This window comes from Neovison vison, chromosome 8 (assembly GCF_020171115.1).
Source record: "Neovison vison isolate M4711 chromosome 8, ASM_NN_V1, whole genome shotgun sequence".
NCBI lineage: Eukaryota > Metazoa > Chordata > Mammalia > Carnivora > Mustelidae > Neogale > Neogale vison.
This window is the reverse complement of record NC_058098.1, coordinates 118,786,863-119,075,220: the sequence shown is the minus strand read 5'-3', so window position 1 is coordinate 119,075,220 and position 288,358 is coordinate 118,786,863. Positions and strand designations below refer to the sequence as shown.

The 288,358-nt window shown below is 37.6% G+C and overlaps 2 protein-coding genes across 4 annotated transcripts; both read right to left on the bottom strand.

The window, feature by feature from the left end:
* Positions 1–139,924: 139,924 nt before the first annotated feature.
* MEMO1 (mediator of cell motility 1) lies at positions 139,925–255,617 on the bottom strand. Of its 2 annotated transcripts, XM_044261819.1 has the most exons (10): positions 255,329–255,617; positions 254,809–254,886; positions 201,680–201,761; positions 186,006–186,074; positions 179,043–179,155; positions 177,040–177,151; positions 161,171–161,313; positions 152,839–152,915; positions 141,965–142,069; positions 139,925–140,596 (listed from the first exon to the last, which is right to left on the bottom strand). In XM_044261819.1, the coding sequence occupies exons 1-10, from the start codon at positions 255,600–255,602 to the stop codon at positions 140,465–140,467; spliced, it is 1,185 nt and encodes a 394-aa protein (XP_044117754.1). In that variant the 5' UTR covers positions 255,603–255,617; the 3' UTR covers positions 139,925–140,464. The 2 variants fall into 2 exon arrangements, with proteins under 2 accessions (XP_044117754.1, XP_044117753.1); XM_044261818.1 differs by lacking the exon at positions 255,329–255,617 and having other exon boundaries at positions 254,809–255,129.
* Positions 255,618–263,692: 8,075 nt separating this feature from the next.
* On the bottom strand, positions 263,693–274,761 carry DPY30 (dpy-30 histone methyltransferase complex regulatory subunit). 2 transcript variants are annotated; one of them, XM_044261816.1, is made up of 5 exons: positions 274,690–274,761; positions 274,377–274,448; positions 274,244–274,291; positions 267,036–267,178; positions 263,693–264,035 (listed from the first exon to the last, which is right to left on the bottom strand). In XM_044261816.1, the coding sequence occupies exons 2-5, from the start codon at positions 274,410–274,412 to the stop codon at positions 263,963–263,965; spliced, it is 300 nt and encodes a 99-aa protein (XP_044117751.1). In that variant the 5' UTR covers positions 274,413–274,448; positions 274,690–274,761; the 3' UTR covers positions 263,693–263,962. The 2 variants fall into 2 exon arrangements, with proteins under 2 accessions (XP_044117751.1, XP_044117750.1); XM_044261815.1 differs by having other exon boundaries at positions 274,549–274,748.
* Between the last annotated feature and the right edge of the window lie 13,597 nt (positions 274,762–288,358).

The window sequence follows — 288,358 nt, the reverse complement described above, 5'->3', positions numbered from 1 at the left end:
ATGATCACTCATTGTTCTTGCTGAACTTATGTAAATAATTAGACCAAGTTTGTTAAAACTAAACTTATTTTTCAAATAAATTAATCCTGATTTGACTATCTCTGAAAATGTGAATTATTTTAGAAAAAAAGTATGTTTTAATAACACACCTTTATGTATATTAAACTCTAAATTTGATTATCTTTAAATGTTTGTTTACCTAAACTAGACAACTTAAGGTAAACTTCAAAAAAGTTGTACAATAACTCATTTAAATGAGCTAGCCTTTGCCAATCAGTCAGCCCCAGATATAAGAAAAAAAAAACTTCAGAAAATTAAAGGATTTAAAGGGAAAAATCTGACTGTGTTACTGAAAATAGCAGAAAAGATGTTTAACAACAGGGAAAATACAGACACAAGTATATGTTAGTTTTTAATGGATACCTTTTCAGGTTGGGTAGAGACTTTTTCTTCCAAACATGAAGCAACAGGAATGGTAGCCAAAAACTAGAAAAAAAAATAATTCCCAAGTTTGGGTTGCCTCTCATGATCGGGTCAGACAACAGACCTGCATTTGTGAGTTCAGTCTCACAAACATTAGCCAAGGCCATGAGCACTAATTAAAAACTACACTATGCCTACTGGCCCCAAAACTCTAGATAAGTAAAAAATAATAAACCAGACTCTTAAAGAAACCTTGACAAAGTTAATTCTAAAGACTGGCGGTAAATGGATAAATCTCCTTCTCTTTGCCCTCCTTAGGGTGCAATATTAAATTAAATGATGCATATGAAATCTCTTGAAAAGTTTTCTCCCACTTTCCAGTAATCCTCTGTAATCAAAATATTATTACAGATGATCCTTACCACACAGAGAGACATTTCTTCACTGTCAACACTGGATTCAGCTGCCTCTGTCTTTCATAACTCCCCTACACATTCCTCAACTGATCAATGTTGACCCAAATAGTAGGGACAACTCCATACCCCTATTCAGCAGGAAGAAGTTACAGAAGATGAGACCTTCCACCTACAACTATCTTAAAGATTTAAGGATCAAAATTGTTCAGGGGAAAATAATAAGAAAACAAAAGACTGACTGAGAACTTGGCATACTACTCCTAGAAAAGGGGGGGGGGTCAGTACTACATAACCCTAGGAAAAAATTCTGCTTCTGGATAAATCACACTGGAGTCATTAAAAACAGTCTGACACATTAAAAAGAGACTAGATGAACACAACAACAACAAAACTCCCAGGGATAATATAAAATTTGTTCAACTGGTCTCTGTAAATAACTTCCCTAATATCAGCAATTGCAGGCCTCTGATTTTACCACATTCTCAGTATAACCCCTTACAACAGGAGGACACAAAACTAACTGAAAAGTCAAAGATTTGACTAATCTCCAAAGAAAAGGGGGGAATGTAAGGGCCTATTTAGCCAGAGCGACTCCATCTTGGTTAAAAGCCATTTTGTTGTTTGTACACTAAAACTTAAACTGACCCTGCCCCCAGCCCCCACCAGAATACAAGGCCAGGTCAGCCAGTTCCTGATAACAGAACCCAGAATACAAGGACAAGTCAGGCCAGATGGAGACATTCAATCAGTAAAAGTACACATATTGTCTCCCTAACCACTGAAGAATGTAAACCCCGCCTTTTGGGCACCAAACTTGAGCGACAATTCTGACCAGAGTAATAGGTTAGTTCAAACAGCTACTAAAAGGTAAATTGTAATTCAAGTGGCCACCTGCGTGTTACCTAACATAACTATACAATGTTACAATCTCATTGGCCACCTATATGTGGCCAAGCTTTTGCTCTATAAAAGTTAGTCTGTGAGACTGGGAGGAATTGCTCTCTTCAGAGGTGGCCCTGACTGGTCAGTCAATTACTTCTTGGGCCTGTAAGCTGAGGGGGGTCACTCTCTTCAAGGCGACCCTGGCCGGTCAGTCTAATTTCTAATACTTAGCATAAAATAGAACTTTGCATAACTTTCACCTTGTCTCAGTCTCGTTTCCCTGGCCAATCAGTCTAACTTCTAATACTTATCATAAAATAAAGCTTTAAATAACTTTCACTTTGTTTCAGTCTCATTTTTTTAAATAACAAACATAACAAAATGAACCCACAACTATATGGTCAATTAATCTTCAGCAAAGCAGCAAAGAATATCCAACAGGAAAAAAGACAGTCTCTTCAAAAAATAGTATTAAGTTCCTCTGTTGTGGTTGAAGGAGATGATGGCTAGAACATGAACCTTGATGTAGCCTTGTCAACCCTCTCTTTTCTCTACCGTCCTTAGCTGCCTTTCAAGGGAATAGTCAGAATTTAAACTTTACAAAATTTAATTTATTTAATTTTATTCCATTTTAATTAATTTAACTAATTGATTTTAGTTCTATTTAATTTTAAAGAATTTTAATGTTTATGTATCAGAGTATGAAAGTGAAGCACTCACCCAGTAACAGTGATTGGAAAGTACGAGTACAGCTGTTCTCCCATACATGACCTAAGAATTGAGTTCACCTAAGGAAGAAATAGGCAAGTGGGGAGGTGGGGACTTCTGAGACGAAATGACCCAAAGCAGCCCTTCCTGAGCAAGACAAGGCTTGGTGACATGGGCTAAAGCACTTGGAATGTAAATGCCCTAGTCAAGACACAGAGCAATGCACTGGCTAGGAGTCTTGGTGTTGACAAGAGGAGGAGAGAAGCTTATGCAACCTTTTGTTGATGAGAGAAGCTGGTGCAACTTCCCCCTCAGAGGAAATACAAGGAGCTGAAAGCCCATCTAAGAGCTGTGCCACCAGGCACAACCACCAAATAGAGTAAAGTTCCTTAAACTGCACAATTTGCCATGCTTGTGTTATGAATGACACTGGAACCATTCACAGGATGGTGTAGTCTGCCTTTAGGATAATGAGGAAACTGCATTACATGCTCAACTTGTCATGAAGAGAACAGAATCCTCCCGGTTAGAAAGGCTCTAGGAAAAGTAGCTGAATTTTTGCTGCCTATGACAGGAGAGAAAAGAAGAACCCAGAAAGAGGGCTGAAATGAAAGCTTGTAGGAAGAAGGACTTTTGTGGGTTTCCTGGTAGCTTCTTTGAGAAAGGAGGTTGTAAGTTGGCCAATCTTCAGAGGTCATATGAAGACACATTTGTCCTTCGCTAGGTGGGAAGACCACAGCAACCACCCCAGGGCCAATATGTAGGCATAAGGAAGTACAGAGACCTGCCTACCTAGAGCCAGGTTTCCTGCAGGAAGCAGAAGTAAAGCTGGAACCCAGACTGGAGCAGTGGGAGCAACATGTCTCCTCATGAGTGAAGGACCAGAGGGAGGTGGGGACTCTGTGCCAGGGAAGCTGTGCCAAGCAAACCAATGACGTCAAGATTATCTTGTGATGTAGGGATACAGAAATTCTTCCCTGAAAACATGACTGATTTCCCTTCATTTCTTAAGAATGTTCATCTGTAAAAAATCCAATTTGTCTTTGTCAAAGTAAGCAAGAGAAGAACAAGTTCATATGGTGTAGCATAGTGACTAAAAACATACTTTCTGTATTAGACTACCTGGGTTCAAATCCTGAATCCATCAAAGACTGGGTGACCTGGAACAAGTTATTTATTTATCCTGTGCTTCACTTTTGGCTTCTATAAGAATTGGGGGATGATAATAGTTCTTACCTTGAGAAATAGTGTGATCGTTAAATAAAATAAGACAGATAAAGCTCTTAGAATGATGTTGAGTATATAATAAGCATTCATTAGATGTTAACTTTTACTATTGGGTAAAAAGAAGAAGCCCTTGAAGAAATGGGCCTCAATGGGACACCTGGGTGGCTCAGTTAATTAAGTGTCTGCCTTGGGCTCAGTTCATGATCCAGAGTCCTGGGATCAAGTCCCACATCCAGCTCCATGCTCAGTGGGGAGCCTGCTTCTGCCTCTGCCTACCACTCCTCTTGCTGTGCTCTCCATCTCTCTCTCTCTCTCTCTCTCAATCCCTCTCCGGCAAAAAATAAATAAATAAATAAAATCCTTTTTTTCCCCAAGATTTTATTTATTTATTTATTTGACAGACAGATATCACAAGTAGGCAGAGAGGCAGGCAGAGAGAGGGAGGAAGCAGGCTCCCCTCTGAGCAGAGAGCCCAATTCGGGTGCCCCAATAAAATGTCTTTTAAAAAAAAGAAAGAAGGGTCGCCTGGGTGGCTCAGTGGGTTAAAGCCTCTGCTTTTGGCTCAGGTCATGATCCCAAGGTCCTGGGATCGAGCCCCGCATCGGGCTCTCTGCTTAGTGGGGAGCCTGCTTTCTCCTCTCTCTCTGCCTGCCTCTCTGCCAACTTGTGATCTCTATTAAATAAATAAATAAATCTTTAAAAAAAAAAAGAAAGAAAGAAGTGGGTCTCAACTTTAATGTGTAAGAACCTTCTCTAAATACAGATGTCAAGGGAATCCAGGTTTGATATGAGGAAACCTACATTTTTAGTGCCCCTCTGGATAACACAGATGCAGGTGGTCTCAGAGTACCTTGTTAGGAACCCTCCCCTCAGGACTACCTGTAATGGTGGTAACTTTCCATCCCAATCAAAAACCCACAGGCAATTTGTAAGGACAAAGCCCAAAAGGAGGAGAGGTGGAGACAGTGGTGGTGCTGCTCTTCTGGACCACAGCATTCCTTCCACACTAGTGCTAGTCCTACTCTTCAAGCACCTACCAGATCATGGCCTTTCACAGAGCAACAGGATTTGACAAGAGTACCTCAGTACTGTTCATACACAGCAACTTCCATTCTCAAAGAGGCTTTTTGTGAGGACTTCCCCTGATTTTACAGTTTTTCTGTTCCTCTACTCTGAATGTTCTGTTTTTAAAGAGGGCCCAAAGATTTATGCTGTCCCAGTTTGAATTGACACTCCATTCATGGGTTGGGAAATTCTTCTGCAGCACACTGAGAAGAAGAAATGGCAGAGCTTTCTTGAGCACTTTGAGCAGCAAGGCAACCCTCCAGATGTACCCTCTAGCTCCTCCAGAACACCAGGAGCAGCCCTGGATTCCAAACAAGAGTAGGCTGAGACCCAAAAATGCTCTTTGTGGTCTTGGATCCTTCCAAGCCTCATCCTAGAATGAAGAAAATTCAGAATTGTGCCTAACAGATTCCCTTGAAGTCTTCTACCATAATGTTCTAAGTAAGCACTTAGCCTCCCACTCACTTAGCAATGACAGAGTACTTGAGAATTACAAAGTGCATGAAGGACACATGGTTTTGTTGCTTTGTGGGCTCCATGCCAGAATTACCTCCCTAAGAACCACATACACAAAGATGATTTGCTGGGGAGGGAAGGTAGAGGGAGTGGACTTGCCTTTCATGCAAGACGGCTCCTCAGCTAGAGTCTCTTTCCATGTGTTCCTTCTGTACTGCTTGCCACAGGATTTGAAATTAGGGCAAAATTATCCTACTGACTTTTATTTTAATTTTTCTGGGTAAATTAAATGCTACATGGATCATTTTCCTTATACCATCATTATGCCAACCATTTAGCTGTTTTCTTTTAAATTGCATTCCTGGGGCACCTGGGTGGTTCAGTTAGTTAAGCATCTGACTCATGATTACAGTTCAGGTCACGAGCCCAGGGTTGTGGGATTGAACCCTGTGTCAGGCTCCCCACCCAGCAGGGAGTCTTCTTGAGTTTCTCTCCCTCTGCTCCTCCCCCTGCTTGCATTCTCTCTCTCTCTCTCTCTCAAATAAATAAATAAATATTTTAAAATGAAATAAAAAAATAAGTCCTATTCCCATCTCATCTTCTTTGGAGTATGATTAAAGAAACATGGGCTTTGAAGTCTGACAGATATAGTTTGAGGTTGGCCCTGCCACTTGACCTTTGTATGAATATAGGCAAGTTATTAACTTCTGTTTATCTAAATTTCTTTATCTGTAAAATTAAACTGGTTTTTCAGTAGAAAGTATGTACAACTATTACACTCCTTATTTCTACAACTGGTCTATCATAGGTTTCTATAACTTCTTCCATTACCCATTCCATTGCTCCTATTGTCCTCACCCAGCCCCTCATCTAGAAATGTTTCTTGATCTAATATGACAATTCAAAGTTTCATTCCCAGAGAGTCTGAGTCACTAGTCTGTACTAGGTTGCTACAGTCTAATATTAATTTTTACTACTGGGCATTGAGATGGCCTAAGAACCTCTAAGGTTCGTGGAAAACTCCTTCTTATTCACACTGTATAGCAACAACATTATTCCTCCTTAAAAATTAGGATCAACAACTCTGTACAGTACAGTAATGCTCTTCTTTGCCTATTGTTTCAGTGACACAATGAATCCAAAGAGATCAAGTGGCATTTTCAACTTCTAACTTAATTGAACCATTTTGTGTCCAGAAGTGGAAATAAGCCTCTGCTGGAAACTAAACTTAAGACTTCTAAATCAACAGAGTCCAAAGTTGCAGAAATGGGAAGCAAAAATGTATATTACTAGGTGCAGTAGTGAAAGGAGTCAGGCCACTTCCTCCCTTTGATGGGCTTATGGGATACTGGTAGAAAATCGAAGAAACCTTAGATAACTTACTGGTTCAGAGCATATACTTTATCTTACATGACAGCACCTTAACCCATCAGGTGTTGTCTTCTGGTGGACACATAAATGAGTAAACAATATATTATTCTTTCCTTCCAGTCTTCCCAGTATTCTCAGGAGTGGGACTATAATGATATAGCTGGTACCAGCAAATCATGTGAAATATTCTTTAGGCCAGTTTCTTCTCCTTCATTAATTGGTCAAAAGGAACTCCCAGGGGTCTGAACTACTTGTTTGCACAATTTATTTGTACCTTTACTACTTGTTAAAGCCTGATTTGATAGAGAGATAGATAATTTATATTATACACTTATATTACATATCATAATGCATGTTGTAATGTGTATAATGTATATATTATAATGTAGTATAACATTATATATTATAATACAATATAATATTTAACACCATATAACATAGTATGTATATGTATGTGTGCAATACATGTGTGTGCATGCTAAGGTCCCTACCAGATACTTTGGGCATTACTGGACAATCTGGATCATAAGATCCAAGTAACAAAGCAGCTTATGCTTATGGATTACTTAACAAATAAGTTAGAACAGCAAACACAAATAAGAGATATGAATTCAAATAACCCACTGAGTGCTGTGCTTCTTTCTTAGTAGTAGGACTTGAGATGCAGCAATGTGTCTTTCATTTTGAATGAAATGATCTCCATAAACCCCAGACCATAGAATTCCTAGAAATTTCACTAGCGCAGTCAACTTATCTCCCATCCTCTGGCATGTATGTGTCTAGCAAAGGCAGCTAGGATATTTGCTAGTTTCTGTTTACTATGTCCATCAACACCATGTTATTGGTGTAGTGGAGAGCATGATACTCTATAGAAAACTGACATGTTCAAGGCCTCTGCAGATTTGATTTTGAGAGTTGGTATGGCACTTTCTTAAAACAGTAAAGCTATACTGCTGTCCCAACAACATAAAAAAGACAAAATAACTGCTTACTTCATGTATTCTTTTCTGTTGATTTAGAGAATTAAGCATATCCCAGAACTGAAGCTATATATCAGGTACCAGAGACTGATGCTGGCACTATTCTCTACTGTGTCTCCAAAGACTTCTAACAGGCATTACCAATGATAATAGAACCATTGCACAAACCAGATACCTATTTTGGGGATTCTCCCAGGAGCCAAGACTATCCATTCCATCTACGAAACAGAAAATAATTGCTGAGTGAGTTCATATATCCACTTGGCCCAGTATTGTAGGCAGAATTTCTAAAATCATTCCCCAAAGATGATCTACTCTAATCCCAGGAACTTGTGGATATTACAAGCTATCATCTTCATGATTACAATAGTTATATGGCAGAGTTGGCTTTAAGACAAAAATATAATCTGACTGAACCTAATCTGATCATATAAGCCTTTAAATGCAGAGCACTTTCTCCAGCTGGTAGCATAAGGAAAAGTCAGAGAGATCCAATATGTGAGAAGAACTTGTTGCGTCATTCCCGGTTTTGAATATGGAAAGGGGTGGTCACATGCCAAGAAGTGCAGGCAATCTCTGGGAACAGAGGAGAACCTCCCTGGCCAATAGCCAGTGAGGAAGCTGAGATCCCAGTCCCGCAAGAACAAGGAGCTGAATTCTGCCAACATCCTGATGAGCTCTGCAGTGGGTTTCTCCACAGAGCCTTCAAAAAGAGTCTAGCCCACAGGATACCTTTGACTTTGGAAAACCCTAAAGTGAGATTCCAACCAAGCCTCCCCAGAAAGCTGATCTACAGAACTGTGAGCTAATAAATGAGTGTCATTTTAAGCCACTCAGTTTGTGGTAATATGATATACAGCATAGAAAACTAATACACTAATACAAACTGTGAGAAGGACTCAGGTGAAAACTCTATCATCTGACACCTATCAACCCTACTCTGACAGACCACAATAGCATTTTTGGTCATCAGGGATTAGTGTTACTTCAGAGTCACCATACAATAACCCCTGAAAAGTTTCAGTATTTCCCATTTTCTGGTTCACAAACCCTTTAGGGAAAAGCTAGGAGAAAGGTTTAGAGCACATACTTGTGCGTCTGTTGCAGGATCCTTTCTTGAAAAGACGTTCCTCACTTCACTCAAGGGGCTCCTCTCTGACAGCTGGCTTAGATCTTAGAATTAAGTGATAGATTGTGATTATTTAAATTATTTCTCTGTTCACCAGAACTGGAATTGTTTTGATTATACATAGTAAATAAAACTTCAGTAGGTCATTGTATTTGTTTTGTATTGCTGCTGTAACAGATAACTGCATACTTAGTGGCTTAACACAAATTTGTTATATTATACTTCTGGAGGTCAAAAATCTGAAAATGTGTTTTGTAAAGCTATAATCAAGTGTAAATAAAGCTTCATTCTTTCTGCAGGCTGATACAAATTGGTAAAATCTTATCATTCTCTCCCAATGTCAAACATCTTACCTGTCCCTTCAAATCCTTGATGATGTAACTCTGGTTATGGGTCTGGAGTAATAAAAGGTGTTAGAATGAGTCTTGATGAATAGGCATCCCTGTGAAACAACTAGAAATGAGGTCATGACAGAGACTTCAAACAATGGAGGCTATTACAAGAACTCAGATTACTAAAATCCACCTAGATTTCTCAATTTCATTTATTAGAATCCCATTCTTTATAATCAATGCCCCAACTTAAAAAAAAATCTAGTGAGCCCTGAAGCCACTAAAGGAAATTAAATTTCCTTTAATTCTGCAATCCACATCATCAAATTCTGAGTCTGATTTTTTTGATACATTAATGATGGCTATGAATACAAGAAATAAAAGATTCCTTTAAGGCAGTCATAAAAGCTCTCTGTTTTTCTGACTATGCTTTCAGTCAAGAAATTTAACTCCTCAGTTTTAAATTTTTCCTTTTTTTAATTAATTTTTTATTTTTTATAAACATATATTTTTATCCCCAGGGGTACAGGTCTGTGAATCACCAGGTTTACACACTTCACAGCACTCACCATAGCACATACCCTCCCCAATGTCCATAACCCCACCCCCCTTCTTCCAGCCCCCCTCCCCCCAGCAACCCTCAGTTTGTTTTGTGAGATTAGGAGTCACTTATGGTTTATCTCCCTCCCAATCCCATCTTGTTTCATTTATTCTTCTCCTACTCCCTTAAGCCCCCATGTTGCATCACCACTTCCTCATATCAGGGAGATCATATGATAGTTGTCTTTCTGGGCTTGACTTATTTCGCTGAGCATGATACGCTTTAGTTCCATCCACGTCATCACGAATGGCAAGATTTCATTTCTTTTGATGGCTGCATAGTATTCCGTTGTGTATATATACCACATCTTCTTTATCCATTCATCTGTTGATGGACATCTAGGTTCTTTCCATAGTTTGGCTATTGTGGACATTGCTGCTATAAACATTTGGGTGCACGTGCCCCTCGGATCACTATGTTTGTATCTTCAGGGTAAATACCCAGTAGTGCAATTGCTGGGTCATAGGGCAATTCTATTTTCAACATTTTGAGGAACCACCATGTTTTTTTCCAGAGTGGTTGCACCAGCTTGCATTCCCACCAAGTGTAGGAGGGTTCCCCTTTCTCCGCATCCTTGCCAGCATCTGTCATTTCCTGACTTGTTAATTTTAGCTATTCTGACTGGTGTGAGGTGATATCTCATTGTGGTTTTGATTTGTATTTCCCTCATGCCAAGTGATATGGAGCACTTTTTCATGTGTCTGTTGGCCATCTGGATGTCTTCTTTGCAGAAATGTCTGTTCATGTCCTCTTCCCATTTCTTGATTGGATTATTTCTTCTTTGGGTGTTGAGTTTGTTGAGCCCTTTCTAGATTTTTGATACTAGCCCTTTGTCTGATATGTCGTTTGCAAATATCTTCTCCCATTCTGTCAGTTGTCTTTTGGTTTTGTTAACTGTTTCCTTTGCTGTTCAAAAGCTTTTGATCTTGATGAAATCCCAATAGTTCATTTTTGCCCTTGCTTCCCTTGCCTTTGGTGATGTTCCTAGGAAGATGTTGCTGTGGCTGAGGTCAAAGAGGTTGCTGCCTGTGTTCTCCTCAAGGATTTTGATGGATTCCTTTCTCACATTGAGGTCCTTCATCCATTTTGAGTCTATTTTCATGTGTGGTGTAAGGAAATGGTCCAATTTCATTTTTATGCATGTGACTGTCCAATTTTCCCAACACCATTTATTGAAGAGGCTGTCATTTTTCTATTGGACATTCTTTCCTGCTTTGTCGAAGATTGGTTGACCATAGAGTTGAGGGTCTATTTCTGGGCTTTCTATTCTGTTCCATTGATCTATGTGTCTGTTTTTGTGCCAGTACTAAATTTTTCTTTTTAAATGTTCTCCAGTGCAGTCAGAAGCAGTTAACCCACTCCACAGACCTTGTGCTCCTCATATCCATGATAATATTCTATTGAAGCAGCACTTGGTCCCCCAAAGCCTTGCCTTCAACAGGCACTTTATTATAGACAACTATAGTTAATAATTTAAGTAGCTGTTTTGCCACTATATGCTAGTATCTGTGTTTCTTCAATGGATGCAGCCATTACTGCTTCAAACCTAACCAGGTCTTACCATTACATACAAAATCACCTGTTGAAAATTCAGCACCATTTTTTAAGAAACAAAATGTATGAGCACTTGGGAGGGAGGAAAAAAGAGAGAGGTGGGGGAACAAATCATGAGAAACTCTTAACTATAGAGAACAAACTGGGATGATGGAGAAAGGTAGGTGGGGGATGGGATAGGTGGGTGATTAATATTAAGGAGGGCATGTGTTATCATGAGCACTAGGTGTTATAGGTAAATAATGAACCACTGAACTCTACTCCTAAAACCCATATTGAACTGTATGTCAACTAACTAGAATTTTTTTAAAAAAATATAAAGGAAGTAAGTAAAGGAGAAGGGGAAGCAAATGTTGACATGAAGGTTACATTCTTTTTTTTCTTTTAAGACTTTATTTATTTATTTGACAGGCAGAGATTACAAGTAGGCAGAGATTACAAGTAGGCAGAGAGACAGGCAGAGAGAGAGGAGGAAGCAGGGACCCTGGGATCATGACTTGAGCCAAAGGCAGAGGCTTTAACCCACTAAGCCATCCAGGTGCCCCTGAAGGTGACATTCTGAGCCATCACATGGAAGACGGATATTTTGGAGGGCTTCCCAACCCACAGTGGACTTTGTTATAGCAAGAAATCAATCTTTATTTATTTAAGTCAGAGAGATTGGGGATTGTTTATTGCATTAACATAATCTAATATATTATGACTGATACATATATTGATAGCAGAAGGGGTAAGGGATATTGCCAAGCAATAATCTAAAATCTGTGGTCTTGGCTAAAAAATCATGCCATGGGAACAGAGGAATGGATACTGGAGGCTGGAAAGATGGCAATTCAAGTTATCCAGTGGCAAATCATTTGGTAAGACTGTAGCTAACAGTAAGCTGGGAGGAGGCAATTATGTACTCAGTGAACTTGTATACAGAATTTAAAAACAGAACAAGGGTTATGTGTTTATTGCTGCATTTGGCAAAGAATTACAAAAAGAAAATGAGCTCATAAAGCATCTGTCTTTTGTTTGTTTGCAAACCATAACAAAAAGAATATGGTGTCTAGAAGGATTGGAAGAGGCAACTGCTACCCAACGCCAACAGGAAAGATATATTTGAGAAACAAAAGTTAATTAAAATCAGGCTTAAAGAAAGATTCAAATCAAGAGCCAATTATACCTAGAGTTAACACCTGTGAGTGAATTCAGTCATCTCAAAAAAAAAAAAAAAAAAACCATTAAAGTGTCCCACCAATGAAATTCTTTCAACTAGACAAAACAACTCAGGGTGGGGAAAGGTGTTAAAAATGTGGTTGTCCCACTGCAGCCCAATAAACTCAAGGCATCTGTAATTGGAGAGAAAGATCAGGATAAGAAAGCAAATACAGAAAATCTGAAAACTGTGTATTTTTTTAAGATTTTATTTATTTATTTGACAGAGAGATAAATCACAAGTAGGCAGAGAGAGAGGAGGAAGCAGCCTCCCTGCTTAGCAGAGAGCCTGACATGGGGCTCAATCCCAGGACCCGGAGATCACGACCTAAGCCAAAGCCTGAGGCTTAACCCACTGAGTTACCCAGGTGCCCCTGAAAACTGTGTCTTAAAAAATTTTTTGAATGTGATTATTTGACACATGGAACTGATTTTAATCATGCTGACAAAGAGACTTCTAAGATTTTGAGATAATTGAATGACCCAAGACAGCATGGGCTAGGACTAAAAGAGTTTTTGTTCAAAATTTTGTTGAAAACAACCCTTAGAGTCCAAATATCTACAGACAGCAAGTGGTCCAAGAAGGCTGTTCACACCCTGTCCCAGTGCTCATTTTAAGTGTGGCCAATGGGACTAATGTCAAAGGAAGTGTCAATGTCAAAGGAAGTGCTTTTTCTGAGGGAGAGGCAAAGGTTACAAACATCAGACTCTACAGTCTTCTCAGAGGGCCTACCTGGGGCCTAATCTGGAAATGATCCACTTAAAATAATCCACAGGACAAATCTGTAAGACCTTTCCAAGTTTCTCCCTGAGAATTAACCATCCTACTTGATGTAATAAAAACGCTACTTTTATACCTCTCCTGTATTACAATCATGTATATCCTCCATCTAAACTTAGCTCCTTATGTCCTCTGTCTGAACTTAGTTCCTTGAGGGTAAGTTCAAACTCTCATTTATCTATGTGTCTTTAGATAAAGGGCGCTCAAAAATGTCTACCTAGTGTTGGAAGAATTGGACAACCACATGCAGAAGAATGAAACTGGGCCATTTCCTTACACCATACAGAAAAGTAGACTCCAAATGGATGAAGGATCTCAATGTGAGACAGGAATCCATCAAAATCCTTGAGAAGAACACAGGCAGCAACCTCTTCGACCTCAGCTACAGGAAATTCTTCCTAGAAACATCACCAAAGGCAAGGGGAAAAAGGGCAAAAATGAACTATTGGGACTTCATGATCAAAAGCTTTTGAACAGCAAAGGAAACAGTTAACAGAACCAAAAGACAACTGACAGGAATGGGAGAAGATATTTACAAATGACATATCAGATAAAGTTTGGCTAGTATCCAAAATCTATAAAGAACTTAGCAAACTCAACACCCAAGGAACAAATAAACCAATCAAGAAAAGAGCAGAGTTGGGTATTATGGAGGGCACGTATTGCCTGGAGCACTGAGCATGGTGCATAAACAATGAATTCTGGAACATTGAAAAGAAATGTTAAAAAATAAATAAAAATGTAAAAAAAAAATGGGCAGAGGACATGAACAGACATTTCTGCAAAGAAGACATCCAGATAACCAATAAACACATGAAAAAGTGCTCCACATCACCCAGCATCAGGGAAATACAAATCAAGACCACAAAGAGATACCACCTCACACCAGTCAGAATGGCTAAAATTAACAAGTCAGGAAACAAAAGATGCTGGCAAGGATGCAGAGAAAGGGGAACCCTCCTGCACTGTTAGTGGGAATGCAAGCTAGTGAAGCCACTCTGGAAAACAGCATGGAGGTTCCTCAAAAAGTTGAAAATAGAACACCCTATGACCCAGCAATCACACTTCTGGGTGTTTACCCTAAAGATACAAATGTAGTGATTTGCAGGGGCACGTGCACCTGAATGTTTATAGCATCAATGTCCACAATAGCCAAACTATGGAAAGAACCTAGATGTCCACCAACAGATGAATGGATAAAGAAGATGTGATATAGATATAGATAGATAGATAGATAGATAGATAGATAATGGAATACTATGCAGTCATCAAAAGAAATGCAGTCTTGCCATTTGCAACAATATGGATTGAACTAGAAAGTATTGTGCTGAGTAAAATAAGTCAATCAGAGAAAGACAATTATCATATGATCTCCCTGATAAGAGGAATTTGAGAGGCAATGTGGGGGATTTGGGGGGTAGGAAGGAAAAAATGAAACAAGATGTAATCAGAAGGGAGACAAACCATAAGAGACTCTCAATCTCACAAAACAAACTAAGGGTTGCCAGGGGGAGGGGGACATGGAAGGGGTGGCTGGGTTATGGACATTGGGGAGGGTACGTGCTATGGTGAGTGCTGTGAAGTGTGTAAGACTGATGATTCACTGACCTGTGCCCCTGAAGCAAATAATACATTATATGTATATAATTAAAAGAATTTAAAAATTTTTTTAAAAATCCTCTTAGGTGGATTCAGAATTGCTACAGATGAATACCTACTGTTTCTATTTTTCACTTTCCAAATGGAAATATTTATTCTGATGATCCTATCACTCTTCCACCAGTGGACACTCTTCCACCACTGGCTAAGTTGCAAGGGACAGGGGAAAGATAACTTGTCTTTTTAGCTCTTAAATCTCACAATCAAAAGCCACTACATGTAGAGACTCTATTCTTTACACAGGGATCCTTGGTTTTGGGGTCAATCCCCTTTGTAGAGGGGATGGAGGCATTCTGGGTATGTGAACCAAGTATTTAGCATCCAGAAAGTGAGCTGTAGCGGATATTAGTTTATTCACCTATACTTCTAGCTCTTCTCCCTCAATATGACGGATTGACCATATTGACCATATGACTGATTCCGGGCAATAATTTGGGAGTGCATATAATATAGAGCATTGATTTGGGAGCTGGAATATTTAACTGCTTTCCAGTGTGAGACAGTAGAGAACCGCTTTCCCCGTTCAGCAACTGGCAACATTCCAAATGATGGAGCTCCTGTAGCCTGGATTCCTGATTGGGGCCAATATAAGACAGAGGACAGAGCCCCTTGTCAAGCTGAAATGGGTATGTAGCAGGAGCAAAAAATAAACCCATTTTGTGGTGTTTTTGTTATCATCACCTTACATAGCATATCATGACTGATTTAGTGTTCTTACTTGAGTTCTCCAAGTTATTTTGAAATCTCAGTTTGCATAATTCAGAAATCTTCCTTGAGGGATGTCTACCCCCCCAATCTCCCATTAAAAGAAATAGAACTGCTCTGTGCCCCAATTCCAGCTGACAACCTGTCCTGCCTATCCACCCCAGTGATGGGCATGCACTAACTTGAGAGGGAATATTGTGAAGTGTTTTCTTTTTTTTTTCCAATGTATTTATTTCCAGAAAAACATTATTCATTATTTTTTCACCACACCCAGTGCTCCATGCAAACCGTGCCCTCAATAATACCCACCACCTGGTACCCCAACCTCCCACCCCCCCCGCCACTTCAAACCCCTCAGATTGTTTTTCAGAGTCCATAGTCTCTAATGGTTCACCTCCCCTTCCCATTTACCCAAATTCCCTTCTCCTCTCAACGCCCCTTGTCCTCCATGCTATTTGTTATGCTCCACAAATAAGTGAAACCATATGATAATTGACTCTCTCTGCTTGACTTATTTCACTCAGCATAGTCTCTTCCAGTCCCGTCCATGTTGCTACAAAAGTTGGGTATTCATCCTTTCTGATGGAGGCATAATACTCCATAGTGTATATGGACCACATCTTCCTTATCCATTCATCCGTTGAAGGGCATCTTGGTTCTTTCCATAGTTTGGCGACTGTGGCCATTGCTGCTATAAACATTGGGGTACAGATGGCCCTTCTTTTCACGACATCTGTGTCTTTGGGGTAAATACCCAGGAGTGCAATTGCAGGGTCATAGGGAAGCTCTATTTTTAATTTCTTGAGGAATCTCCACACTGTTCTCCAAAGAGGCTGCACCAACTTGCATTCCCACCAACAGTGTAAGAGGGTTCCCCTTTCTCCACATCCTCTCCAACACATGTTGTTTCCTGTTCTGTTAATTTTGGCCATTCTAACTGGTGTAAGTGATATCTCAATGTGGTTTTAATTTGAATCTCCCTGAGGGCTAATGATGATGAACATTTTTTCATGTGTCTGATAGCCATTTGTATGTCTTGATTGGAGAAGTGTCTGTTCATATCTTCTGCCCATTTTTTGATGTGTTTGCCTGTTTCGTGTGGGTTGAGTTTGAGGAGTTCATTATAGATCCTGGATATCAACCTTTTGTCTGTACTGTCATTTGCAAATATCTTCTCCCATTCCGTGGTTTGCCTCTTGGTTTTCTTGACTGTTTCCTTTGCTGTGCAGAAGCTTTTGATTTTGATGAAGTCCCAAAAGTTTATTTTCGCTTTTGTTTGCTTTGCCTTTAGAGACATATCTTGAAAGAAGTTGCTGTGGCTGATATCGAAGAGATTACTGCCTATATTCTCCTGTAGGATTCTGATGGATTCCTGTCTCACGTTGAGGTCTTTTATCCATTTTGAGTTTATCTTTGTGTACGGTGTAAGAGAATGGTTGAGTTTCATTCTTCTACATATAGCTGTCCAGTTTTCCCAGCACCATTTATTGAAGAGACTGTCTTTTTTCCACTGTGTATTTTTTCCTGTTTTGCCGAAGATTAATTGACCGTAGAGTTGAGGGTCCATATCTGGGCTCTCTACTCTGTTCCACTGGTCTATGTGTCTGTTTTTATGCCAGTACCATACTGTCTTGGTGATCACAGCTTTGTAATAAAGCTTGAAATCAGGTAACGTGATGCCGCCAGCTTTATTTTTGTTTTTCAACATTTCCTTAGCGATTTGGGGTCTCTTCTGATTCCATACAAATTTTAGGATTATTTGCTCCAGCTCTTTGAAGAATGCCGGTGGAATTTTGATCGGAATGGCATTAAAAGTATAGATTGCTCTAGGCAGTATAGACATTTTAACAATGTTTATTCTTCCAATCCAAGAGCATGGAATGGTCTTCCATCTATTTGTGTCTTCTTCAATTTCTTTCATGAGTGTTCTGTAGTTCCTCAAGTACAGATCCTTTACCTCTTTGGTTAGGTTTTTTCCCAGGTATCTTATGGTTTTTGGTGCTATAGTAAATGGAATCGATTCTCTAATTTCCCTTTCTGTATTTTCATTGTTAGTGTATAAAAAAGCCACTGATTTCTGCACATTGACTTTGTGATTCTCATATCAGATAAATTGGACTTCAAACTAAAGACTGTAGTCAGAGATACAGAAGGACACTACATAATCCTTAAAGGGACTATCCACCAAGATGATCTAACAATTGTAAATATCTATGCTCCCAATATGGGAGCAGCCAATTACTTAAGAAAACTGTTAATCAAGATAAAGAGTCATATTGATATGAATACACTAATCGTAGGAGATCTTAACACGCCTCTCTCAGAATTAGACAGACCATCGAAGCAGAAAATCAATAAAGAAACAAGAGCATTGAATGACACATTGGACCAGATGGACCTCATAGATATATACAGAACATTCCACCCTAAAACAACAGAATACTCATTCTTCTCAAGTGCACATGGAACCTTCTCCAGAATAGACCACATACTGGGTCACAAATCAGGACTCAACCAATACCAAAAGACTGAGATGATTCCCTGCATATTCTCAGATCACAATGCTTTGAAACTGGAGCTCAATCACAAGGAAAAGTTCCGAAGGAATTCAAACACCTGGAAGCTAAAGACCACCTTGCTTAAGAATGCTTGGATGAACCAGGAGATCAAAGAAGAACTGAAACAGTTCATGGAAACCAATGTGAGGTGCTTTCTAATGTGCAGCCAGTCTGCTTCCCTATTATTTCTACCCCTTACTCTTTTTAAAGAACTTCAATTCCAGTGTAGTTAGCACACAATGTTACTTTCAGACATACAATATGTGATTCAACAACTCTATATATTACTCAGTACTCATCACTATAAGTGTGTTTTTAATCCCCTTTACCTATTTCACCTATTTCACCCATCCCCACCCACCTCCCCTCTGGTAACCATCTGTTTGTTCTCCATGGTTAAGAGTCTGTTTTTTGGTTTGTCTTTTCTTTTTTTTTCCTGTTTATTTGTTTTCATTCTTAAATACCACATATGAGAGAAATCATAGGGTATTTGTCCTTCTCTGACTGACTTATTTGCTTAATAGCATTATAATTTCTAGCTCAATCCATTTAATTGTAAGTGGCAAGGTTTTATTCTTTTTTATGGCTTTGTAATATTTTTTCCAGTCACCTATCAACAGACACTTGGGTTGCTTCTATAATTTTGCTCTTATAAGCAATCCTGCAAAAAAAAAAAAAAATAGGGGGGCATATATCTTTTTAAATTAAGTGTTTTCATAATCTTTGGGTAAATACCCAGTAGTCTAATTACTGGTTCATATGGTAGTTCTATTTAATTTTTTTTAGGAACTTCCATACTGTTTTCCCCAAAGGCTGTACCAGTTTGCATTCCCACCAATAATATATAGGGGTTCCTTTTTCTCCACTTCCTTGCCAACACTTGCTTCCTCAGTTTTTGTTTTGTTTTGTTTTGTTTTAGCCATTCTGACAGATGTGAGGTGATACCTCATTGTAGTTTTGATTTGCATTTCCCTGATGATGAGTGATATAGAGCATCTTTTCATGTATCTGTTGGCCGTCTCTTTATCCTCTTTGAAGAAATGTCTGTTAAGTCTTCTGCCCATTTTTAATAGGATTATTTGGTTTGTTTGTTTTGTTTGGGTTTTTTTGTAGAGTTGAGTTGTATAACTTCTTTAAAAAATTTGATACTAATTATATCTCAGATATGTCATTTGCAAATATCTACTCCCATTTAGCAGGTTGTCTTTTAGGTTTTTTTTTTTTTTTGCTAATTCCTAGCTATGCAGAAGCTTATTTTGATGTAGTCTCAATAGTTTATTTTTGCTTTTGTTTCCCTTGCCTCAGGAGACATATCCACAAAGATGTTATTAGCTATGGCCAATGTCCAAATAAATTACTGCCTATGTTCCTTTCTGGGATTTTTATCATTTCAGCTCTCACATTTAGGTTCTTGATCCATTTGGAGTTTATTTTTGTGTAAGATGTAAGAAAGTGGCTCAGTTTCATTCTTTTGCATGTAATTGTCCAGTTTTCCCAGTACCCTTTGCTGAAGAGACTTTTTTTCCCACTGCATATTCTTTCCTGTTTTGTAGAATATAAATTGATCACACAATTGTGGGTTTATTTCTGGGCTTTCTATTCTGTACTATTGATCTATGTGTCTATTTTTCTGCCAGTATCATACTGTTTTAGTTGCTATAGCTTTATAATAAACTTGAAGTCTAGAATTGTGATATCTCCAGTTTTATTCTTTGTTTTCAAGATTGCTTTGGCTATTCAGGGTCTTTTGTGGTCCCATACAAATTTTAAGATTGTTTGTTCTAGTTCTGTGAAAAATGTTTGTGGTATTTTGATAAGAATTGCATTAAATGTGTAGATTGCTTTGGGTATTATAGACATTTGACAGTTTTACTTCATCCGTTCCAATTTAGATGACTTTATTTCTTTTCCTTGCCTAATTGCTCTGGCTAGGACTCTAGTATTATGTTGAATAAAAGTGGTAAGAGAGACTTTACAAATGTGAGTAAGAATATTGAGATGAGAGGCACCTGAGTGGCTCAGTTGGCTAAGGAGCTGACTCTTTGTTTTGGCTCAGGTCATGATCTCAGGGTCCTGCGATCAAGCCCTGTACCAGGCTCCGTGCTCAGTGCAGAGTCTGCTAACGTTTCTCTCTCCTTCTTCCTCTGCTCCCCCCACCACCCCCCGCCCTGGATTAGGACCTGGATATCTCACAAGCTGGCTCTCTCTCTTTCTCTTAAACAAATCTTTAAAAAAAAAATCTTGAAATGAGATTATCCTGGATTACCCAGGTAAGCCCTACATGTTATCACAGGTATTCTATGAAAGAGAGAAGGGAATGTGTTTCCACTCAACACAGTAGAAAGGAGACAGAGAGAGACAGAAAGACAGACTGAGAGATTTGAGGATGCTACATTGTGGGCTTTGAAGATAGAGGAAAGGATCATAAGCCAAGGGATATAAGCAATGCCACTGTAGAAGCTGGAAAGCCTGAGGAAATGGATTCCATGCCCTCTGCAGAGGGTGTAGTCCTGCCAACACCTTGATTCGGCCCAGTGAAACTGGTTTCAGAGTTCTGGAAGCCAGAAATGTAAGACAATAAATGTGTGATGTTTTAAGCTACCAAGTGTGTGGAAATTTATTAAGTGACAATACTAAAATTATACAAATATCAAAGGATTCCTTGTGTCTGACCTGCTGACACAGTCTGAACAACACTTCAAGCATCTGGAACAAACCAGTGCCACACTTGACACCCAACAGACAGTCTACACGACCTACAACTGGTGTGAGCCACCATGTCTTCCAAGGGCAGGAATGGCATTTTTTTCCCTTTATTTCAGACACACAAGCAGTAATTTCCATTCTTACAGGAATAAGTCATAAATTAAAATTTACATCATGTCTCTAGCTTTTTCATACTACTGGAATGATTTCAAGTATTAAAATCAACATTCATTTTATTCAAACTATGCAATTTAATAATTTAAAAATTTTCACACTTTTAATATCATTGTCAGTATATAGTTTTATGAACTCAAAGGAGCTACAGCATTCTGGAGAATGGACACTGCATTAGAAAAGGTATACTATCAATATCAAAACCTTCTATGCAGCAAAGGAATCTGCCAACAAAACAAAGAGGCAATGCATGAAATGGGAAAAGATATTCACAAATGACACTATATACAAAGGGGTGATACCCCAGGTCTATAAAGAACTCCTCAAACTCAACACTCAAAAAACAGATAATCACGTCAAAAAATGGGCAGAAGACATGAATAGACACTTACCCAAAGAAGACATACAAATGGCTAGCAGACACATGAAAAAATGTTCATCATCATTAGCCATCAGGGAGAGTCAAATCAAAACCACATTGAGATATCAGCTTACACCAGTTAGAATGGTCAAAATTAACAAGGCAGTAAACAAGTGTTGGAGAGAATGTGGAGAAAGGGGAAGCTCTTACACTGTTGGTGGGAATGCAAGTTGGTGCAGCCACTTTGGAAAACAGTGTGGAGATTCCTTAAGAAATTAAAAATAGAGCTTCCCTATGACCCTGCAATTGTACTACTGGGTATTTACCCCAAAGATACAGATGTAGTGAAAAGAAGAGCCATCTCTATCCCAATGTTCATAGCAGCAATGGCCACAGTCACCAAACTGTGGAAAGAACCAAGATGCCTTTCAATAGGCGAATGGATAAAGAAGATATGGTCCATATATGCAATGGAATATTACACCCCCGTTAGAAAGGATGAATACCCAACTTTTGTATCAACATGGATGGGACTGGAAGAGATTACACTGAGTGAAATGAGTCAAGCAGAAAGAGTCAATTATCATATGGTTTCACTTACTTGTGGAGCATAAGGAATAACATGGAGGACATTGGGAGAGGGAGAGGAGAAGTTAGTTGGGGGAAATTGGAGGGGGAGATGAACCATAAGAGACTGTGGACTCTGAGAAACAAACTGAGGGTTTTGGAGGGGAGGGGGTGAGGGGGTTGGGTGAGCCTGGTGGTGGGTATTAAGGAGGGCACATATTGCATGGAGCATTGGGTGTGGTGCATAAACAATGAATCTTGGAACACTGAAAAAATAAATGTAAATTTTAAAAAATAATAATAAATTGAAATTTTTTTCAATTTTAAAAAAGAAAAGGTATACTGTCCTTAATGGATATTTAATGGGAAAAATGAAAAAAAAACTTTCCTTAGAATGTATTATCACTAAATGAGATCCTTAAAAGATGGCATCACCATTACGTCACCCACTTCTGGTCCCTTGCTGTGTGCTGCTATGAAATGTAATCAGCCAAAAAGAAAGAGGCACTTTGCTACTACCCTACTCCTGACTCACTCCTCTGAGCATGCCTTGGCATCAATATCTTTTCCTGGAATGTGGACACAGCTGAAGTCATTCTTTTTTAGAAAGGTCCTCCAACTTGGTCATATTCCAGTACTGATATTTATTAGCTATACAATTTGGAGCACATTATTTAAAATCTTTGAGTAGATAGAGAAAGTAGCACTTACCTTTCAGCTCAACTGGAAGGTTTAGGTAGACACATCTTGTTTAGCTCAATGGATGACACCCAGTGAGGCATCTGGTAAATAGAGCCTGGAAAGATATAGAAGATAAAGGGAATATATCTTCTATGTCCCTGGGTGTCTTTGGTATCTGCTACCTGTATCACAGCTGTCCCAATGCTGACTTGCTCCTGCCTCCCATTTAGAGACTCCCTTAGACCCTTTAGAACCATCTGGCACAGAGCACTAGTCTCTTCCCTGTCACTCCCTCAACAACTTTGTGGGTGTGAATATTTGAATCCATGATTCATCCTCCCCTTTTGGTTGAGAACTTCCCAAAATGTAAAGAACACATTTGACATATTTATGCTATCTACACACTTAGTACATTTTACTTTATTGGCTAAATGCATACCATTTTAGTTTATTGGCTAAATACATACCATTTTAATTTATTGGCTAAATGCATTAAAAATATTATTAAATGAGGAAACTGGGACATAGGGCAGAAACAGCTTGTTTTTGAAATGGTATGGGCTGTGTTTTGTTTTGTTTTGTTTTATTTTGTTTTGCTTTGTTTTGTTTTGTTTTCCCAGGATGGGGTATGCATTGCCACTCCAGTGCCAGGCTAAAATCGCTAGACCAAAACCAGTTCTTGACATTATGGACCATCCTGAGTGGTAAACACAATCTCTACCAGCCAATAGGACCTCTAAGTCCCTCATTTGGAAATATACTTGGGTTAAATTCACAATTATGTGAGTCCATGTGCTTATTTTGAGATGAGAGAACAGTGGCTCTCTGATACACTCTGCAGTGTTACTTATTCCAACAACAGTGACCATAGGCCTCAGAATCCCCCTGAGACTTGAAAACCTCTGTTCCCTGGTAAGGATCAGGCTTTAGAGGAGTAAAACTTAACACTCAACCTGACTCTGACTTCAGATGACAATGCAAAATTGGACCATGGGAGTTGTTCTGTATTCTGAAATGAGCACAAGCCTTCAGTGCATTTGAAGACATTATCAAGTTCTGTCCAAAGAGGGGCCCTGGAGTATAGGCCTGTATTGTGTTGCATGAAAGAAACTTATAGAAAACAAACAAGCTCCCTGGCTAATCTACACATCATCCTTGGTTATGCACTTGTTCATCTTTTTGACAACTTTTTAAAATAGAAGACAAAAAAATTATCACACTCTCATTTCAGAAAGGTATTGACATGAAAATTTTTACCTGAGCCCCTTCATCTTCCCATGAAAGGCAACAGCACCAGTTGCTGATTTTTCCCTTAACAAAGTAGCAAGATCCAGCAGGCCTGTTATCTCCGTGTCAGTTCTTTTGTTTTTCCTTTTTCATTAATTTTAGTGTACTAGGCAGGGAAGGAACAAAAATGTATGAGAGACAGTTCTAATGTCAGGATGAGGCATCAATAAAATCTAGACTCCTGAGCAATAAACTGTGGAAGCTACAAGGAAGTCATATTTGAGTTACTCTCCCAAAGTTAATGACAATCATTGATTTTTTTTAACTGAATTTCAGAGATAAAGTCATTAGGATTCAGATCTTTGGCATTTTTGATGACTAGTTCTTCAGAACACTTGGTCCACATCTGTAATATTAAGACCATAAAATAAATCTCGTAAAATGATAATCATTGTGTACTTCAGTGAGGCCAGCAAGATCTCATTTTTAATGATATTCCATCCTCTTTTAAAACTTAGCCATGGGACGCCTGGGTGGCTCAGTTGGTTGGACGACTGCCTTCGGCTCAGGGCGTGATCCTGGAGTCCCGGGATCGAGTCCCGCATCAGGCTCCCAGCTCCATGGGGAGTCTGCTTCGCTCTCTGACCTTCTCCTCGCTCGTGTTCTCTCTCACTGTCTCTCTCTCTCAAATAAATAAATAAAATCTTTAAAAAAAAATAAAATAAAAATAAAAAAAATAAAAATAAAACTTAGCCATGACGGGACACCTGGGTGGCTCAGTTGGTTGGACGACTGCCTTCGGCTCAGGGTGTGATCCTGGAGTCCCGGGATCGAGTCCCACATCAGGCTCCCAGCTCCATGGGGAGTCTGCTTCGCTCTCTGACCTTCTCCTCGCTCATGCTCTCTCTCACTGTCTCTCTCTCTCAAATAAATAAATAAAATCTTAAAAAAAAAAAAAAAAAAAAAACTTAGCCATGACCTAGGTCCTCTGCCTTTTAGGAAACCTTTGTGTTCTTTTCTTACCCTAGGGCTTCTCACCTACTGACTCTGAGTCTTATTTCTCCCTGTCTCTTTAGATGCATTTATGGAAAGTATGTCAATAAACAGAAAGTTTGGTTCCTTAATGAGAAGATAGTTCTGAACAATGGCATTGAGTATATGAAGATGAAAGTGCAGCCTTTAAATGCAACAAACTCGCAGCTGTTGAAAGGACTAGATCACCTAAGTAAGACACAGGACCCATTTCCTGCAGTGCCCCTGCAAAGCACAGGAGGCAATAACGAGGTGAGGTCTGAAGGACTCTAAACCCCAGTGCACAAAACCATGCAACAAGACAAACATGATTGGACACACACTAACAAAGATCATATGTCAATTTGAAGAGTTTGTAAATGGTGTTTAATCTCCATTTAATTCTTTTTTTTTAAGATTTTATTCATTCACTTGACAGAGAGAGACCACAAATAGGCAGAGAGGCAGGCAGAGAGAGAGAGGAGGAAGCAGGCTCCCTGCTGAGCAGAGAGCCCGATGTGGGACTCGATCCCAGGACCCTGAGATCATGACCTGAGCCGAAGGCAGCGGCTTAACCCACTGAGCCACCCAGGCGCCCCATTTAATTCTTTTTATAAGGAAAAACTTTTCTAAGTTTTATATTGACTTCCTTTTTAATTTTTTAATTTAAATTCAATGTCGATAACATTACTAGTTTCAGGGGTAGAATTTAGTGATCAGTTGTATGTAACACCCAGGGCCCACTATATCAAGTGCCCTCCTTAATGCCCATCACCCAGTTATCCTTTCCCCCCACCCATCTCCCCTCCGGTACTTTCAGTTTGTTCAGCGACTCTGATGGTTTGCCTGCCTCCTAATTTACATCTCATTTTATTTTTCCTTCCCTTCTCCTATGTTCATCTGTTTTGTTTCTTAAATTCCACATGAGTGAGTTCATATGGTATTTGTATTTCTCTGACTAACTCATTTCACTTAGCATAATACTCTCTAGTTCCATCCATGTTGTTGCAAACAGCAAGATTCCATTCCTTCTGACAGCTGAGTAATATTCATCAATTCATTCATTCACAATTCATCAATTACATATACATACCACATCTTCTTTATCCATTCATCTCTCAATGGACATCTGGGCTCTTTCCGCAGTTTGGCTATTGTGGACATGGCTGCTATAAACATTGGGGTGCATGTGTCCCTTTGAATCACTATTTTTTTTATAAACATATTTTTATCCCCAGGGGTACAGGTCTGTGAATCACCAGGTTTACACACTTCACGGCACTCACCATAGCACATACCCTCCCCAATGTCCATAACCCCACCCCCCTTCTTCGAGCCCCCCCCCCAGCAACCCTCAGTTTGTTTTGTGAGATTAAGAGTTACTTATGGTTTGTCTCCCTCCCAATCCCATCTTGTTGAATCACTATTTTTTAAAAGATTTTATTTATTTATTTGGCAGACAGAGATCACAAGTAGGCAGAGAGAGAGGGGTGGGGGAAGCAGGCTCCTTGCTGAGCAGAGAGCCCGATGCGGGACTCGATCCCAGGACCCTGAGATCATGACCTGAGCCAAAGGCAGCGGCTTAACCCACTGACCCACCCAGGTGCCCTGAATCACTATTTTTAAGGAAGGGCTTATTCAGTCACTTAACCAAGCTAATGGGAAAGCCTCTACTTTACTCATGGGTATAGGTAGATTCTCCAATCATTTCACCAGTAGCTAAGTTTTACCCATAGTAAGTTCTTCCAGAACATAAAAGAGCCTAATGGAAACCAACCTGATCCTTAGCACCCTCAGCCACATCACATCTCCCTTTATCAGTCCCAAGGTTACAATGAAAAAGAAACTGACTTTCCTCTCTTTCCGTATTAACAATTATTATTTCCAACAAAAACCACAAATGTGGCCTGGCTGTTACATTCCAAATTCTATTAGCAGAGGCACTATATACGAGTAATTCATCTTTCCTGACTTTTCATTTTCTCCTCTAATTTTTTACAAGCAGAGAAGCACTGTGAATTTATAAACATCATCCTTTGGAAGAATCTGTTATCTTCAGTGAATGGTTCATAGACAGGCTTTTGAACAACATCAAACAACCTGCTGTTTTCTTTACTTTCCCTTGAAACCACTCACCAGTGTAATTGGAGCCCTGAAAACAGCTGGAAAACAAAACCGCTTTCTCAAAAAAGACATTAAGGACTTGTGAATAATCGACAACCAGTTTGTAAGAAAAGAAGCATCGCTTTCCTTCAGTTCCTATTTTAATCATTGTGCACCGATTTTTAATAATAAGTTCTGTTTATTGTGATTTATTCCAAAATTATTTTTATTCATCACGTCCTGGTAATTTCTCTTATATGTTCAGCAAGCAAGATAAGTTCCAACTATGAGGAGGAGGAAGGTGGTCAGAACCCAGAACTCCCCTCACTCTCTTGGGCTAGTTTATTTGCTGCCGGGTGTTGGCATCCCCACACAGCCTTCTCCTTTCCTTTCCCTTCACTGTCTCCTTAGATGAGGGAGGAGTAGCTCTCCAAGTGGTCATTCTCTAAGGATTCACTTAAAATCCAACTTTATCTTGATGCACCACACCTTGACTTTGTTCAGGACCTTGTCTTCTCATCACTTCATCATCTCCCCTTCTGCATCCAGGTCCTAACATTCTTCCTTTCTCATATTGGAGCCCTATAATCCATTCTTCACACTACAATCAGTTTAAGCCTTCTACAGCCACAAACTCAGCATATCCCCCCTCCTCAAAGCTGTCCAGTGGATGGATCCCTGCTGCCTCCAGAATCAAGTCCAAATTCCTTATCACGACTTGTATGATTCTTTGAGATCCAGCCCCTATCTTCCTTCAGCCTCTCCTTGTTTCCCTTTGCATTCTTTGTCCCACTGAAGGATTTGAAGGATTTACCTTCCTTCCAAATTCCCACCTCTACTCCCCCCTTCTTTTCCATCGCATTGCCAGTGTTGACGAAGACAAAGAGTTAAAGATGTGTCTGAAGTTCCTAGCTTGACTCATAGAATGGACAGTGCCAATAATGAAAAAGTGGAAGAGAAAGTCCAGATTGATTTTCGTAGTAGCTATATTAATATATTAACTTCAAGACACAGAGTAGAGGCGCCTGGGTGGCTCAGTGGGTTAAAGCCTCTGCCTTCTGTTCAGGTCATGATCTCAGGGTCCTGGGATTGAGCCCCGCATCGGGCTCTCTGCTCAGCGGGGAGCCTACTCCCTGCCCCCCGCCTCTACCTGCCTCTCTGCCTACTTGTGATCTCTGTCAAATAAATAAATAAAATCTTTAAAAAAAAAACCAACTAACCAGAAAGTAAAAGGTGTATTTCATAGTGATAAAATTTCAGTAAATTAGAAGAATCTAAAAATCATAGATTTTTAGAGAGACTCTACTATGTGAAGAATCAAATCAAGCACTTTTGATGTTTTTCAGAATTCAAACTTCTTTAATCTCTTTCTCTGCATATTTCACTTTTATTAAGATAAAGTTTTGAGATATTTGTGTAAACATACTAAAATCATGAAGCATGTGGGTCATATTTTAGAATTCCTTCATACTAAAAATCAGCCAGGTAAGTTAAATAATGTTACTAATAATCTAACTAAATCCCTAGCCATAAAGACATTTTAAAGAAAGGATTATATAACCCCCAAATACTTTTTCACTTTGAAAAGGTTTCTAGGATTTTTTTTTCTTTTAGCATTTCAAATTCTCCACCTATTTGTGAAAGAGGTTAGTTAGTCTTAGAACCCAGACTTGCTATCAAATCCTTCTTTTCTATAACATTCTCGGGTTATTGAATACTTAGTACCTTATGGTACAACCAAACCTAAGAGACTCCCCCTCTTAAGAACATTAACAACCTTTTTAAAAAATATATATATATAATATATGTGTGTGTATATATACATATAATACATTATATACATATACATATAATACATTATATGTATATATATAATATACACATAATACATTATATACATATAATCCATTATATGTATTATACATTATATGCACATATATATGCGTGTGTATATGTATATATACACGTATAAAGATATACTTGTGTGTATATGTATATATATATATACATATAATGTATTATGAGCCCCAAGGGTACAAGTCAGTGAATTGCCAGGTTTACACTTCACAGCACTCACCATAACACATATCCTCCCCAATGTCCATAATCCCACCACCCGCTCCTTAGTTACCCCCCTGCCCGGAAACCCTCAGTCTGTTTTGTGAGATTAAGAGTCTCTTATGGTTTGTCTCCCTCCTGATCCCATCTTGTTTCATCTATTCTTTTCCTGCCCCCCCAAACTCCCCATGTTGCTTCTTGACTTCCTCATATCAGGGAGATAATATGATAGTTGTCTTTCTCTGATTGACTTATTTCGCTAAGCATAGTACCCTCTAGTTCCATCCACATCATCACAAATGACAAGATTTCATTTCTTTTGATGGCTGCGTAGTATTCCAGTATATATATATATATATATATATATATATATATATATATATATATAATCTTCTTTATCCATTCATCTGTTAATGGACATCTAGGATCTTTCCATAGTTTGGCTATTGTGGACTTTGCTCCTATAAACATTCAGGTGCACGTGCCCCTTCGGATCACTACATTTGTATCTTTAGGGTAAATACCCAGTAGTGCAATTGCTGGGTCGTAGGGTATCTCTGTTTTCAACTTTTTGAGGAATCTCCATGCTGTTTTCCAGAGTGGTTGCACCAGCTTGCATTCCCACCAACAGTGTAGGAGGGTTCCCCTTTCCCCACATCCTCACCAGCATCTGTCATTTCCTGACTTGTTAATTTTAGTTATTCTGACTGGTGTGAGGTGGTATCTCATTGTGGTTTTGATTTGTATTTCCCTGATGCCGAGTGATGTGGAGCACTTTTTCATGTGTCTGTTAGCCATCTGGATGTCTTCTTTGCAGAATGTCTGTTCATCTCCCCTGCCCATTTCTTTCTTTTTTTTTTTTACTTTTTTATAAACATGTATTATTAGCCCCAAGGGTACAGGTCTGTGAATCTCCAGGTTTACACACTTCACAGCACTCACCATAGCACATATCCTCCCCAATGTCCATAACCCCACCACCCTCTCCCTACCCTCCTCCTGCCAGCAACCCTCAGTTTCTTTTGTGAAATTAAGAGTCTCTTATGGTTTGTCTCCCTCCATTCCTACTCCCAAAACCACCCACGTTGATTCTCCACTTCCTCATATCATGGAAATCATATGATAGTTGTCTTTCTCCAATTAACTTATTTCGCTAAGCATAATACCCTCTAGTTCCATCCATGTTGTTGCAAATTCCTCTGCCCATTTCTTGATTGGATTATTTGTTCTCTGGGTGTTAGTTTCATAAGCTCTTTATAGATTTTGGATACTGGCCTTTTATCTGATATGTCATCTGCAAATATCTTCTCCCATTCTGTCAGTTGTCTTTTGGTTTTGTTAACTGTTTCCTTTGCTGTGCAAAAGCTTTTGATCTTGATGAAGTTCCAATAGTTCATTTTGCCCTTGCTTCCCTTGCCTTTGGTGATGTTCCTAGGAACAAATGTTGTGGCTGAGGTAAAAGAGGTTGCCGCCTGTGTTCTCCTCAAGGATTTTGATGGATTCCTTTCTCACATTGAGGTCCTTCATCTGTTTGGGGTCTATTTTCATGTGTGGTGTAAGGAAATGGTCCAGTTTCATTTTTCTGCATGTGGCTGTCCAATTTTCCAAACATCATTTGTTGAAGAGACTGTCTTTATTCCACTGGACATTCTTTCCTGCTTTGTCAAAGATTAGTTGACCATAGAGTTGAGGGTCTATTTCTAGGCTCTCTATTTCTGCTCCATTGATCTATGTGTCTGTTTTTGTGCCAGTACCATACTGTCCTGATGATGACAGCTTTGTAATAAAGCTTGAAGTCTGAAATTGTGATGCCACCAACTTTGGCTTGCTTTTTCAATATTCGTCTGGCTATTCAAGGTCTTTTCTTGTTCCATACAAATTGTAAGATTATTTTTTCCATTTCTTTGAAAACAATGGATGGGATTTGATAAGGATTGCATTAAATGTGTATATTGCTTTAGGTAGCATAGACATTTTCACAATATTTATTTTTCCAACCCATGAGCATGGAAGATTTTTCCATTTCTTTGTGTCTTCCTCAATTTCCTTCATGAGTACTTTATGGTTTTCTGAGTACATATCTTTGCCTCTTTGGTTAGGTTTATTCCTAGGTATCTTATGGCTTCGGGTGCAATTATAAATGGAATTGGCTCCTTAATTTCTCTTTCCTCTGTCTTGCTGTTGGTGTAAAGAAATGAAACTGATTTCTGTGCATTGATTTTTATATCCTGACACTTTACTGAATTCCTGTACAAGTTCTAGCAGATTTGGAGTGGAGTCTTTTGGGTTTTGCACATAAGGTATTATATCATCTGCAAAGAGTGAGAGTTTGACTTCTTTGCCTATTTGGATGACTTTAATTTCTTTTTGTTGTCTGATTGCTGAGGCTAGGACATATAGTTCTATGTTGAATAGCAGTGGTGATAATGGACAGTCCTGCCATGTTCCTGACCTTGGGGAAAAAGCTGTCAGTTTTCCCCATTGAGAATGATATTCGCTGTGGGTTTTTCATAGATGGCTTTGATGATATTGAGGTATGTACCCTCTATCCCTACACTTCAAAGAGTTTTGATCAAGAAAGGATGCTGTACTTTGTTAAATGATTTTTCAGCATCTACTGAGAATATCCTGTGGTTCTTGCTCTTTCTTTTATTAATGTATTGTATCACATTGATTTATTTGTGGATGTTGAACCAAACTTGCAGCCCTGGAATAAATGCCACTTGGTCATGGTGAATAATCCTTTTAATGTACTGTTGGCTCCTACTGGCTAGTATTTTGGTGTGAATTTTCGCATCTGTGTTCATCAAGGATATTGGTCTGTAATTCTCTTTTTTGATGGGATCCTTATCTGGTTAGGTGATTAAGGTGATGCTGGTCTCATAAAATGAGTTTGGAAGTTTTCTGTCCATTTCTATTTTTTGGAACAGTTTCAGGAGAATAGGAACTAATTCTTCAAATGTTTGGTAGAATTCCCTTGGGAAGCCATCTGGCCCTGGGCTCTTTGTTGGGAGATTTTTGATGACTGCTTCAATCTTCTTACTGGTTATGGGTCTGTTCAGGTTTTCTTTCTTCCTGGTTCAGTTGTGGTAGTTTACACATATCTAGGAATGCATCCATTTTTTCCAGATTGTCAAATTTGCTGGTGTATAGTTGCTCATAATCTGTTCTTATAATTGTTTGTATTTCTTTGGTGTTGGTTGTGATCGCTCCTCTTTCAATCATGATTTTATTTATTTGGGTCCTTTCTCTTTTCTTTTTGATAAGCCTGGCCAGGGGTTTATCAATCTTATTAATTCTTTCAAAGAACCAGCTCCTAGTTTCATTGATTTGTTCTACTGTTTTGTCTTGTTTTGTTTTGTTTTTGGTTTCTATTCCATTGATTTCTCCTCTGATCTTTATTATTTCTCTTCTCCTGCTGGGTTTAGGCTTTCATTGTTGTTCTTTCTCCAGCTCCTGTAAGTGTAAGGTTAGGTTTTATATTTGAGACCTTTCTTGTTTCTTGAGAAAGGCTTGTATTGCTATATATTTTCCTGTCAGGACTGCCTTTGCTGTGTTTCACAGATTTTGAACAGTTGTGTTTTCATTATCATTTGTTTTCATGAATTTTTTTTACTGTTTTTTTTTCCAATTTATTTATTTTCAGAAAAACAGTATTCATTATTTTTTCACCACACCCAGTGCTCCATGCAAACCGTGCCCTCTATAATACCCACCATCTGGTACCCCATCCTCCCACCCCCCCGCCACTTCAAACCCCTCAGACTGTTTTTCAGAGTCCATAGTCTCTCATGGTTCACCTCCCTTTCCAATTCACCCAAATTCCTTACTCCTCTCTAACGCCCCTTGTCCTCCATGCTATTTGTTATGCTCCACAAATAAGTGAAACCATATGATAATTGACTTTCTCTGCTTGACTTATTTCACTCAGCATAGTCTCTTCCAGTCCCGTCCATGTTGCTACAAAAGTTGGGTATTCATCCTTTCTGATGGAGGCATAATACTCCATAGTGTATATGGACCACATCTTCCTTATCCATTCATCCATTGAAGGGCATCTTGGTTCTTTCCATAGTTTGGCGACTGTGGCCATTGCTGCTATAAACATTGGGGTACAGATGGCCCTTCTTTTCACGACATCTGTATCTTTGGGGTAAATACCCAGGAGTGCAATTGCAGGGTCATAGGGAAGCTCTATTTTTAATTTCTTAGGAATCTCCACACTGTTCTCCAAAGAGGCTGCACCAACTTGCATTCCCACCAACAGTGTAAGAGGGTTCCCCTTTCTCCACATCCTCTCCAACACATGTTGTTTCCTGTTTTGTTAATTTTGGCCATTCTAACTGGTGTAAGTGATATCTCAATGTGGTTTTAATTTGAATCTCCCTGAGGGCTAATGATGATGAGCATTTTTTCATGTGTCTGATAGCCATTTGTATGTCTTGATTGGAGAAGTGTCTGTTCATATCTTCTGCCCATTTTTTGATGTGTTTGTCTGTTTCATGTGGGTTGAGTTTGAGGAGTTCAATATAGATCCTGGATATCAACCTTTTGTCTGTACTGTCATTTGCAAATATCTTCTCCCATTCCGTGGGTTGTCTCTTTGTTTTTTTGACTGTTTCCTTTGCTGTGCAGAAGCTTTTGATTTTGATGAAGTCCCAGAAGTTTATTTTCGCTTTTGTTTCCTTTGCCTTTGGAGACATATCTTGAAAGAAGTTGCTGTGGCTGATATCAAAGAGATTACTGCCTATGTTCTCCTCTAAGATTCTGATGGATTCCTGTCTCACATTGAGGTCTTTTATCCATTTTGAGTTGATCTTTGTGTACGGTGTAAGAGAATTTTTATTTTATTTTATTTTTTATTTTATTTTATTTTATTTTCCAATTTATTTATTTTCAGAAAAACATTATTCATTATTTTTTTTACTTCTTCTTTAATTTCCTAGTTGACCCATTCATTCTTTAAAAGGATGCTCTTTAGTTTCCATGTATTTGGGTTCTTTCCAAATTTCCTCTTGTGATTGAGTTCCAGCTTCAGAGCATTGTGGTCTGAAAATATGCTGGGTGATCCCAATCTTTTGATACTGGTTGAGACCTGATTTATGGCCCACAATGTGATCTATTCTGGAGAATGTTCCATGTGCCTAGAGAAGAGTGTGTATTCTGTTGCTTTGGGATGGAATGTTCTGAATATATCTGTGATGTCCATCTGGTCCAGTGTGTCATTTAAGGCCTTGATTTCCTTGTTGATCTTTTGCTTGGATGGTCTGTCCATTTCAGTGAGGGGAGTGTTAAAGTCCCCTACTATTATTGTTTTATTGTTGATGTGTTTCTTTGATTTTGTTTTTAATTGGTGTATATAGTTGGCTGCTCCCATGTTAGGGGCATAGATATTTTTAATTGTTAGATCTTCTTGCTGGACAGACCCTTTGAGTATGATATAGTGTCCTTCCTCATCTCTTATTATAGTCTTTAGCTTAAAATCTAATTTATCTGGATATAAGGATTGCCACCCAGGTTTCTTTTGATATCCATTAGGACAGTAAATTGTTTTCCACCCCCTCACTTTAAATCTGGAGGTGTTTTTGGCTCTAAAATGAGTTTCTTATAGACAGTATATTGATGGGTTTTGTTTTTTTATCCATTCCAACACCCTGTGTCTTTTGATTGGGAAATTAACCGATTTACATTCAGGGGAACTATTGAGATATATGAATTTAGTGCCATTTTATTGCCTGTAAGGTGGCTATTACTGTATATTGTCTCTGTTCCTTTCTTATCTACTACTTTTAGGCTCTCTCTTTTCTTGGAGGACCCCTTTCAATATTTCCTATAGGGCTGGTTTGGTGTTTATAAATTCTTCTAGTTTTTGTTTGTCCTGGAAGCTTTTTACCTCTCCTTCTATTTTCAAGGATAGCCTAGTTGGATATAGTATTCTTGGCTGCATGTTTTTATCATTTAGTGCTCTGAATATATCATGCCAGTTCTTTCTGGTCTGCCAGGTCTCTGTGGATAAGTCTGCTGCCTATCTAATATTTTTACCATTGTATGTTACAGACTTCTTTTCCTGGGCTGCTTTCAGGATTTTCTCTTTGTCATTAAGACTTGTAAATTTTACTATTAGATGACAGGGTATGAACCTGTTCTTATTGATTTTGAGGGGGGTTCTCTGTGCCTCCTGAATTTTGATGCTTGTTCCCTTTGTCATAGGAGGGAAATTCTCTCCAATAATTTCCTCCAATATACCTTCTGCTCCCCTCTCTCTTTCTTCTTCTTCTGGAATCCCAATTATTCTAATGTTGTTTTGTCTTACGGTATCACTTATCTCTTGAATTTTCCCCTCATGGTCCAGTAGTTGTTTGTCTCTCTTTTGCTCAGCTTCTTTATTCTCTGTCCTTTGGTCTTCTATATCACTTATTCTCTCTTCTGCCTCATTTATCCTAGCAGTAAGAGCCTCCATTTTTTATTGCACCTCGTTAATAGCTTTCCTTATTTCAACTTGGTTACATTTTAGTTCTTTTATTTCTCCAGAAATGGCTTTTATTTCTCCAGACAGGGTTTCTCTAATATCTTCCATGCCTTTTTCAAGCCCGTCTAGAACCTTGAGAATTGTCATTCTGAACTCTAGATCTGACATATTATGAATGTCTGTATTGATTAGGTCTCTGGCCTTTGATACTGCCTCTTGTTCTTTTTTTTTGTGGAGAGATTTTCTGCCTTGTCATTTTATCCAGATAATAATATATGAAGGAGTGAATAAAATACTAAAAAGGGGGCAAAGTCACCAGGAAAATGTGCTTTAACCAAATCAGAAGAGACCCAAAATTGTGGGGGAAAGAAAGGGGGTAAAAAGAAGTTCAGAAAAAATAAATTAAAAAATAAAAACAAATTGGGGCGCCTGGGTGGCTCAGTGGGTTAAGCCGCTGCCTTCGGCTCAGGTCATGATCTCAGGGTCCTGGGATCGAAGCCCGCATCGGGCTCTCTGCGCAGCAGGGAGCCTGCTTCCCTCTCTCTCTCTCTGCCTGCCTCTCCATCTACTTGTGATTTCTCTCTGTCAAATAAATAAATAAAATCTTTTAAAAAAATAAAAAAATAAAAACAAATAAAGAAAAAATATATATAGTAGACTGGTAAATAGAACAAGGTCACCCACTTAATTTAGGGAGTATTTTGGTCTCTCAGAAGAAACTACCTCCCCAAATTTTAAAGAATGAAAAATATGTATAAGGATAAACACAATGAAGTGATGGAATATGACTATAAAGATGAAAAAAAATTTTTTTAATTTCTAAAAAAGGAGTTGATAAGTTGGTTGGGAGAATAAAGAGAAAGTGGAGAGAATTTGCTTGGGCTGGAGACTAGAACAAAGCCCTGTGCTAGATTTAGGGTATATTTTGATCTATTGGAAGAAGATGTACCCCAAATATTTTTAGAAGAAAAAACCCTCTGTGTATACAACAAATAAAATTAGATACAATGAAGGATAAAATGTTACTATAATAATGAAGGTTCAAAAAGGATATTTTTGAAAGCTATTGTTAAGATAAACTAGTTTAAAAACATTAAAAGAGAAAAGGATAAAAGTTAAAAAAAATTAGAAGAAAAAATAAAATTAAAAAAAAATAATTAACTTTGCAAGACTAAAGAATCATGGGGAGAAATCCATGAATTCCATGCTTTGCTGTCTCCTCCTCTGGAATTCCACTGTTCTCCGTGGTAAGTGAATTTGGTCTTGGCTGGATTTCTTGTTGATCTTCTGGGGGAGGGGCCTGTTGTAGTGATTCTCAAGTGTCTTTGCCTGAGGCGGAATTGCACTGCCTTCACCAGGGGCCAGGCTATGTAATCTGCTTGGGTTTGCTTTCAGGAGCTTTTGTTCCCTGAAGGCTTTTTGTAGAGTTCCAGAGGGCAGGAATGAAAATGGCAGCCTCCCATTCCCCAGCCCAGAGGAGCTGAGAGCTCGGGGCTCAGTGTACTGTCAGAGAAAAGCGCTCAATCACTCCCGTCTCCCTCGCCTCTGGCCACGCTCTTAGCTCACCCAGACTGTGACCAAGCAACGCTGTCTCTGGCACACAAATCTACCTGGAGTCTCCGAACCCAGCATATCCCTGAGCTCTTCCAGAGGAGTCTTCCCGGTTCTTGTGGGGTCCCTGATCACAGAGCAGTGGTCTGTGCCACAGATCACAGTAAGTTAACCCCAAGTTGAGGGCTCACTCCTCGGCTCTGCCTCTGTAGGTGGCTTCCCTGCTCTAATACCTGTTAGCTCTGCAACACTCAGACACCCCCGATCCTTCTGTGACCCTGCAGGACCTGAGACCATGCTCCCCCCACGTGGGCTTCATCCCTGTTTAGCCTCTGGAGTGATGTCCCTCAGTGGAGCAGACTTTTAAAAGTCCTGATTTTGTGAGGGCTGTGAAGTGTGTAAACCTGGCAATTCACAGACCTGTACCCCTGGGGATAAAAATATATGTTTATAAAAAATAAAAAAATTTTTTTAAAAAGTCCTGATTTTGTGCTCCATTGCTCCGCCATTTGCTGCGAGCTGGGCCCTCCCCCCATGGTCTATCTTCCCATCACTTTGGATTCACTTCTCCGCCAGTCCTACCTTTCAGAAAGTGGTCAACTTTCTGTTTCTAGAATTGCTGTTCTTCTTCTCTTTGCTCTCCTGTTGGATTTGTAGGTGTTCAGAATGGTTTCATAAGCTATCACACTGATCTCCTGCTACCTGATGTCGCCTCAGCCTGCTACTTCTCCGCCATCTTGACTCCTCCCCTAAGAAAGTCTGGATTTAAAATAATTAGTTATTTTTGAGGCATCAAAAATTTCAAGGTGCCTAAGGGATAAGTCACAGGTGGAGATAGTGAGCATACAGTTGGAAAGAAGTATGTGACGCTTAGGAGAAAGATCAGCCTGGATGATAAAGATCAAGAATTCATCAGCCTATAACTGGAAAGAGAAGTCATGGAAGCCACCAGTAAGACTTGGAAACAGGAAGAAATAATGCTAATGAAAGACACGGGATATAGGTGGAAAAACAAGAACCAGAGTACTACGAAAAATCACTCAAGAGCTGGAACATATGAAAGGCAGAGGCCATAATGATTATAAGCATGTCAAATGCAGAAAGGTCCTATATGATGAGAGATAAGGTAAAGCTATGTGAGACTTAGGAAGTAACCAGTGGTTGTCTATCTGTTTAAGACCTTGCCCTTCAAGGATTTTCCATGTACTATCTCTCATAGTTACCACAGCAACCCCAGAAGTCATCCAGAATGCTGCCCAGAGAAAATACTGCCCAAGTGGTACTTGAAATTAGGACTCAAGGTTTCTGAATTCTAGATCAGTGCTTTCTTTGCCACAATACACTGTGCCTTCAAGACATATTGGCAATGTGGACATTTTTTTTTAAATAAGAAGTACTTATAGACTACTGGAGAAAATGGACATGAGGAGATCACATTAAAGTGGTGAGTGCTACAAGAGGGGTCCTAAGGGACACCAGACATCAGCTGCCAAACCCAGACTGGACTCTTGGAGGAGCTGAAGTCTGAGTGCAATTGGGAATGATGGGATGAGTCAGCCAGGGTGGAAGAAATAGCCAGAAAGGGGCCTTTGAGGGCACTGGGACAAAACGGTCAAAAGAAACAAAGCAGGAATTTGGTCAGTGAGTGTGAAAAGTTGCAAGGAATGTGAACCCAGAAAAGAGAAAAGGCTGTGAAAGGAGAGGAATCAGTTCTCTCACTGATGCAGGGTCTCTCTAACCTTAACTCAGGGAAGAATACTTCAGGTCCCCCATGTGCTGGCTATACTGAAGCTCATACAATTTCCGGGATTTTTCCCTGTGTATCCCACCCTAGTGCTCATGCCCTTATTATTATGGTTTCTTCATCCTCCCTCCTCAAAACTCCATGTCTGCTCTTACAGTCATTCATCAGCCAAAGTCTAGCAGCATGGCCTCTTTGCTCTGGGGCCTCTCCAGATAATCCAGTCAAAATTATTCCCTCCTCCCCTCTCCAATCCCACTTTATAATTCTTCAGTAACGCCTTTCTTACTTGGCCTTATATCATACTTTCTCATGAGTAGATCTCTCTCTGTTCCCCTCTGATCATCCTCCATCATTCCCACATACACACCCACACAGGATTATGGGTCCCTAAGAATCCAGGACTCTCTGTTATTCACCCCTGCACTCCTCACAGGGCCTAACACAAATCTGGCCACATGGCAGAGTCTCAAGAATATCTGGTAAACTGAAAGGCATCAAGATCTAGATGAAGGAAAAGATACAGACACAAAGAAATCAGCAATCTACAGACTATTGCTTTGGGGAGGAAACTTAAAAGTCATCTCCCCTTATTTCATAGAAATAAGTCTTCACCTTCTTTCATAGAAAAGGGCCTTGGGTTTAGATAGGTGGAAATGCAAGAGGGTAAACTGTTGGGGGGGGCATGTGAATAACTAGTGTCATGTCAGCATGGAGGAGGCCAAGAATTATCTGAGAAGGTAGAACCAGATTTTGGTGGAAGAACATGAATAGGACATTCCACAAAGGAAGGAGGGAATCAGCAGAAGTGTGGCAATCAGGAAAAAAGATGGTATGTTGAAGAAAACAATAAGTCAGTATGGAGGGGTCAGAAGTTCCTTTAAGGGAAATAGTGGGAGATATGGCTGGAAGGGTAGGGTGGGGTCAAAATCTAGAGCCCCTGAAGAATCAGATTTCAGACTTTATCCTGAGACACTGAGATTCTCTTAAAAGTGCTTTAATACTGGAGCACCTGGGTTCTCAGTCATTGAGCATCTGCCTTTGGCTCAGGTCATGAGCCCAGGGTCCTGGGATTGAGCCCCACATCGGGCTCCCTGCTCAGCAGGAAGCCTGCTTTCCCGCTCCCACTCCCCCTGTTCATTTTCCTACTCTCATTGTCTCTGTCTCTCTGCCAAATAAATAAAATATTTTTAAAGTGTTTTTTTTTAAGATTTTATTTATTTATTTGACAGAGAGAGATCACAAGTAGGCAGAGAGGCAGGCAAAGAGAGAGAGGAGAAAGCAGGTTCCCTGCCAAGCAGAGAGCCCGATGCGGGACTTGATCCCAGGACCCTGAGATCATGACCTGAGCCGAAGGCAGAGGCTTAACCCACTGAGCCACCCAGGCGCCCCCTTAAAGTGTTTTAATATTGAGTTGACTTGAACAAGATGGTGATTTTGAAAGATGGACCAGGAAGGTGAGGGAACTGCACTGGAATCAGACTGACTAGTTAGGAAGTGGGAAATAATGAAGTCTAGACCAGAGAGGCTACAAAGGAAACCAAAAAGAGGAAAGAGACTGAATCATCATTAAAATTTGGGAAGGATGAGGTGAAAAGGGAAACATCAAAAATGCTTTAAAGGTTTCCAGCTTTCGTGACTGGAAGGGTAAAGATCTAAGGGGAGGAAGAAAGGGCGGGGTTGGGGGGAAAGGCAGAGAAAAATAAACTATTAGATCTGGGGAGTTCCTTACAGATTATCTTGTCCAAGTAGTGAGTTTCACAGATGATGACTCCAGGCAAACAGTGGTGCTGGAGAGACCAGGAGGACTTTGCTTTCAGTCTGAGTTCTTAGAACATAGTTCCCTCATCACATTAAAGGCCAGGAATGGTAAAACCGGGGATGGAGAACAGCACTAACCCTAAGCAGAATCACATCTGGCCGCCGGGTGGGGCTCACCCTGCTTCTCCTTCTCCCACTGTTCTGCCCTGAACATGGGATCATCTTCTTCCCCTGGATCTCCATGGCTTCCTGCATTCCCTGCTTGGAGTCACCTCTTACCTAAGTATAAGCCTTTTAATCTGGTCCCAGATTTCATCACACCTGCGTGGACCACCCTGAGTGGATACATGCTAACTCCAAGACCCCCTTTCTCCTTTCTCCTTCATCCACTCCTTCCCATTCATTCTTTCAACATTTTTATAAATCCTGGAAATACAATGGTAAGCAAGACATGGTTACTGAACTCATAGGGCTTATATTCTATAACTGAAGGCAGGTTATCCCTTCAAAAAAGGGCTGAGATGAAAAATAAAGGGGCCTTATAATCTACGTGGAGAATCAGAGTGGCCAGAGAAGGTGCTCTCAGTAGGTGTCACCTGAGCTGAGACCTGCAGGATGAGGAGTCCATAGCCCAGCCATATGCAAAGGCCCCCAAGACTTGATGCACTCAAGCAGTTGAAAGGAGTCCAGAGAGACTGAGCATGGTGAGTAAGGGAGAGACTGGTACAAGCAGGAAACCAGGTGATAAGGAGAAGTCTTTAAGAAAAGAAATACATTTTAAATATAGAATTAGGTACAAAAATAAGTTTGTTTAGAATGAGAAAATAAATCTCACAATTATAAATTTGTAAACATTTATAAGAACTAAAGCTTAACATTAAATCTTTCTAATGATTTGAATATTTTATCATGATGAAGTGACCCACTCTAATAATGCTCTTTTTTTTAAGGATTTATTTTTATTCATTTGACAGAGAGAGAGCACAAGCACAGGCAAGGGGAGATGCAGAGGGAGAGGGAGAAGTAGACTCCCCACTAAGCAAGGAGCCTGATGCAGGGCTCCATCCCAGGACCCTGGGATCCTGACCCAAGCAGAAGGACAAGCTTAACCAACTGAACCACCCATATGCCCCTAATGCATTCCTATCTTAAAGTCTATTTGCATAATAATAGCTTCATCTGTGTTCTTGTAGATTTTTCCCCTGGTATCTTTGTTCTTTCATTTATTTTCAAACTTTTTAAAAAACTTTATATTTTTTAAACCATTTTTAAATTTTTTTTTATTTATTAGACAGAGATCACAAGTAAGCAGAGAAGCAGGCAGAGAGATGGGGGGGGGAAGCAGGCTCCCTGCTGAGCAGAGAGCCCAATGCAGGGCTCAATCCCAGAACCCTGGGATCATGGCCTGAGCCAAAGGCAGAGGCTTTAACCCACTGAGCCACCCAGGTGCCCCAAAAACTTTGTGTTTAATCTTTCTCTTATAAAGAGCCTATAGTGGATATTTCTGAAATTCTGTCTTTAAAAACCTTCATCTTTTAACCAGAACACTTGGTCCCTTTAAGTCCTAGCCCTAACTTAGTTGGATTCAAACCTGTCCTCTTCTTATACCCTTCTACTTAAGCTACCTGTTCTTCGTTCCTTATGCTCTCCTTTCATGCCTGCCTTTGAATTGATTATTTTTTATCATTCTGTTTTCCATCTATTTGTGCAAGTTACCACACTTTTTCCACTCTCTTATGTTTATCCTACTGCCTTCTTGACATATCAAAGTCTGATGCTAACCTTTCCTTTAACTTCCCCTTGAAAAATGCAAGGGCCCTGAAGCACCTTGGATCTTAGACCTTTACCTACCTCCTCTTCCCCAAGTTATATGTCACATAGTCATGTATTTTGATTGCATATAGTTTCAAAACCCCACAAGATACTATCATTATTGCATTATATAGTTAATGGTCATTTAGATTCACTTACATATTTTTTTAATTTATTTTTTATTTATTTTCAGCATAACAGTATTCATTATTTTTTTTCCAATTTATTTATTTTCAGAAAAACAGTATTCATTATTTTTTTACCACACCCAGTGCTCCATGCAATCCGTGCCCTCTATAATCCCACCACCTGGTACCCCAACCTCCCACCCCCCCACCACTTCAAACCTTTCAGATTGTTTTTCAGAGTCTATAGTCTCTCATGGTTCACCTCCCCTTCCAATTTCCCCCAACTCCCTTCTCCTCTATAACTCCCCATGTCCTCCATGCTATTTGTTATGCTCCACAAATAAGTGAAATCATATGATAATTGACTCTCTCTGCTTGACTTATTTCATTCAGCATAATATCTTCCATTCCCATCCATGTTGCTACAAAAGTGGGTATTCGTCCTTTCTGATGGAGGCATAATACTCCATAGTGTATATGGACCACATCTTCCTTATCCATTCATCCGTTGAAGGGCATCTTAGTTCTTTCCACAGTTTGGCGACCATGGCCATTGCTGCTATAAACATTGGGGTACAGATGGCCCTTCTTTTCACGACATCTGTGTCTTTGGGGTAAATACCCAGGAGTGCAATTGCAGAGTCATAGGGAAGCTCTATTTTTAATTTCTTGAGGAATCTCCACTCTGTTCTCCAAAGTGGCTGCACCAACTTGCATTCCCACCAACAGTGTAAAGAGGGTTCCCCTTTCTCCACATCCCCTCCAACACATGTTGTTTCCTGTCTTGCAATTTTGGCCATTCTAACTGGTGTAAGGTGATATATCAATGTGGTTTTAATTTGAATCCCCCTGATGGCTAGTGATGATGAACATTTTTTCATGTGTCTGATAGCCATTTGTATGTCTTGATTGGAGAAGTGTCTGTTCATATCTTCTGCCCATTTCTTGATATGACTGTCTGTTTTGTGTGATTCATCTACATATTTACCTTCTTCTTTGCTTTCCTTTCCTGCTACATCACAGAGCTTCCATATGGCATCATTTTCCTTTTTACTTAACAGTGTTATTTAAATTTTTCTTCAGCTATGGGTCTGTTGGAAATACTTATACATTTCCATCTGCAATTTATGAGGGTTCCAATTTCTCTGCATCCTTGCCAACTCTTAATATCCATCTTTTTTTATTATACCATCCTAGTGGGTGTAAAATGGAATCTGTGTTTTTGATTTGCTTATTTTAATGACTAATGATGAGCATGTTTTCATGTGTTTACTGGTAATTAGTATGTCTTCTTTAGAGAAATGCCTACTCTTAAATTGGATTATATATCCTTTTATTATTGAGTTGTAAGAGCTCTTTGTATATTCTGGATAGCAATCTGAGAAGGGATTGCTATCCAGAATATATAAAGTGCCTATCTGATAAAGGATTGGTATGCAGAATATATAAAAAACAAATATGTACTCCCATTCTGTGGCTTGCCTTTTTATTTTTGTGATGGGATTGTTTTTAGCACAAGAGTTTTAAATTTTCATGAGGTCCAGGGGCTCCTGGGTGACTCAGCCAGTTAAGCGTCTGCCTTTGGCTCAGGTCATGATCCCAGGGTCCTGGGATTGAGTCCTGCATTGGTCTCCCTGCTCAGCCAGGAGTCTGCTTCTCCCTCTCTTGCCCCCCCTGCCTGTGCTCCCTTTCTCTCTCTCTCTCTCTCTCTCTCCCTCCCTCCCTCCCTCTCTCTCTGTCAAATAAATAAAATAAAATCTTTTGAAAATTTTTGGTGAGTTCCAATTTATCTGGGATTTTTTGTTACTTGTGCATTGTGTGTCATATTTAATTATTATCTAATCAAAGACCATGAAGATTTACTCTTATTATTTCTAAGAGTTTTGTAGTTTTAGATCTAACACTTAATTTTTATGATCCATTTCAAGTTAACTTTTATGTATGGTGTGAGGTGAGAGTATAAATTCATTCCTTTGCATATGGATTCCAATTATCCCAATAACAGGTTTTGAAAAGATTATCTTCTTACCATTGAATTATTTTGACACTTTTGTCAAAAATCAATTTACCATAATGTAGGGTATTATTTCTATATTTGCAATTCTATTCCATTGATCTATATGTCCATCCTCATTACTCAGCTTTGTAGTAATGTTTTCAATCAAAGTAGGAGTCCTATAAATTTGTTCTTTTTCAAGATTGTTTTGGCTATTTTGAGTCCCTTGCATTGTCATATGGGTTATTTTTTCATGTTTTTTTAAGTTCCAGTGTAGTTAACATACAGTGTTATATTTATTTCAAATGTACAATATAGTAGCTCAACAAGTCCATATATTATTCAGTGCTCATCAAGATACATGTACTCTTAATCATTCCCATATGAATTTCCATTTCTGGATAAAAGTCAGCTAGAATTTGGACAGGGATTGTGTTGAATTTGTAGATAAATTTAAGGAAGATTGATATCATCCTAACATTAAGTATTCCAACCCATGAACATGAAATATTTTTCCATTCATTTAAATTTTCTTTCATTTCTTTATACAATCTTTTGTAGTTTTCAGTGTATGAATTCTGCATCTCTTTTGTTAAATTTGAATCTATTTCACTTTTTTTTTGTTGCCATTGTAAATTAAGCTGTCTTCTCAATTTTATTTTCAGAATGCTCATTGTTAGTGTATGAAATGCGGTTGATTTTTATGTATTGATCTTATATCTTTCAACCTTGCTTAATTTGTTTAGTCCTAATAGTTTTTTAGTGGGTTCCTTAGGATTTTCTATATACAAGATCACTTCATCTCTGAATACAAATAGTTTCACTTCTTCATTTCCAATCCAAATGCTATTTGCTTACTTACTTAGTCATTTATCTTAATTGACCTTGCTAGAACCTCCACTACAACAATAAATAGAAGTGACAAGAGCAAGTATCCTTTTCTTGTTCCTGATGTTGGGAAGGAAACATTGAGTTTCCCACTTTATAGTATCTAGCTCCCTGCTGTAATGTTTACACTTCAAATTTATCTCCATGTATTTAGTAAACATAGTAGTTCTGTAGTCCATATCCCATAATTATGAAACTGATGTCTCTGTGGTCTGTGCTTTTTGGTGGTTCTGGCTTACATTGTTTTTTTCATTGGTGTGACTCATTGTTTCTGATAGTTTTCAAACCTTTCTTTCCCCCAATTACCTACAGAAATAAATTGAGACCTTAGATGACCTTGGATGGTCTTATCTCCTTCAGAGAGGTATTTTTGTCTTTTCTCCTTCTACCAGTTACCTGAGGACCTTAGCTATTGGGAACCAAGGTTTTCTGAGTCACCAAGATGTCCTCCCAAAGTAAAGTCATATCCCCATTCCCGATGCCCATCCTGTTGAGCTCTCAGGCCGATCAGGGAATATTTCAAGTGTTTTCCTCTTTGGAATGTGCTGGACTCCAGTCCTTTTCACCGTCTTTCATCTTTTTCCCTGGAATGGTCAAATACCACCAGGGCAAAAACATTTTTGAACAATGCAACTCTTCAGGGTCTCAATCTCCTGATTCTAACTCTTATTTCCTTCCCACAATAAACTGTCAAAAATGTGGCTCTGTCCCAAGCATTGAACACCTCTAGGGCAGAAGCAGCTGAGGTTCATCTCTCTGAACTTTCTCAAATTAACCACAACCTCATAATTATCATTATTGTTTTTCCTCATTGTTACTTTTAAGACTGTTTTTTTTTCTATCCAGATCTTTTAGTTGTCTTCAGAGGGAGAGTTATTACCAAAGCCAGAAGATTTTTTTCATTCTGGTAACAGTGCTCTCCAAAAATTAGAGAATATTTATCTTTTTAAATGTAACCCATCTCATTAATGAAAAATAAAAAACAAATTTGAATATCATTGTCTTATAACTCCTAATGAAGTAAGAAATCTGAGTATTGAATTAATATCTGCTAATATGACAAAAAGAGGGACAACTAAACATCACAAGTCCCCTAGTGGAAACACACAATGCCACTATGAATTTGTCATCTCTAAAAACTCAAACCTCAATCTAGTCAAGCCTCTAGATCTATCTACCAGACTGTAAGAAATACTAAAGACAAAGGGACAGGTTTAAATATATCATAAATATGCAATAAGAAAAATCCAGATTGTGAGACAGTCATGAGAAACAACTTGATTTCTTTATCAAATAAATTACAGGGGGAAAAAAAGAGGATTGGTGGACCTAGAGATTAAAATAAATTTATGAGATATATCAAAGAATCACAATGCATACATCTTATTGGGATTCTGATATTTTAAAAGCTGTTAAAACTATGAAATTTATAATGTAATTGAAAATTTGAATAGTGGCTCAAAAGTAATTGATGGTATTTTTAATTAATTTTACCTTTTTAGGTAAATAATACTATTGTGGCTAAGTTTACTCAAAAGGAATACATGTGCATGTATATATTATACTATACACACATATGTACATAGATCTGTAATGGTAATGGATAAAAATTAAGGTGTCTGAGATTTGCTTAAAACTAACAAAGGAAGATGAGATGTTTTTATAGGGTTGTGAAGACAAAAAATTAAAAAAAAAGAATACTATGTAGAGAATAGGAGGATGGGTTGGTGGGAATAAGAATACAGAGAAGACCGTTCAGGAGCTTCTTGTATCCAGAGGAGAGATGATGGTGAGTCAGACTAAAATAATGAAGTAAAGTAAAAGAATTCGAGACACATCTGGGACATAGTCTTGATAGCGAATTGAATGTCTGAGTCAGGAAAAGGAAAGAACCACGGGTGATTTCTCCATTTACAGTTTGAATAAGTGAGTAGATGTGGTGTCACTTGCTGAGACAAGAGAAAACTTGAGGGTGGGTGTCACAAAGGTCAGGTTGGTGGGGAATAAACTTCTATTGTCATTTTTTACATTTTTTTTCATTTTTTACATTTTGACCTCAAAATTTCTATGAGAAATTTATGAATGTATCAAGTAGCTAATTGCCAAGGAGAGATTTGGGATGAAATGTTATCAATAAGAAAATAGTTCTTAAATCTAGATGAATTAATCAACCTGGACAGGTGGAAAGTATAAAGGCAAACATTTATTGAAGTCTAAAATATCAAGCACTCAATAGATTTATAGTGAAGATGGAAAGACAAATCCATGGTAAATGCTGTGATAAAATATGGGCAAAGCAGTATTGAGTGGGGGTGAGAGACAACATCCCTTTTTATCCTAGCTCCCATCCAGTCACATGGGATGGACCATAAATACAAGCCAACAAATGTAAACTGAATGGCGTACGATATATTACAACACTCTGGACTTTCCAACTTCCTCCAAAGAAAATCTCCTTTTTTATTAATAACTTCATTCTTTCAGCTTTGTCTCCTCACAGACTGAATTTAAAGGGCTCTAGGCACTGGGTAAGATGTCATGCCTACTATTTTGCATGTCCTCAGTATCAGGAACAGATGAAGCCTGAAGCTGCTGGTCAGAACAGCCATGAGCAAGCTAGACTAAAATTTTCCTTGGTCGAGGGCGCCTGGGTGGCTCAGTGGGCTAAGCCGCTGCCTTCGGCTCAGGTCGTGATCTCAGGGTCCTGGGATTGAGTCCTGCATCGGGCTCTCTGCTCAGTGGGGAGCCTGCTTCCCTCTCTCTTTCTCTGCCTGTCTCTCCATCTACTTGTGATTTCTCTCTGTCAAATAAATAAATAAAATCTTTAAAAAAAATTTTTTTTTCCTTGGTCAAGGGCACTAGAACAGCCAACTAGGCTCAGGGAAGAAGCCCATCCCAGAATACACTCTTGCTGGCTCAGAAGGCCTGATTATGCAACCCCTCGTGCCCTTCAAGTTTCCTCCCGTGCTGAACACACAGGCTGTGAATGAGTGCTAGTTTACAGGCGTGGCTGAGTCCAATCTCTTACTTGTCATGTCCTAATGTTTTACGATGTGTTGAGAAGACCCCTGGCAAAAAGCCTCTGTTTAAATGTCTTTTATTATTTTCTTGTTTGTGATCTATCAGGCCAGAGGATGTGTGTAACCTGATCAACCTAGTAAAAAATTTTAATTCCTTCCATTTTTATGGCCTCCCAGGAAAAATTCCACTTAGGAGGAAAGTAATGACTTTCAGAACTAATTCTCAAACATCCTTTCAGTGTGTTACCAAAATTGGGGCCCAGCCCTGTCAGGGGCTTCAAGTCCTCTAAAACTTTCCTTATAGTTTTTGTTCGGCAAGTGGTGTATTCAAGCATTTGTGAAGCAGAGGCTTGGGCAGAGGGGTCCCTGAGAGTGTGGGTGGCAGTGTGTGGAAGGGATGGAGGAAAACACTTTTGAGTTAAGGGCATTCCAAGGAACATTAGCCCACTGAAACTAAAGGTCTTGCTTGCTACCATATTTTCAAAGAACAATCACAGCTAGAGCCACAATCTCCCTTGGTTCTTACAAAAGCCTGTGAAGCAAGTAGACCACCCATTACTCCCACCAAGATAAGGGAACTAAAGCTGGGGAAAGCTAAGTGACTTGTTCAGAGCCATACAGCTTAATGGGCAGCAGCTTCAATCTAGTTGCTTCTGACCTCTGTGTCTACTTTGGTTCCTGCCTTGTGCATGGGCCAAAACTACCTTCTGTATAGTTTTGCTCCAAGATATATAAAACTCCCACCTCTATTAAAGAGTCTGGAACCCATTGGAAAGGAGATTTAAGAGCATATGCACAAGAGTTTCAACATCCTTCTGCACACAGTATCTTCACGCTGGTGGCTCTTAGTGGGTTTCCACTTCAATTCCATGATAGTCAAAGTACCACTGGGATCACTTCATCTGGAACTCCAGTCCTTCAGAGGAACACCCATCTGTAACCCCAGTCCTTTCTTTCTAACTTAAAGGGAATATAGCAGAATCCAAGTAAGAGTAACATTTAGAGTGATGGCAAAATCTGCTCTAATTTAGCTTCATGCAAGTCATTCACAAACATTGCATTATTACTAATAAGAAATTATTAGTAGCAGAAATTACTTGTGATATACTTTCAAACTGTCACCAGAAGTTGATACCAGGTTTGTTGCTCCCATCATATTCTCTTTCATACCTACTACTGTTTCCTATCTACACCCACCCAAGCTCATCTTCATCTACCAAGCTCTCAGCATCTCATGGGGATAAAGAGCATGGGATCTGGAGTCAGACATACTTGGGTCTGCATCCTGGCATCTACTAAGTTTCTCTAAGATACAGTTATTTTGTAGGTAAAAAGAAGGTGGTTAAAGTGTCTCTCTCATGTGCTACTGTGAAAACTAAGTGGAGATAAAGACAGAGAGATAAATATAGATAGATATAGATGGATAGACAAGCATAGAAAGATAGATAGGTATTGTGTATGCAAGCTATCACAATGTCTGGCATACATTAACCACTGAACAAATCTCAACTATATTTTTATTATTTCATCCCATATCTATCTAATCCATTTTCTCCACTCTGCTTTTCTGTCAATATTTCATGGTCCTGTGTTTACTATGATGGGAAGCTTACATTCTGAACTCTCTGGTAAGGAAAACAAGATATTATAAACAGAAACAGAATGGGAGCCCAATCAAATGAAGCAACATTTGTAGAATCTCTCCTGCAATGTTATCAAGAGCTATATTAGTAATCCAGATGGACTAGGAGTTCAGTCATCAGTCTCCATCTGATGCCTTGTTGAAGCAACAGCCCTCTGAATTTCAAAGACTTACCACTGAGCCACTCACTGGGTTGGTTTCCTAGATAGACTCTGGGAAGGACTGAATATAGGCAAAATGGTGTTTCCTCTCTACAACCAGCATCAGCACTTCAGGGCTGGTCCCAAACCTTTGCTAAGATACTGCCCCAGTAGAAAGAAGCTGCTCTAGCTATCAAGAATGCTTCAAGAACAGTAATTAAGATCAGATCATGTGTCTGCCTCCAGAACATCACAAGAGAGAACAGAGACATCTCTCCATGGAGGAGGCTATGCACAGATGTGCATCAGTGGAACAACAGTAAATGACTCATAAACTGTGAATCCCAACATTGCAAGTGCAGGTGTGTCAATAAGAGATAAAGCACTAATGGACAAGGCAAAAGCCCAGTAAAAAGTGAGATCATCTCAGGATGACATGTTAGTGAGTCATCAAAGAATGCATGAAATTCTGCCAGAGGAACTAGCAATAGTCCTGTCAGCTGTCAGATCCATTTTTTAAAATCTTAATCTGACATTGATCTACCCACTCAAAATCTATAATGATACCATGCCTTTTTACAGGGGATTCCCATCTGGTGTTCTTCATATCAAAAAGATACTTTATCCCTCCACAACTAGACCTCTAGTTGTGACCTCTAGGGCAGCTCTCCTGCCCCTTCACTCTCTTCCTCAGTCAATTCTCCAGCCTAGCTAGGATCGTAACTATATTTTTATTACTTCATCCCGTATCTATCTAATCCATTTTCTCATCAACTCTTCACTCATCAACAGTCTTCACTCCAGACTTTTTCCACTCTCTTTAAGCCCTCAAATAGAAACTCACATGGCATTCTCCCACATCGCCACCTCCAAATGCACACATGACCTAAAGCCTACACAACCTAAGGAGAGGAATTCTTTAAGAAAAACAACATGAAACTGTGTATATAATATTTTGTGTTCATAAGAAATAACATTCATAAATGTTTTAAAAGTGAAAAGTACCACAATGTCATAATATACAGAAACACTATACAATGTTTAAATAATTAATCACCTGACATATCTCTACAATAGCTTTTCTTAGAATTTTTTGCCTGCATACTCTTTGATCATCTCTTCATATGGTAATGTCTTCATAATATTATTTTCTACAGAGAGAACAGAAAGATAATTCAACCTTTCCCTTAGCATGGTTGATCAAAATTTCTGGGAGGGGGTTAACTGATATTTTTAAAGTTTCTATCAATTTCCTAGTTCTATTATTGGTTATGTCAGATAAATTTTTAGAACTATTGGGGTGCCTGGGTGGTTCAGTGAGTTAAAGCCTCTGCCTTCGGCTCAGGTCATTATCCCAGAGTCCTGGGATCGAGCCCCGCATCGGGCTCTCTGCTCAGCAGGGAACCTGCTTCCCCCTCGCTCTCTCTGCCTGCCTCTCTGCCTACTTGTGATCTCTGTCAAATAAATAAATAAAATCTTTTTTAAAAATTTAGGATTATTGCCAAATTTAGGAAAAACTTCTCTTAATTTTCTTCCATATATAACTTTTAAGATATGGAAGAAATTCCTACAGATTAGCTTCTGACTCCATATTTTTCAAAGTTTATTTCTCTTCCCCATCCACATATTTCTGATGGCAAGCACTATAGAAAATATTCATGCTGGCCTATGACCTTTGGTCCTGTACCTACATGTTATGATGCCAGATTAAGTCAGTTGAATGGTTGATAGAGTATTCTGGAAGCCATTCCTATACCAAGATTGCTGGAAACTGCTTAATCATACACAGAAGTAACTGAGAACAAAACAAATATATCCCACTAAAACCAAATTAAACATATTCCCAACTCAACTTCCATTAACCAGATCCCAAAAATGCCTTCGCCATTCCACTGTCCATCCAGATGAGGGCAAAGTATAACAAAAAAGAAGCTAAAGTGGAAACAGTAATCTAAACCAACTGTAGTTTAAATATCTTAGTTTTGCAAATCTTATAAAAACATACTAACACATTGCTAGAAATGGGAGAGGCCCATGAAAATAAGGGTCCCAGTGCTTTAGGCATCATTAGGTTTGTGGTAAATCTACCTGTCTCTTCCTCCTCCTCTAAGTGTATGTAGGATGACTTCCTTGGAGTCATCCTACATACACTTCTTCAATTTCTCTGCCTCCTATTTCAAAGTATTTCCAGATCTTTAGTTATCTTCTGGCCTTTCCCTTTCCTTCTAAAGGAATATATCAACCCATTTGCAACACAAACTCTTCCATTTAATTCCATCTCTGTTGACCTTTTATTCCAACAATTTCTTTTTTTTTTTAAGTGTTCCTTTTCTTTATTTATTTACCTTTTTTTTTTTTTCTTATTTGAGAGAGAGAGAGAGAGTACTGGCTGGGAAAGGAGCAGAGAAAGAGGGAGATAGAGAATCCCAAAGAGACTCCACATGTGCACAGGGCTGATGCAGGGCTCTATCTCATGACATAAGTCAAAATCAAGATTTGGACACTTAACCAGCTGAGCCACCCAGAAGCCCCTCCAACAATTTCTTTTTTTTAATCTCACTTTTTTCCACTCTGTTAGCTTCTTTGACTAAGCCTGGAAATACACCAATATCCCAACACACTTTAAAGTGTTTAGACTGCATTCATCATCTTATTCACCACATCTGCTCTTCCTTTGTGTTCTACATTTTTATTGTGACATCCATAATTATCCCAGACCCACAGGCTAGAAGACGTTGATATTTTTTTCCTTCCACATTAGTCCTTCTGCCAAGTGTGGTCCAGTCTGCATCTATAATATCTCTCTTATCAGACTCTCCATTTTTAGATGGCCTATGATATGATAGTAAACAAATTAGGTTCCCAATCTCTAGGCTTTCTACTCTCTAACCCAGCCAAATACTGACAGAGTGGACAATTGCTGTTTTTGTGTGCCCATAATTTATCTTCCTTCCTTATTGTCAATAACATTGTCTTACTTTTTGGTTGAGAAACCACCCCTCCCTTATTCTATGTCCATGTGGGGGCATAGACCCAACTCATGAACTATCAAAGCATTCCATTTTCCTAGACATAGTGATCAGTTCAAATATGGGCATAAATGACTTCAGGCAAACCAGGGAGATCCCAGTCTGAATTTGGGGGGTTTTTGTTCATTATTGGGAAGAAGGAACCTTCTGTTGTGATACCCTCATTAATAAATGGGCTTAATAAAATCTTTACACATGTTCATTTTACATTTGTATTGGGATCATGATTTTACCTTTTTTTAAATTATCTTTCTGGAGGTCTTCTGACAAGATGTCCAGTGAATCTACCTGACAGAGCCAAATAAACTGTTACTAGGAAGTGCACCCAGTAAGTGGCTTCAGTTTAGCCACATATTCTCTTTGCAAAGAAAATGTGGTGCATATATCTATATACATTTATTTATTTAAATAAAAAATATATAATATAATATATTATAAATATAATATATAAAATAATATATATTTTATGTATTATATATTTATATATTATATATTTATATAATATTTATTATTCTGTATATTATAATATATAATAAATAAATATAATATATATTTTTAATATTTTTTATATATACATATATAAAAGCACCACATTGTCTTTGTTCATTCATCCATTGGTGGATACTTGGGCTGTTTCCATAATTTGGTTATTGTAAATAATGCTACTATAAACACAGGGGTGCATGTATCCCTTCAAATTAGTGTTTTTCTGTTATGTATATATATATATGTATACATATATATATATATGAATATTATCCAGTGATTTAAAAAAAGAGTGAAATCTTGCCATTTGCAACCACATGGATAGAATGTATAATGGAAAAGAAGAAAGACAGAGAGAGAGACAAACCAATAAATAGACTCTAAACTATACAGAGAAAACTGATGATTACCAGAGGAGGTGGGAAGGGGGGGAATGGGTGAAATAGGTGTTGCAGATTAATGAATACACTTACAATGATGAAAAATATAATGAAATAAAAATTTTAAAGAGGATTTTAAAAGAATGATAAAAGAAGAAGAAGAAGTTATGTGAAGTGAGTTTAACAGTTGAAGGAGATATTTAGGGGTTGCTAAATATCCAGGTGGCTCAGTCTGATCTTGGTTTTGGCTTAGGTCATGATCTAAGGGTTGTGGGATCAAGCCCCATGTTGGGTTCTGCACTCAGCAAGAGTCTGCTTGGAATTCTCTCTGTCTCTACCCCTCCCCAGCTCATGCACACACGTTCTCTCTTTCTCTCTCTCTCTCTCTCTCTCTCAAATAAGTAAATAGATAAAATCTTTTTTTAAAAGTTAAAGGAAGTTTTCAAACTCGAAACTTAAGTAAATAAAATAATTTAAATAAAAAAGAAAAAAATCAAAATGTCTTCCCTACCACTCTTCTGGAACTCCCAAACCTCCTCATGAAGCAAAAGACCAATCTCTGGCACAGAAGATGACCCTTAGGACCCTACTTCTATAATGGCCAATGTCCATTGTGAATGGTAGGTCCATGCCTTACTGGTTCCTAAATAACATTTTTATTTTTATTTATTTATTTTTTAAAATAATATATTTTTATCCCCAGGGGTACAGGTCTGTGAATCGCCAGGTTTACACACTTCACAGCACTCACCATAGCACATACCCTCCCCAATGTCCATAACCCCACCCCCCTTCTCCCAATCCCCCTCCCCCAACAACCCTCAGTTTGTTTTGTGAGATTAAGAGTCATTTATGGTTTGTCTCCTTCCCAATCCCATCTTGTTTCATTGATTCTTCTCCTACCCCTTTAACCCACCATGTTGCATCTCCACTTCCTCATATCAGGGATATCACATGATAGTTCTCTTTCTCTGATTGACTTATTTCGCTAAGCATGATACCCTCTAGTTCCATCCACGTCATCGTAAATGGCAAGATTTCATTTCTTTTGATGGGTGCATAATATTGCATTGTGTATATATACCACATCTTCTTTATCCATTCATCTGTTGATGGACATCTAGGTTCTTTCCATAGTTTGGCTATTGTAGACATTGCTGCTATAAACATTCGGGTGCACGTGTCCCTTCGGATCACTACTTTTGTATCTTTAGGGTAAATACCTGGTAGTGCAATTGCTGGGTCATAGGGTAGTTCTATTTTCAACATTTTGAGGAAACTCTGTGCTGTTTTCCAGAGTGGTTGCACCAGCTTGCATTCCCACCAACAGTGTAGGAGGGTTCCCCTTTCTCCACATCCTTGCCAGCATCTGTCATTTCCTGACTTGTTAAATGAATATTGAAAAAGAAAGCCAAAGTTGGTGGCATCACAATTCTGGACTTCAAGCTCTATTACAAAGCTATCATCATCAAGACAGCATGGTACTGGCACAAAAACAGACACATAGATCAATGGAACAGAATAGAGAGCCCATAAATAGACCCTCAACTCTATGGTCAACTAATCTTTGACAAAGCAGGAAAGAATGTCCAATGGAAAAAAGACAGCCTCTTCAATAAATGGTGTTGGGATAATTGGACAGCCACATGCAGAAAAATGAAATTGGACTATTTCCTTTCACCACATACAAAAATAGACTCAAAATGGATGAAGGACATCAATGTGAAAAAGGAATCCATCAAAATCCTTGAGGAGAACACAGGCAGCAACCCCTTCGACCTCAGCCACAGCAATATCTTCCTAGGAACATCACCAAAGGCAAGGGAAGCAAGGGCAAAAATGAACTATTGGGATTTTATCAAGATCAAAAGCTTTTGCACAGCAAAGGAAACAGTTAACAAAACAAAAAGACAACTGACAGAATGGGAGAAGATATTTGCAAACGACATATCAGATAAAGGGCTAGTGTCCAAACTCTATGAAGAACTTAGCAAACTCAACACCCAAAGAACAAATAATCCAATCAAGAAATGGGCAGAGGACATGAACAGACATTTCTGCAAAGAAGACATCCAGATGGCCAACAGACACATGAAAAAGTGCTCCATATCACTCAGCATCAGAAAAATACAAATCAAAACCACAATGAGATATCACCTAAATAGCATTTTTAGTATCACCCTAACTTCTGCTTCCTTTCACTTTCTATATATTCTTTTCCCTTTTTCTACCCTCAAATTTTAATGATTTTATTGTTTGCTTTTTTCTATTAGAATTTGATTTTATGCTGTAAGATTGAATTCATAGTAATTCTTTGTATTTTTATCAAATCTTTTTCACATTATATTTTATGTTCTATTTAAATTGCATCTTCTTATTTAAAGAAAAAATATACTTTGATTCCTCTTCAAATCTGTCTGGTCATTTCTTGATAGTCCCTTTCCTTATTAATATTTTTAAATCCTCTTTAACTTTTTTAAAGGTGTTAAAAATTCCTCTTTTTTTATGGTCTACATCTAATGATTTCTATATATGTTGGTCTGGCTTCACATTTTGCTGTTTTCTGACCCTCATTCACAATGACTGGTTTTCTTATCTGTTTAGTACTTTGTTCAGGTTCATTGAAACTTAACTGTATGCTGTTATACTCATGATTACATTTTGTTAAAGCTAAAGGATAGAGATTGAAATCAGCAAAGGTAATGTGGCTGACCTTATTTACTCAGTCTTCATTCCCTTCAGATGTCGACTGATAGTACTTGGCCCGAGGCACCCATCATAAATCACAGTTTCAGTATAAGCTATCTAGTGCAGCCCCAGGCCACAGGTAAACAAAAACAGGCAGGATATGTCCAACCAGTCAGAAGATCAACAAGAAAATAGAAGACTCAAACAACACTATAAGACAACTACACGTAATAATATCTATAGAACATTCCTCTCAACAATATCAGAATATGCATTTTCCCTGTGTACATAAAATATCTTCTAGAATAAAACATGTATGTCACAAGACAAGTCTCAAATTTTTAAATTATCCAAAGTATGTTCTCTGGCCAAAATTAGCAAGGCATGAAACAACATGTGTTGGAGAGGAAAAGTGGAGAAAGGGGAACCTTTTACACTGTTGGTGGGAATGCAAGTTGGTGCAGTCACTTTGGAAAACAGTGTGGAGATTCCTCAAGAAATTAAAAACAGAACTTCCCTATGACCCTGTAATTGCACTCCTGGGTATTTACCCCAAAGATATAGATGGAGTGAAAAGAAGGGCTGTCTGTACCCCAATGTTTATAGCAGCAATGGCCACGGTCGCCAAACTGTGGAAAGAACCAAGATGCCCTTCAACGGACCAATGGATAAGGAAGATGTGGTCCATATACACTATGGAGTATTATGCCTCCATCAGAAAGGATGAATACCCAACTTTTGTAGCAACATGGACAGGACTGGAAGAGATTATGCTGAGTGAAATAAGTCAAGCAGAGAGAGTCAATTATCATATGGTTTCACTTATTTGTGGAGCATAACAAATAACATGGAGGACATGGGGAGATGGAGAGGAGAAGGGAGTTGAGGGAAATTGGGACGGGAGGTGAACCATGAGAGACTATGGACTCTGAAAAACAATCTGAGGGTCTTGAAAGGGCGGGGGGTGGGAGGTTAGGGAAACAAGGCAGTGGGTAATAGGGAGGGCACGTATTGCATGGAGTACTGGGTGTGGTGCAAAAACAATGAATACTGTTATGCTGAAAAGAAATTTTATTGGGGCGCCTGGGTGGCTCAGTGGGTTAAGCCGCTGCCTTCGGCTCAGGTCATGATCTCAGGGTCCTGGGATCGAGTCCCGCATCGGGCTCTCTGCTCAGCAGGGAGCCTGCTTCCTCCTCTCTCTCTGCCTGCCTCTCTGCCTACTTGTGATCTCTCTCTGTCAAATAAATAAATAAAATCTTTAAAAAAAAAAAAAGAAATTTTATTAAAAATTCCCCCCCAAAAAAAAGTATGTTCTCTGACACAATGGCATTAAATTAGAAATCAACACAAGACAACATCTGGGACACTGTTAATACTGTGTAGATTAAATAACAAACTTCAAAATAACCAAAAAGTCAAAGAAGACATCACAAGGGATATTAGAAAATACCTGCAGATGAATAAAAAATTTTAAAAGGCAACATACCAACAGTTATGAGATACAGCTAAGGCAGTGCTCAGAGGGAAATGTATAGCTACAAATACCTATATTGAAAAAGAAGACTTCAAGTCAGTGTCTAAGTGTCTAGACCCACAGTTTTGTCTTTTAAGTTTGTGAACTCAGTAGCAGCTTTGCTAGGACAGTATTCTCAAAAGCCTTGTAGGCCTCCTGTGTATGTTGTAGGGTTCCACATCATTAGATAAGTGGGTCTCTACAGATCCTTCCTGGATAACCATCTCTACCCCTAATTTCTGCTGGGATAGCTGATCATCTGCATGAATCCCACACTTACTCTCTTTGACAAAATGTTGACTAGTCATACCCTTGGACTTCTCTTCAGAGCATGCTTTTCCAAAAATAAGCTTCCTAATTTTAGCATCCTTTGCAATCTAGATAGGCCAAGAACATTTAGAATCATCAAGTGCTGGTTCCACTTTGTTTAACAAATCTCTCTTCAGTTTATTTCATTCCCCTCACATTTGACTATAAGCAGCAAGGAAAAATAAGGCTGCACCTTCCTTCACTAAAAATCTCCTTAGTTAAATATCTACATTCATTGTTTATAAGTTCTGATTTCAACCCAAGAGTAGAACACAATTCAGCCAAGTCTCCAGCCGCTTTATAATAAAGACTGCTTTTCCTCCAGCTTCCAGTAACATGCTCCTCATATTCTTCTGAGATGTCACTAGAAGCAACTTAACATTCATATTTCTACCAACATTCTCTTCGTGATGATGTATGAACTCCTAAGATGAAAGAAACTTTCTCTACCATGCTTTTCTCTTTCTCCTGAACTCTCAAAAGAATCACCTTTAACGTTCACATCTTGGTAATCTAGGCTTTTTCCATCATACACCTCAAAACTTTTCTACCTTCCACTAATTACTCAATTCAAAAGACAACCCCACAGTTTTAGGTATTTGTGAGGTATTTGTTTAGGTATTATTTGCTGCTTCCCAGTGCCAAAATTTGTATTAGTTTCCTGGGGCTCCCAAAACAAATTACCACAAATGTGGTGGCTTAAAACAATAGTGAGGGATACCTGGGTGGCTCAGTCTGTTAAGCATCTGCCTTCAGCTCAGTTCATAATCCCTATGTCCTGGGATTGCGTCCTGCACCAGGCTCCTTGCCTAACAGAGTGCCTGCTTCTCCCTCTGCCTGTTGCTCCCCCTGCTTGTGCTGTCTCCATCTGACAAATAAGTAAATAAAATCTTTAAAAAAAATAGAAGTCAGTTCTCTCATGGCTCTGGGTCCAAAGTCTGAGATCAAGGTCTCAGCAAAACCGTTTCCTTCTGGAGTCTGAGGAAGACGGTTCCATGCTTCTCTCCAACTTTCTGGTGACTCTCTCCTTCCTTAACATTCCTTGGCTTGAAGATGCATCACTCCAACCTCTACCCTTATCATCACTTGGCTGGCACCATGCTTCCCTGTGTCTTTTCTTTTCTGTTCTCATGAGGACACTCATCACCAGATTTAGGGCCCACCCTAATCCATGGTGATCTCATCTGGAGATCCCCACCTTAGTTACATTTCCAAGGCACTTACTCCAAATAAGATCATATTCTGAGGTTCTGGGTGGATCTATCTTTTGGGAGATACTGTTCAACCCACTATATTGTACAACTCTGAAAATACTAAAACCATTATATTATATTCTTCAAGTGGGTGAATGTTATGGTATCTGAATTATATCTCAATAAAGAAGTTTATTTTCAGAAAAACATTATTCATTATTTTTTCACCACACCCAGTGCTCCATGCAAGCCGTGCCCTCTATAATACCCACCACCTGGTACCCCAACCTCCCACCCCCCCCCCGCCACTTCAAACCCCTCACACTGTTTTTCAGAGAAGTTTAAGAGAAAGATAGAAAGACATAATAATCAACTAATGAATCATTGAACACTGCATCAAAGACTAGTTATGTACTACACAGTGGCTGAATAAACATAATTTTTAAAAGAGTCTAAATATTTAATGCAATTTGGCAATCTCTATATTTTAATTATTTTTTTAGAATGTTTACATTTAATGTTAATATTGGTAGGGTTGGGCTTATATCTATCATTTTGCTATTTATTTTCTATTTGTCTCAGTTGTTCTTTACTCTATTTTCCCTCTTTTCCTATTTAGATAGTGAGAGATCACACAAAGAGAGAGAAAGAAACAGAGACAGAGATATTTATTTTGGGGAAGAGGCTCACCCGTATATGGAGGAGGCAAATCTAGAAACAATAGGGCAGACCAGCAGGCTGGAAATTCAAGTAAGAGTTGATGCTACAGTCTTGAGTTGGAAATTCATAGAACAGCCAGCAGGCTAGAAACCCAGACAGAATTTCTGTTACAGTTTTGTGGCAGAATTCCTTCTTCTACAGAAAACCACAGTTTTGCTCCTTAAGTCTTCAGTTTATTAGATGAGGCCCTATCCATATTATGAGAGTAATCTTTACTTAAGGTCAACTGATTGGAGGGGTGCCTGGCTGACTTGGTCAGAAGAGCATGCGACTCTTGATCTTGGGGTCCTGAGTTGAGGCCTCATGTTGGGCATACAGATTACTTAAAAGTAAACAATTTAAAAATATCCAAAAAATATTTTAAAGTCAACTGGTTGTAAGTGTTAATAATATCTACAAAATACCTTTACAGTGACATCTAGGCTAGAGTTTTACCAAACAACTGGGCACTATCACCTAGCTAAGTTGACACAAAAAATTAACTGTCACAGATGGAAACAGACTAACCACACTAACAGAAGTTAAAAGAAAGTTGGAATGGCTATGTTAATACTACAAAAAGATTTCAAAGTAAAGAATATTGTCATAGATAAAGAGATAAAGGAGGACATTTCCTAATGATAGAGATGTCAGTTTTTCAAGAGGGCAAAGCAATCTAAGCATACCTAAGAAGAGAACTTTAAAATTTGTTCAGTAAGAACTGAAAGAACTGCAAAGAGAAAGAGACAAATTTAAAAGATAAATACAATTATAGCCAAATATTTCAATGTCCAACTCTTGATAATTGAAAAAAATAGGCTGAAAGAAAATCAGTAAAGATACAGAAGATTTTAACAACACTATCAACCAAATTGAACTGATTGAGATTTATAGAGCACCCACCCAAAACAGCAAAATACATACTATATTAAATTATAAACACATTTACCAAGAAAGACCATGTTTAAGGTCATGAAACTAGTCTCAATATATTTAAAATAACTCAAGTCATATGAAGTTATGTTTTGTGACCATAGGAATTAAAACAGAAATAAGTAACAGAAAGTTATGTGGAAAATTCTCAAATATTTGAAAACTAAGAGCCACTTATAAATAACCTGAGAGTCAAAGCAAAAAATCAAATAAATGAACAGAAAGTATTTTGAACTAAATGAAAGTTAAAGCTGAACATAAAAGAATTTGTGAGATACTGCTAACACAGTACTTAGGGGGAATTCATAGTCTTAAATGTCTATGTAGGAAAAAAAAAAACCACACAAGGTTCATAAATCAATGACCTCAGCTTCCATGAAAAGAAAACAGAAAATAAGAGCAAATTAAACAGTCAGAAGTAATGAAGTAATTAAGATCAAAGCAGAAATCAAACAAATAGAAAACAGAACAATAGATAAAATCAACCAAACTAAAACCTGGTTTTTTGAGAAGTTCAATAAAATTGATAAGCCTTAGTTACACTAATAAGGAAAAAAAGAAAGAGCATACCAATTGCTAATTACCAAAAAGAAAGATGTAACAACACCACAGAGTCCATAAATTAAAAGGATTAAAAAATAACTACTATGAACAACTTTATGTCAAAAAAATTTACAGCTTAGGTGAAGTGGAAAAATTCTTTACTTGTCAATTTATGAAAGTTCACTTAAGAAGAAATATATAAACTGATAGCCTTATACCTATTAAGGAAATATAATTTATATTTAAAAACCTACCAACTAAAAATCTCTAGACATAGATGCCTCATGGTAAAATTTTGGAAGAAAGAATGCCAATAACAATTCTACACAAACTTCCAGAAAATTGAAGAGGAGAGTATACTTTCCAAAACTCACTCTATGCAGCCTGCATTACCCTAGTACCAAAAGAAAATATTACAGTAAAAGAAAACCACATATCAATATCCCTCATAAATATACATGCAAAAATTCTAAACAAAATTTAGCAATTACACTCCAACAATTAAAATAAAATAGTAATGTACCATGACCAAGTGGGTCTTCCCCCAGAAAGAAATTGATTCAAAAAATAAACTGAAACAATTCACCATACTAACAAATCTAAAAAAGACAAATAGTATGATCACCTTAACAGACTCAGAAAAAGCTTTTGACAAAATGCAATATCCAGTCCTGTTAAAAAAAAATTAGCAAACTAGGAGGAAGGTGCAAACTTCCTCAACTCATAAAGAGCATATACTGAAAAACCTATAGCTAACAACATAGTTAATGGTGAAAACCTGAATGTATTCCCCTAGGTTAGGAACAAGACAAGGACATTTGCTCTCACAACTTTTATGCAACCTGGAACTGGAGTTTCAAACCAGTGGAACCAGGCAACAAAAAGAAAGGCATACAGATTTGAAAGAAAGAAGTAAAACTTTATTTGGGACAGTATAATCATTTATGTAGAAAATCTAATAGAATCTACAACAAAACTACTAGAACTAATAAATAAATTCGGTAAGGTTGCAGACACAGGAGCAATACACACAAAAACTATTTTTATGCAAAAACTTAAAAATAATACCATCAAAAAATATGAAGTACTTAGGGATAAATCTGACCAAAAATGTGAAGTGTATACTAAAAAATAAAGAACATAGCTGAGAGAAACTAAAGATCCAAATAAATGGAGATATATTCTGATTCTGAGTTAGACAACAAAATATTGTTAAGATGTCAAATATTCCCAAATTCCCAGTAGGAATTTTTGTAGAAATTGACAAGCTGACACCAAAATTCATATCAAATTACAAATGACATAGGATAGCCAAAGAAACTTTGAGGGGAAAAAAAGAACAAAGTTGGGAAGCTAGCATGGCCTGACTTCAAGGTTTAGTAAAAATCTACAAAAATGGGGGAGGAGCAAGATAGCAGAGGAGTAGAACTAGATATCATTGGGTCCCAGGAGTTCAGCTAGATGGTTATCAAACCATTCTGAACACCTACAAACTCAATAGGAGACCAAAGAGAAGAAGAGCAGCAATTCTAGGAACAGAAAAGTGACCACTTTTAGAAGGTAAGACATGCAGAGAAGTGAATCCAAAGTGACAGGAAGATAGACCACGGGGGGAGGGGCCAGCTCCCTGCAAGAGGTGGAGCAGCAGAGCACAAAACCAGAACCTTTAGAAGTCTGCTCCACAGAGTGACGTCGCTCCAGAGAACAAGCATAAGGGGGGGGGGGCGGGGTAGAGGCCTCATGGGGACAGTGTGGTCTCAGGACCTTGGGGTCACAGAAAGCTCGGGGGTGTATATCAGAGCTGCAGGGAAACCAGCTACAGAGACAGAGCTGAGGAGTGTGCTCTCAGCTTAGGGTTACCTTAAATCATGATCTACAGCACAGTCAGGCCACTGCTTTTAAAGCAGGGACCCCACAAGTGGCAGATCCAGAGAGACCCCTTTCCTTCCAGGAGCATGTGGCAGAAATCTGCTAGGTTTGGAGACTCCAAATGGGGCTGAGCACCAGAGATAGAAATGCTCTGTCCCAGGCTGGTGAGCTTGGAGTGCAGCCAGAGACCAGGGAGATGGGAGAGATTGACTGCTTTTCTCTGAGGGTGGACGGAGGAGTGGGGCCCTGAGCACTTGTCTCCTCTGAGCCAGAGATTGGGAGGCCACCATCTTCATTCCCATCCTCCAAAGCTGTAAAGAAAGTGCTCAGGGAACAAACGTTCCGGAGAGTGAACCCAAAAGATTGCTTAGGCTGGCCCCAGGCAAGGGCAGTGTGATTCTGCCTCAAGCAAAGACATTTGAGCATCATGACAAAAGGCCCTCCCCCAGAAGATTAGCAAGAATATCCAGCCAAGACGTAGTTCACTGATCAAGGAGAAGAGCAAAATTCCAGAGGAGGGGAAAGCAAAGCATGGAATTCATGGCTTTTTCCCCATGACTCTTTAGTCTTGCAAAACTAATTAAATTTTTAAAATTTTATTTCTTCTTATTATATTTCTTTTAAGTTTTCTTCTTTCTTATTTTAACCTTTTTTAAACTATTTTATCTTATCAATACCTTTTAAAAAAATATTTTTTAACTTTCATTATTATAGTCATAGTCTATCCCTTCATTTTATTTAAACTTATTTTTTGTATACATATAGGTTTCTCTTTCTTTAAAATTTTGGGATACAGTTTCTTCTAACAGATCAAAATATGCCCTAAATCTAGCACATGGCTTTGTTCTAGTCTGCAGCCTGATCACACTCTCTCCCCCTCCCCCTTTTTTTTCTTTATTCAACCAATTTCCTATTCTATCAATTCCTTTCTTAAAAACTTTTTAAATGTTTATCCTTACAGTCATAGTCCATCCCTTCATTGTGTTTACCCTTATTTGTGTGTGTGTGTGTGTGTGTGTATTCTTTTTTTCTTTCTTTAAAATTTTGGGAGGCAGTTTCTTCTAACAGACCAAAATACACCCAAGATCAAGTGTGTGGCTCTGTTCTATTCATCATCCCAGAAAGGAGGGAATATATATATTCCCTCCTTTCTTCTCTCCCCCATTTCACTGTTTCAGGTCTCTTCTGATTTGCTTAGTGTATATTTTTCTGGGGCCATTGCTACCCTTTTAGTATTTTGTTCCCTCATTCATCTATTCTTAGCTGAATAAAATGACAAGGCAGAAAAACTCACCCCCAAAAACAAGAACAAGAGGCGGTACCAATCGCTAGGGACCTAATACAGACTTTAGTAAGATGTCAGAGTTAAGACTTCAGAAGGATGATTATCAAGGTGGTAGCTGGGCTCAAAAAAAGCATGGGATATATTAGTGAATCCCTTTCTGGAGAAATTAAAAGAACTAAAATCCAACCAAGGTGGACTCAAAAAAGCTACTAATGAGGTACAATAAAAAATGGAGGCTCTTACTGTTAGGATAAAAGAGGTAGAAGAGAGAATTAGTGATATAGAAAACCAAATGATTGAGAATAAAGAAGCTGAGAAAAAGAGAGACAAACAACTACTGGAGAACTAGGATAGAATCTGAGAGATAAGTAATACCATCATATGAAACAATATTAGAATAATTGGGATTCCAGAAGAAGAAGAAAGAGAGAGAGGGGCAGAAGGTCTATTGGACAAATTATAGCAGAGAACTTCCCTAATTTGGCAAAGGGAACAAGCATCAAAATCCAGGAGGCACAGATAACAACTTCAAAAATCAATAAAAATATGTCAACATCCCACCATTTAATAGTAAAACTTACAAGTCTCAGTGACAAAGAGAAAATCATGAAAGAAGCTCAGGACAAGAGGTCTGTAACATACAATGATTCACAGAGAACTGGCAGGCCAGAAAGAACTGGCATAATACATTCAGAATACTAAACAAGAAAAATATGAAGTCAAGAATACTATACCCAGCTAGGCTGTCATTGAAAATAGAAGGAGAGATAAAAAATCTTCCAGGACAAACAAAAACTGAAAGAACTTGTAAACACCAAACCAGCCCTACAGGAAATATTGAAAGGGGTCCTCTAAGTGAAGAAAGAGACTAAAAGACCAGAAAGGAACAGTAACAGTCACCTTACAGTAAATATAATGGCACTAACTTCATATCTTTCAGTAATTACACTGAATGAAAATGGGCTAAATATCCCAGTCAAAAGATGAAGGATATCAGAATGGATTAAAAAAAAATCGATATGCTTTCAGCAAGAAACTCATTTTAGAGCTAAAGACACCTCCAGATTTAAAGTGAGGGGGTGGAAAACAATTTACCATCCTAATGGACATCCAAAGAAACCTGGGGTGGCAATCCTTATATCAGATAAATTAGATTTTAAGCCAAAGACTATAATAAGAGATGAGGAGAACACTATATCATACTTAAAGGGTCTGTTCAATGGGAAGATCTAACAATTTTAAATATCTATACCCCTAACATGGGATCAGCCAATTATATACACCAATTAATAACAAAATCAAAGAAACACATCCACAATAATATCATAATAATAGGGGACTTTAACACTCCCCCTCACTGAAATGGACAGATCACCCAAGCAAAAGGTCAACAAAGAAATCAAGGCCTTAAATGACACAGTGGACCAGATGGACATCATAGATCTATTCAGAACATTCCATCCCAAAGCAACAGAATACACATTCTTCTCTAGTGCACAAGAAATAGTCTTCAGAATAGATCACATCCTGGGTCACAAATAAGATCTCAACCAGTAACAAAAGATCAGGATCATTCCCTGCATATTTTCAGACCACAGTGCTTGGAAACTAGAACTCAACCACAAGAGGAGAGCTCACAACCAACCTCAAATAAATACAAGCAATTATAAGAACTTATTATGAGCAACTATATACACCAGCAAATTTGACAATCTGGAAGAAATGGATGCATTCCTAGAGACATGTAAACTACCAAAACTGCACCAGGAAGAAATAGAAAACCTGAACAAATCCATAACCAGTAAGGAGATTGAAGCATTCATCAAAAATATCCCAACAAACAGGAGCCCAGGGCCAAGAGTTACGAGTGGAATTCTACCAAACATTTAAAGAATTAATACTTATGCTCAAACGTTTAAAAAAGAAGAAAGAAGAAACTATTCCAAAAAATAGAAACGGAAGGAAAACTTTCAAACTCATTTTATGAGGCCAGCATTACATCAAAGACTCCATCAAAAAGAAGAATTATAGACCAATATCCTTGATGAGCACAGATGTGAAAATTCTTACCAAAATACTAGCCAATAGGATCCAACAGTACATTAAAAGGATCATTCACCACAACCAAGTGGGATTTATTCCTGGGCTGCAAGGTTGGCTCAACATCCATAAATCAATCAATGTGACACAATACATTAATAAAAGAAGGAACAAAAACCATAGGATACTCTCAATGGAGGCTGAAAAAAGCATTTTGACAAAGTAAAGCAACTTTTATTGATAAAAACTCTTCAAAGTGTAGGGATAAAGGGTACATACCTCAATATCATCAAAGTCATCTATGAAAAACCCACAGCGAATATCATTCTCAATGGGGAAAACTGAGAGCTTTTCCGCTAAGGTCAGGAATACGGCAGGGATGTCCATTATCACCACTGCTTTTCAACATAGTACTAGAAGTCCTAGCTTCAGCAATCAGACAACAAAAAGAAATTAAAGGCATCCAAATTGGCAAAGAAGAAGTCAAACTCTCACTCTCTGCAGATGATATACTTTATGTGGAAAACCCAAAAGACTCCACTCCAAATCTACTAGAACTCATATGGGAATTCAGTAAAGTGTCAGGATATAAAATCAATGCACAGAAATCAATTGCATTTCTATACCAACAGCAAGACAGAAGAGAAATTGAGGAGTCAATCCCATTTATAATTGCACTCAAAAGCCTAAGATACCTAGGAATAAACCTAACCAAAGAGGCAAAGAATCTGTACTCAGAAAACTATAAAGTACTCATGAAAGAAAGGAAGACACAAAGAAATGGAAAAATATTCCATGCTCATGTATTGGAAGAACAAATACTGTGAAAATGTCTACGCTATCTAAAGCAAGCCATACGTTTAATGCAACCCCTAACAAAATCCCAACCATTTTTTTCAAAGAAATGGAAGAAATGATCTTAAAATTTATATGGAACCAGAAAAGACTCTGAATAGCCAGAGGAATGTTGAAAAAGAAAGCCAAAGTTGGTGGCAACACAATTCCAGACTTCAAGCTTTATTACAAAGCTGTAATCATCAAGACAGTATGATACTGGCACAAAAACAGACACATAGATTGACAGAAAAGAACAGAGAGCCCATAAATGGCCCCTCAACTCTATGGTCAACTAATCTTTGACAAAGCAGGAAAGAATGTAAAATGGAAAAAGACAGTCACTTCAACAAATGGTGTTGGGAAAATTGGACAGCCACATGCAGGAAAATGAAATGGGACCATTTCCTTACACCACACACAAAGATAGACTCAAAATGGATGAAAGACCTCAATGTGAGAAAGGAATCCATCAAAACTCTTGAGGAGAACACAGGCAGCAACCTCTTTGACCTCAGCCACAGCAACTTCTTTTTAGGAACATAGTCATAGGCAAGAGAAGCAAGGGCAAAAATGAACTATTGGGATTTCATCAAGATCAAAATCTTTTGCACAGCAAAGGAAACAGTTAACAAAACCAAAAGACAACTGACAGAATGGGAGAAGATAATTGCAAACGACATATCAGATAAAGGGCGAGTATCCAAAATCTATAAAGAGCTTAGCAAACTCAACACCCAAAGAACAAATAATCCAATCAAGAAATGGGCAGAAGACATGAACAGACATTTCTGCAAAGAAGACATCCAGATGGCCAACAGACACATGAAAAATTTCTCCACATCACTCAGTATCAGGGAAATACAAATCAAGACCACAGTGAGATACCACCTCACACCAGTCAGAATGGCTAAAATTAACAAGTCAGGAAATAACAGATGTTGGCAGGGATGTGGAGAAAGGGGAACCTTCCTACACTGTTGGTGAGAACGTGAGCTGGTGCAACCACTCTGGAAAACAGCATGGAGGTTCCTCGAAAAGTTGAAAATAGAGCTACCCTACGACCCACCAAATGCACTACTGTGTCCTAAAGATACAAATGTAGTGATCCAAAGGGGCACGTGCACCCGAATGTTTATAGCAGCAATGTCTACAATAGCCAAACAATGGAAAGAACCTAGATGTCCATCAACAGATGAAGGAATAAAGAAGATGTGGTATATATACAATGGAATATGATGCAGCCATCAAAAAACCTGAAATCATGTCATTTGCAAAGATGTGGATGGTACTAGAGGGTATTATGCTGAGTGAAATAAGTCCATCAGAGAAAAATAATTATCATATGATCTCTCTGATATTGGGAATCTGAGAGGCAGGGAAGGGAGGGAAAAAATCAAACAGGATAAGACCAGGAAGAGAGACAAACCATAAGAGACTCTTAATCTCAGGAAACAAATGGAGGGTTGCTGGCTGTGGGGTGGGGGGATAGGGTGGCTGGTTTATGGACATTGGGTAGGATATGTGCTATAGTGAGTGCTGTGAATTGTGTAAGACTGATGATTCACAGACCTGTGCCCCTTTAGCAGATAATACATTATATGTTAATTTTTAAAAACTACAATAATTGGGGCGCCTAGGTGGCTCAGTGGGTTAAGCCGCTGCCTTCAGCTCAGGTCACGATCTCAGGGTCCTGGGATCGAGTCCCGTGTTGGGCTCTCTGCTCAGCAGGAAGCCTGCTTCCCTATCTCTCTCTCTCTCTCTGCCTGCCTCTCCATCTACTTGTAATTTCTCTCTGTCAAATTAATAAATAAAATCTTTAAAAAAAACTACAATAATTAAGAAAGTGTGGTACTGGAAGCAAAGTATGATGTGAGATTCAGGGAAATGTTGGAGTAGTAAGAACCAGGTATCTCTCTCTTCCACTACACAAGAGCTGCACCGATCTACCTGGTGGAATTATTTTGGAATTCAGGAGTCTATTGACTCAAAAGGAAGGTTTGGATGGTGAACTGTAGTTCATTTTGTTCAGTCTCAGCCTTTTATACGGTATTAGCTACCTATCATCCACCCCCAGCCACATTGCAGACAACTATGCTTGTTTCTGGAATAGTCCACACAGCCTATGGAAAGCCAGTGTGGACAAAAAGAACCCTGTCCTCCAGGGCGCCCAGGTGGCTCAGTTGGTTAACTGTCTGCCTTTGGCTCAGATCATGATCCCAGAATCCCAGGAGAGAACCCTGCTTTGAGCTCATATCAGGCTCCCTGCTCAGCAAGAAGTCTGCTTCTCTCTCTCCCTCTGCTCCCCATCCCCCAGCTTGTGCTCTCTCTCTCTTTCAAATGAATAAATAGAATCTTTAAACACACACACACAACAACAACAACAACCTTGTCCTCCAAATATCAGATCTATGCTCTGATGCTACTGACACTAGTGATCACAGAGGTACAGACAAAGAGATAGGTAGCCAGTTTTGTTACCTCCCTCCATTGTTGCAAGGCTTTTGTCTTCGGGTTAAAGTGATTTCCAGGGGATATAAGGGGCCTGTGCTCCTCCTCCACCCTTTCATTTGTCTCTCTTTACCCTTTTCAGAGCAAGACATTAAAGGCCAGGACATTCATAAAAAATTGCATGGACAGGGAAAATTAGAAAGTGACTATGTATGCCCAAGGAAGGGCACAAACTCATTAAATAAGTGAAAAGACTTTACGTTTACACCTCAGGCTGTACAACAATTACAGGGACAACCTACAATAATTAAAAAACATAAACAAAAAAGCACCCCAACACATTAAAAATAGCAAACTCTGGGTAAGGTGAAGAATTTGATTTCTAGAGTTACCACATTATTAGAGTCAAATGTCTAGCTTTCAACAATGACAACAAAATCATAAGAAACATAACGCAAAGAAACAGAAAATTGTGGGGGCACCTGGGTGGCTCAGTGGGTTAAGCTGCTGCCTTCGGCTCGGGTCATGATCTCGGGGTCCTGGGATCGAGTCCCGCATCGGGCTCTCTGCTCAGCAGGGAGCCTGCTTCCCTCTCTCTCTCTCTCTCTGCCTGCCTTGCCTCTCTGCCTACTTGTGATTTCTCTCTGTCAAATAAATAAATAAAATCTTAAAAAAAAAAAAAAAAAAAAAACAGAAAATTGTGGCCCATTCAAAGAAAATCAACCAGTAGCAACCATCCCTGATGAAGGCCTGATGGCAGATATACTAGACAAAGACTTAAAAACAAATGTCTTAAAGATACTCAAAAACAGTTAAATATCCTTTTGAAAGTCTAAAGAAAGTTATAAAATATCATCTCACAAAAATACACAAATGCACGATTTTGAATCAATTTGCAAGTGTTTTGCAGGGACAGTTGGCTGTGGACTATATGTTTGAAACTTCTAGGAGAGGCTGTTTCATAATTAAACATGGCAAAACCTATGGTGGACTTTTATTTAAATTCTGAGGTAGTACAAAGGGAAGGTTTGGCAACTGCTTGAAATGAATTGGTGCATTAAGCAATCAAAAAGAAACCTACCTGTTGGGCCCCATCTCTCCTAGCACTTATGAGAGCTACATTTTCATCGTTCCATCTAAAGATAACCTTCAAGATTTTTCATTTGACAGTTCCTGACATGGATTTTCATGAGATGATGCAGTATTTCCATGGCTTATATTTATTTCTGTATTCCAGAGAACATTTTGTGTTACTCTTAGCATTCAGTGTTTTATTGTAGTCCTCATTTTAACTGACTGTGTGTCTTGCTCTTTCAGTGTGTGTGCCTGTGTGTGTGTGTGTGTGTGTGTGTGTAAGAGAGAGACAGAAGACAGAGAAAGAGTGGTAAACCTGATAAATACATAGATTTACTCATAGTTAAAATTCTTGGTAAAGAATCTCTTCGATCAGATATGTATGATTTCTGAGCTTGTTTTCCAATCTAAACAAGAATACTTATTTCAGGGTGCCTGGGTGGCTCAGTGAGTTAAAGCCTCTGCCTTCTGTTCAGGTCATGGCCCCAGGGTCCTGGGATTGAGCCCCACATTGCGCTCTCTGCTCAGCAGAGAGCCTGCTTCCTTTTCTCTCTCTGCCTTCCTCTCTGCCTACTTGTGATCTCTGTCTGTCAGATAAATAAATAAAATCTTTAACAAAAAAAAAAAAAGACTACTGTTTTGAACTCTCCATCAGGAGAACCATTTATCTCCGTCCGATTAAGGCATATTTCTGGACATTTATCTTGTTCTTTTGTTTGAAACACATTCATCTGTTTCTTCATTTTCCTTGACTTTCTGTGCTGGTTTGTGCATACTATATAAAACAGCCATCTCTTCCAGTCCTGATGGCATGGAATCATGCAGGAGATGAACCTTATCCTTGAACCTTGCTCCAGTTCTTGGTTGTCTCATCAGTCTTAGTGATTGTCCAAGCAGCATTCTTATTTTTTGTGGCATCTAGTAGTTGAGTGTGTGCCAAAACCTGTCTGTGTTCCAAAAGGTAAGATCACAGTCAGTGCCTGGATGCAGCCTGATTAGAAGCTGGACCCTCAGGCAGCAGCTGTGAAAGTATGTAGTTAGGACCCTCCAGAAAGAAACTGGAAAATGTGCATTTTTGCCGGCTCCCTCTATGCTGTAACTTGGTGTATAGCTGCATAGAGGGTGCTCTTGTACCTGTTAAAAACTTTTTATTTGCTACAATCCTGTAAGACTCCTGAATGCAAGCCTCATTGACTATTAGAGTCAAGCAATCTGGGGACCTGACCCTTGGATGACTGCCACAAAAGCCGAAGAACCAGATGTGTTTATAAACTCCTTCCAAGAAGATACTGGCAACTGGGTTTTATTATTGGAGTGAAATTAAGGGAGAAGGCATGAGAGGTGTCTACCAGCTTCCCAGGTTTTAGGAAGATTACAAACATCCCCTGATGCCAGCTAAATTAGAAACCTAAACCTCGGGCAACATCTTTCAAAGTATGCAGATAAACTTCTAGAGGGAGAAGGTAAGATAGATGAGCTCTAGCTTCCCCAGTCTCTAGGGAGGATTATAGCCACTCCCTAACGCCTACTAAATTAGAAACCTGGTCCTCCAGAGTCAGATTTTAAATTATGCAGATAAACCTCTTTCACAGGAAGAGTAGGAGATGGACAATTGTGCTGGTTCTCTCTACTGTGAGCCCCAAGGGGATAGTCCCAGCAAGTGCTTGTGTGCTGATGAGCAATTGCTTCTTGGGGTGCCTGGGTGAAGCAGTCTTGGAAACCTGACTCCATTGCAGTTTAGGTCATGATCTCAGGATCATGATCTCAGGGTCGTGAGATTGAGCCTGTGTCGGATTTGTGCTCAGCACAGAGTTTCCTTAGGTTTCTCTCTCCCTCCCTCTGCCCCACCCCACTGTGCACTCTCTCTCTCTCTCTCTCTAATAAATAAATAATCTTTAAAAAAAAAAAGAATTGCTTCTTTTTTTGCTATAGTCTTGGATCCTCATGGACACAAGCCTTGTTGGCTTGTAAATATAGGTGTTTTAGGAGTCTGTTCCTCTGGCAGAAGGAATCCCTAGTTGGGGAAATAGATGTGGGGTTCAGACCTCTTGCTGCACAGGGTGAAGGTAGGAGTTGGAGTTCCAGACCAACTGTATGGCACAGTTTGAGGTGAGGTTTATAGCAAGAGTATATCTCGGCCTTTCCGACTTATTTAGTTGTGGTATATTCTCATTTGTTGAATGTGTAGGAGCTGGCCATCTAGTGTTCAGATTTCTTTCACAGGAAATTGCTCCATGTCTATCTGTACCTTTGGTATGTGTTTGTGGAAGAAGGGAGCTCAGAACCCCCCTGTGTTGCCATCTTGGCCAATTCTACAGAGCCTGCTAACATACTATTTTTGTAATCTGTCCTCTCTCACTTCCTTAGTCTCTACTTCCACCCCCTCACTAAATCTCCAGCCATACTGGCTTTACCCACTCCAACCATTTAGAATGAAAAGAGCTACTGTGCCATAGGGAAACTCTGAGAAATATTAACATGTAAGGATTATGTGCTGGGAAGTAGGCCTATCAACCTTGAGTCTGCCTGCAGACCTTGAAGCAGTCTTATGATCCAACTCTAGTCCTACTCACCTACAATCCAGGGGCAGTCCTGCCAGGCTAGGCACCCAGCAAGAGGTGTTCCCACCTGTGCCTACAGAGACATACCCACAAACCTCAGTCACAGCTGTGGCCCCCCCTGTGACTCCGTCCCAGCCCCCTCAGCTGCAGTCCAGGCCAGTCCTGTCCCCCTACACAAGGACATACCCAGGGACATGTCAGGAGCCCTCCCAAGGACCCAGAGGGAGCCACACACTAGATTGCTAGTCATAATTAGAAAGACATTCCCCACCAAATTCATAATTTTTTCATTTTATTTGCATTTATTTGGCTTCAATTTTAACAGCTAAATCTTTGGCATTCACCTTCCTGTAATCCAGATTTTGTATTTTTCTAGATGGTTCAAGTTTTCCCAATACTATTTGTATAGTTGAGATCCCCACCCCACCCCCAATGATTTGAGATGATCACCGTATCACCTACTAAATTCCTATATGTATATGAGTTAATTCTGGGCATGCTATTCTGTTCTATTGGTTAATTTGCTTCTTTCAAACACCATTATCATACTTTTAAAATTGTTGTTACTTTATGCTTTAATATCTTATCAGGATAGTACTTCCCCAGCATGCTTCCTTATCAGAATAATTTCCTGACTGGTCTCTTTTATGTGTCATATGAACTTTAGAATAGACATCATCACTTCAGGTTTGGGGGGAAGAGGGAGGAAGTACTGGCATTTTTATTGGGATCATGTAAAATGTATAATTTACCCTGGAGAAAACTGTCAAGTTTATGAAGGTATTTTCTTTTTCTTTTTAAAGATTTTATTTATTTATTTGACAGACAGAAATCACAAGTAGGCAGAGAGGAAGGCAGAGAGAGAGGAGGAAGCAGGCTCCCTGCTGAGCAGAGAGCCCAATGTGGGGCTCGATCCCAGGACCCCAGGATCATGACCCAAGATGAAGGCAGAGGCTTTAACCCACTGAGCCACCCAGGCGCCCCTATGAAGGTATTTTCTAAGACCACGTAAAATGTTTGCATTTGTTCAAATCTTCTATATTTTTCAGAAGAGTTTTAAAGTTTTCTTCATGTGTGTCTTGCCAAATTTGTATGTTTTGTTGTATGCCATTCTGTTTTGTTATAGTTTTGATTGCTATTCCAAGTGAGGTCTTATCTTCTAACTGTTGACATATTTTGATATTGATATAGATAGATTGCTACTGATTTCCATTTATTGATTTTGTATGTAACTATCTTTGAATTCTCTTATTGCTTGACAAAGCTTTTCAACAGATTTTCTTACCATTTCAAAGCATACCATCATACCTACAAATGATGGTTTTATCTCTTCCTTTATAATTTGTATGTCTCTCTAATTTCTTTGCTTTCCCAATTATATTGGTTAATACTTTCAGCATATTATGTAATACAGTGGTAGTAATAGACACTATTCCTGATTTTAGCAGAAATGCTAAAATGCAGAATGCTGATATTTAAGCTGAGATTAGTTTATTATATCAATAAAATTTTCACTACTCCCATAATATTCCAAATTGATACTTTTGCATATGGATATCTAATTTCCCTAATACCATTTGTTGAAAGACTATTATTTCCCCCCATCAAATTGTCTTGGCCCTTTTCTCAAAAGTCAACTGACCATAAGTTTAGGGTTTACTTCTGGACTCTAAATTCTATTCCATTGATCTTCACGCCATACTGTTTTGTTATAGTTTTGAAACTGCAAGTCAGTCCTACAATTGAGGTGCTCTTCTCAAAACAGTTTTGGCTATTCTAGATTCCTTGCATTTCCACATGAATTTTAGGATCAGGTTGCCATTTTCTGGGATTTTGCTATAGATTGCATTGAATTGGTAGATCAAAGTTAGGGAGTACTGCCATTATAACATGTTATATTAAGTGTTCCAATCTATGAGCATAGGATATCTATTTATTTAGATATTCCTTCATTTCTTTCAACCATGCTTTGTGGTTTTCAGTATACAAGTCTTACCCATCTTCAGTTTAAATTATTTCTATTTTATTCTTTTTCATGTTATTGTAAAGAAATAGTTTTTTAACTTCATTTTTATATTGGTTTTTAATAATGTATGGAAATGCAATTGATTTTTTTATGTTGCTCTTATATCCTACAACCTTGCAGAAATTATTTATTATTTGAAACTGATCTTTAGTGGGTTCTTGAGATTTTCTATACACAAGATCATGACATTTGTTTATATAGTTTTACTTCTTCCTTTCTAGTCTGGATGTCTTTTATTTCTTTTTCTTGCCTAATTGCCTACTATAGGTTGAATATTCAAATCACTCAAAAATTCATATGTTGAAATCCTAACATCCAGAAATACACATATGAATAATGAGGAGCTCACCCCTGTCCCCTTTCCCCAAATTATGTGACATTCAACATTACATGGAAAATCTTGTGCTCAATGTGAATGTTCAAATTGAATTGAAAAGCAACTTGTTTAAAATGGTGGAATCTTCCAGTCCCGTCCATGTTGCTACAAAAGTTGGGTATTCATCCTTTCTGATGGAGGCATAATACTCCATAGTGTATATGGACCACATATACACTATGGAGTATTATGCATGGAGCACTGGGTGTGGTGAAAAAATAATGAATACTGTTTTTCTGAAAATAAATAAATTGGAAAAAAATTAAAATAAATAAATAAAATAAAATAAAATAGATGAAAAAAAATGGTGGAATCTTTGGGGTGAAATCTTTGAGAGGTGATTAGGTCATGAGGATGGAGCCCTCATTATTTAGATTAGTACCCTTATAAAAGAAGTCTGAGAGGGGTCCCTTGCCCCTTCTGCCATGTGAGAACACAGGGTGGGGGTACCTGTCCACTAGGGAGTGACATGTTAACAGACACCAGACTGCTGGCACCTTGATCTTGGCCTTAGCCTCCTTAACAATAAGAAATAAATTTGTTGTTTATAAGCCACCTAGTTTATGATAGTCTGTAATTATAGCCTGAATGGACTATGACATTGTCCCTTGCAAATGTATGTAGACTATTGAATAGAGGTGGTGAGAATGACATCTTTGTCTTATCTCTGATCTTATGAGGAAAAACACTCACACCTTCACCATTAAGTATGTTAGCTGTAAGTTCCTATAGATACTTTTTATCAGGTTGAGGAAGTTCCCTTCTATTTATCTTATTCCCTTCTAGTCTTTTTATTCTGAGAGGGACTTGGCCTTGTCAGATGATTTTCTGTGTCTATTGAAATAATTGTGTTATCTTAAAATATGGTATATTACATTAATTGATTTTTAAATGTTAAACTACTCTTGTATAACTCTGATATGTTGATAGAATTTTCTAGTATTTTGTTGATAATGACTTTTGTAGCTACATAAGAGCTCATAAGAGATTGCTCTATAGTTTTCTATTCTTTTGAATATCTTTGTTTTTGGTATTAGGGTAAAACTGACTTCAGATGATGGTTGAAGTATTCCCTCCCCTTCTACTTTATGGAATAGTTTATAAATTGAATTCTAGCTTGTCTGATATTAAGATGAGAACCCCCATTTTGCTTATACTTGAGTTGCCTGATATACTTTTGCCCATTCTTTTATTTCTAACCATTTTGAAACATGTTATCTTAGAAGTGTGTCTTCAAAGAATATAGTTGGGTTTGGTTTTGTAATCCCCCCAAAAAAACAATTTTTTTGCTAATGGTTAAGCAAACGTTTAGGTACCATTTTGAACAAGTTGCTTTTCAAGTCCATTTGAGCATTCACATTGGGCATAAGATTTTCAATATAATGTTGAATGTCACATAATTTGGGGAACAAGGACAGGGGTAAGCTCTTCATTATTCATATGTGCATTTCTTCCATGAAACTTATTCTATCATAAATATGAAGGTAAATCCAGTAAAGACTGAGGCTGAAGAAACTTGGAGTTGAACAAGCTGTTGAGCTAAGTAGGAACAAAATAGGGGAAAAGGAGGAGTGGGACATTTATATTTGGGGCAATCTTCCTGTGTCTCAGATACTTCACCTCCCTGAAAATTGTTCCAAACAATTTTCCCAAGTAGTTATTTTCATCCCTTTTTTTCCCAAATGAGAAAACTAAGGTGGAATCTTTTTCTGACACTCAAAGTGTGATTGTCAACATCAGCATCATCTGGGAGCTTGTTAGAAATGCAGAACCTCAGGCTTCACCCTAGACCTACTGAATAGAATCTGCATTTTCACAAAAACCTCAGGTGATTTGTTAGGCGTATTAAATTTTAAGATTCACTAGTGATTTTCCCAAATACAAAATACATAAGTAAGAGAAACTGACTCCAATGCCTGTGCTCCTTGCTTGGCAGCTGCAAGAGAATCAAGTCACTTGCCAGTCACAGATTAAGCTCAGCTACAGCTGCATGGAGAAGTTCATGTCATAGTATCAGACATCAATTTCGTCATCTATTCAAGAGTTCATTACCAACACAAGAACTGACACTGTATCTCAGAATAAGTAAGGTGCTGTGAACACCTAGAACAACAAATACATTCTAAGGTAATAAAAGTAAGTCATATTGAACACCGTTTGAAGTTTAAAAACCACCTTAAGCCTTAAATACTTTGTTATGCAAAATTTATATTGGTTGCTATGAGATCTAAGCTTATTTCTGAGTGATGCTAACAGCTTTGTACCCACTGCATGTCCATGCGTGCTTCTACACCCATTCAGATTGGAAAAATAACCCTAGTGTACGAATCGTGGGACGTAAATGTGGATAACAAAGGAAAGTCTTTTGTGGAATGCTGCAGGAACTCTTCTAGACTTGGGCCTAGCCCTTTGAATGTGAACGAAAGTTAAATTCAGTTCACACCAAGTTCAAATTCTGAATCAAAGTTCAATTCTTACAAAACCCAAAACTGTCCTTCTTTTTACCCTGCTTCTCCTTGTTGATTTTATTTTTCGATTTTGGAGGAAATGTTGTTCATATTTGTTTTAGTTTTGCTAGGAAAAAAATGTTGATGTGCTTTTTGATCTAGCTCTGGTGCTCTGAGATAGGCCAGCTTGTTCTGCTCTGAGAGCTTAAAAGAGCCTTTTAAAGAATAAAAGCATAATATAGTTCAGGATCATAACTGTTCCCAGTGAGACCTTCTAAAACTTGAGAAGATGGGATCAGCCACCTCAGAGAACATTGCATACTGTACTCTACTTGCTTCCTTTGGAATTTTAGAGCTGAGAACCACTTCAGAATAAGGTTTATAGATAATTAATGCAACTTCACTCATTTAGTTGTAAAAACTCATCTCAATTTTTGGTTAATTCTCTCAGTAAAATGTAACTGTTTTTGGAGCAGCACTTTTATGAGGACACACTGTAATCTTCGATGCTATGGTCCTTTTCATCTTTTCCCAGCTGGCAAACTCTCTTTAATGACATCCCAGGGTTGAGATAGAGCAAGAGATCGCATCTTGGGATCAAAAAGGCAAATAAATCCTTTAAACTAGTATTTGCCCCAGGCCAGGATGCCTTTTCCAGGGTGACAGTATGGTGAGCAGGGTGGAAAAGCAGGTAAATAACAGACAGATAAACTACTTCACAGCTCCAAAATACCACGTATCTGGGTTCCAATATTATTGTCACCAACTAAGCTGCTTCACACAAGTCCTAATATCTGTTTAAGCCTCAAATTTCTCACCTATAAAATGGGACCGATCCCATGTATTTTGTAGGATGTCTGTGAGAAGTAAGTGAGTTAATGATTTTAAAGCATGTCGCATGTAACAAATGGGAATTATTACTGTAAGCCCATTTAAATCCCTCCTGGGAGAGAAAGCCTGAGGTTTAAGGACAAAATAAAAACTGAGAGCCAGAACAGAGTACCTCCTCTTTGGAATAAGATTTCTTTCCATCAGTGCTGAAGCCATGGACCACCCCATGCCCTGAGAGAGTGTAGGACATCTGGAAGAGTAGAGGAGAAGACTGACCACTGCAGAGAGGAAGCCTGCCTGAACCAAGGCTGTGTTGTCTCTGGGGCATTTCAGAAGAATTTGGGAATACCAGCTCCACACTCCCATGCAGTGTGCCACCTCACCTCCTACTTTCTCAGCTTCAATGACTCTGGTTTGACCAGAGCACTGAGGCCACAGCCTGGTGGAAACATGGCCAAAGACATATGACAACAGGGGAAAAAGCCAGATATGTCACTTTCCTAGCTAACCCAACCCAAACCCATACCTCAAAAGGAGAGAACCTTCCTCAGTCATACCCAAGAGGGTACAGAAGCAGAAACAGCAAAGAAGGTGAAGATTGAATTGGTTTACACACCGCAGCCAACCTTCTGCCCTGAGCTATCAGCCTCAGTTAGTCCCTGAGAAAAAGAGGAAGGAACTAAATGATCATTTTAGGATAATCAGGCCAGGCACTCTGTTTTTGACCCCTTCTTTCCTCACCACATCTCTGTAGGTGTGATGGTCCCTCTGAAGGAGAAGCAGAGGCTCAGAGAGATGGTCAATCTGTCCAAAGTCACACAGCTCATCAAACAGAACAGAGGTCTCTCTGTCATCTAACAAAGCAGTCAGCATTGAATGCTGTTATTTGACATAAAGGGTGTTTTTATTTTTGTGAATCTGGGTTTCTGTTTGTTTGGTCAGTTGATTAATTTTTCTCTGGTTCTTGTTTCCCCCTGAACACTGTTTATTCACAGGTATGAAATTCAACCCACTTCTTTCTAAAGACTTTGAGTGACAAATTTCAATTGGAACTTAATATTAAATCTTCCCTGGAAAATCTGGAGATTTCATAATCACTTATTATTGTAGGAAATCTAAAGAATATAAGAAAGCAGAAATTCTAACCCTGTAAGGTTCTTTTCCACAATGCCCATTGTTTCTCTAAAATGATTGACTAATTTCTTCTAGAACACAGTGTTTTTGGAAGTTATTAGGAGACCTTCTCAGGCAGGAGCAGCATAAAAGGCTGAAAGACATCTCAAGAGGTGTGCAGCCAGGACACCCATTTAAAGACCTCATATACATTTTTATATAATTTATGGGGTTTTTTCCTATCCTTGTTCTATGACATTAAAAATGGTTTACCCACTTTATGCCAGGCAGCAGGGGATAAATTACTATGCCTCTCTAAAGGCACTTAGCATTTCATGTGGCCTGACTTATGAAAACAGAAGATTCTGGTGCCAAGTAAATATTGTTTGCTTTGTTGAGCTAGCTAAAGGATTACATGTAAAATGATTCCCATCTGCTAAGAATATTGGTTTCCTCGAGATTTAGTTTTGTGATTTAAAAAAAAAATACTACTCTGCCAGAAACAATAGGAAATTAACCAGCATAGTTCCTGTGGTTGATTGGAGATGTTCTTGAGCCCTAGAAAGCCCTAGAAATACAGACCAACACTTACAGAAATATTGCTAAGCAAAGAGGAGGTAGCCGATCCATCCCTTTCACTAATTATTTTCCTGTGTGCCAACCATTCTTCTGATCATATTGGTTTCTCTTATTCTTCAATATTCCCTTCAAACATGCCTCAAGTGTTTCTCAAGTTTCTTTCCTCAATAACCTTTTCTCAATAATCCATTCCTTCATGAAACCAGCCTTTCCCATATCTTTTCAGCTATCAACTCCATATAAATGCAGTATTCAACAATCTCAGATCATTATGAAAGACAGATAGAGGAGGAAGGAGAGAAGAGAGAAGGAGGGAGAGGGAGGGAGGGACAATTTATTCCTACGATCTTTTCCCCCAGCTTCTCCCCAAAGCTCCAGATCCTTTTCCAACCCTAAGATGGACATGCCTACTTGAATGACCCACCCATACCTCACTCAAACAAATGCATGTTGGAATCACCTTTTAAAACAAAATTTTATTGAGATATAATTGAGATAAAATAATGTATATATACTTTAAGTATACAATTTTTAAGTTTGATGTATGCATATACCCGTGAAACCCTCACTGTGATCACAATAGTAAACATTTGGTTTACAGCCCAAAGTTTCCTCTAGTCCCTTTGTAATCCCTTCCTTTTCCTCTTTGTGCTCCTCCATCCTGCACTCCCCTTAACCTCCTAAAACAAATGGATTTGCTTTCTGTCACTATTGGGCTTGTCTGCATTTTCTAAAGCTTTAAAGAAATAGGACAATATAGTATATTATCTTTTTAGAGGGGCTTTTTTTCACTTAGCTTAATTAAGGAGTATCCTTGTTGACTATATCCACAGTTAATTCCTTTTTATTGCTGAGTACAATGGCATTGTATAAATATGCTATCATTTGTTTATTCATTTACCTGTTGATGTACATTTGGGTTGCTTATTATTTGGGGGCTATAAATAAAGCTATTGTAAACATTTCTGTACAAATCTTTATATGGACATATATTTTCTTTTCTCTTGGGTAAATAAATATCTTGAAGTAGAATGGGTAGGTCATGTAACAGATGTATATTTAACATTTTTAAGTAACTGCCAAACTGTTTTCCAAAGTGATGGTACCATTTTACATTCCCACCAATAGTATTAGAGAGTTCTAGCTCCTTCACATCCTCTTCAACACTTGGGGTGGTCAATCTTTTTCAATTTAGTCATTCTGATAGGTATGTAGTGGTATCTCATTGTAGTTTTAATTTGCATTTCTCCAATAAGTAATAATATTAACCATCTTTTTATGTAATTATTTGCCATTTATATATCTTCCTTGCTGAAATATCTTCAAATCTTTTGTTCATTTGGGGGAGGGGGTTCTTATTATTGAGTTTTTTTTCCAATTTATTTATTTTCAGAAAAACATTATTCATTATTTTTTCACCACACCCAGTGCTCCATGCAAGCCATGCCCTCTATAATACCCACCACCTGGTACCCTAACCTCCCACCCCCCCGCCACTTCAAACCCCTCAGACTGTTTTTCAGAGTCCATAGTCTCTCATGGTTCACCTCCCCTTCCAATTTACCCAAATTCCCTACTCCTCTCTAACGCCCCTTGTCCTCCATGCTGTTGGTTATGCTCCACAAATAAGTGAAACCATATGATAATTGACTCTCTCTGTTTGACTTATTTCACTCAGCATAATCTCTTCCAGTCCCGTCCATGTTGCTACAAAAGTTGGATATTCATCCTTTCTGATGGAGGCATAATACTCCATAGTGTATATGGACCACATCTTCCTTATCCATTCATCCGTTGAAGGGCATCTTGGTTCTTGAGTTTTTGAGTGTTCTTTATATATTCTGGAATCAAATCCTTTATAAAACATATGCTTCCCAAAGATTTTCTGCCAGTCTATTGTCTTTTCATTCTTTCCTAACAATGTTAGGAAATGGAGAATGACTTCAGATTTTGAAGAAGTCTAATTCATCAATTTGACCTTTTATAGATTGTTATTTTGGTGTCATTTCCAAGAAATATTGCCTATTTCAAGGTCACAAAGATTTTCTGTTTTTTTTTTCTAGACTTTTTATAATTTTAGGTCTCACATTTAGGTATATGATCCATTTTGAGTTAGTTTTTATAAATGGTGCATAGTATAGACCTAAGTTTCTTGTTTTTGTTTTTGTTTTTGTTTTTGATTATACATATGCAGGGGTGCCTGGTTGGCTCAGGCGATGGGGCATGTGACCTTTGATCTCAGGGGGTTCAAAACCCATGTTGTGTGTAAAGATTACTTAAAAATATAATCTTAAAAAAACAAAATACAGCAACGCAATTATTCCCACACCATTTGTTGAAAAAGCTATACCTTTTCCATTGTATTGCCTTTGCTGTGTTGTAAAAAAAAAAAAATTCATTGTCCATAATATGTGGGTATATTTCAGAACTCTCTATTCTATTCCTTTGATGTAACCACTTCCATGCCAATACCATATTGCTTTGGTTACTATAGTTTAACAACAATGTTTAAAATCAGGTAGTGCATTCCTCCAATTTTCTTCTTGTTAAAGTTGTTTTAGTTATTTTTAGTCCTTGGCATTCCCATATGAATGTTAGAATCAGATCACCAGTTTCTATCCAAAACAGTCAGCTGAAATTTTGATTGGTATTACATTGACCTGTAGATCAGTTTGGGGAGAACTGACATCTTAACAATTTTGAGTCTTCCAGGCCATGTACAAGGTATATCTCTCCATTTACTGATATTTTCTTTACTTCTATCAGCAATATTTAGTAGTTTCCAGTGTACATTCCTTTCACATCTTTGGTCAAATCTATCCCTATCAAAAATCTATTCATTTTTGATGCTATTTGTTTCAATTTCAATCTCCAATTGTTTGTTGCTTGGTACATGGAAATACAATTTCCTGTAACAAAGATTCAGTGTATCATAAATATCCAATGTATATTAAAATTATGAAAAGTCTGGCATGTAGCAAGGGATATATAAGTGTTTTAAAAGCATCAACAAGATCTGATAATGAACTAATTCTAATTCTATTATATGTGTATGTCAGATGTGAAGGAGTACTAAGGGTCAAAAATAAAAGATAATTGAGAGGAGTCAAGATGGCGGAGAAGTAGCAGGCTGAGACTACTTCAGCTAGCAGGAGATCAGCTAGAGAGCTTATCTAAAGATTGCAAACACCTGCAAATCCATCGGCAGATTGAAGAGAAGAAGAACAGCAATTCTAGAAACAGAAAAACAACCACTTTCTGAAAGGTAGGACTGGCGGAGAAGTGAATCTAAAGCGACAGGAAGATAGACCCCGGGGGGAGGGGCCGGCTCCCGGCAAGCGGCGGAGCAACGGAGCACAAAATCAGGACTTTTAAAAGTCTGTTCCGCTGAGGGACATCGCTCCAGAGGCTAAACCGGGGTGAAGCCCACACGGGGACAGCGTGGCCTCAGATCCCGCAGGGTCACAGAAGGATCAGGGGTGTCTGAGCGTCACAGAGCTTGCAGGTATTGGAACGGGAAAGCCGGCTACAGAGACAGAGCCGACAGTAAGCTCGCAGCTCGGGGTTACCTTGAACCGGTCGCAGGCTTGGTGAGCTCGGAGCGCGGCTGGAAGTCAGGCAGACAGGAGATACTAGCGCTGTTCTCTGAGGGCGCACTGAGGAGTGGGGCCCTGGGCTCTCGGCTCCTCCAGGCCGGAGACCAGGAGGCCGCCATTTGTATTCCCGTCCTCCGGAACTCTACGGAAAGCGCTCAGGGAACAAAAGCTCCTGAAAGCAAAGCCCAGCGGATTATTCAGCCCGGCCCCTGGTAAGGGCGGTGCAATTCCGCCTGGGGCAAAGACACTTGAGAATCAATACAACAAGCCCCTCCCCCAGAAGATCAACAAGAAATCCAGCCAAGACCAAGTTCACCTACCAAGGAGTACAGTTTCAATACCAAGGAGAGCAGCAGAATTTCAGAAGAGGAGAAAGCAAAGCACGGAACTCATGGCTTTCTCCCTGTGATTTTTTTAGTCTTGCAGTTAAAGTAATTTTTTTCTTTTTCATTTTTTTTCTCTTCTTTTGCTAAAATTTTTTTAACTTTTACCCTTTTCCTTTTTAATGTTTTTTAACTAGTTTATCTAATATATATATTTTTTCTTTTTTGTACTTTTCTTTATACATTTTCTTTTTTTAATTCTTTTTTTTTCCTTTCTTTCTTTTTGAACCTCTTTTTTTTTCCAATTTATTTATTTTCAGAAAAACAGTATTCATTATTTTTTCACCACACCCAGTGCTCCATGCAAGCTGTGCCCTCTATAATACCCACCACCTGAACCTCTTTTTATCCCCTTTCTCCCTGCCTCATGATTTGGGATCTCTTCTGATTTGGTTAAAGCATATTTTCCTGGGGTTGTTGCCACCCTTTTAGTATTTTACTTGCTCCTTCATATACTCTTCTTTGGACAAAATGACAAGGCGGAAAATTTCACCACAAAAAAAGAACAAGAGGCAGTACCGAAGGCTAGGGACCTAATCAATACAGGCATTGGTAATATGTCAGATCTAGAGTTCAGAATGACAATTCTCAAGGTTCTAGCCGGGTTCGAAAAAGGCATGGAAGATATTAGAGAAACCCTCTTGGGAGATATAAAAGCCCTTTCTGGAGAAATAAAAGAACTAAAATCTAACCAAGTTGAAATCAAAAAAGCTATTAATGAGGTGCAATCAAAAATGGAGTCTCTCACTGCTAGGATAAATGAGGCAGAAGAAAGAATTAGCGATATAGAAGACCAAATGACAGAGAATAAAGAAGCTGAGCAAAAGAGGGACAAACAGCTACTGGACCACGAGGGGAGAATTTGAGAGATAAGTGACACCATAAGACGAAACAACATTAGAATAATTGGGATTCCAGAAGAAGAAGAAAGAGAGAGGGGAGCAGAAGGTATACTGGAGAGAATTATTGGGGAGAATTTCCCCAATATGGCAAAGGGAACGAGCATCAAAATTCAGGAGGTTCAGAGAACGCCCCTCAAAACCAATAAGAATAGGCCCACACCCCGTCACCTAATAGTAAAATTTACAAGTCTTAGTGACAAAGAGAAAATCCTGAAAGCAGCCCGGGAAAAGAAGTCTGTAACATACAATGGTAAAAATACTAGATTGGCAGCTGACTTATCCACAGAGACCTGGCAGGCCAGAAAGAGCTGGCATGATATTTTCAGAGCACTAAACGAGAAAAACATGCAGCCAAGAATACTATATCCAGCTAGGCTATCATTGAAAATAGAAGGAGAGATTAAAAGCTTCCAGGACAAACAAAAACTGAAAGAATTTGCAAACATCAAACCAGCTCTACAGAAAATATTAAAAGGGGTCCTCTAAGCAAAGAGAGAACCTATAGGTGGTAGATCAGAAAGGAACAGAGACAATATACAGTAACAGTCACCTTAGAGGCAATACAATGGCACTAAATTCATATCTCTCAATAGTTACCCTGAATGTTAATGGGCTAAATGCCCCAATCAAAAGACACAGGGTATCATAATGGATAAAAAAACAAAACCCATCTATATGTTGCCTCCAAGAAACTCATTTTAAGCCCGAAGACACCTCCAGATTTAAAGTGAGGGGGTGGAAAAGAATTTACCATGCTAATGAACATCAGAAGAAAGCAGGAGTGGCAATCCTTACATCAGATCAATTAGATTTTAAGCCAAAGACTATCATAAGAGATGAGGAAGGACACTATATGATACTCAAAGGGTCTGTCCAACAAGAAGATCTAACAATTTTAAATGTCTATGCCCCCAACGTGGGAGCAGCCAACTATATAAACCAATTAATAACAAAATCAAAGAAACACATCAACAATAATACAATAATAGTAGGGGACTTTAACACTCCCCTCACTGAAATGGACAGATCATCCAAACAAAAGATCAACAGGGAAATAAAGGCCTTAAATGATACACTGGATGAGATGGACATCACAGATATATTCAGAACATTTCATCCCAAAGCAACAGAATACACATTCTTCTCTAGTGCACATGGAACATTCTCCAGAATAGATCACATCCTCGGTCCTAAATCAGGACTCAACCGGTATCAAAAGATTGGGATTGTTCCCTGCATATTTTCAGACCACAATGCTCTGAAGCTAGAACTCAACCACAAGAGGAAGTTTGGAAAGAACCCAAATACATGGAGACTAAACAGCATCCTTCTAAAGAATGAATGGGTCAACCGGGAAATTAAGGAAGAATTGAAAAAAATCATGGAAACAAATGATAATGAAAACACAATGGTTCAAAATCTGTGGGACACAACAAAGGCAGTCCTGAGAGGAAAATATATAGCGGTACAAGCCTTTCTCAAGAAACAAGAAAGGTCTCAGGTACACAACCTAACCCTACACCTAAAGGAGCTGGAGAAAGAACAAGAAAGAAACCCTAAGCCCAGCAGGAGAAGAGAAATAAAGATCAGAGCAGAAATCAATGAAATAGAAACCCAAAAAACAATAGAACAAATCAACAAAACTAGGAGCTGGTTCTTTGAAAGAATTAATAAAATTGATAAACCCCTGACCAGACTTATCAAAAAGAAAAGAGAAAGGACCCAAATAAATAAAATCATGAATGAAAGAGGAGAGATCACAACTAACACCAAAGAAATACAAACTATTATAAGAACATACTATGAGCAACTCTACGCCAACAAATTTGACAATTTGGAAGAAATGGATGCATTCCTAGAAACATATAAACTACCACAACTGAACCAGGAAGAAATAGAAAGCCCGAACAGACCCATAACCAGTAAGGAGATTGAAACAGTCATTAAAAATCTCCAAACAAAAAAAAGCCCAGGGCCAGAAGGCTTCCCCAGGGAATTCTACCAAACATTTAAAGAAGAACTAATTCCTATTCTCCTGAAACTGTTCCAAAAAATAGAAATGGAAGGAAAACTTCCAAACTCATTTTCTGAGGCCAACATCACCTTGATCCCAAAACCAGACAAGGATCCCATCAATAAAGAGAGCTATAGACCAATATCCTTGATGAACACAGATGCGAAAATTCTCACCAAAATACTAGCCGATAGGATTCAACAGTACATTAAAAGGATTATTCACCACAACCAAGTGGGATTTATTCCAGGGTTGCAAGGTTGGTTCAACATCCACAAATCAGTCAATGTGATACAACACATCAATAAAAGAAAGAACAAGAACCATATGATACTCTCAATAGATGCTGAAAAAGCATTTGACAAAGTACAGCATCCCTTCCTGATCAAAACTCTTCAAAGTGTAGGGATAGAGGGCACATACCTCAATATCATCAAAGCCATCTATGAAAAACCCACCGCAAATATCATTCTCAATGGAGAAAAACTGAAAGCTGTTCTGCTAAGGTCAGGAACACGGCAGGGATACCCATTATCACCACTGCTATTCAACATAGTACTAGAAGTACTAGCCTCAGCAATCAGACAACAAAAGGAAATTAAAGGCATCCAAATCGGCAAAGAAGAAGTCAAACTATCACTCTTCGCAGATGATATGATACTATATGTGGAAAACCCAAAAGACTCCACTCCAAAACTGCTAGAACTTGTACAGGAATTCAGTAAAGTGTCAGGATATAAAATCAATGCACAGGAATCAGTTGCATTTCTCTACACCAACAACAAGACAGAAGAAAGAGAAATTAAGGAGTCAATCCCATTTACAATTGCACCCCAAACCATAAGATACCTAGGAATAAACCTAACCAAAGAGGCACAGAACCTATACTCAGAAAACTATAAAGTACTCATGAAAGAAATTGAGGAAGACACAAAGAAATGGAAAAATGTTCCATGCTCCTGGATTGGAAGAATAAATATTGTGAAAATGTCTATGCTACCTAAAGCAATCTACACATTTAATGCAATTCCTATCAAAGTACCATCCATCTTTTTCAAAGAAATGGAACAAATAATCCTAAAATTTATATGGAACCAGAAAAGACCTCGAAGAGCCAAAGGAATATTGAAAAAGTTGGTGGCATCACAATTCCGGACTTCAAGCTCTATTACAAAAGCTGTCATCATCAAGACAGCATGGTATTGGCACAAAAACAGACACATAGATCAATGGAACAGAATAGAAAGCCCAGAAATAGACCCTCAACTCTATGGTCAACTAATCTTTGACAAAGCAGGAAAGAATGTCCAATGGAAAAAAGACAGCCTCTTCAATAAATGGTGTTGGGAAAATTGGACAGCCACATGCAGAAAAATGAAATTGGACCATTTCCTTACACCACACACAAAAATAGACCCCAAACAGATGAAGGACCTCAATTTGAGAAAGGAATCCATCAAAATCCTTGAGGAGAACACAGGCAGCAACCTCTTCGACCTCAGCCACAGCAACATCTTCCTAGGATCATCGCCAAAGGCAAGGGAAGCAAGGGCAAAAATGAACTATTGGGATTTCATCAAGATCAAAAGCTTTTGCACAGCAAAGGAAACAGTTAACAAAATCAAAAGACAACTGACACAATGGGAGAAGATATTTGCAAACGACATATCAGATAAAGGGCTAGTGTCCAAAATCTATAAAGAACTTAGCAAACTCAACACCCAAAAAACAAATAATCCAATCAAGAAATGGGCAGAGGACATGAACAGACATTTCTGCAAAGAAGACATCCAGATGGCCAACAGACACATGAAAAAGTGCTCCATATCACTCGGCATCAGGGAAATACAAATCAAAACCACAATGAGATATCACCTCACACCAGTCAGAATGGCTAAAATCAACAAGTCAGGAAATGACAGATGCTGGCAAGGATGCGGAGAAAGGGGAACCCTCCTACACTGTTGGTGGGAATGCAAGCTGGTGCAACCACTCTGGAAAACAGCATGGAGGTTCCTCAAAATGTTGAAAATAGAACTGCCCTGTGACCCAGCAATTGTACTACTGGGTATTTACCCTAAAGATACAAACGTAGTGATCCAAAGGGGCACGTGCACCCGAATGTTTATAGCAGCAATGTCCACAATAGCCAAACTATGGAAAGAACCTAGATGTCCATCAACAGATGAATGGATAAGGAAGATGTGGTATATATACACCGTGGAATACTATGCAGCCATCAAAAGAAATGAAATTTTGCCATTTGCGACAACATGGATGGAACTAGAGCGTATCATGCTTAGCGAAATAAGTCAAGGGGAGAAAGACAACTATCATATGAGCTCCCTGATATGAGGAAGTGGTGATGCAACATGGGGGCTTAAGTGGGTAGGAGAAGAATCCATGAAACAAGATGGGATTGGGAGGGAGACAAACCATAAGTGACTCTTAATCTCACGAAACAAACTGTGGGTTGCTGGGGGGAGGGGGGTTGGGAGAAGGGGGGTGGGGTTATGGACATTGGGGAGGGTATGTGCTTTGGTGAGCACTGTGAAGTGTGTAAACCTGGCGATTCACAGACCTGTACCCCTGGGGATAAGATGGGACTGGGAGGGAGACAAACCATAAGTGACTCTTAATCTCACAAAACAAACTGAGGGTTGCTGGGGGGAGGGGGGTTGGAAGAAGGGGGGTGGGGTTATGGACATTGGGGAGGGTATGTGCTTTGGTGAGCACTGTGAAGTGTGTAAACCTGGCGATTCACACCTGTACCCCTAGGGATAAAAATGTATGTTTATAAAAAATAAAAAATTTTAAAAAATTTTTTTAAAACGATAATTGATATTTCTAACTGAGATGACAGGCAGCAGTGATCTTATTATCCTAGATGGAGAAAACAAGAGGATAAATGCACTTCATTGGGAAGTTTCTGGACATGTTGGTTTGGCAATGCCTCTTTTGAAATGAAAATAGAAAAATCTAGCAGCAAGTAACTGGAAACTAAACTGTGTTCCTTTGGATTTTTGGGGCTTCAACGAAGTTTCCTGTGTAATCTTAACCTTCACTGCCCAACTTCCCAGAGTTATAACATGCTAATGTAAATCATAGGTCTTCAAGGAGAGTTGACTGGCATGGTGCCCATCACTTTCCAAATTTATTTCATCATGAAACTGTTATTTGTGAGGAGAAACTTACAAAATAGAAATATTCTAAACTTACAAAGCAGAGATACTCTTTGGAAAACAACACTCTATTTGGTATCATATTATGTATCAGCTTCTTGAAAGCCTTCAGCTCTTGCACTTGATCAACTCATCTTGATCCGATAAGTTTTGAGCCAATAAGAAAATTGACTCAACCTTCATTCCACATATACTGGGAAACCTGGTATCCTTTCTAGTATGTCTGGGTGCCTGGTGAGGGCAACATTTCAACTGAGTTTCTGCTTCTACTGAATTCTTGATATTTCTTCTGAATTTCCTTCTATCAAGCTGATGGACCCTTCTCAATCTCCCTTCTTTCTGGAACACTACTGATTCAAGGCTTGAGGGTATGGTACAATAGAGAGGAGCTGCACACAAGTGTGACATAGCCAAAAAAAATTGGGAATTAGAGATACCTGTTATTTAAAGAGTTCTTAACTATCCCTGCATCCAGGAAAGTTTCACTGGTTGTCTCTTGTATTTAAGCTCTACCTTCTCATGTTCCTGGGCCCTTTGTCTCATCTCCTCTCCTGGCTCAGCGACTAGCCCTCTATTCACTTCCAACCCGCCCAGGGCACATACTGAGGGTCAGTCTTTCCACAACCATATAAGTTAGTCAAAGGAAGTTTGAATGGCTTTTTCCCCTCACCAGAAATTCACTGCCAGTACTGCTTCTATAGGCCATTGTTCCACCTGTCACAATCAGAAGGACACTACAGCAACACTGCTCTGATCCTCTTCCATTCCATTAATGTCTCTCTCTAGGCATCCCTAATGTTGTCTGTCTTCCCACACTCAACTTGCCCTCAGAGGAAAGATCTGAAGAGGACAGTTGGTCACTATCCTGTATGGAGAGTCCCTACATGCATGTCTTTGTCCTAAGGCACCTAATTCTCATTCTAATCATGCTAGTCAAGGTCAAAACTCATGGCGTTACAATCCCTACAGAACTTCCCATTTTGCTCAGAAGTAAGAGGGAAGAGAGGGAAGAGGCAGAAAGAATAATAAAAGTGTATAATCATACTGCTTCTTGTCACATTTAAGATAATTTGGTGCCCAGCCACCTTTAAGGAAAGACAACGACAGAGAGGTCAAGTGACATATTCCAGGTAACCTGGGGATTGACAAAGAATTGACTTGGACCAGAGTCTCCTCATTCCAAATCCACTCACAATACCAGCTTCCACCTGATAAACCAGTAACTTTAAAACTTTTTTTGGCCACATGGGACGCCTGGGTGGCGCAGTTGGTTGGACGACTGCCTCCGGCTCAGGGCGTGATCCTGGAGTCCCAGGATCGAGTCCCACATCAGGCTCCCAGCTCCATGGGGAGTCTGCTTCGCTCTCTGACCTTCTCCTCGCTCATTCTCTCTCTCACTGTCTCTCTCTCTCAAATAAATAAATAAAATCTTTAAAAAAAAAATAAAAAAAATAAAAATAAATAAATAAATAAATAAAAACTTTTTTTGGCCACAACTCACAGTAAGAAACATTTTAAATTAGGACACAGCAAGTAAACACACACACACATGCACACACACACACACATTATTGATAGCTTTTACATAGCTCTTACTATGTATGTGCATACATGTATAGATACAGATATATAGATATCTGTGTGTATATCTGTATATGTATGTGAATAGATGGATGGATAAACAGTGAGAAGGGGATTTATAAATCCTAAGCTCTCTACATACATTAATTTACTTAATTCTCACAACAATTCTAGGAGATAGTTACTTTTATTACCTTAACTTTATAGACAAGTAAACTGAGACACATAGACACCCGTCCAAAGACAAATAGTCAAGCCAGAATTTGAATAGGCAGCATGGCTCCAGAGTCCATGCCCTTAATCATTAAAACTACTATCTTTCATATGTGTTACACATGTAGTAATATATTTATGTATACACATATGTATATGTAATCCTTCATGAGATAATACTTAACCTTAATTCCTATGATGTACTTTTTTAAAAAATTTTTCTTAATTGCCGGAAAACTACTAATTGATTTACAACCCACATTTTATAACATTTGAAAGACACTGTCTTTCAATCTAGGCTAGATTTCCTTTTTAGATGGGTATTATAGAGGGCACAGATTGCATGGAGCACTGGGTGTGGTGAAAAAATAAAAATAAATAAAAATAAAAAATAAAAAAATAATACTGTTTTTCTGAAAATAAATAAATTGAAAAAAAAAAGAAAAGAAGGAAACTTCAAAGACAAGTATAAATCGATCACTAAGTAAAAGGGAGAAAGACCCAAGTTTCTGCTTCCTGGGAACAGTTCTAATATCTGTCACTTTTGAGAGAAAAGAAGAGATGGGGAGAGTATTCTTGCATGGTATTAGTGAGTAAATATGTCTGCAGGTCAGACATGGAGAAACAATTCCCTAAATCTCAAGCTCACCAAAATAGTACAGTTATCACATTTATTAGTACACATCTGAGCTATTTTAAAATCAAGCAATCTTATCTGCAAAACATTAATTAAATTCAACAAATAATTTTCATGTTAATAAAAATAGTTTAACACTATTTTAGTTCTTACTAATATGTCTGGATCATTCTAAGCACTTTTCACATGTATTCATTAACTTATTGTCTCACTATTCAATAAGGTGGATGCTATTCTTAAGCCAGTTTACAGACAAGAACACTTAAGACTTGCCTAAGATCACACAGCTAGTGAGTGTGAAACTGGGATTCACTTTAGCCTAAATCTAGAAGCTTTGTTCTCTCAACCACTACTTTATGCCATCTTCCACTCAATGTTTAAGCTGTTGTGCTGGGTACTACATGGCAATCTCCAAAGCAAAATAATTTGATTTCCTACTAAAAAATTTTTAAAGATTTAGGGGCTCCTGGGTCACTCAGTGGATTAAGGCCTCGGCCTTTAGCTCAGGTCATGATCTCAGGGTCCTGGGATCGAGCCCTGCATCAGGCTCTCTGCTCAGTGGCAAGCCTGCTTCCTCCTCTCTCTCTCTCTCTCTCTCTGCCTACTTGTGATCTCTGTCTGTCAAATAAGTAAATAAAATCTTTTTTAAAATTTTTTTAAGATTTAAATGCATTACTTAAAATTAAAAAAATAAATTTAAGTAATCTCTACACCCAATGTGGGGCTCGAATTCACAACCCTGAGATCAAGAGTCATGCACTCCACCAAATGAGCCTGCCAAGGCACCCCTGATTTCCTATTAAAATTGATTAAGTAATGCAAGGTCTTCTAGAAGTATGCTAAGACAGAACTAGCTCATTCTAAAAAAAAAAAACAAAAAACAAAAAAAAACTAGCTCATTCTCAATATAAATCAAGTATTAATTCATCACTTAATAGGTAATATTTGCATAATACAATGGCTTATATATTATGATAGCATTGTATTATCATTAAAAATTCACATTAAATATTCATACTGGTCTATAATCCATGATTATAGTATGAACTCATTGAGTAGCTCCTATTGGAATTGACATCTTTTGAGCTATCTATCATAATTTATATCTACTGCCACCATTAACATTAGCAATAAAAGTTTCCCATGGAGAGAAAAATATACACACCAGCTATGTTTACTGCAACATTATTTACAATAGCCAAAGTACAGAAGCAGCCCATGTGTCCATTGAGAGATGAATGAATAGAGAAGATGTGGAAAACACACACACACACACACACACACACAGAGAGAGAGAGAGAAATATTACACAGTCATTAAAAAGAATGAAATCTTTCCGTATGCAACAACATGGATAGATGTAGAGAGTATAATGCTAAGTGAAATCAGTCAGGAAGAGACAAATACCATATGATTTCATTGATATATAGAATTTAAGAAATAAAACAAATGAGCAAATTGAAAAAGAAACAAACAAGAAACAGACTCTTAAATACAGAGAAATGGTGGTTACCGGAAGGAGGTGGGGGGTAATGAGATAGGTAAACGGAATTAAGAATTCACTTACCATGATGAGCACTAAGTAATATATAGAATTGTTGGATGTAATGCATAGAATTATACATCTGAAACTAATATAATACGGTACATTAATTATATTGGAACTTAAAACTTTTTAATAAAAAAATAAAATTTCAAAAAGTTTCCCACAGGGGGTGTTTTTATGTGTATGTAAGAATATGTACATTTATATTTCTATTTTTATATATACATGCACTTAACACACATATAGTTCAATAACCTCATGCAATTTCTTTCAAGTTCTTAATATTTACTCTATTTCCCATTTCCTCTGCTGTCAGAACTTGTCTCAATATTAAAGGTGAAGGGCAGTTGAATGAAACCTTTCAAGGGGGAAATTTTGAACTACAAGAGAAATAGTGGGAGGTGGTCTAGTTTCCTGTTTAGTTGAGCAATAGAGGTCTAATCTTGTTCTTGGCCAAGAAGATTTTCATAAATGCAACCAAATTATAACAGCCTAGAAAGAGATCATGTAGATTAGTATTATGTTTCTTATACTGTTCTTCAGTTCACTACGTGCACTGAATCCACCCAATAAGCATTAATAGAGCAGGTACAACTATTAGTTATGTCACTGAAGTAACACAGTTTATGAGCATAGGAGCTGGAGTCAGGGTTCCTGGATGTGAATTCCATTTAGTCACTTACTGAATAATCAAGATCAACTCAGTTAATCTTACGGCTATTTTACTTATTTCCTCTGTCTTTGTCTTTCACCATTCTTCTGTAGCTCACTTCCCTCCAGTCACATCTCTCCTATCATTCTTTTTCTTATAGTTCTTGAACTCAGAGAGAAGCATTCCCTTCTCCATATTTCCTGTTTCCTCAGCCTGGAATATTCTTCCTCTGGAATCCTTTGCCCAAATGTAATCTCATCAGAGAGGTTTTTCCTGATCACTCTGTATAAAGTAGCATCCACAGGCATCTCCCATACTCCCTCTCTTTTACCCTGCTCAATTTTTCTGCAAGGAAATCATGTAAGCTTATATTTGTTTGTTGTCTGTCTCTCATCAATAGTACAGAAGCTCCAGAGCAAGAGGATTTTTTTGTTCGCTATGTATCCTCAGTGCCTGTCACAGAGTCTTTACTTGTTGTTTCTTGGTTTGCCTCTTTTTCCCTTTGCTTATTTGTTTTGTTTCTTAAATTCCACATATGAGTGAGATCATATGGTATGTGTCTTTCTCTGACTGACTTGTTTTGCTTAGCACAATACTCTCTAGCTAACAATCCATGTCGTTGCAAATGGCAAGATTCCATTTTTTTAATCGCTGAGTAATATTCCAGTGTGTGTTTGTGTCTGTGTAGGTCTGTTACACAAACATCACATCTTCTTTATCCATTCATTAGTTCAATGGATACTTGGGCTATTTCCATAATTTGACTATTGTAGATAATGCTGCTATAAACATAGGGGTGCATGCATCCCCCTGAATTACTATTTTTTATTCTTTGAGTAAATACCCAGTAGTGAGATTGCTGGATTATAGTGTGGTTCTATTTTTAACTTTCTGAGGAACCTCCATACTGTTTTCCGGTGCCTGTACCAGTTTGCTTTCCCACCAACAGATCAAGATGGTTCCCCTTTGTCCACAGTCTCACCAACACTTTTTATTTGTGTTGTTGATTTTAGCCATTCTGACAGGTGTGAAGTGATATCTCATTGTAGTTTTGATTTACATTTCCCTGATGATCAGTGATGTTGAGCACCTTTCACATGTCTGTTGGCTATCTGTATGTCTTCTTTGGAAAAAATGTCTATTCATGTCTTCTGCTCATTTTTTTAACTGGGTTATCTGCTTTTTGGGTGTTGAGTTTGATAAATTCTTTATAGATTTGGGGCATTAACACCTTATCAGATAGGTCATTTGCAAATACCTTCGGCCATTCCATAGGTTGGTTTTAGTTTTGTTGATTATTCCCTTCACTGTGCAGATGCTTTTTATTTTGATGAAATCCCATTAGTATACTTTTACTGTTGCTTCCCTTGCCTCAGGAGACATACCTAGAAAGAAGTCGCTATGGTTGCTATCAAAGAAGTTACTGCCTGAACTCCCCGCTAATATTTTTATGGTTTCAGGTCTCACAGTTAGGTCTTAACTATAGACAACAAACTGATGGTTACCAGAGGCAAAATGGGTGGGTATACAAGTTAAATAGGTGCTGGGGATTAAGGAGAGCGCTTGTGATGAGCCCTGGGAGTTACATGGAAGTGTTGAATACTACATAGTACACCTGCAACTAATATTGCATTGTATGTTAACTAACTAGAATTTAAATAAAAACTTAAAAATATTTTTGAATTATCATACTGATTTGGTGAATGACAATACATCTCCTACCTAGTTCATAAAGATGTAAAAAGTCAAATGATTATGTGAAAGTACTTTGCTGAATGCTATATAAATGATACACTTATCCTACAGTGAAGAGATTATTAAATGACATATACATGACTGTAGATTATTCTCAAAAAGCTAAAGAATCCTAAATCAAAAGATCAAGAAGAGAGGCAGATGGGTGGCTCAGTGGGTTAAAGCCTCTGCTTTCGGCTCAGGTCATGATCCCAGGTCCTGGGATCGAGCCCCACATTGGGCGGAGTCTGCTTCCTCTTCTCTCTCTGCCTGCCTCTCTGCCTACTTGTGATCTCTATCAAATAAATAAATAAAATATTTTTTTAAAAAGATGAAGAAGAAAATGGCCATAGTGTTCATATTTAAACCCTAATGCAAAAGCAATGATTAGGAAATATAAAAGTCACTCACATCTGAATATTCTGAGAACTTTTTTATTTCCATATCAAAACTAGTTAGTTAACTAGTTTATTTCTAGGTCCTTGGAAGGTTTAATGTTTCAAAATTATGTTTCCTATTTCCAGAGCAACTACAAATCAATATAACACCTTAAGTCAGTTAGAAATCAAAATACTGAGGATAAAATGGTTTCATCACTAGATCTGAAGAACCAGAACTCATGCCAATCTAACTAGTTTATTTCTAGGTCCTTGGAAGGTTTAATGTTTCAAAATTATGTTTCCTATTTCCAGAGCAACTACAAATCAATATAACACCTTAAGTCAGTTAGAAATCAAAATACTGAGGATAAAATGGTTTCATCACTAGATCTGAAGAACCAGAACTCATGCCAATCTAATTTCTTATATTACGGTGTAATCTCCACCACTTCAGTGAAAGTTCTGAACAACATAATTTTCCATTAGGGGGGTTAACAACTTTAAATGTTATATCTTGATTTATTTCAGCTACTTATTGATTCCGATCTTGTGCCAAGTAATTGAATGATCTAAGGATACCTTGCCTTTTCAAGACTAAGAACTGTTTTTCATTTCCTCTGGAGCTTTGAGGTAACTGGCTAGGAAAGGAAGAGAATTAATGATGAGACAGAAGTCCTTCCCCCTCCTCTGCTGCCAGAAACTTGTTACCTCATTATTGAAGGCTACAGATGGCTAAATGAAGTGTTTTCATCCTTCCTTCCTAACAGACAATCCAATTTCAATTCAACAGTCTTCTCCAAATACATTACAATGAAACTGTCAAAAAGGAAAGTCAGAGAGAGAATTCTAAAAGCAGCAAGAGGAAAACAGATATTAAGCTATAGGAACCCCCATTAGGCTATCATCAAATTTCACAGCAGAAACTGTACAGGCTAGGAGACAGTGGAATGATACTCAAAGTACTAAATGAAGAAAGCAGTGAACCAAGAATATCCTATCCCCTAAAATTACTTTTCCCGGAAATGAAGGAGAGGGCAGCTGGGTGGCTCAGTTAGTTAAGTGTCCAGCTCTTGATTTTGGCTCACATCATGATCTCTGGGTTCTGAGATGGAGCCACGCATTGCACCGGGCCTCCCACTCAGTGGGGAGTCTGCTTAAGATTCTCTCTTTCCTCTCACTGAGTCCCTTCCCCCCAACCATTGATGTGTGTGTGCTCTCGCTCTCTCTCTCTATCTCCCTAAAATAAATAAATAAATCTTAAAAAAAAAAAAAGAAAAAGAAACGAAGGAGAAATAAAGACTCCCAGACACCACTTAACTATAGTATAAATATTAAAGGAAAACAGTATTAAAAATAACTACAGCTACTATGCTTGTTAATAAATTCATAGTATAAGAAGTATATTGTAACTTCAAAAACATAAAAGTAGGGTAGTAGAAAGGTAAAGTTTTAGTATGAGATTGAGGTTAAGTTGATAAAGTGAACTGTTATATCTATGTTTTATGTAAATCTCATAGTAACCAAAAAGTAAAAATCTACAGTACATTCACAAGAGATAAAGACAAAGGAATTAAAGCATACTACTACCACCATGGAAAATCAGCAATTCACAACGATAGGCACCAAAAGAGAAAAAAAGGGGGGGACAATGGAACTATAAAACATCTAGAAAGCAATTAATAAGAAGGAATTAGTAAGTATTTACATAACAATCATCACCATAAATGTACATTGAATTCACCAATCAAAAGGCAAAGGCTGGCTGGATTTAAAAAAACAACAACAGTATCTTATATACTGCCTACAAGAGACTCACATCAGCTTCAAAGTCAAGGGATGTTAAAAGATACTCCACGCCAGTGGAAACCAAAAGAAAGCAGAAATAGCTGTATTTATGTCAGACAAACTAGACTTTAAGCCAAAAATGGTAACAAGAGACAAATAAGGTCATTTTGTAATGATAAAGGGCCAACTCATCAAGAAGAGATCATAATTGTAAATATATGCACCCAATGTCGGAACACTTAAATATATTAAGCAAATACTAACAGATGTGAAAGGAAAAAAAGAAAACAATACAATAATTATAAGATACTTCAATACTCTTAGCAATGTAAAGATCATCCAGACAAAAATGGACATGAACCACATGTTAGACCAAATGAACCTAGCAGACATACATAAATATCATTCCATCCAACAGCAACAGAATACATATTGTTCTTTAATGAACATGGAATACTCTCCAGAATAAATTATACGATAGGCCACAAAACAAATCTTAGCAAATTTAAGATCTAAATCACATCAAGCGTCATTTCCAACTACAGTGGAATGAAACGAGAAATCAACAAGAGCAAAGCTAGAAAATTTAGAAACATACAGAAACTAAACAACACACTCCTAAACAGCCAAAAGGTCAAAGAAGAAATCAGAAAGTAAATCAAAATGTCTTGAAACAAATGAAAATGGAAATACAACACACAAAAAACTGTGGAAAGCTGCAAAAAAAGCAGTTCTTAGAGGGAAGTTTATAGTGATAAATGCCTATATTAAGAAAAATAAAGATCCCAAATAAACAACTAAACCTTATACTTCAAAAGAGTAGAAATAAAAAATAAGCCCAAAGTTAGAAGGAAGTAAATAACAAAGATCAAAGCAGAAATACATGAAATAAAGATCGGGAAAACACTAGAAAAGATCAACTAAGTATTATTTTTTGAAAATAAAAAACCAAAATTGACAACTGATACCACAGAAATACACAGGATCATGGAGGACTACTATGAACAATTAAATGCCCACAAATGGGTTAACCTAGAAGAAACTGATACATTCCTAGAAACATTCAATCTACCAAGACTGAATCATGAAGAAACAGAAAATCCAAACATCAAGATAAGTAAGGAAGATGAATCAGTAACCAAAAACCTCCCACAAGAGAAAATCCCAAGACCAGATGATTTCACTGGTAAATTCAACCAAACACTTAAAGAAGAATTAATGCCAACTCTCCCCCAAAACTCTGAAAAAACTAAAGCAGAGGGAGCACTCCAAAATTCATTTTATAAGACCAGTATTACTCTTACATTAAGACCAAAAAAGGACCCTGTAAGAACAGAAAACTACAGGTCAATAAACCTAACAAACACAGATGCAAAAATCCTAAACAAAATACAAGGAAACTAGGGGTGCCTGGGTGGCTCAGTTGGTTGGACGACTGCTTTCGGCTTGGGTCATGATCCTGGAGTCCCGGAATCGAGTCCCACATCGGGCTCCCAGCTCCATGGGGAGTCTGCTTCTCCCTCTGATCTTCTCCTCGCTCATGTTCTCTCTCACTGTCTCTCTCTCAAATAAATAAATAAAATGTTTAAAAAAAATACAAGGAAACTAAATTCCACTGCACTTTAAAAGGATCATACACTATAATCAAGCTTTTGTATTGCAAAGCAACAATAAAATGAAAAAGCACCCCCACAGAATCTGCAAACCATGTATCAGATAAGGGTTTAGTATCCAGAATTGATACAACTCAGTAACAAAAAACAATCCAATTGAAAAATGGGCAGAAGAAATGAAAAGACATTCTCCAAAGAAAACATACAAGCTGTCAATACATACATGAAAATGTGCTCCACATCACTAATCATCAGGGTAATGCACATCAAAACCACACTGAGCTATATATCCTCATAACTGTTAGAATGGATAGCATCAAAAAGACACGAAATAACAAGTGAGAATGTGGAGAAAAAAGAACCTTCATTCGTTGTTGGTGAGAATGTTAACTGGTGCAATTACTATACAAATAGTATGAAGGTTTCTCAAGAAATTAAAAAAACAGAACTGCCATATGACCTAGAAATCTCACTTCTGGGTCTATATCAAAAGCAAATAAAAACAGGATATTGAGAAGACACCTGCACTCCCATGTTCACTGCTACATTATTCAAAACAGCCACGATATAGAAACAACTTAAGTGTCTATCCATGGATGAATGGATTTTTTAAAATGTGATACACACACACACACACATACACAGACACATACCTGAGTATTATTCAGCCTAAAAAAGGAAATCTGCCATTTGCAACAACATGGATGGACCTTGAGTTCATGAAGCTAAAAAAGTCAGAGAGAGGCAAACACTACATGGTGTCACTTACATGTTAAATGTAAAGAAACTGAACTTATAGAAAGTAGATTGGTGGTTGAAAGTGGCTGTAAGGTAGGGGAATTGGGGATATATTGGTCAAAGGATACAAATTTGCGCTTCAAAGATGAATAAGTTCTGGAGAGCTAATGCACAGCACTGTGATTATGGTCAACAATCTGTATTATCTACTTCAAATTTGTTAAAAGACAGATCTTAAATGTTCTTCCCCTCAAAACATTAAAATTATGTGACATGCTGGAAGTGTTATCTAACAATACGGTAGTAATCATATTGCGATATATAAATGTCAAATCATCACATTGTATACTTTGAACTTATACAATGTTGTACATCAATTATACCTCAATTTAAAAAAAAAAAAAGAATTCTAGGTCAAGTCTTTCCCCACCCCAGCTTTTGTTTCTGTTTGCTAAATTTAGAGAATAAATAAGAATGTCTTACATTTCAGTAAGGCTCTTTTAAATATTTATTTTTCAGAGGTCATTCTGATGACCCTGTGTAGTAGATAAAACAAATATTATCATTACCCACATGGCTAAGAAGTAGTAAGGGTACGATTCAATCACAGTTCTTCCTTGATAATGACTCCAAGACTTAGAGCCTAGAGATGAGAAAAATGCTAGCATTATAGACAAAGAAGAGATTGTTCTTAATTCCTGATATGCTGAGGTTACAGTGATAGTAGGGATCTAATGAGACAGGCAGCTTTCATTTTCATCAGCTTGCCAGTATGAAAAATAATTGATGCATAGTGACCTTGGCCAGAACATTGTCGTATCCTTCTTCTGCAGTTTTAGGATTCTGAATTTCCTAGATCTGCCTGAGTCGCTCTCTATTCCAAGCCAGTTCAACCTGAACACCCTCTATATATAAAATCAGAACAGGCATTTTGTGTACGACTATTTGCAGCACAATGCTGACACCTAGCGTATTGACTGATTTTCTTTCATTCTTTCTCTTTTCCTTACTTCTGTCTCTCCTTCCATCCTTCCATGGGTATAGTTGTTAGGGTATAATTTAATAATAGCAAACATTTACTGAGAACTTACTATACATTAGGCATTGTGCTAAGCACTTTAAAGGTATTGCTCGGGGTGCCTGGGTGAGTCAGTGGCTTAAGCCTCTGCCTTTGGTTCAGGTCATGATCTCAGGTTCTTGGGACACCTGGGTGGGTCAGTGGCTTCAGGCTCTGCCTTAGGCTCAGGTCATGATCTCAGGGTCCTGGGATCAAGCCCCACATCAGGCTCTCTGCCCTTCCTCTTCTCTCTCTGCCTGCCGCTCTGCCTGCCTCTCTGCCGCTTGTGATCTCTCTCTGTTAAATAAATAAAATTGTAAAAAGAATTTTATTTTAAAAAAAATAAAAAATAAAGGTATTTCTCTCCATCAACTATGAACAATTCTTTATCATCATTCCTATTTCACCCCAAAAGGGGAAAGAGGCTGAAAGAGTTAAATCAGATTTTATTGTTGTGTAAGTTAGGATTCAAATGCAGATCTGTGGGACTCTGGGACAGGAGCACTCAATCACAATTCTTAAAGGAATCAAGGAGGATTGTTTTATTGGATGGCTTAGTTTCTGTGTATTCACTTGGAGTACATGTTGACACAGATTTTACTCAATACTATTTATAAGTTAACGGTAGAAAATATGACAAACCTGAGGTGTGTGGCTTTGAGCCAGCCCTCCTATTGATTTAACGACTCTTTGCATGGCAGGATGTCAGCCCTCTGAGGGCAGAGAAGACCCTCCCACAGCCTTCTGGGCAGGTACCTCTGAGTGTTTCAAGGACAGCTCTTCTCCTGCAGTTTTGTTTGGTTTGGTTTGGTTTGGTTAAACATCTGCCTTTATTTTTTTTCCAATTTATTTATTTTCAGAAAAACATTATTCATTATTTTTTCACCACACCCAGTGCTCCATGCAAGCCATGCCCTCTATAATACCCACCACCTGGTACCCCAACCTCCCACCCCCCCCGCCACTTCAAACCCCTCAGATTGTTTTTCAGAGTCCATAGTCTCTCATGGTTCACCTCCCCTTCCCATTTACCCAAATTCCCTTCTCCTCTCTAACGCCCCTTATCCTCCATGCTATTTGTTATGCTCCACAAATAAGTGAAACCATATGATAATTGACTCTCTCTGCTTGACTTATTTCACTCAGCATAATCTCTTCCAGTCCCGTCCATGTTGCTACAAAAGTTGGGTATTCATCCTTTCTGATGGAGGCATAATACTCCATAGTGTATATGGACCACATCTTCCTTATCCATTCGTCCGTTGAAGGGCATTTTGGTTCTTTCCATAGTTTGGCGACCGTGGCCATTGCTGCTATAAACATTGGGGTACAGATGGCCCTTCTTTTCACGATATCTGTGTCTTTGGGGTAAATACCCAGGAGTGCAAATGCAGTTTTTTGATGGGGTGAGCCTACCTTTCCTCAAACTATCTTGATTGTTTTTCTAGGCTGAGTGCTCCAAGAAGCCAGAGAGAGGGTATGTGTCTTTCTCATTTTTTGAAGGCAAAACACTTGGCACATAGGGACTACATGATAATATGCTAAATCCATTCACATAAGGCTAGGAATCTGTTCCTTCTTGTTTCTAAAGTTATATTCTTTAAACCTTTTACTTAGAATATGCAGGTATTTGAGCTCAACTACGTAGCACCGTGCTAAGACTATGGTTGTTGAGTACGGCCCCAAGTGAGCTGCTCAGTCTCTGTGAGGAAACATGGTTCCCAGGCCCTGAGAGGGTCTCACTGCAGCTACTGCACTGTCTCTGTCCAAGCAGAGGAAATTTGCTTTCCCTTTCTCCCCTCCTTTCTTCACAGTTCCATTGTTCAAATCTGATCCGAAGATGCATCAACTGTTTTAATCCAGTGGGAGTAAAACTGTTAGAGAGGAAAGCTCAGGGTTAGGCTTTTCAATTAATTTGATCAAGCATAACTGGGTTACTTCCAGGATTTCCCTTTGAACTTTCTTGGATCGGCCTGTAATCTGCCTAACCAATGAAAACTCTCTGATTAAACCTGTCTAGGACCTGCCCAAATGCTTCTAAACTAGTAACTGGACCAGTTTCTATTCCCCATATCCAATGTCTGGCATATGATAAATGCTCAGTAAGAGCTCGATATTAGAGGAAATGATAACTAACATCAATGAAATAAATACTTACTCAGCATCTGCAAGTTGGTGGCTTAACACAGCACATTATCTCACTTCACAATACTTAAAGGAAATTTGTTTCCACTTTACAAATTATGAAACAGACTCAGAAATTAAGTAATTCACCCAAGTGTCAGGCTCCAGATTAATATTTGACTCTAAAATTTAACACTTATTACAATATGAATCCCAAGTCCAAAACTGAGTTTTCTTCCACACCATCTGAAGGAGAGAAGCAAGTATATTTCCTAAGTGTCAGACCTGCACTTTAGTTTGAAACTTTTCTCTAAATATCTGCATGAAGCTGGTAGTGTTAACCCTCTAGACTCTACTCAGAAATATCCTGGATGCAGCGTCCTGCAGAACCCTTCCCTGGGAAACTATGTAATAAATCGATCAAAATGAAAATTTATGTGACTAACCATTGTTGTTTTCTATACCCTTTGATAATCAGATTCAATTGTATCACTGACATACACTCTGTGCCAAGTAAATTCTTTTGTCTGAAAATTGATGTATCTAATGTCTGATAGAGTAGCCTTAATTTCATCATATTTCCCCAACTGTATACATTTTGTTATCACTTCAATGTATAAATCCACATGGAAAGATTCCTAAGAGTTTAGATACCTGGGCCATCCTCATGAGAACTGTAATTTGAGGGCTCTGGTATGGAGTCTAGGAACATAGTTTTTGTTGTTATTGTTGTTTTAAAGATTTTGTTTACTTATTTGACAGAGAGACACAGCAAGAGAGGGAACACAAGCAGAGGAAGTGGGAGAAGGAAAAGCAGGTTTCTCACTGAACAAGAACTGCCCCCACCAACCCCACGACAGGGTTCCATCCCAGGACTCTGAGATCATGACCTGAGCTGAAGGCAGACGCTTAATGAAATTACTGAGCTATCCAGGCACCCCAGAACATAGAGTTTTAATAAACGCCCAAGGTAATTCAGATGCAAGTGGTCCTTGAACCCCATTTTAAAAATTTCAATTCAAAATTAAAAAATCCAAGTGAATATTTGAAAAATATTCCACCCTAATAAGCGATTGTCAGCAATTACAACATGCATTATTGCAATTTTCCCAGGTTTACATTTTGTTCACTTCTTGAATTTGTGCTTTTTATTTTTTTAAGACTTAATTTATTTATTTTACATAGAGAGAGATCACAAGTAGGTAGAGCAGCAGGCAGAGAGAAGGGGGGAAGCAGGCTCCCTGCTGAGCAGAGACCCCAAAGTGGAGCTTGATCCCAGGACCCTGAGATCATGACCTGAGCCAAAGGGAGAGCCTCAAGCCACTGACCCACCCAGGTGCCCCAAATCTGTGCTTTTTTAAGTTTTTATGAAATTTGGAAATTTTTCAAATATTATTTCTTCAAATACTTTTTCTGTCCCTTTCCCTCCCACTTTTTTCTGGGACTCCAATGATGCCTATGTTAAATTAAACTGCTTATTATTATCCCACAGATCTCTGATGCTATTTATTCCCTTTCCCCTGACTCTTCTATTTTTGTTTCATTCTGGATAGTCCTGTCTTTAATTTAGTACCTAATCTTGTGTTAATTCCAGTTAGTATATTTTTCATTTCAAGTACTTTATTTTTCATTTCTAAAAGTTTTGGTCTGGTCTTTTTCATTTCTCCCTCTTCACTCATAGAACTGTTTTCTTATGCCTTCTTGACCACATGGGACAGTGAGTTTTAATGTCCTGGTCTGCTACTTCTATCACTTCTGGCATTTCTGGGTCTCTTCTTCTCTCCACCATACAGCCTTAAGTTGTGAGTCATATTTTTCTGCCTTTCTGATTTTTTTTTTTTAACTAGATGCTGGACATTCTGAATCTTGCATGATGAATACTGGATTTTTGTTAAATTCCCTTAAGGGTGGTCAGATTTTATTCTCGTGATGGTCATTTGGGATCAACTATATTCTTTGAATCTTGCTCTTAAGCTTTTTATTAAAGATGGGTACAGAGCAGAACCCTAGTCTAGGACCAACTTAATCTTTTTGAGGATTCCTCCCATAGATTATGATAATGCCTTTCCACTCTTGCTGATGGAAGCACACTACTCCTAGTCATTTCGGCTCTGGAAACCTTTATGCCTACTACTTTGCAGTCCTTCTTTTCCTGGCCTCAGATCATTTCCTCACAAGACTGACCTCTGAAGGTCCATGGAACCCTTCCTCTGTAAAGCAAACCTGCTCTCTGGCACTTGGTTCAATGAATTCAAGTCATCTTCGCTCTCCCAAACCTTGATCTGGCTTCTTTGAATTCTGATCATCTATGTGCTATATGGGTTCCTTGAACTACAAGGAGATGTGGAAACTGCCTCCAGGAAGTAATCTGGTACAATTATATGGCTGAACTTGTTTGCTTCCCTTCACTCATTAATCCCAATCTTTCATTGTTGTCCAACCTCTAAAACTGTTATATTTTATCCAGTTTTCCAGATGTGGTCAGAGACTTACATAAAACATAATTATAACACTGTCATTCAAGTCACTTTTATACTCAGATAACACATAGGAAGAAAGAATAAAAATCTTGATTCTCCGAATCAAGAAAGAAAATTTTTCTCAAGCTGATTGAGAAAGCTTGGAATTGACTATATTATTTTTCTGTCATAAGCTAACATCAGAAACCCTAGATAAAAGCTTAGTTATAGAAATTATTATATTTCTGTACAACTTGTATGTACTCAATGGAATATTATGCAGCCATGAACACACTTTGGAACAATTTTAATAAACTGGATATTTCCCCAAAATATTAAATGGAAAAAAGCAGACAGACTGTATATATAGCAGGATTCCACTTTTTAAAAATATGTAGAAGACAGAAATGCACAAACATGTATGTGGAAAAAATGTTAACAGTGACAATCTTTGGAGTATGATACAATAAGTAACTTCTTTATAATATCCTTTAATTTACATGCATACTTTTAAAAATAAGTATGTATGATTTGGTTTCTCCCTGCAAAAGTTTGTTGTTGTCTTTGTTTGTTTATTTTTCAATTAATGGATCAGGTATATCCAGGGTGTAGATAAAGGGAACTTTAGCTTGCAGCACCAACTAACATTTGCTGGGCTGGTAGGGAAGGAAGCAGTTTCTTACTGTCTTAGAAATCTTGCTGAAATTGATATACAGAATTGAATAGCCAGATGTTTATATTCTCAAAAAGGAAAGAAGTATTGGGGGGACTTACATGGGTCACCATTTCAAAGTACCCAGTATCAGATGACATTAAACTTAGCCAAAATCTTCCAGAGTAAGTCCTCTTGGATAATTTTTGTGCTCAGTTCATGTCCTGGGAAAAAGCATAAAATCACTGATTCTACCACAGTGCATTCAAGGCAAGGAACTGTGAGAAATTACAGAAGCATTAAACTCCCTGTGCTCAGGAATTCTGTAATGTAGCTAAAAAATAAGACACAAAAAGACAGTAATCAAGTGCAAGTAAAAAACTGCATGGGAAATGTGCTACAGGAGTTCATAAAGAAGAACAGGACAACCAGTTGGCAAATAAACTGCACCTTCCAGGAAATGTAAAACAGTACAGATGGAAAATAGGGACAAAAATGTGATGTCCTGTCCTCCTGGATAGCAATGTGAGAAAATAACTGAGGAGGAAATTTATACCAGATTCAAAAAGAACAAATTCGAGAGAGGCAAGATGGTGGAGGAGTAAAGGACTGAAATGACATCAGGTCGCAGGAGTTCAGCTAGATAGTTATCAAACCATTCCAAACACCTACAACCCACAGGAGATTGAAAAGAGAGGAACAGCAATTCTAAGAACAGAAAATCAACCACTTTCTGAAAGGTAGGACATGTGGAGAAGTGAATCCGAGGCCACGGGAAGAGAGACCACAGTGGGAGATGCCGGCACCCAGCAAGCGACCGGGCAACAGAGCACAATATCCAAACTTTTGGAGGTCTGATCCACTGAGGGACATTGCTCCAGAGGCTAAGTGGGGGTGGAGCCCGCATGGGGACAGTGGGGTCTCAAAACCCCTGGGATCACTGAAAGGTCAGGGGTGTCTGAGTGTGGCAGAGCTCGCAGGTATCCGAATGGAAAAGCTGACTAGAGACAGAGCCGAGGGGTGAGCTCTCAGCTTGGGGTTACCTTAAACCATAATCCGTGGCAGAGTCAGACCATGACTCTTCAAGCAGTGACCTCACAAGTGGCAGATCCAGGGATACTCACCTTTGTCCTGTGGAGGCAGGAATCTGCTGGGTATGGAGACTCCAAACAGGCTGTGTGCCAGAGACGAAACACTCACTCACCAGCCAGGTGAGCTTGGAGTGCAGCCAGACACCAGGGAGACAGGAGTGATTGAGAGCTTTTTTCCGAGTATGCACCGAGGGGCGGGGCCCCAAGCTCTGGGCTCCTCTGAGATGGAAATTGGGAAGCTGCCATTTTCATTCCCGTCCTCCAGTGCTCTAAGGAAAGTGGTCAGGGAACAAAAGCTCCTGAGAGCAAACCTGATTAGATTACTTAGCCTGGCCCCTGGCAAGGGCACTGGAATTCCGCCTCGGACAAACACATTTGAGAATCACAGCAACAGGCCTCTTCCCCAGAAGAACAGCAAGAACATCTAGCCAAGACCAAGCTCACCCATCAAGGAGAACGAAATTCCAGAGACAGGGGAAAGCAATGCATGGAATTCAGGCTTTTCTCCCCATCATCCTTTAGTCTTGCAAAGTTAAATTAAGGTTTTTTTTATTTCATTTTTTTCTTATTCTAATTTTTTTAACTTTTCCTCTTTCCACTTTTAACCTTTTTAAACTGATTTATCTTAACAATACCTTTCTTAAAAAAACTCTTTTTAAACCTTCATTATTATACTCATATTTAAAAAACCAGCCCTACAGAAAATATTGAAAGGGGTCCTCTAAGCAAAGAGAAAACCTAAAAGTAATAGACCAAAAAGGAACAGAGATAATATACAGTAACAATCACCTTACAGGCAATACACTAGCACTAAATTCATATCTATCAATAGTTACCCTGAATGTAATGGGCTAAATGGCCCAATCAAAAGACACAGGGTATCAGAATGGATTAAAAAAAAAAATCAATATGCTGTCTGCAAGAAACTCATTTTAGACCCAAAGGCACCTCCATATTTAAAGTGAGGTGGTGGAAAACAATGGACATCAAAAGAAAGCTGGGGTGGCAATCCTTAAATCAGATAAATTAGATTTTAAGCCAAAGACTATAATAAGAGATGGGGAAGGACACTATATCATACTTAAAGGGTCTGTCCAACAAAAATATCTAACAATTTTAACTATCTAGGCCCCTAACATGGGAGCAGCCAAATACAAAAGACAGTTAATAACAAAATCAAAGAAACACATCGACAATAATACAATAATTAGAGGGGACTTTAACACTTCCCCTCACTGAAATGGACAGAACATCCAAGCAAAATATCAACAAAGAAATCAAGGCCTTAAATGACACAGTGGACCAGATGGACATCACAGATATATTCAGAACATTCCATCCCAAAGCAACAGAATACACACTCTTCTCTAGTGCACATGGAACATTCTCCAGAATAAATCACATTCTGGGTCACAAATCAGATCTCAACCAGTAACAAAAGATTGGGCTCATTCCCTGCATATTTTCAGACCACAATGCTCTGAACCTAAAACTCAATTACAAGAGGAAATTTGGAAAGAACCCAAATACATGGAAACTAAAGAGCATCCTTCTAAAGAATGAATGGGTCAACCAGGAAATTAAAGAAGAATTGAGAAAATTCATGGAAACAAATAATGAAAACACAACTGTTCAAAATCTGGGGAAACAGCAAAGGCAGTCCCGAGAGGAAAGTATACAGCGATACAAGCATTTCTCAAGAAATAAGAAAGGTCTCAAGTACACAACCTAACTCTACACCTACAGGAGCTGGAGAAAGAACAGCAAAGAAAGCCTAAACCCAGCAGAAGAGAAATAATAAAGATCAGAGCAGAAATCAATGAAATAGAAACCAAAAAAACAAAGAACAAATCAACGAAACTAGGAGCTGGTTCTTTGAAAGAATTAATAAGCTTGATAAATCCCTGGCCAGACTTATCAAAAAGAAAAGAGAAAGGACCCAAATAAATAAAATCATGATTGAAAGAGGAGAGATCACAACCAACACCAAAGAAATACAATTATAAGAACATATTATGAGCAACTCTACGCCAGCAAATTTGACAATATGGAAGAAATGGATGCATTTCTAGAGACATATAAAGTACCACAACTGAACCAGGAAGAAATAGAAAACCTGAACACACCTATAACCAGTAAGGAGATTGAAGCAGTGATCAAAAATCTCCCAACAAACAAGAGCCCAGGGCCAGATGGCTTCCCAGGGGAATTCTACCGAACATTTACAGAATAATTAATACTTATTTTCCTGAAACTGTTCCAAAAAATAGAAATGAAGGAAAACTTCCAAACTTATTTTCTGAGGTTAGCATTACCTCGATCCCAAAACCAGACAAACACCCCATCAAAAAAGAGAATTACAGACCAATATCCTTGATGAAAACAGATGCAGAAATTCCCATTTACAATTGCACCCAAAACAATAGGAATAAACCTAAACAAAGAGGAAAAGAATCTACTCAGAAAACTATGAAGTACTTATGAAAGAAGTTGAGGAAGACACAAAGAAATGGAAAAACATTCCATGCTCATGGATTAGAAGAACAAATATGGTGAAAATGCCTATGCTACCTAAAGCAATCTACACATTTAATGCAATCTACCCTAAAGATACAAATGTAGTGATCCAGAGGGGCAGGTACACCTAAATGTTTCTAACAGCAATGTCCACAATAGCCAAACTATGGAAAGAACTTAGATGTCCATCAACAGATGAATAGATAAAGAAGATGTGGTATATATACACAATGCAATATTATGCACCCATCAAAAGAAATGAAATCTTGCCATTTTTGGCAATGTGGTTGGAACTAGAAGGTATTATGCTGAACAAAATAAGTCAATCAGAGAAAGACAATTATCACATGATCTCCCTGATATGAGGAATCTGAGAGGCAGAGTGGGGAGGTTGGGTGTAAGGAAGGAAAATATGAAACAAGATGGGATCAGGAGGGAGACAAACCATAAGAGACTCTTAATCTCACAAAACAAACTGAGAGTTTCTGAGGGGATGGAGATGGTGGCTGGGTTATAGACACTGGGGAAGGGTATGTGATATGGTGAGTGCTGTGAAGTGTGTAAGCCTGACGATTCACAGACCTGTATCCCTGGGTCAAATAATACAGTATACATCAATAAAAGTAATTAATAAAAAAAAAAGAGAGAACAAATTCCAATATGTTCAGAGGAAGACAGGTATCATCTACAACAGCACTGGCTTTGTGGCAAGACAGGCCTGAGATCAAATCCAACTCTGCTCCCTATACATGAGTGGCCTTGAATAAGCTTACTCCCCATGAAACTGTTTTCTAACCTGGGGAAACACCCTGTTTCATAAACAGGGATGATTATGAAAAATAATACAAAGTACAACGTTGAATAACACAAAACTGCAATTTTAGTATCATAAAATATGGCTGATTATCAGAACTTCATATCGTCAATAAAGAAACTATAGAATCTGTCATGCAGTAGATATGCAATAAATGTGTTGAATGACATTGCCTTATTTCTGAACAAAATAAACTTAAGTATAAGAATATGACCAGAGGAAAATGTATTTTCTGCACAGTATTTACAGGTCTGAATTCATGTCCCAGTTCACCTACTTACTAGCTGGATGGCCTCAAATTAGTTACGAAGCTAAAGTATAAAATGAGGATACCTATCTACTTTTTATAATTATTATAAGGACTAAAACACTCTGGTTCAAAGCAGGTTATCAGTAGATTGCAGCTAGTATTAAGATTTGTAAGAAATATATGACACAAAGCAATGACAAAGGAATCATGAAGGTGAAACCCATTAAAACTAAAACCTGAGACAAAAGACCCGTCATGTTTTTACCCTCCTGAAGCTCAGACAACCTGCCTGCAGTTGCTCTGTACTTATATTTACTAAAATCAGATGGCCAACCAAAGAAGACATTCCTGGATAGATCAGTTAAATAAACACAGTTGATAAAAGTAAAACAAACAAACAAACAAACAAAAAACAAGAAATAGATCATTGAAGCAGAAAATCAATAAAGAAACAAGAACATTGAATGACACATTGGAACAGATGGACCTCAACATTCCACCCTAAAACAACAGAATACTCATTCTTCTCAAGTGCACATGGAACCTTCTCAAGAATAGACCACATACTGGGTCACAAATCAGGACTCAACCGATACCAAAAGACTGAGATTATTCCCTGTACATTCTCAAATCACAATGCTTTGAAACTGGAGCTCAATCACAAGGAAAAGTTCGGAAGGAACTAAACACCTGGAAGCTAAAGACCACTTTGCTTAAGAATGCTTGGATCAACCAGGATATCAAAGAAGAACTGAAACAATTCATGGAAACCAATGAGAATGAAGACACTTCAGTCAAAAAACTATGGGATACAGCAAAGGCAGTCCTAAGGGGGAAATACATAGCCATCCAAGCCTCCCTCAAAAAAACTGAAAAATCCAGAACACACCAGTTGTGTCTACACCTTAAAGAAATGGAGAATCAACAACAAATCAAACCAACTCCACACACAGGAAGAGAAATAATCAAGATTAGAGCTGAGATCAATGAGGTAGAAACCAGAGATACAGTAGAACGTATCAATGAAACTAGAAGCTGGTTTTTTGAAAGAATCAATAAGATCAATAAACCACTGGACACACTAATCCAAAAGAAAAGACAGAAAGCCAAAATTAATAAAATTATGAATGAAAAGGGAGAGATCACAACTAACACCAAGGAAATAGAAACAATCATATAATAGAAACAGTTATATGCCAATAAGCTAAGCAGCCTAGATGAAATGGATGCATTCCTGGAAAATTATAAACTCCCAAAATTGAACCAGGAAGAAATTGACAACATGAATAGACCAATATCTAGTAACAAGATTGAAGCAGTGATCAAAAACCTCCCAAAAAACAAGAGCCCAGGACCTGACGGATTCCCTGGGAATTCTACCAAACTTTCAAAGAAGAAATAACACCTATTCTCCTGAAGCGGTTTCAAAAAATTGAAGCAGAAGGAAAATTTCCAGCATTACCCTGATCCCCAAACCAGGCAAAGACCCTACCAAAAAGGAGAATTTCAGACCAATATCACTGATGAATATGGATGCTAAGATTCTCAACAAGATCCTAGCAAACAGGATCCAACAGCACATTAAAAAGATTATCCACCATGATCAGGTGGGATTCATTCCTGGGCTACAAGGAGAGTTCAACATTCACAAATCAATCAATGTGATAGAACAAATTAATAAGAGAAGAGAGAATAACCACATGGTCCTCTCAATTGATGCAGAAAAAGCATTTGACAAAATCCAGCATCCATTCCTGATTAAAATGCTTCAAAGTATAGGGATAAAGGGAACATTCCTGAACCTCATCAAATCTATCTATGAAAGACCCACAGCAAATATCATCCTCAATAGGGAAAAGCTTGCAGCCTTCCCATTGAGATCAGGATCAAGACAAGGATGCCCACTCTCACCACTCTTGTTCAACATAGTATTAGAAGTCCTAGCAACTGCAATCAAACAACAAAGAGAAATAAAAGGTATCCAAATTGGCAATGAAGAAGTCAAACTCTCTCTCTTCACAGAAGACATGATTCTTTATATGGAAAACCCAAAAGACTCTACCCCCAAACTACTAGAACTCATACAGCAATTCAGCAACGTGGCAGGATACAAAGTCAATGTACAGAAATCAGTGGCTTTCTTATACACTAACAATGAAAATACAGAAAGGGAAATTAGAGAATCGATTCCATTTACTATAGCACCAAGAACCATAAGATACCTGGGAATAAACCTAACCAAAGAGGTAAAGAATCTATACTCGAGGAACTACAGAACACTCATGAAAGAAACTGAAGAAGACACAAAAAGATGGAAGACCATTCCATGCTCTTGGATCAGAAGAATAAGCATTGTTAAAATGTCTATACTGCCTAGAGAAATCTATACTTTCAATGTCATTCTGATCAAAATTCCACCAGTATTTTTCAAAGAGCTGAAGCAAATAATCCAAAAATTTGTATGGAATCAGAAGAGACCCCGAATCACTAAGGAAATGTTAAAAAACAAAAATAAAACTGGGGGCATCACGTTACCTGATTTCAAGCTTTACTACAAAGCTGTGATCACCAAGACAGCATAGTACTGGCATAAAAACAGACACATAGACCAGTGGAACAGAGTAGAGAGTCCAGATATGGACCCTCAACTCTATGGACAAATAATCTTTAACAAAACAGGAAAAAATATAAAGTGGAAAAAAGATAGTCTCTTCAATAAATGGTGCTGGGAAAACTGGACAGCTATATGTAGAAGAATGAAACTCGACCATTCTCTTACACTGCACACAAAAATAAACTCAAAATGGATAAAGACTTCAATGTGAGACAGGAATCCATCAGAATCTTAGAGGAGAATATAGGCAGTAACCTCTTCTATATCAGCCACAGAAACTTCTTTCAAGATACGTCTCTAGAGGCAAAGGAAACAAAAGTGAAGATGAACTTTTGGGATTCATCAAAATCAAAAGCTTCTGCACAGCAAAGGAAACAGTCAACAAAACAAAGAGGCAACCCATGGAATGGGAAAAGATATTTGCAAATGACAGTACAGACAAAAGGTTGATATCCAGGATCTATAAAGAACTCCTCAAATTCAACACACACAAAACAGACAATCATATCAAAAAATGGGCAGAAGATATGAACAGACACTTCTCCAATGAAGACATACAAATGGCTATCAGACACATGAAAAAATGTTCATCATCACTAACCATCAGGGAGATTCAAATTAAAACCACATTGAGATACCACCTTACACCAGTTAGAATGGCCAAAATTAGCAAGACAGGAAACAACATGTGTTGGAGGGGATGTGGAGAAAGGGGAACCCTCTTCCACTGTTGGTGGGAATGCAAGTTGGTGCAGCCTCTTTGGAGAACAGTGTGGCGATTCCTCAAGAAATTAAAAATAGAACGTCCCTATGACCCTGCAATTGCACTCCTGGGTATTTACCCCAAAGATACAGATGGAGTGAAAAGAAGGGCCATCTGTACCCCAATGTTTATAGCAGCAATGGCCACGGTCGCCAAACTGTGGAAAGAACCAAGATGCCCTTCAATGGACGAATGGATAAGGAAGATGTGGTCCATATACACTATGGCGTATTATGCCTCCATCAGAAAGGATGAATACCCAACTTTTGTAGCAACATGGACGGGACTGGAAGAGATGATGCTGAGTGAAATAAGCAGAGAGAGTCAATTATCATATGGTTTCACTTATTTGTGGAGCATAACAAATAGCATGGAGGACAAGGGAAGTTAGAGAGGAGAAGGGAGTTGAGGGAAATTTGAAGGAGAGGTGAACCATGAGAGACTATGGATTCTGAAAAACAATCTGAGGGTTTTGAAGGGGTGGGGGGGTGGGAGGTTGGGGGAACCAGGTGGTGGATATTGGAGAGGGCACGGATTGCATGGAGCACTGGGTGTGGTGCAAAAACAATGAATACTGTTACGCTGAAAATAAATTTAAAAATTTTTTTTAAAAAAGTAAAAAAAACACATAAAGGTGAATAAATACAATCTGAGAAAACTCAGAGTTCAACAAAATAGGTTCTCATAACTATGATCACAGGAAGCAGAAAAACAAAAGGCACAGACCTTAAGTTTGAAAGAATTGGTTTATACTTTGTATACATAATGTCATATAGTTATGATAACGTATATTTAGATATATTGTTATGGGTACATTAGAGACCACATGTAATACAACACACACACACATCCATATCTATCTGTCCAAGAGTACCAGAAACTTTTTCTCAAAATAATGCTGTTCAAACTAAAGGGAACACTGAATTATAGAAAAAGCACTGAAGAAGATTTGAGGACATTACAAGAAAACATCTTGTCGCTTTAGTGTGCCTAGCCGTGAGTGATTGAAAAAAATGACACGCGAGGAATCCTGGCCCTTCGATGCCATTCATCCCCTGGCATGCTTTTGAGTCAAGATTAACAAGACAAGGAACATGCAGCCAGGAGTCGAGAGGGTGTTGAAGGCCTCATGAATAGCAAAAGTAACGTCATGGAAATGCTGAAGTATAACTCTGGATGATTAGAAAAGAGAATGGAGGGGCGCCTAGGTGGCTCAGTGGGTTAAGCCACTGCCTTCGGCTCAGGTCATGATCTCAGAGTCCTGGGATCGAGTCCCGCATCGGGCTCTCTGCTCGGCAGGGAGCCTGCTTCCCTTCCTCTCTCTCTGCCTGCCTCTCTGCTTGCTTGTGATCTCTCTCTGTCAAATGAATAAATAAATCTTTAAAAAAAAAGAAAAGAAAAGAGAATGGAAGAGGTCAGAGGTAAGGCTAAACAAGAAAACTCTTATTTAAGAGTCTTTAAAGGAATTTAGATTTTATCTCAATGATAATGAAACAGCATTAAAGAACTTAAACAGAGGAGAAACACAATGGAATTTTCCTACTAGAAAACTCTGTGCTAGTGTGAGTGAAGGATTGAAAATAGGAAAAAACTCAAAGCAGGAAGACTTGTGAAAAGCCTATTACAAAAGTCTTATCTAGGGGCGCGTGGGTGGTTCAGTGGGTTAAGTCTCTGCCTTCCACTCAGGTCATGATCTCAGGGTCCTGGGATCGAGCCCCTGGGATCAGGCTCTCTGCTTGGCAAGGAGCCTGCTTCTTCCTCTCTCACTGCCTGCCTTTCTGCCTACTTGTGATCTCTCTCTGTCAAATAAATAAATAAAATCTTCAAGAAAAAAAAAAGTCTTATCTATAAAATGTGGACAATGACACCTGCCCTTGCCTATTTTACTTAGGGTACTGTCAGATGATCAAATGACAGTATATGTGAAAGTGTTCCGAAAACATTTAACAAATGGTTATTATATAGAGAAGATGAACCAATGATATGTAAAATGTCAGAGTTGGCATTATTGGTATTATTTCTTTAAAAATCATGTAAAGCAGAGAGGTGACAAAAGACCAGAAATTGGTAAATACTATTCAATACTTTTAAAGTAGAAAGGGATGCATTTCTAGAAATTTAAGACTGATAAACCTGAACTGAAGCCCCATTCTAGTATCATCCCTATATATTTTTTAAAGATTTTATATATTTATTTAACAGAGAAAGAGAACAAGCAGGGGGAGAAGCAAAGGGAGAGGGTGAAGCAGGCTCCCCACTGAGCAGGGAGCCCCATGCAGGGCTCTACCACAGGACCCTGAGATCATGACCTGAGCCAAAGGCAGATGCTCAACTGACTGAGCCACCCAGGGGCTCCTCGTCCCTATATTTTTGCAGGGCCAACAAATGGAATGGTCTAGGTACCCTCAGCCCACCACGAATAATCAGTCTATTTAGGGGTTTTAAAAAGATGTACCTTAAATAATATGTGATAGACATCCTCTAAAATGACCTCCAATGATCTCTGCTTCTTGTTATTTATGATGTTATATAGTCCTTCCTCTTGAGTAACTTGCTTCTAACCAACACTGAGAGGGCATCACTTCCATGATTAGACTACAAAAGATTCTGACTTCTGTGTTGCTAGCAGGCTCTCTCCCTTCCTGGCTTGATCAAAATGCCATGTTGGGAAGCCCAAATGGCAAGGAATTGAGAGCAACCTCCAGGTAGGAGCCAGCCAAAGACATGAGACCTTAGCCCAACAACCCAAAAAGAACTCAGTCAAGCTAACAATCATGTAAGCAAATCACGGAAGCAGAACCTTCTCCAGTCAAGCCTTTAGATGAGACTTCACCCCTGGCTGACACTTTGAAACCAGAGGAGACATCCATGAGGCAGACAGCCAGCGAAGCTGCATCTGGATTCCTAACCCACAGAAACTGTTAGGTAATAAATGTGTGGGTTTAAATCACTACTTTTGTTATGGTTTGTTACGCAGCAATAGGTAGGTAGTACGTACTAGCAGGATTACCTTGCATAAACACAGTGGCATAGAACATTCAATTTCCTAATAAACAGCAACTGACTATAAACCAGGACAGTCAAGCATTCTCATGAGAAGAAATTGTTACTCTACTGTGATGACAACCTGATATTAGTGATCTTATCTTACTTTCGGAAGTAGAAGGCAGAAGATGAGAAAGGAACCTGGCCCAAGGCTTCCCGATAACACCATGTCCTATTATCAAAAGGTGATAAAGAAATAGCACAGAAAAGAGCACTGCAAATGACTAAATGAAAAGAGGCACTAAAGAAAGATTCAAGGACAAGAATGAATTGGACCAGGAAAAGGTAGTCTGGGGTGGTGAGGTAATAAAGTCAAAAAGGTTTTCAAGTACATAAGGGAAAAAAATAAAACACATGAGGATTACTTAGGTTAAGTTATGAGGTTTCCCCTGGAGATCTTCAAGAAAGACAGCAGGCCTGAGATCATTACTGCTTTAAAGCCAAGGCAATCAGCAAGCTGACCTCTCAAAGTCTAGGTTCTATACTTACAAATGTTGTGATGGTGATTAAAGAGAGAATCCCCTACGATTCTGAAGACAATACACAATTGAGCAGACCTCAGCAGTCAGCCTATGTTTATAGAACAATTTATACATCCGCACTCAAAAAGTATTGACTATTATATTCACTCCTGTAGTGAGGAAATCTTTGAGACACATTTAATATTTATTCCCCAATACTCTTCCAATAGCAAGTGATGTTATGGGATCAAAAGACATCCTCAAGAATGTGGGAATAATAAAGAATATTTAAATTCCATAGATTTCCTAAAATTTGGAATGGAGGTAACAATGCACCTTTAAAGATATTACCATCAAAATATCAAGAAAATGATCAGACCGGGGCAACTGTTTTCACACCTTACTGTTTTCCTTCACATATTAGATCATGGCTGGAGTACTTCTGAATCATATTCTCCATACCCCAGTTTAGTTCTATGCTTCCAGAATCTACACATCATTCCAAAACCCCACAAAACAGTGATGTCACAGGTCCGAATCCTCTGATTTGGCAAAAATATGGGAAGCAGCACAGAAGTATAGCCACAGATCCTGTTGCTAATGTAGACTGAAATTATGGGTTAGCAGATATAGTCATGTCTATCCACAGGAGTAGTTAACTACCACTTTTATTACTGCTGCTGTAATTTTGGTTATACAGAGCTACAAATATCTTAGGAAACCCTAGAAATACTATATATAGATATAATATGAACTTAAATTTCAAAATATCTTTATTTTCATTATCAAGTTAAATCTCTGCCAGAAAGGCACTCAGGAAAACTTGTGAGTAAATGGTCACCATTCAACCTTTTATCGATTCAAAATGTCATGAAATATCCCGTGCCAGGGTGCCAACAGAGGCATTACCTCATAACTGTACTAAATCATCTCAGGTAGCTTTAAAAGACTGAACTTTTAAAAGACTGAACTTTTCTCAAATCAAACCATCGCAGCCAGAGTTTGCAGAACCAGAACTTGTTTCACTTTTTTGAGGAGTTGAGGCCTTGAGAATAGAAAAAGGGGATATGGAAACAAATACTATGGTGAGGTTGGGTTCTTTGGTTTTTTTTACAGAGTTTGATTCCAGGTTAAGAGTTGCTTTCTAGATACATCTCACACAAAGGACTTGAATTCTTCAGAATTGAATTTATAAATAAATGAAGAAATTAACTTTTCAGTGTTTTTTAAATCTTTTTCTCCCCCTGGCCAGTTATTCCTTTGATTGGGGTCAAGACATAAAAGGAGAGTAATGTCACTAAGATGACAGAACAGGAATCCCTGGGAGTGCCTGGGTTGGTTAGACGTCTGCCTTTAGACCAGATCATGATCTCAGGGTCCTGGAATGGAGCCCCGTGTCAGGGGTCCTGCCCAGTGGGGAGTCTGCTTCTCTCTCTGCCCCTCCCCAGCTCATACTCTCTCTCTCTCAAATAAATAAATAAAATATTTAAAAAGAAGAGGAAACCCTGGACCTTCCTTCCCCAAAAGAACATACCAATTCAAAAATTCATGGATAAATTTCATTTGTGAAAATACCAGAAACTAATTAAGAGGCTAAAATCCAAAAAAATGACAACACTAAAAGCTAATGAGGAGGATATGGAGTTACAGGAACTCTCATTTCATTGCTAAAAATGCAAAACAGTATAGACACTTGGTAGACAATTCGGCAATTTCTTATAAAACTAAATGTACTCTTACTTTATGACCCAGCAATAGCACTATTTGGTATTTATGCAAATGAGCTGAAAACTTATGTACACACACACACACACACACACCCTGCACAAAAAGCTTATGACAGCTTTATTCAGAACTGCCAAAACTTAGAAAGAACCAAGATCCCCTTCAACAGGTGAATGGATAAATGAACTGTGTATACCCCGAGAATGGAATATCACTGCTGAATAATTATGACCTATCAAGCCAGAAAATGACATGAAGGAACTTTAAATGCGTATCAGTAAGTGAAATAAGCCAACCTGAAAAGGCTGCATACTATAGGATTCTGGAAAATGGAAAATGCAAAATGCAAAACTATGGGGACAGTAAAAAGATCCGTGGTTGCCAGAGCACCGAGGAAGGAGGAAACGGCAGACCACAGAAGATTTTGAGAGCAGTGGAACTATTCTGTATTGATACTATAATGGTGGATACATATCACTACGCATTTGCCAAAACCCACAGGATGTTAAAGTCACGAGTGAGCCCTAATGCAAACTGTGGACTTCGAGTTATAATGATATGTCAATATAGGTTAATGGATTTGAACAAATTCATCACTCTGGTTCAGGCTGTTGATAGTGAAAAGCCTGTTCATATGTGGGAGAAGAGGATATATGGGAAATCTATTTTCTGCTCAATTTTTCTATGAACCTAAAACTGCTCTTTAAAAGTCTATTTTTTAAAAATTAAACAAAAATCAGATTTCATAGGTATAGGCAATCTGACAGGAGTCTACACTAATTTTTTTTCTTAACAGGGGGATGGTCAGAGGAGAGAATTTAAGGTGGGGTCCACACCCAGCATAAAGCCCAGCAAGGGGCTCAATCTCACGACCCTGAGATCATGACCTGAGCTAAAACCAAGAGTTGGAAGTTTAACTGGCTAAGCCACCCAGGCACCCCAAGAGCCTACAGTAATTTCTTAAATATTCCAACATGTTTCCTGTCCTTGACCTGTAATCACTGAGAATAATCAAAACCTGTGAAACAATCATAGAAAGTGCCCAAGTGCTAAATAGGCGGTCAGCCAGAAAAGGTATTGCCACAAGGACAGCAGCTATCTGTACACACGATTCTGGTAAGGTGGTAGAAGACAAAAGTCTCTTTATTGGTAGACGTATCTTACTCATCAAAGAGTATCCCAACTCTCTTTTACTGAAAGTCTACTGTTTGTATTGCTTGAATTGTGTTGCTACACAGATTTTAAACAGTACTTTCAATGAGATTTGACCTGTATTATAGCCTACAAATTGCCTGAATATTATAATGTTAGGTATCATTTCCTTTTTTTTTTTTTTTTAAGATTCAAACCTTTACTTTTTTTTTTTTTCTTTTAGAGAGAGAGAATCTCAAGCAGGTTCCATGCCCAACACAGAGCCTGACACAGGGCTCAGTCTCACCACACTGAGATCATGACCTGAGCTGAAATCAAGAGTCAAATGCTTAATGGACTGAGCCACCCAGGCATCCCAACAATACTAAGTATCATTTTCAATTACCAGCTATATAATATGCTCACAGTGCTCATTATATGCTTTTACAACAACAGATTTTTAAATGTTATGTAACTTTTAAAAGAAATTGTTAAGGGGTATTGCCAAAATAAAGAAAAATTTTTCAAATATATTGCTATTTTAAAAGCACAACTAACAGTTTTTAAAGTGACATTATTTCCCTAAGAATCAGAGCTGCAGATGCCTTGATTTCTACACCAGATTAAAACAAAACAAAACAAAACAAACAAACAAAAAACACCAGTTCATGGGGTGCCTGGATGGCTCAAATTGTTGACTCCTGATCTCGGAACAGGTCTTGGTCTCCCCATGTTAAGTTCCAGCCCTGCACTGGGCTCCACTGTGGAGCCTACTTAAACAAACAAACAAACATCAATTCATTACCAAAACAGTAAAACTGAACTATTTCGATTCAAACATCTTTTAAATTTTATAGAAGTAAGGTTTTTCCTTTTCTTTTTTTAAGACTTTATTTATTTGACAGAGAGATTGAGAGAGAGCACAAGCAAGGGGAGCAGTAGAGGGAGAGGAAGAAGCAGGCTCCCTGCTCTACTGAGCCCCTGCTCTACTGACAAGGGGCTAGATCCCAGGACCCTGGGATCATGAACTGAGCCAAAGTGATGCTTAACCAGCTGAACTACCCAGGCACCCCAGAGTAAGACTTTTCTATGTCAAAAACCACTAACTCAGATCTCACCAAATTTCAGAGTGGCTCTAAGGGATTTAGTTGTGAACAACTCACTTCAAACTGCATTTTCAACAGCTGTACTTTTACATCACTTAACAATTTTCACTGAAATGTCTGGGAGTTTCATATACATAATCTCTATTCAAATAATTTGTATTGTTACATGACCTAATGGCCATCCAACAAGTTAAAACCTTGACCATCCTGTTTATAGATTTAAATTTAAGATGAAGCAACAATTCTAAAACTTTCAAGGTGTATTCGTTCTTGCTTTCCCCTCCCTATTACACATGCACACACACACCACCCAAAAGGGGTCATAGCATCACCCTTAAAAATGAATTCTAGGGTGCCTGGGTGGCTCAGTGGGTTAAGCCGCTGCCTTCAGCTCAGGTCATGATCTCAGGGTCCTGGGATCGAGTCCCACGTCGGGCTCTCTGCTCAGCAGGGAGCCTGCTTCCTCCTCTCTCTCTGCCTGCCTCTCTGCCTACTTGTAATCTCTGTCAAATAAATAAATAAATAAAATCTTTAAAAAAAAATGAATTCTATAGATTCACCATGAAGTGAAAAAATATTTAAAGGTCACTCATCTTTGAAACTCTTTCTAGGCAGAACCTCACCTAAACTATTACTGACACAAGTTATTTCCCCTTTTCTTTGCCAAACTTTCCCATGACTGTGTGCCATTATGCTCCTCAGGCTTCATGAGTAAAGTTTTTCCAGAGTACAGTATCATTTATGACGGTTTAAAACTAATTATTGACTAAAATAAAAAGGAGATCCTCACCATCACCTATGTTCCTTCTCATATCTCAAATTAAGTCAATCTTGATCTCTCCATTTCACTATGCAAACATTTTTCATTCGTCAACCAAACCTTGTTTCCTCAAATCATCATGTGTGCCACTTACCTCTGAATTTTTTTCTCCTCTTTCCATGTGTGGAGTCCAAAATTAAGCACAAAACTCTTACAAATGTTTATGTAATTTGTGAGGACTCTCTGCAAATCACCGTGTTTAAACAGCCATTTTTCTTCTCGTGTGCATATGATGTCATATACTGAGTAGAGTACAACAAGCAAAATTACTATTTCCAAAAAGAGTTTTCTTTTTGAAAGTCCTTGATTTTCATAAATGAAGCACATCACAGAAGAGATGTCTAACCCAACATTACTTTTTCCATAGTTTAATAAATGCTATTGATCAACCAGTCTAGAGACCTAATTCATTCAGAAATAATTCAGACACCTAGAAGCTATGGGAAGCACTTCCAGATGGTGACACAAAAAGATCCTGAACTCAACTTCTTCCAGATACACACTAAATCCATGGCTACATGTGGAAAAATTTCCACTGAAAACTAGCTGAGCAAATCCTTCACATCAGGCAAACAAACAAGGCTACACTGAAGAAAGGTAGGAGAGGTTAACACACAATACCTCACTATAAAGCTCACTCTCAGTTCAGTGACTCATAATTAGGAGGAAACTCACAAACCCAGAGCTTCTCCCTGAGGAGTGAAGGACTCATACCCTACAATGGGCACCCCAACTGTTAAGACTTGCACCTGGGAGATGAGCCTCAAAAACATGTGACTTTGAAAACCAATGGGGCTCATATCCATGAGACCCACAGAGCCGTAGTGAACTGAGAAGCAGCTCTTAAAGGGCTCACACAGGGATCACTTACCCTAGCACCCAGGGCAAAAAGAGCCATCTGAAAAGTGCTCAGAATTTACATGTGAGATCCACTCACTAATCTCTTTTTAAAAAAAATTTTTTTTATTTATTTATTTGACAGACGGAGATCAGAAGCAGGCAGAGAGAGAGGAGGAAGCAGACTCCCTGCTGAGCAGAGAGCCCAATGCGGGGCCCAATCCCAGGACCCTGAGACCACCACCTGAGCTGAAGGCAGAGGCTTTAACCTACTGAGCCACCCAGGAACCCCTCCACTCACTAATCTTAAAGTATCAGCCAGAATGTAGGGCCTGTTGGGATACTCTCTAGGACAGAGGCTGGTGGGTACCATCATTGCGCCCTCCCTCTGTCTGGCAAACACTAGAGGCACCATCTTTTTTTTTTTCTTTCTCAATGGGCACCATCTTTACACTCTCCCTCTGCTGAGCTCCAACACCAGAAAAACCCAGAGGGAAGCTTTTACATGCATCCAGTGCCCCAGTTTTGTGGGTGCCAATCAGGGAATGCCTCTTGATCATCTGGCTCTGGCGGAGAGGGTGACTTGCACTCCTGAGTCCCACAGGACTGTCACAGTTGTAAAGATAGTTCCTGGCAGACTTCCAGTCTTAGAGCACTGCAAAGACAGGAGACACACCCAGTCTTTCTGAGGAAAAGCCTATTTGCTTGTGCTGGAGCTTTAGCCCAAAGGGCAGGCTTCAGGTCTGGCACACATCTAGAGGCCCACAGAACTGCTCTTGGGGAAAAGAAGCCAGGAGATGCCATCTTTACGCTCTCCTTCTGCCTTGCTACAGCTCACCAGTATCTTCCAGAAAGGAGCTTATACACTGAGCCGGAGTCCCAATTTTTGTGGACTGTAATCCCCAGATAGCTGGCTCTGGTGGCCAGCAGGGCTTATGCTTGTGGTCTAACAGAACTGTATATATTTGCATAATTTAAAAGCTGCTGAATGAGATGAGATTCTGGCTACCAATCAGCCTGAATCTATGTGCCGACCAAAAGACTCCTCTTAGAAGACAGACAGTTCCCTGCACACTCTCAACTACTGGGAGCGCTTAAAAATAAAATAGGCTGCTTGGACAACCACAAAAGTTAGAGAAGCAACCAAGAGCTAGAGCAGGGCTGAATAGCAAAGCTCATCTCCCTAAACAAGTCCATTTTCTCAAGACTAGGAGAGGTGGCTATTTCACCTAATGTACAAAAACCACCACAGAAATAAAACTGGATCACTATCTTACATACACAAAACTAACTCCAAGTGGATTAAAAACTTGAATGCACGACCTGAAACCATAAAACTTCTAAAAGAAAATAGATGAGTAAGCATTTTGATGCAGCAACTTTTAGATAAAACTTCAAAAGAAAAGGCAACAAAAGCAAAAATAAACAAGCAGGACTCTATCAAACTAAAAAGCTTATGCAGAGCAATGGAAATCACCAAGATGAAATGAAAACCTACTGAATGGATGAAAATATTGTAAATCATCTATCTGATAGGGGATTAATATCCAAAATATATAAAGAACTCACACAACTCAATAGTAAAAGAACCAACCATCTAATTTTTTAAAAAACGATTTTATTATTCGACAGAGAGAGATGACAAGCAGGCAGAGAGAGGAGGAAGCATGCTCCCCGCCGAGCAGAGAGCCCGATGCGGGGCTCGATCCCAGGACCCTGAGATCATGACCTGAGCCGAAGGCAGCGGCTTAACCCACTGAGCCACCCAGGCGCCCGTAACCATCTGATTTTTTAAATGGGCAGAAGATCTGTATAGACTTTTTTCCAAAAACATATGGATTGCAACATCACTTAATCATCAGGGATATATGCAAATCAAATCCACAATGAGGTATTAACTCCCACCTGTTAGAACGGCTATTAACAAAAAGACAAGTTGTAACAAGTGTTGGTGGGGATGTGGAGAAAAGGGAACCCTCACGCACTACTGGTAGGAATGTTAAGTTGGCTCTTTTTTTTTTTTTTTAAGATTTTATTTATTTATTTGACAGACAGAGATCACAAGTAGGCAGAGAGGCAGACAGAGAGAGAGGAGGAAGCAGGCTCCCCGCTGAGCAGAGAGCCAGATGTGGGGCTCGATCCCAGGACCCTGAGACCATGACCTGAGCCGAAGGCAGAGGCTTTAATCCACTGAACCACCCAGGCCCCCAGGAATGTTAAGTTGGTATTGCCACTATGAAAACAGTACAGACCTTCCTCAAGAAATCAAAACCAGAGCTACCATATGATCCAGCAATTCCACTTTTGGGTATTTACCTGAAGAAAATGAAAACACTGGCTCAAAAAGATATATGCACTCTCATGTTCACTGCACCACTATTTACAATTGCCAAGACATGTTCATCAATAGATGAATGAATAAAGAAGATCTGGTGTCTGTGCATGTGTACACACACATACAAACAACACACTAGAATACTACTCAGCTATAAAAAATAAAATGCAATCTTGCATTTGTGATACTATGAATGGAAATTGAGGACAGTATGCTAAGTGAAATAAGACAAATACCATATGATCTTATATACTTATAGAATCTAAAAATAATATTAAGTTCATAGATACAGAGAACAGACTGGTGGTTGCCAGAGGTGGTGGCAGTGGACAGGCAATATGGGTGATGGCGGTGAAAAGGTACAAACTTTCAGGTATGAAATAGGTAAGTCATGGTGATATAATGTACAGGATGTGGCTATAGTTAATAATACTGTATTGCATATTTGAAAGTCGCTAAAACAGTAAGTCTTAAATTTCTCATCACACACAAAAATTTGTAACTATGTATGGTAACAGATGTTAACTAGATTTACTGTGATCATTTCATAGTATGTACAAATATTCAATCATACCTAAAATTAATGTTATATGTCAATTACACCTCATTTTTTTTAAAAAAAGAAAAAATCAGTGACATGGTTTTCTTAAATAAAGAGGGATAATATTGTTTAAAAAATGACAAATAGGGAAAAAAAAGCTGTACCCCTTCTGATGTGATGTGATTTAAAAAAATTCAGACTGCTGTGTTGCTTTAGGCTTGCACAATTTGCTCTACTATACACAAAGGAACCCCATTCAAGAAGAAACTAAAAATCCATTTTTATTAATAGTTTTTTGAGGGAAAGAGAAACAACATATTACATACATGTTTACAAACATTTGCATAAAATGATTTTTCCTTTCCTTTGAAAAGATATATTTTTCATTTGGCAAAAGATTAGAACATTATTTACCATAAGCAATGAAAGCCAGCACCTTTAGAACGGTCATATCTTCTATACACTTAGAGGCTACGTAAACTGACACGGACGTTTAGAAGAACGATGAACTAAAGCAGTGTGGTTGATGGTAGGACTGCCCTGTTAGGAGATGGCATGAAAGTTATGAGTGGTAATTAAGAATATGAAATACAGTAATCCCATACTTAGAGGGTCTTATTCTCCAGGAGGAAGAGGAAAAGGAATAGCAAAGAGTGAGAGGGAGAAAGAGCAAGAAGGAGGTTGGTTGGGGGGAAGGGAGAGCTGTTATTGCGGGGAAGGGGAGCCGGAGCATCGGAGAACACCATGACAAAGGGAGAATGAGCCCAACGTCGTGTGTCCAAACAAGCACGGCTCTGCCGCGAGGGTGTTCTCTCTCCGCAGCCCCAGTCTCCCTGAAATACAGTTACCGGCTAAGGATACCAGAGTATGAACAGATTACCTCTCCAAGAAGCTACGGGTTTAGAGCTATACCTTGAAGGAGGACGTTTCTCTCAGGTAAGGGCAGTCTTTTCAGGACTTTAAAAGCGGGCTTTTGTTATTTTTGTTGCTGTTGTTTCTAATATACAAAGAAAAAATACAACAAAGAGGAAAGGACACAGATCAATATCTTTTCTCTCTTTTATCTTAAGAGGAAATGTCTTCTTAAATGTTAAGAAATAACAAGCATTACAGAATTAAGCCAGTGACACAAGTGAATTACCTGTGCCAATTAACTAAAAACGGGAAGAGAAACAGATCAATCTTAGCTTTTACCTCTTTAGTGCCTACACAGGTAGAAGATAATTAAAACATACAGTATCTTTCTCTTAGGAATAACCTATTTGTTTTCAACAGAGCTTAAATTTTTAAAACCAGTCTTGACTATTCATGGTTTTTGTTCCGTATTTTGCATTATAAGCCTCATTATCTTCATTCTAAAGAACATTTTCTTCACTGAACATGACAAAAATCCACACGCTCAAAAACCTCAGTATCTCTATTTTACTACACAATCCATCTGTTACTTTTTTGAGGATATTCCTAGGCTGATCTGCAAATGAGTCCAAAACTTGGAAAGTCCAAAAAAATTCTTATTTTTTTAAGAATATTAAGTGATATAAGCTGTTATAAAAGAGGGAAGTAAAGTATATCCCCTTAGTCACAGCACTGTTCATCTTGGGCAGAAAAACTAAAACTCGGTGAAAATAACTCCCTTTTCAAATACCTAGTTTTCCTAAAATTGTAGAGAAGAGGCCAACAATGTGGACATTAAAAAGGTGGGGGGAGGGGGAATGATAGAGTAGAACCCAGCAAGAAAAGCTAAGGATTCTAAGCAGAAAGCTTTTCATTATCATGTAGTATTGAAATTACTCTAAAATTTCTGCTAAAAAATATCACTCTAAGCCATTTTATAGTAACAGTAACTTCAGTCCTATGAGTTGGGCATAGAAACCTGAAGCTATTATGGACAGACATCTTCCCAGCTAAATTTAGCTCTTTAGAGGTCAAATTTCATGCACAGAACCAAAGTTCCTTTCAAGTAATAAACTAGCAATTATTTAAATACAATACTTATTTACCTATACTTCTATTACAAAAAAAGAATTTAAACCTCCATTTAAAAAATAATCATATATGAATGTGGAAATTAAAAAAACATTTGTTAATATAAAGTCTCTACACTATGCTTAAAATATAAATTACAATCAAGCAATTTTGAGTCCAACGTTATCTCTATTATAAATACTTGAGTAGAAACTGATAGCCTTTAGATATTCAATCTGAACTCTAACCAAACTGCCAAACCTAAATTTCAGCTTGTTTTAGTACTAACAATTGGTTTAATTTTTCACATTCAAAATGTAAACTTTTATTTAAAAATTATTTTTAAGAGATAATAAAAGTGAGGATTTTTTAAACAGGAAAAAAGAAAAAAGGCAAACCAGGTATGATAAGGTACAATATTTTCCCAACATACAAACAATTCTGAGAACAAAAATTACAAAATCAGCTGTGGCAATTATAGAAATCTGATTTTAAATAAAAATTTTTAACTGTTAAAACTGCATCATTGCTTTATCCAAGTTAATTTTCTCTGACAACTGTACCAACTAGAACTTTCAGGAAAAGACTTACCCTCCAAGATTCATCAAATTAACAAGCATCCAGAAATACAACATTCTCAAATACAAGTACTTCACATTAATGGAAGGCGGGGAGCACTTTATAAACCTTAAAAAGGCCAGGTTCTATTTAAATACTTGATATCAGAAGTATTGTCTAACTGGCCTACTGGTGACAGAAAATATGTAAACTTTTGAAAAGAGACAATTTTTGAAGCTTGTTTTATTTACATCAAGTTATCATGAGATTGTTCACATTTAACACAAGAAGTCAGCTTCCAGTAAGGACTTTATAAAAAGATTTTCCCCATTTTTAATCACTTCAACATTTAGTGTTCAGGAATTGCGCCAGCTTTCTTACACATTTTAAAAATCATTTCTGCTTCTTTCTTACACCAGATTTCAATCTATCATGTTGAGATATTTGAAATCCCAAAAGCCTTGTCTGGATTTAGTAATAAATTAGATAGTTATATGGATGTAGCACATCTAAAAAGTATTAAGATTAATTTTTTGAAGTAATAAAACTTATATTTACAAACAAATGCACTTTACCAGACTCTAAGTTTATTCCAATATGCCACTGTGGAGATTTTGGAAAGAGAGTTTCCACTTTAGAGCAGTTTAATGTATCCCAGGAGAAAGGTAGACTTATTCTTTCATAACTAACATTCTTCCCTCTAAACCATAACATCCAGTCTAATCACCCAGCTGAATTTTGACAATGTCTAAAAGAGAAATACAACCTCAAAGGTCAAGAAATGTCCCGTCATGTACTCAAAAACATAGCAGAATCTGAAGGCACCACAAGGCAATCACATTGAGGGAAAACACTATGTATACACTCTCTGCTATTTCTGCTTAAAAAAATACAGAGGTGTTTTAAGATATTATTTTATAATCAGAATAACTAATTAAAATATATTCCTCAAGTGTTTTGTTTTTCCTATAGGAAAATATTTGTGCATGCTAATATTAGAAGAGCCCTATAAACAGAACTACAAACCTGGTTAAATTCACCTCTGTTCCATTTCACAAACCACATGAATAGAGTGTGTATTTCAGACACATACATCACAATTTGTACAAGAGAAAAGAAAGAAGACTGATAATTAACATGTGCCTAAAATGAATGTCTCCCACACTGTTTTATTAAAAACATATAAAACCCAGTGTTCCTAATTTAAAAAAAAGATATCAAAGAATTATAAAAGATAAACATATGTACTAAATTTAATGTAGAGTTTATTCAAATTATAAACTCCATAGTCCTTAATCCTTAATAAGATCACCAAAAAAGTTATTTCTTTTTTTAAATTAAGTAAGCTCAACACCCAACATCAGGCTTGAACTCACAACCCCGAGATCAAGAACAATCAGATACTCTACCGGCTGAGCCAGCCAAATGCCCCTCCAGTTTTAACAATAATCAAAGAAAAATCTTTGGGGAAATTATCTGTACAATCAGTGTTAGTCAAGGCTAATCCTGGTCCCTGATTATAAATAAGTAGGTTCTGGTAAGAAACGAAAAAGTAGAATCCGAGTAGAAAATAACCCATAATTTTGGCTGAACCAAATTCTGTTTAATTTCTACCAAAACAGATAACCCACTGTAACTTCTTAAGTCATTTGGATCATCAGTCTATATTTTTTTAGAAGGAAAGAACAAACAGATCCAGTAGAAGAAGTTTCATCAAAGATACTTAGCATGCATTTCTACCTAAGATTTTTTACTTTGAATCTCTCCTTTCCTATGAAATGAGGCGAAGGAAATTAAATTGAACATGGATGTAATTACAAGACAAGCTAAAACAGTATACTAAAAAACCTGTTTTAGATCTTGTTCAAAATAATTGTCTTTTTAAACGAAATCTTTCATATCTAGAAATGCTAGTAGTGACTTATTTCCAAAGTCAAAAGTATTTCAGGTGGTCTCTGTAACAGAGTCTGAGACAGGATTCTAAGACAAGAAGCTCATTTGGGAGGTAATCCCAGGGAGCACTGATAAAGGAATGTTAGTGAGACAGTGAAGAGGAAGAAGAAAATAATACATATTTTAACAGTTTTCTGCTGTGGGCAATGAAATCCTTTCCCACTGGAAACTCTAGGAGACAATGTGAAACATGCCTCAGAGTATCACCAGAAGGGCAAGGAAGCTAGAGTAATTATCCTCCAGCTCCCATCCATCACTGGCTGAGGGCTGCTCCCCAGGCATTATCTTCCTAGCACTTCCAATCTGCTGTGTGTAGGTAAGAAAATCCACGGCAGAGTCGCAGGTGCTTGCAGGACACTTAATGCATGGACTGAGTGTCTGCTGCGAAGACTCACTATCAGTAACTCACATACCAAATAGTATCTTAAATTTCATTTTGTCAATGTCCCATTACAAAGCAGCAGTGCATTTTATATAAGCAACAAAAAAGAATGTTTAGCCCTTCCAAGAAAAGAAAATAGACATCTTCAGAAGTAATAAAAGTATGGAGTACTTTAATCCACCAAAAGAGGTCTGTTTTTACCTAAATTAATCAAAGTAGACATTTATATGAATGATTCCCATTTTTACTGAAGTTGCAAAATCCCAACACTATTTGAATTCAACATACCTTAGTCAGCACCAGAAACAAAACACAGGAGTAATAATATGGTATAGCATCTATAATAGACTGAAAATTAAAGAACCTGAATTTTTGTCCTTCGCTTTGATACTAACTAGCCATACCAACTTAGGTTAAGTCATATTATTTGTATGGGCCTGCCTCAGGTTCTCTACCAGTAAAAATAAGGCAATAATGTCTGGCCTACTTATTGTTGAGATTGAGAGGAAAAAAAAAAGTTGTGAAACTTTTTAAAAATTAAAAGTACCATACATTAAATAAGGTATCTTATTATTTTCACAAAAAAAGTCAAAGGTAGAAAAGCGTTCTAATATTCAATTCTAACCCATGTTAATAAGGGAATAAACTCTGCTCTAGGAAAGAGTGACTTGTTCCAGGAAATCAATGGCAACTTATCGGCAAATCTGAAAATGAATTCCAATGAAAAAGAGTTCACAGTATCTTTCTACTTGAGAGTTAGCTGAACATGTCACTAGGGCAAGAATCAGCTAAAACTGATTTTAATTGTTTTTAAAACTTTATACCATTTTTAAATGCCAGTAAACATCAAAAGATCCTGCAAAATATGAGCTGAGAACCATGGAATGGATCACTTAACTACCATTCATTTCATTTGGCCCTACAAAGAGCCTAGGAATATTAAATTCTACCATCTTTTAAAATTAGTAAGGAAGCTGGTTTCCACAATTGAAAACTGAAAATGGAAAAAGCCAATTAAAAGGTTTATGCTTTCCTGTCTTTAAGAAACACTCCATATGAAGATTGCCTTTTGTTCTCCTTGCTTTAAAATTCATTAAAATTGAACAAATACAGCTGAATGTCTACTATGTTAGATTTGAATGGATAAACTTTAAATGGAAAGAAAACTTCTTAGAAAAAAATTTCCATTTATAAAATTGTTAAGCTAAAAATGTTTTTATTAAAGTCTAGTTCAATAGTCTAAGCATTTAATTTAAAAACTCACCAAACTCTGTCATTCATGTCGTTTGTATATTATTCTAGGTTTTTTAGTTTTCATCATATTTTAGTACATTTTACTTAAATGTAGATAACATCACATTCAGAGAATATTATGATCAGAAAAATTAAAATATTTTCCAAAAGCTGCACTGGCAGATGTAAAGACCAGAACTCAGGTCTTGCTCATAGCCAAGTACAATTGGCCTTCAGTAGCTTAATAATGGTATTTATATGCTCTTTGGTTTCATTATTAGGATGACAGGAAAGAAACAGGACTATAACTAGTAAAGTTACAACCTCACTATATAGCATGAAATATACATTTGAACATAACATACAATTTATAATGAAAAGCCATTGTATTATATTATGGCTTTCAAAATCAGAAGAACTGGCTTTTAAGGTTTTTTTTTCTATTATTTTATAATATGAAGGCCAAAACCTTATATTAGGATTAAACACATACACATATATAATTAATGTGATACATCTTGGGCACAAGCCACTCTGAAATTCCCAGAGAACCTTTAAATAAATGACAAATCTAAAACTCTAAAATTATTCACATAGTACCCCAAGGAGCAGCATGTATCAATAAACTCAGACAGGCAAACAAATTCCAACCACAACAGTGACTTTGAAAAGGCAGAAGTCTCAGTTACCGGTATTACCAAATGTAGAGCACAGTCAGTGATCACAGTGTGACACATCCACTCAGTTGTATTTACAGGGTAAGAGATAAAAGGCAGAATGTATCTGCCAGCTCCTCTTGGTTCCCTTCCTAATATTCTGACATTAACAGGTAAAAAATAGCAAGCTCCTTTAATATACTTTTATGCTACAGATATGGCTCTGTTTGAATGTTCAAGAAGCACCTGTTTAAGAAAGTAAAGTCACTGATTTGAAGACCAACTTAAATTCATTTTAGTAAATAGAAACTTCTAGCTTGTATTTAAATGTTTTAACTAAAACAAAAGTATATTTTTATTCTAAAGGTCCACTGTTCCACCACTAACAGGTAACAATCATCAATTTATAATCTATGTTGAAAGTTAAAGTTAAACGATCAAATTGATTTTTATTTAAAAATTATTCGCCTTAATAGTTTTATACACATGAAATAAATTCCATTTTATTTGTACTAATTCCATTAGCTTTTTTCCAGCTTGGTGTTCCATAATTTTAGATAACACCAATAATATACCCAGGTGATGCTGATGCTGACAGCACAGGATACTACTCTGAAAACCACTGATCTAGCTTTTGAGGACTTCCAATGTTTTTTGAGGACACAGCTTATCTGCATTTGGAAATTCTCATACAGAACATCAAATGTAGAACCGGAAACTTCCATTTCTTAATTTTTCCATCTAGAACAACACAGAACAATTCTATTCCTCCTACACATGGTAGTCACCCAAATATTTGAAAACAAAACAAAACACTCCCTCTCTTTAGATGTATCTTCTCCAAAATGAATATTGCCAATTTCTTTGATTGCATCCCACTCTCCTAGCATTCAGGCCTTTCATCATTCCAGATGCCTCCCTGTGAACACTATAGTTCATCATCCCTCTTAATAGGTGGCCCTTAGAATTTAACACAGTAACATTAAAGCTTTAGCCTGAATGTCAGAGTGCACGCCTGCCAATCAGTACTAGTTCCCTAACCACATTACATCTTTCAGCAACCATACCATAGTACTTCCCAACTGATCCAGAGTAAATGAGAACAGAAGAGTGTAGTAACTTTTCCATCAACTTAAAGTTGTTTAAGCTAAATAACTCTTTTATTCTCAGTTTATGTCCTTCCTAAATATTGGGGTTTGGGGCTACAGGGCTAAATATTAAGGGACAGTGATGGAAGATGGTAGTTATTTTTCCAAAGTCTTCACATGGCAAAAGAGAGTCTCTCATTTCACAGATTCTCTTAAATCACTGGTTTATGTCCTAGAATACTCCAGGACAAAGGTTGATCGCATCCATCCTCTAGTACTGTGTAGGTAGCCAAGTGCTTAGAATAATTTCTATAATTTGCAACAACTAATCACAATCTCATCATTCCTTTAATTAATTTATAGCAGCAAAGCAAACCTCCCAGTGGGATTCAGCAAATAAAAGGGCTTCAAAGTGCTTTAAACACCAGTTCCTAAGACTTCCTATTTTTCTTTACACACTTCCCATTTCCCTTTACAATTTCAAAAAACATTCAAACCCAGCCAAGTAGACTACATCAAATTAAGAGGGGTTAAAAAAGTAGAAACTCACAATCATTTGTTGCAGTTTAAATTGCTAGACAATAATTTGAACTATAAGTAAACTATACCATCTAGGACAGGGTCCATGGCCCATGGACCATATCGGGCTATCTTTTTGTGTAAACAGAGTTTGACGTTTCAGTCAAACAACAGCCACACCCACTTGTGTACCCATTGCCTGTGGCTGCTTCTGTGTTACAATGGCAAAGGTGAATAGTTGAAACAGAGACCATACAGCCTAAAAAACCCAAAATACTTAGTATCTGGTCTTTCACACAAAACATTGGCCAACCTCTTATCTAGAGCAATGAACTACTGACTACTAAAGAAAACTTTGTGACCTGCAACAATAATCAGGGACTAACTCAGGACCGACCACCCATACTGGAATATCTAAATATGAATATTGGAATATCTGAATAGTCCTTTATCCTACTCTGTATGAAGGATTTGTTGCCCACTCAAGACAAAGCATTCACTTACCTGCTCACTGAGCTAATCTTTAACATACATGTGTCAAGGACTCACTAGTAGAATAGTGAAGAATCCATGAACATACTGCTCTGTGCAATCTACGGTTAAAAAAAAAGTTGCTGCAAGTAACTCGAATGCATGTAATAAAGAAGAAACTGTACAGAACCACAGAATAATCTCCTTTACATTTTGGATTTCAAATACAAAACACTTTTAAGGCACTGAAAGTAGAAAAGCTTAAGTTTAACAATTTAGGTAATATTAACTGCATTAAATAATGCAAATTAATTTCCCTTTTGTGTTAAAAAAAGACTTTCATTTTTATGTTTGTAGAGTTGAAATCAAGATAAAACATCTAATCTAATTTCATCATATAGCTTTTTAACGTTACAGAATGTGCTTAAAAGATCACCCCACATTTTACAGATGACAATGTCTCAATAAAACATGAAGTATTTATGTAAGAGAACTAATTATTGGCACAGATAGAACTAGAACTCAGTACTCAACTCTCACTTTGGAACTCTTTCTACTTCATGATTGAGTATGAAAGACATGGTCATATTCTAGAAAAGGGTGGACTGATGTTGAAATAGTCTAGAGTTTTAAATGTACAGTAAACATATTCACAGGGGCATAGAGCCCACTCAGCCTAAGCAAACCTCTTGTGTTTTTTACTAATCAACCAACTACAAAATCACAGAAGGAAAAAAACTGATTGATGGTAAAGCCACTTATCAGAATGATGAAAAAGAACAACCAATTATATCCTTAACAAATGGTCAAAAATTTAAAAAAATAATAATCAATAGTGGAGAAGGGGCAGTATGATGGATACTCACGTATTGCCAATTTGGTACAAATTTTCTGAAGGGTGATTTGGCCATATTTTAAAGTGCCTAAAAAATTCTCACCATCGAAACCAATTATCCCATTCCCAGGAATATAACCTAAAGAACTAATCTATTATAGAGTTCAAATTTTACAGTTTTATGAAGATGTCCATCCCACTATTATTTATAATTGTGAAATACTAGAAACAATCTAATATCCAAAGAAAGAACTGGTTCAGTCATGGTGTATGTATTCATACAATAAAAAATTAGGCAGCCATTTTTTTTAAAATCACATTTTCAAAGACATGGGGAAGTACTTAGGAAGTTATAAAAAGTAGGGTATACAACTATATGGTCAGTATAATCTCAATTTGTTATTATGCACACACACAAACACATATACACACTCATACATATAAATAGCATAGACAAAGACTGAGAGGAAATACAAAAAATATTAACAGTGTTATCTCTGGATAGTGAAATTGCAGATTTTTTTCTCTTCTTTATCCTTTTCAGTACTTTCAATTTTCTATAATAATCATGTATCAGTTTTATACTCAGAAAATAATAAAAATTCACTCTAGTCAATTTTGAAATTTTTATAGTCTATATAATAAATAAGGAATAAATACAGTACTCAAAAGTATACCTAAGTGATGGGAAATAAATCATTAATATGTAAGAGTATAATTTCCACACATGTATAGGTGGATAATTTTGAATCCAAAAGATAACATTATTTTTTATTTTTTCTCAATTCTTGAGTATAGAAAGTTGATATTTAGTAAACAAGAAATGCAAATCTTTAAATAAAATTGGTGCAAGGCGTCTAAAAATTGTGCTATTCCGGAATCACACTGAAGATACAAATGCTCTCCAATGTAATGTAGATACCCAATGTTAGGTTGAAATAGATATAATCTACTACATGCATGGTGGCCAATAATTACCTAATCAGATTATATATATATATTTCCCCCCAAAATGACTAGAAATGGTCTATGCTAAAAAAAGAAATACAACACCATACCATTATTTTAGTTGGAAGAGCCGCACCAAAAATCATGACAAAAAATTTGTAGAACTCTAAGAAAATCCAGTGGTTTTTTTGTTTTGTTTTTGTTACTGTTAATGATTTCTTGCTAAAAATTTAAGTAAGAGAGTCAAATTGTTTAAAGCATTAAAAAAGCACAGCAGTAGTATACAGTCTGCAATGATTTGAAAATCACTAAGGACACTCTTTAATATTTTCTCATTTGCAGACTACTGCCTATCAAACACGATCTTTGAAGGAAAGGACTATATCTGTTCTTTTACCAATCTTGAATTTATATTCTATATATAATATAGTAATGACACAAAGTGATGTCACACACAAAAAGCCAAACTGTATGTAATTTTAAAAGCTAACTTCAAAATATGATTCTAATGTCTGTGATAAAAAAATCACATAAATATGTAAAATATAAAATACATCCTAACATAGTTTTTACATGAGCTGAAGTTTACCACTTTTAACATAAAAATTCTGAGATGGAATTAATAAAAAAAACAATTTTCGTAAGTACCACAGAGCAATAAGTTTAAATCAGACTATTTTGAGTTGTGTAGCCCTTTATTAGCAACTAAAATAGAAGGTATCTGTTGTACAACACGGGTAGTAATTGACTATAACTGGAGATTTATTATATTCTAATACAGATCATTTATAAATGCAATTTCTTTATTAAAAAGCTTCCACCCTTTTTTTGTTTGTTTGTGTACAATTTGCAAAACTATTCTGAAAGCGGAATATATGTGCACAAGTCTGCAAAGAGTGCAAATTTAGGATATGGTAAATGCTTTACAAGTTACTTTCAAAAAACTGTCTGCCACAACTGGGCCTTTACATTGCCATCTTTTTGATCAAAATAATTTGATGCCAGCCTTCCTTCCACTGCCCTAAACTATAAAGCATTTTTTAATGAGTTGAAATTAAGGAAGGACTACACCTACTAGAAAAGAAGAGAAGAAAGTTCTATTAGTTTGAGGTTTCAGAATCCCCCCAAACCAGGACCAGTATCTTGGTAAGGGCTAGGCGGGGACCCCGGACAGAGAATGAGTATGTGCAGGTGGCATCCCTGAGGATTCAGAGCTTCAGTGGACCGTGAGTGCTCCCGCTGCATAACTCACTGAGCTGTCTTGCCAGTTTCTACACTGGCTTGACTGGGCATAATTCAAAAAGGAAAAGCTCATATTCATTCCATTCTTCTGGAGCTCTGTGATAGCCTAGGGGGGAAAAAAAAACTGGTTACGACAGACCTCATATAAAAAGTAAATACCTCTGTGCTGGTGTCTTAACTCTGTCCACTTCACAGCTGAAGCCTAGATTTTTTACTCTTCTCTTGATTTGTTTCTTGAGCTTCTTTCGCACATTATTAAACAGGAAAAAGGAGTTCCTTACTTCATTCTCTCAAAGAATTTCCCCTAATCTAACTTCTTGATAAGTATCAGTCATCTCCCACCCTACCCTTGTTATATTTAACAAAGCCACTTCAAGAAACATGGACCTTTCTCTCTTTTCTCTAAACCAAATCATAGCCACTTCTGTCATGAAATCCTGGTCTCTTCTTTGCCTAACTTTGACTAAATGTGAAATATATATAAATTAATTTCCAGATCTAAGGGGTAAACCACAATTTTTACTTTAATTGTAGATTGGTTCATCATTTATTTTATTAAAATTTTATTTGATCCAATCTAAATTTCCAATTTAGGAAATCAGTGTAGCTTACCTAGTTTAAATTTCAAGAATTAGATTAAGCCCTGAACAGACTTTACTTCCAGTCAATACTGCTTAAAAGAAATCATTCCTAAAAATCCACAATGTACTATCTTTCAAATTAGTGTTAGTGAACTACAGTGTTAGTGAACTAACACTGTAGAGTAGGTTCTATTCTAGACTAACATTACCTTCTCCATTAATTCTCTGCCTCCCCAAACAATGAAGGCATTATTGCTTCCTCCTCCCATTCCTGAATATACACACACTTTCTTCTCTATTAAAAAGTCTCACATTTTCTTTTAGGAAAACCATACTGTTTTATTTATTACAGGAAAAATGAATATTATTATCTCTTTCAAAAATCCAGCTGCCCAAAACTTCTGCCTCTTACTATTATTTACATGAAATACTGTTTTTGTTGTAAAGAGAAAAACATCACACACAATCTGTCTCATGTTACTAAATTATGAATATCTGAAGTTCAAGAACAGAATTTTCTGTTTATTTTTAATAAAGTCTAGAACATTAAATAAAACAAAAAAATTAATAAGGCTACTTATTACCAGAGGTTACTTTGATTTATATTTGTAAAGAACATATTGGAACTGGCTGTGAGTCAAGAGAAAAAGTAGGTTTCTATTCTAAATAATTTTTCTGTATTTAAAAGAAAGTACTGGCCTATCTCCCAGTAACAAATAACTTTATTCATGTAAGCAAAATAACAGAAAGCTAAATTATCTTAAAGATACTAGAAAAAAAAGTTACCTAAAAGCAATATTCATCAATAAGGTATCACAGATGATAACAATTAAGACATTTTAAAACATCATAGGATCAAATGCTAGAAATCAAGACTTCCTAAGGATACTCACATTTAATAACACCCCAATGGGATGTCTTCCACATATAGTATTATGGTATTTCTTCAAGTAATTGCTAAAAGATACAGGGTCTAGTTGTTCTATAATACTCATACCCTAAAAAAAGAAGAGAAAAAGAAAATGAAAGAAAAAGAAAAAGTACACAATTTATTATTTCCTAATTATATTTTAAAACTGTTACTTAGAGCTAAACATAATTTTTCAATTAAGGAGAAGTAAAGAAAATATATTAAATAATCCTTGTGAAATATTAAACTCATTCATCAAAAGTAATCTCATTATGGTTAGCTCTAAACAATATGTACACTTGATTGACAGAAAACTTTCAGTCCTCAGTTTAGTTTTTTCTATGTTTCCACACCACCATCACCAATTACCAATTAGCTCACAACCCTTAACATGTCACAATTTTACATTTTTCTTCTATAAATGTATTTACAAAAGTAAATCTATTGCAAAAATTAACTTTGCTATATGGCAGGGTTTTTTTCATAACCATCATATTCCTCCTACCACTGGCATAAATAGTTAAGAGTTTACTATAACTTAGCTAATTCCATAACATACACTTAAACAACAGTGTGTAAGGCATTCTGAATTATCAGCACATGATAAAAAGAAGATACCATGAAGAAAAATGTTAACATAGTTTTAATTAACTTAAAGCTCATAAAAGATAAATGCTTAAGCAAAATAGGCCTTTTATGAACTTTTTAAAATAAAGTATGGCCTGTCTCCCAGTAACAAATAACTTTATTCATGTAAGCAAAATAATGGAAAGCCAAATTATCTTAAAAGCTTTTTATCTCTTGGGGTGCCTGGGTGGCTCAGTCAGCTGAGCATCTCTTAGTTTTGGCTCAGGTCATGATATCAGAGTCCCGGAAATGGGCCTGGCCATGGGCTCTGCACTCAGCAGGAAGTCTGCCTGAGATCCTCTTCCTCTGTCCCTTTCCCGCCCTCCCTTCCCGCTCATGCTCTCTCTCAAATAAGTAAATAAATCTTTTAAAAAAAGAAGTAAGAAAGAAACCTTTTTATTTCTTTATACTTTCAACTGGAATGCTTTATTTTTAAGATTTTAATTCAGGATCAAAAAATTTTAGGACTACTATTAAAACAACCACTATGACTTGGACATTTATTCACACTAAATTCCATACCCTGTAAATGCATTCAAATAATGTGTTCATAATACAGTAATATAGAGCAATTTTAATCAAGCAAATAAATCAATGATTCTCATGCATTCATTCACCAATTATCTTACCTTGTTTCTTATTCAGGTAAAATGTTTTACATTAGTGTTCTATAAACCAGATTAACATATTCTGAGAGAAATGTAAATGGTGGTTTAACTAGGGAATCAACTGATAAATTTTGTGTGGTTTTTAAATTATATTTCAACATGTTTTAAAACAACCGCAGTGGAAAAGCACCTAGAGTAATCAGATGAACACTCATCTGAAAAATGATAGTAATCAGTAGGTGACATAAAAATACTGCAGTGGTGGCATCAAAATTTAATTTTATAAAGAACCTGTTTTCAGATCATTCAAGTCATTCATAAACATCATCATACTTTCCTGCAAACAGGAAAAGACAGGTATGTGCATGTAATCAACTTTCAATTGACTGCACATCAATTAGCCACTCTAGACTTGTCCACAATCAGTGTTTAATGCTAAGCTGTTTTCCCCTGCAAACTAGGAGGCTTCCAAGTCAATAGTCTCCAGTGACATTTGGTGCAAATTCAGAGAAATATGAACAAACTTAAAAATTAAACCTAAGATAAATAATTAGTACCATAATTCTGGTTCAAAGAATATCACACAGTATATTTCTAAACCAAGCAGTAACGCAGCAATGGAGTTACACAAATCTCTTCCACACATATGGACAATCAAGATATAACTCCCTAAAAATGAAGGAACTGAGGCATAAATAAGGTTAAAAGCTTGCCTCTGAATTTCTAATCTGAGGCTCTTTCTCACTAACTAGTCTGCTTCATGCAGCATAAGAGACATACTAACAATCATTCAAATACTCTCACAGCTATAATTGGTACACACATTTTAAGAGAACTTTTAATGTTCTTGGATGAAGTGTAGGACAGCTTACCTTAAATAGAACTCTACTCATTAATACATTATGTGACACTGAGGTTCTGAGGTACATGTTAATGTTAAAATCTTAAAGTACATTTTGAACAAACTTACCACATTCATATGCAGACATGAAGAATTCAAAGACAGGAAAACTAATGATCAAATTTGTTAAAAACAAAGAATTCAAGAAATTTCATATAGAAAGATATAAAATAAAGTTATGAAAGTAGAGAAGACACTACCAAATAAAGTGTTTGAAATTAAGATATAATGGTTAAATGACAATGGGATAAAGAAAAAATTGAGATGATGGAAAATAAGGGATAAAGTTTAAATATTTAATCTCCTAAAGTGTATTATGTACCTACTAGGGCAAGAATCTATTCCACTACAATCATTCTCTGACAAATATAGTGAACAAGTATGCAGTTTTATAAAGAAGGGATATAGAGAAAAAATAAGGCTTTTCTCAAGAGTGAAATTCTCTAATTGGAAAATTCACAAAGTACGCAAACAATAGCAATAATCATAATGAGAGACAGGGCATCTATTAAGTAATACAGAACACTGGCAAATATACTTTTGTATATATTTATATCTTGATGTTAACAACTTTTAAATCATAGTTAGCAAAAATTCAAGAAGATGAAAATGTTAATTTGATACTACTGCCAACAGCCAAAATTTCAAGATGAAGAAACAAAGTACTTCCCCACTAAGCTTAGTTAACTCTTCTATTACTTAAAATACTTGATCAGTGAACCTGAAGTCCAGGTGATGAAAATCTTACCGATGGCCTAGCATATTGAGAATCTGTTCACATGAACTTAAATCTAATATGAAGCAGTGAAGATCCAAGATAAAAAGCAGATATCATAAACACCAAAATCAATATCCATCATGATTTGGGTTTCTGAGAAATTTAGGGGCTTCAGCAAGAAATCCTCAGATTGAAAGCTAACTCTGTACTGTGAGGGGGAACAAGAGCAGAGGGAATCCATCATTATGCTGACTCTTTAAGCAATGAGTGAAAGCTTGTAACGTTAAATCCCAAGTGACAATCCTAAACTGAACATATTAACTGATAGAGCTGCAAATTTGGGACTCTGATAAGACAACAAAGATCCTCCCTTTTAAAAAAGTTTATATATAGGGACACCTGGGCGGCTCAGTTGGTGAAGCGTCTGCCTTCAGCTCAGGTTATGATCTTAGGATCCTGGGATCAAGCGAAGTGGGGCTTCCTGTTCAGCAGGGAGTCTGTTTCTCCCTCTCACTTCCTCCCTATGCTCTCTCTTTCTCTCAAATAAATAAATAAAATCTTTTTAAAAATTTTTAAAAGTTCGTACATTATAAAATATTTAATTTAAATTTAATTTTAAATACCATCACCAGAAGTAATCTCCATCTATAGTAACAAACACAAAAAAGAAAACTATTTTAGAGGACTTTAAGAAATTAGAACTAGAACCATAGGTCTTTTTATTATGAACACTTAATTAATCACCATATTACGTTGTGAGTAGGCCTCATTTTTTAAAGTAAGGATATATATTTATGTTGGAGAGATGGATGTACATTTAGGTGGACAAGGTGGGAAAAGGAAATATTCTGCTTTCGGTAAGAGGCATCAAGAGAAATCTTACAGTCAAAGAAATTTTATGGGAAAAAAAAATCACCCTAAAGATAGCAGTGCTAAGAAGCAATATACTATCTGGTAGCTCTCTTAAAAGACGATATTATAAAACCTTATACCAAAGACTACTAAAGAAACTATTGCTTGAGTTTGAGAAAGAAGTACAAGTACACAAATCTGAACAATTTCACTTTCAAAAGAGTTGAAAGAAAGAATGGTAGCTAAAGTTCAAATTAAATGAAGTGACTACTAATAAATTTGGAAGGAAAACATATCGTAAGGATGACTACAATGACATTTTCAGACTCTCTTAGCCAAATCATAAGTAATTTGGCAATGTCCATAATGAAACATTGGTCTATATCAAAAGTGGCCCGGAAAAAAAAATGATTATATGATATATATATAAAACATATATGTATGTACTTATGTACAGTTAATGTTTCCAGTATGTAATATCAAAAGTTCACAAAAATGAATGTCTTAAAATAAGTTCTGCTTTATAATTACTGAAATTACAAAGTTCTAATTACCAAAAACATGATCAGCAGCCAATACTAATATAACACTTTTAGAATCTCCTGTAACTAGTCACTTTTTTCCCCACTTACAACATTTGGAAGATCCAGTTTATTTTCCTATATATTTTTCTTTACATATTTTTTTTCACATAACTTGATTCCAAGATAGTCAAATGCTAGAGACGTAATTATTTTGTAATAAGAGGAACAGCTATTTTTATTTTGCTTTGGAAACTAGAAACACTTTTACTTATTTTAGTAACTCTATTTAATAAGACTTTTCTGATAACAAAAAAAAAGAGCTAAAACTAATTAACATACTAATTTTGAAAAGACTATACCTAAGATTTTATACAAATAATTTTTCATCCTATCAAACTTTCAAAATGTGTAATAATTACAATTCAGAACTGATAACATGTTTTAATACTTTATACAGAGAACACTTCCAATTATATTTGCTCTGAAAAGATTGCATATAGAAACTAAGATACTGGTTCTCAAATGAATGAAATTATTTATAACATAAAATGGCACTTTAGAAAAGGAATATACAGAGGGATAGTCACCATTTGGTTATATAAATCAATTAAGAAAACACAGTATATAAGAGTTTAATAGTGAGTGTACATATGCAATAAAAACACACATATATATAAACATACATACATGACTATATGTATAGACCTATCCACTCTTATTATTTTAATCCCTTTAACCCCCAGAAGTGACTTACAACTTGAATTAAGAACATGCTAATAAAAGAACAGAACACTTATGAACCATTTAAAAATTCTATGTACAAACAGAAAGGGACTGCAAAAATCTGACTCCAAGTCAAATATTATATCAAATATTAAATTCAAATGTGTTAACAAGAAGCAAATACTTAATATTCAGAAATTATATTCCAGACTAAATAAAAATTTAAAAATTATGCCCCAATTTTGGACATCTAAAGTAAGGTAAATCAGATGCAGATTTAGAAGTCAATATTAAACTTACTGGTTCTGTGTACCCTTTGTGAGCAAAAATTTCTGATTTCAAAGACTTAGAAGCTACCAAAAAAGGCAATAGCTATAGAATTATGAGAATCATGCCAATGGGTAATTGTTACCCTTTTTGCTCTGTCCCAAAGTAGGAAACCAAGGTCTATCTGTCTAATAAAAATATACCTCAAGAAAGGTAAGTAAAGCTAGTCCTCTTAATATAAGCTATCAATACAGCATTAGAAGAAAGGCTAAAAGAATAGTTAAGCATGGATGTTTATATATAATGCATAGAATAATTAGTAAAATAATACTAAAGTGTTTAAATGTGACCACAGTTCTAAAGAGTTCCAAAGGATGCTATTATGTTCAGTGACTTCAGAGTACCAGGTAAACTAATATTTTAGAGAAAACACCTCTCTGTGCTAAAAGCATTAATTCACGGATTTACAAATTTTTACGTGTGCAAAATTAAATGCTGCCTAATTAAAGTTGGCAAATGATTTAAAGAGATGAACAGAAAGCAAGAGGCGATAAATAGGAAATTTGTTCTACTCAACAGATTAGAGGCCATAGCAGGACAGTGCAAATTCACCTACAAAACAAATTGAGGAATAAAAAGATGTTGGGACTCTTTCCACACTACCAGAAGGCACATCTCCAGGGGCACTGTGAACAAGTCTACTTTGAAAAAGTCCCATGGGTGACTGAAATTATAAAGACAAAGCTAAGGATTACTATAGTAGACAATCTCTCTGACCATCTACACCTTACTTTCCTAACTCCAGACCTCTTGAACTTACGCCAGACCTCTTCCCCAGGCTTACAACCAATACAGTCAATTCTGTAGCAAAGCCCTTCTGAATGACCTCTAAAGTAATGTAACTAGGGGTGCCCGGGTGGCTCAGTCTGCTTCTCCCTCTTCCTCTGTCCCCCCCAATCTTGTGCTCTCTCTTTCTCTCTCAAAAATAAATAAAATCTTTTAAAAAATAAAATAAAATAATGTAACTACATCATTTCTTTGTGCTTACATGCATTTCTTATCCTGGAACATAAAGCCCTACATTATCCGGCCTCTGCCTCTCCCTCTCGCCACAGCTTGTACCACTCGCGTCCTTACCTACCACACTCCCGCAACACTGGCCTTTTTTTTTTTTTTTTTTCTTCACACCCAGCCTCTTTCCTATCTTAAGGACTTCGCACCGGCAGGTCCTTTTGTCCAGAATGCTCTTTCCTCTGATCTTTACTTGGTTCGGTCCTTCTTATCTCTATTTCAGTTTAACGTTTCTCCTCAGGGCAGTCTTTCTCCAACCACTTACCCAGCAATCACTTGAATCATTTACTGTTTCAAAATCCTTTCAATGTTTTCTGTACAGCACACATCACCTTTGGAAACTAACATATATATATACATATGTGTGTGTGTGTGTGTTACTCGTTTTTAACGAGTAAGGATATATATGTATATGTATCCTTACTTTTTTTTTTTAATGTATCTCCTCCTGTTAGAATAAAAGTTCTGTAAGTAAGTAAGAGTAAGTGTGTGTGTGTTTACTGCCCTAACTCCAATGGTGCCTAGGACTATAAATGCACTAAAAAATAATCGGCAAGGGGCGCCTGGGTGGCTCAGTGGGTTAAGCCGCTGCCTTCGGCTCAGGTCATGATCTCAGGGTCGTGGGATCGAGCCCCGCATCAGGCTCTCTGCTCAGCAGGGAGCCTGCTTCCTCCTCTCTCTCTCTGCCTGCCTCTCTGCCTACTAGTGATCTCTCTGTGTCAAATAAATAAATAAAATCTTAAAAAAAAATAATAATCGGCAAAATGAAAATCCAAATGCCAACTTGACATCTCCACTTGGATATCTTTTTTTTTTTAATTAAAAGATTTTATTTATTTATTTGTCATAGAGAGAGAAGCGAGAGCAAGCATAGGCAGACAGAGTGGCAGGCAGAGGCAGAGGGAGAAGCAGGCTCCCTGCCAAGCAAGGAGCCCGATGTGGGACTCGATCCCAGGACGCTGGGATCATGACCTGAGCCAAAGGCAGCCGCTTAACCAACTGAGCCACCCAGACGTCCCTCCACTTGGATATCTTAAAGGCAACAGCAAATATAACATATCCTTAATGTGATTTATGATTTCCCTACCTCCTAAAATATCAGTCCTATCTTCTTGGGCTTTAAATCTAAGTGAATAGTACCAATACCCAACCAGCAGCACAAGCCAGACATTTAGGAGTTATTCTTTCTTTCCCAGCAAGTTCAATCAATCTCTAAGTCCCATCATCACTTTGTCTCTTATATGTACTGATTATATCCACTCTGTCCCTCTCTTCCACCATCACCATCCCATCCACTGTCTGAATTACCATTTGTCACCTGGATTACCAAAATAGTCTACTCGTTTTTCCTTTGACCTCCCTCCAACCCACCTGTGACATTGCAGCTGTATGAGCTATTCAAATACAGTCTGATCTTACCATTTTCCTATTTAATATCCTTTAAACAGCCTATTCTAGGAATGCCTGGGTGGTTCAGTCAGTTAAGCATCTATCTTGGGTTCCAGTCACAATCTCAAGGTCCTGGAATTAAGCCCCGTGTAGGGCTCCCTGGTCCCTGTGTCTCCCCCTCCCTCTGTCCTGCTCGTGCTCACACTCTCTCTAAGAAATAAAAATAAAATCTTCCAACAACAACAACAACCAAAAAAAAAACAGGGACGCCTGGGTGGCTCAATCAGTTAAGCATTTGCCTTTAGCTCAGGTCGTGATCCCAGGGTCCTGGGATTACCGCATCAAGCCCCTTACTCAGCGAAGATCCTGCTTCTCCCCTCTGCCTGCCACTCCCTCCCACTGCTTGTACATGCATACGCTCTCTTTCTCTCTCTGACAAAAAAATAAAATAAAACCCTTAAAATAAATAAACAGCCTGTTCTAGATCCTCTAGCTTCATTTCTCACCCCTACCCCCAGCCCATACATCCACTGATCCACTCAACAATTGCATATATTGAGTACCCAATGAAAGGCTGATACAAAATGGACAAAGATCCTGATCTCATGAAGCTTACAGTCTAATAGGAGAGGTTATCACCAAACAAACCAAGAGATAGTAAGTCACACAGTTATTAATACTGAGAAGAAAACTTAAACAGGGTAAGGTCGTGGATCAACTGTTTACTATAGGGGCATAATGGAAAACTATGGGTACATTTTTGGGGTGTCCCAATAATTAAAAGATACTAGTGGGTGGTATCCAGGCATGCTGATTGTCCTATAATACAAGATAGTCCCACACACAAATAATTGTTCTCATCTCATAACACTCTTGACATGTCTACATAGGTGAAAAACCTGGGCGCATGGGTGGCTCAGTGGGTTAATCCTCTGCCTTTGGCTCAGGTCACGATATTAGGCTCTCTGCTCAGTGGGGAGCCTGCTTCTCCCTCTCTCTCTGCCTGCCTCTCGGCCTACTTGTGATCTCTCTCTCTTTCTGTCAAATAAATAAATAAAATCTTAAAAAAAAAAAAACCTGCTAATAATTATCTAGACCCTTAACTCTATTTTATATATAAATACTAATAAGTTTTACATGGTTTTAATATACAGATTTCCAAGGAATGGCCATATTCATATAAAGTAAGGGAAGGCTGAACTTTGTTTAGTTTACAACTTTACTAGGAATTGCTCAGCATTTTGGAAAATCAAACCACCCAGCAATGCACCATAGTAATATGAGTCACAAACATAACTGTTTAGGTTTGGATTGATAGCTGTTATAGTAATGATACAATGTGTAAGCATCTACTTCATAGTGTCTTCTAATATAGTTAGAATTTGGGCCCTTACAGTATTAAAAATTTATTAGTTTCTCATAAATTACTTTTCCCTTATTTCTTTCTCATATCACAGTTAGGGTATTCACTTAATTTAGTTATGTATATAGGAAGATTATATTCATTATTTCATTCACTTGAAAAGTATTTACTGAGCACCTACTAATGTTCTAATCACTATTCTAAGCACTCTGGATATACTGGAGAACAAAATAAATATCCTGACTAACAAAACTATAATAAATAAGTAGAATATTTAGTTTGTTGAAAGAAAAACTGCAGCAAGTAAGGTACGTTGGGAATGCTAAGAAGGTGGAGTGTATGATGCAAAATTAAACTGGGTAGTCAATGCATCTTGCTGGGAAGGTAAAGCTGAGCAAAGCCACAAAGTCAGACAGTCAAATACAAAAAAGAGCCAAAGCCCTAAGGTAGGCACATCTATATCATCATCACAGAACAATAAGAAGAGTATGTGCCCTAAGTAACTCTTACAGTTCCGTATCAGAATAGCTTCTAAGTGTGCTCAACGACTGCATTGAAAGTTCCATTAAGTGAAAGACAATGTTTTATCTTCTTAATGTCTTCAGTACTTCACACAGTACCAGACACACTAGGAGACACCCATTAGCCACTTGCTACATGAAGAAAATAAATGATGACATAATCAGAAAAGTTTTCTGATGCAACTGAGAATTATGCCTCAGAAAAGTAAGGTAAGAACTAGAAGCCAGGAAAGGATTAAATGACTAACATGACATCATAAATCCAAAAGAAAAGTCAGTAGATTAAGTCCAAACAAAATTCCAAAGGTAAAAGTATTAGGCTATAATTAGATCTAAGTAACAAGATAAATTTAAATATGATAAAAATCTACATATAAGAAAATCTCCTGAGTAACTAAATTTGCATTCATTCCATTCGGCTTTTAATAAAATATACAAGGTATAACCTACCTATGGTTTTAGATCCAGATTCCTCACTAAAATGTTTTATCTACTTTAGACTAAATAGTCTTGTACTAAAACATATGCATAAAGCTTTTCAAACAGTGGTAAAGTTGATTTCAACATAACACAGACTTAAAGTATGACAGATTTAAAGACAATTTAGAGACCACCTATATCAAGTCTCATCTTTAAGATGACAAATTGAGGACTAGAGAACTGAAATGATCTGTCAAAAGTCAAAGCCAATAAGTGATAAACCTCCTGTATTTAATATTCTGTTTATAAGTTTAAAAACACAAAATGATCTGCATGACTTTTCAAATAGGAAAACAATTACTCCAACTACCATACTATTTTAAGGAAAATGACAGCAGGATTCAGTGTCTGTTGTACTACTGGGTCAGATAAGAATACAATCATATTTTTAAATTCTCTATTTAAACAACAAAATGAAACACCATTTAAGAAAATGCAAATGGCAAAAAATATAATAATAAAATAAACTTAGAATTTGCTACGGTTGTTTCTGCTTAAAAATAAGTAATGCCATTACTGTCATCCCTAAACCTGAGACACTCCCCCAAATAGCATCTAAAAATCTATACATTACTCTTTGTCTTACTAATTAAATAAAATTAAGATAAAGGAAATTTCAACTAATAGAAAAGGGATTATTTTTATAATCAATATTCATATGATTGTAAATTATATTTTGCACATTTAGTTAAAAAAAGATAGGGAAAGAATTATTAGTCCACTGTATATTTCAACATATTAAGTCTTGAATCACTAATCTGAAATCAAAGAAAATACCTTAGAGCATTAAAACCCCACACCTGAAAGACTTACCATTTTATCTAGATGTTCAATGGATCTATAAATCTCCCCCTGGGATTCATCATAGTAACTGTAACGGAACCTTTGACCTTGAAACAAATATCATGTACAAAATAAAATAGGGAAAAATTAGAAGCTAAAAAGAAAGCAAGCGCTTACCAAATAATTTCAGTTCTCATGGAAGGCAAAGCACAGCTTAAGCCTCTGAGAGAATCATTCCCAAGAGCCCTTGTACATAAAAATAAAAGGCATATTTGGGAAGTAATAAAGAAATGATATATCACCAGTGTTTTATGATGTTAAAAACTACTTCAAACTGTAGAATCTTAAAGTCACAAGCAATACAAAAGACTAAGGAAACAAAACAGCTTAAAAGTTAGAAGCATTGTTAAACATATTATATCACTCTGTAATGGAAGGTAAACCCAAAGAATATGATTCAAGGAAATCTGGTTTAAGGAAACTATCTCAGTGTAACAAATCAATGAAATCAATGAAAGCTTAGCTTTTGCTGTATAAATGCAAAGATCTGATCTCTATTACAGAAAAAAAAATGTGCAGGTCAGAGATATATTGTGGCTTATGTGATTTTTATGACCTCAATAAAAAAATTTATCTCATTTTTGCAAAACTCTCTACTTGAAAAAAGATCGATACAAGTGCCTTAAAATAGGAGGCACAAAAGGATAAATACAATTGTCCTGCTCTGACAATAAGAGTACACGCACAGAACATTCACGTTTAGCTCTTCTCCAAGAAACAGAGGGTAAGCTGGAAGAAGCTTGAAAAGAAGACAGAAAACAAAAGGCTCAGGTAATAAATCTGGCTCCCTATTATAATCGTATAAAAACCAGAAGTTAAACATATTCATAAATAATTGTGGTAGGCTATTCCACAGACTATGTTGTATTTCAGACACATCTACATTTGTATATCTGTGATGCCTATATTTCTTAGAACTCATTACTTTTATATTTAGCTATTTTTAAAGATTCACCAAAATACATTTGAAAGGTATATGAGTACACCAGTCATGTATGCACACATTCTGTGTCTTGTGCTTCATTTTTAGAGCAAAGTTCACATATTAAATTATTATCCTCACACCTGAGAAGATGGGTTTCTTTGGCTGGATACTTATGATTTTTAAGTTCTCTGTTTATCTTACTAAAAAAATGATCATCTTATAGATGATGAGTGATGCAAAATAACAAAACTCTTTTGGTGTTCTCTTTTGGAAAAAACCACACACCACAGTTATCCACACTTCCTTTACTTGTTGATTTTGATCATCTTTGATGGTCATCTTTCTAGACTATACTGTATTTTCTTAACTTTCACATTTTAACTTTGCACACACATTAATACGTATGATTACTCATGTAACAGTTCTTATTTTCCCTCAAGAGCTGCTATTAAATCAGTATTGCATCTTATAATTCATGATATCCTAGAATCAAGAAATAAGGTTCTGAGACAATTATCTGCTTTCTGAATATAAAAACCATTTCTATCAACATTGAGGATTACTACATGTCACCATAACTATGAGATCAATTACAATCCTTGCACTAAAAAAATTCTTAAACAGTGACAATTCAATGCTCAATGCCCTTATATTAATTAACTCATCAGACATTTCTTTCAAAATTTAGAGTTAGGTATAGTTTTGTTTTTCTTTACAGAATGTACACACTTACTCCTACCTAATAGCGAGAACTATATAATTGGACCCTATTTTTTTCGACTTGCCAGTTGGCTATTGGAAGGCTCAAAGTCAAATCTAAAGTCTTTTGCAATAACTTCTTGATTCAATTCACCGGTACTAAATTTCTACTTGGATTTCAAAGGTCTTTTGACAGAGTTGCCCCAAATCTTTTGTGAAATAAACAAATTATTAATCTTAGACAAGAAACTTCTGACTCACTGTCAACTGTAGTAAGAGTAATATCCTTGGAAGCAATCAAGATGAATATTTTTTGAACCTGAACTACTTCAGGTTTATACTAATACATTCTCTTTTTCTTGCTTCAAGAGATAGCTGTTCGTTTTAGCTGTCAATAATCCCTGTGACTGGGATGTAATTGTCTAATCTGAAAACTGCTACTCTTCAGGTCTACAGAAAAATGCATGTACTTTTTGATAACCATTTCTACTCAAGTCTTTTCTGCTTATTTCCAAGTTCAGAGCTGCTGTTTCAAATGACTGAAGTTGGTCAATTGCCTTAATCACAAGTGGAAAGTACAACTATACTTAGAAATGCTCCCATGTTCATATGGACCATTTTCACTGTAACTCTGACTTAAAAACTACTTCTGAAGTAAGAAAAAATACATAAAATGTTTTGAATACTTCAAAATACCAAATCAACATATGATTTAAAAAGAATGACAAAATGCACAGGAAATTGATGAGGAAATGTTTAACATTTTGCTATCTACCTCTTGCTACTCTTTAGGTGTTTGCATTTTGTAGCTGAAGAATCAAGTAGAAATATTTTATGAGCTCTAAATAATGTATCAATTAAGTAGCTAAATCCACACTACATAGAGCTACTATACTGAAAAAGTATTTTACTTAAACAGCTCAACTTAGAATAATTTTTTAAAATTATACAAGCATTTAAAAATTACCTGAGTAATTCATTCTGGTCAATATACATACAGAAAGCATCTACTTCAAAGTAAATAGTTTCTATCATCCTAGCCTATCCGAGGGGGTGGAAGTAGGAGGTGTGTGCACACACACGCATGCACACACACACCACTTAAGTTACACACCTCTTGGAATTTGAATGCAAAAAATCGTTTGTATCTAATTATCAAAAAGAAGTTTATCAAGATTTTATTTAATGAGAAATGAAAGAAATGACAACACCAGCACAATACACTGTTCATAAATGCACCTTTAATCAAATAATCACTGTTGATGTATTATGACTTCATGTTTAACTCACAAGCAGACATTTTGTTTTATAACACTTCTAACATTCAGTAAAGCTTATGCATCTAAACTGAGCAAACACAGGTGCCTCTGTACCTGGAGAACTGGACTTGTATACTTTTTTAAGTATGAATAAAGCATATCACATAGTAAGAGAAAATTACTTACCTGAAACTTATCCTTTCAGAAGGTACACTGGGAAAATGGATTCTTTGAGCCCCTGTTTCAACTCCAAGTATGAGCTTTCTAGCTTTAAGAGCCATTGACACTGCCCCTAGGGGCAGTACAAGCTTTGGAACTCCCCTAGTGAGTATGTCAGTAGTTTCTTCAGGTGCCTTCCCTCAGTTCTTTTCAAATTCAAAAGATGAGAGGAAAAATAACCCAAGAAAAAAAAATCCTGTAAAGCAGAAACCTTACTCTTTGAGGGAAGGAGGGTAGCTCATTTGTGAATCCATTCCAGAGCACGCTTTCTGAGAAAAAGAAATACAGGTAAGTAATTTTCCCATCTCCAAAGGTGACTGGTGATTAATGAGTGGATTCACAGAGTGTGGAGAGTAAGCTCCAGGGATGTCTGTTCAACACACAACAATCAACTAATGAGGACAAACATAACAATGAATGGTACAAGAACCAACACTGCTTTTTAAGTGCCTCAAAACAAAACAAAACAAAACAAAACAAAGTATAGCAAATACCTCAACATTAAGCTATACACTGGTTTGCAGAAATAAACAACGAGCTTGGAAAGTTGATTTTAAAGCCCCCAAAAAGATTAGTGAGCAAAACAGACTTTTAGACATATGTCCAGTTAAAACTGTACTGTTACACATTCACTGTATCACTTTATATGTTAAAGCACTTTCAATTATTTTAGTTAATCCTCACAACAACCTATGAAATAGATTATTAGGTCATTCCATACTAAGGACATTCATAATTGAAATCGTGAAAAACTATAGTCCTTTCATTCTAAAGTCTTAGTTATAATGTAAAAAGAAAAAAAAAGTATTAGCCTTCCCTCAAAAGATCAAAAACCTAAATATGTGTAACTAGTATGTATAAAATTTGAGAAGACAAATATGAAACCTTGGATGAGATGTATTTCAGGAATTAGCTAACTTATACTCAAACCAATTGAAATTATTTAGAAAACAGTAACACCCTAGTACCTAAGAGACTAGCAACAGAAAGGAAAAAAGAGCAGGCAAGCATAATCACTTAAACTAGAAATCTGAATAAAGATAAATCCATAAATATTCTGGGGAATGCTACTTTTGATAGGTGACACAAATAAAAAAAGAAATTATATAAACCTATACAAATATAAGTTCCTATGTAAAAATCCAAAACTGAATGGAGTGCAGTAAAATTTATTCCTATTTAATAAAATAATTTATCATTAGCATTTACCAAGTAAATTTACTGAAGTCAATTTGCAGTTAAAATCACCATAAAAAGAAAATTAAGTAGAATGAATCGACTTTAAAAAAATCAATTTCTGTTAGATGCAGTTTCATTTAGAAATTTCTTAGAAGTTAATCAGAAATTATGTTAATGAAAGCTGTCAATGATCTAAATGTGAAAATATAAATTTCAAAATCAGGAAAGTACAAATATTAATATTTTATATTATATATATGGAGAAGAGCAAAAATGAAAGGCAAACAGAATGAAAATTCTATAATTAGAAAAACTAAAATAGGTCCAAAAAACTATGGGTCCATCCTATAAGATGGCTCTTATATGGAGCCATCTTATAGGAAAAGAAACTTGGTCAGAAAAAGTATAGACACAACATTACCTAAGCACAGTAAAAATCAAATACTAGCAGCCAATGTCCTTCACTTACACCACAAGCCCTGGTAGTAGCAGGAAGGGCAAAATGAGCTAGTTCATGAAGTGTTACTAGGAAACATCACCCTATTGGGCTGACTAATGAATTTTCATGTGGATTAGACTAGTGATAAAATAAAAGACAGGAATTGAAGTGGTGAAGGTTTTTTTTTTTTTTCTGTTAGGGTGGGGTATTCAAATGAAGGGACAGAAAGAAGGGGCATAATAGAATCTAGGTACCCATTCTCCCTCAGCTTTCCCAACCCAAAAAGAAAATTTGAGAATATTTTAATCTTTCTACTTTTTTTCTCTCTAATGTCTTTTTCAAGTCCACATAAAATTTAAATGGGATCTGAAAGATGAAAATCTTTAAAGCAAAGTACACTTAAAAAAAAAGTCATTCGTGTAATGGACACTGGTTAATAAGTAAAATCAGGGCGCCTGAGTGGCTCAGTGGGTTAAGCCGCTGCCTTCGGCTCAGGTCATGATCTCAGGGTCCTGGGATCGAGTCCCGCATCGGGCTCTCTGCTCGGCAGGGAGCCTGCTTCCCTCTCTCTCTCTCTGCCTGCCTCTCCATCTACTTGTGATTTCTCTCTGTCAAATTAATAAATAAAATCTTTTAAAAAAAAATAAAAATAAGTAAAATCAACCAGGCAAAACCCTTCCAATCACTGTCTCCATCACCAAATCTCTTGCCTTATTTTTAACAGAACCCGGACATAATCGAAATAATGACTAGAAATGAAAAATGGTGTCAGTGCTAGTACTCTGTTATTCAACAAAAAAAATTCCACTGTAGGCATCTGAGTAATCTGTCAACTGTACCATAATCAAGTAAGTGATTTTTCTCCAAAAATCAGCTATTTAGAAATGTAAAGGGTGTTGACAGCTCAACTCAATGAAATTTTTAAGATCTCTGAGTATCTGAGTAACTGAATTCTTCCTGTGAAATGATTAAGAATTCAGTGTTATCATTACTTTGATATGGTAAAATAAATCTATACAGTATCTTTACCAAAAAAGAAGAAACAGCAGAAGCAGCAGAAGCAGATGAAGAAGAAGAAGAAGAAGAACTAGAACTATTAAGAAATACCCTCACAAGAAAAAGCTTGACTTTTGAAATGGGAGTATAACATTCATTAAAATTTAGAAAAGATGACCAATGCCACCAGAGCATTAAACTTGAAAAATACAAAAATTTCTAAGACATTTTATTTTAACCTGTAACTAGTCAAAAATTCATATTACTTCAGTTAGGCATATAAAATAGGAAATGAATCTTACTTTACAAGAATGATGGTTATTATTGCTATTGTAAAGGGAAACTACCAATCTTGGAATAGTATCCATGCAACACCTTCCACTTATCCCCAGATCTTCATCAAATTTCCTAACAAGAATCAGAACAGTGCTTTTCATAAGTGCAAAGCAAGCACCTAATGAGTATTGTTAGTGAGACTGATACTAAAAAAATAAACACCTGGAAAAGTTCTATTACTTAACCACCAAATGTAAATAAAAAATGTTTTAGGCTCTGGACAATTCTCTTAACTAACACCTACCAGCCTCTGGAAATTTTGAGTTCTTATTTGTAATTGTCACCAGGAAATCCTAGCTTATAATTTAAATGCCAAATTTTTCTACAGCACAGGAGATCGAAAGGCCTAAAGAACTTTCCAAGAACCTAGGTAGAATACAAAACAAAATTCATCTTTCTCTCTCAATATTGTACTTAAATACAGTACTTGGATTAGGGCTTATTTGCTTTAGAATTCATTCATGAAGCAAAAAAAAATGACTCAACAGACAAGAGCGATTTTAAAGCATCTACAGATTTTTGTGTGATTTATGCTGTGATTGCACATGATACCCCATCTTGAGGGAGAACCCAGATTCTAAAGAACAATATCAGAGGAACTAATTATTTAAATCTAAAAGTAATTTAAAGTGATTCATAAGAGCCTTAAAAGTGAAGAGGGAGGAGACACATGCTTCAAGAATTTTTAATTCTAAAACATATGGATATATGCTTTATTACCAACATAAATTCACAAGACTAAGAAAAATATCCTTTTTTCAACAATGATACTTCTTAGTTTTTAAGATCAACTATGACTAAATATCAGAATTTCCAAGAATCTACCTAGTCCTCACATCTAAGTAACATACTTATAATCCATAAAAAATAACTTCTGCCAAAGGTAATAAACCAACTAGCCAATAGAATTGATTCTTAAAGAACCCTGAGAACCCTCAGGGAGTTTGGCAAGGTCACATAGCTACCTGTATATCCTAAACCAGGACTTCCCAACCTCAGCACTAGATATTTTGGGCAGGATAATTCTTTGATGAAGAGGGCTGTCCTGTGTACTAAAGGATGTTTATTTAGCAGCTTTTCTGGACTCCACTAAGTGGAAGCCTAAAGCATTCCCACTTCCAACCCCCACCCCACTGTAATGACCAAAAATGTCTCCAGGCATTTCCAAATGTCCCTTCATAAGATCATCAGCCTCAGATGAGAAATTAGTGCCTTAAACCAAAATACTTATCTATAAAGGAGGATGGCTCTCTTAAGATGGTCTCAACACCATTCACAGAGCAATGGAAGAGAAAATACCAGCCTAAGCACAATAGATAAATATTGAGTCAACTCTGGTAATCCATGCTTAAGACACATAAAAGCCAGGGGTCCCTATATCTCATTGAGGATGTTTTTCTGACCATTCTAGTACTCTATCTTAAAATTTATAATCTTGTGCCTTACATTTTCTCTATAATCAAAGAAATAACTGAAGGATGAACAGGTATTGGCATCCTCCAGCCAATGAGAAATGTCCTAAAAAGAACAGGATTCAAAAATATTCTAGAACAGCCATGGAAAAGGGAGAGTAAACTGTATTCAAAGAATCAAAATATAAAATTTACTCAAAGAGGCATTCACAAATGTCTTTCTTTATCATCAGTTCACTGTGAAGTTTCCTTTCTCTTTTTATTCACAAAATAACAAAAATCACCTAAGAGTCCTCACCCTTATAAACCATTACCAATGAAGACCACAATGCTAATAGCCCACATGTTACAATCTTGGAGGGTAGCTCTAAACTGATCGCAAAAATTAAGCACCAAAGGAAAAGTAGAAAGAAAAAAAAACACTAATTACAGAAAAAGAAATGTGGAAAAGGACTGGCATAGCACACAGTGCTCTTTTACCTTCTAAAGAAGAAATTTGTTTTATCTACGAAAAAACTAACTTCAGAGAATCTACCACACAACTCAACTTGGAAATAGGGTTAAAAGATCTTAACTCCCACTAATATAAGTGGCTAAGCAAGGATGCCCTCACAGTGTGAATCCAATTATACCAGTCGCCTTTGGAAATGTATCCATAATCTATCATAATCTGATCCTTTTTAAAAGACTTTTTTATTCACTTTTAAACCGTTGCAGCTAAAAGTAAAACTTTCCAAGGGAAGTGATAAGGAACTGAAAATCCAAGCTTAGAGTGAAAAGATACCATTAACCACAAGTATATATTATCTACCATGATATGTTAAAATCTAAAACTTACCCCAATGGCAGAAATCAGAAGAAACCACAAAGAGATTACTAGGATCCGCTAGATATTTACTGAAGAGTTTTCCGAATTCCTGTTCTTTTGACTCACTCAGAGCTCCAACCAGTACAGGAATAATGGTAAACTCATCCTTATGGCTTAAAGAAAACAGAAAAAAAAAAAAAAAGTCATTTAAGAAGTATAAGAATATAAGTAGTTTTCCAATGTGCTGGCACTAAAAAGTGGAACATTGATTAAAAAGGGTAAGGATAAGATACATACTGTTGGATTTTTTAATCTATAAATGAAATGTTTAAAGAAGACCACTTAAAAATAAGAGAGATACAGAATACTAAAAATATCTATTTAAATTACAGAAATGTACAATATTTCTTTAGGTAAACAAAGCTATTTTACTAGCAGGTATAATAATGTCCTCCAATATAAAAATAACCCATCAGACCATCACCAAGACAAGTCTTCTCTACTACCTTTCAAAGTTACAATCATCTGCCTAATCCTTCCACAATTTTAAAAGAGCATTAAACTCTTCCTCAATATTTTAATCTTATCCTGTTACAAATACCACCACTGCTGGTACTTTATAAACCTGCCAAGAGAGACCTACAAACTTAATCTTGGCTCCCGTAAGATACACCAACTGCACCTTAAACCTACACTAATACACAGATACAGGACAGCCTGACGATACCACTCAAATTTCACTGGCATCTTGGGTGGACATAGAATTCAAGGAAGTAGGTATTAATTTCTAGCAGCAAGAAAAAGACACCAAACCCACCCACAATGTTTATGACATTTCCACAAGTCCCTTTTTCACTCTACAGATTGACAGATTTATGGAAAAGGAACAGAGCAGATTAATAAAGATAACTATCATGGGCTATAGAAATAGACGTTCATCCAAAACCTTTTAAAATTTTCATTGCAGTGAAATTTTACTTACATATATTCAATACTATTTATATTCTAAATGATCCCAGATTGGAATTTTAGAAGCGTGAGTCATTTTTGTCTGACTTGTGCTGAACAGGACTTTAAAAAAAAAAAAGAATCACCATTATAATAAATGCTTTTTAATATGTTAATCTGACACTTAACTGATGTAGGACAAACAGAATTCATAAAAAGGTTTTTAAAAATACTAAATTTAAGTTTATTCCCAAAATAAGTGTTAGCCCAGCTTCATAAAGCTACAGCCAGGGCACCCAAGCACCTCCCCCAGAAAGACCCCCTTACCCTTGTCAATTGCGAAATAAACAGATCATACAGATCTCCAGTCCCTCTGCAATGCAGGGGCTTCTTGGGCAGAATCTGCATCTATGGAGTAAGAAAAAAAGAGGAAGCTGGCAGAGGAAGCTGCCATGGAATATCTCCTTCTCTGACTCTTTTACCAGTTTGCTGAACAACTGCATGAATGAACAGGGGCTCTTCAATAAGTTAAGAGAGTGATTATCAATCAAAAGGCAAGAATCTGGGCTCTAGTAAAAATTCAAGAAGACTGCTATGACTTGTTCTAACTTCAAGTACTATCTATATAAATAAATAAACTACGATCATCAAGGAATATGTAAGTAATTATGACATGGTAGGGATGCAGTTACATAAGAGTATAAAAAAGATGTCAGAGGAAATCGGTTCAAGTACCATCTCTATCACATAATAAAAGTTGAGAGGGTAGGTAAATTACTAAATACTTAAAAATGTATTTTTTTATCTGTAAAATGATCATAATTACAATATCTATTTTCTAAAGTTGCTACAAAGTGAGAAACACTACTGGAAAATACTTTGTCAACAATTGGTGGCTCACCCTAAAGAAATAATACATGTCTACTATTCTACAGAGCCACCAGCATTCCCTTACCCTCAGCCTCAGCCAGCAAATCTATCTATACCGAGGTAAAAAGCTCATACTACTTAGAAATCTAAGCTTTGAATCAAGATCTATCCATCAACCTCCTTGTCATTTCTTTAAAAAAAAAAAAATCTACTTCTGGTTCTGTATTTCCACAAAGTATGAGTTAGAAAAAAGAGCATTTGGCTTTGAAATGTAATATTCCTAGATTCTAGAATTCAAGTTGTCAGGTTGGACTTCCCCAATGAAGGTGTACAAAATCTCACCCTCAAAAAATAATTATAAAATTGTCAAAAAAAAAAAAAACCCAAAACATTTTGTGCTCTAGAATTAACCAAAGACAAAAAACACAACAAGAATAGTTTATTCATTATTTTAATAAGTGACCTTCTTAGGAAGAACAGTGGGAGTCTGGCATCTTACCAGGAGCATTCTCTATCCCCCTGCCCCACTCCACCAGCATAGTGGGGTTGGCGGTGAAAGCCAGCAGCTTTACTTGCCGAAGGAAGCTGACTTTGATTTGGAGCAGGGAGCAGAAAACACATCCAGCAAAAAACAGAAAAGCCTATAGCTCTCATAGCCTGAGATTACAATACCAGTGGAGGCAAGCCACAAACCTGAGGACTACCTAGAAATTTAACATGGAAATTCTGCAAAGGAGACAGCCACAGAAGGACCCAATAAATTCACATATTCCGAGGAGATGATTGATGTCCTCCACATAACTCTTTCTGACTAGAAGGCAGTAAGCACATACGTGCCGGGGAAACCCATAAGGTTCCAAGCTCCCCCAAAATGCCAGCTAATCAGGAGGGTGAGAGCACACCCAAGGGACAGTGGAGACCTGAGAACAACATCACACATCCCAGGCTGACTGGAAATCTAATGCACACTCAGGGCGACCAGAGAAGACCCAACAGAAATGAAAGGAGGCAAGCTAGAAAATGGCCCAAATTTTGAATATGCTCCCCAAACTATACCCAATCCACCAGCAGAGGATGAAAGCCTTACTGGCTCACAGTGTTCGTCACAACCTCCAACCAATCATTACTGAAGCACTAAGTAATGCAGACATAGAGGTAAACTCTAGAAAGCCAAATTATAAGAAATTTTTAAAAGCTGAGAAGATACATCAGTAGCCACAATTTTGGGAGAGAGCAATTCTGCAGATTATGGCAACAAAGTTACTTAAAAAAAAAAAAAAGTAAATGAATAAATGAATGAACAAATGGAACAACTACCACCACCACTACCACCTACAGAAAATTTTAATAAAACCAGAATCAAGTTGCTATATTACAAATTTTTGGAAGTCAGTTTTAAGAAAAAATTATGAGCCACAAAAACAGGAAAGTGTAAAACATTCTCAGGGGAAAAAGAAAAAAAAAGTAGCCAATAGAAGCTGTATCCATGTGGGACCAGATTTAGCAAAAACTTCAAAATAATTGTATTTCAAAAAAAATCAAGGAAAACTATGCTTTAAGAAGTTAAAATATGGCAATGACTAAATAACAGTAAATATCAACAAAGATATACAAGCTATTAAAAAGAACTAAATGGAAATTTTAGAGTTAAAAAGTACAGCAAATGAAATTTGCTAGATGGTCCAAAAATATTAAAAAAAAGAATCTGTGCAATTAAAGATAAGATAAATCATCCAACTTGTAGAGAGAAAAAAAGGGACTGAAGAAAAATGAACAGAGCACTGGACACTTGGAAGACAACATCAAACATACTAGGATGTGTACAATGTGAGTTCCAAAAAAAGGTAAAGAAAAACTATAAGAAATAATGGCTGATCAAAAAAAAATGAAATTTTGCCATTTGCAACAACATGGATGGAACTAGAGGCAAAACAAGTCAATCAGAGAAAGACAAGTATCATATGATTTTGCTGATATGAGGAATGTGAGAAAGTAGACAGAGGATCATAGGGGAAGGGAGGGAAAAATGAAACAAGATGAAACCAGAGAGGGAGATAAGCCATAAGACACTCTCAATCTCAGGAAACAAACTGAGGGTTGCTGGAGGGGAGGAGGGTGGGAGGGATGGGGTCACTGGGTGACGGACACTGGGGAGGGTACGTGCTATGGTGAGTGCTGTGAATTGTATAAGACTGATGAATCATAGACCTGCACCCCTGAAACAAAAATATATGATAACTACAAAAAGAAATAATGGTTAAAAACATTCCAAATTTCATGAAAAACATTGATCTACAGTTCTAAGAGACTCAACAATCCACAGGAGGATAAGCACAAAGAGATCCCCATCTAGATACACTATAATGAAACTGATGAAAACCAAAGACAAGGAGAAAATCTTAAAAGCAGCAAAAGGAAAATGACCCATCACTTACAGGATAGTGTTTTCAACAAATGGTACTGGAATAACTGAATATCCATATTAAAAAAAGTGAACTTAGACCTTTACCTCATACCACACACAAGAATTAACTCAAATTCAGTAACAGATATAAGAGCTAAAATAATAACTCTTCTGGAACAGAGGTTAGCAAAAATCTTTTTAAAGGGTCCATAAAGTAAATAATAAAGTAAATATTTTAGGTTTGGGGGGACATACAATCTCCCTAACTACTTAACTGTCACTATAAAGAGAAAGCAGCCACAGATGATATGTAAATGAGTGGGTATGGATGGCTATAACCTAAAGAAACATTTACAATAACAAGTGGTGGGCTAGATGTGGTCTGCAGACTATAGTTTGCTGATTCCTATTCAAAAAGAGAAAACATCTGTGACCCTGAATTAGACAAAAATTTTTTAAATAAGATATCAAAAGCTAAATCCACACAAGAAAGAAAGAAAAAAAGATAAAATGAATTCATCAAAAACTTTTGCTCTTCAACAAAGCAAAATGACCTGTATCTAGAATATGTAAAGTCTCTTACAACTCAGTAAGAAGACAAATTATCTAATTTAAACTGGGGCAAAATATATGAACAGATATTTCACAAGACAAGACATACAAATGACTAAAAACCACACTGAAAAGTTGCTCAACATCATGAGTCACTGGGAAAATGAGAATTAACACCAAATGAGGTTACACTATATACATCTATCAGAAGGGCTGACTGTAACAGGTATTGGCCAGAATGGGAGACACTAGAACCCTCACGCATTGCTTCTGGAATATAAAATGGGGCCATCACTTTAGAAAATAGTCTGGCACTTTCTGAAAGTTAAAACATAGATTCATGTGACCAGACACATCGTTCCTAGTAACAATTCAAGAGAAATGAAAACATTTGTACACATAAAGACTTGTACAAGAATCTTTGTAACATTATTCCTAATAGCCAAAAATGGAAGTGATCTAAATGTCCATCAACGGGTGAATGGATAAACAAAATACGGTATATTCACATAATGTAATAACTATTTGGCAATAAAAAGGAATGAACTATTGACATATACCATAACACGGATGAAGCTCAAAAACAGTATGCTAAGTGAAAAAGGACATTTCATAGGATTTCATTTATGTGAAATTTCCAGAAAATACAATCTCTAGAGACAGAAAGCAGATAAATGGTTGCTTAAGATTCAGAGTCGGAAGGGCACCTGAGTGGCTCAGTCCATTAAGCTTCTGCTTTTGGCTCAGGTCATGATCCAGGGTCCTGGAATGGAGCCCCACATCAGGCTCCCTGCTCAGCAGGGAGCCGGCATCTCCCTCTCCATCTGCCCCTCTCCCAGCTCATGCTCCCTCGCTCTCTCCCTCCCTTTCTCAAAAAAATAAAATCTTAAAAAAAAAAAAAAAAAAGATTGAGAGTCAGAGCCACAACTGCCCTCAAATACACACAGGGCTTCTTTTTTGTGTAATGAAAATATTCTCAAACTAGATGATGAGAATGATTGCGCAACTCTACAAATTTACTAAGAATCGCTAAGTTGTACTCTTATGTGAGTGAATTTTATAGGATGTAATTCATACAATAGAGCTGTTAAAAGAAAAAAGAAAAAAAAAAGAAAGAAAATCCATCCTTGCTCCTTGCAAGCTGTGCTACCTGCAGCAGGTTACCTAAAACTACCCTAAGCCTCAATCTGGTCATCAGTAAAAACAGAGTTAATAATACTGAGTACGTTAGTAATATAGAGGAAAGTTTTAGCTCTTTTTCTATCCTATACCTTAAACCGTACTGCAGAAAATTAATATATCCAAGATGTGTAACAGACTAAAAAGAACTGAAATCCCAGAACCCTGAGAGGAGCACTTGCTCTAAAAACAAATAATATCACTATATCACCAATAGTCTTGAAGGTACAGAGCACTGAAAATCTACATTCTAATATCCAAGGACATTGACTGAGGCCACAATTAGAAAGAAAAGTAAAATTTTAAGATCTAATACAAACCCAAGATTTAAGAAATGTTAGAATGCCATTTAATTGAGTAAGAAACTTATGGCAGGCTTTCCTATTAGAAAAAGAGGATAGGGAATCTTGCAGGGAAGTTAACCTAACAGGTCTGTTGCAGCAATTTTTAGAAGGAGCTGCTTGTAAAGACTAGCCCTTGGCTTTTACAATGTTCCCTCCTTATGCTGATTAAGGCTGTTTTACCCACTTGGGACACGGTACCAGCTTGCCTGCATTGTAAACAAAATGATAATGGAAAACACCCACTTTCCTTCTGAGAGTCTAGAATTTTAGTAGCTGAGGCTATTTAGGCAGGCAGAGTCCCTACATGATCAGCCCCCAATCACAATCCTGGATTTTTAATCTTAAAGCAGGCTTTCCTGGCCAGAAAAACTGCACCTGTGTGACCTTCTTTCTGACCCATCCTATGAGAGGGGGAATGCTGGAGGTCTGCACCTGGATTCCTCCAGACTCTGCCTGTGTGTCCTCTTGTATATCCTATCTCTTCCAGTAAGCCATAACCATGAATAAACTGTGAGTCCTTCTAACAAGTCTTCAAGTGTAAGGCTGGTGGTAGAACCCCTGAAACATGTGGTAAAGGCCAAGTGGCATAAAGGAATCGTAATAGCAGAGTTTTAGGGAAGCCTTATATAAAATAATTTCTCATCTTTTCTTCCTGATCAAACTCACCTTCAGACCACAGAGACAAGCATAAAGACTTTGTATAGAATACTCTGATTCACTATAAGAAAGAACAAACTAAAAAGATCCAGAAAACATCAGGCAGAACCAAAGAACTGGGGAAGGAGGAAGAGAGAAGGGAAAGGAAGAAGCAAGGTAGCTGTCAGTGACAACTAAGATTAAGATTTAAGTCATTATAAGTCTCCACTGCTTCATCTGTTAAGTGAATCTAATCAGATTACCAAAATGAATTTCAAAGGTTAGATAGCTTTCTTAATTTTCATTTGAGTAAGAATACTGAGAAAAAAGGTTTATACAGGGTGGGCATATTTCAGGTACCACTCAACCATCTGAAGCAAAATAACCTTATAAACTGGTTAAGCTCGCTGTCAAAATAATAAACTCTGAAATTTTATTAGGAACAAGTCAACATTTCCATGCCCTATATTCTCTTATTTCTGGCCTTACCATCTCTGATAATGGCATATTAGGCCTTTCACTTCTGCGTGCCCTTGAAATCATGATAATCTCCCACACAGAAACATTTGCCAAGTTCTACAGACTCTAACCTTCCAAAGTCTCCCACCATCTGCTCAGATTGCTACCCATTTAACCACTATAAAAGGTTTTTTAAAAAGTAGTATAATAGGAGCGCCTGGGTGACTCAGTGGGTTTAAAGCCTGTGCCTTCAGCTTGGGTCATGGTCCTGGGGTCCTGGGATCAAGACCCACATCTGGCTCTCTGCTCAGCAGGGAGCCTGTTTGCTCCTCTCTCTCTCGCTGCCTACCTCTCTGCCTACTTGTGATCTCTGTCAAATAAATAAAAAAATATTTTTAAAAAATAATATAATTGATATGTTGAGAGAAAAAAATGGGATCATATAAATGCTCAATTAAAACCACAAAAGGCAGGGACGCCTGAGTGGCTCAGTTGGTTGGACGACTGCCTTCGGCTCAGGTCATGATCCTGGAGTCCCGGGATCGAGTCCCGCATCGGGCTCCCAGCTCCACGGGGAGCCTGCTTCTCTCTCTGACCTTCTCCTCGTTCATGCTCTCTCTCACTGTCTCTCTCTCAAATAAATAAATAAAATCTTTAAAAAAAAAAAAAAACACAAAAGGCAGAATAACAGAAAACAAAATAGAAATAAAGAACAAGGGTAATAAGTAGAAAGCAGTAACAAATATGAGAGATATTAATCCAACTATATCAATAATCCTTTAATAGGTGAATGGATAAACTGTGATACATCTATAAAACAGAATATTCCTCAACAATAAAGAGAAATAAGCTATCAAGCCAAAAAAAGGCATGGAAAAACCTTGAAAGTATATTATTAAGTTAAAGAAGCCAACCTGAAAACGCTGCATACTGTATGATTCCATTTAAATGACTTTCCAGAAACTATATTACTGTATACTATGGAGAGAGTAGAAAAGGAAGTGGGTACCAGGGAATGGTTGGGGGGAATGAAGAGGGAGAGGATGAACAGGAAAAGTACAGGAGATTTCTTTAGGACAGTGAAATGATTCTGTATGGTACTATAATGGTAGATAACAAATACTTCAGACATTTGGTAAAACCCATAAACTATGTAACACCAAAAGGGAACCCTAATTAAACTATGGACCTAGTTTATTAATAATGTAACAACACTTCTTCATCAACTATAACAAATGTACCATACTAACACAAGATGTTAAGAACAGGGAAAAACTGTTCGGTTAATAATAATTAATACCATAGAAGCCATCTTATAGTGGTGTTCTCACTCAGGGAAGTCAAACATACAATCAATATGGGTAAACATAAGAATTACAAGACTGCAGCTTATCAATCTGGGTAAACTGCATAAAATCAAGTTGCTCTTTTTAAATAATAGTCTAAGTACTCCAAGACTGATCAAATCCTAACCACACTGAATTTGTAAGATTGGCTAGAACCTAAAGCAGAAGATGGAACATATCTAAATACACTGTACAGTACCTGGAAGTTGTCTAAGTTCCAAATTATTAGCAGTAACAAAAAGTATTAAATGGCCAAGAAGATAATGATGATACTTTCATACTGAACAGGAACAGTTTTGTAGTGCTGTATTTCTCAATGAAACACTTTCAAAGTTACTAAAGCATCTTATTTACTCTGCACATTTTTCTGAACAAAAAGTAGTGAAGCTGAGGGAAAGGAATTGTTTTATATCTAGACTTGAAGAATATATAGAACTCTGAATTTGTCAATACTCATAGAATTCCTGTGCCTTAAAGAGTCCATTTTGGGGCGCCTGGGTGGCTCAGTGGGTTAAAGCCTCTGCCTTCGGCTCAGGTCATAATCCCAGGGTACTGGGATCAAGCCCCTCATGGGGCTCTCTGCTCAGCAGGGAGCCTGCTTCCCTCCCTCTCTCTCTGCCTACTTGTGATCTCTACCTGTCAAATAAATAAATAAAATCTTTAAAAAAAAAAAAGTCTTAAAAAAAGAGAGTACATTTTACTGCATATAAATTACCCAAAACAATTCATTAAAATTTTAAACTGTAAACAAACAGTAAACAGGAATGGGAATGATACAGAGAGAGGAACACGTGGGGGGATGTTAAAGGTAACTAAACAAGAAAAAAGAAGTATAAAATGCTATTAATCCAGTGCTATTAATATTCAGTTAACCAGTTTTTTTTTTCAAGATAGACGGTTTCTACATATCCTAACTTAATTCTCTCAATACAATTACAAGCAATGCAAAATTATGCATTTCAATAGTTAAAGATAATATATGGAAAACAGGATCAGAATAAGTATGCAAGGGGCGCCTGGGTGGCTCAGTGGGTTAAAGCCTCTGCCTTCGGCTCAGGTCATGATCCCAGGGTCCTGGGATTGAGCCCCGCATTGGGCTCTCTGCTTAGCAGGGAGCCTGCTTCCCCCTTTCTCTGTCTCTGCCTGCCTCTCTGCCCACTTGTGGTCTCTGTCTATCAAATAAATAAATAAAATCTTAAAAAAAAAAAAAGAATAAGTATGCAAGATATGATCTCTTATTTACATATTTTAATCTACACAAATAAGTATGTGTACATATAAATCTCACAAAGATAATACAAACACGTACATATATATGTTAGTATACACATAACAATTTTTACAATGATAAGTGTAACAATGAACACTGATAAGTGAACACTGGTTTACTATCAAATGAACACTGGCAGAGAGGCTTTAAGTCTCCATTTTATACTTCTTTTTTTTTTTTTTTCTCTAAAGATTTTATTTATTTATTTGACAGAGAGAGATCACAAGCAGATGGAGAGGCAGGCAGAGAGGGAGATAGAGGGAAGCAGGCTCCCTGCTGAGCAGAGAGCCCGACGCGGGACTCGATCCCAGGACCCCGAGATCATGACCTGAGCCGAAGGCAGCGGCTTAACCCACTGAGCCACCCAGGCGCCCCTCCATTTTATACTTCTTGATGCTGTTTACATTTTCAAGCCATGTACAGCACTGTACAAGTATTTTTTTAATGACAATAGGGTTAACTAAGCAAGGAGATTATGGATCATTTCATGTTTTCACCTTTATACTACTCATTATTTCTTTTAAAAGTTCTAATGAATATTATTTTTTAAATCTATTTAAGATAACACAGAGAATTATAAAGACTACCTTAGGTATTTAATTTAAAAATCTGTAATGACTATCGTGAAAAAAATGAAAGAAAAGTTAGAAAATTAAATGGTCAACTGATGAAAGTATTATATAGACATATTCTAGAAAGTTCTATGCGTACTCAATAAATAGGAGTAAAAATGACATGGAAATAGCTTCATAATATGAAACAGAGTTAATAAGAACATTTGAACTCATTTTAGGAAAAATATTTAATATTTAATAATGAGAAGATCATTATTACTCCATTTAACAATTAATTTTGAGAATCCTTTTGTGTACCAGGTCCTGTGTTAGGCACAGAAAGTACAGTGAAGACTAGCTGTCCTCAGGCAGGGAAAAGATTAGGGAACAATCAAGGAAGGGGGACATATGCAGGCAATCACCAAAAGAGTTATTTAACTACAGTGGTACTGTAGCAAGCTGTCTTTAAGTATAATCCCCGAAAATTCGTCCCACTTCTGAATGCCCAGGTCACCCCTCCCATCAAAAGTAGAATCTCTTTGGGATGCCTGGGTGGCTCAGTTGGTTAAGCAGCTGCCTTCGGCTCCGGTCATGATCCCAGCATCCTGGGATCGAGTCTCACATCAGGCTCCTTGCTCAGCAGGGAGCCTGCTTCTCCCTCTGCCTCTGCCTGCCTCTCCTCTGCCTGCCTGTGCTCACTCTCTCCCCCTCTCTCTCTCTGATAAATAAATAAAATCTTTAGGAAAAAAAAAAGTAGAATCTCTTTTTCCCTCCCCTTGAACGTGGCCTTGCAATTTGCTTGGATGAGGAAAATGTGACCCAAGTAACACTGTGCCAATTCCAATCCCACACAGTAAGATGTCTGAAAGTTTCTAGTTTTGTTTTCTTGCTGCCCTGAACTGCCATGTACTTCATGATAGTCCATGACTACCTGAGGAGAGGGACACCATGTGAAGAGAGAGGCCCTGCAGGACAATGACAACAGGCGAAATGGAGAGCACCGAGACAAGAACACTGAAGGTGCTTCAGAAGACAACCAACATCGCAGCCCCAGACAAGAAGTGAGGTGAAGAAGTGATGAGCCTTCAGCCTAGTCAGCCTGCTTCACCTGGCAGCAGATGAAACAGAGACAAGTTGGCACCACTCACCCCGACCAAATTTCTAGTTCACAGAGTCATAAGCAAAAAACATAGGCACTTTGAAGTGATTTGTTATACTACAATAGGTATGTGAGATTAAAAAGTGGTGCTTGAAAAGGGTGCTACTGGAACAGAAACCTGAAACACTGGCTTTGAGGACACTGAGACAGGCAGAAGCTGGAAGGGAAAGAAAGAGGGTACTGTTAGAGTGGTAAGGAAACTGCTATACAAAACTAGAAGAAGAGGTGCCCATATTATAAACCGGCAGAACAATTAGCATTATGATCACAAGTAAAAATAACTTAAAATATTAAAAATATACCTAGCGAACCTATAGATCTAGCTAAAATCTCTAGGCAAAATATTCAAAGTGTCACTGGCTTCTTTATAGCCAAGTATGTAAAGGTAAAAGAAGAAAAACATGAGCTAAAGAATTACAAGCAGAATTTAAAGGAAATATTTCTAACCAGGAGTTGCTTGGTTGGAAAATAACTGCTTCTTATCACTAGCCTTTACAGATAGCAAAAGACTGTCAAAGAAATGACATGAAGACAAAGATCAAATCCAGAGCACTGCCAATAAGTCATGGGCTCACAATCATCAAATCAAAACCTCATCTATAAAATCCTTTATTAAGACCACTGAAAGACTTAATAAGATAGGGCTTACATTCTCTCTCAGGTAGGCAAAAGGGCTTCTAAGAACCTTATAGGACCCTAAATTGGGATCCAAAGTAGAGAGAGTCCTGTCACTCACGAACTGTGGATGTGACTATTGCCTAATGGAATGCATTATAATTGACACACAGAAAACCCACAACGTTTAGACTAAAACAAACATTGTCCCAAATGAAAGGAGGCCTTTAAGTCTTCAAACTATCACATACATGAATCAGACAGAATTGACTACTCAGGTGTAAACAAGGCCCATTTCATATGGAGAAGTAAAAATGAGTCAGCAAGTAGAGGCAAAAGCCCAAAAGACCAAGCCAAGAGCCGAGAAAAGTAAAGAATTATGTAAGCACTACCAGAAGTCAGAGCCAAGACCTAATCAAAGAACATTCTCTGTTCCCTGATTAGATTTCAGAATTGCTTTGGACCAGAGGCTGCTAAATGCTTCCCATTCTTTCACTCTCCACTCGGAGTATCTATTGTGTGGTTAAGAATTCCTGTCTTGGGGTGCCTAGGTGGCTCAGTTGGTTAAGTGTCTGCCTTTGGCTCAGGTCATAATTCCAGGGTGTGGGCTGAGCTCCTCGTTGGGGCTCCCTGCTGTGTGGTGAGCTTGCTTCTCTCTCTCTCTCTCTCTCTCCCTCCCTCTCTGCCATTCCACCCGTCTATGCTCTCTTGGCCTCTATCAAATAAATAAAATCATCAAAAAAAAATTTGTTTTTAATTCCTGTCTCAAAATTGTATATGGAGTGAATGGAGGGTGAGGGTGGGGTAAAACTTGTCTTCTTAGTTCACAGGTATCCAAAATCAAGAGGAGCTGTACCCAGAAATCCTCACCCACATGCTGACCTAATATAGATCATAAGGTAAAAGACTTTGAAACTGAGGTCCTAACTGAACAAGACTTCTGGGCATCTTGGGAGGACTGAGTACTGCACATTGGAGAGACACCACACTGTCCATTAGAACAACTGTGATACAGTCCATCTGCAAAGATGACTACCAACAATTCCTCCTATTCCTGACTTTACACATGCTACTCCTCCCATCAAGAAGTGGAATCTATTTCTACATCCCTTAAATCTTGGCTAATGTTGTGTTCTGCTCTGAAAAAGAGAATGCGATAAAAAATAATGCTGTCTAGTTTCAGGCTGAGGCATTAAGAGGCTGAGAACTTTTGTTTTTGTTCTCTGGTTACCTTAAATCACCATGGAAAGAAATCCACGTTATCCTTCTAGAGAGAAGCCAAGAAGAGAGAAAAGCCCTGGCTGATGAGCAAATAGACCACCTAGAGAAGAAATGAAGTGCCTCAGCTAAAAGCTAGCACCAAGACCATTTTGGATCAACTAGCCCCATTCAAGTTACCTAAGTCAACATCTCATGGTCCAAAGCAAGGTATCCCCTGCCCAAAGTCCGGACCCCAAATTTGTGAGCAATAATCTATAGAATGATAGCTGTGATTTTAAACCACTAAGTTTTGAAGCAATCTTTCACACAGTAAGGGACAACTAATACAGGTAGCAAGTACAGCAAAGGCTACAAAGGAAAAGTACTAGGTATTTTCTAAGAGTCCGTATTAGAGATGCAAATGTCATCTGGGAGGGAGGGAAGATCTCTTGAGAAGTGATATACTTAACAGTAGTTATTTAATAATATTTAATAGAGGGGGAATTATGAACAAGAATTTTGGTTGATTTTAAGTTTCTGTTTTCCTAATTTTCAACATTACATGTTTTACTTTTGAAGTAACAACAAAAATATTATTTTGTTAAAAGTTCCTTGAGGATATTGATGGCCTTATTAAGTCTAAGATATATTTTCTCATGATAAAATATGCAAACATTCCAAGAAATAACAAAAGTTTTCTATTATTCTATGTAATTGAAGAATGGAATGTTCTGATTATACTAGCATTCCAGGAAATAAACAGCATATATTAGTTTAACAATTTCTAAAGAATTAGAATGTGGTAAAACACAATTAACCTAAAATTCTATTGCTTATAATTTAATATCACATTGATTTTCTGGAAACTTCTTCAGGTTTAACACAATGCATCATAGTTATCATTGTGAATAGATGGAAATTAAATAACCTTTTCCTAACAGAATTTGGAGTGGAAATGATCCAAAAAGATTGCCACAATAGACTAAAACCAACAAGAAAAAATTAAACTGTAGTAACTGAGAGTTAAAAAGAAACCACAAAAGTACAAGACAGAAAATAATCCAACTTAACTGTAGGAAAAAGACTTGGGCTTTAGCTGGCCACAAGGTATATTACTCAATAACAAGTAAGCCATATCAACATGAAAAATATTAATGTGATCTCGGACTTCATTAATACATTTAATTAACAAATATTTACTGTAAACCTATACAGTACACCATGTATTTAACTAAGAGAATAAAATGACAAGATCCAGAGAAAGAATAATCTCACCACATTAAGAACTAGTCAAACTGTATATGGAATATTAAGTCCATGTAAAGGAAATGGTTGAAAAAATTAAACAAATGTGACCTACAAAAGGAAGACTTTCTAATTTGAATATTGCCCTAAAAGAAAAAAGCTCTTTAAAAAATTCTTTCAGGGATGCCTGGGTGGCTCAGGTCATGATCCCAGGGTCCTAGAATCGAGTCCCACATGGGGCTTCTTGCTCAGCAGAGAGCCTGCTTATCCCTCTGCCTGCCACTACCCTTGCTTGTGCTCTCTCTTGCTCTTTTTCTCTCTCTGACAAATAAATAAAAGCTTTAAAATATTAAATAAATTAAACAAATAAATAAACTTTTTTCATTTTACAAAATAAATTACTGACTACTACCTAATGGGCATTGTGCTAGGCAGTGGGATACAAGTAGAGAATAAAATAGGTTTTGTCCCTGTCCTCATCCTACTTAATAGTCTTATGGGCATCCTATCACTAGAAGACCTTTAGTAAGTACCAAATAATAATTTGTCAAGTACATCATAAAAAATATTCACGTACTTTGCATAAAGCTGTAATAAATGAGCTCCAATGTTACTTCCAAATCTAAAATTTTTGATTACTTACTTATAGCATAAAAGAATTTGTTATTCTGAGATAAATGTCTAATGAATAAAATAAAAGGCAGACACACACACACACCCACACTCACATATAAACACACACAGAGGTTTTTAAAACATTATCACCTAATAAAAAAACCATGTCAATTCACACGTTCAGCCTTTATAGGCAAACTACTCAAAACCAACTTCAATCAACATTAGAAATACCCAATCTCAAAATTTTATATCATTTCAAATAGTAAAATTTTTTTTAAGATTTCTTTGTTTTTTAGTAATCTCTAGAACCAATGTAGGGCTCAAACTTCCAACTCTGAGATTGAAGAGCTGTAGGCTCTACCAACTGAGCCAGCCACCCCTCAAATAACAAAAAATTTTTTAAATTCCTTTATCCTAATGATTATTTTACCCAGTGAAAATAATTCCAAAGAACTTAATACTTGTGATTTCTCTGGGATTTCTTATATTAATCAATATACCTTTCCATGGCTTTAGCTGTATAAGGCAAATGCATTTCAATACTGTGTTCATCTTCATCTGTCTGCAGAGACATGCGTTCAAACATTCCTGTCTTCCATAGTTCTCCGTAAACTAAAGAGATTTCAAAATATAGTAAAACAAATATATTAATGTATATCCTTATTCTGTGAGACTCCACTCAGTAACAAAAAACTACATGCTTTGGCAAGAGACAGAAGAATCACATAATATTTTCCTTCATTTTTATCGTTAAAAAAGAAAAAACTAGCTTTTTACAAACTAAACAAAGCAGTAATATATGTGATGGCTACTCAGCATTTTCATATGTTGCACAGCTATATAAAAATAATCATTTAAAATGTTCATCAGTTCTTTTATTACATCTAAAATCACCTCTGGGTCTAAGCTTTCCCTTGATTTCAATCAGCACATGCCAACAAGAACACAGTTGATTAGAACTCCTAGTAAAAATGGCAAAGCCCCTGCTCCACCCACTTGTGAGGCTCATAATACAGCTTTTAAGTTTTGTTTCACTTTATTATAAAATCTGTGGGAATATTATTTCCCATCTCAGATGCCTACCACACAAAGAACAGAAATCTCCTATTAAGCATGTTTTTTCCCTCAAAATTAAAAATTAAGCTTCTGGAACAGACCAGAACATAAATTCACCATAACACCATGCCATAAATAATTCTAAAATGATCTAGTAATTCAGACCATTCTGATGAATTATACTTAAAAATAGATATAATAATAAGATGAAATTTAATACGTAAAAAAGTGATATAAGAATATTTTTGTTTTGTCATAGAACAGAACCATTTTTATAACTACATCCTTAAATGGGTTTACCAATCTTCAAGAAACAAATGATGGCATGACTTTTTTTCTGCTCAGTTTTGCCTGATTAAAAATCACCCATTCCTTCATTAGGAAGCTATCTAAAACCAAAATTTTCTGAATGCTCCAACAAGGTTTTAAAAATAAAGTATGTTCCCTAAAATCATCACAGGGAGTAATAAGGCTGTTATACTCCAGCTTCGTTAGTAAAAATTATTCTACCAACAAATTACTAATACTCAGTAACAATTAAAACCCCAAATTATGAAAAATTGGGCCCAAAAAATAAAGAAAAAGAGGTGATTGTCAATTTGCAAATGGCTTCTTTCATCCTAGAGAAGAATTTGTTCCAAGATTTCGTGAAACAGTAAGCACCCAACATACTTGAAATCTGATGTGATGAACTGGAGGAATACAAAGCAAGCTCATGAAGATGGCTTTTGAGAAAGCAAATTGAATTCAGTTAAGGGGAAAACTCTGAGTCAATTGTGGATGGTAAGTACAAGAATATTTGTTTTGCTATTCTCTGTACTGTTCTACATTTTTAAAATGATGCTCCCCACTCTTCCAAAAATACTATTATAAAGTAAAAAGATTTCAATTTTCACATTCAATATATAAAATGAGATGAACTAAATAAAAGATACATAACAAAATAAGAGATACGTTTTAAAAATAAAATACACTTAAGATTTATGAAGCACCTTTGTTTCAGTGTTTCACTCCCCACCCCCATAAAAATCATCTGAGAAGAAATTAAGGCATTAACACCATGACCTATTTACAATGAGGAAAGTGATATACACAGAGTCAGACTAACATGCCCAGAATCTTTCTTCAAGTTGTAGTGGGTACTAATTGCTTGTCTTCATGGTACAGTGAGTACAAGACACTTCCCTGAATACACATGTAATATGAACAGTCTGGAGACTAGTGGACCTGACAGATTTTTGCAGCTGGCAAAAAAAAACTCTGATTGTCTTTAAGGCACACAGAAGATCTTCTACCTTTGTTTTTGCTTTATGCAGATAAGTTAAAATCAATTTTATCTTTAAAACTGAGATTTTACTTATACTATTCATATTTTTAATTTTTTAAATTAACTTATTTTTAAAAAGTCTTTAGCCCTTTAAAAGCTCTAAGATGTCTATATACTTACTCTTTTGGTCAATACGAAGGTCATACAGAGGTGTCCTATATATATCCACACTGGAAAGTGCACATCGAGAGAGGGGCACATGATGAGAAGGCCCAAGGATGAAAATTCTCCGGCTAGGAGATACACAACAAAAAGCACAGAACAATTGTACTTCTACACAAACCTTATTAAATAAAAGGGGAAAAAATAAGTAATTTTTAAAAATCACATGTGGCACCATTTTCTTTCTTGACTGATTTCATTACTTACTATTATGAGCTAAATTATGTACTCCTAAAATTTATGTTGAAGTTCCATGCCAGTACCTCAGAATACAACCATTTTAGGAGAAATATAACCATTTTAAGTATTAAAACAGATCATTAAGCAAAACTGAGGCTATTCAGGTAAGGCCTGAATCCAATGACTGGTGTTCTTGTAATAAGAGGAAGAAATATCAGGGGCATACATGCACAGAGAGGCAACCATGGGAAGAAGTATCAAGAAGATAGTCGTCTGCAAGCCAAGAAGAAAGGCTTCAGGAGAAACCAATCCTAAGAGCACCCTCCTCTGGGTCTGCCAGCCTCTAGACTGAGACAAAATAAATTTCTGTTTTCAGTTAGGGTTAGTGGCAGTTTATTACAGGAGGGCCAGAAAACTACTATACACGCAACTGATTTGCTCCTCGGTTAATTAAGTTCAATTCCTTATCTTTGTCTTTTTGTTTAAAGGCCTTTAAAAGAACCATTTAAAAAAAGAAGAAAGAACCATTTTCAACACCTGGACATACTAGTTACTGATTTACTGAACTACAGTAAATCATCTGCTACGCTTAAAATCATCTCTGCATTCATAATGTCCAGGAAACAGAAGGTTTTCAATAGCTATATTCATTGAATTTAAACATTTCAGCTATAAATAAAAGCCCAAAATTCTAACACATTCTAAACTTGCCTCATAAGATCCACCACAACTTTAGTAAAACTACATGATAGTATAATTTCTAAAACTCCCTATAAAATATCATTACAAAGAACCATTCTGATAAAGCTATTTCCACATTTCTACCATAGCAGAGAAAAAAGGAATCTTGTTGAGAAAAAAATTCTGTATAATAAGCTTTCTCTGTTCCCATTCAAGTAGATAGAAGTCATTCTCAAAAACAAAGAAACTTGATTATGTGTTATTTGCACTGTAGCTAAAGAAAAGAACTGGGCTAAACTATAGCTTAAATCTTTACAATCCCTTTATCTTGACATCAAGGGTAAAATTAACTTCCCCTCATTTTATCTCAAACATCACTACAATCTAAATTCCAAAACTACCCATTTTCTGTTCTCCCAGATTCAAATGAACAAAATCTTTCTTCAACACACACATACAAACTTACAGATTTGAAAACCAAAACTATGAGAAAGAATAAATGATAAGCTAGAAAAATGTACCTAGAAAAAATTAATTATACTCATTTTTCCAATTAATGGACAAAGACTGAGACATGAGCTAGTTCTTTCATACCAAAAACTTACAAGATAAGGAATGTGCTTAGGCAATATATTTATTTTCATAAAATTCAATTACAGCTAAGAAAATTAACTCACTGTCTGCTACATGTTACTTGCTGTGGTGGGGGAAGAGACAGTAAGGAAGATGTGGATGAGGAAAACAGAGATTCTCAGTGTAGAGTCCCAAAACTTCCTCAAGATGTCACAGATCGCAAACATAAGACTTCATCCACAGGCCATTCCTAGTCAAAACCATAATCTCTTCATCCCCTTCCTCCTCCACTGCTAATACTCACTTCTTATCATCACCACTATGAGCAAAGTCAACAGCCATTTCCAATAAATAAATAAATAAATATATCAATCACATTTAGATCCCTAAATGAACAAAAGAGATACCATTATGCTTTCCTGTCTTAAGAGTATATAAACATCATCACAATTTTTTAAATTAAAGTCTAATGAGGGACACAGATAATGGTTATGTTTAGGTGATTTGTCTAATTAAAAGTATTACATGAACCAAGAATCAAGTATGAAAAGAAGGCATCTTTATGATTGAGGAATGCATTTCTATGACAGGACAGAGGAAAAGAATATTTAAAATCAAAACACTCCTAGGAAATCCAGCATATATAATTAAAATATGAAATGACTTTTAAAATATCAATTTTAACTCAAGACACAGATACATTTCTAGGTAAGTGTAACAAGGTCCTAATAGTGACCAAAATATGAGCACTACTCCAGAAATAAACACCAAAGGTCAGCTTGGAAAGCCTAACTGTCCCCTGCAATACCAGACAATTTACTTTGTTGGCCTTTATTGCCAGACCCAAACCACATGAAAAGATAAGACTGGTGGAGAAAAGAGCTCTCACCAACTGGAATTAGCCAATTGTGTACTCAATTCTTTCCATCCAAACAGAAACTCACTCATATGCAACACAAGGAAAAAGAGGTTTAGGTCATAACAATATGAAATCTTCATTAAGTAATAAATCCAAAAAAAAACAAAAATAGGCTAGACATCATTGAAAAGAAGTGTGGGGGGAGTACCTATTAGTAGTATTTTCAAAATGGGTCTCTTTGTTAGAAAAGAAAATTAATAATGTAAAAAGATAATTAATAATGTAAATAAAAAATAAATAATCCATTTTCGGGCACCTGGGTGGCTCAGTTGGTTAAGTGACTGCTTTCAACTCAGGTCATGATCCTGGAGTCCCGGGATCAAGTCCCGCATTGGCTCCTAGCTCCACAGGGAGTCTGCTTCTCCCTCTGACCTTCTCCTCTCTCATGTTCTCTCTCACTCTCTCTCCCTCAAATAAATAAATAAAATCTTTTTAAAAAATGCATTTTTCTTTTGGGGGGAGCTAGATTGCTAGATCCATTAACATCAAGGCCTCAGGAATATTTTGGAGAAAAATGAGTAATATAGGCATTGGAAGCAATGCCACTTTCTCTCCCTCCAATTAACTGCAAAGTACTCGGTCTTTAAATGGGTAACTGATAAATTTAGCATATCATCATTGTTGTCATGTTGTCATACATGTAAAAAAAAAAAAACCCCTTAATATGAAAAAAAAATAAAAGTCACGAAGTATTCTCTTAGAAATAAATGTAGTTTATGTATAATACCTCCAGAGAATTCACATTTGTAGAGTTACTATGAGAAGTATAGCCTGTGCAACCCATTAACAAGCTACCTAAGTATCTACCTTCATAAATATCAACTATTTGTTCTAAATAATGGAAAACAAGTAATTTTTTAAAGACGTTTCCTGGCAAGTAAAGCTGTTTTAACTAAATTAAATGTCAGCTGGCCCCAAAGAAGATCCCTTTTGCTCTTTTTTCTACCCTGAAAGGCTTTCTGAAAGATATGAATCAAAATCAAGTTACTATCTAAGTACATCCTAAGTTCCAGGTTTTCAATTAAAGTTTTAGTAATAGGAAAAGACACTGCAACAGTAAATATGAGAAAGAACTTACTTAAATATACCATTTTTTAAATTCCTTAAACAACCAAGGTACTCCTTTAAACATAAATCAGATCCCATCACTCCCCTGCTTTAAAAGGTCTTGCAATGACTTCTCCTAATCAGAGGATAAAATGTAAACTCCTTACAATGGGTTCTGAAGTCTCAAATGCACTGGCCCCATCTTGCACGACTTTCCCCCCCACCACCCCTGATCACAGTAGTTTGCGGATACTGATCTTGCAGTTCCTTGATGACTGGAACACAACTCAGCCTACTTTAAAGCCTTCACAAGTGCTACTGTTCCTTTGGATCGGCTTAAAAATCATTTCCTCAGAAATGCCCTCCACAACGCCCATGATCTAAATCTAATCACCCTGTGCTCCTTCCACAGCACATAAACTAAATCCAATCACCCTGTATCACAGCACTTCTCAAATTGTGAACTGCAGATTCCGTAAGACCCTTTAAAGGAGTCCACAAAATCAAAACTATTTTCATAATAATCAGGAATTTATTTGCCGTTTCCACTGTGTTGACATTTGTACTTAAAACGGTACAAAAATGAGTCTGGGTAAACCACTGACACATCAGAACTATGATCACGGTAATGGAATCAAAATGTATGGCTAGTCGTGTGCTCTTTACCTTCACCCACACCAAGGTTTGTTGGGTTTTTGTTTGGTTTTTTAGGCCAGTTTCACTTACTTTCATTAAATCATGAACTCTGAGTACAGTTTTATAAAAATGTTCTATACAACAAAATGTATTAAATTGATGGTGATAAATGCATAAAGCACTTTTGCAATATACTGAATTATGTCATGGGGAAAACATTTGTGTGATTATGAGTGTGATCTAAACCAAACTTTTTTTTTCATGGAACACAATTTTTACTTCAAAAAGTGACTGTAGACAAATTATGGTTATTCCAATTTAGGTATTTGGCAGAAACTTCCTAGAAAATGAACAAAATAGGCCTGCCACTTCAAAGAAAACATTGCCCAAGACATAACTGAAGCTTTTATGTGAAAATCAGACTCTTGCAAAACTTCTATCACTGTGAGATGGACAGCTCCCCAATAATTAAAGCTATTTCCAGGGGTGCCTGGGTGGCTCAGTGGGTTAAAGCCTCTGCCTTCGGCTCAGGTCATGATCCCAGGGTCCTGGGAGCAAGCCCCGCATCAGGCTCTCTGCTCGGTGGGGGGCTGGCTTCCTTCTCTCTGCCTGTCTCTCTGCCTACTTGTGATCTCTGTCAAATAAATAAATAAAATCTTTAAAAAATAAAAAAAAAAAATTCTGATGATATTTGTGGTGATATTAACAAATGTGGTTTTTTTGGCACTGCATGATGAAATGTCAACATTCAAAAGATCTGCACAATTCAATTAAGAAATATCTTCTAAATGTTCTATGCATGGTATGACAAAATGAAGCAAAGGTAAAAGATCCACTCAAGGGGCGCCTGGGTGGCTCAGTCAGTTAAGCGGCTGCCTTCAGCTCAGGTCATGGTCCTGGAGCCCTGGGATAGAGCCCCGCATCAGGCTCCCTGGTCAACGGGGAGCCTGCTTCTCCCTCTCCCTCTGCCTGCCCCTCCCCCTGCTTAGGCTCTCTTTATCTCTCTGTCAAATAAATAAATAAAATCTTTAAAAAAAAAAAAAAAAAGATCCAGGAGCACCTGGATGGCTCAGTGGGTTAAAGCCTCTGCCTTTGGCTCAGGTCATGATCCTAGCATCCTGGGATCGAGCCCCACATAGGGCTCTCTGCTCAGTGGGGACCTACTTCCCTTCCTCTCTCTGTCTGCCTCTCTGCCTACTTGTGATCTCTGTCTGTCAAATAAATAAATAAAATCTTAAAAATAAAATCCATTCAAAGTACAAGAGAGTACAAAAGATGATCTTAGTTGACATGTAGGGAATGGATTAGTGTGGAAAGTAAGAATGGAAGCTAGTGAATTTAGTCTTCTGTGTTGACTTCTCACAGTTCCCAGAAAGACATTCTTCTATTTTTCTCAAAGAACTCTGAAACATTGCCAATTTTAAGGAGGGCCACGTTTAAGAGAATACTGTCAATGACTGCCAATCATTTTTAACCCTGGGACCTTCAGATTTACTTATTCAAAATTCAATTATTACATACTAATTATAGAATTAAGCTGATCACATCTTCATGCATCATTTGCCTATTACTCACCTCCTCTATCATCATCTTAGTCCTTAGCTCTCTTCCATTTACTCTTCTTCATTCCATTCACACTCTCTATCAACTTATTTAATACATGCTTTCTGCATCTTCCAATATAGTTTCTATATCTCTCTACATATTACTAAGCCAAATTTAATTCAGGACTACCCTTCTAGAAAATAACATCATCAAATAGGTTTTGAAAAGGCTATCATATTCGCTAACTTGGATTATAGCTATTTATAGGCTGAAATGAAGGAAACTTTTGGAAATCTTTCCAATCTAATTTATTTTTGTTCTTACTCATGAAATAAATTAGCTGAAATAGTATAATAAATATGTATTAAGAAGTACTTGTTAAAGACACTCCTCAAGACATCATAAATGAGGCTGGGCTAACCAAAACCTCATCAATTTGGCAACATTATCATTTTATTATTAAAAACTTACTAAAAATAATTTCCAACAAAGGTATGATACAATATGCAGAGCACACTACAAAAAAACTTCTTTTGAAGGATTATGCTCCACCTCTACTAACACAAGTCTAACCTAACAATCAACATTTGACAGAATTAAGATGGCTGATTTTACCTATTCGTACAGTGTGTAATAACTGGCGTACAGACTGGAGCCTGATACTAGTTCACATTTATGAATTAAATATTTAAATAAAATGCTGGTCAGCAAATTAAGTAATTTAGGTGGCTATTTCTAGCAGAAGTTTTTGAAAGTTCACAAATTTCTTAGAGAGTCGTATATTACTTAATAAGTGTCAATCTGCCAGAAAAAAATTTTAAAGTTAATTTCAGAGCTTTTATTGAATAAAGAGCTAACATGCTTCAAACACCATATTACATTCACTGTCAGATTCTAAAATAATTCACCTACCTCACTGGGTCAATAAGAAATTATTTTCTTTCATTAACCACAATTTAACAAGCAGAATAAACAATTTTAAATTACAAAATGATTAACAGAACAAAATGCTGTGCATTCGTAAAGATGTTCATCTCTTGATTTCAAAAAAAAATTTTTTTAAACCAAAACACTTAACCTTCTAACATTTCCAGAACTAAACATATTACCAACAAAAGGAAAAGTAAAAACTAAGTGTTCAGACAATGAAAAACAGTATAAAAGCTTTTCATAACCTATATAAGGTATAATAAATATATAAAAAGTTAAATTCTTAATGAAATCGAGTATATAACAATAAGCATGCCGAAACAAATTATTTCTGTGACAAAGTGGTTGTAATTCCCTCTCACTTAAACAAAACTTTTTCTCTCACTTAAACAAAACTGTGTATTACTTACGTAATAGATGGGTCCACTTGTTTGTAAGCATGAGCAGCACAAGACCCACAGTATGTATATCCTGCGTGGCTACAAAACAAAATATTTTTTAAACTTAATCATCAGATTCGAAATAAGATATTCTCAAAAGAAAAAAACCTCTTGAAAGAAATATAATAACTATGGTAAACATCACAGAATTAAGTGTATAGATAAAAAAGCAATGTAGCTTAATGCTGCAAACTCTAGCACACAACAGAGAACATGTAATAGTTCTATGTTCTATTTTTAAATTTTAAAAAGTGTTTTGTAATTTTTTTGGTCTTAAAAACAATTAAATTTAGATACTCCAGGCTTATTGGAAGTTGCTATGTAATACTAATAATACGTGAGTTTTTAACATTCCTCTTCAATATTATTAGCAGACTATTACATAGCAATGAGACCCAGAGCAAATCAAATCAGACCAAAACAAATATCCTACAATAGCAACTCACTTTCTTTTTCTATTTTCTTTTTATTTATACTTTTTAAAAATTGAAGTATAATTAACATACAGTGTTATGTTAGTTTCATGTATACAATATGTGATTCAAGAATTCTATACATTTCTGTGTTCATCAAGTACACTCCTAATCTTTTATCTATTTCACCCATCATCCCCCTAATCTCCCCCTCTCTGGCAACCATGAGTTTATTCTCAGTATTTAATAGTCTGGTTTTCTATCTATTTTTCTTCCTTGTTCATTTTTTTTTTATATCTTACATATGAGTGAAATCATATTGTATCTGTCGTTCTCTGACCTAGTTCACTTGGCATTTATAACCTCTAAGTCCAACCATGTTGTCACAAAAGGCAAGATCTCATTCTTTTTATGGCTAATATTTCATTGCATATGTGTGCACATGCGTGTATGCATGTGTGGGTGTGTGTATATCACATCTTCTTTATCCATTCATCTATACCAATGGACACTTGAGTTGCTTCCATATCTTGGTTCTTGTGAATAATGCTACAATAAACAGGGATGCATGTATCTTTTCAAGTCTGTGTTTTCTCTTTCGTTGGGTAAATATACCAAGTAGTGGAATTACTGTACTGGATCATGTGGCAATTCTACTTTTAATTTTTTTTTAAAGATTTTATTTATTTTTTTTATTCAAAAGAGAAAGTGTACACAAACAGAGAGAGGGGCATAGGGAGAAGCAGATTCCCCACAGGGCAGGGAGGGAGCCCAAAAGAGGAGCTCAATCCCAGAACCCTGAAATCATGACGTCAGCCAAAGGCACACTTAACCAACTGAGCCATCAAGGTGCTCCTCTACTTTTAATTTTTTGAGGAACCTCCAACCGGTTTTCCACAGTGGCTGCAACAATTTGCACCAACAGTGCAGGAGGGTTCCTCTTTCCCCACATCCTCACCAACACTTATTTCTTGGCTTTTGGATTCCAGCTACTCTAACAGATAAAAGGTGATTTCTCAGTGTGGTTTTGATTTGTATTTCCCTGGTGATTAGTGATTAAGCATCTTCCCAATGTGTCTACTGCCCATCTATATGTCTTCTTTGGAAAAATGTCTACTCAAGTCCTCTGCCCATTTTTATCAGATTATTTGTTTTTGTTGTTTTTGTTACTGAGTTGTAGACATTCTTCATATATTTTAGATATTAACTCCTTATCAGATACATCATTTGCAAATATCTTCTCTCATTCAATAAGCTGACTTTTTGTTTTGTTGATGGTTTCTTTGACTGTACAAAAGCTTTTTATTTTGGCTTAATCTTTGCTTCTGTTCCCTTGCCTGAAGAGATATCTAGAAAAATATTTCTATAGCCCGAGCAATCTCTATTAAAATACAAACAGTCTTTTTCAAAGAACTGGAACAAATAGTACTAAACTTTGTATGGAACCACAAAAGACCCCAAACAGCCAAGCTATCTTGAGAAAGAGGAGCAAAGCTGAAGGTATCACAATCCCAGATTTCAAGATATATCACAAAGCTGTAGTAATTAAAAGAGTACGGTATTGAAAAAAAAAAAAAAAACAGATCAATGGAACAGAATAGGGGCCTAGAAATAAGTCCATGCTCATATGGTCAATTAATCTATGACAAAGGAGGCAAGGATTTACAATAGGGAAGAACAGTCTCTTCAGCAAATGGTATTGGGAAAACTGCACAGCTACAGGCAGAAGAATGTAAATGGACCATGTTCATATACCTATCTACAAAAACTGCAAATGGACTGAAGAACTGTGAGACCTGAAGTCATAAAACTCCTAGAAGAAAATAACTCACTTCTCTGTCTTTAGTAATAAGAGAACTGACTTGATTTTTTGTGTATTACGCCTTTCATTTTCTCCCCCTATTATTCATCCCTTTCATCTTTTTTTGGTTTCAGAATTAGATTAGAATCACCTATGGAATGACTTTGTTTCCTGACCTCATTTTTTTTTTCTTGACTCATTCAAGTTACATGAGTTTAACACATTTTCCTGGTGCTTACTTATTATTGTGTGGCCAGTGGTATGCTGGGAAATATTTAACAACTGTCTCTACAGGGAAAAAAAATGTATATATGTGTACATAAGCTTACTATAAACTCTACTGAGTTAAAAAGATATGTACCACACAATTTACAAATAATGAAAAAAATATAAATCTTTTTATGGCCAATTCCACAGTCAATTGACTGTCACAGAAGACTTCCACTGATTTTTGCTGAATTCTCATATCCATACCCAAGCGATGGAACAACGAAGACATACGTCTGACCTGAATGAATCTCCGCTGATTAGATAACAGTTTTCAAATATTAGAAGGAATTATTTCCTTCCATACTTTCTTACACTTTTTATAACGTAAGAGCTTCAGACACAACAAACTTTTCAGTTTAATCTGCACTATTAACACTTTCCCCATTTCTTAAGTACAAACAATCAACAAAAGGTAAATCAAGCCCTGATTTATAACAACTTGCCAATTAATGTGGAGTAATTCATTCCTGCCATAACTGATTACAAAATGTACAATAAACTGAAAAGACAAAATACAGGCTGGTAGAAAATATTTTTCTAGATATCTCAGATTTATATCTGACATAGGATTTATATCTGAATATGTAAAGAAATTTTAAAAGAAACCCAATACCTAAAACAGGTAACCATTTTGTAAGACAGATAGTTCTGAAAATTGGTTGCAAAATAACAAAAATATATTTAATGCTACGAAACTGTAAGATGGGGGGGTGCCTGGGTGGCTCAGTCAGTTGAGCGTCTGACTCTTGACTTCAGCTCAGATAATGATTTCAGGGTCCTGGGGCCAAGCACCAAGTCAGGCTCTGCGCTCACTGGGGAGTCTGCTTGAGGATTCTCTATCTCCCCTGCCCTACCCCACATACACACGCATGTGCTCTTTCTCTCTCTCTCTAATAAATAAATAAATCCTTTTTTTTAAAGATTTCATTTATTTATTTGACAGACAGAGATTACAAGTAGGCAGAGAAATAGGCAGAGGGTGGGGGGAAGCAGGCTCCCTGCGAAGCAGAGAGCCCGATGCGGGGCTCGATCCCAGGATCCCAGGACCATGACCCGAGCTGAAGGCAGAGGCTTTAACCCACTGAACCACCCACATGCCCCTAAATAAATCTTAAAAAAATAAAATAAAAATGTTGGGGTACCTGGGAGGCTCAGTCAGTTAAACATCTCCCTTCAGCTCAACTCATGATCCTAGAGTCCTGGGATCAAGCCCTGTATCAGGCTCTCTGCTCAATGGGGAGTCTGCTTCTCCCTCTGACCCTCCCTCCTCTCCTGCTCTCTCAATCTCTCTCTCTCACTGTCCCTCTCAAATAAGTACATAAAATCTTTTTGAAAAAAAAAAAAAAATAAAGATGACTAAGATGGTATGTTTTACATTATGTATATTTTACTACAATTTTTTTTAAATAGGAAAAGCTTTGAACAAATACTTCAACATAGAATATACTGGGATGGCAAATAAGCACACAAAAAGAATGCTCAATATCATTTAGGGAAAGGCAAATTAAAACTACAAAAAGCTACCACTAAACTCCCAGCAGAATAGCTAAAATTGAAAAGCATAACCATACCAAGTATGCTCAGGATGTAGAATTGAAACTCAGGCTACACTTGTGGAAATATAAAATGTTACAACCACTTTTGAAAACAGTTTGGTAATTTCTTAAGAAGTTAAATATACTCCTACCATATGACCCAACTTTCCACTCCTAAGAAAACTGGAAGCATTATAACCACAAAGATTTGTACACAAATGTTCACCCTAGCTTCATTTGCAACAGTCAAAAACCAGAAACAACCCAATGTTCCTCCAAAGGTGAATGGATAAACAAATTGAGGAGTTAGTCCTACAGTGGAATACTCTTCAGCAAGAGACAGGAATGAACTACTGATAAACTCAAAAATAATTATGCAAAAAAAGATGATAAGAAAGAAAGACATATGCTGAGAAAAGCCAGACAAAAAGAGTTCATACTGTATAATCCTACTAATTCAAATAAAAACTAGCATGTAGCAACACAGAGTAAGTCAATGCATGTGGGTAGAAAGAAGAGACAGAGAGGTACAGATGGGAAGAGTTACAAAAGGGCACAAGGAAACTTGAGGATGATGAATGTTTATTACCTTAGTTGTGACAGTTTCACAGGTGTATACGTATTTCAAATGTATCCCTCTGTACACTTTAAATATAGGCAGCTGTATATTAATCCTAGCAAAATAGAGCTCTGTTTTTAAAAGGGTCATCATTTGATCTAGCTTAAACTATGAATGGAGAAAAAGAGATTCACATAAGTCAGTCACAGCAATACAGGATAGCAGGATGCTTAATCAAGAGTTAAGTAATGTGGGACCTATACTAAGTACCTGAAGTCACCGAAGGCCTTATTGGTTGGATTAATGGTAGTCACCCTATCCATATCCCTCCGGCAAGAGAGCCTATCAAGGTGCTTCAGTATAGCAATATTCTCACAACCCAGTTCTAATCTTAGCCAGAAGAAATGTAAGTTGTTGTATGGCTCAGCACATTCAGTTTTCCTCATCTTGATATTCTAGCCTAACCAGGGGACTCAATTTTTTCCAGTTATGTCCCAAGTCTTCCAGTGCCCAACACACCAAAACTGACTACTTCAGATTCCTAACAGCTGTTCCTAATCTTAACATAACTGGCTCCCCTTCTCAATTCAGAAATATGCTACCTTGCCCAGTCATGTGGACCTTAGAAATTCTTTGATCCATCAGGACCTGTCCTGGTCTGTCTAAAACCTGAATAACATCTCGTGTTTTCAATACTGCTTCGTTCTCAGTTGTCTCTCATATCCCATCCCTCCAAGTCCCAACCTTACAGTTCAAGCTGGTCTTTCCATCTTAGATCTGCTTCTCAGACTAACTCGTTTGCTGTTCTTGAATTTAAAGACCCTGACCCTCAGTCCATACTCTGATCTCTCAATCAATCTTGCAGCATGACTATCTCCCAGTTTTACCAATCCTGTTCCTACCCACGTGTAGTTCTTAAAAGCCAGTAAGTCATCTTAGAAACAATGGGTTCTTGGGATGCCTGGGTGGCTCAGTCGGTAGGCATCTGCCTTTGGCTCAAGTCATGGGATTGAGCCCCAAGTCCGGCTCCCTTCTCAGTGGGAAGTCTGCTCGTCCCTCTCTCTCTCCCCTCCCCCTGTTCCCTCTCTCCCTCTCTTGCTCACTCCTTCTCTCTCAAATAAATAAATAAAATCATACCAAAAAAAAAAAAAAACAGAAAAATGAAACACTGCATTCTTAAAGCATAGATAGAATAGAAATACTAAGAGTAGAAAGGTAAAGGCACAAAGGAAGGGCATAAAAGTTGAAGGAAGAACATGAGCAAACATTCAAGTGACTGATGTAATTGAGAAAACAGGAGACTGGCCTGAGTGGAACAAGAAGTATGGTTAAACCACAGTCAGACAGAGAAGTCTGGGCTTGATAAAACAAGTCACTGAAAAACTGCTATACACTCCAGAGCAGGGTAGTGACAGCACAAAACTGTTATAGGTCTAGTACTGAAAAACATGAGATCAGAAGCAGGAGGTGTTAAATGATGCTCTCTTGGAAACCGTGGCCTGAGGTAGCAAATGTCTCTCTTGGAAACCGTGGCCTGAGGTAGCAAAATGTCATGTTCTACAAAGGTCCCACTGCCAGTGGGAAATGAGACATGAATGTTCTACAACCTAAAAAGAAAAACTGACATATTTTAGTGACCAAGTACGTACAGAGTGAATGAAGAAGAGAAGAGGATAATTACGATAATGGTAATAACTAACATTTACTGATAGCTTACTTTGTGTCACTCATCCACGTAAGTCAAAGCAGTAACTCATTTAATCCTCACACCAACTCTTTGAGATAGGAATTGTTATTTTTCTTTATAGATGAAGAAACTAAAGCAGAAAGGTTAAGACATTTGCTCAAGGTCACACAAATAGTAAGTGGCCACAGCAGGACTTAAAGGTAGGTAGTACAGCTCCAGAACCCATTCTTAACCACCATAAGAGACCTCTATACATTTTAAGGAAGAAGGGAAGGTCTCCATGCAGTAGGAAAATCAACAACCCTAAAAACTGGAAGAATACCTTATATCCTATAAGACTGTAGGAAGATGGGTGGTTTTGAAACCATGATTAACTGATGTAAGTATGTTTTATAATAGAACTCAGATTTCAATATTTCAGTCCTTTCTGAATTTGAGGGCTTAAAAGTCTGCTTGAAGTAAAGACAAAATAGTTTCAAAAAGAGACGGAGAGTCTTAACTTGAGGGTTAACTGAGGGTTTTGGAGGGGAGGAGTGGGGTGGTTGGGTGAGCCTCGTGGTGGGTATTAAGGAGGGCACGTATTGCATGGAGCACTGGGTGTGGTGCATAAACGATGAAATTTGGAACACTGAAAAAAATTTAATTTAAAAAAATACAGAATAAAACATCTATTTAGGTAGCACTAAAAAAAAAAAAAGAATATAGTGCAGAGTATTTTTTTTAAAAATCATTAAGTGTACCATCCTTCTTTACCCACCCACATCATGAGAAACTCTTCTTCATGAAAGGACCAAGATCATAGCCAAAGGAATGAATTTCTACTACTTTACTTTATCCTGGCCCAGATACATGGTAATGAACAGAGCCATTGTAATAATCATCAAATCTCTCCACTGATCCTCTGCTCCTAAACCTTTCTCTCTCCTGCGAACAGAATCTATGACTCTAAATACATGTGGAAACAAGGTTTCATTAAGGGATCACACATAATAAAAGAGGCTTCACGAAGGGAACATCTAAGGTTTCTTTGTTTTATGCATTACTGTCAGAAGAGCAATGAAAATGTGAGCTCTACAGATAATTGAATATACACTGTAAAAGTGTATCCCAATCAGTATTTCACGGGCTCTTAAAACTTTAATGCAATGTCATTCCCGCTAGCTTTTCCAGGTCACTCTGGTTCCCAGTGTAACCTCAATGAAGGCAATCTCAAAATTATACTTTAATATCTATCACTTTCTCATTAGACCAAAACCATGCCTCTAAAAACTGATCCTTCTTGAAACACAGGATAATTCTGCTTCTCCCTTTACTCCTTCACAGCAGACTTTATATCTCGAAGTCCAGCTCCTAATTTTCCAAACCTTCTGTGCCCCACACAGAAATGTAATCAAATGAGAATGCAAGGCATCATCCATGGTCATTTGCTGGTTAAAGGACAGTTTCCCACACAGCAACCTTGCAGTGTGGGTATAATTTAAATTCCTATGTCAGGAAAATTCCCAATTACTACATGACATGGACTTTCACTTGTTCATCCTGAAACCTTCAAGATTACAGGTGAATATCATAAAGTGTGAATGCCAAAAGTCTACCACTCGTTCTATGAGAGACTTTTCATCAAAGAGGATATGGAGAACAATTAAAAAAAAAAAACCCTGGATTCAACAAAATCAGGTTCTCATAGTCCTAGTTCTTAATAGCAGCAAAAATGCAAAATAAAAAGTTTGAAGTAGATGAAATGAGAAGACTGGACCAGATGAAATTCTCTCCTGCAGCAATAAGTCTACAAGATCTACCTAAGGTAAGCTATAATCTAGAAAGCTAGAAACTAAATTTAAAAACACTTGTGAGCCTATGGGAACCACCTGAACAACAATGGCTCTAAGCAGTTTCCAGAAGCAGGAGCCTCACACTGACACTCCCCATTCTGTTTCACTGCACCTCGTCTTTTTTCTTTTATTTTCATAGGCACTCCTTGGGGGCCCTCAAGATTTCTGCTTCATAAAAAAATATTAGATGATTATATTCCCCCGAAATGTTCAGGTTAGAAAGTCATTGCGCAGAATATTTTATTTTTACAAAATGAATCTCACAAATATTAAGTGAACAATACTATGAACTAGGGAAAGTTATTAAAGTTATTCAAGTCAACTAAGAATAAACTAACCACAATGTTGCACATCTAGATTGTTTTACTGCTAGAATATGCAGGACCTGAGATACTGCCATGAATAATCTACTGCTTAAAATAAAGAAGGACTAGAAATAAACAAGTTACACATCTCCAGTAACTTAAATTAACTACATGATTTATAAAGATTCATTGTTTCACCATATACACCAATAGAGCTGAACTGGTGTACTTCACTCTATGTAAAATGGTCTTCCATATAAATGTTTCCTAGCTTTTAATTTTTTTTAAATAATTTTTATGTTCAAAGTAATAACTGCACACAGTATAAAAAAGTCAAATAATAGAGAAAGGTACACAATGAAAAGTGAAAGTATCCTTTATACTACTTCTACTAAGTTCACTACTAAAAAAAAAATAAAACTCAGTTTAAATGTATGAGGACAGCTACAATATCCATAGTATCTGCTTTATAGTATAAGTAAGCCCGCTCCTAATTATCTGATTACATTTTTATAATCAATAAGAGGTCTCTTAAGTGATACATACTTAATAATGTCCAGCTCCATTCTAAGGGCTGCTGAGTTATTCCTGCATACTGCAAGATAAACAACAATTGTGGCATGAAGGTGTCTGACAGTCATGGTAGGAAGGCTTCTGGAACTTCCAGTTCATGAGATTATTTCAATATATATCCCTGGGCAACATACTGTTTCCTATACCTCAAGACAAGTAAAGTCCTAAATTCAACCAAAGGACATTTTTAAATCAAATTAAATTCTTCTTAATCCCCCAACTACACCTGCCTAAATGCCATATAGATGAGAATCATTAACATTGATCAATAGGTGGTTTATGGGTCAATATTTATTCTTTAATGACATTATTTAATCTACATCTATGTACAATATACAAATAAGCAATCTGTTTAAGCACTTTTAAAAGTATGCTGTCTAGGTTCTGAGTTGTTCGTTATTTAAGGCTCCCTTTACATGATCTATGCCCATGAAGGCAAAAATCTAAGAAGAGCTGGTCCAAGAAAGCTAAATTTTATAAAAGTTAAAGAATGTTTTTCAGGCGTGCCTGGCTGGCTCAGACACTAGAGCATGCAACTCTTGATGTCAGGGTTGTATGTTTGAGTCCCGTGTTGGGTGTAGAGATTACTCAACAATACAATCTTTCAAAAAAAAATGTTTATTTGAAATAAAAGTAGAATCTTAAAATTTTAAGTTTTCTAATTACTAAATAAGCATGTTCTTAACAAAGACCCTTTTGTCCCTAAAGAACAATAAAGTATTTGTTGTTGCTTTTCTACCAAACCAAAAACAAAAAAAACAAAACAAAAAAAAAAAAAACCTCCTCTGGAAAGGAAAATAATTACTTCTGGAAACCACATAATAAGATAAACTTGACTATATTTAAAGTTTTCATATGTTAACAAAATAGAAATTGCATTATATATGCATAAACATAACTACAAAGTCTCTATATAACAGAAACATGCACACCAAACCCAAAACTATTTTCAAATACTCATTTTAAAACTTAAGGTAACTTGGAAATCCTTTACAAATCAATATATTTGTAACTTAGACTCAAACATTTCATTTCCCAGGCCACTGCCAATTTCAACTTAGAGCTAAATATAAAAAGGAAACAAGTCTAGCTACATTTTCATGAATAACTAACCTTGACTTAATTATATGTTGATTTAGCACACCTCCCACATTTGAAACAAGTTCTAACTAGGAAGGTCACCTACAATAGTCAAATACCAGCAAAGTGATGAGAATGACATAGACCCTATGTCATGAGTTACTATAAAGAGATGATTATTAACCCATTGTTTCTCACCCAACCAAGGATTAAGCAAACTTCCCCCTTTATTCCTGCATCAATTTTTCTTTCTCTACTAGATCATTTCATCTATATTATAAACACTTTAATATCTCCCACCTTAAGTAAAATTTCTCACCTGACAACATATTCCATGTGCCCCATTCCCTTGATTTACAGAAAAGTTCATTTAAAAAAAAAAAATTACCCTGGGGCACCTGGGTGGCTCAGTCAGTTAAGTGTCTGCCTTCAGCTCAGGTCATGATCGCAGGGTCCTGGGATCAAGTCCCACATCAGGCTCCTTGCTTAGAGGGGAGTCTGCTTCCCCATCTGCCTCCCCGCCGCTTACGCTCATGCCCCTCCCCTTTCTCTCTCTCAAATAAATAAATAAAATCTTTTAAAAAAAAATTACCCTCAGGACACCTGGGTGACTTAGTTAAGTGTTGGATTCTTGATTTTGGCTCAGGTCACGATCTCAGGGTCATGAGATCGAGTCCTGTGTCGAGCTCCACGCTCAGCAAAGAGTCGGCTTGAGATTCTCTCTCCCTTTCTCTCCTTCCCTCATCCCGCTCATGCTCTCTTTCTCTCAAATAAATAAAATCTTAAAACAAAACAACAAAAAAAACTATCCTCACATTATTTCCCTTTCTGATTCTGGAACCCACTGCAATTGCGCTTTCATCTCCACAAAACGTTTGTATCAAGGCCACCAGTGATCTCCATATTGCCAAATCCAATCTTCAATTCTCAATCCTCATCTTATTTGACCTATTGGCAGAACTTGACACAGCTTATTAATTTTCTCCTCACTGAGGAAAAAATTTCCATCCTTTTGCCTCCTACAGACACCACTCACTCTTAGTTTTCTTCCTGTCCCACTGTTCCTCCTTTAGCACCTCCTTTGCAAATGCTCATCTTCACCCTGATCTCTAAATAAAATTAGTTTGTCTAAGGGCTTAAGTCTTTGAACCTCTTCTCTTGTCCAAATTTTCTTCACTAGGCGACCACAGCCTGTTTAGACTTTAAGTATCATATATATACATATATATATATATATATGTATGTATACATATATATATATACACACACATACACACACACACATACACCCCCATATATACCTATATATATCTATATGTATATACCTATATATATACCCCATATATACTATATATATTTATCAACACAGTCTGGCCCTTCTTCTCTGTACTCCAGATTCATACACCTAGCTACCCATTTGAAATCTCCACTTACAGATATGTAAATATGCATCTCAACATTTACAAAGATCAAAATACAATCCTAAATTCTACATAAACACCTTAAAGTCTACTTCCCACCTCTACCCCATCTGTCCCTTATCAGTATAAAACCAATTCCATATTTCCAGTTTCAAGAGCCATTTCTGACTCTTATTTTACTTTACTGATCCTACTTTGTAAAACATCCAGAGTACACTGCTTCTCATCACCTCCACCACTAACCCCCAGCCAAAGCCACTGTCATCTCTCTCTTGTACTATTATAGTAAGTCTCCTACATTCTGTTTCCACAAAACAGACCATCCATACAATAGCAAGAACAATCTTTCTAAACCTAAGTCAAGTCATGTCACTTTTCTGCTCCAAATTTCTCATGAGTTGCCATCTCACTTGGAATAAAAACCAAGGTTTTTTTAATAGCCTACAAAGCCTCCTCATGATCTAGCCAATCTCATCCCCTCCTCTTCCCTTTGTACACGTCACTGCAGCTACACTGTCCTCCTTGCTTTTCCTCAATACTAAGCATATCCTGCTGCAGAGCCTTTGTACTTGCTATTCCTCAACCTGAAAACACTTTCCCTGGATATCAGCAGAACCTCTCTGTTTTATTATTTAGGCTCAAATTTTACCTTATCACCACATTTTTTTACTATCCTATATAAATGAGCACCTCTCTATCCATACTGTCACTCTCAATCCTCTTATCAGCTTTATTATTCTTAGCATCCATTAGCTCCTGATACAGAATATACAGGCATGCCTCGTTTTATTGTGCTTTGCTGTACTGGGCTACACAGATTCTGCATTGTTGTTTTTTACAAGCTGTGAAGGTTTGTGGCAACCTTGAATCAGCAAGTTCATCGGCACCATTTTTCCAATATTTGCTCACTTCTTGTCTCTGTATCACATTTTGGTAATTCCTGCAAAAGTCTAAACTTTATAATAATTATTATTATTATTACTATTATTTGTTATTGCTATCCGTTGTCAGTGATTAACTGATAATGTTTTAACTCACTGATAATGTTTTTTAGCAATAAATATTTTCTAATTAAGGTATATACACTATTTTCTTAGACATAATGCTATTGTACACTTAATAGAATACATTACAGTATACACATAACTTTTACATACTGGGAAACAAATTCATTTGACTCATTTTATTGCAATATTCATTTAATTGCAGTGGTCTGGAACCAAACCCACACTATCTTTGATATATGCCTGTAATTATTTGTTTACTGTCTGGTTTCCCAAGTACTAAAATGTAAGCACCATGAAAGTAGCAATTTTAGTTTATGCAAAATGCAGCACTGGGAGGTAGTCCAAGATAGCAGCAGAGGAATATGCTAAACTCACACCCAATGGACACACCAAATCTACTGCCACAAATCGAACAATCCCCTCTGGAAAAGACCTGAAAACCGGTTGAACATTTTGCAGCAAATGGTAAAAGGGCCACATCAAGCTGGGACGGAGAAGCAAGATGCAGTCTCCTCAAAATCCCACCCCTGGCATGGGGACCCACAATCAGGAGGAATCTCACAAATGCAGTTTTTTTTCCTGAGGAAGTAAGGGGTCATACCTCACATCAAGTACCCCAATCCTTGGGAATTGTAACAGAGAGATGAACCCCCAAAACATCTGGCTTTGAACACCAACAGGGCTCACATCCAGGACCCAAAGGGCTCACATGCAGACCCAAAGGGCTGTAGGAAACTGAGATACTTCTCTTAAAGGGCTCACATGCAGACTTAGTCACCCTGGAAACCAGCACAAAAGCAGCAATTTGAAAAGCACCCAGACTACACATGAAGGAGTTTCACTGGCTAATCCTACAGCATCTGTCAGAGGGGCAGGGGCCTGTTGGACCTCTCTCCAGGGACAGAGGCACTGGCAGGGACTTTATGGTTCTCTCCCTCTGCCTTGAGAGCACCAACAGGGTAACCCATCCCTGTGCTCCCCCATGCCCATGTGAAAGCTGTGTCTGCACAAGCCATGTGCTCTCCTATGGGCCTGCTAAAGCTGGCAGGCATATGCTGTCTACACAGGGGACACTCTGATCACTTGCTCTGGTGGCCGGGAGGCCTGCGATCCTGGGTCCAAAAGGGCTGTAACAATCAGAGAGACAATTCACTACAGAGACAGTACTTTGAAAAACATCCCTAGTCTTTCTGTGAAACAGGCCTATTTACTTGCCCAGAGCCTCAGCCTGAGCACCATACTTCACATCAGCTACACATCTGGAGGCTGTGAAGGTGCTTTCAGGGAAAGGAAGCCAGGGGACACCATCTTTACACTCTCCCTAAGCCTCACTACATTTCGCCACGACCTCCAAAAAGGAGCTTATATACTCATCTAAAGCCCTGGTTTTTGTCACTGTCACCCAGAGGACACCTTTAGATCACCTGGTCTGGAGGCCAACAGGGTGTACAATTACAGCCCTACAGGACTATATATGCCTACATATTTTAAAATCTGCTGCCTGAGGGTCTGGCTTCCAATCAGCCTATATAACTGGGGGTTGCTTGAGATCCACCCCCCAGAACACTGACAAGTCTTGGCACACTCTCAACAACTGGGACTTATCAGGAATAAATCAGACTGCTTAGAACATCACAAAGGTTTCAGAGAAAACGAAGAGCTAGGGCAAGGTTGAAAGATAAGGTTCATCTGCTATAGGAGGCCATTCTTTGAATACTCGTGCATAGAAACAAACACAGAGTCAAGCAAACTGAGAAAACAGGAAAATGTCCCCCCAAAAAAGAACAAGATAAAACCTCCCCCAAAAACCTCAATGAAATAAAAAGTAGCATTAAGAACACCTGGCATTTAGTTGGATACATATTTGCTGAATGACTAAATAAATAATAGCTTAAGTTACTATGCTATAAGTTAATAAAGATTAACTCATTTAATCATCAAAAAACTACATGGAGGTATTATTAATATTCCAATTTTACCAATGAGACAAAGGCATAAGAGATTAAGTTACTTGTATGTCACATATCATGTAAGTGGTACAGTCAGCCTCCTGTATCTATTAAATGAGATCAAGTCAGATCACACAAATGAACCACTTAACAAAACATTTGGCACATTAAATTACCTAACACTTATGGAATACTTGTTATGTGACAGACATTAATGTAGGCTCTTTGTTTGTATTTACTTATTTAATTCTCATATTCTTCAATAAGTAGATGCTTTTATTTTCACTATTTTTTATTTATCAGGGCACCAAACCTAATTCAACAGAAGTTACATAAAAGACACTGCTGTGAAAGAAATGGGACAAACTCCAACCTTTACTCTTCTCGGAAGACAGTTAACATGTGCTTTAAAAAATGTGTTTTGAAAGTTAGCACTGGAAACCAAATCAAAATGAACTGAATTCCTATCACTTACAGACACACTGTTAATTGTATTTGTTAGCCTGTAGTTCTAGAATGCCTTCTAAGATTCAAAGACAAAACAATCACAGATTTTCTTCATTAAAAACAAAAAAAAGCTACCCCTTCTCCAAATATCTGATCGCTATTCCATATTGCATGGTATTGTTTAACATATCTTTTTCGTTATTTTTTTAAGGTATTTTTTATTTATCTGAGAGTATGGAGAGCGCATGGGAGGGGAGAAGGTCAGAGGGAGAAGCAGGTTCCCCATGGAGATGGGAGCCCAATGTGGGACTTGATCCCAGGACTCCAGGATCATGACCTAAGCCGAAGGCAGTCACTCAACCAACTGAGCCACCCAGGCATAATTTATAATTTATAATTTTCATTATAAGGAAAAAGTTAGCTGAAGTAAAGTAGATCTTTTTACTATTTAAAACAGAACTTAGTCATTTATAGCAATCTGAAATCACCAAGTTTATACACTGCAAATTACCTTCTGTTTTGAAAGTCAGTTTTATTATCAAAAAATAAATTTTATAATTACTGCACCTGAGAAAATAGCCAATTCCTTTATCCTTCCTTTATCCTTGAGTTAAAGTGAAAGCCAAAGAAATCATGAAAATGACTAAATATAATTTCTTCAGCTCAAAATACAGCATTTATTAAATTTTTAGAGCCATCAGTAGATACTATTCTATATTAATAATTAATATATGAAATATTCTGGTAAAGAACCTTAAAACTTACGGTGCAATAATGGCTCTAGCAGGTCTTTTTGTAGACTGTACTTGTGAGAGCCAACCTTCTAGCTGTGCATTCAGCTGCGGTCCTATAAAAAGAGAAAGAAAGAAATTGGAGTTAGCAGAGAAATGTACTATATATAACCATACATGACACAAAATCCTTATTGAACTTATTTGGGACTAAAATAGCTTAATGGGCACTGGGATCATTAGTTTGTACGTTAATGTTTGATACTTAACCAACTACTAAGCAAGCCATAGAGAAGGCCATGTACTGATTAAACAAAATTTGCTTTTATCCATTTACTTACTGGCAACCATCTTCATTCCAGAACAACAATACGATCTATAATTTGAGGCACTGTTTAAACAAAATAAAACAAGAAACAAAAGACTCTAGGCATATGAAAAGAGAACACCTGAGTGACTGTTTACAGAGCACCAAAACTTGCCTTAATCACTAAAATCACATCCACGGAGTGATCACTCCCATACCCAAAACCTTTCCTTCTATCCAGTCCAGCCCCTACTCTGATGATCACATTGATAACCAGTGACTATGCCATGTCAAAAATCTCAATTTCAAGCATCCCACTCTCCTCACTGCCTATCTTCCCAGTTCACTTCTAGAAGTCTGTTGATTGCCAACAGATTCTCAGTTACTTTCCCCACTATCTTTCCTCTCCTTTCTTCTTCCCCTCTTACCCAGCCTGAGACTTGTTCCATCACTCTGAATCATTTCTTTACCTGTGCCCTCACTCTTGCTCCTCTTTCTCCCCCAGTCACACACAGTATCTTCACTTGTTCAGCTGAATGAGATGACAAACACAACCATATGAACTTTAAAATTATACCCATAAATTGCAGACCCTTAGCAAAGCTCAGAAATCATACCACATTAACCTCATAAACTTGCTCTCCCAGCCTTAAGGTAATTACTTCATATAGCTTCTCATTTTACCTTAAAGCCTCATTCCCCTCTCACTCCCAGCATATGATCATGGTTTTTCATTTTGTCAAGGAAAATCAGAAGATAGCCAACCCCCCTAATTTGCCAAGGACTTTCCCAGTGTTAGCACTGAAAGTCCTGCATCTAGGGAAACCTCTTAGTCACAGGCAAACCTGGACATTAGTCACCCTAAATTCAAAAGAGAACTACTTCCTCTTCTTACCATTTATTTTGCCTTCTCTCCTGTGTCAACACATTGACCTTACTCCTATCAAAAGTCAAACAAATTCTTTCTCCACTGGGTCCCATTGTTTGTCTTCTCAAGGACTCTGCTCCTCTAATTGTCCTACTCTCCTGCACAAACTTGTCCCTTTTTACTAGATCCTTACCATTAGCATTTTTCCTCTGGCTCTCTTTTTTTATGCATTTAATCATAAAATATTTAAACATTACAGAAGAATCTAGATAATAATAAAACAAACATCCATGTACCCAGTACCCCAAAAACCTAAATTTTAGTATTCTTTACTTAAGATCTTCCTTCATTGAGAAATAAAATATTACAGACACACTTGAAAACCTTGCTGATCCCATTATACATTTTCCTCCTCAGAGGGAAATCAAAATCACTTTCTGATTTTGGTGATTATCATTGCATTATATTTTTACTAATGTATATACCCATGAAAATATGCATTGTTCTGCTTACGTATTGTTCTGAATGTTTTTAAATACTACATAAATATACTGTGCATGTTCCTCCATAATTTGATTTAGTACACAACATTACTGATAACAGGTACTCATGCTGATTGTATAATTCTAGTTCACTCACTTTAATGCGGTATTATACTGTGTAAATACACCAAAATTTATCTATTCATTCTCTTCACAGACACTTGGTTGCTTCCACTGTTTCACTGCTAATATGCAATGTTACAAGTGTCTTATAAACATGTATTAAGAGCTTTTCTGGGGGCAGCCTGCTTGGTTCAGTCGGTTCAGCAACTAACTCCAGATTTCCACTCAGGTCAGGATCTCAGGATCATGGGATAGAGCCTGTGTCAGGCTCCATGCTCAGTGGGGAGTCTGCTAAGGATTCTCTCTCTCTCCCTCTCCTTCTGCTCCTCCCAACCACATTCCCTTGCTTTCCCTCTCTCTTGCTCTCAAATGAATAAAGAAAAAATGTTTTAAGAGTTCTTCTGGGGTTTAACCACGAATAAAAGTACTGGATCACCAGAACACTGCAAACTGCCCACTGAAGTGGCAGATCAATTTACCCATCAGTGTAAGGGCAAAAAATGAGAAGTCTTCCTGTTAAAAATTAGGGAAAAATGGGGGCCCTGGCTGGCTCAGTCAGTGGAACATGAGACTCTGGATCCCAGGGTTGTAAGTTTGAGTTCCACATTGGGCATGATGCCTACTTAAAATAAAATTTAAAAGTAAGGGAAGAGATTTGTCTTAGAACACAATCGTCTTAGAGCACTTTCTCTAGAAAACTTGCAATCGTAAATTCTTTCTCTATCTCTTGAAATATATGTAAATGTTTTTAAAAGCTACATAAGCTTCTAGGGACCTGAGCTGGCTCATTCAGTAGATCATGTGACTCTTGATCTGGGGATCCTGAGTTCAAGCTCCATGTTGGGTAAACAGCTTACTTTAAATAATAAATAAATAAGCAAGCAAGCAAGCTTCTAAGCAGCAACCCAGGACTCTCTGAAATGTGATTCGCACCAAAGGAGATAGCACCCTCTTTCCGCCGGTTTTTTTTTTCTTTTTTAAGATTTTTATTTATTTATATATTTGATAGAGAGAGACACACACAGCAAGAGAGAGAACACAAGCAGGGGCAGGGGGAGAGGAAGAAGCAGGCTTCCCACTGAGCAGGGAAGGGCTCAATCCCAGGACCCCAGGATCCTGACCTGAGCCTAAGGCAGATGCTTAATGACTGAGCCACCCAGGTGCCCCTTTCTGCCAGTTTTTGTGGGAAGACAGGAACCTAACTAGCTGACCATCTACTTCCAAGTTGCAAAATTACCTCCTATCATAAGAACACAAGTTTATTTTTAGCCAGTTACAAATACATATGGTCACCGCAATTACCAACTGATTTAGAATGAACTATGTGTGAGAAATGTTGCTATCAAGTCCTCTGACTTGAGCACTACTTACAATTTATCTTGAGAACATGTATGTAATAGGTTGTATCTGGCCATATAAAAGGGTGAGCTCTCTTTAGATCTCTGAAATCTCTTAGCAGATTGACTGTGATGTGCTTCACATTCTGGCTCAATGCTTATTTTCTTTCTCTTCTGCCTCTGAAGAGAGGTTTTTCTGAAATGGAGGTTTTGGTTTAAATTATATTTCTCCAACATCAGCAATGGTTAAAAATTCCCATTTCCCCTCATCCTGATCAATATTTGATACTGACAGAACTTTTAATTTTTTTGGCAAAATGATAGGTATGAAATAATATCCCTTTATTTCTTCTAATTTGTTTTTCCCTGATATCCACTGACATTAAACATCTACTGACTTGGTTATCCCTCTGTATATATTTAGGACTAAATACAGAAACAAGTCAAGTTTATAATGAACAGCCCATCTATAAAATGCCAAAGTACAAAAAACTTCTGATTTCAGCAAACAATGTAGTTTATTTTAATAACTTAAAATTAAGAACAATTCCAAAAACCATTATATTACATAAACTCATTAGTAACTCAAGGAAAAAAGTTCAGATTTTCAATGTAAATTTTTAGCTGCCAAATAAACTCTGTATTAACATAAAAGAAGTATTGCTCTAAATATTTCTACATACAGGAAGTTTACAAAACATAAAATGAATAATGGATAAAAGCAAAGAACATATTATCTCCCAATTTAGCCACTCTATTGCCACCAAATTCACTGATTTTTAAGCATTAAATTAAGGTCTTTTAGTAGTCCTTCTATAAAAGGACCAATTTCCTTAAAAGGTTCCTAAGGTAAAAGCTAAACTCCAAGTTTCTTAATTGTCTTTGAATAAGACACCTGAGCATATCTATTTATTATGGCTGCTTAACTGCTGATCCATAAAATATCAAGTTAAAAAATGAACTTGAGTTCTTCCAGAGAGACTGATACTCGGCAATATGGTATCCTTAACACATGAAGATGATGAACAAAATATGATTTGTATTTCAAATATCACTGGATTTGAAGGCACACTGATGAGTAGAAAAATCTGAAATATTGTTAAATCCTAGCAAAACTAATGGCTATGTCATTTTTCCCTGAGAAGGATAAATGGGTATTTACTTCTTTGGACAAGATATTAAAAGTAGGTTCCCAGAGGATCAATGCTTCAGGTACTTCCTTAGGAAACAGACAATAAATAATGGGCTGTATTTACTGTGATGCAAATTAACAACATTTCTGCTTCTATCCTACTTGAGTTGGACAATTTCACAAGGAAATTTATTCTCATGGTGACAAAACTACAGAGGTATTAAACATACATACACATACACACATAAACACACCCCTCCTCAGCCCTGCTTTTCCTATGCAACTTGTTAACAGAACCATTCTAAGACATGTAATGAAGTAAGCCAAAACGGTTTTCTACACTTTTCTCATTGGTTTGCTCTTCCTATTCTTCTTTGCAAAGAAAAAATTTTAGTGGTCTGCTCACTCTGAACAGAAATCATGTGTTCTATAAGCTCGTCTTTTCTATTAAATAAATTAGCACATCATGGTCTTAACTATGACTAACAATGTTTTAATGTCACAAATAAGATTTGTCTTCATTTTTTAATTGAATAAATGTTTATGGGACACCTATTTATGTGCCAAGAAGTGGAATGGATGCTATAGTTATAGCAATAAAAAAAAGACAGATGCAATGTCTGCCTTCATGGAGCTTCTGTCAGTGTCTCAAACACAAAGAATGGCTAATAGTTAAAAAACATCAGACACCAAGGCAAGCTAAAAAAAAAGACATTTTTGGTTAGAAGAGCCTTCTAGTGTGGCTCAAAGTATCCCACATAAAGAATGACCAACAGTCATAAAATTTTTTATACCATTCTTCTTTAGGTGGTACCTGACTATTGACACAGTAAATTAATTCCATGGGATTTGTTAAGGCAAAGTACAAGGAGCAAAACAGAAGCAAAAAACATAAAACCGAATGAAAGCACACTGTCAGCACCTAGTATTTTACTGGCATTCATTCTGTGAAACCTATTCAAACTAGAAAAATTAACCTGTAGTCAAAATATGGGGGGACAAAAGATGGGGGGACACGTGGGTGGCTCAGTGGGTTAGGCAGGCTCAGGTCATGATTTCAAGGTCCCAGGATCAAGCCCCACACTGGTTCTCGGCTCAGCGGGAAGCCTGTTCCCCCCTCTCTCTACCTGCCTGTCTGTCTACTTGTGATCTCTCTCTCTCTCTGTGTCAAATAAATAAATAAATAAATAATCTTTTAAAATAATAATAATAATAACAACAACAACAACAACAACAAGGATGAGGAGGAGGAAGAGGAGGAGGAGAAGGATGATGATAGAGGCACCTGGGTGGCTCAGTTGGTTAGGTATCTGCCTTTGGCTCAGTTCACGATCCCAGGGTCCTGGGATCAAGCCCCATGTGAGGCTCTCCGCTCAGTGGGAAGTCTGCTTTGCCCTCCCCCTCTGCCTGCCGCTTATTTATTTAAAATAAATAAATAAATAAATAAATAAATAAATAAAATCTTTCTTTAACAATAAAAAATAAGGGGCACCTGGGAAGCTCAGTCATTCAGTGTCTGCCTCTGCTTTGCCCTCCCCCTCTGCCTGCCGCTTATTTATTTAAAATAAATAAATAAATAAATAAATAAATAAAATCTTTCTTTAACAATAAAAAATAAGGGGCACCTGGGAAGCTCAGTCATTCAGTGTCTGCCTGAAGCTCAGGTCATGATCCCAGACTCCTGGGATCAAGCCCCACATCGGACTTCCTTCTCCATGGGAAACCTGCTCTCCCTCTCCCACTCCCCCTGCTTGTGCTCCCTCTCTCACTGTGTGTGTGTGTGTGTGTGTGTGTGTGTCTGTCTGTCTGTCTCTCTCTCTCTCTCTCTCTGCGTCAAATAAATAAATAAATAATCTAAAAATAAGATTTAAAAATTGAAAATTAAAAAATTTATGTTAGACTTTTTTTTTAAGATTTATTTATTTGACAGAGAGAGAAAGAGTGCGCACAAGTAGGCAGAGAGGCAGGCAGAGAGAGTGGGGAAAGCAGGCTCCCTGCTGAGCAGAGAGCCTGATGCGGGACTCAATCCCAGGACCCTGAGATCATGACCTGAGCCAAAGGCAGAGGCTTAACCCACTGAGCCACCCAGGCACCCCTATGCTAGACTTGTTTAAGAGTGGCTGCTGGATCTCTGAATTTTACAGGCCAGTAAAAATTTCCCAAATAAATGGGGGAACCAACACAGGGGTGTCAGTTTTTTTTAGTTTACTAAGAATGGATATTTAAAATATATCAACCATTTATCTATGATCACAATGACTTCATAAAATAAATAAAACCCAAAAGTAAGATGAGTACAATTTTAAGATAATCTTAGTCCTTTAAACTGAATAAATTAACCACATTTCATTGACTCCAAGATACCAGCAGTACCAACATGCACCATTATCTTATGTATCACTAAGACAAAAAAGCTCCCAATTAAACAAGGACATATGGCTACTTATCACTTAGAATGTTTTATTGGAAAAGCAGTACTCTGCGTTGTGGAAAAGCTATTTTCAACTTATTTAAACATGAATTTTGATACTCATGTTTATATTTTAAAAAGCAAAATAAATTCAAAGTATTCTTGGTATTAAAGAGGGCTCGTGTGGTGATAAGCAATGGATGTTATATGCAACTAATGAATCTGTAACACTACATCAAGAACTAATGATAAAGGGGATTGAGAGATACAAACTTCCAGTTATAGAATGAGTAAGTCATGGAAATGAACAGTGCAGCATAAGGAATATAGTCAACAATACTGTAATAACACTGTATGGTGACCACATTTACTGTGGGGATGATCCAGTAATGTACACAATTGTTGAATCTATGTTGTACATCTGATATTAATATTGTATGTTAATAATTCAATTAAAAAATAAATGAGATGTTTAAATAAAAAAACTAATGATATACTATATGCTGGATAACTGAACATAATAATAAAAAAGATTCTGAAAAATGTCTTCAAATTCACAATCTGATATCTAAATTGTTTTTTAACTCACAGTCATTGGTGCCCTTTGTTCTTCCATAAAATCATCCTCTGTACCATGTGGATAATTAGTAATGCAATATTTCTTTTAAAAGTGTTCCTCTAGGGGCACCTGGGTGCTGTGGTCGGTTAAGCATCTGCCTTCAGTTCAGTTCATGATCTCAAGGTCCTGGGATCAAAACCCATATCAGGCTCCCTGCTCACTGGGGAGTCTGTTTGCCCCTCTCCCTCTGACCCTTCCTCTGCTTGTGCGCCTTCTCGCTCTCTCTCTCAAATAAAATCTTTTATAAATAAGTAAGTAAATAAGGAATGGAAGGAAAGGAGGAAGGGAAGGAAGGAGGAAATGAAGAACAGAGGGAAGGAGGGAAGGGAGGAAGAAAAGAAGGAGTTCTTCTATTGCCTCTGGGACTCTAGTCTAAGCAACTAACTATACAAGTTCCCATGCCATACATTTCTTGATCTTACAAAAAAGTCACAAGATGCAACTAACCACAGGTTTCAGAAGACAGCTAGGAACGGCAACGGTAATCTCTTCCATAAATGGTCCCTAAATGGCACGTTAACTCAAACATCAATGGACTGCAGTTGTCCAGTCATACAAGCAGCATTGATCCTTGAATTCACATATATGTACACAGTGGCAACTATTTCACAACCAACAATGATGTTTAGGTGCAATATAAACTATACTCACTATAATATTCTGATATTTATTTCAATGCAGAATAGCAAAAAAAATTATCAAAAACCAGCACTTGAGACCACTGCTTCTAACTACAATGAAAAGTATTTCTGAGAAGCCTTACCAAGTACAATAATCTCATTTAATTTTAAAAGTAACATTTCTGCAGTTCTCCCCAAATTCTTTCTCTCATTATTGATGCTGTACCATGATCACATACCTAAAATTTATTGCTATGCTATTAACAAAACCTAGTATCTTATTTTTAGATACATCTCAAGGGATACTATTTGTTTTTATGTATCTGTGATAGGACTCCTCACACAGAATACAACATGCTCTTGAAACCACAAGAATTGTCACACTGAATCTAACCCAAAACTGTCTAGAGCATTACTGTATCAACCCTCCCAAAAACACTTTGCTGTGAAGAACACTGATTGTTCTCCTTGACAAAAATCTCAAAGGTTAGGCGAAATCCAAATATCTTGGATTCCTTTTTACTGACCAATTTATTTAAACATTTTAAGAAATTATTTATATTTTTTAGTTAAATTCTATAGTTCAGAATACAGTTGCATAAGGGCAATTACTCCTCCAATGAATAACCTTTAACGTAAATGAACCAACTCTTGTATTTGTCCAACTGGAAATCACTGATCACTCTTCAGCCCGCTCAAATAGTTTCTCAAAATTTTGACAAAGTTAATAGCAACTCCACTGGCATTTCCTACCTAAAAGGGTTCACATTTGATGGATCACAGTGTATTTCGCCCTTCAAGTCACTTATAAAACTGTAGTCTGAAAATAGGTTTAACAGTGATCCCATTAATAGTCCATTAATTTGAATTATCTATTCCTACTCCTATTTTCTATTGATAAACAAATTCCTTATCCCTATAAAATGATGTGACTAAATCCCTTGATAGTGCCTGGCTGTAGTATCTTATGTAAATTCTTTTTTTAGGATCAAAATATTGATTCTGTTTGCTATTTTTTATTGTAAAAAATATGTTTGGTACAGAAAATTGGGGGATTAAGTATTATGGGGTAAAAACCAACAATCCCACAATGATAAAAATCTGAAAATTAGTATTTTCCAAATTTCCTTATAAATCTTTAAAATGATCTACAATTCTGTACCCTGCTTTTATTTATATAATAACATTATTGCATAAGCATTTCCCTATATGACGAACTCCTTAAAGATATTTTATGGCTAAATAGCATTTCACTGAATGAATGGATCACTTCGTCCTTAAATATTTTTCCAATATAAGATGGTTAGGTTGTTTGCAATTTTTCTGTACTATTATAAAAAATTCTGTAGTATGTGTCTCTATTTCATATTTAAATTTTTTTATTTTTTAATTTCTCGGAAAATGGAATTACTATGTAAATCAGTATGAGCTGTTTTAAGATTTCCATATATATATTCAAAATGCTATCCAAAATTGCATCCATTCATAATTATTCACCATGTATGACAATGACTGTTGCACCATAACCTCAACATTCTCATCAAAAAAATGTTCTGAAAGAGAAAGTAATTTAACCCATTACCCTACTTGATAAAAATTAAAATCTAATGTCCTTACATCTAGCATTTGGAAAACCAAATATTTTATTTCTTGAACCAGAGCAATTTAACTTCTAAGAAAAATATATTTTGGCTTCTGAGATATTTATTTTTTACTTGGACCACGGAATAGCAATATGATTCTTACCAGCCACAAATTTCCCATTACCAGTGTTTAGCAAACAACTACTAACCACAGGTCTTTATAGAAGACAAGTCAAATTCAAAATCAAGCCTATTCTGCTGCATCATGCTGCTATTTTAAATTATAATCCTAGAGATTTTGATATGCTCCTTTAATTAGATTTTTAACTAATGGGGGTCCTCCAACAATAGTCAAAAAGAGGTCTGCAGACCAGAATCATCTGATGTATTTATTTAAGGAAGAGATCTCAAGGTCTTACCACAGAGCTACTGTCACAACAATCTCTGGAGATGGCAACCATTTTTCAAAAACAAGCTTTTATCAAGCTCTCCAGCTGACTCTGATATTAATATTAAAATGTGGACGTGGATGGAACTAGAGGGTATTATGCTAAACGAAGTAAGTCAATCAGAGAAAAACAATTATCATATGATCTCACTGATACCTGGAATTTAAGAAACAAGGCAGAGAGAATCATAGGGGAAGAGAAGGAAAAAATGAAACAAGATTAAGCCAGAGGAGGAGACAAACCTTAAAAGATTCCTAATCTTAGGAAACAAACTGAGGGTAGCTGGAGGGGAGGGAGGAAGGCAAATGGGGCAACTGGGTGATGGACACTGGGGAGGGTATGTGTTATAATGAGCACTGGGTGTTATATAAGACTGATGAATCACAGACCTGTACTCCTGAAACAAAAATACATTATATGTTAACTTAAAAAAATAAGGGAAAAAAAAAACGTGAGGTCCACTGCCATAAAGGAGTTTACTTGCCCATGCTATATGAATGAATGTAGATAACAGGGTCTTGGAAGGTTTATAACTGAGATTTTTCAATGCCACCCAAAAAAAAAAAAAAAAAAAAAAAACACACATAATCTACAAATGAGCAATACATAAATGCATAAACTTTTATCTCCAAACTACTCTGAAGCCTTAAGTGGCTTTCATTGCTTAAAGTTTCCATAAGTTTATTTTTAATGGTATCTGTAGCCTCCCATTAGGATCAATGCCTCTCCAGCTTTTCCCCTCAGACAACCATGATGACAAAGTAAACTCAGATTCTTAGAAAATAGGTTGATACACAAATTCAAATTCTCTTTTAAATCTTCTGTTTTAATCTAAAAATTCATGAGGATGTAAAAGACGGACAATACAATAACGACTATAATCTCAAAACTCCCATGCTCCTGTTTGCAACTTAAAAGGAGGCTTTGGGGAAAAATACACCACGTTTATCCTCTAACACAGAGTCAAGTACTCTAGTGAGGAAATATGAACCTGAATCATAAAAAGGCAACCACCTAAATGATATAAATGCTTAACGTTGGATCCACAATACTTCCTCCATGCATATGTAACCAAGAATCTTTTTCTTCCAATTGCAGCTAGTGTGTTTCTTTTCCCTTTTTTTAAATGTTTCTTTGGGTTACAAACAGTTAGTTGATACTAGTAAATCTGGGTATTTTGATACCAAATCTAAAAACATAATCTGTGGAAAAATAAAACAAGTCTGCCTTATTGGACAAAATCAGGACTAAGATAAATTACACTTCCCACACAAGGCAATATTTCTTTCGCTAAAAAAAAATAGAAGTTTCTTAAGATAAAAATTAGAATTTTCACTTTCCATATATTTCCACCACAAAACAGATTTACAGACATTACCACATTCTCACCTTATTCTGTGTAATACAGGTCTTCTATAAAGGCTTTCACTTACAGAATTTAACCAGAAAGTGATTGGGCCCAATGGTCTACACAAAATGTAATGTGTAGTGTGACTGCAGATCTATGAACTGATAGAACAACAGATGTGAAACAATCTAAGTGTCAATTCCCCAAAAAAAGCCTGGTTAAACAAATTATAGTAGATCCATAGAGTAGAAGATTAAACAATGTTAAACACTGATGGAAATTTTTATGAAACTGTAAGGGAGATCTCCTAATAAGGAAGAAAAAGAAAGCACTGTATAGAATAGAAGGTACAATATGCTGTCATCTTGTATGTGCATATACAGATTATGTACTGGTTTATATTTATGTAAAATATTTCTGGACCAACATAAAAGAAATGGATAACAGTGACTGTATCCTGACAGGAAACTAAGAGTAGAGGGAAACTTTACTTTTCACTCTGTACTTTTTTGTATCTTTCATACTTTGTACTATGTATATACTATCTACCCAAATATTAAGAACATGGTGCAGTCATATAATACCATGAAGTCATAAACAATGATGCTGCACTAAGATACAGAAGCAACAAAGGTCATTAACCACTGAATAGATAAAGAAAATGTGGGGTGCCTAGATGGTTCAGTCCATTAAGCATCTGCCTTTAACTCAAGTCATGATCCCAGGGTCCTGGGATCAAGCCCCACATCGGGCTCCCTGCTCGGCAGGAAGCCTGCTTCTCCCTCTCCCTCTGCCCCTGTTTGTGTTCCCCCTCTCTCTGTGTTTCTGTCAAATAAGTAAATAAATAATCTTCTTTTAAAGATTTTTATTCATTTGACAAGAGAGATCACAAGTAGGCAAAGCAGCAGACAGAGAGGGGGAAGCAGGCTCCCTGCTATGCAGAGAACCCGATACAGGGCTTGATCCCAAAACCCTGAGATCATGACCTGAGCCGAAGGCAGAGGCTTAACCCACTGATCCACCCAGGTGCCCCTAAATAAATAATCTTTAGAAAATTAATTAATTAATTAATTAAATGCCCTCACAGAGAGGACATTTTAAAAAAAAAAAAGAAAGAAAAGAGTGAAAATGTGGTATGTATACACGGTGGAATAATACTCAGCCATTTTAAAAAATGAAATGGGATACTTGAGTGGCACAGTCGGTTAAGCATCTGACTTTTGGTTTCAGCTCAGGTTGTGATTTCAGGGTCATGAGATCAAGCCCCAAGTTGGTGTCCCCACTTAGAGTGGAGTTGGCTTAAAACTTCTCTGCTCACTCATCCTCTCTCTCCCTCTCTCTCTGTCTCAATCAAAAATTTAAAAATGCATCTTTTTTAAAAAAAAGAATGAAATCTTGACATTCACGGCCAAGATGATATATCTAGATGGTATTAAACTATATGAAATACTCCAGACCTTATCATTTCCCTTATATTTAGAATCTAAAAAACAAAAACAAATGAACAGACAGCAACAACAACAGAGGAAACACTCATAAATATAGAGAACAAACTGGTGTTGCTGTAGGGGAAAGAGGTGGGGGATGCGCAAAATGCGTGGAGGGGATTCGAGGTACAAACTTCCCGCGCACCTGAGGAGCTCAGTCGTTGGTCATCTGCCTTTGGCTCAGGTCATCCAGTGCCATATCGGACTCTTTGCTTAGCAGGAAGCCTGCTTCTCCCTCTGCCCCTCCCCCTGCTCTTGCCCTCTCTCTCTCTCTCTCTCTCTCTCACTGTCTCTCTCAAATAAATAAAATCTTTTAAAAAATGATTTACAGAGGTACTGTAAGGGCCTATTTAGCCAGAGCAGCTCTATCCTGACCCTCCCCCACACCCCCTCAGGGAACTTACTTAAAAACAAGTCCTGGAAACCAGTCCCAGGTAACAAAGCCCAAATACAAGGGTGGGTCAGGCCAGGTAGAGGTATCCAATCGATGGGGGCGCATACGGTCTCCCTAGCTACCAAGGAGTATGGGCCCTGCCCTTTGGGTGCCAATTCTGACCAAGGTAATACGCTAGTTCAAATATCTACTATAGGGTAAATTGTAATTCAATTGGTCACTTATGTGTGACCTAGCATGACTCTGTAGCTTTCTCTGTGTGTTACAATCTCATTGGCCACCTGTGCGTGGCCAGGCCCAACCACATGGCCTTTGCCCTTAAAAGCTAGTCTGTAAGGCAGAGAGAGGTCGCCTCTTTGCCAAGAGACTGCCCTGGCCAGTCAGTTTGATTCTCGATGCTCGGCGTGAAATAAAGCTTTGCTTGACCTTCGCTTTGTATCAGTCTCGCTCCTTTGACCATGGACCCAACAGTACAAACTTCCAATTACAAATAAAGAAGTGACAAGGATGAAACATACAGCATAGGGAATATAGTCAATATTATTGTCATACACTTTTTGTAGAAAGCATTTTATAATGTATATAACTGTTGAACCACTATGTTGTACACCTAGAGCTAGTATTATATGTCAACTACACTTCAATTAGAATTTTTTTTTTTTTTTAAATGATGCTGCATGTGGCACCTGGCTGGTTCACTCAGTAGAGCATGCAACTCTTGGTCTTGGGACTGTAGGTCTGAGCCCCAGGTTGGGCATGGAGACTGCTTTAAAAAAAGGGCGGGGGCAGGGGGATGCTGCAGATATCCCTTTAACTGACAAGGGAAAAAGAGCCTCCAAATGCTAAACCCAGCTAACAAATAATGGTTAGACCTAAGACAATACCTATATTAATAATCTAAGTTAACCAAAACCCAACTGTTGAAAATTGCTATTTGACCAATAGAATATACATTCAAGTATTAAGATACAGACCAATCTGACAAGATTTCCCTACTAGCAAAACGGGGTTCCCCTTTCGTACATCAGCTACCTAAGTATGATGTCCGTCACCAAATTTCTGGTAGATATAATCAGAGGATAAGAAAACATTCTAGACAAGAATGACCTGGAAAAGAGGGCATTAAACACTTTTAAAGATACTTTTAAAGAAAGTATCTTTCTTTATGTAATATGTAAAATGTTTCAACAGTTTTGTTTTGTTTCACTTGCCCACCCAGGGACAAGTAATTCTCCACTCTTGACTTTTTCAGCAATCATTTACCAAATAATAGAGAGAAGCCAATTTGCTTTTTGAAGTAATTAACTATAATCGAATGCAATTTCTGTTTTTATGCTTTTGTTGTGGCATGTTTCAGGCCTGTTTTCTTTTCACTAAGTATTGGTAATGCATGTGCCAGCTCATCTGTCTAAGAATTATGTTTCTGATTTTGCAATCATAAGATGAAACAAAAAGAATCTCAGCAAGTTCTTCTTTGATAACTAGCCAAGAAAACGTGCCTAATGTGGACTGAGATGGGCATGTCAGGTATCAGATATACAGAAAAGAAAAAGGTAGTCAGGCTTAACAGCTACTAAGATAAAACGATTTCCAAGCAGTTCACAGATGGATAACTTAGGAGGAAAACCAAGTTTGAAGACTAAAGAACGTGGTTAAACATGGAAGTTGAGTTATATGTGTGCATCTACTACTCTGCCAAACCCTCTGGACTGTCTTCACTAACTATCACAAAAGCAAAGGTTTTAATGTAAAAGCTTCCCGGATGGAAGAATAAATACTTGGGTTTAAACCCAGGTGGGACCTCTCCCATTCCCAGAAGATCATACCAGAAAAGTTTTGAAAGCCACGCTCAAGAACTAGTATCTTTAAGAGGTCTTAAACAATGTCACTGGCACATTCTTTTAAGCCACAGCCACCAGAAAAATTCTACTAAAGAAATAAAAACTCCTTCCCAAACCCGTCTACACTTAGGCCAATTTGACAGACACGTAGCTAGATAACCACTCAAACTTAACTTGCTACAAGCCAGCATTTCCCCCAAGTATTTTAAGCAAAATTCAGATTTGTAGAACTCTGTACCAAAATAAACTGGAGGGGGTGAGTGAAAGTCCGTGATAACTAAACTTGGGGGCAAGACCAATGACAATTAAGGAAGACCATGAAATCTGTTCTAAAATGAAGACTTTGACTTGGACACACTGCAAGTTTTAGAAGACAGTAAGGCAGCTATGTAAGATGTCGAGCTGTTAAAGAGTAAGAGCCTTAAGTGCAGAAAAGGGGTGAATGACAGAAACACAGATTTCAGAGTCATTTAATTAGTGGTGAGAGATGAGAATGGCTGAGCCATCTGAGCGCACACAGAATGATGATGACAGCATGACTGTTCAAAGTGTGTCTTCAGATGCCGACACTTTAGCACACAAGTAAGAAGTTGAGTCAGTGAGGGAGGGAAAGGAGGTAAAGCTCAAGAAGGGAGGTAAAGCTCAAACACAGTAGAAGGAAAGCAAAGAGATAAAATCTTCAAAATTAACAGACTTTCATGCGGTGCAATGAATGAACACAATGAGAAAAGAGAAAATGCTAATCAATGTATTTGGTGATTATGAGAAATCAAAAACCTGAGAACAATTAGTTTTCAGTACTAGGAGTAGAAAATAAATTTACAAGTACAGAGAGACCAGAGAAATTACAAGAAAATGAAAACACTCCAAGAAGAGCTAAAAGCAGCACTATCATTGTCTCCTTTTTATTTAAAAAATTAAAAAAAAAAAAAAGGTCTCTAGGTCTCCCAATCTGAAGTCCCCAACACTTCAAATATATCTATTCACTCACTTAATGAAATAAAACCTTAGGAATCACCAATCATATTTTTATACCTCCCAATGAAGAAAGTCAACTACTAGTATCATGAGAAAGTCAACATTCAAGTACGCTTTTGGAATTGTATCCAAATAGATAAAAACCAACATGTATGTGAGAGTGTGTTTTTTGGAAATAGTCTCTAAGATTTTCTCTACAAATTTACATTAAACATGCTCTACACATTAACAATCCTGTAGCTAGTTCTATAGAACTCAAGCCAATAGTTCATGTTAAAGAGGACAGTGATAATTTAAAATACTAGCATTGGGTATTAGTAGCCAAGCTTTCATCTAAGAACATCAAAGCAACTTTTAAACATCTATTAATTATAGCCTTTCTAAACTATCCTGTTTGCTGCAGCAGAATACAAGCATGAACATGATTACATTTTACCTCGATGACACAAAATATTATTTAAAACATTTGTGTTTAATATTCAACAGTTATGATAAGTAGAGATATAACAACAAAAGTTATTCTGGATAAGTACTTCAAATGAAAAGTAAAATCTCAATTTGAACTTCATTAACTGTCATCCAGAAAAATTCAGAGAGGGACCAGACTTTTTAAATTCTATTTTAAAAAATCTGCTAAATAAATAACATGAACATGGTAAAAAATACAATAAAAGTACTGTTTTCAGCTATTTTAGATATATTTGATGTTCAATTTTAAAAATAGGTAATGATATGGCAAAAAGAACTGCAAACTGGAGGACAGGAACAGCCAGAATTTAAACATTTTTCTCTTTCTTTCTTTCTTTCTTTCTTTCTTTTTTTTTTTTTTTTTAATTGACAGAGAGCACAAGCAAGGGGAGTGGCAGGCAAAGGAAGAGAGAGAAGCAGGCTCCCTGCTGAGCCAGGAGCCCCATGTGGGACTGAGTTCCAAAACCCTGAGATCATGACCTGAGCCAAAGGCAGCCACTTAACCAACTGAGCGACCCAGGTGCTCTAGGAACAGCCAGAATTTACAGTGTATCTACAATATGACAGGAACAGTACTGGGTTCCTTAAAATGTTATTCTTGGTTAACTGTCATAGCAATCCCATGATATAGCTATTATTATTTCTAGCTTACAAATAAATAAGAAAATCAGTTTCCAGAAGTTCATATAGCCAGTAAATGGCAATGCCAAGATTTTGAGCCATACCAGTCTGTCTCTGAGCTGTGAAGTTGTCCTATTCAGTACACTGCCTACTCTAAAAAGCAAGTGATCCAGGTTACAGTACAAACATTCCCATAGATCTAGGCTTCAATTTCCCCTTCTATAAAATTAAGAGGGTAAACTCAATTGTGTCTGTAATTCTAGGTTACTGTAATATAACAACAGGCAGAATTATATTTTTTAAGATTTTATTTTTAAGTAATCTCCACACCCCATATGGGACTCAAACTCATAATCCTGAGATCAAGAGTCACATGTCCTACCAACTGAGTCACCCAGGCACCCCTAGAATTATGTAGATTGATGCTTCAAGATACTTATCAATCACTTGTATTCACTTTACTAGGTGTAGCTCTGGGGTATATCACCTTTCATTCTATGCCTTCCTCGAGTGTTGTATCAGAAATTTAAGAAAGATCAACATATGAGGTATCTGGTTGGCTCAGTGGGTTAAAGCCTCTGCCTTAGGCTCAGGTCATGATCCCAGGTCCTGGGATCAAACCCCACATTGGGCTCTCTGCTCAGCAGGGAGCCTGCTTCCTCCTCTCTCTCTCTCTCTCTCTCTTCCTGCCTCTCAGCCTACTTGTGATCTCTGTCTGTCAAATAAATAAATAAAATCTTTAAAAAAAAAAAAAGGAAAGAAAAAAAGAAAGATCAACATAGAGGGCACCTGGCTGGCCCAGTCAGCACAGCAGGCAACTCCTAATCTCAGATTGTGAGTTCAAGGCCCATATTGAACATAGAGGAAGGAAAGAAGGAAGGAAGGAAGGAAGGAAGGAAGGAAGGAAGGAAGGAAGGAGAGGGGGGATGAATGGAAGGAAGATCAACATAGGAGTAACACAGCAAACACCAAGAACCTCCTTCCCAAAAGTAAAAAATAAATAAGAAAATTGGGTATAATATAAGACAATTTAATGACTTTTAAGAAACCACATCTTTCTTGATTAAAAAAAAAATCCCAAAACAAAGCATTTTAAAGTAAAGCTTTGAAAATTATGAATCCCAATGTATATTCATCATCAAAAGAATCATCAGAGGTCATTTATTAACTGCCAACACTATTTATAAGACCTTGAAGCTTTGATTTTGTTTAAGACAGTAAAGACCAGGCCTCCTTGGAAAAATGGCTGATTCTACATCTGGGGGCGAACATGCAAAAGGAGTATGGAACATCTTATACCAGATCTGATGGTTAATTTTATATGTCATCTTGACTGAGTCACAGTGAGCCCAGACAGTTGTTCAAAAACTATTCTGGGTGTGTCCGTCAGGGTGTCTCTGGATGATATTAACATTTGAATTTGTAGGCTGAGTAAAACAAATACCTCCCAGCCCTCCCTGATGTCTGTATAAACCCCATCCAATCAACTGAAGGCCAGAATTGAACAAAAAAGCTGGACCCTCTCACAAGTAAAAAGGAATTCCACCTCCTGACAGACTTCAAGCTGGTACATTGTTTTTCTTCCTTCCCTCAGATTCAAACCTAAACACTGGCTCTTCCTGAGTCTTAAGGACTGGAACTACATTAGCTCCTAGGCCTCCAACTTGCCCACCACAGATAACTTGTGAGCCTCTAAAATTCACAAGCAAATTCATTATAATAAATCTCTTTATATATATGTATATATCCCATTGGTTGTGATTTTCTAGATAATACAGACTAATACACAAGAATGCAAGAAAGCTATCAAAGACAATTAGGGTCATGTCTAGACTCATAAACCAGCTTAAAGAGGCTCCCACTGGGGCGCCTGAGTGGCTCAGTGGGTTAAGCCTCTACCTTCGGTTCAGGTCATGGTATCAGGGTCCTGGGATGGAGGCCTGCTTTGGGCTCTCTGCTCAGCAAGGAGTCTGCTTCCTTCTCTCTCCACCTGCCTCTCTACTTGTGATCTCTGTCTGTCAAATAAATAAATAAAATCTTTAAAAAAAAAAAAAAGAGGTTCCCACTGGCTAAAGATGGGACAATTTGAGTATCTATCTTTTAAGTCTACGAGTTCACAGTGATACTTAAAAAAAAGTTTATGCTGGTTACCCCACACCTGTTTGGTTTTATTTTTTTTTTTAAGTGTATACATGAAAAATACCAATATGTGGCTCAAATTTATGGGCTTCATTATACTTATACTGGACAATGCTGCTCTAGATCTAATTAACTATATTTACATAGTAAATGTGACAAAAATACGTTGAACACCATGACAGAGATCCAATCACAAAGATCCAGGCTGCTGGAATCTCTCAAAATTAAAAGACCTAGTTTCTTCAATAAAAAAAACAAAACTGCAAGAAAAAAAAGAAAAAGAAGAAAGTGATGGGGCGCCTGGGTGGCTCAGTGGGTTGAGCCTCTGCCTTCGGCCCCGGTCATGACCCCAGGGTCCTGGGATAGAGCCCCGAATTGGGTTCTCTGCTCAGCAGGGAGCCTACTTCCTCCTCTCTCTCTGCCTGCCTCTCTGCCTACTTGTGATCTCTGTCTGTCAAATAAATAAATAAAATCTTCAAAAAAATTTTTTAAAAAGTGAGATAGAAAGGGAATGTGTAGAAAAAAAAAAGATTTGAACAAAAGATATAACATCAGGAACAAGGCAAAAAGTTCTCCTTATCACAGCTTTCTTACATCATACTGGAAATCCCAGCTAATACATTAAGACAAGAAAAGGAAATAAAAAGTATATAGATGGGAAAGAAGAATAAAAACTGTCCATCTAAGCAAATGACACAATAATCTATGTAAAAAAAAAAAAAAATCCACAAGAATCAACAACAACAACAGTTCCTGGAATAAATAAGCAAGTATGGCAAAGATGTGGGATACAGGTTAAAGTACAAAAGATTTTCTATACACCAGCAATGAACAAGTAGAATGTGAAATGAAAACACAGTGCACATTTATATTATAACAAAAAAAGATGAAATACTTGGGCATAAAGCTAACAAAACTGTATGAAACCTATATGAGGAAAACTACAAATCTGAAAACCAAAGAACTAAATAAATAAATGGAGAGATACTCCATGTTCCTGGACGGGAAGACTCAACATTATCAAGATACCAGTTCTTGCCAATTTCAGGTAAAGATTCAGTGCATCCCAGTCAAAAGCCCAGGAAGTTACCTTACAGGAACCAACAAACTGATTCTGAATATTACATGAAGAAGAAGAAGGTCCAGAAAAGCCAACATAATACTGAAGGAGAACAAAGTTGGAGGGCAACTGACACTACCAACATTAAGACTTACTATAAAGCTACAGTAGTTAAGACAGAATGGTACTGGCAAAAGAACAAATAAATAGAGCAACAGAACAGAACAGAGAACCAAAAATAGACCCACAGAAATTCACTCACCTGATCTTTGACAAAAGAATTAAGGTAATAAAATGGAGAAGACTGATCTTTGACAAAAGAATTAAGGTAATAAAATGGAGAAGACTCTTTTCAACAAATGGAGGCTGAACAAGACAGCAAGGGGTTTTATGGTAAATCTCTGTATCTTCTACTCAATTTTGCTGTGATCTTAAAACTGCTCTAAAGAAACTTTTTAAAAAATTTTTAAATAATAACATTTTTTAAATACTTATGAGGTACACTAACTAACTGCAACATATGAGCCTCATCTGAATCCCAACTTAAAAAGAGTTTAAAAAGAAATTATGATGATCAGGAAAATGTGAGCATTAACTGAATATGAAGTAATTAGTAACTTTTTACAGTGATAATATTAGTAATTTATGTTTTAAAATTTTTAAACTTAGTTTCTTTTAGAGCTATATACTGAAATGTTTATAGATGAAATGATATTCTGTGTCAAAATAATATGGGGGTAAAAATAATGTGGAAGGTCAAATGCAAGGGGATACAGGTAAAATAAATTGGCAATAGGCTAATCATTTTGTAGTTCTATAATAGGTCAATTCTCTCCACTTCTGCAAAATCACAGAATTTTAGCAGATGGAACAAACTTTAGAAATCAGACAATGGTGAACAGGAGTAAGAGAAATGGAAACAAAGCCAAAAATACCTGAGTTTGTCACCTGAATAAAAACTTTGAGTTTCAGTTTTCTCATTTATAAAAGTGAGTATAAAACACTAAGTACCTATACGGGGTGGCTTAGCATTAAATGGAATAAGATATACAAACACATGTATTTCCCAAGTCAAAACCACAATGAGATATCACCTCGTGCCTGCCAGAAGGACTAAAATTAACAACTCAGGAAACGAGATATTGGCAAGGATGTGGAGAAAGGGGAACCTCCTGCACTGCTGGTAGGAATGCGAACTAGTGCAGCCACTCTGGAAAACAGTATGGAGATTCCTCAAAAAGTTAAAAATAGAACTACCCTACAATCCAGCAAGTGCACTATTAGGTATTCACCCAAAGGTACAAAAATATTGATTCGAAGGGGTACATGGACTCTGATATTTAGAGTAGCATGATCAATAACAGCCCATCTACGAAAAGAGCCCAGATGTCCATCGACTGATGAGTGGGTAAAAAGATGTGGTATATTTACATACCAGAATATTACTTAGTCATCAAAAAGAATGAAATCTTAGGGAGCCTGGGTGGCTCAGTGGGTTAAAGCCTCTGCCTTCAGCTCAGGTCATGATCCCAGGGACCTGGGATCGAGCCCTACATCAGGCTCTCTGCTGGGCAGGGAGCCTGCTTCCTCCTCCTCTCTCTGCCCGCTTTTCTGCCTACTTGTGATCTCTGTCAAATAAATAAATAAAATCTTTAAGAATGAAATCTTCCCATTTGCAACAACGTGGATAGAGCTTAAGTATATTATGCTAAACAAAGTCAGTCAGAGAAAGACAAATACCATATGATTTCACTCCTACGTGGATTTTGAGAAACAAAACAGATGGACATAGGGGATGGGGTAAAAGAGGGAAACAAACCATAAGAGACACTTAAAAGATAGAGAATAGGGGCACCTGGGTGGCTCAATTGTTAAACGTCTGCCTTTGGCTCAGGTCATGACCCCAGCATCCTGGGATAGAGCCCCGCATCAGGCTCCCTGCCCTCCCCCTGCTTGTGTTCCCTCTCTTACTGTGTCTTTCTCTATCAAATAAATAAATAAAATCTTAAAAAAAAAAAAAAGAGAGAGAGAGAGAGAATAAACGGACTGATGAAAAGAGGTGGGTGGGGAATGGGCAGGATGGGAGATGACAAGAAGGGCACTTGTCATAATGAGCACTGGGTGTTGCATGTTAAGTGATGGATCACTAAATCCTACTCCTGAAACCTTTATTGTACTGTATGTCAACTACCTAGAATTTAAATAAAAATTTGAAGGAGAGAAAAAAAACACGTATTTTCTAAAACTCAACTCTTTCACCCTTTCCTAAAGTTCTAAACAAACACGAACTCAACTGGCCTAACCTCATTTGAAAAGTGAGAAAAATAAAGTAAATCCTCAAACGTCTACATGCAGTTAGCTCCTATTTCCTAAAACCATCCTTTTATTCCCAGTTTATACACTATATTCCCAGGTTTTTTTTTTAAAGATTTTATTTTTCATTATTTATTTGACAGACAGATCACAAGTAGGCAGAAGGGCAGGCAGAGAGAAAGGAAGGGAAGCAGGCTCCCCGCTGAGCAGAGAGCCCGATGCGGGGCTCGATCCAAGGACCCTAGGATCATGACCTGAGCTGAAGGCAGAGGCTTCAACCCACTGAGCCACCCCTATATTCCCAGTTTTATTCAGAAAATACTTTACATATTCACCATGCTTAAATGGTGACTTAAGTTAAGATAAAAAGAATTTTACAAACTTACCATTCATCAGCTAGTGTTAGCTACTTCTACCCATTACTTAGTGATTTATAATTAGAGTTCCAAGCAGACACCCTTCTTGTGAATAACAGGTGATACTTACTAGTTTTGTGATTAAATAATAGCTTAATGGTGTTTGCCATTAAAACTAGGCCGGATATTCATGTCCCAGAGAAGCTAAATCACTAGATGCCAGTTCTATATGGATTTCAAGACTTTCATGTACATTTTAGTTAAAATTTATAAAAAATTTTTCTCTTTTAAGTTAAATATCTTTGAAAATAATAATGTATTTAGGCAAAAACAACCTAACTTAGTAGATGTTGCAACATTTGTAAACTTTTTTTTTTTTTTTGGAGAGAGTGAGAGAGCACAAGCAGGGCAGACAATGGGGAGAGAGAGGGAGAAGTGGATGAGCTCCCTGATGAGCAGGGAGCCCTGTAAATGGTCTTAATGGTTATTTTGAGGTGTCAAATTCTGGATACTTATTTGGTCAACTCTATACATTCTGAATTTTTCTATAGTAACCAAGTATTTTTATGGTGGAAAAAAAACTTTATATAAATATAGGATAATATAGGACTTAATTCTATAACGGAACATGGAAACAATAATGAACACTGAATTGTTTTGTAGTTATTGACATAACTTCATTAAATGAGAAGTGCTATGTAAGAGATGTTAATAGGTCCCAATCATTTGGCAGTCAATTAAGTCTAACTGTTTGGTTTTTTTTTAAGATTTTATTTGTTTATTTGACAGACAGAGATCACAAGTAGACAGAGAGGCAGGCAGAGAGAGAGAGAGAGAGGGAAGCAGGCTCCCCGCTGAGCAGAGAGCCCGATGCAGGACTCGATCCCAGGACCCTGAGATCATGACCCGAGCCGAAGGCAGCGGCTTAACCCACTGAGCCACCCAGGCGCCCAGTCTAACTGTTTTTAATAGAAGTATAATCTTGTAACAGAACTTGATAGATTTTTCATGTTTGTATTTAATGGAAACTTTTACAATTTTGAGTTCACATCTCATATATTATCCTGGAGAGCTATCTGAGGCCTCAGAGGAATGGGGGATTGACCAGGATGCGTAGACACCAGACATCAGAACTTACAAGTCCTAACCAATAGTAAGGAGTCCTGCCTGTGTGTCGCAGTCTGTGGTTCAAGAACCACATTCAAGAAAATCAGTTGGTGTGCTTAATAAAAAACCAGCCCCTGCTCCCCAAAGCCTAACCCAAAAAGACTGAATCAGAGTATAAATGAAATTATCATGTCACATAACAGCACTTCACCAAATAATCTTTTATTTGCTTCCTAAAACCTTAAATAGCTTCCTCCAACCCATGAAACCATCTCACATTAATTAAATAATTCCAAGTATCTCATCTTGTGAAATGATCCTGGTATCTGAAAATGTCTCTCTTGGCAACAGGACACATCCACAGACCTGAAAGCCTTCCGGCTGCAGTGAACACCAAGAGACCCAGAGCTGCCTGTGCCTAGGCAGGACTGACTGCTAACAGCTTCCATCCTGGCAGTAACAACTTTGCTCAGGAGCTTTCATGCTGATCTTCTTTTGTTTTGTTTTGTTTTGTTTTTTTAAGATTTTATATATTTATTTGAGAGAGAGGGCATCCACAGGAGGAGGAGGAGAAGCTAAGGGGGAGGGGAAAAGAATCTGAAGGGGACTCTGTGTTAAGTACCAGGCAGACACAGGAATCTGTCTCACAACATGGAGATCTTGACCTGGGCCAAAACCAAGAGTCAGACACATACCAAAATGAGCCACCCAAGAACTCCCTCATGCTAATCTTCCAACCTAGAAGTCTCTGAATCTTGCACTACCTGCAACTCCTAAGAGTGTTAGCAGGTTTCCCTCTCCTTGCAGTAAACCTAATTTATTTCTTCTATTAATGACTAAATTGGAGAGTGTCCTTTTAGTGACCAAATTGTAGAGTGACAAATCTTCCAAGAAATGCTTCAGATTAATTACCAAAGAGGCTTCCTTCTCTCTTACTTTTTATCCCCTTGATAACAAAACTACACTCCACATTTCATATCCCTCCACTTCAACTCCATAACTTCTCCCAAATTCTTTTTTTTTTTTAAGATTTTATTTATGTATTTGACAGACAGAGATCACAAGTAGGCAAAGAGGCAGGCAGAGAGAGAGGAAGGGAAGCAGACTCCCCGCTAAGCAGAGAGCCCGATGTGGGGCTCCATCCCAGGACTCTGGGATCATGACCTGAGCCGAAGGCAGAGGCTTTAACCCACTGAGCCACCCAGGTGCCCCAACTTCCCCCAAATTCTTAACATATAAACTAAGAACATTCTGTTTCACAATTCAATGTTTATGGGGTTTTTTTTAATCTTAATTTTATAGTCAATGCTATCCACTACAGATAAAATTTGAGACAGTAAATACATTCTCTAATAAGAATACCATTCCAAGTTTTTTTTTTTAAAGATTTTATTTATTTATTTGACAGAGATCACAAGCAGGCAGAGAGGCAGGCAGAGAGAGAGGAAGGGAAGCAGGCTCCCCACCGAGCAGAGAGCCCGACACGGGACTCGATCCCAGGACCCCGAGACCACGACCCGAGCTGAAGGCAGCGGCCCAACCCACTAAGCCAGAATCTAGAAAATATGAGATTCCCATTTCAGGTTACAGCATACTTATAAAAACAAAACTTTAAAATGTTAACTAAAAATGGTAGAGAAATGTTGGCTGATGAACTACTAAAATGTTTAAAATACCAGACATTTTGATTTCATCTTATATAAGTAATATATTTTTATTAGTATATACTAGTAATGTTTATTTTAGGTAAGTGTCATAAATAATTCAATACTGGTTCTTACATAGAAAAGGCTAGTTACTACATCCACTTACCCATTTAAGACTATATTAATTCCACAGGAAACTTTCTGGGAGGATTCCTAATTTCTAATATTTTAACAGAAAGTTGCATATGTTGAACTTCCAGTTAATGTTAGTTTAATTGATCTCACCCTCTGTCATATTTCAGACAACTACTTGGCAGTTTTATTGCTACGTTTGTTTTGTCGATTCCTCTACAAAATCAAACATTTTATTAAATACCCATTCACTGCTGGGCACTGTCACAGCCCAGCTTGAGGATCTTGAGGTAACTATCTATTAACATGTTTCTTGACCAAATAGCATACATAGTTCTCATTCAGGCTCAGAAAGCACTATCATCCCTCTGGGGATCAATTTAAAAAAATACTGTAGAGGGGCACCTGGGTGGTTCAGTGGGTTAAGCCTCTGCCTTCAGCTCAGGTCATGATCTCAGAGTCCTGGGATGGAGCCCCACATTGGGCTCTCTGCTCAATGGGGAGCCTGCTTCCCCCTCTCTCTCTGCCTGCCTCTCTGCCTACTGGTGATCTCTCTCTGTCAAATAAATAAATAAAATCTTTTAAAAAATTTTAAAGATTAAAACAACAATAACAACAAAAAACACCATAGATACACGAGCAAAATACCTTTTACTGCCACCACTAACACCCTAACCAAACTGAAGCAACATCTCAGGTTGAAAAGTTCCTTCATATAGTAATATATCAACTAGACCAGATTTTACTCTCTCCACACCCCATCTAAAAATTTTGCTTGCTTTTTTTATATTTTCAGATTCTTAACACTGATATGTTCATATGGGTGCTAATAATATCCTACAAAAGATGAGAGTATTCTGTTAAACTATAAAGACTCTAGACCCTTCTTTCTTGGATATAAACATAAGACAGACACATTTATGCAGAAAAATGTTTGGAAGAATAAACTTTCTGTTTTGAAACACAACTAAAACCAAGCATGAAGAAGAGTCAATAATACAAAGTCTTATTATCAGATTCAGAAAAAAACAAACTAGTAATAGCACACAATTACATGTGTGATATACTTTTTTGTTAATGATCTTTCATGCAGATGCTGGGATGTGGTCTGGGAGTCTAATGAACTTAACTCTACTTGTAATGATGCACAGTAACACTAGTATACAGCCACTTCTGGATGCTGTACTTGTCATGTTTCCCACTCCTCCACCTTTAAAGTGTGGGAAACAAACTGGGCTGAGTTAGAAACATACCAAATCAAGAAAAAAACTAACAAAACAAAAAGCAAAAGCTTTATTTAAAAACCAATATAAAGGAGACAATACTAACAACCTTACAGAAATAAAAATTTTAAGAGAACACTATAAACAACTGCACACCAACAAATTAGATAACCTAGATGAAATGGATAAATTCCCAGAAACACACAAACTATCCAAACTGACTCAAGAATAGAAAATTGGAACATATGTATAACAAGCAAAGAGACTGAGTTGGTAATTAAAAACGTCCCAACAAAGAAAGTCCAGGACCAGATGGTTTTACTAGTGAATCCTACCAAATACACAAAGTAGAATTAACGCCAATTATTCCCAAACTTTCCCCCAAAACAGAAGAGTACAGAATACTTCTTACCTCACTTTATGAGGCTACCCTGGCTATATAGCTAGACAAAGACATCACAAGAAAACTACAAACCAATATCCTTTGTGAATATAAAGAAGTCCTCAATGACATACTAGCAAATGAAATCCAGCAACACAGTAAAAGAATTATATACCTCAATTAAGTAGAATCTATCCCAAGAATACAAGGGCAGTTCAATATATTGAAACCAAGCAATGCAATACACCCGCATTAATAAAATTAAAGGAAAACAAAACACACATGATCATCTCAGTTGGTATAGAAAAAGCATTTCACAAAACCCAACACTCTTTCATGATAAAAACAGACTTGGAGGGTCAACCTGGGTGGCTCAGTGAGTTAAGCATCTACCTTCAGCTTAGGTCATGATCCTGGAGTCCCAGGATCCAGCCTTGTATCAGGATCCCTGCTCAGTGGAGAGTCTGCTTCTCCCTCTGCCCCTCACCTTGCTTGTGCACTCTCTCTCTCAAATAAATAAATAAAATTAAACAAACAAACAAAAAAAGACTTGGAGGGACACCTGGGTGGCTCAGTTGGTTGAAGCGGCTGCCTTTGGCTCGGGTCATGATCTCGGCATCCTGGGATCGAGTCCCACATCGGGCTCCTTGCTCAGCAGGGAGCCTGCTTCTCTCTCTGCCTCTGCCTGCCATTCTGTCTGCCTGTGCTCTCTCTCTCACTCTGATAAATAAATAAAATCTTTAAAAAAAAAAAAAAGACTTGGAATAGAAGGAAACTTCCTTGACCTAAGAAAGGGACATTTATGAGAAAACCCACAGCTAATATACTCAACAGCAAAAAAATAAAAGCTCTCCCCCGAAAACAAGGAATAAGACAAGAATGCCCACTTTTGCCACTTCTTTTCAATTTTGTACTAGAAATTCCCAGCTAAGGTAATTGGGCAAGAAAAAGAAATAAAAGGCATCCAAATTGGAAAGGAAATTCTAAAATTATCCCTATTCACAGATGACACGATATTTTACATTAAAAAATTCTAAAGAATCAAAAAAATTCTAAACAATCCACATTAAAACAATTAAAGCTAATAAAGAAATTCAGGAGTGTTGTAGGATACAAGATTAACCAAAAAAAAAAAAAAAATCAATTGTATTTCTATTCATTAGTGATGATGAACCCAAAAAGAACATTAAGAAAACAAGTCTATATATGATAGACTCAAAAAGAATACTTAGCAATAAATTTAACCAAGGGTATAAAAGACATATATACTAAAACTATAAATAATACTAAAATAAAGACCTAAATAAAGACATCCTATATATGTATGGACTTAATACTGTTAAAATGGCAATACTCCCCAAAGAGATCTACAGATCCAATGCTATCTCTATCAAAATCTCAACTGCCTTTTTCACAGAAATGGAAAAGCTGATCCTCAAATTCATTTTGAACTTCAAAGGGCCCTAAGTAGCCAAAATAATCTTGAAAAAGAACAAAGGTAGAAGACACACATTCCCAATTTCAAAACTTATACTACAAAACTACGGTGACCAAATAGTGTGGTACTGGCACAAGGACAGACCAATGGGACAGAACTGAAAATCAAGAAATAAACCTAAATATCTATGGGATAGAACTGTAAGTCCAGAAATAAACCCAAACACCTATGGAAAATTCAATGAGGAAAGATGAACCTCTTAAACCGTGAGACAACTGGACATTCATATTCACAAAAGAATAAAGCTGGACCCCTACCTCACTCCATACACAAAATTTAACTCAAAATGGACCTAAATAGAACAGAACTATAAATCTCTCAGAAGAAAACGCAGGGGCAAATCATCATGATCTTGGATTTGCTAACAGTTTATTATTAGATAGAACACCAAAAGTATGAGCAAACAAAAGAAACAAATAGATAAAACTGGACTTCATCAAAATGAAAAACTTCTGCACATGAAAAGATATTGTCAGGAAAATGAAAAGAACAACCTTAAAGGAGAAAATACTTGCAAATCATATATCTGATAAAGAATTAATACCTAGAATATATGCCTCTTATAACCCAACAACAAAAGGACAAACAACCCAATTTCAAAATGTGCAAAAGATCTGAATAAACATTTTTCCAAATAAAATATATAAATGGCCAATAAACACCTGAAAAGATGTTCGAAATCATTAGTAATTAGAAAATGCTAATCATGGGGCGCCTGGGTGGCTCAGTGGGTTAAAGCCTCTGCCTTCGGCTCAGGTCATGATCCCAGGGTCCTGGGATCAAGCCCCGCATCCGGCTCTCTGCTAGGCAGGGAGCCTGCTTCCTCCTCTCTCTCTGCCTGCCTCTCTGCCTACTTGTGATTTCTCTCTGTCAAATAAATAAATAAAATCTTTAGAAAAAAAAAAAAGAAAATGCTAATCAATCTACATTGAGATACCATTTCACGCTCATTAGGATGGCTATTTAAAAAAGAAGAAATAGAAGGTGGGGCACCTGGCTGGCCATAAAGGGTCGTAAGTTCAAGCCCCACACTGGACATAGAGAAAAGACAAAGGAGAGTAGAGGGGATGGGGAAGAGAGGGGAAGGGAGGGGAGAGGAGGGGAGAAGAGAGGAAAAAGGAGGGGAGGGGAGGGGAGGGAAGAGAAAAGAGGAAGGAGGGAAGGAGGAAGGAAGAATGGAAGAAGAGAAAAGGAAAAGAGAAGGAAAGAGAAGAAGTCTGTTTCTCCCTCTCCCTGTGCCCTTGTCCTTGCTTGTGTGCTCATTCAATCACTCTTTCTCTCTCAAATAAAAAAAATCTTTAAAAAAAAGTCACATATTGTATGGTCCCATTTATATGAAATATCCCAAATAGGTAAAGCAGATTTGATGGTTGACAGCAACTATAGGTACATGGGAATGGGGAGCAACTTAATAGGCTTAAGAGGTTAACTGCTTAATAAATTTCTTTCGGGGTAATAAGAATGTTTTGAAATTTAATACAGGGGGTAGTTGTACAACATTGTGAATATGCTAAATGCCCATGAAACACACATTTTATTTTTTTTTAAGATTTTTTATTTATTTGACAGAGAGAAATCACAAGTAGATGGAGAGGCAGGCAGCTCTCCCTGCTGAGCAGAGAGCCCGATGCGGGACTTGATCCCAGGACCCTGAGATCATGACCTGAGCCGAAGGCAGCGGCTTAACCCACTGAGCCACCCAGGCGCCCGAAACACACATTTTAAAATGGCTAATTTTGTATTATCTGAATTTCACCTCAATAAAACAAACCAAAAAAGACAATTTAGGGATGCCTGGGTGGCTCCATCAGCATCTGACTTTGTCTCAGAACACAGTCCCACATTGAGCTCACTGGGGAGCCTGCTTCTCCCTTGCCTGCCGCTCCCCCAATTAAGTGAATGCCTACACTCCTAAATCCATGCCCTGCCACATAGACAGAGAGGATGCCACCCAGATCTCACCAGAACTTAGTTTACACATCCTAGTGGGTATCTAGAAAATGGCAGTAATGGCCTAGTTTTATTTCTTCCCCCTCCCCCCATATGTGGGCGGAGTACTAAAAAACAAAGTATCTTTGCCTAGAAACAGTCTCTAGACAGACTGAAAGGAAAAGAAAGGAAGAAATACACAGCAATGGTGAGCTGAGAAATGAGTCTAGACTCTAAACACATTTAAATATGGCAAAATTAAGACAGCCGAAATTACGTAAATCCTCCTCAAACATTTCTCAAAAAATACAATAGGAGAGGGGCATCTGGGTAGCTCAGTAGGTTAAGCATCTGTCTTCAGCTCAGGTCATGATCTCAGGGTCCTGGGATTGAGCCCTGCATCAGGTGAGCAGGGAGCCTGCTTCTTCCTACCCCACACCCCACTTGTGCTTGTGCGCTCACTCTCTCCCTAACTCAAATAAATGAATAAATAAAATCTTTAAAACAAATACAGGAGAGGAAAAAAATTAATGCATCAATCCTTGGTTTAATATATTAAAAATGTGTGTAGTATCTAATACTTAATGTTTTTTGCCATAACAAATATTCATTCAGGGTCCACAATCAATATCATTTTATCCATGTGAATTTCCAAAGGTTATGAAGAATGTCAATCCGATAGTATAAAAAGCTAACCTGTCTCAGGGAAAAAAAATCTTGTGAATAGAGCCCTAGAATGAAAACATTGGTCAGGACTATGTTAGTAACTGGTTACATGGCCAAGTAATCTTAAAAAAATAATAATAAAACAATGTTTAATACTGAAAATAATGTGAAATATATACATTATAAGGACATAGCATTAGGGGTCACTAACAAGCCAAATTTCTAAAATGCACTAAAAAATATGTGCCCCTAGATTAAAAATATATGAAGGTAATTTTTAAAAAACCCACCATGTCCAAAACATTGGATTGTACTTTCAAAACACTTTCTCTTCAAGTGGCCCATAAAATGTGAAAAAGAGAAGTTTAAATTCATTCTAGACTCTTACTATAGTTAATTTTAATTACTTTCAATAAATGTGGCTCCTGAAATTAGTGTTCCTCAAGAAAACACTGAGTAGGGTAAAGATAAAGTGGCAAATAAGGAAGCAAATTCTCACAGGAAATTTAAAATGTTTAAATAGAATTGAAAGTAGAAAAACACTAATGAAGAATATAAGCAAGCTGAATTTAAAGGCTTTCTCCATGTATGCTCCAGATTTAGAAAGAAATTTAAGTCAGGGGCTCCCGGCTCCCCAGAAAAGGAGAGGGAGAAGCAGGCTCCCCGCCCAACAGGAAGTCTGATGCCCTGCGCCACTGGAATCATGACTCCAACTGAATGCAGACCCTTAACCAACAGAGTTAAAACCACGTGTTTTGTTTTGGTTGGTTTTTTTTTTTTAAAGATTTTTTTATTTATTAGTCAGAGATCACAAGTAGGCAGAGAGGCAGGCAGAGAGAGAGGGGAAGCAGGCTCCCTGCCAAGGAGAGAACCTGATGCAGGCCTCTATCCCAGGACTTGAGGATCATGACCTGAGCTAAAGGCAGAGTCTTTAACCCACTGAGCCACCCAGGCACTCCAAAACTACGTGGTTTTAAAGTGAGTCTAAATCACATGGCCAAAGTGGTTTGAAGGTACAATCCAATGTTTTGGACATGGTGGGCTCTTTTATAAATTACCTTCATATATTTTTAATCAAAGGGCACATATTTTTTAGTGCATTTTAGATATTTGGCTTTTTAGTGACCCCTAATGCTATGTCCTTATAATGTATATTTCACATTATTTTCACAGACTGAATTCACCAGGCGAGCTGCGCTCTCTCTGTCAAATAAATAAAATATTTTTTAAAAAAAGAAATATAAGTCACATTTTAAAGAATGTTTTCAAACCAATTTAGAGTATACAAGAAAACTGTTTTGGTTATTAATTAAATATATAATATGTCAGGCCGCCTGGGTGGCTCAGTCCTTAGGCATCTATCTACCTTCGGCTCAGGTCATGATCCCAGGATCCTGGGATCGAGCCCCACAGCAGGCTCCCTGCCTGTGCTCCCTCTCTCACTGTCTGTCTGTCTGTCTCTCTCTCTATCAAATAAATAAATAAAATCTTTAAATATATATATATATATATATATATATATATATATATATATTAAATGTCAAAGAAATACCCATTTCTACAAACTCAGAATATTGGAGTGCCTGGCTGGCTCAATGGACCACGCAACTCTTAACCTCAGGGTCATGAGTTTGAGCCCCACACTGGGAGTGGAGCCTGCTTTTAAAAAAGAGAAAAGAAAAAGAAAAAAAAATCCTCAAAATATTAATTACTATGATTGATCATATTCCTGTTATTTATACAGACTGAAATATAACATACTTTTTTCCCATTTAGAGTACCAACTTTTCATTTCTTCACAAAATTAAACACTAAAATCTTCTACAAGAATATAAATTTTCGGGGCACCTGGGTGGCTCAGTGGGTTAAAGCCTCTGCTTTCAGCTCAGATCATGATCCCGGGGTCCTGGGATCAAGCCCCACATCAGGCTCTCTGCTCAGCAGGGAGCCTGCTTCCCTTCCTCTCTCTCTTTCTGCCTGACTCTCTGCCTACTTGTGATCTCTTGTCTGTCAAATAAGTAAAATCTTTAAAATATATATATATATATAAATTTTCAGATTTTAAACTTAAGATTTATAATGAGACAAGATGAACAAAATGAAATGTTTATTTAAAAACATTCCTGACATTACATACATGGCTTTTTATTATCTTTTCTACTAGCAAGCAGTTACTGAACTCCTTGTGTGTAAGACACAAACTACAAAAAGATACCAGTGACAGCCATTTCCATCAAGAGGTTTATCCAGTTGGGGAAATAGCTATATAAAACAAGATAGGCTAAAAATACAGTGCCCAACGAGGGATTTAAGAGTTCAGATGAAAGAAAAGTGTCAGGAAGAAAAATAAATTAACTCAGGTCTTAAGGTAGAACCAGAAAAGCAGAAGATGGCAGGGTATTTCCAAACAAAAGGAGGCAATAAACAAAAGCACAAATGTGGAAATGACCATCTCAGTTGCATGAAACAAAAGCCCGCATAGTTGAGAAGGGGGAGCTAGAAGAAGTAACCCCTTAAGCTGACATTTTAAAGAGTTTGCTTGAAGACTCTTAGCGAGAGGAGCCAGCTAAGCCACACATGGATTCTTGACCCACAGAAACTGTGAGATAGTAAGTATTATGATCCTAAAAAAAATTTTTTTAAGCTTGCTTATTTCCCATATAGACAATGGATAACCACTGAAAACTCATACACTTGAAAATGTGTTTTAATTACAAGACAGCATATTAAAACATTGTGCACTATATAATTTATACAACATGCAGGGTTAAGAACTTTACATATTTGGGAGTTTTTTATGATTATCTTGCTTTTATCGATCTTAAGCCATGAAACTCCACAAAACAGAATGTTTTACAAGTTAAATGATTCCCTAACATTTTATTGTCAAAGAAATATATATGTTTAATTATCTAAAATGTTAATTTACTAAAAGCCTTGTATGGGATGCAATATGGAATGGTACTTAAGAGCTCCAACTGTGGATCGAGCTGGTTGGAACACTAGCACCAACAATGTGATGCTGAATAATCTAATCATTTTCATGGGCTGTTGTACTAAAAGAGAAATGCAAGTGCAAATGCCTGACATACAGCAAAGACTCAATATATGTTGGCTATAATCACTCAGGAGAATCCAGGAGCCCCAGCATATGGAGCATCTGAGGGTTCATTTGTACTTACCTATTACTTGCCAAATTTTTAGTGAGACACTACCATGTATTTAATGAATACTTCCTGATTAACTAATATGTACAAAGCAACCATTCATTACTGCCGGATGGACAAACTGGTAAACAGACTATACAGAAATCTAAAATACAAACTGTCTTAACTCAGTTAAAAAATTCTACAGGGGCGCCTGTGTGGCTCAGTGGGTTAGGCCGCTGCCTTCGGCTCAGGTCATGATCTCCGGGAGTCCCACATTAGGCACTCTGCTCAGCAGGGAGCCTGCTTCCCTTCCTCTCTCTCTGCCTGCCTCTCTGCCTACTTGTGATCTCTCTCTGTCAAATAAATAAATAAAATCTTAAAAGAAAAAAAAATTCTACACCATCTACTCCACAGGCAATTTTATAAACCAGAAAACCCAAATACGTATGTGATATTTCACTTAATCTAGCTGAACAAAGTTATTCACATAAAGTCCTTAATTATTAACAAATACATAGGGTGCCTGGGTGGCTCAGTTGGTTAAGCAAGCAACTCCTGATTTCACCTCAAGGCACGATCTCAGGGTCATGTGATCTAGCGCTATGTCAGGACACACTGAGCCTGAAGCTTGCTTAAGATTCTTTCTCTCTCATAAATAAACAAACAAATAAATAAATAGGCCATTACCTTTTCTATTCAGTTTAAGATATATACTGAATAACCAAAATAATTTTCTTCCATATAATCTCTTCACTTATTCATTCATTTATTTATTTAATGAAGTTTACAAAATAGTCCTATTTCACACCGAGACTATTTCTGACACTGAGGCAACAACAATAGGAAAGGCAGGTCTGTGTTCTCAAGGAGCGTGTATTATAGAGAAGGGAGGCAGACAGTAAATAGGTAAACAAAGTAACTTCAAATTTCGATCAATGCTATCAAACAGAACTATTACTTTGTAGCCATTCTGTCTAGTAGAGAAGACAGAGTTTAAAGATTTTGTTTATTTATTTGAGAGAGAGAGAGTACTAGTGGGGGGTGCAGAGGGAGAGGGAGAAGCAGACTCCCCACTGAGCAAGGAGTCTGACATGGGGCTTAAACCCAGGACTCTGGGATTATCATCTGAGCCAAAGGCAGACACCTAACCTGACTGAACCACCCAGGTACCCTGAGAAGACAAAAGTTAAAAAAAAAAAAAAAAATGCAGGGAAGGCACCGCAAGTATCTAACAACTGAACTGAGACTTGAGGAGTAAGAAGAGCCAAGTGGGTGTGGGGGCGCCTGGGTGGCTCAGTTGTTGAGCAGCTACCTTCAGCTCGGGTCATACTCCATGCTCCTGGAGTCCAGGATCAAGTCTCAATCCAGCTCACTGCTTAGCAGGGAGTCTGCTTCTTCCTGACCCTCCCCCCTCTCATGCTCTCTCTCATTCTCTCTCTGAAGTATAAAAAACTTAAAAAAAAAAAAAAAGACTTGGGGGTAGAAATTTCTAGAAAGAGAGAATAGCAAGTAAAATAGCCCTGAGTAGAGAGTTCACCATGTTAAATGAATCAGAAAGAAAAAATAGCCAGTTCCACGAATCTTAGTAAACAAGGGGGAGATGACAAAAGATAATGTACAATAGGCAGGAATAAGCCAAATCATGTAGGCTACCTATAATCAGAAGCTTAAATACAAATACAAATACAAAAAAATCATTGAAGCAGGAATCATTAAAGCAGTACAGTTACATCTGATTTCCTTGGTTTGTAAGTTATAAAACATACTCTTACAGCATACTAAGAAATATAATTAAATACATAATTTAGAGCTAACTTTATCATCATATATTTGGCAAGTTAGTATTAGACAAATAACTAAGAGTCATGAGCATTTAGTGAGCTCCTGCTGTGTGCCAGATGCTGCTTGGGTGCTAGAGATACAAAGATGACAGCAGTGATGTCACCTTTCACTCTGAGCAATAAATACAAAACTGGTAATGGTGATGCCATCTACTCTGAACAGTAAATACAAAACTGATGATAGTGATACCTTCTACACTGAGCAACCCAGTTTTCTTCCTAAAGGCTCAAAGCAGTAGTTCTTTATGTAGTGTATTAGAACCATCTTTGGTGTATGGTAAAAATGCAGATATCTGGGTCCCACTTAACAGCAATTCTAATTCAGCAGATTTCCAATAATCCCTCTCCACAGAGGTGAAAGAAGTATATCAGAATCACTTATATCACTGTCCTCTAGAAAATCAGGTCAAAATGAGCGACAAAAGCAGTATATAATATAGTAGAGAATATACTGTGGAGGGATGGGGAGTGTATATGAAGATGAACAGTCAGATTGACAGTCACTACAATAGAGAACTTGGCAGGGGGGTAGGAGGGTTAATATAATTGCCAAGGAAAAGCAAGGATTTCTATAATCCAGCAGTTCTCAAAGTAACATCTGCAGATTCCTGGGGATCTCTGAGACCCTTTCAGAAGGTCTATCAAGTTAAAATCATTTTCATAATAATACTAAAATTATTATTTGCTTCCTTCACTATATTAACATTTGCTCTGATGGTTCAAAAGTGGGTAAAACTGCTAAGCATTTTTTTTTAATTTTATTTATTTGAGAGAGAGAAGCATGAGCAGGTGGGTAGAGGCAGAGGAAGAGGGAGAAGCAGGCTCCCAGCCAAGCAGGGAGTCCCATATGGGGTTCAATTCCAAGACACAAGGATCATGACCTGATCTAAAGGCAGACACTTAAATGACTGCGCCATCCAGGTGCCCCAACTGCTAAGCCTCTTATTAGCAAGGGTACTAGACAATATTAGCAGCCATTACATTCTTTGCCACCACACACATAACTTAGAAAAAAAAAAAAAAAGCCAGTTTCATTTAGGAATGTCTTTGATGGACTATAGCTATAAATATGACATATTTTATTATATCACAATCCCTTGAGTACACACTTTTCAATATTCTGTGTGCTGAAATGGAAAGCACGATGGCTGTCTCAAAGGAAAGCACTTACATGACTGAGTTGTACTCAGTCTTACATGACCTAGCCACTTTTTTATGGAACAACATTTTTCTTGAAGGAATGACTGACAAATAATGGTTACTTAATCTTGGGCATTTAGCAGAATTTCCTTGAAAATCAACAGTGAGCCTATCATATCAAGGAAAACAACTGTCAGTATATATTGCTGACTATGAACTCAAGCTTTGAGAAAACTGAAATTCTGCAAAATTTGTTTCTACCATTATGGGCTTAAAAGCTTCCCAAGTCAACTAGACTTTTCTGATAAGAATGGTGATACTAATAAATGTGATTCTTTAACGATGAATGATAACATTTACAAGATCGGCATAAACCAAGGAACAAATATTTTCCAAATGACTAATGCATGTGTTATAAAAATTCTGCACAGATATAGATCCACTTTAAGTGGAAGATAGACAAATCTTAATGAAAACAGTAGAAAAACTTCATTACTGGGGCATCTGGATGGCACAGTCAATTAAGTGTCTGACACCTCATTTTGGCTCAGGTTGTGGTCTCCGGGTTGTGAAACTGAGTCCCATGTTGGGCTCCACACTCAGTGCAGAGTCTGCTTGAGATTCTCTCTCCTTCTCCCTCTGCCCCTTCCACTTGTTCGGTCTCTACTCTCTCAAATAAACAAAATCTTTAAAAAAAAAAAAAACTTCATCGCTAGGATTTCAAATTCCAGATTGGAATTAATCTTTCTAAAACTGCCTTTAGAAGCACACCACTCTGATACTGACAATCTCACAGGTATATTAAATATGTATAATTCATCCCATGTCAACTGTATTTCAATAAAACAATTTTTAGAAACCACAAGTTTAGTTTTAGTGTAACATCATAAAAGGATATCCACAATTATCTGAAAAGTCCACTAAAATACTCTGCCTTTTTCCAATTCACATCTGTATGAGGCCAGATTTTCTTGATATGGTTCAGGTTAAAAATACATCACAACAAAATGAATGCAGTAACAGATATGAGACTCTAGCTATTTTCTATTAAGCTAGACATTAAAGATATTTGCAAAAATGTAACAAATGCCAATCTTTCATATCTTCCTTGTTTTGGAAAATAAATTTACTTTCATTAAAAATGCTATTAATATTAACATGTAATGGGTTTTTATTTTAAAAATATCTTAAGTAAATATTTTAAAAGCTCAGTTTTAGTTTCTAATTTGGCAAATATTGATAGATATAATTCATGTTTTTTTTTTTAAAGCTGTTTGAGGTAATCAGTCATTTTGAGGAGTGTAAAGGGACTCTCAGCCTGAAAAGTCTGAAAATAACTGTTGGAGATCTAATAATACATTATTTAGCTATTTAGATATTCAGCTCTGGGTCATCTTACTGAATACACCATAACAATCTTCTTTTGAAGAATGAGAATAAGCAATAACCAAAAAGGAGGATGTGATAGGTAGAATGACTCTCCATGTTACAACACAAAAATATCTTCAATTATCAAATTTTTAAGTACAAAAAGTACAGAAAAATTATACAATATGCTATATACTACTATTTGCTGAAAAGGTATAGGAAATGACAATATATTCATATGTGCTTGTATATGCTTAACAAATCAATGGATGCTCAAGAAACTGATAAAAACACATACCTATTTAAGAGATGGGGAATATGAAACATACAGGGGTGGCCAAGGAATGAGCCTCTTAATTAATCCCTTAATTTTTAAAATGTCTGAATGTATTCACAATATTTTTAAATTTATAATCCCATTTAAAAGAAAATAATCCTAAACCAATATTAAGCTACAATTCACATGTATTTTCAATTTCTAGGTTGTCCTAATCTCAGGGAGGGAGAAGGGGGAAGCTGACTCTTTTTATTAGCTCTGAAGAAAAACAGTATTGCTCGCCACTAAAAACTTATCCCAGAAGAATAAGCACTGGTCAATCTGATTTCTAGGACACAATACAGAAATGTTTTTTAAACCTATAAATAAATTTACCATCTGAAAAAGCCAAAACAGGCGGCGCCTGGGTGGCTTAGCGGGCTAAGCCACTGCCTTCGGCTCAGGTCATGATCTCAGGGACCTGGGATCGAGCCCCACATCTGGCTCTCTGCTCAGCAGGGAGCCTGCTTCCTCCTCTCTCTCTGACTGCCTCTCTGCCTGCTTGTCATCTCTCTCTGTCAAATAAATAAAATCTTTAAAAAAAAAAAAAAAAGAAAAAGCCAAAACAGCAATAAATAATAAGAAAATATTCAGGTGAAACTAGCAGTTATTTTATTAACTTTTTTATACTTAAAAGATGTCACTGATGGAATTAAATGCAAATTCAGATATTGCACATGACAAAAAAATCAGTGAACATGAAAATAAAGTAAAATAAAAATTAGCTGAGGCACCTAGGTGGCTCGGTTGTTAAGCATCTGCCTTAGGCTCAGGTCATGACCCCAGGGTCCTGGGAGCAAGCCCCCCTCCACATTGGGCTCCCTGCTCAGCAGGGAAGCCTGCTTCTCCCTCTCCCACTTCCCCTGAGTGTGTTCCTTCCCTTGCTCTCTGTCAAACAAATAAATAAAATCTTTTTTTTTTAAAGATTTTATTTATCCATGTGAGAGAGAGAGTGAGAAAAAGCATGAGGGGAGAAGGTCAGAGGGAGAAGCAGACTCCCCATGGAGCTGGGAGCCCCATGTGGGGTTCGATCCTAGGACCCTGGGATCATGACCTGAGCTGAAGGCAGTCACCCAACCAACTGAGCCACCCAGGTGCCCTAAATAAACAAAATCTTTTTAAAAAATTATCTAAAAGGAAGCACAAAGAGAAAAAAAGGAAAAAAAATAATTCCCAATTAACTAGAGGACAGTATCAAGCTATTTAAATACTTTTAACTGGAGTCTAGAAAACAAAGGGGGTAAAAAGAAAAAATATTTGAGGTAATAATGACTAAAATGACAATTTTTCTAAATTTGCTGCAAACTATAACCCAAGGATCCAAGGAACTTGGCAAATTCCAAAAAGGATAAACTCAGAGATTACTCAAAGGCACATACACGATGATAAAATAGCAAGAAAATGGTAATAAGTTAAAAAAAAAAAGCTTAACACAACCACAAAAAAAGAAAAAATCTACTCTGTTGAAAGAAACAAATATTTTTTTAAAATCTCACAGAATTCTCAGAAGCTGTGCAAGCCAAAATTCAATGGAATATTTATAAAGTGCTAAAAGAAATACTGTCAGGCACCTGGGTGGCTCACTCAGTAGAGCATCCAAGTCTTGATTTTTATTCAGGTCATGATCTCAGACCTTCAATGGGCTCCCCCTCAAAGGAATCTGCTTGAGATTCTCTCTCTCTCTCCCTTTCTCCCCTCCTGCACATGTGCACTCTCTCTTCTCTCAAATAAGTAACAAAATCTTCAAAAAAAAAAAAAAATTAGTCATTAGAGAAATGCAAATTAAAACCATAATGATAGAACTTCACACTCATTAGGATGGCTATTATTAAAAGGAAAAAACAAGTGTCCACAAGAATGTGAAGGAAGTAGAATCCTTGAGCATTGTTGGTAAGAATGTAGAATAGTGCAGCTGCTGTTAATATTAGTTTGCTAATTCCCCAAAGAGTTAAACATGGAATTACAATATGACCCAGCAATTCCACTCCTAGATAGATACCCAAAACAACTGAAAGCAGGGACTCAAGCAGATCCTTACTTGTACACCAACATTTATAGCAATACTATTCCCAAAGCCAAAAGGTACAAACAACCCAATCATCTATCAATAAGTGAATGAGGGGTGCCTGTGTGGTTCAGTGGATTAAGCCTCTGCCTTCAGTTTGGGTCATGATCCCAGGGTCCTGGGATCAGGCTCTCTGCTCAGTGGGAGCTTGCTTCCCTCTCTCTCTCTCACTCTCTCTGCCTTCCTCTCTGCCTACTTCTGATCTCTCTCTGTCAAATAAACAAATAAAATCTTTAAAAAAGAAAAATAAGAAATAACATTCTGATACATGCTATGCTATGAATTAACCTTGAAAACATGCTAAGTGAAGTAAGACAGACAAAAGGACAAATACTGGGTGCCTGGGTGGCTCAGTGGGTTAAGCTGCTGCCTTCGGCTCAGGTCATGATCTCAGGGTCCTGGGATTGAGTCCCGCATCAGGCTCTCTGCTCAGCAGGGAGCCTGCTTCCCTCTCTCTCTCTGCCTGCCTCTCTGCCTACTTGTTATCTCTCTCTGTCAAATAAATAAAATCTTTATTTTTTTTTATTTTTTTTTTAAATAAAATCTTTAAAAAAAAAAAAAAAGGACAAATACTATATAAGTCCACTTAACTGAGGCACCTAGGATAGGCAATTCATAGAGAAGGTAGAATGGTGGTTGCCAGGAGATGAGAGGAGTCAACGGGAAGTCAGGGTTTTTAATGGGTACAGACTTTCACTTGGGGAAAACATACTAGAGATGGATGTTGGTGATAGTTGCAAATTGTACAAATGCACTTAATGCCACAGAAGTGTACACTTAAAAGTTAGTAAGATAGACAACTTTGTGTAAGATAGACAATTTTACCCCAATAAAAAAAAAGTGTCTTTGTATACCTAAGGCCTTGCTAGATAGTTCACACTAAGAATGTGATTTATGGTAAATGCCTGTTTTTGTTTTCCTGGTACCCTGGACCACACTGTATCACTATGAGCTCTCCAAAAGACAGGAGTGCTGAAGACTGATTAGCTGAGGTAAGTCACAACCGTGCTTCATGCCTACAAGACTGCCCCCCCAACTGTTCCCCAATAGTACCCTCCCACTGCCCCCACCACCACCGGCACATAAAAACCCTGGATACCAAAGCCCAGATGAGCTTCCCCAGTTGGCAGGACTTCATTTTGTTGTCATGCATCACTGATGAAAGAATTAAACACTGTCAGAGCAACTCCACTGAGAGGACAACTAGACCCTTATACTTGTTTTCTCCTCTATTCCACTGTATGCACTTTTTCCTTTCCTCGATTTTAATCTGCACCCTTTCTCTGTAATAAAACATACTTGTAAATATATCAGCTTTTCTGAGTTCTTTGAGTCCTTCTAAGGAATCATCAAACCTGAAGGTAGTCTCGGTGACCCCTGACCCAGAGAGAAAAGCATGTACCATGCAAACATTAACCATAAGAAAGCTGGCCTGGCTTTATATTATAAAACAAGGAATACTTCAGAACAAGAATTACTACCAGATACAAACAGGAACATACATAATAACAGTCAATTCCAGAAACAATCCCAAACATGTAAATCAAATAGCAGAGATTCAAACTATAGGAAACAACAAATCAACAAAACTAAAAGCAACAATACACAAATCCAGAATTATAGCTGGAAATTTCATCACTGCTTTCGGGAATTAACATAAATAATAAAATAAGGAAAATCAACAGGAATATAAAAGATTTAAATACAATAACCCAACTTAACCTAATTAACATTTAGGAAGCATTCCACCCCACAACTACAGAAAACATACATTATTTTCAAATGAACACAGAACATTCACCAAGATAGACCATGTAATGAGCCATAAAACAAGTCTATTGTTAGTTGTCTGGGCCCAGGGGAGAAAAACAGATGCAACATTTCCTAAACTTATTTGACCATAAAGCCTTTCTGCAAAGGCATCTCCAGGGACTACTGTTTCTCAGAACACTTTGGGAAAAGCTATCCCACCCATTTTCACCTCTTCCTATTTCTCCTCCTAGATGTAACTAGCAAAATAAGGGAATCCATAAAAAGATCTTTTCCTTGGCTACTCAGCTAGAACTAGCCAATCTTATGAAGTACCTGCAAAAGTCCTAAAGTAGGAATAAGCCTGACATATTTGGGAAACAGTTAAGGGGCCAGAACAGCATAAAGGATTAAGTGCTAGGAGATGAAATCAGAAAGTTATGCAGCAGAGGTCAGAGCATGTAAGACCTTCTAAACATCAGTAAAAATTGTGAATGTGATTTTAAGTATGAGGGGAGGGCTTTGAGAAAAGAATATTATCTCATTCATATATTTAAAAGATACCCCTCTCAAAAAGTGAAACCAGAGAGGGAGACAAACCATAAGAGACTCTTAGGAAACAAACTGGAGGTTGTTGGTGAGTAGGGATGAGGGAGGATGGGGTGACTGGCTGATGTTGTACATGTTGTAGTGAGCACTGGGTGTTGTTTAAGACTGATGAACCACTGACCTGTACCCTGAAATGAATAATACATTATACATTAATTTTAAAAATTAATTAATTAAAAATGAAAAAAAATAATAAAAGATCTCCCTCTCTCTGCTGTGTAAAGAACAGAATGGAAACTAGGCAACCAGTAAGGAAGCTCTGGAAACCATAAACAATGTCAAAGACTACAGCAGCGGTACACCAGACTTAAATGTGTATGTCAAAGAAAAAACGCCCAGTTTTTTCTGTAAAGAAAACTGTGCTGAGATGTCTTTAAGCATTTTCTTTACCTGGCTCCCAGGATATCTCATTCTCCACCTACTGAGATGCTTAATCTGCCTTTCTTAAGTGATCTCCCTCATCTCCCCAACCTGTTCAGGCTGGAAATGTTTTAAGGCTTAGGTCATGAACCTTTTTTCTAGCTATTCTCATTCTTGTGGTGATTTCACCCAGACACTTGGCTTTGAAAGCACCCATGGGGCGCCTGGGTGGCTCAGTAGGTTAAATAAAGCCTTTGCCTTTGGCTCAGGTCACGATCCCAGGACCCTGGGATCGAGCCCCACATTGGGCTCTCTGCTCAGGAGGGGGCCTGCTTCCTCCTCTCTCTCTGCCTGCCTCTCTGCCTACTTGTGATCTCTGCCTGTCAAATAAATAAATAAAATCTTTTAAAAATAAATAAATAAAATAAAACCACCCATCTATATAATGATAATTCCCAATTTTACATCTCCAATCTAGGCCTCTGCCCTAAACTCCAGGCTCATGTAGCCAGGTGATTGTAAACATCTTAAAATTTAACAAACCAAAACTGACATCCTAACCTGCCTCGCCCCATTTTTTTCTAAGTCTTCCCTACCTCAGATGGTAGCTACTCCACTCCTGCAATTGCTAAGGGATAAACCTTAAGAAATACCCATGACTCTTATCTTCCTCTCACAGCCCACTTTCAAGTATGGCAGCAAATCCTTTCAGCTCTACCTTCAAAATCTATCCAGTAACCAACCACTTCTTACCCACCTCCCCTGCCATTCCTCAGTCCAGTTGGACTAGAGCTTTCCCCTCAACTGGTCTCTCCAGTTCTGCCCTTGCCACAGCCTTCACCACTCCCCAAGGACCAAAATAGCAGTCAAGTGGTTCTAGTAAATCTGAATTAGATCATGTCATCACCTGCTCAAAACCTTCCAAAAGCTGCTCAACGAAAGCCCTTACAGTGGTCTTCAAGACTCACCCGACCACATCACTTCTGTGCCTCTCTGCTCCAGCCACTTACTTTGAATCTCTTATCACACTGCTCTGTCCCAGGTCACTTCGTGCCAGTGGCCAAGGACTCCTCACTGTTCCTCAAACACTCCAAGCCTGCTTTAGCCTCACGACCTTTAAACTTGCAGGACCCTCAGCCTAAAATTATTCCAGCCCCTAAAATCGTCTAGAATGCAAGGCTCACTCTCTCATCTACTTCAAGTCTTCACTCAAATGTCATTCAAGTGAAGTCTTCCCTTTCAATGTTATTTTAAAAACTGCAAACTTCTCTGCCATCCTTAAAACTCTTTACATACCAGCAAGCTCTGCTTTATTTGCTTTATTTTATTTTATTATAAAGCAAATATTATATACTTTCCTGTATCTAATATACTATATATTTTACTTATTTACCTTATTTATTGTCTGTCTCCTCCAAATAGAACACACACTCTAGGGATTTTTATGTTTCATCTCCTGTTACAAAACTAGTCCCTAGAGCAGTACCTTTCACAAAGAACTCGGTTTATTCATATTGAATCACTGATTGTTAAGCCTCTCCAGAAATGTCAAGTTTTGCTAGGCCCAGGGCACCTGGGTAGCTCAGTCGGTTAATCTGCCTTCAGCTCAGGTCATGATCTCATGATTAAGCCCCACATCAGGCTCCCCACTCAGGGTCTGCTTCTCCCCCTGCCCCACCCCCCTCCACTCATGCTCTGCGCCCTCTCTCTCTCTCTGATAAATAAATAAAATCTTAAGGAAAAAAAAAAAGTTTTGCTAGGCCCGAATCAAATTCTCGGACTAGCCTAATTAAAAAAAAAAAAAAAAAATTCCTGTGTCACTATTTATATTCCATGAATAATATTCAATATTCCCAAGTGTTTCTAGTCACACTTTTATTATTCTATAAACTAAGATATTTACTTAACAATTATAGAGATGCTTACTGATTCCAAACAATTCGACTTCTCTCTTACTCCAACATCACTACAAATAGAAAAAACGGCAGACTTCAGCCAGAAGTCCTTTGTTCAAATCCTAGCTCAACATTTATCAGTAGCATGACTCGGGCAGTTTTAGCCTCCTCCAAGTCTTAGTTCCTCATCAAAGATAGCAAGGAGCGGGTAGATTAAAGCCCTACCTGCCTTACCTATCCTATACCTAATCACAGGATTACTGTGCAAATCAAAAATATATAAGAAAATGCTTTATAAACCATAAATCATATACAAGTATAGGTAAACGTCAAAAGTTTGAGAAAAATCTGAAATGGAACAGAAAAAGTCAATGTTTGGGAGAGCATATCTCACCATACCTCTCTGGAGTCGGACTGCTCCCTGGAGTCCCTCTTCCACTTTCTACACCTTAAACAAGTTAGTCAACCTCTCTGAGTCATTGTTTCCACATCCATAAATGGAGATAATAACCTTGTAAGATCCTTTTGAGGACTACAGTTTATATACAAATATATGTAATGCACCTATGGAATAAGCTTAATGAAAGATACTTTTGTTATTCATTTTTGTCTTTCAAAAGGACAAAACCCCCAAAACAGATAAATACAAACTACACCATGGAGTTAGGAAAGAAGATGATTTTTATTTGGAAATTATATGAGAAAAAAGAAGGAAAGTGAAAAAGAGCCAGAGGTAATCGAGCAATAATCTCAACAGTTTGCCTATTAAGTTTGTTCTTTCTTTGTCTTGCCCTTCTCCAAGTAAATCAGCAGGATGAAATGCAAAGAAAAATCAGCATACAAAACACCACATTTAGTAATCCAAAAATGTTAATTTTTAATCTAAATATATAATCTCTTTTCTTCAAAGAAGAACATTTTTATTAGTTCTTTAAGTTTTTACACACCAATATGTATTTTGACACTCGAAACTCAAGGCACATATCAAAAAAATAAAACAGTTGTGGTTTTCCAACTACAGAACCAAGATATACTTTATTAAATGTTCAGAAATACGGCAAAATGAATAAAAACAACTCAAAAAGTAAAACTGCAATTAAGATATAGATTATACAAACGTTTCAAGAATGTCCTTTGAAAGCATTTCACTTTCTAGGACACCAGTAATTATAAGAGGTACCACCAATATAACAACCATTTTCACGGGGAGGTGCGGGGGCAGGGGAGAGCCCCCACATTAAACACATACTTGGATACAAATAGCTAACGTAGATATACCAATTTCAAGAACATTAAAATGTAATGTATCCTTTTGGAAAGCTGAAAATGTTCTATTTCTGGATCTAAAGGGCAGGTTAGAGTATGTTGAATTTGTGTACATTTATCACACTGTACACTTGATTTGTATACTTTTTTACTTGATTTGTATCTACATTTAGTTCAACAAAAAAATTTATGTAACGTACCTACTCCATACACATACAGCTATCACCTGAATGAATTCTTGATCTAAATACGAAAGGTCAAAGGATAAAGCCTTTAAAAGAAAACATAGAAAAGTAACTTCATGACACTGACACAAGCAGAGATTTCATAAATGGAAACAAAAAAGCACTAACCAATTGATAAACAAGACTTTAAAATCAAGCACTTTGATTCACCAAAACACCAAGATCCTGGAAGAGCTAAGTTAGAGTTGAATATACCTGCAATGCACATAACCAACAAGACTGTAACCAGAATATGTTAAGAACTACAAATCAATATGAAAAATAAACTGCCTAACAGAAAAAGGGCAAAAGGCTTAACAGATACTTCACAAAAGCAGAAATCCAAATGGCCAGTAACATGGGGTCCCAAATATGAAAAGGCACTCAACCTCATTAGTCATCAGGAAAATAAAATTAAAACTATATGCAATACCATTATGCACCAGTCCAGAATAACTAAAAATAAAAAGTCTGACAATAATAAGTGCTGACAAAGATACAGAACAACTAGAATTCTCAAACATTGGTAGTGGGAGTGTAAATTTGTAAAAACACTTTCCAGAACTTTAGCAGAATCTACTAAAAATGACCATACCATAACCATGACTTAATAATTCTACTCTAAGGTGCATAACCAATAAAAATGGATATACATGTTCATCAGGGGAAAAAAAGTACAAAAATGTTCATTGCAGGGGCATCTGGATGGCTCAGCCAGTTAAGCATCCAACTCTTGATCTCAGCTCAAGTCTGGATCTCAGGGTCGTGAGTTCAAGCCCTGCACTGGGCTCCATGCCCGCACTAGGTATGGAGCCTGCATACATACATAAATAAATTCACTGCGGCAAAACAACCAAACATCCACCAACAGTAGAATGGGTAAGCTATGGTACATTCACATAACAGAATACAGCAATGAGAAGAAACAAACCACAACAAGTGTTAATCTCCTAAATTTAATATTGTACAGAAGAAGCTCAAATAAGATATACTTTATGATTCTATTTTATGTAGATTTCAAAACCAGACAAAACTTTTCTACTGTTAGCAGGAACACAGTAAGGGTTGGGGATTCCAGTACTGATATGTTTCTTGAGCAGGGTACTAATTAAATAAATGTGCTTATTTTGTGGAAATTCATCTAGTTGTACATTTTTCTATATGCATGTCACGATTCTATGAAAATCTTAGATAAAATGGGGACCCAGCTGGTGAATCAGGATTTCTAATCCTTTCCCATAAGCAACACTCTTCACCGATACCATACTCAGAGACTTAACTAGCAGTAGTCCTTTATCACCCCCACTGCTCTTCAGGATTGAAATAATCAATATCTTTGTCCATAGTTCCTTTATGCCAAGCACTTTAACATTCATTCATTCAAATACTTACTGAATACCTACTATGCACCTACTGTGCTGAGTACTTAAGACACAAAAAATGATCAAGACAATGTTCCTAGCTTCGAGGAGTTCCTAACCTTATAGAAGACCACACACACGGAGGCACCTGCGTGGCTCAGTCAGTCAAGCATCCAACTCTTGGTTTTGCTTCAGGTCATGAGCAGGAAGTCTGCTTGAGATTCTGTCCCTCTGTCCCTCTCCTCACTCATATGCACATTCTCTCCCTCTTTCTCTAAAATAAATAAATCTTTAAAAAAAGGAAGAAAGAAAAAGACGACGACAACCACACATACAGAAAACCAAATAAATGTACAGAGATACACACAGGACATTATGGAAGTACAAAGGAACAACAAAACATCCTGGGAGAGGTCAGGCATTGAGACAGCCTTCGTGTGGGTATGAACACCTGAGTCTTTTTAAAGGAGTGGGAATTATCCAGGCAAAGTGCATTCCAACAGAGCAAAGAGCTTGTGTAAAAGCACAGCGTATTTAAAGAAACAAGTGCAGCTGCTACATGTTGCTTAAGGGTGTTAAAAACAAGGACTGGGATGGGGTGAGAAGGAGTGGCCCAAGAGATAGAAGGATGCCAAGTCATGAAGAAATTTAGACCTTTCCAACAGGCAAGATGGGTCAATAAGATTTATGCAAAGGAATTATGTGGTCAGACAGATTATTCAGGGAGTGATATAGAGGATGAACTGAAGGAGGGTAAGGCTGGTAGAAAGAAGGCTGGTTAAGAGGCAGTTGTAACTGTCTTGACAGAAGATAGTAAGAGCCTAAAATAAAATAAAAGCTATACAAAATATAGAGAAAATACAGAGTTTAGACACATTATGCTGCTGGTCTAGAAATCGCACTTTGAAAACCACTAATCTACACTACAGGTTGGCATATTTTTCTCTAAAGGGCCAAATAATAAATATTTTAGGCTTTATGGGCTGCAGGCAGTTTCTACTACACTTCTTGGTTTATGTTTGTTTTTAAACCCTTTGAAAATTACAAACTGTTCTTAGCTAGTAGACTTGACCAAGATAAAGGCTGTAGGCTGGATCTGGGCTGTGGGCATAGTTTGCTGATCCCTGCTATACACGGGTAAAGAAGTGAGGATTAACCTTCCCAGGAGATTAATTTTCCTAAAATGCTACTTCCATATTAGTTCCCTACTCAGAAACTTCTCCCTTGGTCCTGACTGCCTACTGAGCAAGTCAAACCACTATACTGCACAGCCCTCACAGGCGTCCAGACTCTAGCACCAACCTACTCCTCCGGGCTCAAGAACTATATACTCCAGTACGAATCTTACATTCTTACTAAATTGACCTCCTTACATTATTTGCCTCTGTATTTTGTGGTTTTCCCCAATGTTCTTTTCTCCCCTCTAACCGAACTAAACATCATTCCTTCAAACCACAATTCAAATCCTACTTTGAAGTGATTCCATAATCCTCAGAACTCCTAAAAGCACTACCTCAATGGATCCAAAGTTTATTTGCTATCTTATGACTTACTTGAAATAAACTGTAAATTCTATGAGAACAAAGAACAATTTATACTTCTATCAAAGGGCTAGCATATAACAAGAGATAAATAAAAATGAAAGCATATATGTGTATATATACATAATATATACTTAAACACACACACACTTTTTTTTTTTTCCTCTGAGCTAGCTATGTAACTGAAGCAAATGTGATTTCATCCTTACTTATAACAGTAAGTGAATACTTTAATTCTATGGACATTATCTGAATGCTGTAGGAAGGATAGAATGACAATCCACAATCACATCTGTCTCTCCTATTACTCAAGTTTTCAGAGGGAAAGGCAAGTTCACTAGGGAAACAATAATAACAGGAGTAAAAGTTTTCCATTGGTCAATGTTACCAACATAGGCACACTGCGATACTATTAAGTAAGTTACTAGACCAAGTCAAAGTTTACTTAACTATTTTTACTTCATTTATTTTTTATTATTTATTATTATTTTTAAAATATAAAATAAGTTATATATTTTTTAAAATATAAAATAAGCTTTAACAACTACATTGCTTTAAATTCACCCTTTATTACTACTTAAGTTTAAAATCACACACACACACACACACACACGCCACACATGCTTTGAATTTTTTAACAATAAGTTTCTCTAGGACAATTCAAATTATCAAAATGGCATTATTGATTTCACTGAGTATTTAGGGAAAGAACATTACATTTCAAATTTTTAAGAAAATAGTCCATTTTAGGAATTGTTGAATCACTATATTTTATAGCTAAAACTAATATAACACTGTAAAAAAAAAGTTCATTTTCACTCACTACTGATAAATAGCTATGATCAGAGAATGTTTTGAGCTGGATTAAAGGATTCTTCTTATAACTGCGATTACTGAAGAAGTCTTTTCAAGTCCAAAGTGTGAGCCATACTTTATTTTACTACCCAAAAAATATTCAAGAATCTATAAAAACTCCTCCAGAATCATTTGCCCAAATTTCAAGGCAAACTACATTAAAAAGTATAAAACACTTATAGAAAGATATAGAAAAGAAAACCAAAAGAAATAAATCAAAAGATGGCCATGAAAGTGAAAACTGGGACTTGAAAACACATTGAAGAAAGCAGCTTGCTGACTTGTAACCCAGAAAAGACAATTATGCATTGATAAATTGAATATTAATAATGCACTTAATGGAGGACCAGCTCAGGAGCCAGGGACTCTTCTATTTCTCAATTTCTGTTCTGCCACTGGCTAGTACCGAGTCTTGGGCACATCCCCATATGCAGAACAAGAAAAGCTTAACTGACATTCTCGGACTGTGGGAATTGATTAAACGTTTATGAAGTACTTTAGGATGATGAAGGGAAGCCAAATGTCACTTGCTTAGTACAAAAATACAGCTACCTGTTAGGCTCGCAAATCCGATCATTAGGATTCTTTTGTGTCTACTTAACACAGCAAATCTTCAGTGAGTCAGTAAAGTGCATGTATATGGGAGTCCGTTTAGCAACTTCAGAGAAATGAATTTTCTTCCAAATCTTTGTTGTCTCACAAGCCATGTCACTACCCAACCCAGCTATGTGCAAAAGGAAACATGATCCACAGTAAAGTTAGCTCTAGTTATTGACAAGCCAACAGCAAATGACTGAACACTATTAGGAATCACAGTGTAACTTTCTTTGTTAACTTACCAGAAATGTGACTCCTGAAAGTAATCCCAGGAAACAGTCGTCCTAACAAGACGTTCGTTAAAGGGCAAGTCCCTAGACTTTCTTACATAAAGACGTCTAAAATGTTTGCAGACAGTGTCGACAGAAGGCTGAATTCGCGCAGACCCTAATCTAATTCGCTAGGTAGTTCCAGCACCTGCTCGGTGGTGAGCGACTGGAGGCTGGCGAGGCTGCTGAGCAAAGGGCTGATGCCATCTCCAGCTGCCCCTTTCCGCGAATGACAGTAACAATGAAAACACTGACAAAAGAGCTGGGAGGCCACCCCAAGCCACTGCTTGGCAATACTTCCACCCTACCCCCAACACACAGGAGCGGCACAGCCCAGAAAAGGCCCTCCTCTGCCAGACCTCGCAGGCGGAGACCTCGTCTCCCGTCTGGCAGCGTGAAAAAGTACTACCCGGCACTCCTTCCCAGGCAGCCGAGCACCTGAAAGGTGCGGGGAACGCTGCCCGTCTCCGAGCCGCCGGCGGAAGAGGGACGAGACTTCCTCGCAGGAGACGGGTGAGCGGAGCCCGCGGCGCTCACGGCCAGACCCAGAGAACCGCCCGGGTCGCGGGCGCCTCTCGCACCGCCGGCGGGGAGCAACCGCGAGCACAGGAACGCGCGTCCCTCCCGCGGATCCGGGTGGGGGAAGCCGGGCTCGGGCGCCCGGGCGAACCGTCCTCCCGGGGGTGGCAGCGCTCGGCCGCCCGCTTCCCCGGAGCCCCAGGAGGCGACAAGTAGGCTCGGGTCCGGGAGCTCCGGGAGCACATTCTGCAATCGAGCCCGGTCCCGAGGGAGGGAGCGGGCTGCCAAGGCGGCGACTCTCCCTCTCGCCCAACTCCGGGGTGAGCCGGAGGGCGTCCGGCCCCGGGCTGCCCGGCGGGATGCCACCCGGGTGGGGGAGGCGGCCAGGCCGGCCTCCGGGCCGCTCCCTCCCCACGCGGTCCTCGCGCCGCCGCGCGGGGCCGGGCCGCCGACCTCGGGCGGCCGGGCGCCGGGCCAGGCGGCGGCGGCGGGCTGACGGGCCGGCCGGCCTGGGGCCCTACCTGAGGCTGTGTACCAGCTCCCGGCGTGACTGGCTTCCCGGCAGACCACTCGGTTGGACATCTTGGTGCCTGTGCCGCCTATGGTGCACGAGGATGAATGAGGAGGCGGCGGCGGCAGGAGCGGCTCCGCGAGGGGACGAGACACCACGGGCCCAGCCCAGGAGGAGGCGGCAGCGGGGAGGGGATCAGCCCGGCCCAGGAGGAGGAGGAAGAGGAGGAGGAGGCGGCGGCCCAGGAGGAGGAGATGGCAGCCGGGGCGGTGGCGGCGGCAGCAACAATCACCACAAACTCCGGCGACCGCCGGAAGATGGGGCCCGCGGCGGCTTCACCGAAGCCCGGAAAGCCCCGGCCCCGGCCCCCGGACTCGCCGCTGCTCCCCAGCCGCGGCTGGTTCCGCCGAGCCGCCCCCACGGCCCCCTCCCCTCCCGGCTGGCCTCCCCGAGCCACCGCCGGTGACCCCACCCCCGTGACTCCGCGCCCGCCCCCTCCCCCCACCCCCCGCGGGACTCCCCGCACCCACCCCCACCCCCGGCAGGGCCCTCCTGCCCGCCCGGCCGCCGGCCCGCGGGCCCCGCCCCGCCCCGCTCCTCCTCCAGCCGCGCGGCGAGGTTAACGGCGGAAACCGGACAGGCCAGACGGCATCTGGGGTCGGGCGGCCCCGCGAGGAGGCAGCGGCGGCTGCAGCTCCGCGCACACAAAAGCCCAGGGCCGGGGCCTGAACCGGGGAAGGCAGACCCAGAGAAGAGCCAACGCTTCCTTACTCGCCACTCTAACGGGTCCTGCCCACTGAGCATGCCCAGCAGCCGCGGCCAGGCCCGCCGAGGAATCTCAACGTGCGCGCTCCGCTCTCCGGGGTTTAGCGGCAGCAGCGGCTCGGGGGGGGGCGGGGGGGCGGGAGGCAGGACGCAGCCGCAGGGCAAGCCCCCTCCCCCAGCCAACTTCCTTAAATGAAGAGCACCGAGGGCGCGCCGTTGCGGCTTTCCAAAGGGACAGTTCGTCTCTTCCTCACCCCACCTCCTCATACACACGAATCTTCAGTGGCTTCACACCCCCAAGGTCTCAATCCTAGGGATGCAAGCCTGTGGCCACGCTGGGAAGTTCATTTGTAGAAGCAGGCACATGGTAGTGTGCCTGTGGTCTCTGCAAATGCTAGTTTTTGCTTCACGGGGCCACCCTTACCACCTAATCTTGGCTTTGACACTGTAAACATTTATCTTGTTTCATTTTATACGGATGTAGGTGCATGCCTTAACTCCCTAATTAGATTCAAGCGTGATATAGCTACCCTGTTATTCTCATCTATGAAGAGGGGATAATATATTCGAGAGCTGTCCCTAGGATTACAAGAGTTAATAAATGTAGAGCCTGACAGTATGCATACAACAAACATTATTTCCAACCCTTCCTTCTCTTATAAATCCCACTATTTCACATAAGTATCAGGAATAAAGAATTACTTTAAAATTACAGAAGAATCACAGGAAAGTGGGGTATCTTGGACCTCGGAGGAAGTGGTATGAAGTAGATGATTCCAAAATTGGGAAGAAAATAAACGAAATTTGCATCTTTAATGAAAGATTTAGGGTTAAAACCATAAAATTGTTATATCTGAATTTCATACTAAACAGATCATTGGTAGAGTTCAAAGCAAATATCGGGCTGCCTAATATTCAAGTTTCCCTAGCGCCATAATATATTTATTTTTAATTTACTGTCCTGTTCCCACCCCTTCTCCCACTTTTTCAACTTTAAGCCCCAAGGATCTTGTGTGAGGTCCCAGGCCTAAAAGCTTCATCAATTACTGGAACATTTCTGACTTTCACACCTTTTCTACAGTTATTAGATTAAATATCCACCGATATGTATTTCTTTACTGATTTTTTAACCCTTTCACTTTGCCACTAACCTGCCAAAATAGCAACATGTAATGCAGAAAAAGACAAAAAGAATGTGCCAAATAGACGATTTAAAGATAACAAAAAGGCGGGTTGCCACTCTAATTCCACCATACTTTTCCCGGAGCACCAAAAATCAGTGGTAAATGATGGCATGGTAAGCTAGTAAAATTTCATCATAAATTTCAAGAAAAGGAAAATGGCCAATATGGTTGACATGGCATTGATAAGCAGTGATAGCTCTTGAAGTTAATAATTCCTGATTCTGTTTCTATGACCCAAAACAAGGAGTGGAAGGGACGCTGGATACAATGAACTTCGTATTTCATATTTCAGCTTCATATTTCAGGCTGGTCAAACTAGAAAATCAGATTTGAGTCATGACTCTGTTCCTCACCAGCTGTGATCATGGGCATCTAGTAATGTAACCTTTTCAAGCCTCAGTCTTCTCATCTGTCAAATGCAAACAGCAATATCTGACTCACAGGCTTCCTGTGAGAATCATTTTACTTAAATCATTTTAATTCACTTTACTTAAAGTGAAAATATTCTGAAAACAATTTATAAGCTGATCTTTGTTTCTTATCATTATCCTCTGCTCCTAGCAACAATCCTAGGACTCATTCCAAACTAGTAACCTAATTTAAATTTAAGCTTCCTCCCTATGAAAATGTTCTGTTGGAGGCTTCTTTCCCCAAAGGATTATTCTTACCGGTCAAACTGTTTGGCAATATGTACAATTCCCATATTATTAACAATTTCCATTATATCCACCACGGATTCGGGTTTGACAACACTCCATAAACAGTCATAGCAAAAGGTAAGATGGAATTCCTCAATAAGAGAGTCCTTATAAAGCAGACTTTAATAAGCCACCACTAGGTCCCAGAACCCAACATATATTCTAAAAAAGCATGTCCTATATTCACTGCATCAGTCTGTATTAGCAAACAACTAGCACAACCACAATATCCATCAATATGAGACTTGTTACATATCTACCCATTAGAAAGAATAAGGTGGTGCTGTATACTGGTATAGAGAGCTAAAAAAAAAAAAGGAAAAGGAAAAGGCAAATTGCAGAGCAATGTATAAAATATGCTACCATTCGTGTAAAAATAAATACTTTAAAAATATATTCCCATACACTTGCATATACACAGAATACTTCTAGGAGGAAACACAATAAATTGGTGACAGTACTTGTTTAGGTGGCTTAGGTGCAAGGGCGGATAAAAGATTTAAAATTTTGTGTATCTCTGGAATTTCATGCCACATATAGTACCTAAACACACAGACACACACACACAAAAAACATCTTTAGGCTTGATTTCTGGAATCTAAATGGCAATAGTAAATTGAACATTTTTATAATTTACTTATCCATGGCAGACAGCTTGAGGAGTCCACTAAATACTAAAAGCCCATACCCAAAAGATATTCTAGAATAAAACCACAGAGTTTTGAAAAAAAATCAAGGCTGAGAGACAAGTTTAGCATAAAGATGCTATTTTGATTTCAATTAAAACTGGTACTCTAAGAAAGACAAACACTATTATGATTTCTCTTACGTGTAGAACTTAAAAAAACAAAACGAATGAATAAACAAAAAAAAGCAGAAACAGACCCATAAACACAGACACAGAACAAACTGGATGTTGCCAGAGGGGAGTAGGGAAGGGGTGGGAGGTGCATCTTCCAGTTATGGAATGAGTAAGTCACAGGGAGGAGAGGCACAGTATAGGAAATACAGTCGATGGTATTGTAATAGCATTGTATGGTAACAGATGGTAGCTACACTTGTGAGCACAGCATAACTTACAGAGCTATTGAATCACTATGTAATAAACCTAAAACTAATGTAACATTGTGTGTCAACTACACTTCAATTAAAAAAAAAAAAAAAACTAGGAGTGCCTGGGTGGCTTAGATGGTGTTAGATGGTGAAGCGTCTCCCTTCAGCTCAGGTCAAAATCTCAAGGTCCTGGGATGAAGCCATGTCAGGCTCCCCACTCAGTGGGGAGTCTGCTTCTCCCTCTCCCTCTGCCCCTGCCTCTCCTGCTTGTGCTCTCTTTCTCACTGTCTCTCAAATAAATAAGATCTTAAAAAAAAAAAAAATAGTACTCCAATCTAGTGTTGTTTGCCCTTCCATCAGAAGCTAAGCTTATTAAGTAATATTCATCAAACTTTTAACTATGTACCTGACAATGAGCTCCCAATTTTTTAATAAATTTTGTAAAACTTTTTTCATATTTATTGTTAATATTATTTCAAATTCCCAGAAATGAAATAATAGTTAAAAGATTTTAAGGGTTTATGGGGCGCCTGGGTGGCTCAGTGGGTTAAGCCGCTGCCTTCGGCTCAGGTCATGATCTCAGAGTCCTGGGATCGAGTCCCGCATCGGGCTCTCTGCTCAGCAGGGAGCCTGCTTCCCCCTCTCTCTCTGCCTGCCTCTCTGCCTACTTGTGATTTCTCTCTGTCAAATAAATAAATAAAATCTTTAAAAAAAAAAAAAAAGATTTTAAGGGTTTTATTTTTAAAGCTGTTAAGAATTTTTTTTTTTAAAGAAAATACATATTCATTACTGCCTGGCCCCTTTATATCTGGTGACCCATTTTCCACTATTATATTACTTTCCTACTTTTTTTTTTTTACTGGTCAAACTCAGCAAAGACCAAAATGCCAAGAAAAGTGAAAGGTTAAAAGACCTAGAATGCTCTCAATATATCCCATCATTATTACTTCTGTCCATCTTTTTTAGCTACCTTATTCAAGGATAGACTCTTGAAAGAAATATGTTGAAACTATTCACTTAGCTCCCCTAAATTAATGGAGATCCACATAATGCAAAACACTCATTTCAGGGGCGCCTGGGTGGCTCAGTGGGTTGGGCCGCTGCCTTCAGCTCGGGTCATGATCTCAGGGTCCTGGGATGGAGTCCCGCATCGGGCTCTCTGCTCAGCGGGGAGCCTGAATCCCTCTCTCTCTCTCTCTGCCTGCCTCTCTGCCTACTTGTGATCTCTGTCAAATAAATAAAATCTTTAAAAAAAAAACACACACACACTCATTTCATATCCCAGAAGACTAATTTAAATGTAGAGATTTTTAAATAAATAGATTCTCAGTGATAGCCATTTGCAGCTTTCAACTTGGTCCCTTATTTCTACAGTGTGATATATGTATCAGGCCTCCCAATTTGTTAATGCCTTTTTGGAATCCAGTCCAGAAAAATACCTGGCTATAATATTTTATACTACCCCTACAACCATTCTATCATGTTTCTAACAGGAAGTTATCAATCTTAAAATCACACTATACCTTCTCCTAAATGAAATTTAAGCAAAGGTTCAATATTCTTCCCATAGGATCATCAGAATTAAGTAAACAATGCTGTCATTCTATACAAACCATTTTTCTTTTTTTCAGTTCAAGGTCTCCATTTCCCCTATGAATCTATGCCTGACTTGCTCTACTGGTCCTCCCACTTACCTACCTACCAATGTAATTCAAGAATTCACTCTATAGGGGCACCTGGGTGTTCAGTGGGTTAAGCCTCTGCCTTCCGCTCAGGTCCTGATCTCAGGGTCCTGGGATTGAGCCCCACATGGAGCCCTGCATCCCATCAGGCTCTCTGCTCAGCAGGGAGTCTGTTTCCCTCTCTCTCTGCCTGCCTCTCTGCCTACTTGTCATCTCTGTCAAAAAAAAAAAAAATTCACTCATAACATATAGGTTTTTCTACTCTATTTCTGTATTTGTTTACTAAACAATAACCTATCCATTAAGCGTTCAAAGGTAGGAATGGTTTCTATAATACAATTGCCAGCTACATGTAAAATACATCATCAAAGTATAGAGAAACTTGCTTAACTCGTTCCTATTTCATCAACTCACAGGAGTAAGTGATGTTCTCCATTCCCATGGTAAAATAAGGTTGAACTCTTGAAGCTTATAGACTACACTTTTTAGGAAATTCTCACATGATTGCAGGCTCCTCCCCAGGTTTGTGTGCATAACTAACACAGGTCAATAGTGTTCTCCATGGGCGCCTGGGTGGCTCAGTGGGTTAAGCCGCTGCCTTCGGCTCAGGTCATGATCTCAGGGTCCTGGGATCGAGTCCCGCATCGGGCTCTCTGCTCAGCGGGGAGCCTGCTTCCCTCTCCCTCTCTCTGCCTGCCTCTCCGTCTACTTGTGATTTCTCTCTGTCAAATAAATAAATAAAATCTTTAAAAAAAAAAATAGTGTTCTCCAGCTAACTTAGACCAGTTGCACTAGGTACTACCATTACATAATTTAATTAAATATTACATAAACCAATGAAATAAAAACACACAATGCAAAAGGTGTACAAAAAATTAGGTGGAATGCTTTGGAAAGATTAAGTTAAAAACTGTCAAATCAGAAGCAGGTAAGAAGAGTGAAGGCTGGAGAAAAAAATCATTAAAAAAAGCATTAGATTCTATAAATTACTGCTCAAATGTCTAAAAGCATACTCTACTCTCAAAACCCCTGATACTAAATGTGCAGACCATACACTACAGGAGTGGTTTGAGGAAGAAAAATGATACAGAATTCCAATCTGAGAACCCAATCACAGAGAAAAGATTGGAAAAGAAATATTAACAAGTTAATATAGATTATTATGTTTAAGTTTAAAAAAGAAACTGTTCAATGTCATTTATGATTTCCTACCATGACTCACTTTTTCATTTACCAACTAGATATAAGGGTTTCTACTATACACACACAAGAGGATACTGATTTTCCCCCAAAAGAAAAATTCTAAGCACACCTGAGAGCATTAGAGCAGAGGGTAATATAGCATTAAGGGAAAGTAGCATTAAACTGGGTTTGAATCCCTGCCCCAAACTTATTTCCCCTATAACCTTGAGCAAGTTAACTAAATCTCATTTTTCTCATCTAAAAATGAGGTATTAAAATTAAACCTACCTCACAGGGTTTGGCAGATTTACAATTCATGTATTTAGCATGGTGCCTGGCACATGATAAGGGCTTGGTTAAGTAGCATGTGCACTGCCAGCAAAAGATATGTCTATTCTCAGCTGTTACTTTAAAAAGTATCAATTTCAAGATTGAGTAATTTAAGCCCCAACTCAAAGATAACACTAGAAGTAATGTAGCACTAGGCAGAGTACTGCATTACTTCTAAATGGTCTTCACCAGAGGTTCTATCAGAATGCCTTGAAGAGTTTTTGTCAAATTCAGAAGCCAGGCTCTATCACAATTTAATCAGGTTCTCCAGGGCTATTTATATATGAAATATATTTGAGAAGTTCCCAAGTGGCTCTGATGTAAATCACAGATGAAGAACTGCTGTAAGATGGTAAAATTATTGATGCTTTAATAAAAAATTACCCAATTAGTACTTAATCAAATGTTAAAATACCACAAAAAAGACTTGGGCAGATTAATGTAGGAAGTTAACCAAATAACCAAAATGTATCAGATAGAATTAATATTTGCAGAAACTACTACATAAGCAAGAGATCCCAATCTTCGCACATTTTTCCTATGCAAATTATACACATCTGCAAGTTTAAACCAAAACCATGTCACCTCGCCCCAAATGTCACTCCTACTGAAATAAGCTTTTCCGGTATTAAACTTAAGACATACCTCATTAGCATAGCTCGTACCTCAACTTTGTTTTCACATGTTTAGCTTGGACACACATCTTTAATGTGCTTCCAAAGCAGGGTTTCTTTTTCTTTTCTTTAAGAAAACTCTATGCCCAGTGTGAGCCTTGAACTCATGATCCTGAGATCAAGAGTTGCCTGCTACCAACTGAGCCAGCCAGGTGCTCCCAAGGCAGGCTATCTCAACCTTTGCATGAATTGATATTTTGAACTGGATAATTCTTGTGGATGGAGGGGCATGCAGGCTGGCCTGTGTATTGTGAAATATTTAGCAGCATTCCTGGCCATTACCCACTAGATGCCAGTAGAACTCCACCTTACTTGAGCAGTGACAACCAAAATGTTTCTAGACACAGACAAATGTGCTCTGGAGTGAGAAGGCAAAGTCATTCCCCGCTGAGAACTACTTCCCTTAATATTCTTCCTGCCTGGCTTTCTTCAGTTTTCTTTTTCCAGAGCTAATGAATTATTTCATACAGGACAAAGTAAGGAGACCCCCAAAAGAGGACTGGCTGGTGTTTTTTATTGCCAAAAGCAGCAAGGAAGTGAACTCACACAAGTACTTCTCACGTGGCTCTCTATCAGCAACACACTGGCAGAACTGGGTTTGAATGCCATTCAAGCACTTACCAGCAGTGTGGTCTTGAGCAAGTCACTTAATCTCTCCCAATGTTTCCTCATCTGCAAAATGGGAATAACAATATCTGCTTTGTAGAGTTGCTATATTAAAGATAATTTAAGTAAAATAGTACTTATGCCTGATACACAGAATTGTAATAAAAGACAGCTATTACTATATTACTACCACAAAGGTTTATAGCAACGAAGGATATTGCACAACCTCCACAACCTCCGCAATACTCCAACTTCACTGTGATGTTAAAAACTGAAGATGCCAGGCGCCTGGGTGGCTCAGTGGGTTAAGCCGCTGCCTTCGGCTCAGGTCATGATCTCAGGGTCCTGGGATCGAGTCCCGCATCGGGCTCTCTGCTCAGCTGGGAGCCTGCTTCCTCCTCTCTCTGCCTGCCTCTCTGCCTACTTGTAATCTCTCTCTGTCAAATAAATAAATAAAATCTTTAAAAAAAAAATAAAAAAAATTTAAAAAAAAAAAAAAAAAAAAAAAAACTGAAGATGCCTAGATCCCACCCTCTAAGAGGTCCAAGGATAACGCTGAGAAAAACTGGCTGAGCTTTTCTTTAGGTTGAACTTGACCCTGGTGTACATTCATGCTGTAAAACTCGGCAGCATTCTAAGACCCAAGAAAGAAGCAATTCATGAAAATAACTGAACCGTATAAAATATTTCTCATATAAAACAAAAACTACTTTCAAATAGTGACGTTTTAACAGTTTATTTTGAAGGTCATTTAAAAACAAAGTTAAAGACAATCTGAGAAAAAATTGCACAGAATATACTCATTAAATAAGTATGGTGATTAAATCAAAATAAGGAATATATGTTTTCTTCTGCAATTCCGGAAATAAGTTCTGTTGTCCTGACGGTTCTTATACTTCCAAAAAGGGGGAAAAATCATGGCAATTAAAGCTGCCTCTTAATCATGTAAATCTACAGTAGAAATCAAAATTTTCTGTTCTTCCCAGTAAGTCAGTTTCGATCTTCAAACTGTGCCTTGTTTTTTAAAAGATAGGATGCTAGAAATTCAATGGGATTTGGTGGTCTGTAAGGGAAAAGAAATCCAAAGTTTAGAAATTTATATTCTAAGCATATTAATTTAAATGTACTGTTCCATAACAAAAACACATCTTTTTCAGCTTAATTTTCATTTTACTTTCAAAGGCCATTTGTGATAAATATGGTGAATGAAATATGCAAGTAAATCAGTCAACAACATAGTGAAAAGAAACTGAAAGTTTTGTTATGGTTTAAATCTGGTTATAACACAATTCTAAAACACAAGTTTCAAAAATGTAATTTTTGGCAATGGGATGACAATTACGCAGGGGGGATAATGACTTAAAGGGGTCATGAGGGAGAATTCTGGGATCCTGACAGTATACAGTTTCTTGATCTAAGTCCAAGTTATGTGGCTACATTTGGATTCTGAAAACTCATCAAACTGTACACCTACGATACGCACAATTTTTCCTGAAGGTATTACCTTTCAATAAGAGTACAAAAACAATATAGGAAAATGGCTATAGCATCACTGAGACAAGTGGATGAACCCCCAAAAACTAATCAAAGGATTCAATATTCATTTGGACAAAAAAGGACTGGTGTGTTTCTTTTTAAAAAGGCACCTCTCAGGATGCCTAGGTGGCTCGGTTGGTTTCAGTCCAGGTCATGATCCTGGGATCCTGGAATCAAGCCCCATATAGGGCTCCTTGCTCAGCAGGGAGCCTGCTTCTCCCTCTGTCTGCCACTCCCCCTGCTTGTGCCCTCTCTCTCTGACAAGTAAATAAAATCTTTTTAAAAAAGAAACAAAGTCACCTCTATTTTACTTCAAATACTTAAATCAATAGTAGTTCTAATACTGCTACCACACAGTGCAACTGAGAAGTTAAACCTATTTTAAAATTATGTGGTAAGGGCATCTGGGTGACTCAGTTAAGCTGTTAAGCATCTGCCTTTGGCTCAAGTCATGATTCCAGGGTCCTGGTCTCTGGTCCACAGAAGTCTGCTTCTCCCTTACCCTCTGCCTACTGCTCTGCTTACTTGTGCTCCGTCAAATAAATAAATAAAATCTTTAAAAGAAATTAAGTGGTGGGAGAATGGGGAATTGGAGGAAGGCGCTCAAAGGTACACACTTCCAGTTACAAGATGAATAAATATCAGGGCTGTGATGTACAACACAATGAGCACAGCTAACACTGCTGTGGGATAGAGAACAAAGTTGTTAAGGGGAGTACCTAACAGTTCGCATCACAAGAATTTCTTTTTTTTTTTTTCTTTTTATTGCATCTATCTGAGATGGTGGATGTTAACTAAACCCACTGTGGAATCATTTCATAATATATGTAAATCAAACCACTATTCTATATGCTTTAGGCTTATACAGTGATATATATTAATTATTTCTCAATAAAACCAGGAAAAAATGTTAACAAAAAATATATTTCATATTATTACTTTTCCTTAAAGTATTCTTGCTAAGAAAACAAGTCAAAAGACAAAAAGTTGGGGGAATCAGCTATTTAAAATCCTACTATGAAAAGGCATATTTAGGATTAATTTACAATGATCTCAAAATATTCCCTTAGATTTTAAACAGTCTTTTGAACCACCTAGACATAAACAATTTTTCACACATTTGTAATTAATTTCATGAATAATTTTGCCAGAATTCCTTACTTAAAAAGTGTATTTACCAATAGCATGTTACTTAAAAACTTCAAATTTTTCCTTCTAGCATTTAAAGCAGTATTTATAATCCCCCTCTATCAACCTTCTGTAAATAAAGAATAAAAATATATATAAAAGATACCCTATTTTAATTAACAGTATTAGAGCCAAGACATATCCTGCAGTCATAAACAAATCCTATTTTATACACATAACCAACTTACGAAAACATTTTTCTTACTGGATTTGCTTATACAAAAAGAACTAAGGTAGGATTACAAGGAAAAAACATGTACAGAAAAAACTTGTGATGCTGCTAACAAAGAAATATAAATCAAAATAGCTTGGAAAGACAAGTTTATAATAACAATCATGCTGCTGAGGTTATAATAGTGGAAGAAATTTGAGGACAAACTTTTGGACAGAAAAGTGATTTTATGTGTCAAACACTTAATAGTCATGTTCCTCAAACTAGCAAATCAACTCTTGTAAATTTATCATAAGAAAGTAATTAGGAGCACCTGGGCGGCTCAGTCATTAAGCATCTAACTTCCCCTCCCACTTGGGTCATGATCACCAGCCCTGGGACAGAGCCCCACATCAGGATCCCTACTGGTAGGGGAGGGGGGCGGGACTGGAAGCCTGCTCTTCCTCTCCTACTCCCCCTGCTTATATTCCCTCTCTCACTGTGTCTCTGTCAAATAAATAAATAAAATCTTAAATTTAAAAAAAGAAAGAAGTAATTAAACAGGGATGCCTGGGTGGCTCAGTTATGTGTCTGCCTTCAGTTCAGGTCATAATCCCAGGGTCCTACTCAGTGGGGAGGGAGCCTGATTCTCCCTCTACTTCTGTCCCTCCTCCCACCTCTTGCTCTCTTAAGCATGCTCTCAAAGAAATAAAATCTTAAAAGAAAAATTAAATAAAGGCAAAAGAAGCATTAAAACATATAAAGTGCCTGCTGATTTACATTAACAAAGAAAATTGGACCTACGTGTTCTACAATGAGAAAATGGCTAAGTTAATTGCAGTATTGTTATAATAACATCACAAAGGCTATGCAGAGATAAGGAAAAAGTTTTAAGTCATAATATTAAGCAAAAAGAACACATATAATTACATGTATACCATGATTCCAAAGCTTTACAAATAGACATATGATCCAACACTAGTAGAGATAAATCAAAGTGTCTGAACTAATGAGATTATGGCTGACTTATTTTTAATTCTAACATCCATAAATTTCTTCTATTTTAAAACTAACACTACTAATGATATTCCTTTTTTTCTCTTTTTTTTTAAACTAATGATATTTCAATTGGGGAAGTCTTTATTTAGCTTTCTCTGGTAACTCCATTTGCAGACAGTATCATCTTACCTTTCTTTCGCAAGCACAGCAAGTCCCTGTAATAAAATAGGCACAACTGTCTGATCCAGGTAGGCACGAGTTGGCAAAGACTGGAGATCCACTTTCTGTTTTGATGACTTTTCTGCATTAATCTTCTCATTGTCTACTATCCTCTAGTGGATTCAAAAAACAAGCATGTATATTACAAATAACTAGATTATTCTGAGCGCTAAACAAAAATTAATGGACATATGACACTAATAAAAAAGGCAAATCAATGACTAGAAAGCTGATACTGAACAGCAAATCTCAAATAAAATCAGACCCGTTTCTAAATTCCATTTAAACTTTTCCTCTCTGAAGGCAATACAGTATCTCATTCTTTTATTTACTTACTTTAACTAAGTAGGCTCCATACCCAATGTGGGGCTTGAACTCAGGAGCCTGAGATCAAGCACTGCACATGCTATGGACTGAGTAAGCCACACATTCCTGTATCTCCACATACTACTCCTTCTCCCTTTCCTTTTGCCTGTTTAGGAGTAAATACAAGTACTTTCTTTTTTTTATAAGAATACCTTCTTACACTATGCTTCAAAAAATTGGGATAGGACACTAAGTAGCACTGAATCACTGAGAAAGCTAGACCTGTTTCAATTCTTTCATTACAGACAGTATCAAGGACAAGACTCACTTTGGCATTGATAGGTCTGTAACACTTCTGTAACATTTGCTAAACTCTCTTAACCCAGAGAACAGGCAGAGCTTTCCAATGGCAATAGAATATACGTAAAATTTATTACCACCATTTTGTATTCAGTTTTCATTTTTATGATTATCCTCTATCAAAATGAAAATGTTTTTCCATTTGTTTCTTTACAGAAATGCCTTCATGATTCTTTTTTAAAGATTTTATTTATTTATTTGACAGATAGAGACCACCAGTAGGCAGAGAGGCAGGCAGAGAGAGGGGGAAGCAGGCTCCCTGCTGAGCAGAGAGCCCAATGCTGGGCTCAATCCCAGGGCCCGAGATCATGACCTGAGCCAAAGGCAGAGCTTTAACCCACTGAGCCACCCAGGTGCCCCAACCTTCGTAATTTTGAAAAGTGAAGAGAATTAGGGCACTTGGGTGGCTCAGTGGGTTAAGTTTCTGCCTTCAGCTCAGGTCATGATCTCAGGGTCCTGGGATCAGCCCAGCATTGGGCTCCCTGCTCAGCAGGGAGCCTGGTGGTCTCTGTTTGTCAAATAAATAAATAAAATCTCTGCTCAGTGGAGAGCCTAGATCCCCCTTTCTGCCTACTTGTGATCTCTCTGTCTGTCAAATAAATAAATAAAATCTTTTTTAAAAATACACAGAATAAATAAAAGTGAAAAGAATCAAGAAAAATATTAAGTAAATGATAGCCAAAAAATAGGGGAAATTACTAATCTGGAAAAGATCACTAATGTGATACTTAAATGATGTTTAAGAAACAACTTATAATTTCTACTCCTAAGGAATCAATCCCCACAATTTAGGTCTTTGACATAGATTCATCTGACACTAAGAACATCAAAAACTGCTTTATTGAAAAACTTCACATTCTTTTACAAATTGACCATTTTAGAAACTTAGAAATAAGAGCCTATCTAAAAGGCAAAACACTGGGGCACCTGGGTGGCTCAGTGAATTAAAGCCTCTGCCTTCGGCTCAGGTCATGATCCCAGGGTCCTGGGATGGAGCCCCACATCGGGCTCTCTGCTCCGCAGGGAGCCTGCTTCCTCCTCTCTGCCTGCCTCTCTGCCTACTTGTGATCTCTGTCTGTCAAATAAATAAATAAATTTTTTAAATAATAAATAAAAGGCAAAACATTATTAAGAACATTTTCATTTAAATGAACTTCTGGGGGCACATGAGTGGCTCGGTCAGCTAAGCGTCTGCCTTCGACTCAGGTCATGGTCCTAAGGTCCTGGGATCAAGCCTCACATCAGACTCCCTGCCTCAGCAGGAAGCCTACTTCTCCCTCTCTCTCTGACCCTCCCCTAGCTTGTGCTCACTCTCTCTCTCTCTCTCAAATGAATAAATTTTTAAAAATAAAATAAAATAAATGAAATTTTGGGGCACCTGGCTCAGTTGGTAGAGCGTGCAGTCTTGATCTCAGGGTGTGGGCTCGAGCTCAATATTGGGTATAGAGATTACTTAACAATAAAATCATTTAAAAAAAAACTCAACTTTAACTTCAATCATACTCAAACTGGAAATAAATGAGTCAACAACAACAAAAAAGAAAACATTTTCTAGACTTAGTTTTTTAGACAATTTTATTTTGTAAAAAACAAAAAAAAAACTTTAATCATATACCCAAAATATATATATATAGACCATGGTTTCCAAAGATAGTTCCCAAAACTATGCCAACCAACTATTCTAATTTTGCTCATTTTCCATCTTTTTTGAGATTTATAATATTTAAGACAATAATGTTCTATACCTAACTAATGGTAAAACAGTTATTTATTTGCTCATGGATTAAGAAATTTATTGTTCCTTGGTAAATCTTAACAGATAATACTCATATACAACAAAAAACTAACCATTTACATGATATTCCAATGCCTTCAATAAGAAACAGCAACACCTGAACAATTCCTATAGATTTTATAATAAACCTCCTGACCAAATCCTCTCAATTTTTCAAATATTTAATATCTACTATGTGCCTACTGCCATGATTAATTTTAGTTGAGCCCAAATCCTGAATTAATCTAAAAATATATATATCTAAATTAACACCCCCCAAAAGGTAAAAGGTGTTAACGGTATACAACAATAATCACAAAAATGGGAAAAAAATAAGGGGAGCCCTAGGATTGTCCCAGCTTACTGCTTCCCACCTCAAAAACTTATAAGATGCTTCCTGCCTAGAAAACTGATAGGATGCAAAGAAAACTTATAGAACCAAAGCAGAGCCCAGAAGTCTCCCTGAGATGAGAAGCCAGACTTAAAACTTCAGGGAGATCAAAACAACTAGATCTTAAAAAAACTAGAATTTTTAGGACAAAGTATTGCAAAGTGCATGGAGAGGAGAGAGATGTGCAGAAAGAGACTAAACAGATTGCGTAGCAATCTTCAAGTGAATACTTATCAGGGTATGCATAACAGTAAACTACGCAAGGCCAAGGAAAAAAACACCTAGAATGAGCGGGAGACATAATCCCTACAGCTCATCCAAGGCCAGGAATAGTTCATGTTCCTGTGACCCAAAACTGGAAAACTGTAATACATGAAACACTGGGGGAAATGAAAGAGGAAGATATTACGCCTAAATTAAAGGTTGGTCTTGTTCTACCTAACAAAGCTTAAAGCAAACCTCAAAAGAATCAAACTGTTCCTCAGTAACTTAAGTGTGTCCTAGGACGACAAAGCTCACGAATGTCTGAAGGAGGGGGGCTGGGTGGCTCAGCCAGGTGAGCGACTTGCCTTACAGCTCAGGTCATGATCCTGGAGTCCCAGGATTCTGTCCCAAGTCAGGCTCCCTGTTGGGTGGAAAATCTGCTTCTCCCTCCGACCCTCCCCGTTCTGCTCTCACTTTCTCTCTCAAATTAAAAAAAAAAAAAAAAAAAAAAACTTAAAAAAAAAAAGTTTGAAGGATTACAAAAATAAAAACAACCAGTACACAACAAGGTAAAATGCACAATGTCCAGCCTCCAATAAGAAATCACCATGCAGGCAAAGAAGCAGGATATATTACCCATAATGAGGGAAAAATTCAACCTACAGAAATAGACCCAGAAATGATACAGATGATAGAACAGGCAGTGCTATTAACCAGTTATTATAACATCTTCCACACCTTCAAGAAGGGAGAAAAAAAATAAGTAAATCAAGCTTAAAGAGTACTTTTGAAGAAATAATGGCTGAAATTTTTCCAAATTTCATGAAATCTCTAAAGCCACCGATCCAAGAAACTCGCTGAATCCTAAGCACAACACGCATATTTTTATTTAAAAACTAAACTAATTAATTAATTAATTAATTAAAAATAAAAATTACACAAAGACATATCATATTGAATCATTTAAACCTCATAATAAAATCATAAAAGCACCAAAAGAATACACTTTAAATATGTAGAAGCAAAGAAAAGAGTGATTGCAGATATCCTGTCAGAAACAATGTCAGCCGAAAAGACAGTGGAGCAAATCTATACCTAGCAAAAATATCTCAGCAATGAAGACCAAAAAAAAAAGGACAAAATAATGATTTTTCAGACATTCAGAAGTTTGAAGAATTCCTTACCAGCAGACCAGTAGACCTACACTACAAGAAATGTTAAAAGCAGCCCTTAAGGCAGAAGGAAATCTGGATCTACACAAAAGAATGAAGAGTCAAGGGGCACTTGGGCAGCTCAGTCAGTTAAGCATCTGCCTTTGGCTGAGGTCATGATCCTGGGTTCCCAGGATTGAGCCCCACATTCAGCTCCCTCTCAGAAGAGAGCCTCCTTCTCCCTCTCCCACCACCTGCTTGAGCATGCTCTTCCATTGTCTCAAATAAATAAAATCTTAATTTAAAAAAAAAAGGAAGAGGGGCGCCTGGGTGGCTCAGTAGGTTAACCCTCTGCCTTCAGCTCCGGTCATGATAGGGTCCTAGACTCGAGCCCCGCATCAGGCTCCCATCAGCTCCCTCAGCAGGGAGCCTGCTTCCTCCTCTCTCTCTGCCTGCCTCTCTGCCTACTTGTGATCTTGAAGAGTCAAGATGGCAAATATGGTAAAAGGTACATATGTGGGTAACTGCGAAATATTCCTTTCTCTTACTGTTTAAATCTCTTTTAAGATAATTAACTTTTTATTTTTCTTTAAAAGGTTAATTACAGGATTTATAACATAAATGGAAGTAAAATATGTAACAGCAGCACAAAGGCCAGTTGAGAGGAAAATGGGAGAATACTGTTGCATGATTTTGGTTTGATCTTTTTTCTTTTTTCTTTTTAAGATTTATTTATTTAAGAGAGAGAGAGAGAGAACAAGCAGAAGGAAGGACAGAGAAAGAGAATCTTTCAAGCTCCTGCTGAGCTAGGAGCCTGACTGGGGGCTGGATCCCCCAACTCAAGAAATCATGACCTAAGCTGAAACCAAGAGTCCAACGCTCAACCGACTGGGCCACCCAGGCACCCTTTTTGTAAGGTTTTTGTACTATACACAAAATGAAATAATACCACTTGAAGGTAAATTGTGAAGTTAGACTTGCATGCTATAAACCGTAAAGCAAGCACCTAAAAAGAAATTATAACATATAAGCCAATAAAGGAAATAAAACAGACTAAGAGAAAAATTAGCAGCAGCTAAAGACTAGCGGTTTCCAGACTTTCAAATACTGCAACAAATTAAAGATTACACAATGAACAAAGGGACTAACATAGGAATGTTTACACTATTTTGCCAAGTAAAAACTTACCAATAAATAAACTCTTATTTTACTACCATTAATTCATAAAGAACGGGCATTTTAAAATTACAGAAGCAGAAGACTGATCACCAAACAATGTATCATTATCAAACACTCCCTTGCTCTCACCTTTTTTCTCACTTTACCAGGGAAACTGGTCTGAGGACCTGAGAGAAAGACTCTCAGAATCACTGCTCTAATGTATCATGACTCTGCCTTCATATACAAGCACCATCAAGAAAAGACTGCTGATGGGGCGCCTGGATGGCTCAGTTTTTAAGCATCTGCCTTCAGTTTAGGTCATGATCCCAGAGTACAGGGATGGAGCCCCAAGTCAGGCTCCCCGCTGGGTGGGAAGCCTGCTTCTCCCTCTCCCACTCCCCTTGCTTGTGTTCCCCCTATCACTGTCTTTCTGCCAAATAAATAAAATCTTTTAAAAATAAAAAAATAATAAAAAGTTTTTAAAAAAAGACTGCTGATGTCTATAAAGAAGTTTCTTAAATGAACAGAACACAAAGTGGTGTAGAGGATCTTCACCAGGTTCAATTAAAGATTACATTATGAAAAGAAGTTCTCTTCTTAATACTGATATCAAATGCAGAAACATTCCTAGCAATTTCATAAGGCACAGAGTGGTCATTCCACATGCCAGGGAACTCAAGATCATCAACACAATTTAATTGTACCTCAAAAATGTCTGTGTTTAACACACAGCCCTCCACTCACTTTGTGGTGTCCTTACACAAGTTAATCAACTTCTCTGAGCTTTACAGGACTGAAAATATAAAAAAATACTTAGCAGTGTGCCTGGCACACAGTAAAAGTAAAGAAATGTCAGCAGCTGTTACTATCATTACTCTGCTTGGTAATATTCATGCTCACATTTATCCAAACTTAATCACTGGCAATGTCTTCTCCCCTGGCCCCCCAGTAAAACACACATATCCCCCGGAAACCTATTTTCCGAACCAATTCCACCCAGCTTTGGCTACTTCATTTGTCCTAGCATTTATTCATTCATTTTCAAAAAAACTTCTACTTTTAAACAACAACCTCCTGGCACTTATATGAAAAAGCTCTAAGAAAATATACCTCCTTTTTATGTTTTTCACATGAATTCTTTGAGTTCAGACATAACTACGTAAGGCAAGAACATTGTCTATTACGTGTTACACCTTCCAATGGCATCTACTACTGAACGCAAAGAAATCAACATTTATTAAATGTTGACTCCACCAGCACACTATTCTACTACAAAGACAATGGGTGCAATTTTAATGTGCAGTTTTTCTTTTTTTAAAAAAAAAAGATTTTATTTATTTATTTGACAGACAGAGATCACAAGTAGGCTGAGAGGCAGGCAGAGAGAGCGAGAGGTGGAAGCAGGCTCCCCGCTGAGCAGAGAGCCCGACGCGGGGCTCAATCCCAGGACCCTGGGATCATGACCGGAGCCAAATGCAGAGGCTTTAACCCACTGAGCCACTCCAGAGCCCCTAATGTGCAGTTTTTCGAAAGCATATTCCAACAGAATCATTAATACCCACCATGGAAAACGACTGTGCCATTAGTAATGCATGTTCGTTTCTTTATATCATTTTCAAAAGTTCAACCTCTTGACTCAAAACTGATTTGAACGTCCGTTTACCACGAAGTATTAGCACCGCTAACAAAACAGGCTACCCATAATTTGATACTATTTAGTTCATGCTGATAAAGTTTTCCCTTGTGCAAAGCAACCCAGTAAAAATGGATCCCAAGTTTTCTCCAGCTCATAAGAGACGTTCAGATACGGCATAAGACCCGGGCGAATTACCTCGACATTGTCTGTGAGACCGTACTCAGAGTGAGGGTTTTCTGCAACCTAGAAAACAAAACACGGGTCACTGAGACGTGAGCCACCCCTTCACGCTACACACCGCCACCCTGAAGCCAGGGCCTCCCGGTACCTGAGTCTGTCCTTCCAGCATCTGCTCTGGCTCCATGGCGGACCCTGCAAGTCACAATCCCCGGAAACCAGTCTTGGAAAACAAGAAGAACCGTGAGTTACCCGGGAGATTTCAACACGAAGATGCCAGGATGGAGTCCAGCCCAGCTCCCGACCCCGCCCCTCACCCCCACCTGGGCGCGGGAGCACCCGGAGCAGTAGAGGAGCAAGGTGGGACAGTCCAACACAGGGCGCCCGCATCAGGTCCGGAAGCTCCGCAGCTGTCCCAAGAACCTAGAAGAGGTGGAAAAGGTGGGGGGAAGGGAGCTGATTACCCGCGCCCAAGCCGCTGGTTCTTAAGAGCGCTGCACCGCTCCACCAACTCCCAGCACAAACCGCTTCAGCCGTAAGTGACGGATGTCGCACAACCGCCGCGCCTGCGCAGAACTTCCCGGCGGGCCTGGGTGGGGAAGTACTGGGTACTGTGCTGAGTCTACTTTTCCCTGTGTGGTGGACAGAGTGGCAAAAATCTGACCCCAGCGGTTGCGGGAGGCTAGTTCTTTAACCTGCCTATCCCAGGCGAGCAACACCCCAGCTGCAGACGCAGTGACCACCGCAGCTCTCAGGGGTTCGGCCCGCGAATCTCTTAGTGCTGCCTGAAGTCTTCCGCGGAAGCTCTTCAGCGTGGAAGCGAAATCATTCATCCACAGGGTGATTCTTACAAAAAAATCAGACCTAAGCTAAACAGTCTACGAAGGAATGTCAGTGTTTTATTCTAAAAAGGTGGGGGGAAAAGCAGCGTTCGGGGATTTCATGGTAAGCTTTGATCGAGTCCTTAAATCTGTAAATATGCGATGTTAATGCTACCTTCCATTTGTATCAAAGTTAGCAAAATGCAACTGGCTTTCCAAAGTGTGATACTGTTGATACTATTGTATTTGTAAAAAAAAAAAAACACACAAAGGATGATTTGCCTCCTACATTCGTAAATAGCAAAGAGGGTTGTTTTAATTACAATAAATTCCATTTATTTTTATGTAAATACAAGCGATACACTCATGAACGTTCCTACCTTTAATCCCATTTGTAGTAGCACTTGGTAATACGAAAATTTGAAAACCTAATATTAAATGTTTGGAGACTACATATGTCATATCAGTATAAGGGAATGTAAGCTACTAAAAGTCATGACTAGAAATACAGAAACTTTTGTGATTATAAAGTTAAGTTTTGAAAACGGTAGAATACATTTTGTTACTCTGCAAAAACTGAGCAGATAAAGATCTAAAATAAATTTGTTTAGGATCTAGACTTTTGGGTATGTTTTTAAAGTTTAATTCTATAATGGATACTTGATTAGTATTGTAATTGGTGACCGTTACCATATGATGCTTGAGGATTTTTCATGTAGAACTTATTTATGCAAAGATGAGATGCATATGTACAAGCTATAGAAATTGACTAGTGGATATATTATCTCACATTAAGATTAAATGCTTTTCAGGAGTGGGAAATAACAGCAAAGACGTTTAGAGAATCGTTGGGGAAAGTTAAAATAATAGTTATGTGTACGTTTCCTAATACATGGTAGACACTCAAATATTTCCAAATTCCAGAAAGTAATTGAGAGCTGCTTATATATATTTTCTAAGTGCTGACAGTTTTAGTAAAATGGGAAGCTAGACGGAGCTTCTTCCAGATAGGGACCTTATTTTATATAACTTAGTACTTCACACAGTGCCTATTACATCAGAAGGTTTACAACATATATGTATTTGATTCACAGTCAAAACCAAATACAGATGACACTACTAAAGACTACATATGTTTATGTATGTGTGTGTGTATAAGATACATGCATATATGATTACTAAAGGGAGCAGCACAGAATAATGAACTACCAACCAGGTTTCTCTCAATCTAAAAAAAGACTTATAAGTGTGGTTTACAAAAATTTTTCACCAAATGTTTTACATTTACAACTTATTGAAAAATTCAGAGAACAAACCATCACAGAGGAGAGATGGGAGGGGGGAAATGACAGCTAGAAATGATGTAAGTGGATTAGCAAGAAAATCATAGGAAGTATAAAGTTAATTGAAGATACTGCAGAATGCTGAGTTCTTATGTGAAGTTAAAAATTCTAAAGAGAATGGACCCTGGGAACAATGATTATGACAGAAATTTGCAATAATGTGCATTCTCTAGAGAGGGATAAATTAAAAGAATGAGAAGAACTCTTGTATGGACTTGTCATACTAAACCTGGTTTATGACTCCCCTCATCTGCTTCTATTATGTCTTTTTATTACACCACTTATCTCATTCTGCCTTATATATTGTTTGCAGTTAAAGTTAGATTTTTTCGTTCTGCAAGGCAAAAATCTTATTATATTCATCTTCATATTTGTTTCTTGTATTCAATAAATATTTTTTCAAAAGAAGTGAATTCTTAGGGAAGGCAAGGACTTGCACCAAAGCACAACTCCAGACTTCTGTCTTTCTTGGGGTTTTAGGGAAATGGTAATTTAGAGATTCTATAACTAGAATTCTAGAATCTAGAATAATAAAGAAAAATTACTGTGCTTGACCCCCTTTTTATAGATTTGATGCAAATTCCATTTATAAAACATTAACCTAGGGGCGCCTGGGTGGCTCAGTGGGTTAAAGCCTCTGCTTTGGGCTCAGGTCATGATTCCAGGGTCCTGGGATCGAGCCCCACATTGGGCTCTCAGCGGGGAGCCTGCTTCCCTTCCTCTCTCTGCCTGCCTCTCTGCCTACTTGTAATCTCTGTCTGTCAAATAAATAAATAAAATCTTTTAAAAAAACCATTAACCTATTAGATAATACTTATTTAGGAATAATACAGTATGTATAGTTAAAAAAAAAAAAGAAAACACTTGATTTGGGATTAGATGAGTATTAGAACCTAGTTCCTTCACTCTTTACCATGTGGAAGTAAGCAAATAATTCAACTCTTCTGGGCTTCAGAAAAAGAAGAATGGGGGAAGAAGAAGAATCCACATGTGGATGAGGATAACAATTCTTCATGAAGAGGATCAAATTAGATAAAATAGATGAAACTGCTTTGTGCGAAACTATATGAATATGTGAGACATTCTGCTTTATCTGTACCTAACTACTGCTTCATTATCATAATATCCTACCTTTTTTGTTCCTGTTCTTTTTTCTTTTAATTAATTTGTGAGAACATGCTCAAATAAGAATATGATTCAGCACACATTAATACACACAAACACAACTGTCTTTGCAGAGGAAGATACAGAATTTATTGAGTGTAAATAGGCCCTCTGAGAATGGTCTGTGGGGAGGGACACCAACCGCCTCTGAGGAAGACCTGGAAATACATATTCCAGGTTTGGCTAATCATTTTCCAAGGAAGTATCTTTTGGGGGCTGGTACAAGAAAACAACTGCTTTACCCATAGTTCCCTGTGTCACTACCAAACCCCATGCCCAAGCACTAGTACCACTTGATCATCTCAGAAATGTTGGTATAACAAAGAACATGCCAAATGGGCTTTTTTAATTTTTTTAAGATTTTATTTATTTATTTGACAAAGACATCAAAAGAGGGGATACAAGCAGGGGGAGAGGCAGAGGGAGAAGCAGGCTCCCCGCTGAGCAGGGAGCCCGACATGGGACTCAATCGCTGGACCCTGGGATCATGACCTGAGCCGAAGGCAGGTGCTTAACCCACTGAGCCTCCCAAGCACTCCATGGCTAGTTGAAATTTCAACCCAGCTCCATCTAATTCCAAAGACTGTGCTCCTGGAATATGCCTAGAGAAAAAGTGTATCGGTTAGTATGCTTTGGGATTCCAGCAACAAATCCCAACTCCAGTTTGTTAAACAAGTAAGACTTCTTGAGTAACAACTGAAAATCCCAGTAGTAAACTGGGTATCTAAGAAGGTTTCGTTGTGGCTGTTATATTGTCTCTCTACAATTTTCTTGCCTTCATCTCTTCTGTATTATCAGACTGTATTATTCATTCTCAGGCTGCTTTCTCATGGTGAAGAGATCATTGCTAGAAGTAGTCAGGAAAACATGCTTTCTTTTTCACATGCAAAGACAGAAAGCATCACTTCCCTTAGGTCTACCCATGTACCAAAAGTCTGACCTTTGCTTTGATATATCCATCTTGAATCAGTTATTTTGATAAGGTGGATGTCATGTGCTGACTAGCACAGTCTTGAATTACTGCCCATTCCTGAACAATGACAAGGATGTGACCTGGTAGTAGTTGATCCCACCTGAATTGTATGAACATTAGGTAAATGGGAGAGGATTGGTTCTACAAGAGAAAACCTTAGAATGGGTCAGAAAGGGAATGGATGCTGAATACTCAGTCAAAAATTATTCACTGTTGGGGTGCCTGGGTGGTTCAGTCGGTTAAGTGCCCAACCATTGATTTCAGCTAAGGTCATTATCTCATGGTTGTGAGACTGAGCCCCATGACTCAAGGGGCTTAGGATTCTCTCTCCCTCTCCCTCTGCCCCCCTCCTCTCTCTCTCTCTCTCTCTCAAAAAACAAAAACAAAACTGCTACAGGTTATGTAAAGAGTTTAATACAGCTTACCATAAAAGGGATAGACTAAAACAGAATATTCACTTTGACAAAGCATTTCTACTTATAGGACTTTATCCTATAGAAATACAAAAATGTGTGAATAGAAGGATACTTATCATACCATAGTTTTTAGCAGGAAAATATTGGGAATAAGTTAAATTATATCTCAATACAATGGGCTACTGTGAAACTCCTGGAAAAAATTGAAAAGATCTATAGATATTGGTATGGAAAGCATTTGCTACCTAATTTTATGTGGAAAAAAATGCATATTGCAGGAAAATCTCTATAGTATAATCTGGTTTTGCATGTATATATTTGTATGTGCATAACAAAAAGTCTGGTGATATATAAAACAAAATATTAAGAGGGATAATGTTGAGGGAAAGTCTTTGCTTTTTCCAAACTTTGTATATTTCTTGAACTTTTTTTTCCCCAAAAGCATGAATTTGCTTTAAAATAAAAAGGTTAGGGGCACGTGGGTGACTCAGTCTGTTAAGCATCCAGCTCTTGATTTCAGCTCAAGTCATGATCTCAGGGAAGAGGGGTGGATTTCCTTGCTGGGCTCGTGCTGGGTATGTAGCCTGCTTAAGAGTCTCTCTCTCCCTTTCCCTCTACCCTCCCCCCATCCCGTTTACATGCTCTCAATCCCTCTAAAAAAGTAATTAATTAAAATAAAAAGGATAAAAATATTTAGATAAGTTTTCTGTAATTGGAAAATATGTAGTTATACATAACATATATAGTATTGGGGAAGAATATTTATGTGAATAATGAGTCTAATCAGTTGTATGATAGTATTAAAAGAAAAATCTTCCAGTTCATCCTTCCCTTCACCCAAGTATTTATGTGGGTGGTGTGCAGAAAAGAGTTGACAGAGCAGGCTGAGACTGCTGTGCTTAGAAAGGCCTGCTTGCAAGGTTGGTTGGTATCTGGGAATTTGAATGATAACCAGCTCCCTACACAAATACAAAAGTTTCCCTAAATGATGACGGTAGCTTAAAAACCCAATATTTTCTTCTAAACATCTGCTTTCCTTCTATGAGTCTGGAATTTAAGGTGCTCTATATGAGCACCTTAGTTAGAGGGTGCCTACATGATCAGCCCCAATAAAAACCCAAGCACTGAGTTTGTTATGAGAGTTGTGGTAGACAGTATTACACACATGTTGTCAGAACTCATTGCTGGAGGAATTTAGTGTGTCCTGTGTGCTACTGAGCGAAGATTCTGAAAAGCTGGAGCTTAGTTTTCTCCAGACTTTGCCCCATGTGCCTTTTCCCTTTGTTAATTTTGCTTTTGTTTGTATCCTTTTGCTGTAATAAATCATAGCTGTAAGTGTGACTATATTCTGAGTCCAGTGAGTCCTTCTAGCAAATCACCAAGAACGTGATCTTGGGGATCTTAAACGTTGGGGAATTTAGGGTAAATATAAATTACAATTCCTGCCCTCATATATTTGTATTCTAGCTCATTTACATTAGATATATATATATACATATATATGTGATATATTTAAATGACAGTATAGTAACTGAATAACGGTTAAGTTGACTGACACAGAGCATAAATTCTGAAGAAGTTCAGATGAGGCTGAGATATATATAAGTAGGGGTCTTTGGAGCAGTATTAACAAAGACAAAGTATTTAAGTAAAGCTGGGAGGAGTAGGAGGCCATAATACAGATTGAAACACTAAAGAGGAGAGTAAATGGAGAAACTTTTTTTTTAAGATTATATATTTATTTGACAGACAGAGATCACAAGTAGGCAGAGAAGCAGGCAGAGAGAGAGAGGGGGGAAGCAGGCTCCCCGCCTAGTGGAGAGCCCGACGCGGGGCTCGATCCCAGAACCCTGAGATCATGACCTGAGCGGAAGGCAGAGGCTTAACCCACTGAGCCACCCAGGTGCCCCTAAATGGAGAAACTTTGATACCCTTACCAGAATATAGGATTTGAGCTTACCTGACAAGGTAGAGAGGAAGATCTCAGGATAAAGAAGGCCTTCTGAAATCACTGCAGTTGGTAGAAACCACTCTTGAAAATAGACAACTCAGTTTACGTGCCCAACATTCACCTGGTGCTACCAGTTTCCATTACCCTGCTTTTGATGTATGCTAGAGTAAACATGCCCTGGCCACCATAAACATAGAAATGTAACACTCTGGGGCGCCTGGGTGGCTCAGTGGGTTAAGCCGCTGCCTTCGGCTCAGGTCATGATCTCAGGGTCCTGGGATTGAGTCCCGCATCAGGCTCTCCGCTCAGCGGGGAGCCTGCTTCCTCCTCTCTCTCTCTGCCTGCCTCTCTGCCTACTTGTGATCTCTCTCTGCCAAATAAATAAATAAAATCTTTAAAAAAAAAAAAAGAAATGTAACACTCTGCTTCTATAACAAAGTACTTACAGTGATGACTGAATACAGCCTCTGAGAATCTGGACTGCTATTCTAGGGCATTCATTTCATATTCTGTATTAACTTCCTCTTCTTATGCCTCCACAGCATCAAAGCTTTAAAAATCAAGTTGAGCAGGTTAGGTGACAATTTATACTCTTACATCTACTACTGTTTCAAAACCATGAGCTCACTCACACTTTCACTAGGAATAAATCCTCTGGAAACGAGAGAATCTCAAACTGGTGTCTCAGTTTTGGTTTGTTTGTTTTTAAATTTTAAGCCAATATCTCCTCACCCATAGATTCCACACAAAAATTCAGAATTCTGGTTTCTCTTGAAACCAGTATGCCACACATTCTTGAAAGGCAAAAATCAGCTAGAGCTAAGTAACAGGATGTCCCATTTAATAAGGGGGTGCTACCCTACCATTTTTCATAATCTTCATCATTCATATCATACATATACTTCTAAATTGCACAGCCACACCTGAAACTTCTATACGTTCTGCATCTCACCACCGTTGCTGGTTGCTGCTTGAGTTTTTAAGCTCCTATACCAGACCATAAATCTGATTTTATTCCTTACTATAATTTTGTCATTTTACTCTTTGCCCGTCATGCCAGCTGTGGTTTATATCTATTTGATGAACAAATAAGTGAATAATGTGCATGACAATGTGGATTGAATAAAGAGAAGTGATTAATTGCCCACAATTATGTTTTCTCTTAGTAACACTACTATAGGATAATAATACCCCCAGTTGTTACTCTACTTCTCCTTTACCTCCAATCCTGTCTTTTGTTTCTCTCCTGTTTTCTGCCTTTTTAAAAATCAGTAATCTCTTGACTCTAAGTGTGCCATTTTATTTTACTTTTAATTGAAAAGAGGTCCTTGATATCTATCGTTGGTCTCTACTTCAGATAATCCAGCGTCTCTCAAGCTGAAGGTCTGAGGAATTCCTTAGAAGAGAAGTTGGGCTAAAATAGCCAAAAAAAAAAAAAAAAAAAAAAAAAAACAACTGTCTGGTGATCGTCACTTGGTAAATAAATTAATGGGTTAAAGTGATAAGGTGACCAAATGTCCTGGATTAGTTAGCACAGTACTCACCTCCTCCTTTTTGTCCTGGTGAAACTGGACCAGATTCCCTTTGAGATTAAGTGTCCTGCAAGTTCTTACCATCTGAAAATTGGGAGGCCATCACTTTGTGGGTTAAATGACAGGTTAGGATCTTCAGTCCAGCGGGACTATAAGGCCAGGATCACAGCCGGGCACTATTTCTCTTGAGGCAGATTTAGGAAGTGGTCACTTCAGAAAATGGGTTTGCCTGGGATGTAATTCCAAGAGGCAGGAAATGTGGATTGAGATGACTCAAAACTGAAATCCCAGGAAAGTCTGATTTCTGGAACAACACTAGAGGTATAAAATTTATCGAGGACTTTTCTATCTCAGGTATTGTGCTGGAGGTTCTAAGTGAATTCTTTCATTTTGAAATTTAATTCTTAGTCCACCCATTTTACAGAGGAATTAACTGATTAAAAACTTGTTGCAGGGGTGCCTGGGTGGCTCAGTGGGTTAAAGCCTCTGCCTTCAGCTCAGGTCATGGTCTCGGGGTCCTGGGATCAAGCCCCACATAGGGCTCTCTACTCGGCGGGGAGCCTGCTCCCCCCACCACCACCTGCCTCTCTGCTGGCTTGTGATCTCTGTCTGTCAAATAAATAAATAAAATCTTTCTTTAAAAAACCTTGTTGCATATTACACAGCTAATAACTAGCAGGACCAGAATACCAAACCCGTCTTTCTGACTCTCTTTCCCATATTCTTACTATACAAAAAAATTGGCAGAGGTATATTGGCACAGTCAATATTAAGCACAAGGGAATAGCAGAGACTTAGCAAGTGGGAATCCAGAGGCCAGAGACTCAACATTAGGATGCCAAGGAATGAAAGATCACTCCTGCTCTAGGGACCAAAGATACATTTATTTCATCATTAATAATATATAAACAGACTATGTAAAAATGTTTTTCTTTGGAAGCCTACATTATTACCTTAATTCTCTGGAGAGTATGTGTCATTAACTAATATATGATGCTACTTAACAAACTGTTAGATCTTCAAGTTCCTTATTTTTAAAGAAAAATAAATTAAAATGAGACAATAATGCTTAACTCAAATAGTGGTGGTTGAATAAGACAGTATAAGTTAACCTGCTTAGCCCAGAATATGGATTCAATAAATATTAGCTGGTAGTAAATAATCTTAAAATTAAGTGTGTTGGGGCGCCTGGATGGCTCAGTTGGTTAAGGGTCTGCTTTTGGCTGAGGTCATGAACCTACGGTCCTGGGATCCAGCCCCCACAGTGAGGAGCCTCCTTCTCCCTCTGCCCCTCCCCCTGCTTGTGCTTTCTCTCTCTCTCTATCCCCTCCCCCAAAGAAATAAATAAAAATCTTTTAAAAATTAAGTGTGTTGGGGCACCTAGGTGGCTATGTTGGTTAAGCAGCTGCCTTCGGCTCAGGTCATGATCCCAGGGTCCTGGGATCGAGCCTGCATGGGCTCCCTGCTCAGCAGAGAGCCTGCCGCTCTGCTTACTTGTGCTCTCTCTCTGTCAAATAAATAAAATCTTTTTAAAAAATTAAGTGTGTTAATTTACCTCATGATTAAAACTAAGTAGGTTTTTATGATTCAGCAAGATCATTGGGAAATGCTTTCTTAGATGAGCAATCCATCTAAGATTTAAGTTGAAATCTGAATTTAAGGTAAAAGGAAATTCTACACATAATCACTATGAGAGATTATTTGCAGAGATGGTACAATAATTCCTTCCATCCCTAAATATATATGTATATATGTCCCTTTGTAATGTGACTTTGCCACTCCTCCATCAAGTATAGAATTTATTTTCCCATTTCTTACTTTGGAGCTGGCCTTGTGATTTGCTTTGATGACAGAATGCTGCAGAAATGATAATGTGCAAATGTGGAGTTTAGGCTTCAAGAGACCCTGCAGCTCCCACTCCTGCTTTCTTGGAAGGCAGATGCTATGTAAAGAAGTCTGGAATACCCTACTGGAGACACGTGCCCCAACCAACAGCCACCACCACCATCTGGACATGGGAGGGAGGATAGCTAGGGCACCAAGGTCCAATCAACCCATCAGATGACTAACATCTATGTGAATGACCACAGGCAAGGCCAATAGAAGAACTGCCTGGTAAACCCAGCCCACATTGCTCACCCACAGAATCACGGGTAAATAATGGCTATAATCTTGGGCCAGTACATTTTTGGAATATTTTATTACATGGCAACAGAGATCTATTAACAATCACCTGTTTAAATTGTTTTTCAAATTATTAATATTGAGTACCATAAGAAAGGCATCAAGCTAGGTGCAGAAAGTAAGCCAAAATGTGTAAAGTTTGGCTTCAAATAAGTTGTGTTGAAATAAGTTCATAATTTATATGAGGAAGAAATAAAGTATTTAAATAACCATCACAGGCAATATATTAAAAGAGTCCTAGAATAACACAACCAAATTGTCCTAAGAATTAAAAGATAGGGGGCACCTGGGTGGCTCAGTGGGTTAAAGCCGCTGCCTTCAGCTCAGGTCATGATCCCAGGGTCCTGGGATCAAGCCCCACATCGGGCTCTCTGCTCAGCAGAGAGCCTGCCTCTCCTTCTCTCTCTGACTGCCTCTCTGCCTACTTGTAATCTCTGTCTGTCACATAAATAAATAAAATCTTTTTAAAAAGAATTAAAAATAGGATTGTTTCTTTTTTTTTTAATATTTTATTTATGTATTTGACAGAGTTCACAAGTAGGCAGAGAGGCAGGCAGAGAGAGAGGAGGAAGCAGGCTCCCTGCCGAGCAGAGAGCGCGATGCGGGGCTCTATCCCAGGACCCTGAGATCATGACCTGAGCCAAAGGCAGCGGCTTAACCCACTGAGCCACCCAGGCACCCCCAAAATAGGATTGTTTCTGCAAGAGGTGATGAGGGAAGGATTTATCAAGAAGTTAATATTACAGTTAAGCCGTGAAGGATTTTGACAGTGGAAGTAGGAGGAGAAGCAATTCTAAGAGAAAGAAAAAGACCTGAGGATAACTGTGGTCCGAGGAAGAGCAAAAAATGTTTGGAAACTTGACAGGAATTCATTTTAGTGGATTATAGTATATGTGTAGATGTGAGAGAGAACCATTCTTCAATCAACAAATGTCAAGCAGCAACTTCATTCCAGGCACTGCCTTCTACTCTGTTATAACGTAATAGATGTGAAAGCTGAGTCACTCAGTAGTCCAAGATCACAGAAAGTGGTAGAGCAGGGATTTAAATGCAACCAGTCTGACTCCAGAGCTACTCTACTTTGAGCTGTGTTAAAGTTAAAAACTTATTTAAGAAAAAACAAAAACAAAAGTAGCACCAAACTGGGCGCCTGGGTGGCTCAGTGGGTTAAGCCGCTGCCTTCGGCTCAGGTCATGATCTCAGGGTCCTGGGATCGAGGCCCGCATCGGGCTCTCTGCTCAGCAGGAAGCCTGCTTCCCTCTCTCTCTCTGCCTGCCTCTCCATCTACTTGTGATTTCTCTCTGTCAAATAAATAAATAAAATCTTTAAAAAAAAAAAAAAAGTAGCACCAAACTAAATATCCATCAACAGTTGAATGGTAAAATAAATTGTAAATTTATATAGTGGAATACTACATAGCAGTGAAAATAAATGTACTATAGCTATACAAATTAACAAAGAGTTATTCCAAATACTTAACTATTGAGCAGAAGAAAGCTAATTAAGAATACAGGTAGTATGACTGCATTTGTATAAGGTAAAACCAGGCAAAACTACACAATATATGGTTTAGAAATACATATGTACATTGCAAAGCTAAAATGAAAGGCAAAGGAAAAACAAATACAAAATTCAGGACAGTGCTTTCTCTAAGGAGGGAGAAATGAAATTGAGATTAGGGAGGGGCTCAAAAGGTACAAGGAACTGGTTACATTAGTTTTTCTTGACACATAGAAATTATATACATCTTGGGCGCCTGGGCTCAGGTCATGGTCCCAGGGTCCTGGGATGGGGTCCCGCATCGGGCTTTGTGCTCAGCGGGAGTCTGCTTCTTCCTCTCCCTCTGCCTGCCATTTCCTCTGTTTGTGCTCTCTGTCAAATAAATAAGTAAAATCTTAAAAAAAAAAGTTATATACATCTTGTTTACATGATATACTTATAGATTTCACAAAACAACAAAAAGTATTATGGGTTTCCAAAGAGAGAAGTCAGGAATTGAAATTAATTAGAAGTGAAAGATGGTGCCTAGGTGTCTCAGTTGGTTGTCTGCCTTAGGCTTGGGTCATGATTCCAGGGTACTGGAATCAAGTCCCATATTGGGCTCTCTGCTTGGAGGGGGGGGGGGTCTGCTTTTCCCTCTGCTCTGCACCTCCCCCCTGCTTGTGCGTGCTCTCTCTCTCTCTCAAATGAGTAAATAAAAAATCTATTTAAAAAAACAGATGTAGGGGCGCCTGGGTGGCTCAGGGGGTTAAGGCCTCTGCCTTCGGCTCAGGTCATGATCCCCAGGTCCTAGGATCGAGCCTGCATCGGGCTCTCTGCTCATTGGAGAGCCTGCTTCTTCCTCTCTCTGCCTGCCTGACTCTCTGCCTACTTGTGATCTCTGTCTGTCAAATAAGTAAGTGAAATCTTTAAAAAAAAATCAGATATGAGAGGATATTTGAGAATGAGAAATTGGTAGAAACACAGAGGCAGGAAAAGGGGTAGGGAGCAGTTGGAGGGGAACAGAGGACAGGTCGTTTTTGCAATAATTTATGTTTGTAGGGGAGTAGTGGTGGGGAAATTTAAATAAAGTTGTGACCAGAATATGGAGATTTTTGGAAGCTGGCATGAAGCTTTTGCAAATCTCACTCTATAAACAATAGGAACTTTGTATCAGTTAGGACTCCTTATTTTTAGGCAATAAGAAACAACTATGGTTAAGCCAAGTAAAAAGAAAAAGAGAGGAGAAAAGGGAGATAGATGGGCAAACGGAGAGAGAATCAGAGAAACAGAGAAACAGACTGAATAGTTTATTGGATAGGTTACACTATCAAGTGACCAATCCAGGAAACTGGCAGCTCTAGGCATCTCAATGAGACAAATTGACAGACCAGCTTTTTAGAGCACTCAGTTCCTAGTACCTTCTATTCCAGTGTGTCCATCCCAAACTCCAGTTTCTAGGAGAGTAGAGTAACCTCGTGTTTCCATCTCTGATCTGGGAGGCCGGGTTCAGTGCTTGCTGGTCATTGATATATACAGGCAGCAGAGGTAAGTGGGTAGTTCCCAAAGGAAGGGACATCCAGTAGGTTAAAAAAACAAAAAAACAAAAAACAAAACAAAAACCAAACAAACAAACAAAGCCCAGTTTGGATTTTCGGTAAACTGTGGGATGATCAGTGTGAAACCTAGGAATGCCCCTATTCAAACTAATTCTTCAAAATAGACATCTAAACACATACTAACTAAATCTCTAGAATTGTTCACTTCGTTTCACTGGACTAACATTTTTGGTTTTGGTGACTTTAAGTTTATATGTCTCTACAGTTGCTTCCCTCTCAGGAGAATAATTCCCAGATTGGTCTCCATTACTTTTTTCTTTCCATTTATTCTTTTTAATACAAAATACGATCACATCACACTGGTCTGTAATATCCTATTTTCACCTAACAAATAATCACGGACACCCTTCTTTATCAGTACATAAAAATCCACCTCATTCTTTTTAAATGCTCCACAGAATTACATATGGGTATTCCAAAATTCATTTAATTCTTTTCCTGTTGATGGACATTGAGATCGTTTTCATGGTACCCATTACTTTTGAGATGTAAGTCAGATCAATCATCCTTTTTTTTTCCCAATTTATTTATTTTCAGAAAAACAGTATTCATTATTTTTTCACCACACCCAGTGCTCCATGCAAGCTGTGCCCTCTATAATACCCACCACCTGGTACCCCAACCTCCCACCCCCCCCCCGCCACTTCAAAC

What these genes read in the sequence shown, in the direction of transcription:
- DPY30 (XM_044261816.1), bottom strand. Translation starts at nt 274,412, where the DNA reads ATGGAGCCAGAGCAGATGCTGGAAGGACAGACTCAG. An exon ending in GTCTCACAGACAATGTCGAG is followed by an intron (nt 267,179 to 274,243) that starts GTAATTCGCCCG and finishes TGAATCCACTAG; the next exon opens with AGGATAGTAGACAATGAGAA. An exon ending in GCTGTGCTTGCGAAAGAAAG is followed by an intron (nt 264,036 to 267,035) that starts GTAAGATGATAC and finishes TTTCCCTTACAG; the next exon opens with ACCACCAAATCCCATTGAAT.
- MEMO1 (XM_044261819.1), bottom strand. Translation starts at nt 255,602, where the DNA reads ATGCTCAGTGGGCAGGACCCGTTAGAGTGGCGAGTAAGGAAGCGTTGG. An exon ending in GGGCCCTGCCGGGGGTGGGG is followed by an intron (nt 254,887 to 255,328) that starts GTGGGTGCGGGG and finishes CGTGCACCATAG; the next exon opens with GCGGCACAGGCACCAAGATG. An exon ending in CAAGTGGACCCATCTATTAC is followed by an intron (nt 179,156 to 186,005) that starts GTAAGTAATACA and finishes TGTATCTCCTAG; the next exon opens with CCGGAGAATTTTCATCCTTG.